The sequence below is a fragment of the Perna viridis genome, chromosome 11 (genome assembly GCF_037379345.1).
Source record: "Perna viridis isolate PV_CMFRI_1.1 ecotype Kerala chromosome 11, ASM3737934v1, whole genome shotgun sequence".
NCBI classification, from domain to species: Eukaryota; Metazoa; Mollusca; class Bivalvia; order Mytilida; family Mytilidae; genus Perna; species Perna viridis.
In genome coordinates this window covers 14970544-15258901 of record NC_142455.1, presented here as the reverse complement: position 1 = coordinate 15258901, position 288358 = coordinate 14970544, and the positions used below count along the sequence as shown (strand labels likewise).

At 32.3% G+C, this 288358-nt stretch overlaps 8 protein-coding genes, 6 long non-coding RNA genes and 1 pseudogene across 39 annotated transcripts; 9 read left to right on the top strand and 6 right to left on the bottom strand.

The window, feature by feature from the left end:
* The first annotated feature begins 27249 nt into the window (after positions 1–27249).
* On the top strand, positions 27250–29175 carry LOC148603090 (sarcoplasmic calcium-binding protein pseudogene; annotated as a pseudogene). Its single transcript, XR_015916629.1, has 2 exons — positions 27250–27405; positions 28341–29175. The product of XR_015916629.1 is annotated as a sarcoplasmic calcium-binding protein pseudogene (transcript).
* Positions 29176–43301: 14126 nt separating this feature from the next.
* Positions 43302–48746, bottom strand: LOC148603089 (uncharacterized). Its single transcript, XR_015916733.1, has 3 exons — positions 48608–48746; positions 46815–46905; positions 43302–43404 (listed from the first exon to the last, which is right to left on the bottom strand). It is a non-coding gene; the product is annotated as an uncharacterized LOC148603089 (long non-coding RNA).
* Positions 47736–50870, top strand: LOC148603088 (uncharacterized). Of its 10 annotated transcripts, none has more exons than XR_015916730.1 (4): positions 48038–48381; positions 48747–48823; positions 49611–49913; positions 50360–50870. XR_015916730.1 is itself a non-coding variant. In XM_088553173.1 (4 exons), exons 1-4 carry the CDS (start codon positions 48202–48204, stop codon positions 50843–50845), a joined length of 459 nt encoding a protein of 152 aa, XP_088409299.1. In that variant the 5' UTR covers positions 48174–48201; the 3' UTR covers positions 50846–50870. The 10 variants fall into 10 exon arrangements, 7 of the variants coding, with proteins under 7 accessions (XP_088409299.1, XP_088409300.1, XP_088409307.1 ...); XR_015916731.1 differs by having other exon boundaries at positions 48062–48381; positions 49611–49745; XM_088553173.1 differs by having other exon boundaries at positions 48174–48308; positions 49611–49745; positions 50706–50870.
* Positions 50871–57849: 6979 nt separating this feature from the next.
* On the bottom strand, positions 57850–62226 carry LOC148603087 (uncharacterized). Of its 2 annotated transcripts, XM_088553099.1 has the most exons (5): positions 62175–62226; positions 60983–61013; positions 59860–59986; positions 59259–59393; positions 57850–58055 (listed from the first exon to the last, which is right to left on the bottom strand). In XM_088553099.1, exons 3-5 carry the CDS (start codon positions 59918–59920, stop codon positions 57910–57912), a joined length of 342 nt encoding a protein of 113 aa, XP_088409225.1. In that variant the 5' UTR covers positions 59921–59986; positions 60983–61013; positions 62175–62226; the 3' UTR covers positions 57850–57909. The 2 variants fall into 2 exon arrangements, with proteins under 2 accessions (XP_088409225.1, XP_088409226.1); XM_088553100.1 differs by lacking the exon at positions 62175–62226 and having other exon boundaries at positions 60995–61013.
* Positions 60563–65620, top strand: LOC148603086 (uncharacterized). Of its 2 annotated transcripts, none has more exons than XR_015916672.1 (3): positions 60563–60683; positions 64716–64852; positions 65191–65620. It is a non-coding gene; the product is annotated as an uncharacterized LOC148603086 (long non-coding RNA). The 2 variants fall into 2 exon arrangements; XR_015916671.1 differs by lacking the exon at positions 60563–60683 and adding an exon at positions 62617–63254.
* Positions 65621–73630: 8010 nt separating this feature from the next.
* LOC148603085 (uncharacterized) lies at positions 73631–77117 on the bottom strand. Its single transcript, XR_015916831.1, has 4 exons — positions 76937–77117; positions 75927–76009; positions 74588–74722; positions 73631–73795 (listed from the first exon to the last, which is right to left on the bottom strand). It is a non-coding gene; the product is annotated as an uncharacterized LOC148603085 (long non-coding RNA).
* Positions 77118–78982: 1865 nt separating this feature from the next.
* LOC148603084 (uncharacterized) lies at positions 78983–91917 on the top strand. Of its 2 annotated transcripts, none has more exons than XR_015916833.1 (3): positions 78983–79182; positions 82233–82277; positions 91850–91917. It is a non-coding gene; the product is annotated as an uncharacterized LOC148603084 (long non-coding RNA). The 2 variants fall into 2 exon arrangements; XR_015916832.1 differs by lacking the exon at positions 91850–91917 and adding an exon at positions 85874–86043.
* Positions 91918–98540: 6623 nt separating this feature from the next.
* LOC148603083 (uncharacterized) lies at positions 98541–103416 on the top strand. The gene is made up of 6 exons (XM_088553357.1): positions 98541–98868; positions 99384–99743; positions 100262–100594; positions 100982–101272; positions 101569–101889; positions 103247–103416. Exons 1-6 carry the CDS (start codon positions 98562–98564, stop codon positions 103414–103416), a joined length of 1782 nt encoding a protein of 593 aa, XP_088409483.1. The 5' UTR covers positions 98541–98561.
* Positions 103417–118318: 14902 nt separating this feature from the next.
* On the bottom strand, positions 118319–131195 carry LOC148603082 (uncharacterized). Its single transcript, XR_015916584.1, has 4 exons — positions 129769–131195; positions 120055–120112; positions 119204–119359; positions 118319–118562 (listed from the first exon to the last, which is right to left on the bottom strand). It is a non-coding gene; the product is annotated as an uncharacterized LOC148603082 (long non-coding RNA).
* Positions 131196–131299: 104 nt separating this feature from the next.
* On the top strand, positions 131300–136447 carry LOC148603081 (beta-1,4-galactosyltransferase galt-1-like). Of its 2 annotated transcripts, none has more exons than XM_088552680.1 (2): positions 131300–131435; positions 134621–136447. In XM_088552680.1, the coding sequence occupies exon 2, from the start codon at positions 134686–134688 to the stop codon at positions 136435–136437; it is 1752 nt and encodes a 583-aa protein (XP_088408806.1). In that variant the 5' UTR covers positions 131300–131435; positions 134621–134685; the 3' UTR covers positions 136438–136447. The 2 variants fall into 2 exon arrangements, with proteins under 2 accessions (XP_088408806.1, XP_088408808.1); XM_088552682.1 differs by lacking the exon at positions 131300–131435 and adding an exon at positions 132701–132811.
* Positions 136448–141489: 5042 nt separating this feature from the next.
* Positions 141490–156017, bottom strand: LOC148603080 (heat shock 70 kDa protein 12A-like). Of its 2 annotated transcripts, none has more exons than XM_088551359.1 (9): positions 155875–156017; positions 149650–149981; positions 147944–148162; positions 147012–147162; positions 145979–146583; positions 145300–145365; positions 142700–143478; positions 142055–142112; positions 141490–141742 (listed from the first exon to the last, which is right to left on the bottom strand). In XM_088551359.1, the coding sequence occupies exons 2-9, from the start codon at positions 149956–149958 to the stop codon at positions 141722–141724; spliced, it is 2208 nt and encodes a 735-aa protein (XP_088407485.1). In that variant the 5' UTR covers positions 149959–149981; positions 155875–156017; the 3' UTR covers positions 141490–141721. The 2 variants fall into 2 exon arrangements, with proteins under 2 accessions (XP_088407485.1, XP_088407486.1); XM_088551360.1 differs by lacking the exon at positions 155875–156017 and adding an exon at positions 155725–155743.
* Positions 156018–156244: 227 nt separating this feature from the next.
* Positions 156245–164910, top strand: LOC148603079 (uncharacterized). Of its 2 annotated transcripts, XR_015916280.1 has the most exons (3): positions 156262–156477; positions 163275–163615; positions 164776–164910. It is a non-coding gene; the product is annotated as an uncharacterized LOC148603079 (long non-coding RNA). The 2 variants fall into 2 exon arrangements; XR_015916279.1 differs by having other exon boundaries at positions 156245–156477; positions 163275–164910.
* On the bottom strand, positions 156813–168128 carry LOC148603078 (arrestin domain-containing protein 17-like). 4 transcript variants are annotated; one of them, XM_088551362.1, is made up of 7 exons: positions 167601–168092; positions 166741–166848; positions 166049–166278; positions 164710–164889; positions 160341–160520; positions 159604–159697; positions 156813–158759 (listed from the first exon to the last, which is right to left on the bottom strand). In XM_088551362.1, the coding sequence occupies exons 1-7, from the start codon at positions 167719–167721 to the stop codon at positions 158623–158625; spliced, it is 1050 nt and encodes a 349-aa protein (XP_088407488.1). In that variant the 5' UTR covers positions 167722–168092; the 3' UTR covers positions 156813–158622. The 4 variants fall into 4 exon arrangements, with proteins under 4 accessions (XP_088407488.1, XP_088407490.1, XP_088407487.1 ...); XM_088551364.1 differs by having other exon boundaries at positions 164710–164838; positions 166049–166281; positions 167601–168087; XM_088551361.1 differs by having other exon boundaries at positions 166049–166281; positions 167601–168077.
* A 17375-nt stretch (positions 168129–185503) lies between these two features.
* On the top strand, positions 185504–214843 carry LOC148603077 (parathyroid hormone/parathyroid hormone-related peptide receptor-like). Of its 4 annotated transcripts, none has more exons than XM_088551954.1 (14): positions 185504–185646; positions 187167–187243; positions 204301–204388; positions 205593–205703; positions 206132–206280; positions 206721–206815; positions 207166–207322; positions 208221–208383; positions 208879–208939; positions 209579–209651; positions 209991–210076; positions 211110–211248; positions 211977–212018; positions 213299–214843. In XM_088551954.1, exons 4-14 carry the CDS (start codon positions 205625–205627, stop codon positions 213632–213634), a joined length of 1380 nt encoding a protein of 459 aa, XP_088408080.1. In that variant the 5' UTR covers positions 185504–185646; positions 187167–187243; positions 204301–204388; positions 205593–205624; the 3' UTR covers positions 213635–214843. The 4 variants fall into 4 exon arrangements, with proteins under 4 accessions (XP_088408080.1, XP_088408078.1, XP_088408079.1 ...); XM_088551953.1 differs by lacking the exon at positions 185504–185646 and adding an exon at positions 192474–192573 and having other exon boundaries at positions 187093–187243; XM_088551952.1 differs by lacking the exon at positions 185504–185646 and having other exon boundaries at positions 187088–187243.
* A 16383-nt stretch (positions 214844–231226) lies between these two features.
* Positions 231227–260324, top strand: LOC148603076 (parathyroid hormone/parathyroid hormone-related peptide receptor-like). 4 transcript variants are annotated; one of them, XM_088551963.1, is made up of 13 exons: positions 231227–232122; positions 246417–246504; positions 247832–247942; positions 248881–249020; positions 250239–250333; positions 251117–251273; positions 252276–252438; positions 252946–253006; positions 255029–255101; positions 256402–256487; positions 257279–257417; positions 257974–258015; positions 258985–260324. In XM_088551963.1, the coding sequence occupies exons 1-13, from the start codon at positions 232048–232050 to the stop codon at positions 259333–259335; spliced, it is 1581 nt and encodes a 526-aa protein (XP_088408089.1). In that variant the 5' UTR covers positions 231227–232047; the 3' UTR covers positions 259336–260324. The 4 variants fall into 4 exon arrangements, with proteins under 4 accessions (XP_088408089.1, XP_088408091.1, XP_088408092.1 ...); XM_088551965.1 differs by lacking the exon at positions 231227–232122 and adding an exon at positions 232451–232470; XM_088551966.1 differs by lacking the exon at positions 231227–232122 and adding an exon at positions 239191–239264.
* Positions 260325–288358: the final 28034 nt, after the last annotated feature.

The window sequence follows — 288358 nt, the reverse complement described above, 5'->3', positions numbered from 1 at the left end:
CGCTGTCTGTGAAGTAAAAAAAATATATTAAATACAGTTTATTCTGCCTAATTTAAATCAATGCATGCATACACACACTTTAAGGTAGATAACATATTCTACATACTCTTAGATTTAAACAACAATATTGTGCTGAGAATGAATCAGTAACAACTAAAAAATGTAAAATATTGCCCAAAATTGTGCAGATTATAGCTTGAAAACCCGTTTGTGGTAATCTCTGAAGCCCGTTTTTTAAAATACTCCTGTTCAGCTCCGACGTTATTTTCAAAAAGAATCTTAATCGCTTTTCGGTGCATCGTAACACCGCTCAGGTGTCCTGGGTAAACACAAGACCAGATAAAAATTCTAAGTATCTGTATGTGACGTTCATCATTATACTATAGAAAATCGTATACTAGTATTTACGCTATTCAGCCAATATACAATATATCGTGCAACCGGTCCTGGCGCGTGGCACTTATTACGGTCCTCGAAATCACAATACAGATATTACTTTCATAGACTTTGAACAAAATTGTGCAGATTATAGCTTGAAAACCCGTTCGTAGTAACCTCTTTTTAAACACTCCTGTTCAGTTCCAAGTTATTTTTAAAAAGAATCTGAATCGCTATTCGGTGCATCTAAACACCGCTAATGAGTCCTGGGTACACACAGGGCCAGTTGAAAACACTAGATACCTATATGGGACGTTCACCATTATACCAGAGAAAATTGTATACGGGTATTTACGCTATTCAGACAATTTACAATATACCGTACAATCGGCCCGGCACGTGGCATTTATTACGATCCTCGAAATTACAATACCCACGTGTACTACTTGAATCACATAAGCGATAAACATGGTACCGTATGAAATGATAATGTTGTATCAATATTATACAGATTTATATTGATATATAATGTTCGTGTGATAGATTAATTACATAAAAATAATGGAATTCTTCTTTTCTTTTCTTTTTTTTTTGATGTTGTGTGCGGTTTTTTTTATGAAATAAAAATTATAGTTTATAAAAGGATGTATATAGAGAAGAAAATGGGTTAAAGAGTAATCAAGGGAACCAAGGTTATAGCGGTAATCAAAAGAATATAATCCAGGGACAAAGACCAGACATGGAAAACAGACATACACAACAAAGAACATTAAGTAACTAAAATCATACATACAAAGTAACAAAAGTAAATGAGCAACTCGGACTCCACTAAAAACTGGGAGCATGGACCAGGTGCACCGGTAGAGTAAGCGTCCTCTGCATGCCTGTCAAGAATAGTATTATCTTTTTAAATTTTGCCCCGTGCAGGTCCGGATGTCAAAAGAATATGCCTGCAGCAGCGCTAAGCTTGTCGTAAAAGGCGGCTAAATAGTGCTCAGAAACCTAGCCGGGGCTAGGCGCTCTTCCCATAGAGCAACTGGGATGTGCGCCCCAGGTGGTGGAATGGGGTACCCCTGGTGTGTTACATGCTGGGGTTGTCAGGCTATAATACAGAAAACCTTACCGCAAACCATAGTGGTGCACCGTGTTGGGAAAGATGCCACGTTCATCGCACGTTTAAAAATCCTCTGTGGTATTCTCCCGGAGTAGGAACCATTGGGCTCCGCCACAGGAGGCTAAATTGCCCGACCCTATCCATCTCTCCCTATTTCCACTGGCAATCAAAATTTCTCTACCCCATTATCAATGTGTCCCATCCCATTTTTCATTTCATCATCATTTCATGTTTATTTTCTAATCCACTTCATGTTCATCGCCTGAATATAGCTGAAATATTGCTGCTCGGGCGTTAAACCCCAACAAACAAACGAACAATCTTTTTAAATTAATTTGCAATTAATTTTCTATATCTATGTATAATCGGAAGAGAAACCAAAATATGTTTTAAGCATTTTAAAATAATTGAAGATATAAGAGATGCAAGATGCATCCCCTGTATAGCATAAGGAAGGACTATTGTGTGGACTGACGGAAGTACGGACACCCTACATCTTGACATATTCTTACTTTGCAAGTTTAGGTATAACAATATCCAAATGCATGACCATTTAATGATATGGTTTAACGTGTTTCGGCAGAAAGGACGAGAACGACTTTACCAATCGAAAAGACCCTCCTTTAAACTAGTCGTACAGCGAAAGTTTACACTCTCGTTTGCACCGAAAACAATGTGTCAGGCTATCTTTTTTGTTAAGATGTAACTTGTATAAGTATTGCGAGATATGTATTCAAAATCTGTAGCGGATGTTCCGCGTTAATGTTGTAGATACATAATTTCGCATGATAACGCAAAAAATATAATAATAAACAGTTTAGTTGACGCTAATAAGCCTCTGTGGCTACATGTACATGTTTGACATAATATACAAAAAGGTTTATGAACTATCTCACTTTTTATCTAGTAAAAAGCAGACATGTGGCATGCAGCAAATTTGTATCAGTTTCATGCAATTATTGACTCCTTTTAGTTTGGCTATGCATTATAAAATCGAATGTTTGAATTTGTTGACAACAAACACAACCATCATAATCATCTGAGATGTAAGCAGGTTGTTTCTATGGTTTATAAGCTATTCTTTTTTTAGACGGTAGGTTCGGTGTAATACTTAGATCGATTTTATTTTAAACGAACATGTATTTATTGGTGTCATACTGGAGCCATTAACGCGGGGGTATAGAGGTGAAAGATGTCTTTTCTTACATTTGTATAGTTATTGACCTGTATCAAATTAAAAGGGACTTCGTGTATGTACATGTACCTGTATGATGAATTGTCAATGTGTACATTTGTATTACTGTTTTTTTTATATAGTAATTTTTATAATATACACGTATGTTTGATCGCTAAATTTAGGGCGAACATATCTTGGGTTAGTCCCAATACTATAAAAACCTTAATCAGGGGCTGTATTAGTCCCTAATTAATTAAGTTTTCAGAATTTAACATAAATTACATGTATTCAGGCACATGGTAATTAGCTGACAGTTGATAAGTGACACGCATGTATATTGCGTCTTTAGTGACATTACACAGTTACTGAGTGGAATTATTTAATATGTAATATACTAGTGGTATAATTGTACATGTATATATAGTTAATTTTTGGTATCAAATTAATGTTATAAAATCTACTACTGACCAAGTGAACCGAAGACGAGTAATATGAATAAAATTTAAACCTTATACACATGTAGTTACACTTGTAACAAAGAATTTAAAAAAAATGATAAAATTTCGATCTGAATGGAGATTTAAGGTTCTTCCCTGACTCCACTTTTACATGTATAAACATGTATAAAATTTACGTGAATATTTCTATTTAAAGATTAGACAGCTCAACTATAAACATACAAATTACCTTAACGATTAATTATTTTCATTGTGTGATGTTTGGTACGGAGGCTCATTTCCTTTACATCACATGTATCGTGCATGTATAATTCACACGCACAATTAATTTGCGGGCTGGGGTTTCAGATATGCAGCAGATAGATCACACACTGAGTAATACCATTTATAATCGAAATACTATCTGTTTTCGATAAGTTACATGGGCTCTGTATACATGTGTATAAATAATTTGTGTTTATATCGAGTGAAAAACAAAGCGGAATTAGCGAGAAAACAACAATGCAATTTTTAGAGATGCCTCATTGGAATAAATATAAAAATAGAACTTCATGTATTTCAGTGATAAACTCACCTCAACGGTGCAACCAAAATTGAGATCATTAATTAAAAATATGTTTTCATGTAATATTAGACTAGGAGCTTGATACTAGTATTTCTGTATTAAAAATTAATTCTATAAAAAAAACTGACGGTTTATGTTGATTGGGCCACAACCCTGTTGTCGGCTATTTATTTTAGGCTAAAAACCACTAATTCCACTTCCCATAGGCTTCTATGCTAATTTCACAATATTCAATGGCTTCTCTGGACTTTACCTTAACTTTAACCTGCAGAGGACTATATATCAGCATGATTCTACATATGTCAGCTCACAATCCTCAGAATGGCATGTGGGGTTAGCAGACTTGCAGTGCAGTACTGGTCACCGGAAGTGAAGTGTCTATAAATAGCATGGGAAATCCCAGTGTTTTCACAAGATAGGGGAATATTTAGAAATCATTATGGAGATTAGGCTTCACATCACAAGAAGCAAAATGCACCTATAAAATGTACAGAAATGTTTTTCCTTTCAGAAACTGTTTAAATTTTTTTAAAATATTTGTAAAGAACTTTTTCTGACTTTTCAAATAAAAAAAATCAATCACAACTTGTTTTTTAACAATATTAAAAAAGAGATAGCCTTTAAAACTAGTCATTTTCTGAAAAATTGGTCTATTTTTAAAAATTTATTTCTGACATGCCTCCCCCTTTTTCTTGATCACATGTCAAAAATCCTAAATCTTTAAATTTTCGCAAAAGGTGATATCTTTGGCTTTAAATTTGTAAATACAGTGTTTTCGCAATAAAACATGACAAGTAAAAGGCACCTAAAGCAAAAAAAGTAATCAAAAATGGATTTTCCATGTTGCCATAGGGAAATGCTTATATGTCCTTAACCGCAGTAATGAAAGTGAGTTTTTCCTCATTTCTAATCAAATGTTTGCTCAAATTTACACAAAACTTGATTTCAAGTGCTGATTACCACCATATTTAAGTAAATATAGCCCTCAAAGTTAAATATTTGACATTTTTACTAAATTTTCTACACTTTTCACAAGATAGGACATAAAATTCAGCCAAAAAGACCAATTTTCCATAATTTGGACCTATAACTTAAAAAAATGCATATTTTGAAGGATTTTTGTAGTGTATTCCTCTCATAGCAAAGTTTACAAGATCTTCAAGTAGTTTAAAGCTATTCCAAGAAACTTGTCATTTTGCCATGGCCTCAGCTTAAGGCTAAAAACCACTAATTCCACTTCCCATAGGCTTCTATGCTAATTTCACAATATTCAATGGCTTCTCTGGACTTTACCTTAACTTTAACCTGCAGAGGACTATATATCAGCATGATTCTACATATGTCAGCTCACAATCCTCAGAATGGCATGTGGGGGTTAGCAGACTTGCAGTGCAGTACTGGTCACCGGAAGTGAAGTGTCTATAAATAGCATGGGAAATCCCAGTGTTTTCACAAGATAGGGGAATATTTAGAAATCATTATGGAGATTAGGCTTCACATCACAAGAAGCAAAATGCACCTATAAAATGTACAGAAATGTTTTTCCTTTCAGAAACTGTTTAAATTTTTTAAATGAGCTGAGAACTTTTTTCACAGCACTATGAGGAACAGGGGTAATTTCTGCGTAGGACTATTTTTGCGTATGTTCCAAATGCTCATTGGTTGAATTGGTGGTCTGTAACCTAAATTTAGTTAATCGAATTCCCTGGAATAAATCCACGATGATTTATATACTTATAACTTAATTTTCCGTTTGGACTGATTTGCAAATACATTATGTATCGGACTTCATTTGTAGTTAATTCAATGGACGATTTTCCCTCAATTAAAGATAGCGTGGGCAGCTTCTTTTATCTTTTCGCGGTTCTAGGATCTGTTGACACAGGTGTGGGCTTGCAATTAACAGACATGTATACACGTAGGACTTCATATGGTGCAACATGATTATCTAATTGTGAAACAAGTTGCAGTTTTTTTAATCAGATAAACAATCAGTTTTGATCTACCACAGTGGTTTAATGTAAATGTTGCATAACAAGAACAATAAACATTTTACAAGATTTTTTTAATATGTTTTGGGAAGGAAAAAAATTTTATTGCAAAATCTCTCACATAATAGAGTTGAAATCAGGGAAATCTCCCCTATACCGACTGGTAGAGGTTACAAGACCTCAAGTTTTGGAACCTCCTCATGTTTGGGGTACTACCCCTCATATGGCAGTTTTTAAGTCAATTATAAATTTTAAAGTTATCTAAATACATGCATGCAATTTGTTTAGTGGGAATATTTGTGTAATTTTAAGTAAATTTTTATTTTCATACTTTCATAAGTTACAGGCCCAAGTAAACGCAATATTTCAAGGCCCACAACTATTTAGATATATCATGGGTAGGAAAATGAAGAATATTATACGTTTGAAGTGCCTTGAATAAAACATGAATTTCAAATTATAATGAATAAGTGAACAATAGCCACTTTTAAAAGGCAAAAAGGAACTATATAAAAAATGTAAATTAAAGGTACAAAATTGACAAAATGACAATATGTCCTGAAATGTTAAAGTAAATGTATATCTAATATTTAGATATTAGAATAAAAAGTATCTTTATTCAGAAAAATATACTTCAAATACAATAAACATCCCCGCTTTTAAATAAAATAAGACAATTTCAAAATATTATAATGCTATAATGGATGAATAACTAATAATGTCGAGACTAATAAGGTTGTTGAGAGCTTTGAATTAAATTGTTGAGACAGTTTAAGACATAGTTGAGACTGGTTGAGACTAAGTCAAGACTATTCGAGACTGGTAAGACTCTTTGAGACAGGTCAAGACTGTGACAAGACATGTCGATACATGGTCGAGACTAGTTGAGACTAGTTTGGACAATGTGAGACTCGGTCAAGATCATTCAAGTATTTTTCAGACATATTTAGAAAAGTTAAGACAAAGTTAGCACAAATTAGAACACAATATACCCTATTCAAACTTAATAGTGTCAAGCGTACCAAGTTATCAAGTCTATCGACCATTGGAAGGCTGTTGTGTTGCCCTTTGTAGCTTGCTTATCAGACAAAACTTTATAAATACAATCAAGTTTATAATTAAGATAAAACTGAAACTATTATTTTTGGTCCAAAACAACGTTTATGAAATGTCTGTCCGTTTATTCAAGTTTGAAAGCTGTGTTGAAAAGAAGGCTGCATATTTCAAAATCATAGGTATGTATTTCAGTTAGACAATGTCAATTGAGAACTTTCGAAATCATGTTACATTCAACTTAACCATAGTGTCATTCTAATTATAACAGGAAATATTTAAGTCATTACAAAAAGGTAGTTTTAAAACATAGTACAAATATTCTCAAGTCGGCATAAAGTCGGACTGGTCACAAATGATATTCGGAAAGATAAACTTCAATTTCTCAATTCCGAAACTTTGAACACATTTCAATGTTTTTTTTTTAGCACGACCTTCCAATTGGATGGTTAATGGTTGTGTTATCAATTACTGGATTGGTTGTACTTATTGCCAGAAATCCATTAGCATGTATTGTGCATGTAAATTCAGGAGCTCAAGATTAGCACCATTGCAGCTTCATTTTCGTATTCTTGGTAAGTTCAATTGAGATCACCAGTCTAGGAAACATTAAATAGTTCCGTTGATTCAATACAAATCGAGTCTTCCCTTTTACAAAATTGGGAAGGTCAAACTATTACAAATAAGAGTATGCTTCTTTGGGACGCTTAAGGTTTTAATAGAATATAATAATGAAGGTATAGTGTAGTGGTGGTGCAAAAGTGTTGATTTCTCATTTCAACTGTGCAAACATGACATTATTGATTTGGTCATCATACAAAGCTAAACCGTTTCAATTCTAGTTATCTGTACTTGTATATGGAATACAGTTTGGTTCTCTGTTGATGAAACTATCAATGTCTCACGGCTTGGACCTTTGTTGTTAAAAAAATAGATGGATCATTTTGAATTTTAATTTTAAAATGAAAAAAAAAACTAATTATCTTTATTATTAAAAACACTGACATATTTATGTAATTGAAGCATTTTGTACCGAGCCAATCATCACCGCTCTTGTATCAGAAAATTTCTATAAATGTCATAAAGCAGATTTAATTTTAAGAGAAATGTTTAATTTAAGGTTAAGAGTTTGATATTATGTCTTGAAAGAACACTCATTCATTATCTGAAGATTTAGTGCACTTCCAGTTCTCTACATTAATGGCAGATCATATTATATAAATTCCTATTGTATAACGATTGAAAGATATACACTCTTTTAAAGCCTTTATTAAACTTTAATCTATCAGAGGTCTATTGAGCCCATAAGCGTACCTTTGGTATTGGAATAATACATCATTGATCTTATGAATGATGTTTTCGCAGGGGATGCTTGGATCTCAGAAATTGTGAAGGGAGATGTGTATAAATGTATTGTGTAGACACACACCGCCATTGTGATTCTGTGATTATTTTATTTTCAGTTATGGGCGCTTTTTACCATCTTTAACATTTTCAAAGGTAACTGGGACAAAAGTTTCCCGTAACTGTGAATATTTATGTTTTAAGAATATTGCTTCCATCACCAAACCATGATAAAGAGACATATTTGACATATTTAGATAACTTGTGTAGAATCTATGAGAGTCATAATGATGATAATGTATAAATAGTCGGAGGCAATTTTAATGTTGATATTACTAAAGCACAAACAATAAAAGTTTCCTACTATAGTGATATTTTCAAAAAATCGAAATTTGCGCCCGGCCCCTTCTTGTACTTTCAACACATTTAGACCTGAGGATTTTGTTACTAGAACATTGTTGGATTATATTTGTATTCCAGATAGTATTGCAGATAATATTGATTTAAACAAAGTATTTACTAATTGTCTTTATTCTGTGACAAATAACTTTCCTATTAGTGTAAATTTCAATATAGACCTACTTGATACAACAATGGAAGTGTATAAATCCAGTATGCATGCTTTGAAATGGTCAAACTCGGATGATTTCGAAAAGAATCTTAAACAATCGTCTGAAGTTTGTAATACTTAATTTTATAGTGAAACTGTAGACGTTGATTTGAATGACGTCGAATTTCACACAACACAGTGCTGACTAATTCCTTATATAAAGGTACAAGTATTTGTATCCTGCCGAAGTAGATATCGAACAATTCTACAAACGTGTAGTCGTCAATCAGTAAATTATCCAATGATGGAAAAATTGCCTGCGACAAGATTTCTATTATTAACTTATGGTGTGACTTTATTCGGGATTTCTACTCAGAATTAAAGTAGAATGACTATGATTTTGACAAGTTTTTCTTTAATAAAGAGACTAGTACTGTACGTTCAGTTGTATTTTACCAGGAAGACTGAACACATATATGAACTAGAAAAAGCAATTTCTTTTGATGAAATTGTGTTGCAGTTAAAAAATCTTTTCAGTGTAAGAAAGCCCCTGGTACCAACAACGTCTGTAATAAACATATATATGAATTTTATATGTACGATACAAGTCTACAAGTGCTCATGTTAAATACAAGTCAATATCCAGTTTCTCATTCAAAATCTACCAGGGAGTACGACAAGGACGTGTTATGTCTGTCTGGCTCTTTTCGTCATTTATCGATGGATAAATTCATCTCCTTGAAGAATTTATAAATGGGTTACTTATAGAAAATTTGCACATTCCTTGTATAGTATTAGCCGATGAAACAACATTGTTTAGCTCTTCCAAAAGGGTGCTACACCACTCGTTAAACATCGTACAAAAGTATGCGAAAAAGTGGCGTTTAAATTACAGTGATTTGAAAAGTAATGTGTTTACTTCTAAGACAAAGTCATATATGCTGGAACTCTCATTAACTATTATGGCCGAACGTTTGATAGAATTGACAATGCATGTAAAAAACTGAAACGTAACTTGCACTTACTATACATGTACACCGTAGGTGTAAAAAATTCTACCCACAGCTCTTCAAGGATGTATATATGTAATCTTTGGGGTCGATTGAACAAAACTGTAACATCTATGTTGGAACAAATTCAAAGATACTTTACTCTGCTTCTATTGTGCTTTGAGAAACGTTCATCAAGTGCTTCTTCTAAATGTAACCTAGGACTATGGTCGATATAGGCTTTTAAAGACGAGTTTAAAATGTAATTATTTGATCATTCTGTAGAGCGTCTGTAACGACAACTCATAACAAGTTATTTAATTTAGGGTAAGCTAATGTAATCTCCGGCAATTCTGACAAATCATCGTAAACTTACCGTCTCGGTCGAACTTTATTGAAATATGAAATGTCATTATTTCTAGAGCACTTCATTGTAGAAAATTTCATTCCGGACAAGAGTCTCTGGTCAATAGTCGTAAATTAAATAGCAACTATCTATGATGGAAAAAAATGGAAAGTATTGGTAAAACAACGACCTGATAAGACTTTGTTTCAAACATTGCAAACGTAGTTAACTTATGATATATAATCTAGGGTCACTTTTTATAATAAGGAAACAATACTTTCTTTGTAACCGATTTACATACGTCATAGTCAAACACTTCATACTTCAATGTAAATCCATTATGAATGATAGAAACTCCATGTTTTACGGCATTGTAGACTTTTCCCCAGTATGATGACATTCTGATAACATTTCTTGGTTGCAGTACCAATTTTGTTAATGAACCGAACTCTGACATAATAATAGCTACTTATGTACACTAACTTCAAGAGAATTATTTTTGAGTTAAGATGTTATATAAGTATTTAAATTTTATATAAGTATTTAAATTTAATTAAGTGTACCATACTTAATATATACCTACAATTCTGTATTATCTACATGTCAGAATTGGAAACATGAGAGTTAAAAAGTATTACATCAGTTTATATCAATATGTGTATGTATAGTTTTCTTTTTTGTCATGTGACCATTGTATGAATTTGCGATTTCTTTTGCTTTCTTCTTTTATAAATCTCCATTTTTGGAGGAAATAAAGAAAATCAATCAAGCAACGGTTCGAACTGGCATATAAATTACGTTCCTTCACGTTTAACAGAAAATATATTTTTTTCAAACAGTATTATCATGCAATTATCTAGATTTCTTATTGTCACTTTTTAAATATTTTTTAACAATTAAACCTTTCGATTTAATCAAATTATTTATTTCCTTTTCTCATTTTTAATAACGATTTCATACTTTTTTTATTTATTTTATAAGTTTAAATTTCTGTGTATAGTAATCTAGGTATAAAATTTTCCAGTTATCGATTATTGTTTATTTCGTTTTTCAAAAAATGAGATTAATGGTTTGGTCAACATAAAAAAAACATGTGTACGGAGCCAATTATAACTACTTCTGTATCACAAACTTTCTATAAAGGTTTTGATGCAGATGTAAATTTAAGAATAATGTTAAATATATAATGCAATACATTTACGTATTTAATCACAGAATAAAAATAGTGATGTGTATCGAAACCATACAATATGAATCAAATCTAGCTTGACTTGTCACAATTTTTCACTGACATCCAATCATCCCCTACAATTAAAGTTTAAAATAGTCTGACCAGCTAATTCTGTAGGATTTTATTAAAAAATTAATTATTTGACATTGGATCAAGAAATTCTAAAAAAAAGAGTGGGCCCTGCTTGTGATTAGAGGGGATTCTTCAGTAATTGTTTTTTTATTTCTACATATTCAATTAAAATGCCAGGGCCTAAAGCTTCCCAAAGTTTAAAAATAGAATAAAAATCTGCATTTTTTAAGAACACTTTTATTATTTTCTGATTTTATGCGACTTGTTATATTTTAAAGTTTCTGAAACAGTAGATACTGCCAATTGACTTATAATTTCCCCTGAAACCTCATATTTCACAAGAGACAACAGCCCTTATTCATAGATATTTTGAAGGACCAGATATAAGAAAGTGTAGATACAGCATGGGTACAAATGGTCTGTTTTCACTAATTAAGACGAAACCGAGATATTGCCAACACCTTACATGTATACCATACAAACTGACGTAGCCCCCCATACCACCCAATGAGATATTGCCAACATCTTACATGTATACCATACAAACTTACGTAGCTACACCACCCACTGAGGTATTGTGAACATATTATTTGTTTACCATAAGAACTGACGTAGCCCATACAGCCCACTGAGATATTGCCTACATCTTACATGTATACCATACAAACTGACGTAGCCTACACCACATACTGAGATATTGCCAACATCTAAAATGTATACCGTACAAACTGATGTATCCCATACCACCCACTGAGATATTGTCAACATCATTCATGTATACCATACAAACTGACGTAGTCCATACCACCCACTGAGATACTGCAAATATCTAACGTGTATACCACACAGACTGACATAACCCATACCATCCACTGATATATTGCCAATATCTTACATGTATATCATACAAACTGACGTAGCCCATACCATCCACTGATATATTGCCAATATCTTACATGTATATCATACAAACTGACGTAGCCCATACCATCCACTGATATATTGCCAATATCTTACATGTGTACCATACAAACGGACGTAGCCTACACCACGCACAGATATATTGCAAACATCTTGCATATATACCACACAAACTGACGTAGCCTATACCACTCACTGAGAAATTGCCAATATCTTAAATGCATACTGTACAAACTGATGTAACCCATACCACCCACTGAGATATTGCCGACATCTTACATGTATACTGTACAAATTGACGTAGCCTACATCACCCACTGAGATACTGTGAACATCTTACATGTATATCATACAAACTGACGTAGCCCATACCGCCCACTGAGATATTGCCAATATCTTACATGTATACCATACAAACTGACGTAGCCCACGAAAAAGTGATGTCTGCAATTCTTCTGACGAAAGTGATAATAACTGGCCAAGATTTATTGTAATTTCTGCAAAAGATAAAGACAAAAATGTAAATGACCTTTCTCCTTTTTGAATACAGAAAACTATAAAGGGTGTAGCTGGTGAAGTTAAAAGTACAAAGAAAATAAGATCAAGAATTTTAATTGAATGCCTCAGACCTGGCCAATCATCAAATTTGTTAAAATTCACCAGGATTGGTGACCTTGATGTGGTTTCATCTGCACACAAGTCTCTGAATCAGTCACAGTATGTCCTTAAATACCGAGGTCGAGACCTCGACGCCTTGACTGATTAAGATATCTGTGAGGAACTGAAATCACAAGGCATTAAGTCAGTGAAAAGGTTTACTTCTCAACGAGCAGACGCAACCACACCAATGAGAACAATCCTGCTAACATTTAGTTCCACTTCAGTGCCATCTCATGTCTACATTGGTCCATACAGGACAGCTGTCAGTCTGTATATTCCTAACCACTTCGGTGTTTTAAATGCCAGAAGTTTGGGCATGGAAAGGGCCAGTGTAGAGGAAAAGTATTTTGTTTCCGATGCTCTGAAGAAGGACACGAGGGAATCGACTGCAAAAAAAGATCTGAAATGCATAAACTGTGAGGAAGCTCACATGTCATCATCTAAAGATAGCCCTCTTTATAAAAAAGAAAAAATATTTTAAAGCTAAAAACTGAAAACAAAATTTCATGAAGTGAAGCTCGCCAGAAGTAGTCCTTTCCAACAGTTTTCTTGCATCTGGCAAAACATCATATGCTAGTGTTGCAAAGCGTGCTTGTCTGTCCTCGACTGTTGAGGTGCAGACAATCATAAGTTGGAAAGAGGACATCAATGGTCTTGCCAAACTGCCCACTGAGGTATCCACAAAAAGAATGAAACCATCCAAAAATGTTTAGAGGAAATTAAAAAGTACCTTTAGAGTTAACATGGCGAGTTCATGATGACTTGTGCGGGAGTGATCATTTTCCAATTATTTTGGAGCATTTATCCTCCAAAACAGAGGAACGTCAACCTCGTTTTAAACTTGAGAAAGCAGATTGGCTTCATTTGAAGCCCACTGTCTTGAAGAATTACGATTAGAAACGATGAAGGATGTTGAAGATCCTATTTTGTTATTTAATGAAAGACTGACATCAATTGCTAATAAAACAATACCTAAATCCTCGACAAATCCAAAAAGGCCTAGTAAACCATGGTTTATTAATGAGTGCGACAAAGCGATCGAAGAACGCAACAAGGCCCATCGCCGGTTTGACAAAAATTCCACACCAGCAAATTTGTCAAACTTCAGAATATTTCGAGCAAAAGCTCGACGTACATGTAAACAAGCCAGACGAACCTCTTGGAGAAATTTTGTTCCTAGTATTAAATCTCACACTCCCCTAAATAAAGTATGGAATTTTATTAGAAAAGTAAAAGGACAAAATTCGAATTCTTCAGTGAAACACGTTAAAGTTCGTAATACCACTCTAACTACAGAAAAAGATATCGCCAATAAGCTTGCCGAAACTTTCGCTAAACATTCATCTTCAACTAACTAAAAACCGGATTTCAAAAAATTAAATCATCTACAGAAAAGACAAAATTAAACTTCAAGTCAAATAATGCTGAATCCTACAACTCTCAATTTTCTATAGAGGAATTAAAATCGTCACTGACTAAAGCCCACGATACAGCTACTGGGCTAGATAATAATCACTATCAACTTTTGAAACATCTCCCTGATCCATCTCTACATACACTTCTTGCGTTAATGAACGAGGTATGGACGTCTGGTAACGTTCCTTCCATCTGGAAAACGGCCTAAGTTGTCCCTATCCCAAAACCAGGAAAGGATCATACGGATTCTTCAAATTATCGCCCGATCGCATTGAAAAGCTGCGTCTGCAAGACAATGGAACGAATGGTCAATGATTGCCTTGTGTGGTTCCTTGAGAAGCACAACTTACTAGTATTCAGTGTGGTTTTAGGCAAGGCAGAAGTACTCTTGACAATTTAGTCCGGTTTGAAACCCTCATCAGAAATGCATTTGCTAAAAATGAACACGTTGTGTCGGTCTTTTTCGATTTAGAAAAAGCCTATGACACGACGTGGAAATATGGTGTTTTAAAAGATATATTTGATATGGGGTTGAAAGGAAGACTTCCTCTGTTCTTGTCTAATTTTTTATCAGATCGTCATTTTAATATAAGGGTAAATTCGACTTTTTCTGAGAAGTATTCTATTCAGTATTAAAATTAATAGTTTAGCCCAAGTTTTGAAGGACAAAATTGACAGTTCCTTGTATGTAGACGACTTTTTGATCTGCTACAGGGGACAAAATATGAGTAATATTAAATGGCAGTTACAGCTTTGCCTCAAAAGAATTAAGAAATGGGCTTTGGAGAATGGGTTTAAGTTTTCTACATCTAAAACTGTTGGAATGCACTTTTGTCGAAAGCGAAAGCTGCATCCGGACCCAGATTTATTTGGATAAAATCAAAATAGTAGAAGAAACAAAATTCCTTGGTTTATTTTTTAGTAGTAAACTTTCTTTTCTTCCCCATATCAAAGTACTTAAATCTAGGTGTCTTAAGGCACTAGATATTTAAAAAAAATGGTATCCAGTACCAATTGGGGTGCTGATACCTCAATTTTGTTAAATTTGTATAGATTTTTAATTAGGTCTAAACTTGACTACAGATCTATTGTTTATGGTTCCGCTAAAAAATCTTACCTTAAAATTTTAGACGCAGTTCACCACCATGGTTTGCGTCTTTGCCTTCAGAACCTCTCCTATTGAGAGCCTTTATGCGGAGGCAAATGAACCATCCCTTGGAGACAGACGACGTTTGAAATTAGGTCTTCAATATGTAAGTAAACTTATGGCCTACCCTGATAGCCCTGCGTCATTAATCCTGTTTATGTCGACATTTATCGAAAACATGAAAGCAAAACCCTTCCTTTTGGAATTCGAATAAAAACTCACTTGGAAACAATTCGTCTTGAGACCAATGCAGTGGCACCTGTTGTTACTTCGAAATGCCCTCCATTGGAGCTTCCACACCCTTCCTTCATTTTTGATCTGCGTGAATATAAAAAAGTCCGATACCAATCCTTTATTTTTACAACAAAAGTTTTCTGAAATTAAAGCAAATTATCCGGATTTTTCGACGGTGTATACAGATGGCTCAAAAGATGGCGATAGCGTTGCATGTGCTGCAGTCCATGGTGACAGAACTGCAACTGAACGGTTGCCATCGTGTGCTGCCATATTCACAGGTGAAGCTCGAGCCATCTTGTTACCACTTAAATTGATTACTCAATCTAATCATTCACAGTTTATTATTTGTTCTGACTCGTTGAGCAGTCTTTTGGCAATTATGAGTCACATATTGAAAAACACTCTTATTTTACAAATTTTGTATTTTATTCATCGACACCGAGAATTTGATAAAAAGATTATTTTTCTCTGGGTACCTAGTCATGTTGGTATTCAGGGGAATTCAGTTGTAGACAGGGTTGCCAAAAAGGCATTAAATGAAATAATAAAGAACGTTAGTTTGCCATACACCGATTTTAGACCTTTAATAAGAAAATATATTTTGAAGATGTGGCAGGACCGATGGGACGGTCTTGAACACAACAAACTCCATTCCATAAAACCCGATCTAGGTGTTCATCAATTCAGATCGGGCAATCGCAAAGAGTAAGTGGTCATGACTAGATGTTGCATTGGACATTCTAGATTTACACATGGCCATTTGGCGATCCTCGACCTAAGTGTATACCATGTGATTGCCCTTTTTCTATCAAACATGTTCTTTTAGATTGTGTGGATTTTGCCAACACCAGGCAAAATTATTTTGACTGCGCCAATACGTTTGATTTGTTCAAGACCGTTTCATCTAAAAATATTATCGGTTTATTGAATAAGTCCTAAATTTGATACCTTCCTTGATTTTCCAAAATTTTAAATGTTTTATCGAAGTTATGTTTCTATATGTATTTTATGTCTTAGGTTTACCTTTATGAACTTTTTTATATGTAAATATCTTTTTGTTTTTATTTCATTATTTTATGAAGAGACTTTGATCTTCCTTTTAATATTTTCCTTACATTAAATGTTCTTGACGTGATATGGCCCGCGTCGCCGAAACGGCATTAAAAAAAAAAACAATCAACAATCAATCAACAAACTTAGGTACCCTACACCACCCACTGAGATGTTTAGCATAGGAACTGACGTAGCCCATACCACCCACAGAGATATTGCCAATATCTTACATGTATACCACACAAACTGACATAGCCCATACCACCCACTGAGATATTGCCAATATCTTACATGTATACCACACAAACTGACGTAGTCTATACCACCCACTTGTCTGAATATTCTAAAACTCACTGTGTGTTTGATTATGTAGCAGTCTTTATAAAAATCAAACAGAAGGTGATTGCTGCATGTTAAAAACCCACCAAATTCAGTTTGTTTTCTTGTTGAGAAGCCATATAGGTCACATGTCTTAAATTTTCATTTGGAGGTTGCGCTTTCGAGATAAAATGTATATAGATTGCACATGCAATTAACATTGCAAGAGTTATCGTTCTTGATTTGGTTTGATTTGGTTGATTTTAGTTAGAGGTTAAATACAGAAAGGTCTATTGTCACATTAAAATATAGCATATGTAGACCGAAAAAGCATCATCTGATCAATGGGTTTTTCTACACCATGAATTGCCTTACCATAGGCAGTGTCTGAATTGTATATGGACCGGTACTTAGAGGCTGAATAGTGACTTTCCGACTGCATACGTCATTTCCCTACTTCCGGCAGATTGATTTTTGGCAATATATGTTGTAGAGCGTATGAATACATAGGACGCTGCGTTGTCTATATAAAGGAATACCACGTATAAGTATATTTAAATGTTTTTGAAAACAAGAAAAAAATATGTCCATACACGGAGGATGTCCCGCTATCCATAAAATTCAAAAGAAAAAATAAACAGTTATTAAAGCACGTATTCAACGTCGAAAACATCAATAAAACCAATTAAACTGAAAGAGTAATCAAAAGAACCAAGGTTCTATCGGAATTTAAATGTATGTAACAAAGACAAACACCAGACATGGAAAACAGACATGCACAACAATGAACACAAAGTAACTAAAATAATATATACAACGTAATTGTAACACAAGTGAATGACCAACTCGGAAGCTTCAAATAAAAGCTTTCCCACGTATTCTCAAATTTCAAATCTATCCCATAAAAGGTTGCTGAGATTTTGAATTTGTGCAAAAATGAGCAAATGAGAGACAGAAACCTTTTTATTCTGCACCCTCTTTTCAAAATATCTGGATCCGCCCTAGTCCGAGATTGCTCTGACGTCCAACGGTTGATTTAACGCACAAGCTGGTGCCGTGGGACGTCAGAGCTCATCCCATATAAAAGACACGGGATTTGTCGCACCAATTTAGGTGTGCGCTTAGAGATTACATTTACTTCCTCCCCTCTTGAAAAGTAAAAACTAGATAAGTAATAAAAGTTTATACTATTAATAGTATACTAAACATGCTTTTCTGCAGTAATTTTGAGAATGTAAATTTTTAAACAAAACAACAAAATATCGTGATCTTGAACTCACGGAGTAAAATATTGCAACATTTTGTAAAACTAAGTATTGTGCAAGTTTCGTACAGAGTGAAAAAAATGTCAATAGTGTTGTCTAATGTACAGTCAACAACAAATAACTGTCTTCCATTGAATTTACAGAATTTCGACTTTCTAGCAAAATTCTATGTCTTTGGTATTTGACAATTAAGCTCTGACGTATCACGGCCCCAGCTTTTCTGGTAAATCAGCCATTGGACGTCAGAGTAATTTTGGACTAGACCCGCCCATGTATAAGTGTAGCTTTCAATCAATATATTGTATTAAGCATGTTCAAACTGTTTTAAAAGAGGTATTGCAATAAAGACCAACTATTGAATAACAATTGAATGAATAAGCCTTCAAAAGCTTACTTGTAAATTGTATTCACCTTGTTTTCAACAATCTAGGAGACCCACCTTTTATACTTGCATTTCCTTGCCGAACATATCAGAGGTGGATCCAAGAATTGAGAAATCATTCGTTGAAAATTGTTTAAATGTTTCTTATTTTATGCAAAATCTTGACAAACTCCTAGAAATCTCTTTTATAAGTTTTAAGATCGGAACTCATCTTTTGAGAATTTTTTAATTCACCTCTTTCAATTTTCTGCAATTTCAATATTATACTATATTATACTGTATAATATTATATTATTGACTGGGTATAAGGGAAATAGCAAATTTATTGTTCCCAAAGACTGTGATTAGTCATAGTCGAGGGGAACAATAAACTTGCTATTTCCCGACCGAATACCCAGTCTATAAGTATTTTATTTTACCGAAAACATTAGACTTGTAATACATTTACTCCATATCCCTCCATTGTTCATAGTTAACTGTCCCGTAACCTTCCTTTGATAATTTGACCAAAACTGACTTAAACATTTCATTTGCACCGGAAAACGCATCACTGTTTATAATATCTTCATTTTTAATTTTGAGAAAATGTTTCTGCAACCCAAAGCGAAGGGTTATCATGGATTTTTTGGCATAACATGTACCATCCACCTTACGTACTTCACCGTAGAATTTCCTTAAAATTGTGTTTAAAGTGTCCACACCAACTTCAGCAGAATCAAAACCATCAATTGACGTAAATTACCCATCTTTGTCTATTAGATAGTCACTAAAAATCCTTTTCAACACGCGTATAACGGATTTTGTGTTTTTAGAGTCCTCTTGTCAATACTTGTGTCCAAATCCTGGTCAGTTAAGGAGGCAAACCTTGCCAATTGTGATTCAGCAGACAAAAACGAGCAGACGTGATGATTTCGGGGTTTTCATTAAGAGAGGGTGAAGTCCGAGCGTTCCGAATAAATATAAAACTTTTGTCCAATCCGGTGACGGAACTAAAAATCCGCGAAAGCGGTTGACATTGCCGGTCAATAGTCTGAAAACTATGGACTGCTCAATAGTCAAACACTGAAAAAAGGAGAAAAATAGCAATTTTACTGTAGAAAATTTTATATTTATGTTTATATACTGATGTATAATAATTAATTGGTATATCATGCATCGATATCTAATTTATAAAGAAAGGACACAAATAATTCAATAGTATCTAAATTATTCGAGCTTAAGTCCTTCGTTTGGACCTACCTATATATCTTAAACATATAACTAATTAAGCAATACTACCCGCAAAGTTTTGTAAGGTTCAAAAACGTTTCACAACCCTATTTTTGCCCTCAATTAGTTTCATTACGGTCATATTACTCTCAAAACTTTTAACCGAGAGATATCAATGGACAAAAACACGTCTGCTTCAACAAATATATATATAATATATACATAATAACATCTAAATGAACTGTCACGTACTACCATACATCGTGTACTAAGTTACAGCCCTAGATTAATCCTACGAGGAGGAATGACCCGGCCAGCGAAAGCTATATTTTCATATAGCCTAGCTGGCCGAGTGGTCTAGGGCGCTGGACTTCGTGCAGGCGGTGTTGTCATAGATGTCACAGCGGAAGAAGTCCGAGTCCCGCGGAGGGAACGCCAAAAATTTGCCTTGCAAATTTGACAGTTCTAACATCGTTGGGAATTTTTCAGACCTTTCTATACGTTTACATATCTCAAAGAAGAAACTATCAGGACGATATGAGGCAGGTGTTATCTGAAACACTTCGAAATTCAGAAACCGTAGAGGTTTGCTCTGAGACGATTTCTTTGAAACCGCAGGGTATCGTCTGATGTTCGAAATTCAGTCTAGACGCTGCATCCAGCCCTCTCAGAAAATGCAAGCATCTTGCTCACCTGGAAGCCCGGGCAATAATTCCGTTCCACAAGCTTTTCTTAAATATTACCCCGGGTCACCAGTGACGTCTTCTCTCTTTTAAGTGTCTGAGCAAATATGACGTTATTTTATTTACTTTATACGTTCTAATGTTCAAATTTAAAAGCAATACGTTTAAATATTTTGATCTAATTACTTATATTATCTTCTGGTACTAATGCACAATAATTAGGTTAATTTAGATAATGTCATCTATGTTTTATTTTATGTCATAAGCAGCAATTTACTCATATATTGTGCATATCCATCGGTGGCGACAAGCAATCCTTTTCACAAAAGATAGATTCTATTCTTTGGAGAAAACTTAAGAATTTGATGCCTTCTACAAAAATTCGTACGCGAATCTGAAGGGAAAAACTATCCTAACTTTACGAGTGACACTACCCTCTCTTAGTTTTATATTTTGAACGTAAAAGTAATTTTAAGTTACATGTAGAACAATATGGCGTTTTAAATTCGTTGTTTTGAACAGAAGAAATTTTACAATGAAACGTGTTTTTCGTGATCGAACTGATGATCTTGATGCTCTCAATAATGACCAATTAATAGCACGGTATCGTTTCCCAAGACGGCCCATTTTAGATATTACAGACAGTCATAGCGACTTGATTGAAAGACCGTCTACCAGATCTCATGGAATACCTCCTCGTATACAAGTAAGCATTTTGTATGAACACACAAGCTAGGCCTACACATTTCTTCCTTTAACACCACTGACTTTCTTTCACGTCGGCTGCAATTTTATTTTGTTAACATTAAGAAATGTGAGTCCGTGCGAGACACGAATGGCAGTAAAAGAAGTTAAAAACCTCTCCGCAGCCCTGAATACAAACCATGGACATTAACCTATTACATTTTGTAAAAGAGGGAATAAAAGAAAAAAGACAGGCAGATAATGATTATAATGATACATGTAGTCACCGTACAATTATTTCCTATACATTACTTATTTGCATTTATTTCCCATAACCACGGACTTGTTTTACATTACTTATCAAGATCTGTGGGCAATTAATACTGTCTGTAGTTACATGTATATTTTTACTCAATTTGTTTTTAATAAACTTTCAAAATTGAAAGCGCTAATCCGAATGACCAGTAAAAAATAAAAAATCAATTAAAAGAAGTTGTGTATATTTAAACCTTCACAGAGGAGCAGCTTAAAAGTTGGGAATTTTAAAAAAGTATATCTCAACAACAAACTAGTATATGCTGATGTAAAATACATGTATAGGCAGATATCATTTTCTTCTTTGGGGGGATGGGGGAGGCTGAGGGGATGTTGAGATATATTAGTTCGAAAAGTTTCATTTTTTTCAGCAACAGCCGGGATAATTTTTATTTTATTTGAAAATCTACATTGTTAGGTAATGGGAGAAATATTGTATCAATTCTAGGGCAGATTATGATATTGACCAGGGAACCCAAATAGGATCTTGCAAAGTCGGAAACAAATGAATGATTTTACTCGACGTTACCCGATTGTCATACAACGTTTTATTTGAAAAGTGTCCAAGAATTTCGAAAGGCCAGTCTGCAGCGGTTAGTAAGAGACGGAACGAACGTCTGTTGCTGCGTCGAACTTGCCTCTTCATCAGCATAGAAAGCAAACATTCGCGTGACAGACCTTCAAATGTCACCATCTTGTAGAACTAATAGGGAACAGTAGTGTATAAAATATAATTCACATCATATTAAATCTTCTCTACTATTTATCACAGAGCGTATTAAATTTTACAAATATTACGATTTTGAATAAAATGCTCTCTTTTTAAATTTTGATTGAAGCGACTATAGTCTAGAAGAAAGAGGTACAAAAATGTACAAGAAGCACGTATTCCTTCGGGTCTCCATTGCTGTAACCGTTAGAAGAAACTCCTAGATTTCTTCCCGTATCATGTTATGAAGTGATCGTTTTGGAAACGTATACATTTATGTAACGATTTGTCTGTGTTTTATTCTACTTTATGCAGCTTCATTTTACAGATGTATGCAATTTCTGCGTTGGATACGATTAATGTTGAGCTATTCAGAGATTTAAATCTTCAGATAACCACATTTAAATCATATGAAATAAAATAAATAATGTACTTCAAAACCTATGGAACGCCTAAACTGTCTGATGAGATACACATTTGTTCACGTGTTGTCAATTTCATATTACTTGCTGTGGTTTTATAATTACATGTGGTCATTTTGTATTTACGTTATGTAGGAATATCTTTACATTATGTTGTTTTGTCTTTACGTTCTGCCATTCCGTCTTTACGTTCTGTCATTTCGTCTTTACGTTCTGTAATTTTGTCTTTACGTTATGTCGTTTTATGATTACGTTATGCCAACAAATATTTACGTTATGTGGATTTATCTTTACTTGCAGTGGTTTTCTATAACGTGAGGTCGTTTCATCTTTACGTTGTGTCGATCTCTAAATACTTTATAAGCATTTTCTTTTCTTTACGTGCAGTGATTTCTTCTTTACTCGATGCGGTTTCTTCTTAACGTGATGTGGACAAAAATTTCATGATGATGTGTGACCCGGAACTTTTCGATCCGGTGTAAACTTCAAATCAGTCCGTAAAAGACAAAATAGACGTCACAACGCCGATTAGAAAAATGCTGAACGAAATATACTTGGGTAGTCTATCCAGTCACCCTAGAGTGTTTATTCTATACTAAAAATAGCTTATTTGTTATTTACGTTCAATATCATCACAATTGATACACTTGGGACTCTGTTGATGACTTGTGGCGATTTTCGTAGTCAGAATATATTTTTTAATTCCAAAAAAAACATGGGAATTTCGACTCCCGCGAAAATTTGCATAAATTCGACTCTACAAGTTATTGCGTGACTAAATTTATTTTCTACATTAAGAAACCACCAAAACTAATTTTCAAGAAAGAATTTAAAAAAAAATTAATTAAATATTACCCCTACCCCTAGAAAGCTGGTCTCAGTATCAAACATAATTTTCATTCACAGCATACCGACAATGTGAAACTCATATTTCAGGCATTCATAATTAAGATAATGATTTACTCAACATATCTGATCAATTCAGACGTTTGAATTTCTTTATGAATTTTCCATTTTTATGAAAAAACACATTATTGTCGCCTACGCTCTTGAAATTAGCAAATATAATGGATGCATCGATAATGAATCGCCCGCAACATGCCCAGTGTACGCCGTTTATATGTTAAAAATTAACATTTTGGTTCATGTTGAGGTTTTTTTTCATGGGTAGGGGTGGTAATTTTTGCACCAAATTTACTTGGAAAAGTTCAAATATTAATTACTTGGCCGATTTGAAAGCTTAGACATTATACAAATCTACTGTATCACACAAAAACTTGTTTAAACAACGGTATTCTGAAAAAAAGATAATAACGAATGATATAGAAGAAATTCTGATATTCTGTAAATTCTATTTTTTACGATTTTACAGTAATTGTAACCCTATAAAAATTGCAAGCCTGAATTGTTCAGATATTTTGGGCAAATAATTATCTTTTAAATTATGAATGCCTAAAATATGAGTTTCACAGTATCGGCATGCTGTGAAGGAAAATTATGTTTGATACTGGGACCAGTTTTCTAGGGGTAGGGGTAATATTTTTAACATTTTTTAAAAATTCCTTCTGGAAAATTAGTTTTGGTGGTTTATTAATGTAGAAAATTAAATTTAGTCACGCAATAACTTGTAGAGTCGAATTTATGCAAATATTCGCGGGAGTCGAAATTCCCATGATTTTGGAATTAAAAAAAATATATTCTGACTACGAAAATCACCATAAGTCATCAACAGAGTCCCAAGTGTGTCAATTGATGATATTGAACATGAATAACAAATAAGCTATTTTTTAAAATAGAATAAACACTCTAGGGTGACTGGATAGACTACCCAAGTGTATTTCGTTCAGCATTTTTCTAATCGGCGTTGTGACGTCTATTTTGCCTTTTACGGACTGATTTGAAGTTTACACCGGATCGAAAAGTTCCGGGGTCACACGTCATCATGAAATTTTTGTCCACATCATGTAAAGAAGAAACCACATCACGTAAAGAAGAAACAACATCACGTAAAGAAGAAATCACTGCACGTAAAGAAAAGAAAATGCACATAAAGTATTTAGAGATCGACATAACGTAAAGATGAAACGACCTCACGTTATTCCCGACTTGTGGACAAACATTTTGTCAACATTTATCTCCCTTTGTAGCAGGTATCTATTCGGAACACGGAAGGTTTTCCATCCGATATCGACCATACTTTAGAAAATCTCGAGAGTCAAAAGGGAATTTCTCGTCCTACTGACCCTGCCATAAATTTTCTTTACCCGGGATACAAATGAAAATCATCCTTAAGTAACTTACCAACAAAATGAAACACCTGTAAATTTTAGAAACACCGTTGTGATTGTCTGCTGGGGATTCCGTTTTCATTCGAGTTATCTGTTTTTTCTGCACCCGAATCCGAACAGCGATTAGAGAGACTTCGAAATTATACCTGCTTCTACGGGAGGTAACTCTGCAAAAACAGGTTAAAATGTGGCTGTATCCTGAGCTCCGCAAGTAGGGAATAAGAAAACCACTGCACGTAAAGATAAATCCACGTAACGTAAATATATGTTGACATAATGTAATCATAAAACGACATAACGTAAAGACAAAATTACAGAACGTGAAGACGAAATGGCCGAACGTAAAGACGAAATGGCAGAACGTAATGACAAAACGACATAATGTAAAGATGTTACTACATAACGTAAATACAAAATGACCACATGTAATTATAAAACCACAGCAAGTAATATAAAATTGACAACACGTAAACAAATGTGTATCTCATCAGACAGTTTAGACGTTCCATAAAAACCGGTAACTTTTTCTTTTACTTTTGTTCTTACATGAATAGTTAAATTCAATTCAAATGCATAATTTGATCAAATTTCATTTGCTGAAATGACCCCTATTATCAGTGTTTTAAAAAAGCTTATGGCTTTTTTAAGGAGGTATACCTAGGGTAGGGGACACAACTCTTACAAATCATTCGAACGTTTGTATTCTGCAATTTATATCAATCTCATGTCAGCATAGAAGTAACTGGGCTGATTTTATTCTGTTTCAAATGAAAGCTTGATAGACTTTTGTGAAATTGAATATGATACAAACACATCACTGATTTCAAGATTTATGTCCCTTATCCTAGGTCTACCTCCTTAAAAATGATCCAACAGTTTCATTTTGAAGTCTTGCTGGAGTTCATGTTTATTACTGTTTACTACATGTTGCAACTGAGACCGTCGCCATTTTTTGCGAAAGAAAGATCAAAGAAACGAATGCTCAAGTGGATGGGGAACGAACATGTAATAACTATATTATAAGATTTGTCTGGGGAGCCACGATTTTTGCCAGAAATGGAATAATAAATATATAATATCTTAACTACATGCAATTGGAACCAAACTTGATATGAATATTCATAAGTGTATCCTGCTTATAACCGATGTGAGGATTTTTTAGTACCGTAATAATTGAGGAATTGTGCTTACAAAAGTGTGACGGACTGACAGAGAGGGCATGGTGTTAGACATAATGATATCTGCTCACGGGTTTCACGGATTTATAAATTCAAACAAATATAATAAGTGTTATACAGGACCTCGTAGATTGGTTTCCTTAATCTTTTGCTATCATTTCCACGGGACTGATTCAACATTTTAGATTACGGGACGGGAACGTAAGTAATTGCCGAACGAAACGAGGTACACGTATAAACTATTTTTTTATGTAATTTTCGGGAAAGTATATTTTTTCTCCAATTTAAGAGAAAATCTCACCCACCCCCTTCTGAGTCCACCACTGATTGGCAGGTGTTACTGCTTGGATTTGAGATAGAAAATAATAGTAGCGGTTTTATAAAATATGAAATTTCGGCTCATTAATATTCAGTTATGTTACATGCTAGCCCTTTCATTTAAATGGTTCTATGGAATGAATTACCCAAGTCATATATACTTAATGAAAAATAAAGTCTTTCCAAGGAACGAATCTATCTCCACAGACCTACAACCGCTTCCGTTTCCCTTTGCGCAGGATCAAGATATAGTCACAACGCCCCATCAAGTAAAACATGGTCAGGTTCTTAGTTTAGACCACCCGCGCGAGTCTATACTAGAAGTGCTGCCCACGGCAGAAAAGGGTAAAAATGGGGTGCGGTTTCAGAGATTTAAAAATGAAGGCTCAGGAAAAAAGGGGGAGGTCAAGGCTGCTTTGTTCCTTTTTTAATAAAGCACGAAATAAACAAACTTCTCAACAAAGAGAAAGGATAAGACTACAGCCATCCTTCAGATTTCTCTGGGAGAACACGTAGTTACATTACACACGTTTGTATAGTAAATAAATGATTCAACCGTTTATCAAAATTTTAAAATCTCGAAGTTCAAAGATACCATTTGATGACATTTAGCGTGATTCAAAGTAAATGAATGCGGATAATTTTCTATTTTTCCTGTATGCACGTACTTTTTCAACGCAACAACACTGTCATTTTTCATCCTTTTCGATAAAGAAAACTGAGATCAAATTCGGAAAAGTATAAAATATGCTCATCACGAATCTGGCCACTCCAATAGATCTAAAATTAGCAAAAAATCACTTGATATTTGATAACAACTGATATAACAAATGACGTAAATAGATACTACAGACAGACTATCATACCTTTGCGACATCTCTGGCGGTTACTTAAGGACATCAACGCCGGAAGCGACGGGGAAACCAGTACATGTAAGTGAGAGAGTTTTTTTTAATGATTCTAGATACGTTGTATTTTTCAAATATCATTTAAGAATATCACTGAGAATTAAATGGTTGTAAATTTATAATTATTCAATTATAGAAGAAATCTGCACAGTGCAAATCAAGTTCGTCTTCTTTCAGTTTTATTTGTCAAAACCCCCTATGACAATTATAAACATGTGACCTCGCATCCCAACCCCTTTGGAGGATGAATGTGCGGGTCGATATTAATAGACTTCATATTTTCAGAAAAAAAACACTATTTAATATTGGTTAACAAAATGGATCAGATTGTTCAATATTAAAGACATTGTAATAAGAAATTATATGGTCGCTGTTTTGGCAGAAATTCTACAATCGCCCGTTGAGAAAATAATTCCATCTACTCACACTCTCCCCAATTGTCGAGTGATTTGGTGTTTCTAACTGAACAGTGTATTTAGGTCGTGCGATTTTGTCGTTTTTTATAACTCTTTATCGTTCATATCATGATCGGGTCGAAGTGTGATTGTAGAGAAGCAGATAAAAGTTAGCTTACTGGCATACCTAAGGCTAGTTTACGTGCCGTATTGTAGTTAGCGGGGCGAATCCGGGGGTTTCCGGGGTGTCACTCAATTTTTGGCAAAAAATGTTCAAAATATGTGAAAAAATGAGCAAATAATGGCCTGAAGCTTTTCTTTTTATTCTCTGCCGTTTTCAAAATCTATGGATCCGCCCCTGATAAACCTGTATTAACAGAAACCTACATATATAACCTATCTACGGAAGAGCAAAGTTAATTTCTATAGGTCTTTGTTTGTTTTTCACCCCATTCATAACCGGCACAATTTAATATTGGACTAATCATTAGCTTTACAATTTTTATTATAATTTAAATTTAAGGTTATTTGTAAGCCCGCCTTAAACATTTTCTATCATTTCAGATTTTGTTTTATAATGGATTACCTACTGAAGAAATGGACTGCATGGTACGGCACACTAGATGTCAGCCATGATGGCTGCCTTTCATTTGATGACGCCGAGGAGTGCCAAAATAAGTTTCTTGAGGTCAATGGAATATCTGGCGATAAAGCCACGCAGATCAAAGGGGAAATAGAAAAATGGTGGACCACATATGTTCTGCCTTCAAAAGATGCAAGTGTGACCCTTGAGCAGTTCCTTGGTAAACAGAAGGATGAATATAGTGCCGACGCGGAGGGATATGCAAAAAGGATGACAGATTGTTTTACCGAAATCTTTGACGTGTTGGACGTCAACAAAGACGGCGAAATGTCTATCGACGAGCTAGTCAATGCTTATAAATCGTTTGGAAATGACAATGAAAAACTGGTTCGACAGAATTTTGCGTTTTTGGAACAGAAAAACGAAAGTCTTCTCCTTAAAGATATAGTAAATGCATGGGTCCAGTTTACAACGTGCAACGACCCCTCCAAAAAAGATGTCGTTAGGGATTCCTTAGACGGATTCTAAATTCTGGTTTGCATTTTTAACTTGGCTTGAAAATTGCAGTACAAACATGATATATATTTGACTTTTGTCTTTGTTATATCATTTTATTAAATAAGTTGACTCTTAATATATATATATATTTAAATGATTATGAGCTCACGATTTTTGTCATATTATTCCTTAGTAAAACAGTAAACTGTAGGTCGAATTCACAGTATCTAGTTTTGATGTTTTAATAACATAGAAATCTTCACTTTGCATGTACCAACATTTGAGGTCAATAAATTGGAGTAATCTCCCTTTAATCAATTAATGTTCATATGCAATTTCGATCATCTCCTCATCAGCATTAGAATCAAATGTGTAGGAATATCTAAATCAAAAAAAAAAAAAAAAAAAAAAAAAAAAAAATGTATACCAGATGTACCTTAGTAATAAGAAGCCAAATCCATCACAGAGAGATTCCACCTCCATGTGCCACACAAGGAATGACGCCTCAGTGTTAAGGCATTTTCAAATTTGAAATAAAATAATTTGAATTTAGATGTAAGCCCAATCCTTTGAAATTCAAACTTACACAAAAACCAATTTAAACTTAAACTAAAGTAGATAAATCTAATTATGATAATGGGAACAGGAAACATATTTTAGAAGTTTTACAATTTTGTTTTTGTAATTCTTTGCGTTTGCATTCACTCCAATTTAATTTGATTGATAGGGGTAGTTTCTACTTTCTTTTGGTTTGTTGTCATTTTTAAAATGCATTTGCTTTATGTAAAAGGCACTTGAGAAGCGTAACCTCGAAATACAGTGAAATCTGTTGACACCGAACCCAAAAAATTCTTAAAAACCTGTATACAAAAGACACCTTACCAGTGCCGGACAATTTGACCCAAAGACATTTCGGACCATGACAAGATAAGACAAAATAATAGCGAGCGCTGCGAAGCGGTGTGAGCTCTTACGTTATTACGTGTACTTTCTAAATTTTCCTCAAGGTTCCCCATTACACTAACGAAAAAAAAAGTAATTTCCCAGAAGTAACACAAAGTGTCTGTCCTTACGGAGAAAATTCATCATTTCCTTCAATCAAACAAAAAAAACATATGTTAAGATTACGTTTCAGTAAAAATAATGGAAAACTACGTCAGACTACCGCCACTTTAACAAAAGAAATATCTACATTGAGCGTTATAAATTGCAATATGTATATTACAAGGGATAACAAGTGGTACACTATATTACATAAGAAAAAAAAATTAGATGTAAAGACACTTTTCAAATAACCGTTACAGTTCTTGTAAAAAATGCCAGAACACTGTGGAGTTGATGATGCGTATGGTGTACAACATATGATAACAATAAATTAAAAAGATCATTTTTGAGATAAGATAATCATTTCTGAAATAAACGGACAGAAAATGTTGTTACATTTCGAAACACAGTTCGGTCAATTTTACAAGAGTTCTATGAACAAACAAAAACAAATAGTAGTATTGATGAAGAAAAAAATCTGTTATCCATACAGCTGCTAAGAAACTTAAATCTGAGATCCTTTCTTCAGAAACATCAATCAATCGAGGCACTGTATCCTTCACCTGATGAACTATCTGCACAAAGTAACATGAAGTGTGTGCCCGAATCCTTACAGATTCTATTTCAAACTATTAGATTTAGTGGAAAGGAAAAACGTTTAAAAATCATGTCAATAGGTCAATCCATAGTCCAAGCCGCAGCACCAGGAATGTTTTTGTTACCTCTTCAACTTGCACTAGGAGTTCAGTTACATCACAATTTTTCGTCCAGATTTCTGATTGATACTTTGAAAAGCCTAGGAATCTGTTCTTCATATACCGAAGTTCAAAAATTTGAATGTTGTGCAGCTGCAGAAAAAGAAAATAGCAATCCTAATTTCGTCGTCGAGAGCTTTTTTCAGTATGTAGCGGACATTATAGACCACTCAGGAACTCTACATGAAAATAATACTTTTCATGGAATGGGAATTATGACAACAGTTACCCCAGGGTGCTTCAGTTTAAAACCAATTCCGAGAATAGACGTGACGTCAGAGCAAATAGACAGTTGTCCAAAATCAACATTTCTTACTACAAATCATCAGACTCGAATCGAATGGCATCATGAGTGCCCTTTCCTTCAAAAATCCCATTGACTAGCCCGAATAATAGAGGACTGTATAGGATTCAATTAGCCCGAAACAAGAAACGTAAACAGTACACATCATTTCACTTGCTCGAATCAATGTTTACTAGCCCCCGGCTTTGGGCTGGTGGCTAAATGCGAGCACTGGTGTGTATAATAATCTCAGAAGAATGAACTATAAAGATGTGGACTGTTAATTTATGATCAATTTATTGTGGAAGGTATCATGGCCTTTGCGTTTTCCTATGCCGGGCTGGTCAGGATATATGTAAACGGTTCAGCAAGGAACACATCCTGGTAAATCATCATTGGTATTTCTGCCTACAATCGACTTAAATCCCAGTGATTTATCATGCATTTATTCCACTTTGAAATTCATTTGCAAAGAGGCTGACAGAAACAAAAAAAAAACCACCTGTTGTCACGTCTGATCAGCCTCTGTACTGGAAAGCTTTGTGTATAGTCACAAATGAAAATAAAGTAAAAAAAAAAAAAAAAAAAACGAGTGACCTTAAACAGACTGTTCTTCGTGTCGATGGATTTCACACTGAAATGAACTTTCTTGGAAGTATTGGTCGTCTTATGGCTGGTTCTAGACTTCATGAAGTATTAGAAACTATATTTGATTCAAATGCGGTAAATCACATGCTAAGTTGCAAAGCAGTATCTAGAGCTGTTCGGGGGTTTATGATGGTGTAAAATGCACTTCATGTACTTCTCATGTAGGGATCATTTGGGGTCAGTCTGCCTTGTACACATGTATTGGATATAACGCAAGCCGATTCCAGTAAATTCAATGAAATGATTAAAAAAGCATGCGAGCTAAACGACCGATATGTTGCTGAGGAAACTACTGACACTGTCAAACAAAGTTCATTTTTTTCGAGATAAATACTAAACTTGTAGCAACAACATTAAAAAAATGAGTAAATCAAGAACATCGTCTTTGTGGTTTAACTTGCCGCATGACAACCATCCTTAGCAAATTTCTTATAGATGTACGAACACGAAACTGAGATCTTCACTTTAATAGCACACAAGAAATGCTACCGTTTTTTGTAACAGCTGATTACAATCTATATTCTAAATCGGCCTACCTTTATTTATCAATGATGCAAAGACTTAAAATTGATCACCCAGATGTATACAAACATTTTAAAGCACGTCACCACGTACTTAGGAGGACAGGCCGTTTTTGGGGTGGTCTTTCTACTGATCTGACTATAGAACATATATTGATGAGAAGTGTCAAACCTGCTTAAGGTCTAACCAGGGACCTTAGTGAAAGAAATCATTTTACTAATGATGTGTCACTTTGGCAGCAAACCTAAATCTAAGTCAGATTCAGACTTTTTAAATGGGTATAACTGATTCTTATATAGATCCTCAATTGATGTTCCAACTCTTGACCACAACAGTAAATGTTTGATTGCAACCGACTACCTTGAGAGGCATGCAAGAAGTCAAACTTGGACATGTGGAAGTGATTGCATACATAAAATAGATGGTAAGGGTTTTCAATATGTTCTTGATGGTGGATAACTATTGCAATGTCTTCCTTGGACACATGGTGATTCAGATGGAGACATAACACAAATGTATGTTGAGCATGTAAACAGAAAATACAAAGACAGTTATCAAGAGCTTCCTTCAATTAAAAATATAACACATTTGCGTAGAACAAAAGGCATTAAATTGCCAAACATCAATTTCACCTCTTCTATGCCTTGCAAAACTAAAACAGACCTTTTCATGTCAAACAAAGAATGTTTCCATGTATTTTGCCATTTACTATCATCCGTTTTAGACTTTTTGCTTCTCAATTTGGTAAACAAATCTTTGGTTATCGCTTGATATCTCTTGTTTGTTGAAAAAAGTATGAATTAAAGCATTGCACTTTTCATATAAAGAATATAATTTTGTTTTCACTAACATCTTACATTTAATTGATTTCTGAAAAAAAAAAACCAACTACGAATTGTATCGGTTTTTTCCAGTTTTTAATGATGTTTAGCAAATTTTGCTTCCCCCCCAAAGATCAGTTATTTTCATATTTGTTTTATAATAAATTTTGTTTGATCGGATTATTATTATATTAAGATTTTTCTATTTTGGAATGAATTAAAACAGAACTCTAAATGTGTGTTTTCCAGTTTTTAACGATTTTTGGATTATTATGCTATATTTTGCCCAAAAATCATCATTTACCTAGTTAGGAAATGCTGTAAAGATTTGAAGAGATTGTGATGAAGGTTTTTGTCGTATTTTTTAAATATCAAGTGAACTTATTACCATTTTAAAAAAAAATATTTTTCCTGTCTGTTTTTGTAATTTACACTCTGTAAATCTCAAAGTCCAACAAAAATATGATGTTTCACCTAAAATTTCATGTTTAGGAAAAAAAAATTATTTCATTTCATAAATACTGTATAAACTGTTAGTTTGAAATGATTATCTAAAAAAGAAAAGCTAAGCTCTTATATTGATCAGTTATCTCAATTATGAATGCCTAAAATATGAGTTTCCTGCCATGTGAATTATGTTGGATACTGAGACCAGTTTTCTAGGGATAGGGGTTATGCTTTTTTTAATTCTTTCTTGAAAAAAAATGTTCGTGGTTTAAAATATAAGAATATCTATCGAATGTTACCACATTTGAGTCGTTTTGGTAGAGCAATAATTTGTAGACTCGAAATTATGCGACGTATTACGGAAAAATCAAAACGATCTTTTTTTTCATTTTTCGAAATTCGCTAGAAGTCATCAGTATCAGAAGGATAATACTAAACAGAAAATATAAAAGAAGCCATTCTTCATCTTAGCACAGATACTCAAGGGGTTTTGACATTGAAAAATATGTCAATATAAACGACTTTTCGGTGGGGTAGTTATACATTTTTCCGAAGCTGAGGTCTAGACATTGAGGTACATGGTGATACATATATATGTCAATTTACTTTGTATATTGACATATGAAAGTAGGAACAATAACAAAAATGGATGTTTGCCTCACCGAATCATAAAAAGTAGCCAAAAATCCAAAAAATCCTGGGGGGGGGGGGGGTTTGGAGATGTGCACGGCGCTATCACAGTCCACGTACTAATTTCTCTGTTTATTTCCATAAGCTTCAGGTAATATTTGTATTGAAATGACACTTATCTAAACGTACAAGTCCAAAATAGGGTGAGACTAGAAACGATATACCAGGAAATGATTACATGTCTTTATATTATGTTATACAGAGGATTTCAGGGAAAGCGTGACATACCTATAAGCAATTGGATGACACAGGAGAAACCAGGGATGGTAATTGCCTTTCAGCTAAAGGAGTGACACATGGGAAATCAGGAAATGATTATAGGTCTTTAAGCTATCTAAGTGTATTAGGGGAAATCAGGAAATGGTTATAGGCCTTTAAGCTATCGGAGGGACACAGGGGAAATCCAGAAATGGTCTATGGCTTTTAAGCAATCGAGGTCTCACAGAGAAAATAGGAAAGGGTAATAGTCCTTTTTGCTATTGGAGAGACGGGGGAAATCAGGAAATGGTTACAGGCCTTAAAGCTATCGGACAAGGTAATCAAAATATTGTTATAGGCCTAAAAGCTTTTGGAGGGACATAAGGGAAATCAAGAAATGGTTATAGGCTTTAAGTGTTCCCGAATGAGGGGGTAAATCAGGAATGGTTAAAGGCTCTAAAGTTATCGAAGTGACTTAGGGAATACCATGAAAGTGTAATAGGTCTTTAAGTTACATGTGGAGCATAGGAGAAATCAGGAAATATAGTAATAGGCCTTTAGGATTTCTGATTGACACAGGAAAAACAAGGAAAACGTTATCAGATTGCCATATGGAAAATCACGAAAGGGTAATAGCCCTTTATATTATCGAAGTGCCACGGGGGAATCCGGAAATGGTAAAGGCTTTTAAGCTATTGAAGTGAGACAGGGAAATCAGGAAAGGGTTATAGGCCTTAAAGCTTTCGGAGTGACACAGGGGAAATCAGAAAATAGTTGTAGGCCTTTCAGCTATCGAAGTGACACAGGGAAATCAAAAACAGGCTATAGGCCTTTCTGTAATCGGGTGACACAGGGAAAATCAGGAAATTGTTATAAGCCTTTAAGCTTATCGGAGTGACTCAGGGGAAAATTCAGAAATGCTTTTTGGAAAATGTCAAATATGGTAGTTACGACTGGTATTAAATTTTATACTGCAAACATTCTATTTGAGCAGTTAAAATGAATTGACCATATATATACAGTCACTGAATTAATAGAATTTTTCTGATGTGACGTGACAAATTGTTCGCTTAAGTTTTGTTGCAGTGTAAAGACAAAATCAGAACACTGACTTGACAAAAACTTAGACATAGAAATTCGACTCGAACATGTAAAAATGCTCGACCCAGTCTCGCATTTTCTTGCGGTTCTAAGCTTCATCCGTCTACCAGTTTTTCGTCAGTGTGCAGTTATCGGCTAAGTTTATCGTCATGACAAAATACTTGTGAAAACATCATTTGGGTTCGACGCTGTACAAAGTACAGTAGCATTCGTATAGTCAGTTAAGATACGGACATAAAAAAGACGAAAATATAACGTACTAGCCTACAAAATGTACATTTCTTAGAAAAAAAAAATTATCAGAATTACTGTATGTATAAAAATGTTCTTGTAAGGAACTATAAAATTCGATAAAGGTTAACTAATTGATCATCTTGAGGAAGACTGAACAATCGAAATGAAATACAACACTGACACCTGTAATATATATAGGTATAACTACATTTTCTATCCATATCAATTAACTACGCAAATCACATTGGCAGACTAACCAATATTCTAGCGGATGATCGGCTTAATACATGTAAATGATATTTCTTGAGTTGGCGAACTTCATTCATAGCATTTGATACATGCTGTGTCTTCAATTGCGAGACTATTTTTATTGATCAAACTGGTGTTTACCATCACGAGCGCTTTGATACAGATGAATTAAAACAAGAGAAATATGTGAAATGTCAAAATAAAAATTAGATGTTTCATTTTTTGATGTTTCTCTGGCGTTGACTTTCTACATCTTAAAAATATGATTGCTGATGACTTTTTATTCAGAATTGTCAACATTTCTGTGGCAACATTTCTTCAGCACTCAGCACCTGCATATGGAGTGTTCATATCACAACTCATACGTTATACCAGATAAAAGAGCTTGTCGAAAGTACGCAGACTTTTTGTATCGCGTTAGAATTATAACAAATAGGTTTCTGGAACGGTTATGTTGCTACAAGATTGAAGGCATCACTACAGAGAGAAGTTTTATTGTCTTCATCATGAACTCGTGGATCGTTATGGTATATCCATCTGCGCCATGAAAACTGATTTATTTAACGTGTCATATTTTCCATTCGTCATTTGTCTACTTGAAGTTTTATGAGCAACTCGGTGGGTGTCTCTAGAAAAGCAGAGGACGCTTACCGTACCGGTGCACCTGGTCCATGCTCCCAGTTTTTAGTGGAGTCTGAGTTGCTCATTTGCTTTTGTTACTTTGTATGTATGATTTTAGTTACTTCATGTTCTTTGTTGTGTATATCTGTTTTCCATGTCTGGTCTTTCTACTTAGATTACATTCGTTTGAATACCGCTATAAACTTGGTTCCCTTGATTATTCTTTCAAAGAAACACATTTTCAATACCATTGGAACTTATGACGCACTTACCCAAAATATTATTTTAGAAATAACAAAGACTCTTATTCACCCTAATGCAAAATTTTAAATAAAAATGTCAACATTTTTGTAAGAGTGACCAGATAAAAGGAGTGACAATTTGAATAAAAATAAAAACAAAAACAATGTGCTTTTGGTCTATTTGAAGCATGACACGTGAAAACCTAATTTAGATACGATACGGAAAACCCCTCTATGGATTGAACACATGTCAAGCTAAAATTAAACAAAAGGACATTTTTTCAATTTTCGTTTACATTTACTTGAGCTATTTTTTTTACCTGAGTAATCTTACAGTAATTTTTGTTATACATGTATGAAATCAAACATTTGTTTTAGGTATAAGGGAAACTATTTTATTTTATGATGATATTTTTCCGATAAATAGTTTCAGTATGATGTTTGAAATGTGTTTGCCAAAAATTAAATTCATCTGATGAAAATCGGATTTTTAAAAAAAATTATCCTAGTATTCGTGGATATTAAATATATTACGGGAATACATTTAAATAGAATGTAACATTCTTGAAGTCGGGGGCCAATACAACCACGGAATAAATTGGATGAAAGAAAAATATGACAAACCAGTTCTCATAGTGTATATGAATACACCATAACGATTTACAAATTTATGATGACGACCATAACACTACTATAATGATGAATTCAATCTTGTACATGTAGCAGCAATATCCTTTTCCAGAAGCCGATTAGAATTCAAGCAAGGCTTATAAAGTCCGTGTACTGAGAACAAGCTGTAGCATAATGTATGAGTTGTGATATGAACATTTCAAACGCAAATGCTGAAGGGAGTTATGTTGCTACATTGGAAAGAAAAGATACGTTTGTCGTAGTTAAGTTATGAGTTTCCCCAAATACGTCATTTATAAACCGAAAACTGAGATTGAAGGATCTGGTGGATCGGTGTTCCTTTTAAAGATTAAATCAGTTATATAGTCACCTTTCGATACCAGCCGTCTGTTTAAATACAAACCCATCAAACTAGATGAATATTTTGCCGATAAAAAACTCCATCTCTTTGACAACGTAATGTAAAAAAAAGGAATAGAGGAAAGAGGAATAGTAGTATAAAGGGTTGAAACATCATAGGTCTTGATACTTTTATATTTTGATTATAATCTAGCCTTTAAGGTTTCTAGATGATATTTTGAATATATCGTGATAATTAAGACCAAAGGCCATCTTTGGAACTACGAAGCGTTGTTTGTATGGATTCTTGTGGATCTTTGGTATACAGAACATGGACAATCATCGTTTTTATAGTAGAGATTAAAAAGAGGACAGACAAAAGTAATGGTCTTCCACTACCTCTTCTTTGTAGAAGGTGCTCGCAGTAAAGGTCTTATTATTTATTTGTCTACTCTTGTTATCAATGCGTCTTTTAGACAAAATAAACGTTGCTTTCGGCGTTGTCTGCTGGTACGACAACAAATTTTGTTCAAATAATCTTTAACTTACTCAATTGTTTTTTTTTTTCATACTATGACATTTTAAATGTGTATTGATAAATATATCCTGCCAGTGCTTCCTTTTGTGGATATTTTCTCTCTTACATATTGTCTACAAAATGACACATTCGCGATTTTCCAAATAGCAGCTAGAGTAATACACAAAACAAATACATGTTATGTACCACTCTATGTAATGTTCAGGCAATAAGTGTCAAATCATTTTTCTCTCAATTCGGTCTTTTATCCTGAAGCATCTGTGTCGTAAATACTTATATAGGATATATAGGGAAAATGTGCGGGAAAATTTTCCCACCACTTTTCTATACTGCCTTTCAACTAAATTTTACCTATAAATATCTTAAAAGGGTAAACTTTTACAAGGACTGTGATGTTTATTTCTCAAAGTTATAAAGTTTAAATATTTGGATAACACAAAGAAATCTCTGCGTTTTCTGCAGATTTAATACAGATTAAGATTTGTTTTCGGTAAGAGTATTTCTATGAGAAAAGGATATATGTTTATAATAAAAAGCTTGAATCCAAAAGTAAGCGCTAGCGTCAGATATGAAAACATTCTTGAAATTAGTAGTCAATATTCTGAATTCCAAACGATAATATTATCAATATATCTTCATCTGTGCTGTTTGACATCTGGAATTTTCCAACTAAGCCAGATGGCAAATTTTGCAAAGCGAGCGGTTTCTGCACAATGAATCTAAACTTAGTTTAACTCGCCATTTTTAATCCGAAGATGTCTCCAACTTGCCTTACTACTACTATTTCTTATAGAGACTTCTAATTTTGACAATCGCATAAAGTTAAGTAATTGTTTTTTTTATCATCTAAGGCAAACTACAATGTATTAAAGAGAAAAAGATAAATGTAATATTAGAAGCGCGTCACAATTTTCGTTTACTTAGAGGTTGCCCAAATAATAAAAAAGTGAACACATATACTGTTTTACAATTTTATCCGGATTAAAGGTGTCCAAAAATAGTGTGAGCATATAGGATTAAAAGAAAAAACATCTCGAATACTGATTGAAGAGCCATAACATAACTTGATTATTTGTTATTATCAAAAGAATGTAACCGAGGGACAAAGACAGACACACAAACTAAACAAGATATCATAACCAAAGTAGTGCATACAATGTTACAAATTAAATGAACAACTCCACTAAAACCCGGACCAGGTGCACTGGCAGGGTAAGCGTTCTCTGTTTTTCTAACAAAAAACTATCACCGAGGTGCTTATAAAAAGTCAAGTCTTGGGTAGACAAAAAAAAAGAGGAGAGAAAAACTATGCAACGTTGAACAAATTGGTTCTCATGGTGCACATTGGTACACCGTAACGATCCACGAATTCATTATGACGGCTATAAAACTTCTGTAGTGTTGACTTCAATCTTGTAGTAACATAACCCTGTTCCAGAGGCCTAATTGTATGAAATCTAGCACAGTATAACCAGTCTTTTAGTTCAAGTTATTTGTGGTAGATGCGATCGATAAAATCTCCAAAACTATGATTTTTTAACGATAATACATCTAGCTAAACGATGTTACTTCCTTTGGCTCAGATCAGCTATAAAGTCAGCTTCATAAGAGTGAAGGAATAGGGCAGTGAGTAAATAAATAAGTAGGTAAATAATAAGATATAAAAAAGCGGATATTTCCAATACATGCAATAGTAAGTGTATTTGTATCGCAATGGTTTGTCGTTATTTCAGAATAAGATGCTGCAAACTGAAAAACCAGTAACGGACGACTTGATATGAGGAAATCTGTGAATGATGTTTCTTGACCGATGTTGTCCACGGCAGCATAGTTCAACTCCGGTTAGAACTTTATTAAGCTCATTTTGAGAATATGACAAACTTCTTTTCGCTTAATTAAAAGTCACAAATGTGGTATAGAAAAAAAATTCCATATTTCCACATTGGGTACAGCTATGTTGAAGCATCTCTGAAAAACACTGAATATTAGCACACACACACACACACACACACACACACACACACACACACACACACACACACACACACATATATATAGCAAAAACAGATTTTTGATTTATCCACACGGGGTGAAAGCAATAGTGAAAATCAAGAAGTTGGAAATGCACTCTATTGTATTTATAGATACAATACAATTAAAAAACACACAAATGAATGTATAAAGTCACATCTTTCCTCTCCTACCAGTTTCACTGCTTCTTCATATAATCATGGTTGAAGACGTTGTTAAGAGTCACTAGGCGACCCTCGCGTTATAATTAAAACGAAAGTGAAAGTAACGTTCATTATAAATAGTACAGCTATAAATAACATCGTGGTCAAAAATCTATCATATTCATCTTTCTTGTATTTATTATACTTCTATATTTTTACTAATTTTTTTCAAGTGTTAAAATGTAGGTTAAGTTTCGGTGTATACTTTTGCATAAACAAATGTTTCTTTATAAACACGTTTTTGTTCCGTTATTTCATCCATAAATTTATAAACGGAAATATTGTATAGTTCCTATTTCCACAGTTCTCTATATGTCCACTTAATTGTATTTTGCGATATTCTGGAATTATGATTTGTTGTCGATGTACTGTAAATCTTTCCCGAAGTGATGTTCCCGTTTGTCCAATATAGTTTTCTCCGCAACCACTGCAAGTTACAATGTACAAAAGATTTCCTGAGGTACATGTTAAACTGTTCTTTACATTAAATACATCTCCTGATTTAAATGTAAAAGAAATACCTCTTAAAATGTAGGCACAAATACCAGACCTTGGATGTTTGCATTTTTGAACTTTAGTTTCCGATATGCTGATATTAAATCTTGCCGAAGTTAGTTTAACGATTTTGGTGTCTCTTACTTTTAATTATCTTAAATTTGGTTTAAATATTGTTCATCCGTTGATCTTGCATTAAAATTGGTAAATTTGCATGAATTATATTAAAAAATTCGGCATTCCTCGGGTTGTACGTTGAGACATATGGGATGCTATCTTCGGCGTTGCATATATTTTTCGTCCTCCGTAGATCTTCAATTTTAATTTTCAATGCTTTTTTAATTCCCAAATCAATTATTGCTTTTGGATATTTCCTTTTGATTAATGTTTCATTTGCTTCCAATAACTGCCTGTCTATGGTATTTTTATCGGATATAATTGTGCACAATCGTCTCGCTAAATTGTATGGAATACTCAATTTTGTATGTTTTGGATGCCATGACTGGAACCTCAGATACTGTTTCGAATCTGTAGGTTTGAAAAAGACGTCGGTTTTAATTATATTTTTGTTCTTTAAAATTAGTATGTCTAAAAATGAAAGCTCATCGAATCTGTATTCCATAGTACATTGTAAGTTGCTATTTAATCCATTCAACAAGACTTTTATTCCTGATTATATACACAGAGAAATGCAGGAAGTAACTTGAAAACATCCCAAAAGGTTTTAGAATACAATGCATCTAAAAAACCAAATATTGACAGTCTTTCGTTTTCATATATGCGCCTCGATGTTGATCAGGAAATAATCATAAAGTCAATTGAATATGTGTGATCGTTTGGATTGGCGCGTGTGCTAACCCAAACATCGTTGCAAAATATTGACTTCAGCAACTGGAGCAGGAACATCAACATGAGGTGCAAATGATACCTCCAACCTGAACAAATAATCAACTTTTTTTTTAAATAAAATGTAGGGAGGGGTTGCAAGCAAATGGTAAGTACTTATGTATTCATGTCTATGTGGTAATTAATCATTTCAATTAAGTGCAAAATTCCATTATTTTAGATGTCATATATTTATAACTTTTGAAAAAAAATTTGTGAGCTTTTGCGTTTTGTTACTTCGTACGGTTATTTCGAAAATTGATTAATTTTCAAATTTTGGGGTTCCAATTTATAACTGGTATCACACTTAAGTATCGAAGAACTAGGATAGCAACACCATGAATTTAATACAAATTTAGAGTAAATTTATAAATAAAGAATTCGGATTTTTTTCGTCGATGTTTTTAATGTATCCAATATTAGTTTGCTACTTTTTTATTTTAACCACTATAATATTCGGTCAAACTTTTGAAGCAACAAACTTCTCGGTTACGTCCACACTGACATATTTGTGTAGCCGCAATTATCCTGCTGGGCAAACATTTGTACAAAACCCATTCAGGTAATACCTGCATCTAGCATTACGTAGAATGATACAAAATTCTCTTTAAGTTATAATATATTTGATTAAGCCATGTAAATGTTAATCCAATAATAATAAAAAAAATTCTCAAATATTGTCTGCACATCTACCGATACACTTAGTTTCATATTTACATGATTTTACAGAGTACTTTTGAAATAATACGAAATCATAAATGGATTTAGATTGTGTAAACCTCAATTATGGCCCCAGATGGAACATAACTTCATATTTTCATTGGCGAAGTATTGAAACATATTGAAGGTATTCAACTATTATGGAAAACAGACCGATCTTAAAAACTTGTGATATATCTAATAGTTATGTAAAAACATTATGATGTTTAACTCACAGTCTACAAAACATTTTCTTGGAGGGAGACAGTCTAAATGACCTTTATCCACCACTCGTCCTCTACGGCTGTATAAAGTGTCAGAGAAGCTACAGAATCCATTTAGTGTACCACAAGAACGATAACCAGGGTATCCTAGTACAGAAACATATTGAAAACACATTAGAAGCTATTCATTGCGGAATAATACTATCCAGTCAAAACTCTTCTTTTTCTACCATAACTTATTAAACTTTAAAAAATTACATTACCTTTAATAAATGTAAGTGATTGAATCGAAAATGTGACAACATTGTATAAGTTGTCAGAAACAATGTATGATTAATCTGTCGGCCCATAATTATATGCTGAGAATGTTTTTACTGACTTTTTGTTCCAAAGATATTTCCACAAAATGTTATGCATTTGCAAGAAATTGCTTGTGTGTTTGTATGTGTGTTTGTGTCATATCTGAAAACGGACCCCTGGAGTGTTCATCTTCAAATGTATACAACAAACTTTAAATACTTACCAAAATTTATATGGTCTATTAAAATAACTGCTGCATAAAACACCATATTTAAAATCATACATCTGAATCGTGTATTCTTCTCTCTCCTATGATAACAAGAGTTATTTTTTTCCAATGGTAGACATCTGAAAATATAATTTATGACACAATGATTTAATTTTAATGGTAGTAATCGCAAACGTAAACTTGGTTAAATTTAAAACTTCCAAAATTAGACTCCGAATGGCAATATTCCATAGTTGCTGCCGAAGCGAGCCTTCAAATAGACACAAGCTATTTTTGCTACAAAGATCCGCGACAAAAACAAAAAACAAAAAACAAAAAACAAAACAAAACAAAACAAACATAAAAAAACAAAAGAAAAAAAGTAAAAAAATATATATAAAAATATAAAACAAAAAACAAAACAAAAAAAAAACAAAGAAAAACAAAACAATTAAAAAAAACTCTTGAAAAGAAATCGATTTAGCTAGTATAAAACATGACGAAGAATAACCTCTGAGTATTTTTGTTAATCAGGCTTACTTACTTTTACAACAATAAGTTTATTTACAATGTACTAATCTTATGTCTTAGTCCTCTCTAAATTTAAACTATGATGTATGTGAAATGCATGTTATACACAAAATATATGAAGATCGATAAACTCTAAACTAAATCAGTCTCGTTTTAGCATATTGATTTTGATCAGTCCTGTATAATAATTCGATACAAGGGTCAATAAACTCGAAACTAAGTCTGCAACCTCAGTTGGGCATAATAGTGTTTGGTAATTTACGTATATGAATTAGCTACACGGATCGATAATCTCGAAATTTGAGGCTGATCTGATCCGAAAGAAAGAATATCGTTTAGCTATAACCTTTGATCTCAGTATCCGCTTTATAGATGACGCATTATCTTTAAACAATCCTAGTTTTGAGGATTTGATACATCTCATTTATTTCAAAGAACTTGAAATAAAGGATACAACAGACACTGTGAAGCCAGCCTCATATCTCAATCTTCACTTGGAATTCGATAGTAAAAGAAAGCTTTTGACAAAACTTTACGACCAACGTGATGTATTTCATTCAGAATTGTCAACCTCCTTTCATCTGTGGCAACATCTCTTCAGTATCTGCGTATGGATTTTTCATATGACAACTCATAAAAGTGCGTTATGCAAGAGCTTGCCGTAACTACGCAAGACATTTTGTATCCTACCAGACTATTTACAATTAGCCTTTTGGTTATGTTGCTACAGGGTTGAATTCAGCACTACAGAAGTTTAAAGGTCGTCATCATGAACTCACAGATCGTTACGGTGTATTCATCAATACTATGAAAACTGATTTGTTCAACGTGTCACAGTTTCTCTATCCTCTTTAGTTTGCCCCGGACTTGACTTTTTATAAAGAGTTAAGTACAGGGTAGACGAAGGAGAACAGGAAAATAATGAAACGTTGAACAAATCAGTTCTTATGGTGCAGATGGATACACCACAACGATCGCCGAGTTCACCATGAAGACCATAAAACTTTTGTAGTGATTAATTCAATCTTGTAGTAATATAACTCTGTTGTTTGTAGTCCAGTGCGGTATAAAAAATCTCAGTAGCTACGGAAAGCTGTAGCAGAACTTTTGGGTCGTAATACGAATTGATTTTGTACTCCATATGCAGATTTGATATTATAACTCTTAATATGATGATCACAAAATCTATAGCAGGATAGGATAACGCATTTTAGGCTATTCGATTTGCGACCATCATACCAGAATGACCACCCGTCCAACATATCAATAAAGTGATATTTTAGTTATGTGATCGGACAATGTATGATTCAGTCGGTATCAAGAGTTCGCCTTTGTTAGTTCGTATCTTCAAATAATACAAACACTTGTTCAACAAGACCAAACGAGACATTCGTCAGCCATGAAATAGCAACTAGAGTAACATACAATTAATATACATCTAACATAGAATGACATCTAAAAGCCCTACCGAACTAGATACCACTGTTACACTGTTTAGAAAGAGAAACCTATTGTGATCTTATCGATGAAACATCTTAGCTCTAATATAACCCTGTAATAAGCTCTATGGTAGAGACTGACGCTAGACAAATTAACTAGAACAATACCCTAAGCCGTTCACAAATACCAGTGCAAATTCTTAAGGGTTGTACTTTTACTAAAAAAATAAAATATAAAATGGTGTCTTACAGTAAGATTATTACATTGCAGAAATATAAGATATTCATGAAAATGTATGATATTAGCAAGCATTAGTCTGACTTTTTATGTAATAGATATGCATTTGCACAACGATTATAATAAACGTATATCTTACTGCCTGAAAAATATTTGCGATATCAAGATCATATTTGCGAAATATTATGTTTCTTCAAAAAACATAAGATTTTTGATTTCGTATCACCATCAATATGTCTTCTTCTAAACTGTTTCGACCACTGATTGTATCAACCTAGCCCAGTGAACCGCAATACACCGAAAACAACAATTGGTAAGAGTGAAACTCACAATTTTCTAAAAAGGTGTTAAAACCTAGGCAGGTGCATTACAGATTTTGCCTTAGACAGTCATTGGTTATAGGAACATATCCACTTCCTTCATAACTATCATTTTTTATATTGCATTTAATCGTCTGAAGCAAAATATTAAAGCAAAATAAAATAATGCAGTATTAGATAAGATATATGTGAAACACAGTTGGCCACATATGAACAGAATCGCATCGCTGTTTATGTTTGAACATATTGTATTTCTGACGGGTTATCAATTAAAAGTTAACACATAAACTGTTATACAATTTAAACCTAGTTTAAGGTTTCAAATAAAATGGCTTTGATCACCCTGAGCATATAGGTTTGAAAAATGGCACCTCATCCTGCCTCTGCTTTGAAAGACACCTAGTGAAAGTTCATATGATAATTATTTGTTAATGATAAAAGAATTCTTAAAACGGGACATTACCAATATCAATGCATTCGTTTGTATTCTATACTAATGCATTCATAGTTGCTTTAAAAAAAAGCAAAAACAGACGGCCCTAGGACGGAGATATCTGAATGATGTGTGCTAACAATTTCACGCCATTGTGACCAATATTAAGATCATTATTATGAGAGACTGACAACGTTCTGTCTGAAAAATGTCACAACTATGGCATAGAAAAACTATCTGGAGTTCCACTTTAGGTTAGGAATGTTGATATGATAAAAGTACATGTAAACTGGCTTACGCTGAATATTACAATATATAGATAATCGACTACATGAGTACACAGGCAAAATTATGTCACGTGATTTTCACACGAATTGAGCAAATAAACTAAGTAACAGAGTTCACGTGAAATTCGGGTGAATGGAGCCTTCACGTGAAATTCACACGAAATGTTCACACGAAGTTTGTGTTTAGTGAATTTCTCATGAAAATCATGTTAATTTCATGTGACTTTCACATGAATTTTATATAAAGCTCGATTAACATGAATTTCACGCGAAAAATATTTGTCTGTGCACGTGTTGAATACCATAAAACCTTATTAAAGGGCTTCACTGGAACTTTAACTCAAGACGTTATTGTCGTCATTCTTATACTGTAAACCAATGGGTCTTACAAATCTGTAAAAAAAGAAATATCTGAATTATTACACTTTGCCAGAAGTAAAGGACATTTGCCTGCTTTCTTATTTCAACATTGATTACCCTAAACATGATTAAAAATAACTATTGAATTTTAATCACGAAATTTTGAAAATCTTCAATGTTACAGAGTGAAAAATAGAAATAAAATCAAAGTTGAGAACTATCTCACCAAGTAACTTTTAGTTTGTTATTGATACAATATTTTAGGAAAAAAAAATAATTGTAAATGATTAAAGTGCAAAAAAGGCAGTAGTATGTGATACTCTTACATTTAAGGTACCTCTGTCCTCATTACTGAAAAAATTGTGCCTGATAAAATAATAAACGGGTGACTATCATTGCAATGCATTGACTCTGTGGAGACCTTAGTGAAAACATATTAGAACATTTCATGACGGTCTCAAATACATGTTCAAAAATAAATCATTGATCACAAGACAGTTTGCATTTGTCATTTAATGAAGAAATATGTAAAATTAAGTAGCACTCCAGCTAAGGATCATGCAAAATGTGATTCATGGGTAAAAAGCCTACATATTTTTACTTTTGATATTTTGTTTGAAATGTCATAGTAAACAGAAATTAACATGTGGTTTTTCATATAACCTGTGCTCTTAGGAGATAAAAATTATATAGAATATACAGTAGATTTTAAATTAAGGGAGATAACTCTGTCAATGACGCTGAAATACAATAGAATCTACTGGATTGTCAATGTTGATTATCCCCTAAGAGCAGGCAGATTTGAATGAATAATTACACATTTCATAGTATAGACCCATAAAAAAAAATTTTTGGGGTGTATCACATTTTTCAGATTTTGCATGATTCTTACATAGACAACTACTTAAGTTTCAACCGAAGGGGCCATCTAGAGAGAGTGTTCTGTCAATATTTTTCTTGTTCCTTAATTGTGTAATTACCACTGTTACACAGTGATATAATGAATATTTCGTTCTGTTCAGTTCACACAAAATTTGCACTGAAAGGAATGTTAATTAAATCCTTTTAAAATCATAATATATACGTCTGTGCATTCGCTAAAAATCACTAAGCCAGACTTGGAGTTGTTTCTAATGTGTGTAAATGTCTTTACTTGTGTTGAAAATAAAGTACGATGATCTGACGTTATTAATTTACAGATTTAAAAAAGACCAAAGCAATTCAATTTCGATAATCAACACGACAACCAGAGTTTACATATTTATTCAACGTTGATATACCGACTGGTTAATGCTTTCATAATATACATACTATGATCATTTCAAGCATATGATTTGTCAGTTGTACCGAAAAGACTGTGGGAAGATTAGTATTTGCTACAATAATCTTGTAGCGACAAACAGGAAATTGCAATGTAGTGACTCAATCATACTGAGGTAAATCATTAGGAAGGGAACGAACAAATAACGAAATAGATAAGTGTATGTGTAAACTGATTGGGATTTAAATGTATGTAATTTAGTACATGGTTTGAGTCTTCCATTTCTTCAAACATGTAGTCAGAATTGTCGAACTGTACCACATTTTTTTCTTTTAAAACAGATTATTAATGAATGTTATTGATATTCAATTTGGATTTGGCAAACTGTAATGGAAGCTCTGTGAAAAGGTAAAGAACAAAACGACATATGAGTTTCAATTTTGTTTACTTTTTTGGATGAAAAATTGAGCAAACCTGTTTTCTCCTATACAAATGGATATTTTGACTGTCTGCCTAAAAAGCCAGTGTTTTCAATCTAAAATAAAAATGTTGAAAACAAAAGAATGCAATTGCTTGTATATATACGTATTTGTGTGTCTTTTTCATGTTAAAGTAGTCGCTGTTTGAAGATGTGTTATATGAAGTTAAGTATCCTGTGCAGCCTCTTCCTCCTATTCTATGTACGGTTTGGTAAGTTTTTGGTACAAATGTAAAAGGTAAAACATGAACAAAGTAATTATTTAAATGCATATATTTTTGATTGAATAACAGATTGATTGTTCGTTTCATGTCCTGAAGCAAATACTTAATACATTTCAGAGTCACAACGATTTATTAATCGAACAGACGCCGACCTTGCTATGTACTTGCCTGACACTTTAAGATGGTGTTAATTGAGTTATGTCTTTAACATGTCATAAGTAGACACGACTCCAAACTCGGACACTTTCGCCTGACTTCGAGCCCTAAGACAACACCCTATCACCTATATGATGTGCGCTTGGCGGAGAAGTTGTAAATTTCTTTTGCAAATTATATTGCATCAATCTAGTTATGGAATAATTTGTTATAAATTCACATACGTTTTGTTGAATTTTTTTCACATCAAAAGAAATATTGTAATATACAATTGAATAATTTCTACCTTCTGAATTGGATCCCTCAAAAACATTTAAAAAGGACATTTGAACATGGAAATATTGTTTATGGAGATTTTGCAAATTGGACTATTTTAAATCAGCAGCCGATCCAGCGGAGGGTTCTGGTGGTTCGAAACCCCCTTATTGTGTTGGAAGGGATTTCAAATATCGAGCAAAATGTAGGCAAATTATGGCCTAGGACACCACTTATCCTGAAATCCATTTTATTTCAAAACTCTGGATCCACTACAGAAAATGTTCTACTTAAAAACATTTAGTAAAAGGTTTCATCTTTTTATAACATAGTTTACTTTTAAAATTTACATTTTGTTTGGTAGTACTTGCAGGATTCGGATCATGCAGGGCCCTTAATGGATTTTGTGGCATCTCTGATATTTTTTATAAACGCAACAGAAGAATAATTGATGATGGGTATTTGGATTGTCATCCTCCAAAGAAGTGCTTCGTTGACTGTGAGTTTTATTCATGTGTGTCATTGATGATTTCTGTGGACACATTTTCTTGAGCTGTATAAAGGTGTACGGCTACAATACTTTTTGAACCGTCCCGTGAAAACAAATGTGCATTTAAGAGACTTTCCATGTAAAAAGCAGGCAGATGACATGATAAGGCGGCACAAGGTAAATTTTATCCCCCTGATTCCCCCCAAGTAATGTATATATTTAATGGACAATGAATTGACCGGAAAACTGTCTAAAAATTTTCTTACAAAACATCCAAATTTTGCTCAAAATGAAGAGTTTTCTCCAGTTTTCAGTGGATTTCAACACTTCTATGTTTTTTTTAATTTCTCTTTAACAAAGGCAGTTAATAATAATAATAATAATAATAATAATAATAATAGTAATAATAATAATAATAATAATAAAACAACATTCAATTTTTGTGAATATGAAATTTGTTACATTTTTTTCAAGGACACGTCATGTGCTACCCACTGCTTGGTTTTGCATAGACACCCTGCTTGTGTTAAATTCCCTATTTCAATAATTTACAGCAGAAATTTTATGAACACTTTTTTTTATCAAATATTCCAGTTTTGACCAATATTTCATTTATTTTACAGAGTCCTCTCTCTCCACCTTCGAAGAACACCAACAAGACTGTTGTACACCAAACAAATTCAACATTATCTCCCTTGATTTTGAATTTACAGTACATTCTATACAATGTTTATCTCCTAAGAGCACAGGTTATATCAAAAGTCACATGTTAATTTTCTGATTACTATAATATTTTTAACAAAATATCAAAAATAAAAAGTTGTAGGATTTCCAACCATGAAATTCATTTATTTGTTTTTAAAGTTTTATTGTTTTTGTTTGTGATATTGATGTGCTTGTTTGTAAGTATTTGTGTATAAAAACTTGAGATTAGATCGAATCATTGAAATATTCTCTTGTTTTATTCAGGTAATGCGAGATGTAGATACTACCTTAATGGGGTGTGTTCAAGTACTTGTCCTGTAGGATACTCTGTAGCCTATAATATGTGTAAATGTAAACATTACAGTACTGTTTGTTGCTTCAAACATGTGAATTATGTGGGTTAGAATAAAATTTGTGTCGGTATTGTCAGTAATCTTTGTCGTTCCTAAACATACTTTTTTTTTAAACTAAGAGGTAGATATGCTACCAAAAGTATAACGCTTAAATAATACTTATAGAGTATTTGGAACAGGGTTATGTTGCTACAAGATTGAAGTCATCACTACAGAAGGTTTATGGTCGTCATCATGAACTTGGGAATCGTTATGGTGTATCCATCAGCCCCATGAAAACTGATTTATTCAACGGGTCATAGTTTTCCTTTCATCGCTTGTCTACCCCGGACTTGACTTTTTATGAGCAACTCGGCGGGTGTTCCTAGAAGAGCAGAGGACGCTTACTCTACCGGTGCACCTCGTCCATGCTCCCAGTTTTTAGTGGAGTCCGAGTTGCTCATTTACTTGTGTTACTTTGTATGTATGATTTTAGTTAATTTATGTTCTTTGTTGTGTATGCATGTTTTCCATGTCTGGTCTTTGTCCCAGGATTACATTAATTTGATTACCGCTATAACCTTGGTTCCGTTGATTATTCTTATATCTAGTATTGATTTGTTCATAATACATTCAATTCGCTTGAGGTTGGAACGGGACGGTATAATCTATCGAATTAAAACCGAATTACAGTACATATATGAAATGATTAAATGTCGTTGAGTTTAATTGGATTTAAGTACGTGCAATAAATTTATACTTGATTGACAAGATTTAATCTTCCCCGAGTCTTTTTAGTACAACTGACAAATCATATGCTTGAACAGATCATATCCTTCAAACAAATATGATAACCCTTTGTCTCGTAAAGATATTATAACCGGTTGTCGCGTTTACAACAACCTTTAGGTGTTCATTACATTATGAAAATAGTTTTTACTAACTGAACCATTCTGAAAGATCTTAGAGATTTTGCACTTGACGAAGGAGTTGTCGACCCTTTTTCGATGAAATACAAATTGTCCTGCATTATATTTGGCGTGGCTAATCTCCGTCTTTTTAAGCCGGTTAAATATGAGCGTCCTGTCTATGAGAATCTCATAGTTTCTCATGGACCAAAGACCATTTTTTCAACAAAAGAAAAAATATTTTTTAGCATCAGCAATATTCTTGATCGTAAAGAGATAGTTTCCATAATTTCATTGTATTTCGAAAATCGATCTGTTTCCTATTGACTCTTCATGCTATACAAAGAAAATATGCAGTGGAATTCTCTACCATAAAAATATAGTGAATACCATAAAAATATAGTGAATACCATACAAATATAGCGAATACCATAAAAATATATTGAATAATCTAAACATTAAGGTATACCTCAAGTCCCCTCTAATTGTGACTGAACTTCTTCTATTTAATTAGGCTTACTGGTCAGGTCATCACTAGTCATTTGAATATCGTTGAAAATGAACTCCTACGTGAGGTAGTTTCTCATGGACCAAAATTCAGTGACCAACACCGCCTCAATTAGAAACATAATTTCGTAACCATAATGGATGCTGTTGAATATTATGCCAGATCATGGATAAAGAGAGAAAAGGACCAAGAACTGGAAGTCGAGTCGTTGTCAGATTGGTTACGTTCTTTCCGATCATTGGTACGGAATTTTATTGACAATCTCAAGAAATGTGTCATTAAACGACCCAAGTTCGTATTCAACGATCATGAGGCATGAATGATTTTCGCCTCTGCATGAAATATCAGTTATCGTCCCTGTGAACGAAGATTTAAACAACATTATATTTATTTCTAAAGCCCATATCTCAATTGTCTTTTTTACGGAATTGGGCATTGATAGAAATATTCCAGGTAATGCCACATAGAAATGTACAACTTTTTAACCAACCATAATTCCTACACGTTTATTCATTACACCGAAACAAAATGTGGGGACTCACCCTACTTGTAATAGATTACCAAACTTCATAAGATTCCATACAAAGTAAGGTATATAGCTTTCGTAGTAGCATTTATCATGTTTGGATACTTAAAATAATTAATATTGACTTCAGAACCAAATATTCCGCAGTTTTTTTCTGAACTAAGTTCTCTTCAAACTTTAAACACTTTATACAACATTGCCAGATGAAAAAAATTGAAATCGTGTTAAAAAGGACTTATTCGTAAAGCTTTTGCTGATTAAAACATTGTGTTGTTATTTTTCTAAATCATCTTAGAAGAATAAATTGTGCTACAATGAAAAATCAGGTTTACTGCATGCTTGATTACCTCTTTGATAACGTATTTGTTATATTTTTTAGTACTTTTTAAACAACAATTTTGCATTCAGATGGGCACTATCTGTGCTCCAATTGTAGCCGACTGAATTGAATTTCCTATTCATACGAAACTCTAATTCGGGACGGAACCTGCAGCCAAAGCTCTGTGTATATCAAGGGGAGTTAATTTTTCCCGCATTGCAAGGAATTCCGTATTGAAAATCACTACAGGAAAAGTTAAGAAAGATTACGAACAAAATAATATGGCGAACACATTTGACTTTGTTTTCGGAAACTGAAAACTTCATCGCAAAATGGCAGTTGCAGGAATGGAAAAAACAACGAAGCAAACTTTATTTCATGGTACTTATCTGGTTCCCTCTAATATCCTGACACATCCACTTATCTAAACCTTTTTTTTAATTGGTGTTGTAAACTTAAATCGTAGGACGTTATCTTATCTTCGTCCATGACGCTGAAATATACGTTACTAGAGAATTTATCTTCATTGTTTATTCAACTGTCTACACCAAATTAGTTATCGTAAGTCATCGGGACTTTTTAAATATTTAAACAATTACAAACTCTTCGGGTTGCTGAAATAATTAAGTCCCCAGAAAAAATATTGCAGCTTCGTCCTAATACAAAAGTTTGTCTCGCTTTGCGACAAACATCTCTAATATCGATCACCAAAAGATGTGACGGCGGCAAAAAGTGTGATGAGAAGTAAGAATTATTAGAAGGAGGTGATAGAGATCCACATTGACAAAGTAGATGATATTGGATATGCTGTGAACAAATAAATAAAATAAAATCTTGATCCAAGTGCATTTAAATTTACACCACTAAAAAGTCAACGTTCTGATTCATATTTTAACGTTTTGGGACCAGAAGATATGCGATATCCAATTAAAACAAATTCGGAGCTATTGAAAGCTAATGAATAACATTTTAAAGAATGACATTTTCATGTAGTAATGCCTGATTCAACTTTATTTTCAAAAACTAAACGAGGGCAGGCAAGCCATTCCTAGCAATGACCTTGGAATGATTTGTGGGTAGCCATGTTTGTTAAAATTACATATCTGAACGGTGACGGTAGTATGCACCGGCTACCTAAGCTTTTTCCCATTATGTAATATAATGAATGTTAGTAAGGAAAGATCCATCGAGTGTTGAGTGAGTTAGATTTTAGCAATAGGCGACCTGAAACATTTCAAAACAGTAACATTTTCTGGTTTATACACATGTATATTTTTTCAAGAATGTCACATTCCTTAAATTTGAAGATTTGGAATTAAACTCAAAATCTTCCTTTGAAACGTTCTTATTTTTCATAGTTATGTCTAAGGTTATGAATAGTTGGTAATTAATGGAATATGAAAACATGTAGACATCCTTTACTTATAGAAAAGTGTTACAGTTGACATCTGGTAATGTGTATAAACATGAAAAACTAAGACTTAAGAACTATCTCACAATCAAGAGCTCTTGTTGTCACCTTAATGGATTAATTTTCGCCTTTTTGGGTATCAACTTATAGCTGATATTCCACTTACATATATGTATCGATTTAAAGCACTAATACCACGAAGTCCATTCAAATGTACAATAATGAGTTCGGATTTTTATTCCTAAATAGGTATGTTTTGAGTTATGAAATATTTGTTTGATACATTTTTATTTCAACCACTACATTATGCAATCAAACTTTTGTAGGAACAGACATGTTTAATATGTTCACCTCGACATATTTTTGTAGCCGCCATGTATTCTACTGAGCAGAAAATATATTAAAAACAATTCAGATAATAACTGCATCTAACATTTCTTGTAATGAAACAACAGTCTGTAAACATTAAATTAAAACAAATGTTTTCTCAAATATAATTATTATCTACCGACACACCTAGTTTCATAATTTATAAGTGGTTTTATAGAGTTTCTTTTTGAGTAACAGAAATCATAAAACTTCTAAATTGCATTACATTTAACTACCACATGAATTCAATCATTTGTGTTATGTGTATATGTCAATCCTGAAAACTGACCCTTGGAGATTTCATCTTTCAATATATACAACACGCTTACCAAACATGTATACGGACTATCAAAAATAAGCCACATAAAACACGTTATTTACAATCATACATCTGAATCATCGGTTAATCATCTCTCCCCTGTGCAAGAGTTTAATTTTCCCGATGGTAGATAGCTAAACATAATTTATGACACAATTAAAGTAACTTTCATGGTACATGTTGCCAAAGGTAACCATGGTCGACGATAAGAACAGCAAAAATAAGGCACGGAAAGTTCATTTTCAGGCAAAATTTCCAAATTGCTGTTGACACGAGTTTTTAAAGTTTTAGGAAAGCTGCCATTTTAATCGGTTGCTGTAAGCCTTCATGTGTATATATAAGTATTAAAAAAAATTATTGACAAAAAAGTTTTGTAATAATAATTTTCGATCATTCCCGGATATGAATTCGATACACGGATCGATGAACTCGAAAGAAGGTCACCATCTTCGGTAGGACATAATGATATTTGTTCAACTACGTAGTTTATGACTTATCTTATTTAGCTCATCAGAATTATAAACTCAAAACTAAGTCTGCAACCTCAGTTGGGCATTTTTTGATAATTAACGTAAATGAATTAGCTGCACGGATCGATAAACTCGAAAGTTAACCATTACCTTGTGCATAATGATACGCTCCCGAAGGGAGCGTTTATAGTTGTATTATCAACTTATTTCTGTATACTCATGGCAAGAAATAGCATCAATATCCGGTTTGTACCTTCGTTTTTCAAGAGCAGAAAAAAAAGCAAAATGGCAGCTTCATTTGTTTATACATGTATATATGCGAATGAGAGCCAAACTTATCTTGGAAAATATACACTACTTTGATAATTAAATACAAATCGAACCATAGCTTTTCCTAGATAGGGTTGGCCATAATAGTCCGCTGTATGGCGCCCAGATGTTTACGAAAATACTTAATCAATATTACTTATAATTACGTGAAAAATGCGAAACGAAACAAAACGAAACGAAAATAATCGATAAAAGAAAGAATTGTAACGAAACAAAATGAATCATATCGTAACAAAAACATAATTAAACGTTACAGAAGTGAAACTAAATTGAATAAAAGAAATCTTTAAGATATTTCGAAAATAACAAGAACCATAATGTATACCAGTGCCGGACAATTCGACCCAAAGATATGACAACCAATAATTTCTTCTTTTATGCTGTTTTTTTTACCACTGATTATATCAACTTATTCAAGAACAATTAACGGTAATAGTTAAACTTACCAATATCATTGGAAGTGCTAAAATCTTAATAGAAGCATTACGGATTTGGTCTTATACTTGGTTAAAGGTACATCCTTAGTAACTATCACTTTTGACATTACCTTGAGTCTTTTCTTATCATCGGAAGCAAAACAGAACAATACAATTTTAGATTAGCTATTTGTGAAATACAGTTGGCCTCATATATACAGAACCATATAGCTGTTATTTTTTAACATATGGATTAAGTTTTAAATTAGAAAAGAACACACAAACTATTTTACAATTAAACCCTAGTTTAAGGTTTCAAAACGAATACATTGGATCAACTATGAGTATATAGGATTAACAAAATTGTAACTCATTCTGTCTACTGCTTTGAAAGACACTTAATCAAAGTTCACATGTTATTTATTAATAGGTAGATAAATTAGGTAAAAAAAAAACCCTGACATTCCCGTAGTTAAGCATTCGTATGCATTCCATAACAACCCGCCCTTGGTCAGGAAATGTCTGAATTATTTTTTCTAACACGTTAGTGTTCATGGCAGCAGAGTTTCAAACTGGTGGGAACGGTATTAAGCTCATTGATTTTATTACATAATGAAATTTCTTGTCACCAAATGCCACATGGCATGGAAAACAAATTTGCGGTTTTCTACATTAGCTAACACCACCAAGTGTGATTTACATTATTGTTGGATCATGTAAACTTACCTTTCTATCGTATATCGTTTTCGTACATCGTATATCGCACATTGTGTCTCGCACATCGTATAACGTAAATCGTGTACCGTACATCATTTAATGAACATCGCATATCGTAAATGGTACATGTTAGAAATAACGAACGTTTCTGGTTGGTCAATATGTAATTTTGTGCCGCAAAGTTTTTTTTTATATTGTTTACATTGTATATTATATATATAGATGTGCATATACCTAAAACTTTAATGGGCTGCAATGGGCGCTTTACTTGCATTTGTGTATTGTGAACTTTTTTTCATTATCATTTTCTCAATTTAACTACAATAAAATACAATTTTATTACAGCTGCCTTTAAACTGAAATAGAAATGATTTAAGTACCACACAATATTATATATATTGACACCTCTAAAATATTGGATATGAGAGAACTTGAAATCAAGAGGCATTAAAATGCAACATTATAGTGTGGGTACGAGATTTTGACTGAGGAAGAATCTTAAAGCCAAGTGCATACATCATTTCAATGAAGTGTAAAATTCCATTCTTCCATGTTTTGTTTATTGTTTCAGATATTTTTTTGTAATGTGTTATATTTTTAATGAGCTTTAGAGCGTTGGCTTGAAGGTTAATTAAAAAAAGTGATTATTTCCTTTTTTAATTTCTCTGGTATCAATTTATAGATTTTGTCCCACTTAACTTTCAAATTTAGGATTGCAATACCACAAAAACCATAAGTTCATACAAATGTACGCTAAACCTATAATGAATGTAGTATAAGGGATATATCTCCGTCAAATTTATTTTCTATTGATGAAAAATATGTTCTCTATTTTTTGTTATTTTAACCACTGTAATATTCTTTCAACGTTTTGAAGCAACACACATTTCTGTTATCTGCACAACGACATACTTTAGTTATCGCAATATAACCTGCTGGGCAATAACTTGCACAAAACCCATTCATGTAAAACCTGCATCTAGCATCACCTGGAATGATACAAAATTCATAAACAATTTATAATATATTTATAAATGTTAATCCAATGATTAAAAATTATGTTTTCTCAAATATCATTTTTTGCATGTCTATCAGTACATATAGTTTCATAATAATTACATGGTTTTCAATGGCTGATCCGGATAATCACCTAAGGCAGAACCAGGAGTTCGTTGATAAATATATTGTAATGCATTATTTTCACTCATAAATACGCTATTTTAATAAATATTGTAAATTGATAACGAGGTTGGCACCCCTTTATTTGCCCATGGTTTTATGATTACTTTTAAATAGCATAAATTATCGATACACTGGTATTTTATAATTAAATAATAGTTATTGAAAAAATGGTCAATATCGTGATACTTCATCATGAACTTGTGGATTGTTATGGTGTATCAATCTGCACCATGACAACTGATTTATTCAACGGGTCATAGTTTTCCTTTCCTCGTTTGCCTACCCCGGAGTTGGCTTTTTATGAGGAACTCGGCAGGTGTTTCTAGAAAAGCAGAGGATGCTTACCCTACCAGTGCACCTGGTCCATGCTTCCAGTTTTTAGTGGAGTCGGAGTTGCTCATTTGCTTTTGTTACTTTGTATGTATGATTTTAGTTTATATTCTTTGTTGTGTATGCCTGTTTTCCATGTCTGGTCTTTTTCCCTGGATTACATTTTTTGGATTACGTTAAAACTTGGTTCCCTTGATTACTCTTAGACTGTCCTATTTTTTCAACAACTATTATGTATTTTGTATTGAATAACAATATATTTGATTTGTTGTTGTTGTACATATAATTAAACTTAAAGAATTGTGACTAAGTCACTCGCACACGTGTCTGAATTGCAACTGCGTTTTATCAAAGGGGCGAAATCCCCAGCTGATCATTATGAAATGTTCTGATAATGACTGGTTTTCGGGTCCGTTTTTCTTCGTGGTATTGACTGATAGAGATTCTACTTAGAAATTAAGAATGACACATGAACACCTTCATTCCAATTAGAAAATCGGATTTTCACCGATATGAAATAAACTTCAATTAAGAAGCCAGACTGAAACCCAACCTAATAGTTTTATTGGTTACGTATTGAAATATTTACAGGATATCAGACAATAGTGGAAAACAAAATGATCTTAAAGACTGGAAATGTATCTTATATTCGTATAGAAATATTAAGATTCTTAACTCACAGTCTACAAAACATTTTCTTGGAGGGAGACAATTTGAATGCCCATCATCAACTACACGTCCTCTGCGGTTGTAAAAACTATCAGAAAATCCACAAAATCCATTCAGTGCACAACAAGAATGCAGACCTGACTTTCCTATTGCAGATACATATAGAAAACACTGAAGATACTACTCATTCAAAAGATACAAGTATCCAGTCGTCAGAAAAACGAGGACTTAAAAAGATTTTTCATTTCGAAAGTCTTCTTGTTCTATAAAGATGCTAGTACCATAACTAATTTAACTTTAAAAATTACATAACCTTGAATAACTGTTAGTGATAGAATCAATGATTTGACTTCATAATTTAAGGTTTTAATGATAACATTTGGTCTGTAATTTTGTCGGTCCTTAATTATATGTTGATAATTTTAAATGATGCTCCAAGGATCTTTCCACAACATTTTTATGTTGTTCTTTTGTTATTTTGTTTATTTTGTATGCATGTGCGTATATGTCTGTGTCTGGGTGTGAGTATTCTCTTTGTATTTATATCAATTTTGATAACTAATTGCTGGAGTGTTCATCTTGCCATGTATACAACACACTTTAAGTGCTTACCAAAATGTAAATGGACTATCAATAATAAGCAGCATATGGCACGATATTTCAAATTATACATCGTTTTCCGACTTTTTTTCTTTCTCTTCTTTAGTAACAACAGTTATAGTTTCTCTAACGAAGCTAGCTGAAACACAATTTAAGACAAAAATAAAACAATACCCATTGTTCCTGTTAACTGTTAACAAAGTAAACTGGGATTATGTTCACAAGTAATATATTTGTTTTCAGATTCGTTGGTATGAAATTTATCTGGATGGAATTAATCAAAACAATCATAGAAACAGATACACATAGTTTAAATCTTCTAGTCAATAAATCAGTTGTCAAGGTAATCTTGACTAAAAATCGATGTTAGAAAACTAAAAAAAATAAAAGTTCAAGTTTTATTTTCTCACATATTAAACAATGATGAATCTACCTTAAGCCGCATTAGATTTTCTTTTCTCACAAGACAAGAAAATTCTTAATATTAACTGTGCGAGATTCCTGTATCGCAACCATGGGTTAAGACAAAATATCTAAACAAATTGGCACAATTAAATGAAAATTTAATGAACAATTATATTCTACTAATACCGAATATGTGTTTAAACATTCCTTTAAAACAATAATTTCATCGATAATAACCGATGATTATTTCTTGCATTTAATCTAAACTCTTTTGAAGTGACCTAAATTTAACACTTGTTTGCGACTTATCACTGGCCTGATACGTCACGACCAGTTTTGAAAATGCAGGTCATTGAAATTCAAACACCTTATCGGAAAATAAACTTGAAATGAGAAAAAGAATCGGACAACCGCTTTTCTTATGCACTTGGGTAAGATGTAATAGTTCTATACCTTGGCGGAGCCTCGTAAGGGAAAGATTAATTTAATTCTCTGATGTCTGAGATTTCCCTATGTACAGATGTTAGATTCTTAATGTCTCGCCCATGGTTTGGATAAAACACGTTACGATTATGACATTACAATAAAATGCTTCATCCGGAAACAGGGCATCTTGAATAGTTCTCTAATAACAGGTATCAAAATGAAGCACATACCGCTTAAAATTCAAGACTTGGAAATCTTACGTCAATTAATACAATTGTAATTTAATGTTCTCTTGAAATATTACCTTGATTATTACCTTTGTTTTCCTGAAATATCTGTAAAATATAATAAAAAAGCTCTTGAAATAAAAGATACATGTATTTAGCTGATATAAAGAAGACCGAGAGTGACCTCTTGGTAAATTTGTGAATAAGGCTTACTTATATTTACAGTAATAGACAGTTATGACTGTAACGAACAAATGCTCTGTCTGTATTTTCTGTACACGAAGTAATACTGTTGTTGCGTAATGCATGACGTACATGAAACGATATGAATTCGTTTCATGTGTCGATGAAACTAAATCAGCCTCGGTTGGACATAGTGATTTTGGTCATTTACGTATATGAATATTAGATAAACGGGTCGATGAAAAGGAAACTTAGTCAGCAACTTCGGTTTTGCATAAATGATTTTAGTGATTTACGTTAAGTAATAAATATACGGATAGAAGAATGGAAACCAGTCAGTACTCTCGGTTGGGCATTGTAATATTGTATTCAAAATAAAATGTTAGCCGACAAATTTGACTAGACCAAGTTTTGTTGGCATGAAGAAATTCATGGTGAACATTAAAAAATTATTACAGCTAGTATTCAAAAGATCACATAGGTATTCTGTGGTAGTTAAGAAGGACAAATTGATTGGTATAGTGTAGGTCAGATTTCTACCCAGAGAGATATTTGAATTACTCAGTAGCATAGCTAGAATTGTACTCAAATTGGAACTGGTCTATTTCAACTAGCTACAAATTGACAGTTGTATTTGTTCAATTACTCCAACTAAATATTTTTCGTATAATTTGTTCAGATGTAGGCTCTGATGAGAAAATTAGATATAATTAATAATTAGAATGTATTCGTTAGAAAAACGCATTTTGACATGACCAATGTGTTTTTTCGTATACCCTCTGCTTTGGAACTTGAATACATATGTGGAACGAACTCCAAGTAAAACGCGGAATCCATACGTATGTTCTGTAAAAAGGCAATCTTCAAAATTGTGATAAATTTAAATTTCTACAAACAAATTTTTGCTGGTGAATAATTCATTGGAAACTAAGAAGATTCTTCCAATTAAACTATCTGACCTTGACGACTACACTCGTAAATAGAAATTCAGCATCGCATTATTGTACATTTAAAATATCTTAACATAACCATTTTCAATTTAAAATCTTAGTATGGTTTATCTTATACTTGAGATACAATATTTACCTGGCTTATGTATATCTCGGTATGTTAAAACATTTCTATATTTTATATTATTAAAACAAAATTTGTTAGAATTATAACGTTTGATTTGCTAAACGACAGGTTGATCTGATTATCATGCTTATTCACATTCAACAATGTTAATGCAATACTTGATTTGAAGCGATTCATCTAACATTGTGTAACTTAGGCGAGATTAACAAAAACATTTTCAGCAGAACGTTTTAAAATCGTTTTTAAAGCATTTTGATTTCAAAATGTTCTGATAACTTTTTTCTTGACCTACACTTAGAAATCGATGGTAAAGGAAAACTATTGACCAAACTTTACGACAAACGTGAAGACTTTTCATTTAGAATTGTCAACTTTCCTTCCATCTGTGGCGACATCCCTTCAGCACCTGCATATAGAGTGTTCATATTACAACTCATTGGTTATGCTAGAGCTTGCCGAAAGTATATTTCTAAAAAAAGGTTCTAACAAATAGGCTTCCGGAACAGGGTTATGTTGCTTTAAGATTGAAGTCATCACTACGGAAGTTTATGGTCGTCATAATGACCTCGTGGATCACTATGGTGTATCCATCTGCGCCATAAAATCTGATTTGTTCAACGTGTAATAGTTTTCCTTTCCTCTTTCGTCTACCCACAACTTGACTTTTTATGAGCAACTCGGCGGGTGTTTCTTGAAATGCATAGGACTCTCACCCTGCCGGTGCACCTGGTCCATGCTCCCAGTTTATAGTGGAGTCTTAAGTTGCTCATTTGCTTTTGTTACTTTCTATTTATGATTTAGTTACAAAATACAATACTCTGAACATCAACTTATTACAACTTTTAATTTTATTCATTTAACAGTTTATAGCACATCGTTATCGATTAATGTCCATGCATAAGACTATAGTAATAACGGATACCAGATGTAAGACTTTTGTACAGCGGTTACATAACGACTGGTTAAACGCTAACATGTTATACAAGATATGATGTTTTCAAACATATGATCTGCTAATTGAACTTAAAGGACTGTGGGATGATTAGAAGTTGCAACTAGCATCTAGTACCGACATGAAAAGTTAGAAAGGTAATGCACAAATAACAAACTCAGTACAAAAGTGGGCTAAGGATGAGATTTTTATTATTTATTGTTCATTCTGACTGTCTAAATGCTACAAAGTTTTGCCTAGTAACACTTGCCAGCCAACATTTTTTAGCAATAAATATCATTATGCCCAACCGAAGGTACTGATTAACTTTGAGTTAATTGATCCGTGTAGCTAATTCATTTACGTAAACTATCAGAAAATTCCATGCAAAACAGAGTTTGCAGACTTCATTTTGAGTTAATTTACTCGATTGGCCATATCATATACTACGTAGCTGATTGATTGATCGATTGATTGTTGAGGTCTAACGCCCAAGCACCAATATGTCAGCTATATTCAGGCAATGAACATGAAATGGGTGATACAATGAATACGAAATAATGATGAAATAAAAAATGGGACGGGACACAAGGACAATGGGATTGAAAAATTTTGATTGCCACTGGAAATAGGAAGAGGGGGGTAGGGTCGGGCAATTTGGCCTCCTGTAGCGAAGTCAAATGATTCTTACTGCCGGAGAATATCACAGAAGGGTTCTTTAACGTGCAAGGAACATGGCATCTTTCCCAACACAATGCAGCACGATTGTTTGCGGTCAGGTTTTCCGTATTATGCAAGGGTTACCCCATTCCACCACCTTGGGCCCCCAAACTAGTTTCTCTATGGGCATGATGCCTTAGCCCCCCTCCAGGGTTTTGAACACTTTTTAGTCACCTTTTACGAGAAGCTCAGCACTATTGCGGGCCTATTCCTTTGACACCCTGACCTTCACGTGGTACTACCTAAATGAACAGATAGCATTTTGCCCTCCCGAGGATGGTGATTTTCTTTTGACTTCAACGACTCGTGTATCGAATTCAAATTCGGAAATGTCCAAAAATTATTATTCCGAAACTTTTTGTTTTTTCAAACCTTTTTTGAAAAGATTCAGATGTATGATTTCAAATATCGTGTTTTATGTAGCTTATTTTTGATAGTCCACATATATTTTGGTAAGTACTTAAATTGTGTTGTATATATTGAAACATAAAAGTTCCAGTTCAGTATTTTGAATTGATACATATCCATTACACAAACACACAGACACACACACACACACACTTATTCTTGCGATAATACATACATGATCAATAATATATATATATCTAAAATAACAACCTGACAAGTTGAAGTAATATTTTTGGAGCAAAAAGTCAGTTAAAAATTGTCAGATTCTTGAAAACTAAGATAATAGTGTCACGTCGTTGGTTCAATCGCTAACATTAATATAAAATAATGTAATTTTCAAAGTTTAATTTGTTGAGGTAGTTAACAATTTCATAAATCAAAATTGTTTTGAAATGCAGCATCTAAATAAATGGTCGTCTCCCTGACTTCTGGATGAAAGTATTTGTACATGGGAGAGTTTTTTAAATATTTTCAATTTGTTTTTGCAATAGAGAAGGTCAATGCAGGTATCCATTCATGTGGTGCACTTAATGGATTCTGTGACGTCTCTGATATTGTAAATATAGAGGACGCGTGGTTGATGACGGGCATTTAGATTTTCTCCCTCCAAATAAATGTTTTGTAGACTGTGAGTTTGATATTTTAACATTTTTATATGAATAAGAAATATATGTCAAGTCTTTAAGATTGATTTGTTTGCCATTATAATTTGATATCTTTAAGATATTTTACTTTTCTAATGAAAGTATAAGGATTGAATTCATCTGGCGTCATAGTTAAAGTGTATGCGATATAAATGTTAAATGATTTCTGTTATTCAAAAATACTTCATGAATCTATATAGATATCATGAATACAGGTGTATCGGTAGACGTGTGAAAAATACTATTTTAGATAATATTTTTTATTATTGGATTAATATATACATAACCTATTTAACTTTTACAGACTGTTGTTTCGTTACAGGTAGTGCTAGATGCAAGTATTACCTAAATGGGTTTTGTGCAGTTTTCAGCCCAGTAGGATGCATTGCGGCTACAAAAATGTTGGTGGGAATATGATAGACATGTCTGTTGCTACAAAACTGATTGCATATCTTAATGGTTGTAATAAAAATGTATCGAACTATTATCCGCGGGTTAATCGTACTTTTGTATGGACTTCGTGGTATTAGTACTCTAAATTCGATACTTATATGAAATGGGAACATCACCTATAAACTGACACCCAAAAAGTTGAAAAATAATTAATTACGGTAACAGCAAGCAAATACTCTTATAACTCTCTTAAATGGTTCAGAAAAATAAATTATTTGAAACATAAAACGATGGAATATTGTAGCTGTCTTTGTAAGAATCGTGCAAAATCTGAAAAATGTGATGCACCCCCAAAAAAAGGATACACATTTTTATTTTTGTAATTAATTTGTTTTATGGGTCAATACTATAGGAGATAATCAACATTGAAAATCCAATAGATTCTATTGTATTTAAGTGCCATTTACTGAGTTATCTTCCTTAATTTTCAAATTTACCGTGCATTCTACATAATTTTTATCTCCTAAGAATACGGGTTTTATGAAAAACTGAACGTGAGTCATCTGATACATGGGCTTTGCTAATTATCATTCCACGATGAAAGTCTGGAACAAACAGGAAGACTGTCAATATTCGTTATTCAGATGCATTATATACTTAAACCTTTTGAAATGTTTTTTTTTTATATTTTACATACTTGTTGATTTTCTTTTTTTTTCTTTACAAAAGTATATGAAAAATTTATTTCTCGTGAATTTTTGGTGTTATTATACTTATTCTAAACACGATGACAATGAAAATGGATGATTCGTTCCACACTATTTTTTACCAGTTGTCTCACGGACATCTTTTGGTGGTCTTCCCGATCTTGGCCCGAATGCATGTAATAGTAAAAAAGCAGGGCATGCATGTCTTTGATCCCAGCTTACAAAGACAAATTCAAAATATTCAACCGTGTACAAAATTTTTATCAATGTATCATATTCATTTTTGAACAAAAAGTATCAGATCAACTGAAATAATGAATTCCCGAACCCATATTTTTAAACATTATGGACTTTGTATGTATTGTGTGCAAGCGTTTTAGAAAAGTTCCCTTTTTTGATGTAACAATAGTTAAACATTCAATATATAATAAAAGTGTGTCATAAAGAAGCGGATAAACTTTTTAATTAGGAGTTCGGTTTTACTGGAAATGAGGATTTATCATACATTGGTGCCTTTGCATATTTTAAGTAGCTAAAATAAAAACTTTTTTTCCAATTTATCCTTAAATAATTACATCAAGTATACAAACTTAACCTTACATGTGAGATAGTTCTTTTTTTCTGTTTATATATTTTTTTCTAAAATGTTACATTCCTTAAATTTGAAGAGTTTGGAATTAAACTCAAAATCTTTCTTTGGAACGTTCTTATTTGTCATAGTTATGTCTAAGGTTATGACTAGTTGGTAAATAATGGAATACGAAAACATGTGACAAAAAAGTAACAATTGATATGTTGTAATGGTAATGGTCATCTTTGACGTTTTGTTGCTCAAAACAGTAACATTTCCTGTATATGGTCGTGAATAAAATTCTTGAGCTTTTTTTTTTATGTCTGTTGCTGGCACCACCTGTGTCTGTAACATTTCAATATCGATTTTCTTTCAGCATTTAATATTCATTAATACCCACAAATGTCCAAGGTCATTCCAAGGAAATGGTTTGCATACCCTCGTTTACTTATTGAAGTTGAATCAACAGTTACCACATGAAAATGTCATTCTTTGATACGTTATTCAATAGTTTTCAATAGCTGTGAACGTTTTGAAATGGATATCGTACATCGTCTGGTCCCAATACGTAAAAAAAAGGAATCAGTACGTTGATTTTTTGGTGATGTTAATTCAGATCTACTTGGGTTCAGGTTTTAGTTTTATTATTTTTTAAGTTATTTCTTTTCAAAAAATAAATTTAAACAAAATCATCGATTTTAAGAGTAATCAAAGAAACCAAGGTTCTAGCGGTAATAAAAAAAATATAATCCAGGGACAAAGATCAGACATGGAAAACAGAAATGCACAACAAAGAACATAAAGTAACTAAAATAGTAGATACAAAGATAACAAAAGCAAATGAGCAACTCGGTCTCCACTGAAAACGGAGAGCATAGACCACTTGCTAAAATTATTAGTAAGTTGTTACGAAAATCTTTTCAGTTTTTGCAATCTTGATCTTCCCCCGAAATTCAAATACATGTGTATAACATATTAACAAGACTAAAAATACAACATACGTTTGCTTGAATCCCCTCGATTACAGCATATCCAAAATCATTTACTTAGTCAATGTTGGTCTCTTTTGCTTCCATCTCATACATCCGAACTTCTCATCACACTTTTTGTCGGCGTTACGTCTTTCAGTGATCAATATTAGAGATGGTAGTCACGAAGCAAGACAATGTTTTAATCAGGACGGAATCCGTAATAATATTTCAGCAAACTGAGGAGTTTGTACTTGTTTACATATAAAAAAAGGCCAGATGACTTACGAATATAATTCAGTGTAAACATTTGAGTAAACAAATGAAGGTAAATCCCCTGGTAACGTATATTTCATCGTAATAGGCGAAGATCAGATTTATTTTAAGTCCAATTAAAAAAAAGGACTTACATAAATGGATGTTTCAGGATATTAGGGGAAACCAAATATGTAGCAAGAAATAAAGTTTGCTTTGTTAATATTGTTTTTCCATTCCTGCAACTGCCGTTTCGCGTCGATGCTTTCAGTTTCCGAATAAAAAGGTCTAATTTGTTCGCAACTTTACTTTGTCAACTTTACCTGTACTGTTCTACAATTCCATGGAATGCGGGAAACATTAACTCCCCTTCATTTCCACAGAGATGTGACTGCAGCTTCCGTCCTGATAAAAAAGTCTTGTTTCAAAAAAAAAAAAAAAAAAACAAACATCATCATATAACTACTTTTTCGCGAAAATATTTATTTGAAGAGGCAAAAATCGACATGACGGAGATAATATATTTAAACACTGATATCGTTTCATAATAAATACGGTTTAAAAGCAAAGGAAAACCCCGTTCACTTGAATATGCTATATTTTTAAAACAAGAGAAGTTTCTAGCCTTGTTATTTTGGTAAATTATGAATTTTTGGGGAGGGTTCAAAGTACGAAAATTGGCAAAGTTTTGCATGTGGACAAGCTGCTTTTTATTAGTTTAATAATTATGTTTTTCATTATCATTTATTTATTGAAATTTGATCTGTTCTCTACAGTGGTTTGAGTTACTATACTGCATTTTGCATTTACTTCACATTGTGCCTAAATAATAATCAAGCAAACCAAGGTTATAGCGGTAATCAAAAGAATGTAATCCAGGGACAAAGACTACACATGGAAAACAGACATACACAACAAAGAACATAAAGTAACTAAAATCATACGTACAAAGTAACAAAAGCAAATGGGCAACTCGGATTTCACTAAAAACTGTAAGCATGGACCAGGTGCACCGATAGGGTAAGCGTCCTCTGTTTTTCTAGACACATCCGCCGAGTTGCTCATAAAAAGTCAAGTCCGGGGTAGACGAAAGAGGAAAGGAAAACGTTAGACGAATCAGTTTTTCATGGTGCAGATGGATACATTGTAACGATCCACGAGTTTATAATGACGACCATAAAACTTTTGTAGTGATAACTTCAATCTTGTAGAGCCCCGTGTAGGTCCGGGTGTCAAAAGAATAGACATGCAGCAGCGTTAAGCTTGTCGTAAAAGCCGACTACATAATGCTCAGAAACTTAGCCGGGACTAGGCTCTCTGGCAACAGAGCAACTCAGATGTGTGCCCCAGGTGGTGGAATTGGGTACCCTTGGCGTGTTACATGGTGGGGTTGTCAGGTTATAATACGGAAAACCTGACCGCAAACCATAGTGGTGCACCGTGTTGGGAAAGATGCCACGTTCCTCGAACGTTAAAGAACCCTGCTGTGGTATTCGATAGGAGTAGGAACCTTTGAGCTCTGCCACAGGAGGCTAAATTGCCCGACCCTACCCATCCCTTCCTTTTCTTCGTGGCAATCTAAATTTAATCGACCACATTGTCCTTGTGTTCCATCCCTTTTTCATTTCATCATCATCCTCATTTCATGTTCATTTTATCGTTTATTTCATGTTCATCGCCTGAATATAACTGAAATATTTCTGCTCGGGCGTTAAACCCCAACAATCAATCAATCAATCAACCTTGTAGCAACATAACCCAGCTCCAGAAGCCTATTTGTTAGAATTCTAGCGCGATACAAAAAGTCTGCGTTGTCTCGGCAAGCTCTGGCATAACGTATCAGTTGTGATATGAACACTCCATAGGCAGGTGCTGAAGGGATGTTGCCCAAGATGAAAGGAAAATTGACAATTTTAAATGAAAAATCTGCTTACTGACTGTTATTGGTTAAATTACACTTAGGGATTGGATGTCCTTAATTTTCCACTCGTGAGTAGTATTTTATTTTGGTATAGAAACTCAGAGTTTTGTACAGTATTTCATTGTGGAATTAAAAGGCCAACATGTACATATTTGAAAACAGTATACCACCATATGAGGTATATATGATGTTTATTTTGCCAAGAATTTACTGTCCATATTTCGTACAGGCACTTTGCAAATTATAGCTTTTTGCATTTCAAAGTTTTATTCTAATTTTTTTTATTATTTTGATTTCGAATATCATTGAGTTAGTTTAATAGATTTGATGGTATAGTATCTTGTTGTAGTGAATACTTATAACGAACTTTAAAGGTCATTTTGTGTAGTATTATAGTTAACTGTAGATTACATCTAACTGCTTGATTGTTGAGTTGTGCTCTATTTATGTGTTTTGAACATGCAAATGCAATCTGATTGATATTATTTGTCTGAATATTTGCAATAATGTTCTTTAATTTTCATATATTTGATAATTAATTTGTTTTGTATACGTATTTATATGTCTCTTTGTTCTTATTTTATAGATCTTTTCAATGCATTCTGAATCTGAATTAAAAGTAAATTCACATTCATGTTTTCTTTGGGCCATTAATTACTATCGAGCCCCACTTGGTGATATTAATTTTTTAAGAAAGAGCATTAATCATGGGTTATTACATCTCATACCAACAGTTTTGTTTTCTTGGCTTGTGCTAAGAATAAAGTATGCTGATTTGTCTCGAAATATTCTATTTCTCATTAATTCACCAAAATCAATTAGATTCCATTTTTTTCATAAGAAATACTTCATATAACAAGCAGATGTGACAATTTTATTCAGCGGTTGTATAACGGCTAGTTAAACGCTTACATGTTATACATGATAAGAGAAATAACAAAATAACGAATTCTTATCCGATCAATAATCAAGTCATGTCTGACAAAATGTTACAGCTGGTACTTATGGTTTAAAGAAACAAAAGGAGTTAGTACTTGCTCTATCGTAGCGAATCAATTGTGAAATATAAACACCATATACAGGAGATGAAGAATGTTGCTATTATCATAAATCTAACTGCTGAGATGGCCACTAGTGTCAAATTCGAGATGTATGTCCACAAAAGATACCAAACAATTTGTTTCTGTCCTCAACTTTATTGCGACCTCTGGTTGATATATTAAAAATTATCAAAGGAAGGGAGCTCGGGGTTAATGGACAATATATCATCAATATATCTCTTTGTGAAATAAAAGGATTTAGCATCCTATATATTTTCATTCTTTATGTGAGTCTGAGGAATTTCAACCTCGTATAAATATAAAATTAAGTCGATAAGGATTGAAGCACAATTAGTGCCCATCTGAATGCAACTTGTTCCTAAAAAAGAACTCCTCAAAATGTAACAAATGCGATATCAATAAGGAAATCAAACATGCAGTAAACCTGATTTTCAGTGTAGCACATTGCACACTTCTGCAATGATTAAGAAAACAAAATAACATATTGATTTTAATCAGCAAAAGCTTTATGAATAAGTCCATTTAAACAAGATTTCAATTTTTCATCTGGCAATGATGTATAAAGAGTTGAAAATTTGAAAGTTTGAAGGAGTAATCAAGGGAACCAAGGTTATAGCGGTAATCAAAAGAATGTAATCCAGGGACAAAGACTAGACATACACAACTAAGAACATAAAGTAACTTAAATCATACATACAAAGAAACAAAAGCAATTGAGCAACTCGGAGTCCACTAAAAACTTGGAGCATGGACCAGATGCACCGGTAGGGTAAGAGTCCTCTGCTTTGCTAGAAACAACCGTCATGATTTAATAAAAAATGTGGGCTTTTTGGTTATGAAATGAATCAATGTTTAGGTATCCATAGATGATGAATACCAGTACGAGAGTAGAAGGTATTGCAACTAGCATGATGTTCATCTGTCACTGTGGGCAATATATTCGGGGATCAAAATGGAGATCCAGCTATATACTTTATTTTGTATGGATTCTTATGAAAGAGTAATCAAGGGATCCAAGGTTGTAGTGGTAATCAACAGAATGTAATCCAGGGACAAAGACCAGACATACACAACAAAGAACATAAAGTAACAAAAATTATACATACACAGTAACAAAAGCAAATGAGCAACTCCGACTCCACTAAAAACTGTGAGCATGGACCAGGTACACCGGTAGGGTAAGCGTCCTCTGTTTTTCTAGAAACACCCGCCGAGTTGCTCATAAAAAGTCAAGACCGAGGTTGACAAACAAGAAAAGGAAAACTATGACCCCTTGAATAAATCAATTTTCATGGTGCAGATGGATACACCATAACGATCCACGAGTTCATGATGACGACCATAAAACTTCTGTAGTGATGACTTCAATCTTATAGCAACATAACCCTGTACCAGAAGCCTGTTAGAGTTCTAGCGCGATACAAAAAGTCTGCGTAGTTTCGGCAAGCTCTGGCATAATGTACGAGTTGTGATATGAACACTCCATGAAGTTTGGGAATCCATTCCAAGTAGGGTAAGTCCTCATATTTTTTTCGGTGTTGGGTGAAGACATATAGCAATTATGGTATTTTAGAAATTTATGATTTAATCTTTGTAGAAAAAGATACGCTTGTATGTAACATTACTTGGAATATTACTATCAATGCCCAATTCCGTAACAAGGTAGTTGAAATAATGGGCTTTACAAATAAAAGAAAAGGCATTCAAGTGCCTCATTATCGTTGAATACGGACTTGGGTCGATTAATGACACATATCTTGATATTTCCAATAAGATTTCGTACAAATGACCTATGCTACGTATCCAATCAGACAAGGTACACGACTTTCGGTTCTTGCTCCTTGTTTCCCTTTGTTCTTGATCTAGCATAATCTCCAATAGTATCCATTACGGTTTTGATATTATGTTTCCAATTAAGGCGTTATGGTTCTCTGAATTTTGGACCATAAGAAACTACCTAACATGTGAGTTTTTTCTCAACGATATTTAAATCACCATTGATAACCTGACCAGAAGGACTGTAATTTAAGAGAAAAAACACAGTCACAATCATAGGTGACTTTAACTATTCCTCAATATTTAGATTTGTGGTTGGAAATTCCACTGCATATTGTCTTAGTATTGCTATAACAGGCAAGAGGAACAGATTGATGTTTGGAATACGATGGAATTATGGAAACTACCTTTTTATGATGAAGTATAATGATGATGCTAAAAGCTATATCTCCTTCCGTTGAAAAATGGTATGTGGATAAATTTCCGATTCTCATCGAGACATCGAGAGGGCGCTTAGATTGAACAGGTTCAAAATTACAGAAATCATGTCAAATACAATTCTGGACTATTTGTATTTCATCGAAAAAGGGTCGACAACTCCTTTGTCAAGTGCAAAATCTCTAAAATACTTCAGAAGGGTAACTGGTAGTAAAAATGATTTGTCCAAATGTAATGAACACCTGAAGGTTGTTGTAAACGCATCAAAAGATCATCTCATCTTTACTAGAAAGAGGGTTATCATGTCTGTTTGAAAGTGAAGATATGACTTTTTCACACATATGATTTGTTGATTCTGAAAAGACTCCGGGAGAAATAAATATTGTCAATCATGTATAAAACGATGGCACATACTAAAATCCGATTAAACTCAACGACATTTAATTATATGTACTGTATCGCGGTTTTAATTCTATAGTTTTAGCAAGTACAATGCTCGTTCGTAAATCAGGTCATCCCGACTGTACCGTACCAATACATTTTCAAGCGAGAGAAATGTTTCATGAACAAATCTATGCTAGACATAAGTATTATTCAGGCGAAGTTATTGTTTTGGCAGTATATTCACCTCTTCGTTTAAAAAAAGGTAGGTTTAGTAAAGACAAAGATTACTGACAATACTGACACAAATTTTATTTTAACCAAGATGATTCACATGTTTGAAGCAACAAACACTCCTGTATTGTCTACATTTACAAATATTATAGGCTACAGAGTAACCCACAGGGCAAATATTCGAACACACCCCATCATGGTAGTATCTACATCTCGCATTACCTGGAATAAACAAGAGAAAATTTTAATGAAACGAGCTAACCTCAAGTTTTAATACACAAATATTAAAAAGCACAACCCCCCCCCAAAAAAAAACCAAAAAAAAAAAAAAAAAACAAAAAAAAAAAAACAAAACGTTGAAAAACATTTTTTCTCTGTAAGGTAAATATGATATTGATCAAAACTTTAATATTTGATGAAAAAGGTTTTCATATCTATCGATAAACATTCTGTACATAACTGAAAAAAAAGTAAATGTTACACGATCAATTGATATTTAAGACGTGTAATAAAACCATATGTTTTCATATGCGATTAAGCGGGTGTCAATGCAAAACCAGATAGTGGATAGCACATTTTTTTTCTTGAAATGTCAAGAATTTCTTTTTACAAATATATATTTTCTAAAAGATGAATGTTGGCTTTTTCATCAACTGCGACTTATAAAGAGAAAATAAAATTATATAGAACGCATTGAAATTAATTCATTTTGAGAACAATTTGATTGCGTTGTAAAAAAACTATAAAATAGTTTTCTTGTCAATCATTGTCTTTTTTTTTAATCTTTGTACTATTTGACATAAATGTAATGCATACTTTGGAACACAAAAGTTCTGTGTGGAAAACAAAATTACCATGTGCCGCCTATCATGGGATCTGCCTGGGTTTTACAAAGACCGCCTCTTAAATGCACTTTTTTTTTCATGAGACGGTTCAAAACATATAGTTGCCAAAACCTTTATCTATTTGAAGAAAACCTGTCCATAAAAATCAACAATGATACACTAAACTCACAGTCAACGAAACACTTCTTTGGAGGCTGACAATCCAAATGCCCATTATCAATTACTCTTCTGTTGTTATTATAAAAGATATCAGAGATGCCACAAAACCCATTGAGCGCCCTGCATGATTTCATTCCTGCAAGTACTACGGTACAAAATGTAAATTTTAATTTGGTTAATGTCATTTGATAAGATATTAGAATCCTAAGCACCCATATTTTTTATATTTTTAACAATAACGTTGGACCTTTATTTAAATTAAAACTGTTCGCACCCATCCTATTTGCAGAAATTTGTCATTTTGGAGAAATTTGACTGAAAAAAAATGTGTTGCAACAAAACATATGACGCTTATTTTAACAAGTTTTACATTTTGAACAATAATATCAGACCAGTATTTCAAGTTTTGCACACATTCAATAAGCAAAAAAAAACTAATTTGTTAAATTAACTACTCTGAATAGGTATAAAAAGTGTTTGCTAGTTTTGATATTTTAAACAATTATTTTGGACTATAATCATTTCTGGAATTTGTGTCACAGCCACACGTATGATAAATTTGTCGACAATTTAAAACAATTTTATCATACCATACTTGAAATTAAATGCGTTTGCGCCTATAAAATTTGCAGAAATATGTTATTTTGTAGAATTCAGACTGAATATTTACACTTGGAAATCAGTGTTTCCCCTTTTATATCTAAAAAAAAGCAAGATTACCCATGACTACGCTATTTAGAATCATTAAAAACAAACAATTCGTTAACAATTTATACATATGTTAATAATTGTTAATTGTTTTTGCATGATTATATCTCATGCAGCTCGAAATAGCGATAATACACAATGCAAAAATTGCGTTATCTCGGTAATTCCAGAACCGGACAGCGAATTTCTAAAATCTAAAATAATTGTACAGAACTTTGCTCTTCCCGTAACGCAGTAAACAACTAATTCTTTTTTTTCTGGGGAATGAGTATTGGACAACGGGAAATAAAGTAATGCAATGGGGATGGGATAGTGGGGAATGGGTCACGAGGCGATGGGGCATGGAGGATATGGTAATTGGGGTATGGGGCAAGTGGGTAGTTTATCCGAAACAGGGACTGTACCTACGGGATGTTAAAGGACAACTCAATAAACACCCTGCTAAGCGTGTCTGGTTAGAACAAAGCAAAGTCGAACGCTGTTCGATTGATATATTGTTATGGTCTTGAACTAAAGTAAGTATTTGATCCAGGACATGAAACAAAACATCATTCTATTGATCTAGCCAAAATAATATTAATACGATTTAATCTTGGTTTTGTTCATGTTTTACATTTGACAAGATTTACAAAAAACCTTACCAAACCGTACATAGAATATTAGAAAGAAGCTGCACAGGAAACTTAATTTTAAGCAACACATCTCCAATCAACGGTGTTCTTAGCTTGAAAAAGAGAAACAACTATGTGTATACTAGCAATCACCTTCTTTATGTTTTCAACAATTTTGCTTTATATTGAAAACACAGACTTATCATAAAGACAGTCAAACTATCGATTTTATATCGGAGAAAAATGGTTCGTTCAATGTTTCCTATGAAAAAGTAAACAAAATTTAACCTTGTTTTATTGAAGTCGTTGATTTGATTTATTTGAAGTTTTACAGAGTTTCGAGTAGGATTTGTCCAATCCATTTAAAAGATTATAAAATTCACTACTCAATCTACAATTCTTACCACGTGTTTAAAGTTTAAACATATTTTATATGTAATAAACAAAATGGATCAGACACAAGTAAAATAACCTACTAATGAAGTCTTCTGAAATACATATAATAGCAACTACGATAAAGTATAGGCATACAAGTAGTCACTAGTGTTTTTTAATGTTTTGCAAAGTTAAGACGAGACAGTAAAGACATAACATTAGGTGATGTGGTGAGATGTGATGTTATGTGATGTGTTTTGTACTAATTCAGCTCAAGCAATAAGAAATCTCTTTTAAAGTGCATTTAACGAATATACACGGTCCAACACAACCTGATATTATTTTCTGATAGATTTTCTGCAAGACCAACAGGTAGATGTAGGTCTATATCGCAAAATTAAAGAATCCACTGTAGATCGCTCATTAGTTTGGTTCTTGCATTGTTATAAAGAGAGCATACAAAAAAGTATTGGTGAGCAGTCTCGTACGTTTGACCACAACGACACGACGGACTTTGTATAATATTGACGCTACACATATCAAGGGTTAAAAAGGATGAATAATTACGAAGTTGGGTTATCAATATATTCAAATTTCTTGGGTCGTAGCAAAAGAAATGAATGTCTCAAACGAACTGCTAAATAACATATATTTAATCAGCTTACTTCTATACTTATCTTATTATTTGTTTGAATCCTTCCTAACGTTTTATCTCAGTTTGTTTAAGTATTCCAATTCTTACTTCGTGTAAGTCGTAATAATGCGCAATTGACAAATACTTATCTTCCCACAGTCTTTTCAGTACAACTGACAAACCACATGCTTGAAAAATCATATTATGTATATTGTGCAAGCATTAAGCATTGTTTTGATCAATACCGAATACATATTTTCGGTATGGTTGTTATGTGACATATGTATTTTGTCTGAAGATAATCGAGATTGAGATGATTTTGGTGTATTCAAATCTATATTCTGTAAAATTTAGAACATCGTACTTTATTTCAACACACTTCAAGAAATTTTGCACACTTTAGTATCAATTCCATGTCCGACCTGTTGATTTTTTAACGAATAAGCAGACATATCTATTATGATTTTAAAATGATTTATTTCCTATCAAGGCCAAATATAGAATAAGTTAAACAGAAAACAGTAATTATTACAACATTGTAAAACTATAGTAATTACACAATACAGAAAACGTATATTGACAGAGCAGTCTCTCAATATGGTTCTATCGGTTATGACTTCATTTTATCCCTTTCTTTCTTGAATAACTCTATCAATATTACTACCACAACCGCTCAGATACTGTGGTTACCCAAAAATCTCAATGTGTAATACTAGGTGATGACCTACTCGCTCAGGTTTTGAAAATTATGGTAATTCAACCGTTATCTTACTTACTTTTTGTTATGACACAACCAACCACTAAGTCAATTACCTAATTACGGTATCCAGTACTTGGGTCAGACCGATTATTATCTCTATAAACATTTGTTTTCAAAACATCTTTATTGTTTTCGGAGACAAAGAAATACAAAAGCTTTCGATTCTAAAATTTAAATAAACACAACCATGGCAAAGACCTCATATAAATTCAAACCCTTGCGGTTATTCCTTACAAAATGAACGATTTTACAACCAGCAAAAAGTTAACGGATAGGATGAGGGTACAGAGCCTACTAGAAGAAAATAAATTATCTCCCTTTGGTTAATTCAAGTTCTTCCATTTTTTTTTTAAATTAAAAACACACTGCTTTATCTTCCTTTTTAACAAAACAAAAAAAAACAACATATTTTTTTCGCTTACAAACGAAATGAAGAAAGCTATTTCCGTATTCAATCAATATATGTTGAATTAAAGGAGGAGACTATGTTATTGTGCAAGTCATGAATATCGAAATTAATCTGTTAAATGGTCTTGGAAATTAAATTGAAACAACGAAAATGTTCTTTACTTAACTAATTAATCGCGATTTTTAAATAGGGAATTTGAATTACCTTCGCCTATGGGCGCCACCATGATCGGTTCAGGTGTGACGTCGCGAAGTCGGTTTGTAACGTGAAAGTAAATAGGTAATTGATTACGATGTCCGTAGAAATCGCAAATTTTGGACTTTTCCCCTATAATTTCAAGTCAAAAACAAACAGAAGGAGAGATTGAGATACAACATGTAAGCAAATGTCAGAATATTTTGACGAACAACAGGATTTGCAGCTGGAAGACTAGAGTATGTCTGAGGAAAATCTAACGAATAATCTAAGTCGTTCGAGTAACCGTAAGCTTGACATATTTCGGTAATAAGATAAACATGATCGTAGAAATGTTACGGAATATTTTTTGTTTACATATTATTTGCAGTACTTGTATCAGTACCACAACGACTTTGTGACGTCACGAGCAAATCGGAAGATATTTGTTTTTTGTAAAAATAATCATCTTCCTTCAGATGGGATAGTTCTGCATTTATTTCAAAGATTTCGAACTTTTCATAGCCTTGAGTATTTTATAAAAGCTCATTTTGCATTAAAGGGTTTTTTTTGTTTACGAGGGTATGATTTATCATAAGAGCCTAACTTAATGCAAAGGTGGTCTTTCCCTAATAAGTAAAAAACAATTACACCTTGGTGTTTTATTTGACGATATTTGTTTGAGATATTTACTAACCATTTGTTGAGGTTCATATTGTAAAACCTAGTCGGCGACATCTGTTTCCTTCTGTTTAATCTAGATCTGTAGAGTTTTTGTTATAATTGATGAGTTTATATTCAGTGCCGACGTAAATGTGTGTAATTGGCAGTCATGATTTGGTACAGTCACGTATTTTTCCCTGAAAAAAAATCTTTATTTCTAAATATGCATTGGAAAGCTATAAGCAACCACTATTTCCTGTCTCCCGTTTCGGTAAGAAGTGTTTATCAATAAGTTTCGACATAATTATAAACAGGTTTATATAAATGTATCTACTGATCTACTGGAACGGACATAAATGCTAATTGCTAATCACCCTGATGCTGTGACAGTTCAGGATTTCAATCTGAACACTGTGGTCATATTATAATCGGATTCCTATTATCCTTGACGACCGTAAAATTATAAAGTATTTGAAAAAAAATCTAAACATCGTCTTGCTGCTTGAATTGATAGGAAAGAATGTCGCAATACCATCGACGATTCATGACATACTTACTGCAAACAATGAATAAGAAAAGAATAGGCAGTTAAGATCGCTGGGCAATTTCGCCAATAAATTAACTAATATCGTAGATATAACAGTTCAATATCACGAAAAGAACTATATATAACTTTACATTCATATATAAATTCTAAAGTAATGGAAAAGGAATCAGGACAGAAGCCTGTTTTGGCAATGGCAAATAAAATATTGAAATGTTTAAGAACATGACGTGGATATTATACAGAAGAACTTCATAATGAAATAAGTTACTCTAGTACATTTCAATTATCTAATGCTACAGAGGGTGAAGCAACTAAAGAACATCATGAATTAGCTGCTTTGGTGTGTACTAACATCGATCACACCGTTCCGAACTTATGCTAGATGTCAGAATAAAAAAAGCCGTTCAATTCACGTTCATATTCAAGCAAATGTTCTACTGCTTATATTTCTACTTATTAATCACTATTATTAAAGGCTTCGCCATGAATTCTTGCTATATTCGCGACAAAAGCAATGATGTTGAAGTTTTTGAGTGTTAAAAATTCATTTGAAGTATATTATAGACTTCATAACTTTCCAGATTCTGCTGATATTTATGACATTAACCTCCGGCGTACAACGCTGCTACATTAAGGCGACATGGCACAAACACATATTTTTTCAAGTTTTAGTTTAATTTATTTATTACACCAAATATATATATATATATATATATATATATATAAGAATCACACAGTAAATCAACTTTCATCTTTGAACTATGGTGAAGAATATATTTATGATAAATAAATGATTTAATTGGATTGCATAATTAAAAAAAAACGGATTTGTATATATATAATATAATATAATATAATATAATATAATATAATATAATATAATATAATCATATGACTGTTCTCCACATACATTTTTATTTTTTTATTTTTTAATATGAAATTAACATTGGAAACCAATAAAGCTCCTATAACTCGAAATAGAATCAAAAACTGGACACATTATGCTTGTCAATTGGTGTTTCAGTAATTAATTTTAGCAAGATGACATTATCATTAAACTTTCACACTTTCAGGATACCTTTTCTTCTTTTTAAAATATTTATGTACTACTATATGTTGGATTTCTACAAAAACCTATGAGGTTCCAAAAACTCATTGATAGTCTGATCAATTGTGGCTTCGTCTTTCTCCAACGTTATGACCAAATGAAACATACATTGTTTATTCATTTTCAAATATTTTAAGTTTCATTTTTGACGGTACATATTTCTAGAAATGGCGCTAAGAAAGGATCTATAACTTAAATTTGAACAGTACTATTTATTGTACCACATATTCAAGTTGTAGTCTGAAGACGACACGTTAGGTGTTTTAGAATTAGCTTAGGAAAAAGAGTGATATAAATGTACCTGATTTTCACTAACACTGTCACTGACGTACCAATGCAGCTGCTGTTATCTAAACAGAACATTCCTAAATTCAAAAGAACAGATAAATTCCTTACCAATGGAATTATACCTTGAAATTCAAATCTCATCATACATTTTCTACAAGAATCACCGTTTCATACACTTAACAATTTATAACTGCATTTCAAGCATGTAATGTAATATGGCATCATTGATCAAAGGTCCGTACTATAACAGTTAAACTGATGTCTTTAATCAAAGGAACCTGCGAGAAATTGTTGCATTGCATATAATAAATGATATAAATTTTCAAAAAAAGTACTGGCAGAGCAATTCTCAAATTTCTTCGAAAACATATTTTATAATTTTTTGTGTGCATTCAGGAAAGGACATGGCTGTCAAACAACTCTGCTAAAACTTTTGAAAGATTGGAAACTTGCTTTGGAACAAAATCACTTTTTGGATGCTATTCTTATGGATTAGCCTTCCCCACAATATTTTGACATGTAAACTGTCTGCTTCTGGCCTGTCGGAAGAAGCCTGTAATCTGCTTTCATCTTATTTATCAAGTAGAAAACAACAAATAAAGATAGGTGGTATTGTAAGCCAATTGGCAGATATTGAAAAAGGTATACCTCAGCGGTCAATACTGGCCCTCCACTATTTAATGTATCTATCAATGATATTTTTTATTTCATTGAAAAGGATAATCTTTATAATTATGCAGATGACAATACTTTGTCATACTGTTCTTCTAGTTATGATGATCTTGTAAATGTTTTAGAAACAGAAAGTAAAATTTCAATTGATTGGTTTCATGTTAACTGCATGCAGGCTAACCCTGACAAATTTCAGACGATTGCTCTAGGTAAAATTTCTGCTGAAAGGTCTTCTTCTTTTAGAATTGGTGATATTAATGTGACATGTCAAGAGACAGTAAAACTCCTGGGTGTTGATATAGATTTTATGTTAAATTTTGATAGTCATATAAAAAGTATATGTACAAAAGCTGTACAACAGCTGAATATTTTAAAAAGAGTTGTTAGAAATCTTTGTAAACTAAGTAGACTTACTATTATTTCATACATTTATCTTGTCAAATTTTAAATTTTGTCCTCTTTCTTGGCACATTTGTTCAATGGCCAATACAAAGAAAATAGAAAAAATACAAGAAAGAGCATTACGGTATGTGTATTTTGATTATAACTCTTCTTATGAGGATCTTTTAATAAAGGCAAAAATGCCTTCACTACATATTAGGCATGTTAGAGCTATTGCACTAGAAACTTTTAAAATTGTACATGATCAAGCATCACCTGTATTATCCGATTTAATCTGTAAACAAAATCATACTTATAATTCCAGATACAGTAACGTATTACAGATGCCTCATGTAAAAAAAACAACATGGTATGGGAAACAGTCATTTAGGTACGCTGCTCCAGTCATCTGGAACTTTCTTCCCGAAGAGTTCAGACAGTGCTCAAATTTTATTCAATTTAAATCTATGATTTCGAGCTGGGAGGGAAAAAACTGCTCCTGTGTTGCCTGTAAAACATGATTTGTGTTACCATGACTGAAGCAGCGCACCTAAACCAAATTGTTCTCTGTTTATTTTTATTGATGTTTTTGCTTGCTTATCTTGCTTACATTTACGCTACTAGTTACATTAAACAGCTTGTTGCTTGCTTTGCATTTAATTTGCTTATCAGTGCTTGTAAATGTCTTAACTTGTCTTCGTCATATTTTATTTATGTCTCGTTTTATGTATTGTCTTACATATATATGCATGCACTCACTGTTTTATCATTCACTTTATGTCGATTAGAAAAGCTCTTTACGAGCTTATGCTGTTTTGTTACATAAACTTGCCGACCTTAAATAAAGCTTATTTGATTTGAATAAATATATAAGAACTAGTGGGAAGGACATGTAACAAAAACGTATAAAATTAAAATTGAGTGAAAAAAGGAATATGATTGCAGTATAAAGGCAATTCGGTATGATACGGAAAAATGTTTCACCCGATCCTGGGCATCATCCGTATATTGTTTCTATTTCAAGTCAATATAACGTCATTGTCTCTTTAATGTTTTTTTTGAGAATTTATTTTGCCTCGAACGAACGAATATATAATGAATATATAGAATCATATGTTTCAGACTAGTTTGAAAATATGCAACCAAATACATGGTTAAAAAAACAAACAAACAAGCAAACAAAGAAACACTGGCCACAAGTTTACTATTGATGAAATTTTGTTTGTAAATTCGTATTTTGCAAGGTGACGTCATCATTTAACATTTAACTTTTTCCAATGATACAAGATCAGCTGTAATTAATATAACTAAAAAGAGCATTTCATTTAGAAAAAAAATAAATAGAAAAGATAAGGTTCTTACCAGTGGAACACTGAAATGCAGTTGTCATGTTATATAATCTAAAAAAAGAATCACCCACGTGGTTTATCCCAGATTTCTCATACATTGATATAACTGCATTTCAAGTGTACAATTTGATGTTACATTATTGAACAAAGTTCTGTACTAAATCAGGAACATTAAATTGATATCTTTCATCAAAGGCACCTGCACGAACTTTTTGCACCGTGTATTATATATAACAGTGGAGAAAATGTAACAAATTTCTGTCATATAACTAGAACGTTAAATTGATGCTTTAAAACTAAGGAAACTGTGTGAAATTCTTTTTTCCCAATGGTAAAAAACTGATTAATGTACATATCATTCAGCCAGTAAGAGTTATATTTCTCAATAATTGCTTTAGTTAGGAGATAATTGTGTTGTAATTTAAAAAAAAAATTGAGTCATCAATCTTGGATTTGATGGTGGCAAACTGATTTAACTGGCGACACGTAACTACAATGAAGCCTGTAAACGGAATTTATCAGCGTTAAATATAGATTGAAGCCGTTACTATGCAAGCTCCATTATAATGCAACTGTTTAATTGATCTGTTTAATTTGATGTTATCCAATGAAATGCATTGTTCCAACGAAAGTTGCACTATGATTGGCATATGTGTAAACACCACGGTACAATAGACTCCAATGTCCATTTGTATCAATCACTGCAGATGAACCTTCTGAAATTATCGAGCATCACCATAGACTTATGTTGTTTTACAACGTCAATAAAAAACGCATATAAGTTGTGCACGAGTGAATGATTGATTTTATTTTTGGTTATATTAGACTAATTACAAAGATTGTGAGGCGCCTGAAAAATATTTCAACTGCAAGTATTTTTATTTTCTTCTAAGTATCCTGTAAGATTTAGAACGCATAAATTTTTCATTTCATTTAATAATATGGTTTTCTGTATGAACTTTATTATTAAAGTGCTCTTCCATTTTCGTTTTTCATAACTATTTGATGATTATAAGTATCAGTCTTTGTAAGAATCATTCAAATTCGCCAATATTGTATACACCTAAAATAAAGGCTACACAAATATTTTTTGTTATTAAGTAGCTTTGTGGGTCTTTATGCTGAAATGTATTATTATTCATTCTTATTTGTCTGCTTGCAGGAGATAATTCTCATTGAAAATCATATTTTACAATTATAGCTTTTTTGTGGGTTGATACGATGACATATCGACCTAACAAAAACATATTGACCGAGGACACATCGTATTGACTTGCTGGAAATGCTACAATTGTTATATAATTAATTTCAAATTTTATCCAAATTTCAGTTTTCTTCCACAAATATGAAAGTGTTAAGGAACAACATATCGACTTTGTCCCAATCATAAAAACAGTCACATGTCAGTGTTCAGGATTCTGACATACTGATTTGATCATTTTATCTTTGACATACTATAGATGATTTATTCTTTCCTACTTTCTCATGAATTGATTGAAAACAAACCGACTTCATAGATTTTTTTTCAATAATAAACAAAGAAAACACCATGAAACATTTTAAATGTCAAATTTGAAGGCTGGTGAAAATTAAATTGTCAGTTTTCATTAAATTGTAATTGAAAGTAACATTATTACAGTTATTTAGAACTGACAAGGGAAACAAGGTATTCCTCCCCATCTCCATATGATTAGGTGCATGTGCAGGCACAGTTTGCGGTTTCAGTTTCGGGATATCATTTTTTCATATCGTCAGTGCTATCATTATTAAACAGTATATCGTTCAAGAGACAATATTGTGATCCCGTAAGTGGTTGCAGTGTGAAATTGTCATTTTAGTTTCGTTGACAGGAGAATCGGAATTAATAGGAATATTGTTTTGTTTTAAGCATAGGAAGTCGATAAATTCAAATATTGAGCTTGTTTTCGACATTGTTCTTTTACACACAGTTTTTTTAATGATTTTTCAGACGTAGTTTTTTTGTTTTTGTTTTTTTTTTGTACTGTTTGACTAATGTAGGAATTTAATGCATATTCAGACTTGTAACACTCATAATATGGCGGCTTTGAAATTGAAATTATCACATTTGGGGTGTAGACAGCGAATGTAGTTTACAAAGGACCGCACAGGACATCAGTTACTCCCTTAAAAATAGGAAGGAATTGAAATATTATATGAACAAGTTGATATGTCGTCAATTGTGCAAAAATACAGAAGCTAAAAACAAGAGTAACGAACAATTCAAAGATATTGCCACATTTTGTGACGGTGTAGAAATGTAATTGATATGTATTGTACTTTATTAAAATGTTTGTTGACTTTTTAAAAGTGCACATCAAGTAAAATTTATGTATTTCTAAATATTTTATATGTTGTTGATCCATGCTGTATCAACATCCATTTTGTCGTTTTCAAAATAATTATAGAAACATAATTTAGGTGCCAAAAGATACATAATGTATATAAAATTATTAGGTTACGATACAAAGTTCATTACCTTTAATTTTTATACATTCGTCCATCTGAACTGTTCTCATCATCCATTTGGTCGCTTCGTCTCGCGTTTTGTATACATCTATATATACATATAATGCTCCCTCTGCTTCTTTCATTCCAGCAAAGTCCTCCTGTGTTAAGTATGCTAGATTTAAAGACTATGGCGCCCGGATTGCGATGTCAGTTGCGATTCAGACATGACCGAAGTAAGCATCACGTCTGCTTCAAGTGCAAGTTCCAGACATCCTAATTTATGGCAAATGATAGAAACTAATAAAATATGTGTTTTTATGGTTGATGACATCATTGCTTTGAAGCTATATTTTACTCATTTTGAGCTATTTCGGAATACATTGCATGTTAATTTTGGCTTGTTTTCTATGGGAAAACATATAGGTTTACACTAAATACATTTACACACATGTGCGTGACATCAAACTTTATTTCAACACACTGTACATGTTCCTTATCTGAGGTTTTGCAAATACAGTTAACTTTTATTGACATATTAATAAGCAAAAAAGAATTCTTTCAAGATTTTAAAGTACTTTTCAGTCTTAGAATCAGGCCAAAATGTGCATAAGGTGTTGCTAATAAAGAACAAACCTCAAGGAGATTCAATTCCTAAGTATTTATACCTCATAGCTTCCAGAAATAACCATGAAATTGTTTGTAAAGGTTGGCATTTAAATATATTGATAAGTCAGATTTATTTAAAATGTACTATAGCAAAAATGGCGGGAAAATGTTCCCGTACTTTTGCCATATATAAGCAATAAAAATATCTTCGTCACTGATGCTTCAGTATAAATTTTAAGATCTTTTCGGTTGTTTTCCTGATGTATTGAATGAAGTTCAAGCAAACAAATCGAAAATGGAGAAAATATGTTGTGCGTGATTCTCACACAAAATGGTACTTAAAGTACCAGCACCCCTTTTACATGAGAAGAGTGAGTGGATACATTGTATTTGTAAAGCTAGATTTAGGACGGACGATTGGCTGTAAAAGTATTTTTGCAAATTGTTAATATACGTATGTTGAAAAATATTACTAGAATTCAATAAATGTGCCTTGTTAGTATTAATGAAAGCAGCTACATAGCAGTCAGTTTATTTTTCTTTTCCTTCCGCCTGTTGTACGATAATGTATTTCAAGAAAATTATATAAATCTGATTATAGAATTATATATACTGAAACAAATATAGCGGCTGTACTGCTAGGGAGGCGGAAAAGTATTACGTCTCTTCAATGATTTTTTGTGCATAATTTGCAGATTTGCATTACTTATTTCACAATTATTCCAATTCTGTAATGCACGGAATATGAAATAATCTATATGGACGGTGTAAAATATGAAAGAAACTAAATCATTTAATAATTGAAGAATTACATTGTCTTATTTATGTATTTTTTTGTTTAAGAATGTCCTTATATTTCTTCAGAAATCATAACTGTACATTCGAAATTTGACATAAAGTTTATAGGACAAAAGATATGTTGTAGTTGTATGTCACCGAAGTTTAAGACTTTAAAAATTAAACCTAAAGTCTGTAAATCGTAAAAAAATTTGACAAACCTACTTATTCAAATACATTTAAATCTTTGAATGAAAAAATGATTTCATTTGTTTTCATGGCATTTGTGGGGGGAAAATAAAATATCAGGATAACATACAATCTAAGTGAGGAATGAGGTTGTTTTTTTTTCTTTTTTTATTTCCCATATTTGAAAGGAAGTGCTGTTTTACGCAGCTATTAATATCAATTCTCTGTAAGCATCAAAAGGATCCTAAAATGTTGGCCACGGTCATGTTACAGATTTCATTGAAATTATGCCTATATGTCAAGTACATATAACTATTAAGAAATATGCAATAAAATTTTCAATTGGTGTTTGGTTTCCATGGTTACGGCATTGGTTTGAAATTTATAGATATTTCATGTTGGAAAACTATGAAAATTGTTGTTGTTGCTGGTTGGCGTTTAACGTCCGAGCAGGAATACTTCAGCTTTATGCAGACGATGAACATGAAATAAATCATAAAATGAACAGATTTTGATTGCCACTAGAAAAAAGGCGGGATGGGTAAGGTCGGGTAATTTAGCCTCCTGTGGCGGAGCGTAAAGATTCCTACTCCTAATACGGTGCACCACTATGGTTTGCGGTCAGGTTTTCCGTATTATAGTCTGACAACCCTTGCATGTAACATACCCGGGATACGCCATTCCACCACCTGGGGCACACATCCCTGTTTGGGGGTATATACACATGTAGGTATCACTCCGTCTGTCCGTCTGTCTGTCTGTCCACATTTCGTACAAGGGCAATTCCTCATTAATCACTCAAGGGATTTAGATTAAACTTTATAGATATAATGAAATATTTAGATGTGAATGAAGGAATATAGTTACTAATAGAAAACTCCAAAGGAAGATAAAAATAGATTATTATTCAGTCCTAAGGGGATTACAAGATTTGTCCACTCAAAATTAAATTTTAGATTAAACAATTTAACTTCCACAAATGGAGGTAAATCCAGTAAAGGTTAAAATTTTCCGGACTTCATGGCTTCTTCCAATATTATTTCATTTCAAGAAAATAGGAAATAAATGGTACAAAAATAAGCACTGCTTAATTAGACTGAAAAGGTACACATATTTTAAATATTTTTCCCCATTCTTTATATTGATATGGAATAATGGTAAATTGTACTAAAGTATTAAAGTCAATTGGTCTGTGATTTGAAACGAGACATAATGTAAAGTTTACTGAAGATGTATATCATCAAGGTATTTTACTGCTCAAATAGAACAGTATTGTAGCAGTGTAACAAGCTAAAAAAGCACAAAAAATGACCGATTTGAAAAACTAATTTGTGCATTATTAATAAGGTATATTTTCATAGTTTTGTTTTAGAAAATTATGTAGATGTATTTTTAATTCATAAGCTACTTTGAACAATGCTCATAAAACATGCTTAGTGCTATATGCCCTTCCAAATAATCTTTGTGGAGACTTAAAGGACTAGGCACAATAAGATCCATAACTGTCTCCACCAAATTAGATATTTAACATGAAGGTTTTTTTCTGTTTAGAAGGTGAAATGAAATATTTAGCATGTTCATATTGAAATTATCAAGCATATTATTTATTGATGATTGAACATATGTCATAATTTGATAAATCGGTGAATTTTTTTAGTTAAATATAGCAAAATTTGACACTTTTTGGAACATTTTTTTTCGATTTTTGAGTGCCTCATATAACTTGACCCACAAATATTGTGTAGGATTTCTCGATATTACTTTGATAGGAGTACAGATCAGTTAAGAAATTCCTGGGTCTTATTGGTGGAGACCTTTAAAGAACAACATAAGCATTGAATATTGGCATTTTTCCCAATTGTTTTTTAAACAGGTTTAAGGCTTCTATATAATTGAAATTTGATGAATTTGTGAACATCAAAAACCATTTAAAAAAAATGTCAGTGTATATCACATAGTTGTCATTTACTTTAAACTTTCTTTTGTTAAATATGAGGCCATATATAGCCCTTATGGTACCTTATCCTTTCAAAATGTCAGAGGTGACTATCATCTAATGAGTAAATTGTTGTTTATTTTGTGTTTATGATTGTAATAATAATATTTAGTGAACAAATACATGCAGAAAATGTAATAGATGCTGTCTACATATTTTGCCCCAATTCCAGGTATAACACCAACCAAGCTGTAATTGTAGACGGCTCTGTCATGTTTGCCAAAACTTTTGAAAGTTCGGATACATATGTGTATAGGTTGATATCCACAAATATTAAGACTGGATGCCTTAAGAAGATATGGGATGCGCAAAAACAGTCCTTTTCAGCAAAATTGACAATTGCTCATTTATGCGATATGTGCTATTTTTAGTAACTGTGAAATGGAAAAAAAATAACAAGTATTACATTCCTTTGTTTATGTTATTTTTAACCTTTGATGATAAAGCATCAAAATCAATTGTTTGATTAAAGTCATCTTTTTTATCAAAATACAAATTTTCAGTGATTTTCAGTGTGTTGGCAGGCTGGTTGCTGAGCGAAATGAGGGACCTTGGTTACTATGTTATCTATACACCATAGTAGCTTGATTTTATTTTTTTTTCACTTTGGTGAGTAACTATGAGCTATACACTAACAACACAAGCAATATCAGCTTAATTTTGAATCTTGGCCTGGCCATTGATTCTTTGATGCTTATAGAGAATTGATATTAAGCTGTAAATGTAACGGAAACACACATATATTTTTGTAGTTATTGTCCAATTCTTTGTTAAAATTTTCCTTCTCATAAAAAACAGATTGTAGGGACTATTTTTCTGGACATGTAGTTTTGCCAAATTGTTCTATTAACTTGACAGGCAATTCAACAACCCGTACTTAAATTATAAATGACAACTGAAATCTGGCGACTAAAGTTAGATTCAAACGCAGACTTTATCCTAGTTTAAATCAATTTATTGACATAATAAAACTATCGAAAACGCAATCTTAAATAGTAAACTTCGATAATGATTCCTTATACAGACCAATCTCCTCCACCCCAGATAGAATGAACATCCAGATATCACAAAGTCTGACGCTTGTATAGTAACCACGATAAGTTCTTGTTTTTTTTTTGTTTTTTTTTATTTATACAGTCATTCATATGAAATAAATTAGATCTTGTATGCACGATCAGTTTCCGGCCGGTCATCGATCAGTTTCACCGGTGATCGCATCATGTGACCACAGAGCGGTCATTGTATTTTACGCTTTTTATTGTTTTCTTTGTCAATTTTACACATAGTTATATAATGTAATATATTTAAACATCGATTCATAATTGTTATTTTACATGTTTTTGAATTTCAAACAGATCTAAAGTCATTTTGCATAACAAAACTGCGATCAGATCGGTCACCGGTCATAGGTCATCGATCTGTCAGCGATCAATCAGTCAACGGTCATCGATCCGTCAAAGCGTTGCGCGGATTGGTTCAGGGACTGCGCAGTGAATCCACTGGAAAAATAAAAACAAATACGGTTCGTTGATTAGTCACGATTTCAGCTTACATAATCTGATGTCTAAATGGGTGTATTAAAAGAGCAGCGAACGAACATTGGACATTGGGCACAATACTGTGTCGTCGGAGTCTACAATGAAATTGTACACAGCTTTTTTTGTTTATGAAATCATCTCATATGTCAGAAACAGTAAGTGTTACAAACCCAATTCAACATAAATATAATATGACGTCAGAGTGAAATGTTTTGGCCTGACCTGTTGCTTGCAATATACACTCACAGCCGAAAACAGATTGAACATGATTATGACCATCATGATTACCGTATTTTTGGGACAGCAGAATGTCAAACGTACACGATGGCAATTACGATCATAACCTATGTGACTTTGTAATTGGTGACTCGCGCCCCAGCGCCTAAACGCAAAATCTTGAGCTGGCGCAATTATATTAGAAGCAAAGGATACAACAAGCACGAATTGAATACAGTGACCTTTTGGTCCAATAAGGCTTATGTATGCAAATAGTGGATACACAAGGTACTGTTACTTACACTTGATTCATTGAAGACTCTTTGTCAATTGCTTTCAAAGTTGAACATGCATTACCTCTTTAGGTGTAAGTCCTATATACATTATAACTTAAAGTGTATAAACTCATTTTTTATTCGTTATTGATTCATTTGAAATATAACGGGTGCCGCTGACGGAGCAGGATAGCTTTCCGTTCCAAAGCACTTTTTGTTACTCCCGTTTTTATTTGTGGGATTTCATATTGCTAGCGCTTTATGTTTTTTGTAAAATATTGTTTCCCGAATATTCAGATTTTATGCATAACATTTTTATTCGGTTCGCTACATTGTGTATTTAGATTGTCTCTGTTTCTTCCATATTTGAATCATACCACTTCCGACGGTTCGGTATTTGTTTTGCCGATATAAATTCGTTAAGAGAGAATAACTGTTAGCGCCTTGTTACATTTTCGATTGAACACTCAATAACAGTTTCTCGTTTTTTTTTATCAAATACATGTGCAATCGTTATCTTTTTACAGTTGATGTCCCACCAAACTATCGAATTGAGAAAGCCAATACTAATGAGGGTTACACAAATGTACATCAGTTAACGAAATAAATATTCGTTTTTTAAATCCACTATTTTTATCATTGGTATTTTTGTATTTATTGCACTTAATCACACACGTAGTGAAAGTTCTACATACTGTGAAAGTATTTTTCGTGGGGTACCAATTTTCGTGGTTTGGTTCCCAACAAAAATGTGAATTTAATAGATGTGTATACTGAAAACCTCAATATCACGCATTCAAAAATCCACGAACTAGTGTTTTCCCTAAATAGTTATATATCATAATAATTTGAAATGCCATAAATACATTGGAAATCATTAAAATATAAATGATAACAAAAATCCAATCATATATATTTCAATTTGTAAAATTATGAAAAAAAAAAAAAAAAAAAAAAAACATCTTCAAGGTTTTACATTGCGGTCAAAAACAAAATGAGGACGTAGATTGAAGATTTGCTATCAGTATTACAATATTCGTAGATGGATAAATCAAGAATATCAGTATGCAAACAGTAATTAAAAATAACACAAACTAGGGACAACGACCAGACAAAACAAGTGCTAAGATATTTAATTCATAGTTTACGTAAAACACTCCCTTATAGGTAGATAATCTGAATGTCTACCATCAAGCATGAGTGCTTCGTGTCTGTCAGAGAAGCAACATAATTCATTCAGTGATCTGCAAAAGAAGGGACTTAATGCGAAAAACCTGACCGCAAACCATAGTGGTGCACCGTGTTGGGAAAAATGTCAGTTCCTCACACGTTAAAAAAACCTGTTGTGGTATTCGATAGGAATAAGAACCTTTGCGCTCCGCCACAGGAGGCTAAATTGACCGGCCCTGCCCATCCCTCCCTTTTCCCAGTGGCAGTGAAGGTTTGTCGACCCTATTATCCTTGTGTCCTATCATTCTTTTCATTTCGTCATCATTTCATGTTAATTTTGTCATCCATTTCATATTCATCGCCTGAATATAGCTAAAATACTGCTGCTCGGACGTTAAACGCCAATAATCAATCAATCGAATGCTATATATCTTATTTAAAACGTGTCATTCTTTACAAAGTAATTTTTAAATTCCCGTCTGAAAATCATGCATATAAAATATATCATTTGTCAGCAGTAGAGTGACAAGACAATATAGGTACTGAACAGAATGTTGAAAGAGTAATGAAGGTAACCAAGGTTATGGCGGTAATCAAAAGAATGTAATTCAGGGACAAAGACCAGACATAGAAAACAGACATACACAACAAAGAACATAAAGTAACTAAAATCATACATACAAAGTAACAAAAGTAAATGAGCAACTCGGACTCCACTAAAAACTGGGAGCATGGACCAGGTGCACCGGTAGGGTAAGCGTCCTCTGCTTTTCTAGAAACACCCGCCGAGTTTGAAGTAAGAGTAAAAACTGACCTCACAGGAAGTCACATTGAGAACTTGACTCATGTAAATAAAACAAAATAGCAGCCACCATATGAAGAAATCTTGCATGAAAACACTGACGTCTAGTAATAAGAAAGTTTGGTTTTATACAGGAATAAATAGTTTTACTATTTTTATAGGTTTATTTCAGTTATTAGAGCCAATAGTTCTAAAATATGACAACGGCAAAGATTATTCTGAAGAAAAACGTACTAGACTGTTTAAAAAAAACACCAGGTTCTAAAGGAAACCTCGCCAAGTATAAAGAATTTTGATAAGACTTAGGCATGCAATTCCTGTTGCTATCCTTGCTGATTTATATGGTGTTTCAAAAACTAGAGTGTCTCAAATATTTGCTACATGGATTTGCTATATGGCTGAAATCTTTGGTCTCATTGTATGACCTTAAAAAAAAATGGTTCAAAAACATATGCCTCAATCCTTTAAACAAAGAGTCCAAAATGTATGAGCATGGTTGATTGCACAAACATTTTGTTGATTGGCTAGGGAATCCAACAACTCAAGTAGAAACGTAAGTTAATCATAATTTAAAGAATACTTACATGACAGTTGTTAGCATACCAACAACTGAAGCTTTCCACTTTGTGTCTGATCTTTGGGGAGGCAACATATCTGATCACAACATAACAGTGGCTATCTAGAGAACATTTCTGTAGGACATGAAAATATGGCAGACCGTGGCTTTACCATTACAGAAAGAAGAGCTGTATTAACTATTCCGCTTTTTACTAGGAATTGTTCTTGGGGAAAAAGTAGAAGACTTAACTCCTAGGAAATACAAAGGACAAGGACAATTGCTAATTCCTGCATACATGTAAAAAGAGCTATACAGAGATTGAAACATCATAAAATGAATAAACATAATTAAGTGGCTTCTTAAACCAATACACCTCCTGAGACGTGTAACATTCTCATTTTAGCGTGATTCGTGTGCGTGTTTCGTGGGATCGTGTATCGTGGAGCATGGGCTTCGTGTGCGTGTGCCTTTCGTGTGCGCACTTCGTGTTTCGTGTATCGTGCAAGGTTCTTCGTGCAACGGTTCTGTATTCTGATGGGATGATAAAAACAGCTCCTATGGTAGGTCAATTTTACTGAATATCGTTGTAATTTCGTTTTCTACGCCAAAGTCAATACGTGTAGGAATTAATTGGTTTCAAACATTCGAACATTATTTGTACATATAATTAAATACTGTAAATATTTGAATGGCCTTCCGGAATGAGCGGGGAAAAGTTTCCCGAACTATAACGGTTTATAATTTCATGGCGACCATTCCCTTATTGGTAATAGTTTGTCTTTTGAGAATAAAATTGGGTATATATTACCCCAATTTTATGAAATTTTAATATTTTCGTATTCCAAGACCAGTCAGAAAGTTTTTGCAATGTACCATGTATAATAAAAATGGACACTTTTTATATCAACAATGCAATAGTTTCTTGTTTTAGATAAATAAAATGGTATCGCATTAGTTGAAACAGCTAAATTATTAAGAACAGATTGCCTTTTACCAATACTTTATGAAATTTGGTATTTTGATTTCACCAGGAACAAGGAAAATTTATTTCCAATGATTCATATACAACAAATATGGATATTTTTCATATGAAAATTACTTTCTTTTCATATCCAGAGCAATTTGATAGTATGGCATCAGTCAAAAACACTGTTATCTAAAAATTGAGTATATCTTACCCTAATTTTATGAAATTTCAATATTTTCATAATCAGAAACTAAAGAAAATGTTTCCGCAATGTACCATGTATAATAATATGGACATTTTTCATATCAACAATGGAATATTTTCTTTTTAGATAAATAAAATCGTATCGCATTAGTTAAAATAGCTAAATTATTTAAAAAAAAAGAATAATTTTTACCAATACGTTATGAAATGTTGATATTTTAATTCTCCTGGAACAAGGAAAATGTGTTCCCAATAATCCATATACAACAAATATGGACATTTTTCACATAAAAATTACTTTTCTTTCATATTTAGAGCAAAACGATGGTATCGCACAAGCAAAAAATACTTTAGTATCTAAAATCGATTATATTTTCCCCCAATATATTGAAATTTCAATATTTTCATAATCAGAAACTAATGAAAATGTTCTCGCAATGTACCATGTATAATAAAATGGACATTTTTTATATCAACAATGCAAATTTTTCTTTTTTAGATAAATAAAATTCTATCGCAGTTAAAACAGCTAAATTATGAAAAAAGAGTACTTTTCGCCAATACGTAATGAAATTTTGGTATTTTTGTTCTCCTGGAACAAGGAAAATGTGTTCCCCATAATCCAAATACAACAAATATGAACATTTTTTTACATATAAAAATAGTTCTATTTATTTCATATTCAAAGCAACATAATTGTATGGTAAAAACATTTCATCAACTAATTCTTTTTTTGTGTGCTTCGTGTTCGTGTTTCATGTTTCGTGTGCTTCGTGTGCGTGGGATTGGGAACGTTACAGGTTTCATGAGGTGTAGTAAACCCAATGCTGAAAGTGGCAGCTTTTCTTTGTAATCTTATGCAATCCCTGGTAAAGAAATACAAATGTTTTCATATTTTTTACTATTATTTTTATTGATGTTGACTGCCACTTTTATGATTGATTTTATACTGTACTATTAAATATTTGAAAGTCTTGTAATTTAATTACTTACTAACTGGCTTTACTTAAGATGATAAAAATCAAATCTAACCACATTGTGAAAATAGGGCTAACATCAATTAATAAGGTCATTGAAAACTAATTTAATTCAGGACTCAAACTTGTTTTGAAGACTAGTTATGATTTTTCTATCACATTATTGAAAAAGTGCATCAAAGAAAAAATATTTCTAAAACAATATCTAATTATAGTAAAGGTAAAAATATCCAAGATCACATACACCTAATTGTGTCTGGATTCGAGTGAACCATGAAATACTTTTTTAAGTTTCATTTTATCGTTTTCAAAGTATAAATGATAGTTACTTTCATTGGCAACCTGAAGATTGCTTTTACGTCTGTGAGTGAAAGTTCATTTACTTTCCACCAATCCAGTTCCACAACATGAACACTTGATTTCTCCAATTGTAGTAGCTGCTAGATAAGGAAGGAATGATCTAGAAACAAATAGTCCTGTATCCCTGTAGACAAGATTTACATTACGTTTTTTAAGCTGAATTAATTTTGTGTTGAAATATGCCTTATTTTTTTTATTTATTTCCCTACATTCTACTTTTCCTAAATAATTTCATTTGAGATCCACAAATAAAATGCATTAAAAACATGAAATAGGTGTCGACACATTTATTGTATTGCAAAACAAAATGCCGACCTAGATAAATTCGTATACATGAAATTTCTGCTGACCTTAATCCACGCATGTACTGGAAGACCGACGGACTCAAGCCATATAAGAAAAACGTTCGAATATAACGTAAGGATCCTTTTGAAATTTACGTATTGTGATATAATGTGGCACATATGTTGCAGGTAATTGTCATTATTATTTGAAAACTACCCAAGAAATAGATAAATAAAATAAATAAAAAATAAATATGAAATAAAATGTGAACAAGACACGTGCTTACCTGTGTATCGGTTATTGGTATTTATTTTACCAAGGCGAAAGTATTTTCAACCCAAGTGAATGTCCTGCCGGCATTCTTCGGAAGAAATGGCGAGAAATAATTAGATCAGAGCTATCGATCTTCTTTGATTAAAAACCGTTGTTTTCACAATATTCTGTAGGTATTATCGACATTTATTGCTTCAATTGCATTACTTCAAACTTATTTCACTGAATCAGTCAAATTCAGTATAATCAGAACTGAACAAATTTGGCAGCTAATGCGGCTTAAATTGTTGTTAAGTAGACATTTAGTGCAACCTTTTCCATTTGTTCACCATAATATGTAGCATCTGAAGTGATGGTATGGCAGTACCCATAGCAGTTTTCACTATATAATTATTTTGTTTCAAAATATTCAGGTCATTTTTAAGAACTGAATGGGAAACAGACGCTGTTGTCATCTCTTTTCGATGTTAAAACCACTTATCGTTTTCCTTTTGACCAATTGTATTTTTTTTTCAATCTTCTCAACATATTGTTTGAATGAAAGTTTATTTAAAAGACCTGCGGTAATCACCAAACGTGACCAGTGTCACTAGTCTCCAGATCAAACAAGCCGTCCGTATTATCTCTGGGTCTACCAGGTTGTAAATAATTCCCATCGTTAAAGGAAGTACGATACACAAAGTTGTCATAATTTTAGTGGTACCCTCCTGTTCAATGGTCCGAAATAGTACTGTTGTAGATTCATCACGAGGGATCTTTGTCTTACGAAAAGAAATTGCTGACATAAAACGGAAAAAAAAATAGCCATAGCTGTCTTTTATATGCACTTAGTTTCATCACTGTAAAATATAATTTTGAAATAAATATATTTTAACCGTTTTCTCTGTCCTCTCCCATTCAAAAACATATATTCTCATTGCGGAACTCCCTTTCCCTGTCCTCATTTCCAAAGGATATGATTTCAACCGAAATAAATATGATCACGTACTGTATTCGTGATTTTTACTCGTTGGGGACATACATGTGAAATCTAACACATGAGCCAAATGAGGCACATCATATGAAAGAAAGTTTTCATTTTTATTCATTGTATTTATTTTTCTTTAGGGGGAGGGGGAGATTAAGTCAATAGAGAATAATATTATAGCTATAATAGTCACTGATATCAATAAGCATATTGGCGAAATTAATAGTTATGATACGTCGTTTGTGAAAAACAGGTATATTATATATTCAGGGTTGTATATAATTAAACTTGAATAAATATAGCAACGGTAATAAGCGATCTGTAAGGAGGAAGTACGAACAAACAAGGAATAATTCGTACTGAATGATTTTGATCGTTTTACCTATGCACTAAGTAATGATTATTGCAAATTTATTATGTACTGTTTTGCTAATTTCGGTAGGTAAGTTGAAGTTAAAACAAATAAGATCCGATAAATTGCAAATCGGAGTTGAGACGTGTTAAAGAAATATATATTGTTATATTTCAAAAGAATTTGATTTTATTCCATTACTATTAAATTTAACATCTGAAATGTCTACTACTTGTCTCGATAGATGCACCTTTGTCCTATCCGTATCATGAGAAAAACAAATCATTGTCTAAACTTTTTTTTTAACATTGGCAGTTACGCAGATGTTTGAAGAACCCTATCCTACAATTGTTGGAGAAACATTTAAAATAACCTGTATTTCCACCGGAATATACATTCTTTGGAGACGACCAAGAACAAACGTTGCCATCATCGTTGGTGGGGATCAACACGGTGCATGTAATATGAGTGGTTCTTTTGACCAAAATTTTACCTACTTCTGTTTTCCTTCTAACTACACTTACATAGTTGTAATACCTGGTGCGTTTAACGATCAGAACGGAAATGGAACATATTGGACTTGTGAAAACCTGCTTGGTGGTCAAAAACAAGTATTGCATTTGATAACTTGTAAGCACAAAGAACGTAAAAATGTAATAAACGAGTTGGAGACTTTACAAAATGTGTACAATAGCTTAAAAAAAAAAAAAAAAAAAAAAAAAAAAAAAAAAAAAAAAAACACTCTTTTCTATTAGTTCTAAAGGTTCTCAATGAGCCATGTGATTGATATGTTTTTAGATTTTGTCCAACAAATTAAACGGCTTATTGATAATGTGCTTTTATTAAGGTTTATCTACATCTTTTTGCATATCTGGGATCAATTTCACCATAAATTTCCTCTGACTATAGACACGCATGTGCATCTAGAGAACAAAATTAAGGCATATCATATCCTAGATATAAAAAAAACACAGATATACTGATTTTACGTATTCCTAAAATGTACAGGTTTTTTTGTAACCTTGTGATTGAATATACATCATTGACTGGACTCCTCTGCTGCGAAATTGTGATTGAGTTAAGCCAATATTTGTCAAAAGATAAAGATGAACCTTAAGTTATCTAACACTTTTGTTTTTTCTGAGATCCCGAAGTGACATTAGATATCAAACCTAAAAGCGATTTTCTGGTAAAACAAGGAACACTGTTAAAATTCCATTGTGATGTTCCAATTCGAGAAAGTTGGCAAGGCACAGAGATCGTCGATAGTTTTCTTGGTACAGTTGTCCGTTTTATAAAAAATGGGAACAGTTGTGCAACAACTGGAGCAATATTGAATCTATACAATGTCACATGTAGTTTAAAAACTGGAAGACTCAGTGCTGAATTACTGAGAACTTCATCATGGTATGACAGACAAATGATTACATGTAGAGCCCAGTATGGGATCGGGAATAAAACGAAAGATAAATATATTGAAACTTCCTTAGTTGTACATATATCAGGTATAAATCACTTTCTTTTTGCTCAGTAAGGCATCAATATTTATCTTCACATAGAAACACTGTTCAATCATTGTTTTCAAGACACTTCCAGATATTCGAGATAAGCAGCCTTGAAGACAATACAATAGATCACATTTTTACATAACAAATACACAGTTTTGAAAATAATGTTTTAGAAATCTACCAATTTTCCCACTTTAGAAAAATGTCAATGCATCATAATCTGTTTTCTAATAACCATATTGTACAGTTACTCAGAATTATATTATATTGATATTGATGTTGTAATTTGAATTTGTTGTTGATATGATAATTTGATTCTGTTACAGGCCCTGATACTTTTTTTCATTGGTGTGTTGTTTGGTTACAATCTTTTACTTATCTTATCCCTGCACTATTAGATATGTGTTAGTTCCTCTTATATCGTGTAAATCAGTTATCTATCAATTAATGAAGCATAGTTTATATTTCAACTTTTAATTGCATAAAATTTTGCAAGCCCTTTTCTCTGGATTTAGATAAAAATAGATTGGATGTTTTCCCAACGTCAGTTGCATTTGGATCTGGTATATCAGTAACATTATCTTGTCATATCAATCAACAACAAGCTGAAGTTATATGGTATATGAACGCAACAATCTTTAACAAGTCTGTTGCAGCCGAGACTGGTGAAAAATGCAGTCAATCTTCTATACAAGATCACAACTATGAGTACAATTGTAACGTGGGCGGTCGACTGTTTCAAATGATAATTCCACCAAGATTTGTCACTTATGGTTTAAACGATGCACCATGGACATGTGCAACTCCTGATAAAACAGAAAGCAATACGGCTGTTTTCAGAATTACAGGTTGTATAAAGCTATTCTGAATTGACTATTCAAACCACTTGGTCTAATCAGTACTTCAGGAATTAGAATGAAATCATGCTTTGTTTTGAAACATACACTAAAATGAAGTAAAAATACAAGAACGGTAATTAAAAATCGAGAAATTTTTACTTGAAGTACACATTTCCTTTAATTTTTGATGAACATGAATTGTTGGATAAAATTTGGTAAAAATTAGATTTCAACATTTTCAAGTCTGCAGTTTAAAGGTATAGATACATGTACAAAACTCCAACAATGTGGTGTTTCGTTTTGTAAATCAAATAGTCTTAAGGTCCTGTTCATGGCTTTGATTTTGGATAAACAGACTCTACAATATTTAACAACAAGCTTAAATTTGATTTGCAGGTATTCCAAAAATTACAGCCAGCGAGGAAATTATCTGCTCAGTACCGGCAACTGTTATCCTTATCTGTAATATAAGTGAATCTTTAATTCAGTATGTGAAACAGGCTGTATGGTACCATAAAGTCAACGGACAACTTGTTCGTACTGCAAATGGAACATGGGATGGAGCTTTATTTGCATATAGAATACCATTTTGTACAACACAAGACACTGGAATCTACACGTGTTCATTAGAGACCGCCTTACCTAACTTGGAAACAATGAATAAAGAGGTGGCATTGTCGATTAAAGGTAAAACAACATTATTATATAAGCCATTAACATGTTTACAATATCGTTTCAAAGCCGTGGAATTACAGCTTTGAATAGACTATAGAAGTTTTCGATGGATCACAATGCTAAGCCATGGTAAATAATTTCTTAACTTTTTATTAAAATTGCAGCAGACGTACCAATATTGTGTTTTTCTCTTTTTATACTTTTAAATGTCAATAATAAACACACAAAAACTAAATTACTAGTTCATGTGCGGTTCGATAGTTACTAAAATCATGAATTCAATGTTTCTGTTTGTCTATCTTAATCAGGTTCTCCATTGTTTCTTGACAAAACATCAAACATATTAGATGGAACAGTATATTTGAGAGCAAAATACTACTCTTATTCGGCGTCTGATTTACCAAGATGGAAATTTCAAAATCGTACATTGAATCCAGGAACTAAATTTTCCATCGAGACGACTGAAGGTCAAATCAAAACTATATTTTACAACAAAGAAGTTAAATTGAATGGGCTTATTTCAACTCTGATGATATTTGAATATGACGCAAACGATGAAGGAGAATATACTGTAACAGTTCAAAATTCTTTATCATCTGTTTCAGAAACGATTACTGTAATTGGTTTCAGTAAGTGATATATATTTGTTATTTCAGTATCATCAACGACGTAGCACAACATTACAAATGCATATAATCGAATTCTAGTGAACCTGAATATTTAACTGACAGCTAATCGGTTTTGACATAAGAATATTTATAAACAGCATGCACTTTGTTATATTATTTTACAAATTTCAACGTATCTAGTATATTCATTGATGTTATATTGCAGATATGTTTATATTACGTAACATGCAGGGAATAAAAATTATAATTCAACTTCTCTTTATGAAATCTTTTAATTTTCCAAATTTTAAAATATGTAAAACACCGAGGCTTCATTCCTTGCTTTGCATTTGGTAGAACCTCTCGGTGATGGATTTTGGCTTTCTCTTTCGAAAGTTTTGGTTATGAGTACTTCTAATCTGGTTCTCTGGTCAATATCCTAACCGACTCTAGGAACGCTAAAATATAGACTCAGGTCACCACCGATGGATATGCACAATATATGAGTAAATTACCGCTTATGAAATAAAGTAAAAACCAAGATGGAATTAACTTAATTAACATAATTATTTCCCATTTATATAAAAATATAATATAAGTAATTTGAAAGAAATATTTTAACGTTTCTTTTTTTGAAATTTGAATAATAAAAGGTATGAAAATAAATAAAAAAAAACGTCATAACCGCTAAGTCAATCAAAAGACAGAAGACGTCACTGGTGACCCGGGGTTATATTTGAGAGAAACTTGTGGAACAAAAATATTACCCGGGCTGCCAGGTTATGAGTACTTCTTGTATACAACTAATATTTTAAGTATGATCTTTCTACATATTTGGTTTTAATGCTGCTGATGAGAGGTTACTCCTGGAAACACGTGTACCACATATCGAAATTTACAATATATAAAACTGGTATTTTTTTGTATTTAATAATCACTGGGTCGATATCATTTCTTTTGGACCTGAGGTTCCCGAGGGTATTCACCAACCCAGTATTCCAACGTGTCTGAACCAGAGTAATAACATATTTTATCTACCCTATTAATGAAATCTTGCAGTATTCCAAATCTTAATTACGTAAAACACCGAGGCTTCATTCCTTGCTTTGCATATGGTAGAATCTCTCGGTGATAGATTTGGCTTCCTCTTTCGATAGATTTGGTTATGAGTACTTCTTGTATACAACTAATATTTTGATTATGATCTTCCTACATATTTGATTTTAATGCTCTGATGAGAGGTTACTCCTTTAAACACGTGTACAGCATATCGAAATTTACAATATATAAAACTGATATTTTTTGTACTCAAAACAATTAAGAAGACAGTAATAATAAACAATGTAACGTAAATTATGTGTATTTATGACTTTTACAGACAATATAGACGACCCAGAACAAATACAAAAGGGATACAGTGGTGGCGTCCTTGGTGCAGTTGCTGTTGCATGTATCATTAGTACAGCATTGGTTGCAGCTTTAACAGCATATGTCATTATTAAACGTCAAAGATTTTCAGGAACTGGTAAATTTATAAACTATGTATGAAAGCGTGGTTCTTACAACTTCGTAGACTTAACCTTTGTGAAATGTACAATTACTAAATAGAATGGAAAATTAAAGTAGAAGTGCTTGAGATTTCTCAGATTTTATTTATTCTAAAATCATTATTTCTGTTTATACTATTTTTAAAATTACTTCTTTAATATTTTGACCTACAGTGAAAGATAACTTTAAAAATGTATTTGACGAAAGTGAAATCGAAATGAAAAATCCAATTGAACACAAAATCGCGTCAAAACGTAGTAAATGTGCATGTAATATATTTTCAATTTTAGCGAAAGACGATGCATCAAAACCGTAAGTTAATAAAGATGTACCTTGTTCAACCTGATTTAAAAAGAAAAATTGGTTTTCAATATCTTGATGACATTTGTAATTTACATATCAAAAAGGATAACATTGATCAAAGATAATTTACCTCTTATGCAACTCAAATAATGAATTGATATCGATTGAACACTTTAAACGCACATTTCACTTATATTCTAAATTCTGCATTATAAATGGGAATGAGAGAAATTAAGATGACTACATTGTATGATGTCAATACAATTCCATTTTCTCTGTTTCCTTTATATATAATACTATAATCAAAGCTATATCCGCTGTCATGTATAATTTGTTTACTTTTTCTTTCAGTTTTTTTTTTTATTGTAAACACCATTTCACAATATTTCAAATATTCCCTTAATTTGCTTTCTTCTATACAAAAATCATAGGAACGAAGATTCTAAGGGAAGTCAAAATAATGCAATTAAGGGATAAAGACTAGACAGTGGAATCAGACGCACACATAAAAGAACATGAAATAAAAAAGATAACACGTTCAAAGAAACAAAAGTAATTAAGCAACAACTGCAGTAAATAACTGGGAGCATGGACCAGGTGCAAAGGTACGGTAAGCGTCCTCTGCGTTCCGACCAAACCAACTCCCTGAATTGCTTGCTCATAAGAAGTCAATTCGGGGGTAGACGAAAGAGTAATGTATGAGATATTTATTATGAAAATGAAAGAGATGAGCGACCACATATCTTATAAATAATATGTGTGTTTTTTTTTTGGTTTTTTTTTTCAGTGATCACAGTTATGACGAGTTAGACATGAGAAGCTTACCCAACGTTTATGAAACCGTTCAACAGGCATGACCGCTGTGATATAAAATGAAATTCCAAATTCGGTTCATTATTACCTTTTGAGAAATTTGGGCCATCTGCATTTCACTCTGAAAACACATAAACTTTGAATCTAGAAAAATAACAATGTCTAGACATGCGAAATAACATTAATTTAATGTAAATTTAATCCAAAACTGACCTTATTTTCTCTGTGCATTTTTTCCATTTTGCAGAAGTTGAAATAATAAAAAAACAGCCGTGGTTCACTTGAAACTGTCCACTCATCTACACAGTTTAATTTACCAAATGTGTATAGGTGTCGTTTGTCCTTTAACTAATTAGCATATCAATTTGAAAGAGTTAACATTTTAACATTGCCCAACTTATATTTGGCACATTCTGCAACATTTCCTTCATAACTGTAGTGTTGTAACTGTGTCATCTTTAAACTAAAAGGTTCAAATTGCTATTATATATGTATATCAGAGTCTGAAACATTCCCAACGATATTAAAACTGTCAAATTTGCGAAACAAATTTTTGGTCGTACCCTCCGCGGGGTCTCGAACTCGTACCGCTGTGACATCTAAGGCAACATCGCCTGCACAAAATCTATCGCTCTAGACCACTCGTCCAGCTAGACTATATATAAATATAGCTTTCGCTGGCCGGGTCATTCCTCCTCGTAGGATTAATGTATGGTTGTAAATGTAACTTAGTACACGATGTATGGTAGTACGGAACAGTTCATCTCGGTGTTATCGTGTAGGACAGAGGATCAAATTAATGATACGTGTCACAACAAATAAGTATTATACAAAGTCTAAAAATGTGACGACTCTATTCGCTAAACTGCTCCATCGGATCAAATTGATACAAGGAAGATAATATAAACATATAGAAGGGTCTGAAATTTCCCAACGATGTTAGAACTATCAAGTTTGCGTAACAAATATTTGGTCGTTCCCTCCGCGGGACTCGAACTCGTACCGCTGTGACATATATGACAATATCATATAAAAATATAGCTTTCGCTGGCCGGGTCATTCATTCTCGTTGGATTAATGTATGGTTGTACGTGTAACTCAGTACACGATGTACAAAGTCCAGCGCCCTAGACCACTTAATCCTCTATGCTGCATAATAACATCTAAATGAATTTAGGATTAATCTACGGATATAACTTAGTACACATAGTTTATATAAATGTATAGTGGTTTACAGGTTTAGACTGCAGGCGAGAGAAGGAGAGACCAAATTTGCATTACAATTATGTAACTTCGCATCGATTTCAGAGTAAGAGTGTAGCTTAGAGTATCCAACAATGCCATGAAAACTGATTTGTTCAACGTGTCCCGTGGAAAAAAATCAGTTTTCATGGTGCAGATGGATACACCATAACGATCCACGAGTTCATGATGACGACCATAAAACTTCTGTTGTGATGACTTCAATCTTGTAGCAACATAACCCTGTTCCAGAAGCCTATTGTTAGAGTTCTAGCGCGATACAAAAAATCTACGTAGTTTCTGCAAGCTCTGGCATAACGTATGAGTTGTGATATGAACACTCCATACGCAGGTGCTGGAGGGATGTTGCCACAGATGAAAGGAAAGTTGACAATTCTGAATGAAAAGTCATCGCGTTTGTCGTAAAGTTTGGTCAATATTTTTCCTTTACCATCGATTTCTAAGTGTAGGTCAAGATATGAAGCTGACTTCACAGTGTCTGTAGTATCCTTTATCTCAAGTTCTTTTGGTTAGATGCGATGTATCAAATCCCCGAAATTTGAATTGTTTAAAGATAATACGTCATCTATATAGCGGAAACTGAGATTGAAGGATCTAGCCAAACGATATTCTTTCTTTCTGATCAGATCAGCTATAAAGTCAGCCTCATAAGAGTGAAGGAATTGGTCTGCAAGTAAAGGAGAACAATTTGTTTCCATTGGAATGCCGACCGTTTGTTGAAAAACACGTCCACCACACTGGACAAATATATTGTCGATTAAAAATTTCAAGATTTTGTAAACACCTTCCTCTGTATATTTGGCAGATGATTTGGAATTATTTCTTACAAAGTATGAGGAATCTCTACCAAGAACTATATATTAAGGAAGTAAGGGCTTTTTTGTAAGGTCGCTCCTGGGTCCTTTTAAACGTTTGTGAAAGGTTGTTTGGATTCGCCATCACATTTGAGGTCACAGACGGGACAGCGAAGTAAATAAATCACTTTTGCACTCTTGCAGTGTACGTTAAATATTTTGTAACGTTTCCCCGTGACCGTGCTAGTAAATGTTGACGATTAGTACATCTGTTTGTAGCATTTACACCATTTTTCACCACAGAGTTGACTTCGATATTTCTGCCTGCACTAATAGATTACTCAAACTGTCTGGCTGACTGAAAGCAATCATAGGTGGCTCGGGAAGGATCTTCGATTATGTGGAACTTTTCTCGACAAAGGTCCAGTGCTCAAAATTGGGAGTGTGGCAGTTTTTCAAAGAAGTGTGGTATGTAAGGAGAAAAGGAGTTCTCTTACAGTTTTTCTTGCCTATACTGTAACAGGATACTCCTTGGGATCATGAGTTTTTCAGAAATCTTCGTTGATGATGATTTTTTTTTATATTCCCTTCTTCTTAAATTGTTTTTTGTTGATCCAAACGTCTCTTGGAACAAATGCGCCTAAGCCTAGCGGTGTTGCCATAGACGTCATAGCGGTACGAGTTCGAGCCCAGCAGAGGAAACGACAAAAAGGTTGCTCGCAAATGTGACAATTCTAACATCGTTGGGAATTTTTCAGACCCTTACATATATATATATACAACTTCAAACTATTATTTTGTCCTTTTATATAGTACTTGTATTATGTTGATACTTTTTTGGCTTTTTTGTAAAGGATTCAAGTCTCCAAATTTACATTAATAACTTTCAACATTTGCTCATTAATTTTCAGTTTTATATTAGGCAAATAAAAGCCTTTAACGCCCCTTTCCTTTACAGAAATCAATAAAATATTTATAACATCAATGCTATTGTAACAGAAAGAAACATGATGTATACAATTTACTGTGAAAAAAGGCCCTTTTACAGAAGACGAATCTTTGGATTATATTTTTTGCATCATGTTATTTAGGTATGCGTATATTTTATTAAAGTATCGGAAAAAGAAGCCAAATCCAGCACCTGATAAGTTCTATCCATATTTGTCAAAGGTCCTTTGACAAAGGACTTTACTATATATATCATGTACAATAAGAATGAAGTCTAACTGTTTTAAAGGTTTCGAATTTTCATACTGCAGATTTCAATAAATAATCTTAAATATATTGTTTAGACAGACAAGTCTGACAATTTGGATGTCTTTGAGTGAATTGTTAAGAAGAATTAAAGCATCTAAATATATATATATATATATATATATATATATATATAAATTTACTTTTAGTATATACGTACGTCACAACATGTTAGCTTTCTGCTTTATTGAATTTACATTAAATGTACCTGTACGACCTCAACCAGAAAAGTAAAACAAGTATAATACAAAAATACTTGTAAATTTACTGTCACTTTCTAATAGATTTGCCATCATGGTCTCTAAGCAGAATGACATCGACAGATAAGTTTGTCCAAAATTGTTTTTCAGAGGTAAAAAAGGTCTGTAAACCACTTTGTAGCCGGCTATTGGGCCAGATGTAATCTTTGTCCTTATGCTCATATTCAAACTAACCAACTGAACAATAAATCTGCCAATCAAGCAAAACACATACATCTCAATGACTTCTTGCTAATAAAACCGCTTTAAAAGCGATTACAGCAGTTTGTTTTCGAATTACGGAAAATATAGATTGCACAGTGTTAGCCCTATTTGAATTGTAGAATGAAAGTATTCAAAGAAAAAGTGACTTATTCTTGATTTATCGTCTCCCCATATTAATTCCTAACATAAAACTTACAATGAACTCATAAACAAGGAGAATCTTTCTTTTATTTTTCAAATTGATGATACCATAAAATATTAATCAATGCAGAAAGGACACTAATGTTGCAAAACAGATACATCAAATGCGTTTAAACTTCTACCGGTTTATCCTTGGTGTGACATCTTATTATTTCTATACGATACTTACTTTTTGTTCAGAATCTAGTCCAAAAATCGTCGATTATTTTTCGTCATTAATTTGTAGGATTTTGCAAAATTATTATGGAATTGCATATGTTCTTCAGCTGTTGGACGACTTAAAAACCAATCAAACTTGTCTTGTAAATGCAAACAGGACAATGCAACTTTTAATCTATGTGTTCGATTCGTTGAACGTTCCACTTGCCTCCCACAAAAAACGGTTGAACTGGTTATAGAAAATGAATATTCAAGTAACATGTTAGACACTAACGCTATGCTTGCAAATTAATCGAAGATAAATTATGTCTAATTAATTTTTTTTTATGTTTTCTTTCTTAAAACGACGGATATGTACCAAACGAGAACTTTTATGTCCCTTAGGCCATCTTAACTTTGCAATGATAGTGGTGCTACCAGGAAGATAGTTATTTCTTTTCTATTAAATATATCACATTCTGTCAAGGAGCTACATCATCATGTATCAATCACCGCTTGGTGTCAAAAAGATTTAGATATGTGGTTAAAGTTTCTCAATCAATGGAATGGTATTTCTGTCTTCATAGTATGATATAATTTCATCGCGGATTATGATTTATATAATGATATAAGGTCACAATGCGGTTTTGGGCATATTTTCAGAATAGGCAGTTCCATGGACGATGGCCAAAGTCAAATAATCTTGAAACAAATGAGGTATCAATAGCATACATGGAATTATATCCAATTGTTATTGCAGCTGTGATATGAGGTCAAGAGTGGACATCGAAAATAATCCTGTTTCACTACGATTACAAAGCTACACACACATTTAGATCGAGAATTATGAAATTACTTAGACGCCTTACGTGGTGTTCTGTAAAATATAATTTGATTGTACATGCTGAATTTGTTTATGGTAAAGAATATAAAAAAAAACTGATATGCTTTCTCGATTTTAGATGGATGGTTTCCGATGCCCGTGTTCGAATGCATCATCATATCTATATACTTCCCGCAGCATTCTGTAAAATTACATCGTCTAGTTGATAAATTGTGTCATAGTTTCTTCAATGATTCTACATGCATTGTATATTTATCAGGATATAAGTGCCTATGTCAGTTTATGAATTCTACATTCCCGACTCAGGAAGTAAACCGTGTTTAAGCCATATTTCAGACGATATCCTAGTTTGTTGTGTGACACATTGCCATTCGATGTTGAAATTGAAGCTGTATTGAATTGGCATTCGTTATTTTTTGTATTTTTTTTTATGTATATCCGTTATCCATTGGTAGAAACTGTATACAATGCTATTCATTATTAAGGCTAGAAAATATTATTTACGGTATTAAGAAAAGTGGTAATAATAGTGTTAACCAAAAGTTGCCAATGACAAAAGATGTTTTGCATAAATTACAAGAACATTTTGAGAATGACTTGGTCAACAAACATCTTGACTTCACTTTAGTTACAGCGTACGATACTGCGTTCTTTAGCTTTTTTAAGATGTGACGAATTTACTTGCAGATATTCGTTTGAGCTTACCTGTTGACAGTTGGCGGTTGTATCCGATATACAAGTTAATATTCGTATTTAAATTAAAGTGTCGAAAACTGGTGTATTTTGATATGGTGTTGTGATTAAACTCTTTAAGACAAAGATATTTGTCCATATGTTCAACTGACCAGCTACATGGACTATAGACGTAAATGTTGTGTATCAGATGATGACTCTTTACTTGTTTGTAGTAATGGTTATCCTCTCGATATATCAACTTTCATAGATAAACTAAAAACTTACCACACTTATTTTTGGATAAGACTCTAACAGATACAGTGTACATTCCTTTAGAATTGGTGCAAAAAAAGACGTTTAGTAATTACGTACAAGACAATATGATCAGACTGCTACACCAGATATATTAGAACATAAGATAAAGATATAACTGAAGTTCTTCGAAAAATGTATTATTAACATCTTCAAACAGAGCGATATTGTCACAATAGTAAAGTTGTTATCTCTTATCATAACATAATGAACAAAATTAGAGAAACGCGTTGCGTTACATGGCATCAGCAATGTAACTACTCCTTTGGGCATTGTAAATGGAAGTTCTATTTATCTATTGTTTCAAATTATTCACTCAAAGTACTAGGCTGTGCTACTTTTCGATATAAACCCTTTGGTAACAGCCAATAGGTATAACCTGAAGATATAAGCCATTGTCTCTTGAAAGTATATTGAATTATTGTTGTTTGGTATGACCTGCATAATATAACTTTGTCGTACATAAATATATGCCATTTTATCTGAGTTTACAATGTATACCTAAGAGATATTCGCACCACTTGTGTCTGTCGTTACCATCATGCGCCAGTGGAATATAATGGGTTTAATTATTAATGGAAATGTAAAATGTTTAACGCTGCATTTACAAATTATCTGACGACCTAAAGATATGGTGAAGTTTGGGTGGTATCATATCTAGCTGTCACTCCAGTGTGTTAATCATTATACGAGGTCAAGGTAAAATTTACACTGTTTGGAAATTGTAAACATAAACAATACTAAGGAAACCTGTCTCATAAGATTTAATTGAAAATAACAGCTAAAATGTTGAAGAATGTAAAAATGTAAAATTTTTGTGATATCAGTTCTTGGTTGAAAAATACGCATTTCCTTTAAAAATAAGTAATGATTGTTTTTTTTTTAAATTGTACTTTGTGCTGATGTGACCGCTCATTTACCGATAATGACGCAATAGTATGCAAATGCTATTTGATAACCACTGGTGTATTCACGCTGCAATTAAGGTTTGACGCGCTGTAAAGATCTTACCCACCATCCGTTTAAAATGCCTGAACTATTTCAGGACCATTGTTGTACCAGCTTCTCCGGTAGTGTAAGTCTATTTTACAACATTTGTGTTGGACCTGATTATGGACCAGATTAGGGTTCGGTGATTTTGTTGTTACCCTTATTTATAATAATATGTTATTTTTTTATATAAAATTGGTTATTTGATGTTGATGAAACTTTTCACCATGGGGACCATCAACCATAAAATATTAGTATCCGTCCACCGTAAGAAAGAGTAACATATACTAAATTTGAATTATGAATTTATCATAGACCATAGATTTGTGCGTGATATTTTGCATTTAATTGTGACAAAACTAGACGGATCATCCCTAACCATATGATGTTATTATTTGTTTTTTTTTTAATCCTAGTAAAGAGGGGGTACTTAAGATAATCAAGATTATGGCCAGGTCACTACAATCATTTTGTGAAGCTTTGAAGAAATTGATGGTTAATGTAAAATTTTAAAGACCAAAGCGTGTATTAAGAGTAATGTATTGTCTAGATAATTTTTCAATGATCTCATTTACGTTTGTTGCAATCGTGAATTTAAATATAAATTTAATTGTATGAATTGGTACGTATAAATTAATACAAAAATGTAGATGCCATACCATATTTTACAAAGCATAACAGAAATGAGCAATGAAGATAATTCAACTGCCATGAATCCATCTGAAAATACAAAATATAGTTTATTAATATTGCTAGGTAACGAAACATTCATGTTAATTTGTTGTGTCAGTAGAATTTTTAATTAGGAAGATTCAGAAGGAGCCTCGATTGCAAATAGTTTAAAAGTAAGGGGACAATGACAAATAAAATCCGTATTGATAACGTATTGAACTATCTAAATGACCACCCTGAACTCTACACTAGCAAACAATAAATGTAAAAGTGGGGAAAATGGAATATGGACCCGGCAAATTAAAGAGTAAAGATCCATAGTCCATTGCAACTGTAAGTTGTCCTCGATAGGATAATTATACGATGATGTTTATAAGACGTTTGAAATTACTATCGGGTTTTGGTTGAGTTGATTAACATTTTATTTTTTTTTTTGACTTGGTATCAATAGACTGCATCATGTTATTTGTTTTTTGCTTTGTCAATTCTAACGTTCAAAATGTCATAGTAAAAAACTTACCATTGAAAAACCAACTACACGAGGATGTATATTCCTGGATAATTAAAGGAGGAAAATACGACAGTCTTTTACTCCTTGAATGACTAATGATATACATTTACTTGAAAGGTATATTTTGCGTATACACATATAGTCTACAAACCACTAAAATCATTTCCCATAGGCTCAAATGCTAATTTCATTAAGTTCAATGAGTTATGGAACTTCTACCTTAAGTGTAATCTGAAGTAGGGCATAATCACCTAAAAGCTGTGTGTGCGCACTAATAACCCTGAAAATGTTATATGGGGTTTACTACCACGCAGTGCGACACCGACTCCTAGAAGATAATGATCTAAAAACAGAATGGGAATTCCCCTAAATTTCTCAAAAAGGGGGTCTTCATTCACAACTCATAAAAAATATTTAATACAGTACATTTTATGTTCAACCATTAGAATATTTTAACAAATTTACCAACTTCAGACAGTTTAGATGAGTATTTTCAGAAAAAAATGTGTTTTTATAGAAAAATATCAAAGTTGAGGGGCCATAAAAAACTGCAAACTGGCTTATCAAGAAAATGGGATTGAGTGTTTTCTTACATCTTTTTTTTTAATGAACCCATAAATATTATTATATTGAATTCCTTACAAAACAACATTACTTACACGCAAACAGTGCTATAAAGTCAAAACTATCTCAAATTTTATCATTTTTATGGCAATAAAAGCAGAGCCGCCTCCCCCTTTTTAATCATCTATTCAAATACCATGAATTTTCTATTTTGTCAGTGAAATACTTGTTTTGGGTGATTTTCTGGTAACATTCATGTTATAGCAATAAAATATCACAAAGGAAAGTGCTTCATAAGCAACATCTTTTTTCAGAAATTTGAATTATTTTTCTTTATTTGGGAGCTGGACAAATATTCTAATCCACATACATGAAATCTCATTTTTTTCAAATTTTCCCTCCTGCTATAGACTTCCTTAACTTGCTTCAACTAACAGATATAACTACAAACAAGTGAAAAAGAACCATTAGATATGCAAAAAAAACAAAAACAAAAACAGAAACAAAATAAAAACAAATAAAAACAAAACAAAAAAGATAAACTACTTACTAACAGAAAAAAATATATATTTCTTAACACATCAGGCCTTAAAATTGGTCCAAATCACATATTTGAGTGGTTTTTGAAGAAAATTGTAAAAATTTTGATATTGTGGAGGGAATTTTGATTGTGTATCACTCTGCGCATAGTTTTAAAGAATTGAAGATAGTTTGGAACACTTTTGAGAAAAATAATATTTTGCCATGCATTTCAGTTAAGGCTACAAACCACAAATGCCACTTCTCATAAAAAAGGGGTCTTTATGCAGAACTCATAAAAATATTTATTACAGTAAGTTACAATAACGATTTTATGGAGAAATAAAGAAAATGTAATTCCCTGTGAAACACAAGCTCACTTGTGCAGATTTGATGTGCACTTTTTCCACATAACACAAGTGCTCTAAAACTTGTGTAGGACTATTTTTGCGTATGTTCTAAAAGCTTATTGGTTGAATTAGTGCTATGCAACCTATATGGTGAACAAAGCAATAGGAATTATGAAAAGTAAAGACTATGACCACTTTACTGAAATCACTTGATTTTATCTAAAAAAAATGGTAGGGGAAGGCTGTCAAAACATAAACACAAACAGCACTAACATATTTTTCATAGAAGACCGATCTGATCGCAGTTTTGTTGTGTAAAATCGTAAGATCGGTTTTAAATTAAAGAAATGTAAAATAAAAGTATTAATTAATGTTTATATCTATTACATTATGTAAATATGTGAAAAATTAATAAAGAAAACAACAACAACAACAACAAAAACAGAAAAATACATTGACCGCTATGTGGTCACGTGATGCGATCACCAGCTAAATGGATCGATTTGACGGATCGATGACTGACCAGAAACTAATCGGTGATCGATGACCGATCGCAATTTTAATTGCGCGGATCAGTTCAGGTACTGTAAAAATTGGGATGTAAATGAAATAACTGTCTTATCTTATCTGTTTTAATCGACGCTACTTTAAACTGAAAACTAAATCGTAATTTCATCAAACATCATGCTAGTCCAATTATAAATCTGCTCGCGGTTAAATTGGTTGTTATCAATTCTCTGTCATGTCAAAAAAAAAAAAAAAAAAAGAGAACGAAGCCTTTAATCTGTAGTACACTTTTATTCTTAACTTACCAAGGTTTTTCCAGATGATCGTGTCATACAAATGCATTTTGTTTGTTTTCTGTTTTTGTTTTTGTTTGTTTTGTTTTGTTTTGTTTTGTTTGGGGGCGGGGGTATGGTTTTGAATAACCTACGTTTTACCATAACATTGATTTTTTGTCATTTTCCTCCGATTGTTTCATTTGAAGTTTTCATCCCATTTTTTATCCTTTTTTAGTAATGTTAAATATATTGTTTAAGTCGTTGTGAACTGTATATAACTAAGAAGACCTGAGAAGAACCGAACCCCTGGATAATTCCTGTCACTAATTCAATCTATATTAGAACAGGAAGTCCGATTGATAAATACTGGAAACTATTCTAAATAGTAAATCTATTTTTCTTTGCAATGAAATTACAAATAAAATTTTACAATGTGCAATGAATCAATGCATTTTCACAACATGCCTCTCATCACTCAAGTTGCAATGAACATCTCCCAACAATCAGTCATGGTTTATGACCAAAACTCGGCCTTCATGGCTCAATCACTCCTTAATAAAAATTATTGCTTACATGCATGATTTTATGCGTTCTGTCATAGACCTGTAATTATATTTATGCAATTAGATTAATTTAATTACATGTCTTTCTATGATTCAAAATGAAAAAGATGTTTGAATTGGTAATTTTTCACAAATTCAGGATGAAAGTAATTTCCGAGTGCAAATATTTTTAATTTACATTAAAGTCTAAAATCATTGCATTAAATGTTAAAATCGTCAATATTAGTATCATACTGGTAACATATACATTTCAATAAAAAATTCTAGGAAAAATTGACATATTTTTTTGCTTGATGTATGAGAGTGTGCCCTTCCAATTTATACATCAGCGTCTAAAATCAATGTAGCAGATGTGGAAATTGTAAAAATGTAAAAATTGGTATTATATTAGTGACTGACGTACCTTTATTATATTCAATATTATAAAATATGACATATCTTTGGAAAATGTATGCCTACGAGCATTTTAATTTCCTTAATGGCTCAATGTTATTGTATAAAATGTAAAACAAATTGTTGATATCAGTATCATACTGGTAACTGAGGCATATATATTTCTATATTTGACAATTTGTTTTTGCAAAATGTATAAGTGCATTCAATCTCAGTTTCCGCTATATAGATGACGTATTATCTTTAAACAATCCTAATTTCGGGGATTTGATACATCGCATCTACCCAAAAGAACTTGAGATAAAAGATACTACAGACACTGTGAAGTCAGCCTCATATCTTGACCTACATTTAGAAATCGATGGTAAAGGAAAACTATTGACCAAACTTTACGACAAACGTGATGACTTTTCATTCAGAATTGTCAACTTTCCTTTCATCTGTGGCAACATCCCTTCGGCACCTGCGTATGGAATGTTCATATCACAACTCATACGTTATGCCAGAGCTTACCGAAACTACGCAGACTTCTGGAACAGGATTATATTGCTACAAGATTAAAGTCATCACTACAGAAGTTTTATGGTCGTCATCATGAACTCATGGATCGTTATGGTGTATCCATCTGCACTATGCAAACTGATTTATTCAACGGGTCATGGTTTTCCTTTCCTCGTTTGTCTACCCCGGACTTGACTTTTTATGAGCAACTCGGTGGGTGTTTCTAGAAAAGCAGAGGACGCTTACCCAACCGGTGCACGTAGTCCATGCTCCCAGTTTTTAGTGGAGTCCGAGTTGCTCATTTGCTTTTGTTACTTCGTATGTATGATTTTAGTTATTTTATGTTCTTTGTTGTGTATGTCTGTTTTCCATGTATGGTCCTTGTCTCTGGATTACATTATTTTGATTACCCTATAAACTTGGTTCTCTTGGTTACTCTTTCAATTTCCATTAGGGTCTAAGATTATTGAAAAATTGACAAGAAATTCAATATAACTCTCATGTTGGTGATTGAGACACATAAGTTGTAGTTAAAATCCTTTAAGTATGACATTTAGTGCGAACCCATATATTTCAATCAAAATTGTTAAAAAATGATATTTTCTCGCAAAATGTATTAGTGCGAGCACATTTAATTTCCAAAATAGTCTTAAATTTATGTACAAATGGTAAAAATTGTAAATACTAGTAACATACTGGTGATTGCAACACAAACTTTTCAGCCAAACTTCATTAATTATGATATTGTTGGAGAAGTGTGAGCACTTTAAATTTCCGTAAGGGTTAAACATTATTGGATAAAATGTATTTCATTTGTAATATGACTATCATGTGTGTGACATATATACTTCTTAAATTCAAAATTCTTTAAGTTTACATTTTTGTTTGCAAAGCGTACGCGTGCGAGCACATATATTCAATATGAGTCTAAAATTATTGTATAAATTATTAATTTTTGTTAATCTTACTATCATTTTGGTGATAGCAACAAATATGGTTCAGTAAAAATTCTTTGAATATACCATTTTCTTACAAAATGTTGCGCAAACACTTTTAATTTTCATTAGGGTCTACAATAATTGTATAAAATGTTGAAAAAAATCAGAACACTGTATCATACTGGTGACTTTGTCATTTATATTTCAGTGTAATTTAAGAAAAAGACATGTTTTTTTTTGCAAAATGTGTGAGTGCGTGCACTTTTTATTTACAAAAGGGACTAAAAATTATTTTTGTTTGTGTTAAATGTAAAATACTGACAAGGTATGTTGCAGGTCAGGACGGTTTCTGACAGTTAAGAACTGTTCTATGACAGCAAACCCTGACAAATTCGAAGAGAGGTGAAAAGTAATCGCAACTGTAAAATCAAGTGTGTTTTTTTATGTTGTATGTGTTTAGGGAATAGTGAAAATGTGTTACGATTATTCTTAATCTTACAATCCCAATTCCGTTTAATAAATTTGGAAGTATCAATCTAATCTGACAAAAAAATGTAGTTTAAATGTGAAACAAAAAATGAACAGACACATAGTTTAAGTTAATGAAGATTTTACAATGCCAAATTTGAATGTCATTCACAATTTTGCAATAATTCAGTACATGCACACATGTCTGAAACGAGTTTTTTATTTACAATTTATTTACCCATAAGATTTAATTTTACTATAGAATCCTATGAAAGAACCTTACACGATACACGAATACCGAAACACGAAGTACGCGCACGATGAGCACACAAATTCCTCGCTGAACATTACGCGATCCAATGAACGCACACGATCCGCACGCGATACAAGCACGCAAAACACGCTTAAATGGAAGGGTACACATATTTTAGGAGGTGAACGATAAGTAAACAGATAAACAAATAATCAATTGTTTTAGGTTTCAACATGATAACAAATAATATCGAAAATATGAAGAAAGAAACTCTTTAATAGTACATACAGATACATGAGTAATTGTAAAATAGACAAAACGAATCTACTTTAACTCAGTCTTTTAGAAACATCATACATAGTGATCCGTTTGCAAACAAAAACCTCTCAAATAAAGAAATGTACCTAATATAAACGTTATATGAGTAATTTTGATCATTTTCAAACAAAAATAAAGTCGATCTTCATTGCACGTTCATAGCAGCGTAATCAACATCGGAGATATTATCAGCACAAACATACAATGTTTGGAAAAAGATGCCAAATTACAGTCCTCTTGAGTTGTTGTTTGTGTCGGTGCCGCTGCAGTGACAATCATAATTGTATACAAAGGTTACAATGTAATTCAAACTTATTTAATTAATGCATTTTATATAATCAGATGATTGTAAGTGTGCAGATGAGATCTCGCAAATGGTCATTTATTATTCATAGGAACTGTTCAGTACAATAAAACAAAGCAAAAAGACATTTTAAAAAAGATATACATATATATATGAAACAGTTTTTTTGTTTGTTACGGCCTGCCATAATTTAGTCCTCTTGAAACTGTAATAAGTGAATGTTTTCAAATCATTAGCTTATGTGCAAGAGGTCAATATCGCTGTTATATTTCTTCTGAAGTACAGCACATTCTCAAAAGTTACTGCTGATGGTTGAATATAGTCTGTTTTTTATTTTTTTTTTGGTTTTTGTTTTTTTAATTGTTTTTATTTTTTTGTTTTTGTTTTTTTTTATATAAGGTAGCTTTGTAATATGGAACTTTACATAGCGATTGTAGAATACTATGTCATGATAAATTAGACAGCTAAAAATTTATAAATCTTTTGTAAATCTTTACAAAATAACATTAGATCAGACGACCAGGAATAAAACAAGTCCCTACTTCGCAATTATTACGCTTTCATAATGATATGAGAAATACAATACATCAAGATAATTACTTGTAGCCTGCCTTCTCCTTCTTCGAGCACTTGTAGTCACCTTCCCATTGCCTGTACCTCCCGTCCCAGTACCACTTTGTCCAGTGTTATCTACTCCACTTCCTCCACCTACTCCTCCATTTTTCACAGTTGTTGGTTTAATAGTTCCAGTGGAACCTTTAGTATTGTTAACATATTGAAAGTCCTCATTTTTAATACCATCGTTTTGTATGCTTCACAAATGATCTCGATATATGTACGAATATTGACAAGAACCGTTCGATATGTCAATCAGAGATACAATTATATAAATAAATAAAGAAGAAAGGTCCCGATTTTTAATAGTTGTAAATGATACAGTGTTGATTGTACGTACATTTCCCTCTTATTTTATTTACTCGCTATGGTGTATATTAAAAGAAATATTTATTATGAAACTGTGAAAATGTTAATCGACAGAATTCAAAATCCAATGTGAATATGCTCTTTTGTTTTTAGTTTATTATTGCAGAGACCCTTACCGTCTAATTATTACGAATTCACTTTGGTTGATAGTAAATTTTAAATTGATGATTACATCATTTTTAGTGGAATTACAGGAATTTGTTTTACGTTTACATAGGAAAGATTACCACGTATGTGATGTATACTATGCGGAATATAGAGTTGTTTGAAGCGAGATGCAGCTATTGCAATCGTTCCGCACTTATAACAGCATTATCAAGACTAATAGTTTTAAAGATGGAATAGATGTTTATTTCACCAATCGTTAAAATTTCTGCAAAAACAAAAACCTCAATGTCTATGGTTGTACATGTAAATACTTACATTTATAGATTCGATATGAACAAAAAACTGTTATGGATACCAACCTTTCGTAGTGCATGTTCCTGACACCAAGCCGATTAATAACAGGAGAAGAAAATATTTCTAAAAAGAAGCAGAAGTATCCCATTATTAACTATTGCTTTCATTGCATTGAAAGAAGACAAATTGTATAATGGTCAAATTTATATTATGAATTTAAAGTAATGAGGGTATAATGAGTATTATTAATTAAATGAAAAGTATATATAAACGTATCAATGTTTAATATATATATTTTTTTAACAAAATGGAGAAACAGACATACACGACACACTTAAACCGGAAAAATGATAATATACGTTGAAATACAATCTACGAAAAAATATGCTAAAAAAAATTGAAATCTACATGTACGTGTTCAAATTTGTATCTACTGAAAGATCCATGAATCTGGGGAGAGAAAAAAAAATCTTCGATCAAATCTAGGCAGTAGTCAAAACTTCTATATAACAAATGGAAATATCAGGGAAAAATCCGCAAAGTTTGAAACCACCGTAATGGTCCTGACTTGGTACTAGCTTTACAAAATAAAAGGTGGGTCAAACCACTTTTTATACCGCACTCAATCTCTCGATTCAATAGTCGTTTTTCATATTTACGGCATGCAAGCCATTTTAGCAAGTTTTCCAAATGGACGTAACCCACCAACTCCAAACAACCTGGTTGGCGGTCTCATTGGGAAAATGGAAAACAGTAAACATTTTTCTTGTAGTTTTTACTATTTTCACTTAGGTAAGTATCGGAACGGTTTGAAATAAGTTATTCAAAAGTATCCAAGTACTTACGGTGGCTCTAATAAATTCAATATATGAATTTGAAGTCTACTACTGTCCATTGCTTAAATTTGCCACTAAACCAGTCTTAGACAAATTTGAAGACAGTTACTCCCCTTTGCTAAAAATCTTAAAAAACGGAGGTAAAATCGGGAATATAAAAAATGGACTATTACACATGTTACAGTTAATTAATTTCCGGTATATTCCAACACAGAAAGTTGACGTAAAAGTGCCACTAGTAGTCAAAATCGGTAAAACCAGTAGCCAAAACAGTGCAGAAGATATGAACAAAAATAAAATTGAAAATAAAAACGTATTATAATAAAAATTATGTAAATGTACAAATTTAAGAAAAAAAAGTCTTGGATTTTGTTGGGAAGATGTAATATTGAGGAGTGAAAAAAGGCAAAACGAGTCTTTAGTAATTATTTTAAAAGAATGCTGTACTCGTTTAACTCCTAATGAAACTTTAAATTAAACTGATATTAGGAATAATAAAAACTCTTAAAGTGTACTCAAGATAAATATAATTTTAAAAAGATTGATTTATATGAAGCTAAACTTATTACTATGACAACCTTTAAATTGAACGATACAATGAGTAAAAAAATATGTTCAAGAAACTGTTCGCAAAAATATTACCGCATAAATTATTATACTTACGTTCATTTTTCAAAGCATTTAAAATTTTGTATGTTAGCACAGCATATTCGTTTAAATACTATATCCACGGTGTTATGGTAACCCGTTCCTTATATTTAGAATCATAAGCGAAATGATTTGCATTTTGACAAAGCAATCATCAAAAAAAAAAAAAAAAAAGAAAAAAAAAAAAAAAAACGTATTATCACATGAGCAGGGTTCGAATAAATTATGATAACATTATATAAGCATTCATCAAATCGTAATAACTAAATACCAAGGACGTAAATATCACTGCTAATCTTCTTGTTTGTTAGTGGATTAGTCCATTTCTTGAAAATTTTAAAATTGATATTGAAATTAATTTGTTTTTAAAAAGTATGAATGTGTCAAACGGTATTTTGTCTATACTGCTTAATGTTATACCAGATGTGTACCTAACAACAATTTATATTAATGTGATATAAATTTACATAGAAAAAAAATAAGAGGTCTGTATTTCTCATTTGGTAATGTTTTACAAAGTAGGTAATACCAGTTCAAAAAGTGCCTCTTGGTCAGGGCTACTCAAAAAATTCTTAACTTTTTAAGCCATATCTGCGACTAAAACAGTCTATTGGGTCTTTTAATATACATGTTTCAGACTATTCAATAATTAAAAAAGCTAAATATAGATTTGTGAATAAAGTTGAAAAAATCAGCATATGCAACATAATATGTAGTAATTGTGTCGTTAACTACACATACCTGATCACCAATTGAATATTCTGATCATTTCATTCATAACCATACAAGATAGGTAATGAGATATTTGCAGCAATCAACTCAATTACAAGGAATAATATATGTTGAATTATATATATTGAGATGCTAAACAGACACATTTATAAATACATGCAATTGTTTTAGCTTGGGTCATTTAAAACTTACTTAGCTCCAGTTTGTTTTAAATATGGTCTTAAAATCACCATATGTCTTCACTTGACTTGATTTTTTCAACTTCACTTCCTGTGGAGTTTAGAGCTGCTACAGTCGTTCTCCATATGTCTCTCTTTCGGGGGTGTTTGTTTTTTTGGTATTTTGATTTTATTTTTGTTTTTTTTTTCAGGCCTTGCTAATATTTTTCAACGCTTTCATTCCTGTGAAATAATAGCCCTTATTTTCTTTATTTTACGGATTCAAATCCAATGCCCCTCCGGTGATACTATATTAGGTTTTCTCAAGATTTAATCTAACCATTGCCAGTCTTTTTATCCAAAGTCACGCTGATGTTTCTTGCCTCGTTCGCTCCCGTAGATGTTCATCTTACTGGCCACCAAGTTAAACATGTTTAGGCATTTGTTGGTAAATACCTGCATTCTGTTTTGTAGTCTTACTACAACATTGAAGTCATCACTACAGAGGTTTTATGGTCGTCATCATGAACTCGTGGATCGTTATGGTGTATCCATCAACACCATGAAAACTGATTTATTCAACGGGTCATAGTTTTCCTTTCCTCGTTTGTCTACCCCGGACTTGACTTTTTATGAGCAACTCGGCGGATGTTTCTAGAAAAGCAGAGGACGCTTACCCTACCGGTGCACCTGGTCCATGCTCCCAGTTTTTGGTGGAGTCCGGGTTGCTCATTTACTTTTGTTACTTTGTATGTATGATTTTAGTTACTTTATGTTCTTTGTTATGTATGTCTGTTTTCCATGTCTGGTCTTTGTCCCTGGATTACATTCTTTTGATTACCTTGGTTTCCTTGATTACTCTTTGATTACCGCTATAACCTTGCTTCCCTTGTTTACTCTCTGATAACCGCTATAACCTTGGTTCCCTTGATTACTCTTTGATTACTGCTATAACCTTGGTTCCCTTGATTACTCTTTGATTACCGCCATAACCTTGTTTCCCTTGATTACTCTTTGATTACCGCTATAACCTTAGTTCCCTTGATTGCTCTTCACATCCGAATAAAAACTTACTTAACATTAGTTAATGACACATGCCATACACCACTAGATAAGAAATTTTATTTCATTCATAAAACATTAAAAACAAAATACAATAAGTTTTATCCGCCTAAAAAGAATATTTTATTGTTTCCCGCCAAAAGGAAAACTAATTTTTGAACCACATTCACAGTAATCTGAAATATGTTGCAATAAAATGACATTTTTTTTAAAGAATTTAGACTCAACCTAGTGTGTCGCAGCCCCCAAATGATATTTATATTGAAAAAATATAAATTTTAGTCAATAACTTTAGAGCCTCGTGGAAATTAAAAGTGTGTGCACTCATACATTTTGAAACAATATGACATTTTTTAAAGAATTTTGACTCAAACTAATGTGTTGCAGCCACCACATGATATTTACATTGAACAAAAAATAGCATTTTAGTCAATAACCTTAGAGCCTCATGGAAATTAAAAGTGTGCGCTCATACATTTTGCAAGAATATTACAATTTTAAAGAATTTAGACTCAAATTAATGTGTCACAGCCACTATATGATAATTAGATTGAAACAAATTAGCAGTTTAGTCAATAATTTTATACCCTCAAGAAAATTGAAAGTGTGCGCATTCATACATTTAGCAAGAATATGACATTCTTAAAGAATTTTGACTTAAAATAATATATCGCAGCTCTGTATGATAGTTATATTGAGAAAAAATAACATTTCAGTCATTAATTTTAGACCCTCATGAGAATAAAATGTGCTCACACTCATACATTTTGCAAGAATATGACATTTTTTAAAGACTTTTGACTAACATTAATGTGTGACAGCCACTATATAATAGTTATATTGAAAATTTTAGCATTCTAGTCATTAATTTTAGAGCCTCATGGAAATAAAAAGTCCTCGCACTCATACATTGTGCAAGAATATGACATTTTTAAAGAATTTTGACAGAAATATATGTGTCACAGTCACCCACATAATAGTTGTATTAAAAAAAAAATAAGCATTTTAGTCAATAGTTTTAGACCCTTATGAAAAATAAAACTGCTTGCACTCATTCATTTTGCACAATTTTTTTACTGAAATAAAGGTGTCTCAGTCACTAATATGAAACTAACATTTTTAATTTCTACATTTTCTACATTTAAGATCATGTAGGTAAATTGGAAGTGATCACTCTCATATTCGTTGCTAAAAGTGGCATTTTCAAGACTTTTGACCGAAATATTTAGGTATAAGTCACCCATTTAATTAAGGTTTTTTTTTCTAATCGGATTAGCTAATTTACATTAGTCGCATAGTTTCATTTATTAATCGCGGACTTCCTGTTCTAAATTATATCACGCAGAATAGCAAGATTTAGTGTCAGGAACTGTCCAGGGGTATGACAGTTTAGAACAGCTTTTTGTATTTTCTATGTCACGACCCAGGACAGTTTCTGTCAGGATCTTCCAGGGAATAGGGCAAAATGTGTCCTGACCAGGGACAGCCTCTGTCAAAGCCTGTCAGGATCTGTCAGGATTTTTGTCCTATCTGCTGTCGTAGAACAGAAATCCTGACAGATTCTGGTAGAATTTAAGAGAGGTTAGAAGTGATCGCAACTGTAAACTGTTGTTTTGACGTCCCTGAATTTGGCCTCCGGTAAAGCCTTTTGTGTAACTCAAGTGAGCTAAAATCGCTTCGGGTATGTATTTGGTATTTTCAGCATTAGGGTATTCATTCGTTTAAAGATGTTTTGAGTTAAAATTTGACCTACTGCAGTTTTGATTCATATCATGATGTCGATATGCGAACAGTTGATGGTACAAAGTTCCGTTGACATGACCTGTCATTAGATCGTTAATTTTCCATTTTTGTAAGTTTACGATTGACATTTTAATCATTATATTGATGTCATATGAAAAACCTTAAAGGTTTGTCTGCATTTTGTTTTTAATTCAGAAAAGAACATACTCATAGTACTTCATTTATGCAATGGTTATTAAAAGTAATTGCAATATTATACAAATTAAGTACATGTGCACTCTATTTTGATATATGGTTACATGTAAGTGTCAGTCTCTCTGTAAGGATAATTCAGTACGTGTGAAATAACCAACCATTCATATGTAGAAAGGGTAATTTGATAATTTTTATCGCAAGAATCAAGAAAGAAGGACCAGAGTTTTTATTTCATTTTGTTTAAATGAGTAGGAATTTCAATAATGCTCTAAAAAATCTCTATTTTCAAACGTCCTATTGAAATGTACCAAATATATTCAGTGATGCAGAATCAAATAGAAAAAATTTCTTTGAATGAAATTATATTGTCAGATCGGCGGGTTTTTTTACTTGCATGTTTCAGAAATTTCCCATTTTTTATGACTTTCACGAAGACTTTTTCTTCAGTCAGCTGGATGAATGATTTTTTTTAAATAGTGTTTTGAATTTCAACCATTTCATTAATTTGATATAAAAGGAACGAAGGGGTTTTCCTAATGATTGATCTCGTATTCAAGTTATTGCCTAAACGGCTTCATGTAATAAAAAATAGGTCTATAATTCGACGGTTAAGCGGTATCTCTATTTTTTTAAGATCGGAATTACGTTTGCAGTCTTCCGTTTTAGACTATGTAGAGATTTGTTTAATATCTTTTGCAAAAGGAATTTTTTTTCAAGGCTGACCTTGATCATCTTATGTATTACAATGAATATCAGAACTGGATACTGAGTTTAGAATTCTGATAAGATAATATCTACAATTTCAATACTTTCTTTATTTAAGGTAAATATTTGATGTTTGCTCAAAGTTATGTAAATGATGATTTTCTTCTCCGAGGTTACATTTTTGTAACGACGGGAAATTGTAAGAACTTTTGCTTTAGATTTTAAGAACATTTTTATAATTTCTCATTTAAGTTTTGAATAAGATGTACTCTTAGCCATAAAGTTATCTTTATTTTCTTCAATTTGTTCTTTTCCCTATTTTTTTTCAAGTTATATTTATTAGCCTTTTTTCTTTGGTTTTTTTTTCAATATCACCGTGTCGCTTACTTTAAAAAAAACGAATTTTATCACGAACACATACAGCCAAGTTGCTTTTTATTTTCACTATTGAACCAGGAATTCAATTCTAGTTGCCTTGTATATTCACTAATTAGATGGAAATTATCACAGAATGCATTCTTTAATTATTGAAAGGCATTCTACATAGTTCATTGATCTCTAGGTCATTTGACAATAAAAGTTAATCCACAGAGTCCATAAGTTCATTAAACTTGTCTTTATCTTATTTTTTTCTATTAAAAGTTAAATATTATTGGTGCGTCCTGATCATTCACAGATCTAGGATCCGGCAAAACACCGCAGTAATTACAAAGGCGTTCAAAACCATCCGATTTTATGATGGGATCTATTCGGGTTCGCTTCGGTTAATCATTTGCAGAATAAAACGGCTGATAATGTCAACTAACTTATTGTTTGAGTTACTATAATTTATTTAATTTTTTTTTCAACAGGAGGGAGTTCCTTATGCCTATCTCGTCGAGACGAGATAAGCATGAGAAACTCCCGTGAGTTGAAAACAAAAATTAATAATCTGTTTATTGCTGTTTTACTGAATTGTAAGGTATTAGTTTTCTTTCATTTTCAGTCTTCCTGACCTAAATATGTAAGTTTTATAAGTGCTGCAAATTTCCTTTCGGGACTATTTTTCGGCGACGTGCTTCATGATTTCACGCATGTTATGCAGCTATGATACGTATCATTTGAAGAAAAAAATCGGTTAACTATGACCGTCGCGTTTAAAACTTGTGGAATAATTTTGAGATTTTTTCATTTTATTCGGGTAACTTACTGTATTTAATCATTTGCCTTTGTAGACTAGAAAATGTTGCCATTATTTCATATGGAGTAAACAAACAGACGGTTATATAGCAATATGAAAGGGATTTTAAACAAAATAGCGATAAAAATTAATTTGAGTTGATATCATCCGTAATTGTGATATTACTAGCATTCATTTGAAGAGCAGTCTTGATCGTATGAGAAAGGGGTAAACAATTACCGTTATCACGTGCTTCAACCCAAAATGTTTCATCAATCATTATATCATGGATATGATGAATAGGCCAATCAATCAATCAATCAAACCCCACCGGGATGAAAAATGTCAGTTCAAGGCCACCCATGGGTCTTCAATAAATGACGAGAAAGCCCTCACACCACGGGGCAGTCTACAGCTAGCCCCAAAACAAATTATACACAGGCACAGCAAAATATTTCATTAACATCAAAGTAATCTGAAAGCGAAAACGAAACAAGACATACAGAGGCCACAAATTCCTGACTTGGGACAGGCGCAAACATGTGGCGGGGTTTAAGTACCTTTGCGTGAACACAAACCTTCCCTTTCAAATCTGGCCACTGTGAACAAATATTACACATTTAAACATACCTAAAATCAGAAATAAAGAAACTGATTTTTAGTTACACAAATGTACAAACTAAGGTCTACTAGCGGTTCACTGACAAACCAGCTTCAGACCAGTTTAAACCTACTTAAGGTTATGCCCTCACCCTATGTAATGGGGGTTTGAGAGTCATGGTACATCATATATCATGCAATCAGGACACAACCTTTGTCATGCCAAAAACTGTTTTAAAATAATATAGTGTGTTAGTTTCTGTGTAAAGACTCTATGTCAAGTTTGTTTCCGATAAACTTGTGCAGTGTCAGCAGTGTAAATTAGTATACATGTTCCAACTTATTAGTTATTTCGTATTACCAGTGGGAAAGTATCAAGAGTTAAAGCATAAATATCAACAATGATGGCAAGCTACGTTTCGGTGATCGTTTCATTACAAAATTGTACAGAAATTGTCGTCTTCTTCCTGGAGATTTGTTCGACTTGCTGATTAGGGATTAATATTTGGGAGTAGATTGACAAAACGATAGACGATTAGAAGAATACATTGAATATTGGTTAGTATTATGTATTTATGAGTATCTTGTTTCCGATAGAAGAACTGCACATAAAGGGTAATATTTTGGACTTAAACTGTTTCAGCATGTCGCATTATATGTTTTGCTATTTCATTAATAACCAGCCCATATAAAATGCAGACCCTGCCAATTATAGAGGGGATTCATGATACCATTTAAAAATACAAAGGATGCCTTTTCAATTTACAAATAGAATATTTTTTGCTGCAAAGCGCCAATCTCATACACAATTGTTATAATTTATTTCTTAAAAGTGCAACAACGAAATGACAAATTAAGAGTAGTTTTGAGGTTTGCAACTGTTTCTGAATTAAGAATTTTAGACTTTTCCCGATTTATAGAAAGACTGCTACTTTTAAAGAAGTAATCAAGGGAACCAAGATTCTAGCGGAAATCAAAGAAAAATGTAATTCAGGGACAAAGACCAGACATGGAAAACAGACAAACACGACAAAGAACATAAAGTAACTAACAAAAAATACATACGGAGTATCAGAAGTGAATGAGCAAATCGGACTCCGGTTTACCGGTAGGGTAAGCGTCATCTGCTTTTCTAGAAGCATCCGTCGAGTTGCTCATGAAATGAAAAATATGACACGTTCAAAAAATCAGTATTGAAATGAATACCATTACTTGCATGTTACCTGTTATGGACATTTGTGAAACTTCCTCGATTTCCTTGCTATATTTTTATGGTATTAATTATTAACCCTAATTACTCATCTTTTCTAAAAATATCGAAACGAGAAAAATTTTGAAAACTACGTCCGTACTAGACATTAAGTAGAAAATGCCAGCATTGTATGTATACTTGGCATTAAAATATCATTTAACACATCGATTGAAATATCTGAATGACAATCAACATGCATTGAGTAAATGTTAAACGCGTTTCAAACAGAACAACGAATGCATTTAGTTGTTTCACATTTTCAATAAAACACTTTGTAAGAAACAGGCAGACGTATCATTTGAATGATAATAAACGGATTCCATTGAAGTATTAGAAAAGGTGGTGAAGAATTACGTTACACATTCGTAGCTTTGACAAAAACCTCATTATATAAGGTACCAGTATCGCATTGCAGATCCCTGAGCGGATGTGCGTCAAAACATGGAGGCTATAGAAATATAGTGCATTTTTTTGCCTCTCTACAAACTAACGTTTTGTCAAAAGATTTGAACAATGACTTTTTTAATAGAACAAACATCACACTATAAGATGCCAAACTGTTTTAAAACAAAATCTAACATAATAACATAAAAATGTTCCACTGAAAAAGTTGGTTTGATGAGTGCAAAACGGAAGTGAAAGTACAGAAGATGGCTAATTATAGTTCAAGACTACTTTCGTGAACTCACCCCACTTTCTTTGCAGGAAATTATTTTTTCACATGTCCTTAGAAATGCTACATAAGTGATAGTTTTATTGAATCAATTTACATATCTTTTTTTTTTAAATCCGAAAAATATGCACTTCACTATAGAAGTCTATGCATGGGAAAATTAATACGATACTGAGCCGTGTACTGTGTATATGAGATACGGAAAGAAATGCATACGTTAACTGAGATATTTTTGCAGGAAGTTACATGTAAGTTAGGGCTGAAAATCAAACATCGAGATAAGATTATATTTATAAACATTTGTACATGCACTAAATAGATGACAAAGAAATGGGCGACACCTATCATGAAGATATAGAAGGGCTAGAGTACTTTTACGATGTTAAACTCAGTACTGAAGCTTAGATATATCTTACGATTTTCAGGTTTATATGAACGATCTATTTGTGATATTTGTCATGTTATAAGGTCAATACAGTAACTGTAATTTTCTTTTTTTCTCATCCTATGCAAGATTATTATTTACCTTTTGTTTTGTGTTTCTGTAGTATATTAAAATAGGAGGATTTGGTATGAGTGCTGATGAGACAGTCATCTACCAAAAGCCTAGCAACGAACAGTTAAACTTCTACTTTTCACCACACGGTCTTCAATGATGGGCAAAATCCATATCAAAATGTAAGTTGTGAAAGACTATAACATAAATGAAGTGAAACCATTCATAAAGACGAAAATTGACCTTATCTATAGAAACAAACGTTAAACGAATAACAATGAACATAAAAAACAAGGACGACAACAGGACTAAATGTTGGGTCAGGCACATAAAGTATGTTGCTGAGTTATACATGCACATGATTGTCATGTATCAATGTCATTCTGTATTGCTGTTTTTTTTTACATTACAGGTTTAAAGTGTTTTTTTTCATTATTACTTTTTCCTTCTGTGTATTTTTGTTTGTTTGTTTCATATATGATTTATTTAATTAAATGATTTAATTAAAATGCTTCTTTCCTTTGTTTTTTTTTATTCAATTTGCTATGCATTGTGTCTTAGTTCACAAGTATTTACATACATAATAATTATAAATGGGTATTGCACCCACACACATTCAGTACCAAAAATACCTGACATAGATTATTTCTTCATAATTTCAAGTTTATGTACAATAGAAATTAGTCGAGGGGTACCGATCTATATCATAAATACTAAATAGTTAGGCCAAAAAATATATACTTGTTTCCTGCTATCACCAAGGAAAAAAAAAGGTTGGTAGGTAGGAAAATTATTTTATTTTTCGAAAACATATTACCATTATTTAATGTTGAAACAATCTACAATTTAACAGTACTTGAGCCAAAATATTCATAAAATGTTTACAGTAAACTAAAAAAAAACTATGGTAGGTAGGGTAGCAGGAAACACATATTTATTTGGCCTTACACTTCAAAATTTCCCTATTCTTATTGCCGGGTATACTTCAAAAATCAATATTAAGATTTAACAAAAATACGAAAGTAAACAATCACATGCATTCAGATTAGATACACCCAGGATACCTTGCGATTTACGGACAGCATAAAATATGTGCATCGGATTTGAGATAAATTTTGTACTTCAACCCACCACTGCTGATAACAGGTATATTTATCACAATGATTGGTACAACGATACCAGTTGGGGTAAGGTTTAAAACCTCTATTGTATATAAATATGAACTGATAATTAATACTTTTTACATATATATGGTGAGAAAAGGTACATTTTGATTTATAAAACATTCAAATATCGCTTCTGTTTACTCTAAGCGATTAAGTCTGGAAGTCTACCTGTTTTTTTTTTCAAATTGTTTTTATTTATAGTTTTTGTGTGATATTACTTATATAAACATATTTTATCATAAAGCAAATTGGCAATTAACACTTTGACTGTATAACAATTGACTCTCAATGTCCAACTTAAATTTTCATTTTCGTTAAAGCAAGGCCTGGTGCGAATCCTGCATATGTTATTATTTTTATCAATTTTGAGTCATGCACTACTATATATATATATTTTTTTCAATTTGACCCTTTTGCTTGCGACACGTACATGCAAGTGTCTTTCCGCAGTTGCACCCATGGGAATCCGTAGGTGTTTTTTTGTTTTAATTTTAGTTGGTTTTTTTTTGTTTTGTTTTTGTTATTATTATTATTAATATTTTTTTTTTTTTTTTTTTTTTTGGGGGGGGGGGGGTGATTATGAGTATTAAGAAAGTTTACCGATAGTAAGCACATGAAAGACACGCTAAATTTGGCGAATGAGTAATTAGAATATTTTGTTTTTGCTTTTGTTTATCGTTATAGGGCATTAAAGAATAGGAGAAATAAGCCAAAATTAGAGAGTGTCTGAGATATTGTAGAGATCCTAGACCCGGGGTCATGTAATTTCTGTAGTCTAAACCCCATACAATTTCTAACTATAAACCAATAAGGTCACTCGTAATTGAATATTTGAGAAAAAACCAGATCATTCAAACTGAACATAATCATGGTAAACAAAATAACCCCTGACCTTTAAAAACATTAACAGGAAAAAAATCGGTGTAGAACTTTCGAATTTTAACTATGACTCTTTGCAAATAAATAATGCCCTACCCTATTACATTTATGCATGTACCATGGTATACATGTATCTTTTGAAAGGAACCGGGACTTGTTTCTCGATTAACTCTTTATTGGCCTTCCTTTAAGAATATGTAAACTTAACTAAAAGAAGAGGAAATCGTAAATCGTTGACTTTTACCCCGTTGTCTCATAAAAAGAAAGAAAGTTATATGTTTTCGTTTTTGCGAAATGCGATAATATTAATGTTTATGTGACAGACTAAGCACAACAAACTGGTAATACATGTACCTGTAATAGCCAGTGATTGTTGTCTTATCAATATGATATGTGGCTGATAATATGAACCATTCCTATATAGATAAACAAACTAGAGGGTTTAGTGTATTTACCGTCAATACTATGGACCCTACCATTTTGTATCGATATGTTTTGGACTCTTTTTTAACCGTTCGGTAGGTTTTCATCACATTCTTAAGTTATCAATTCTGTTTGTCTTTACTTGAAGTGGTAAAGTTAACACAATATTGAATGCTCTGTGCTTTAACTTTATATACTATCATGTATACATGTTTTAAGTAGTTCTCCAGATAAGAATCATGCAAATTTTGTAATATGTGAACACTTCTAAAAAGGGTACACATTTTTATTTTTGTTATGTAATTGCTTTGCAGGAGTATATGTTCAAATGTATAATTATTCATTCCAGTCTATCTGCTCATAGAAGATAATTCACATTGAAAATCGATTTGTTTTTGCTGTATTTTAGTGTCATTTATAAATTACATAGTTACTTTTCTTTATTTTGAATTCTTCAGTACATTCTGTATAATTTATATATCTTATGAACATGAGTTTTATGAAAAGCTACATGTTAATTTCTGTTTAGTGTAACGTTTAAAACAAATTATCAAAAAATAAAATTTGTAGTCTTTCCAACCATGAATCACATTTTGCATGATTCTTAGCTCGAGTACTACTTAAATACATATATCAAAAATACATGTATGTAATAATGAATTCAGTTTATTAAAACACATTGTTCTGGAAATTAAGAATAAACATATTTTTTTTAGATTTTCGTGTTATAAAGAATGATATTCTTGCCAGCTTAAGATTAATAAATTGTGCATAATTAATGCAGACAAATTTGAATGGTATACTGTAAGATTAATGCCATCATTTAATACTGACTAGCTTGCTAAACATTGGTCAATGTTAGCTTTTGACAGAGACACGTTTATATAAGTACAAGGGCTAAAACGATTAAAAATATAAGGAACGCTAAAATCCTTAATAAAGAAAAAATCAAAAATTCTTTGGACGGGTGTATTGCATCAAATCTACAATTGATATGTACTTTAGATATAAAAGAGGAATTACGGAAAGATCTTTATGTGTATTGGATATTTATTGATTACACGAAGATCAAATGGAAATGACGATTTATTGTCTAGGCTGTGAAATCAATGACTAAGGAAAATTTTATCTTCAGTTATACAATGTATGTACGGTAAAGTTCAATGTTAAAGATCGGAAAAGGCCGAATTTGTTCTCAAGTAATTATTTGTCTTATTTTTGTGAGCAAACAATTTATAAAAACGGGGAGGCGGGTTTGAATTAAAAGATGACTCTGGCTACTGATGTATTTTTTTTCTCGTTTTCGAAAAGATGATAAATTATTTCTTTTTCAACGAAATATCCAATCGCAACCCCACCCCAACCCCCTCCCCCGCCCAGCCAAGAAAAAAAATGGTATGTTTCTTAACTGCTTAACAAGTTTTCTTTTTGTTGTTTCCTTTCTGTACCGAGATCTGCTTGAAACGACCGTAAACTGAAATTCGATAGAAATTCATGGCTTTATGAAAACAAGCTAAGTCCTGCCCTTTGAAACTAGTATTTACAAAGTGTAAATCGAATTACTCTTTTGAACTGTGTTAAGACACAGATTGAAATCGTGAGTCTTTTTTTTTGTTTGTTTTATTTTCTCAGATAATACCATAGGGTCTGGGCGGTGTAGTTTTTTAATATTTCAAATTCACATAGTAATTTTAACGTTCATATGCGCAACGTTTCATTACGATCTACCAACAGTGATTCCATAAATACAAGAGGCCATTCAAAACCAGGAAAAATTAAATCGAAATAACAATCATAGCAGTTAAATGAATAAGTAACCCAACATTTCTTGGTCGTCGGCTGAATAAAGTATAATGCAATAGCATTGTCAACATCCTTTCAAATTATTTTGTAATATATTGCAGGCTTGTTTGCGTTTTTCAAGATTGTTGATGACAAAACCAAATTAAGTTAGAGATGCGGGAAGGCAATGGATACTCGCCAGATAAAGTTTCTTCTTCTTTTCGGACTAGCTGTCTATGTGCTAGGACTCATATCCTTCCTTGCCGGATCCGGAAATGACGTAGAATCCGAGCCACTTGATGTAGAACGCATAGACAGATTATTGTCGCGAAGGTTTAATCAATCACAATACGACAAAATGGACATCCGTGATAAAATAATGCCGATAACAAAATCAAGGGGCAGTGAAAATGATACAAGACAATTTCATCCTAAACATGGAAAAAAATCTCGGCGCCGTATCAGCTCCAAAGAGAGACGGTTCCATTTTAAACAGACTAATGGAATATTGCATCAAAGTGAGATAACTCAACCTAAAATCAAATCAAGATATAACAACGCTCTTTTAAATGATCCTGATTTTGCTTTGATGAATAATATGACGTTTAAAGAAAAAGCAGATTATATATTGCATATGCTAAAGTCGTCAAATAAGAGTGCAAAGCATAATCAAAAAGTCAGGTTAAAGCAGAGTAAACACCTAAGTGACAAGGAGTATTTCCGGGAAAATGTGCAATTTTCTAATATAAAGACTGATTCTACTTTGACAACTACGAATTCCGCATTTATGCAAATAGCCGAAGATATATTTTTGTTTTCATCTTTTTATGATGACAGACAAACTATCCCTTATATACGCAACGTTATAATTGCTAGATCTTCAAAACACATTTTTGTCGAGTTGTGGTGTCATTTTAACGACCGGAATTCGAAAAAGTTGATAGGATCGGAAGTTGAATTTTACGAAACTTGTGAAAATCACTTGAAAGTGTATGCTGCGTATATTGGATCGTGTAATGTTCCTGCTGATACACATTTTGAAAAAATATATATTACCACAAATAAGAACGAAAACAACAAAAGAAGACTGGTTCCTGTAACGGTGATACGAGAAACGAGAAAATCTTTCAAAAACGATCTTGCAGTATGCGTGCCCCCATTATTTGGAACCGTCAATCCTTTGCGTCTTTTAGAATTTATTGAATTTTCAATCATTCTGGGATATAAGCATTTTACCTTTTATTCACACAAAGCGTCATCTGATATTCTTAGAATTTTGAATCATTATAAAAAATACGGACTTGTTACTTTAATTGATTGGCCACTTCCGGTGGAAAATGCAGCCATTTGGTACCACGGTCAATCAGCCTCAGTATGGGATTGTTTATACCGGAACATGTATGTGTTCAAGCATGTAGCTTTTGTCGATATTGATGAACTGATATTTCCTCGAAATTACGAAACCTTAACCGACTTTATAAAACACCAAACAAGGGAGTACTACACACTTAAGAGCGAAACCGAAGGTGATTTGTGCGCATTCCGATTCGAAAGTGCTTACTTCGATCCACTTCAACATATCATGATCTCAAATATATTTGACCTAGCAGATAATGTGGAAAACTACCTTGTGACGTTGGATTCTATTTATAGAAAAGAAGATTTTAGCAAAGTCCGTACAAAAATGATTATTGAGCCATTAAAGATATTTGAAATCGGCATCCACCACGTTAGCAAACCAATGAGGGAAAACTTTTATGTTCAGAATATCAAACCGAATGTTGCGTATATTCACCATTATCGCACGTGCGAAAACAATTATGGTGTCCGCTGTGTTGGAAAGGTAGCAGACAATCAAGCGCGTCAATACCGCCACAGATTATTAACCCGGTTAAAATGGAGATTTTATCATCTTTTTAAAGAAATACTATTAAATTAGTATATTTGTTTCTTCTTTAGTAGAACGGAAAAATGGATTTTATTACTGAAACAAAAAAACCAAAACAAAAACAAAAACAAATAAAATAAAACAAAACAAAACAAAACAAAACAAAAAGATAAAAAGAAAACAGTTAGGGAACGTACATGTATTATTATAATAATAATAACGTATTCCGGCTAGAACATGTTTTGGTCTTGTTCTTCAAATAGAAATTAGGTAAAGCAGAGATAAGCATAATAATAAAAAAAAATAAAAAAAATGCCGCCTTCACACTAGCCGAAACTCTTGAAAGCAGATTACAATGTACAAATTCCTGTACTTTATATAACCATAGAAATATCAAAAACGGGAAGCCAAATCCAGCACCGATTATTTCAACCAGAGTAACATCTATGCAATTAAGCCATTTCTTAGAACAAGGAACAATACATGTATATTCATAATTTGAAAAAAGAATATTAACTACAAAAATACATATTAAAACTTAGTCTAAGGAATTAATGAGCAATTCGTAAGTTATCTGTCAAAGTGTAATGTCAACATATCCTGTGCAGACGTTTTTGCAGTGTTTTGTCGTTGAGACCGTGTATTTCCTTCTGTTGAAGTAATAGATATAAAATTGTGTTTGCCCCTCATGCTCCGATCGGGACGGAGAGGTACATGTAAACTTACAAATGCATATACACTAAACTCACATCCAAATCGTATAGGATGCCAATGATACACAGAGCATTACATCCTTGAAAAAAATATGATACAGCCGATGTTTAAACTATACTATCATACCAGATGTCGATACTCCCTGGAACTAAACTTTACCTGTCTATTTTTATGTCGATCCAGTTTACTTTAAAACGTTCCTAAGGAGGCACATGTTTTTCTGTGCTTGCTTTCAAAAATATTAAGGTGTTTAAAAAAACTTCTTTTACAGTGAGTTTTTAAGGAATATACACTAAAATGGAAACGTATGAAAAACATGTATGCTGATGGAAAACGCTCATAATTTTTTTTATTTAATAAAAGATATTCAATTTTGAATTAGATGTTGAATTGGAGTTAGGTGCAGTGCTGAAATTCAACACAGAATTTTTATTTCGTTCAGATTAAAGCCTTTTATAATATTATATTGTTGAGATGTATGGGGCATTTAAGGAAAAACATGGTTGTGTACCAATAGCCTGTTTGTTAATCTAAATCCTTCTCAACATGAATTCCGGGAACATACAGTTTACACAAAAATAGTCTTACACAAGTTTTAGTGCACTTGTGTTATGTTGCTGTGTAAAAAAGTGCACATCAAATCTGCATAAGTGAGCATGTGTTTGGCAGGGAATTTTATTTTCTTTATATCTATATAAAATGGTAACTGTAACTTTCTGAATTGAATATTTTTTTTGGGAGTTCTGCATGAAAACCCCCTCTTTGTGAAATATAGGGGAATTTCCATTCTATTTTTAGCTCATTGTCTTCTAGGAGCCGTTGTCGCACTGCAAGGTCGTAAACCCCACATAATATGTTCAGGGCTTTTCGTGTAAACATGTAGCTTTTAGGTGATTTATAGACTTCTGCAGGTTAAACTTAAGGTAGAAGCTACATAATTCATTGAACTTAGCATTGGACCCTATGGGAATTGACATTAGTGGTTTGTAACCTATATATTTATTCCATGTTTTGTCCTATTGTGATCCTATAATTAACCATACTCTGTTCCAAAATTAAGCAAAACTTTAACGTACTTAATATGAAATAAACGAAGAAAACACAGAGCAATTATTTCGTTGTACCTACGTATAATGTTGTTTTTGGTCCGGCTGCAGCCTGCCTGCCATGTGGTATGAGAATTTCCTCGTCGTTCATTGAAGACCAAAAGGTGGACTTGGGCTGGCATTTTCTTTCCTGCGGGGTTGTTGTCTCTATGACATATACATGTACAACATATCTATTCTCGTGCCCCGTGCAGGTCCGGGTGTTAAAAGAATAGGCCTGCACAGCGCTAAGCTTGTCGTATAAGGCGACTAAATAGTGCTCAGAAACTTAGCCGGGGGCTAGGCGCTCTGCCCACACAGCAACTGGGATGTGTGCCCCAGGTGGTGGAATGGGGTACCCCTGGCGTGTTACATGCTGGGCTTGTCAGGCTATAATACGGAAGCCTGACAGCAAACCATAGTGGTGCACCGTGTTGGGAAAGATGCCACGTTCCTCGCACGTCAAAGAACCCTGCTGTGGTATTCGATAGGAATAGGAACCTTTGCGCTCCGCCACAGGAGTGTAAATTGCCCTACCTTACCCACCCACCCTTTTTCAAGTGGCAATCAAAATTTGTCGACCCTATTATCCTTGTGACCCATCCTTTTTTTTCATTTCATGTTCATTTTATCATCCATTTCATGTTCATTGTCTGAATATAGCTGAAATATTGCTGCTCGGACGTTAAACCCCAACAAACAAAACAAACAAATCTATTCTCATTATACAATGTAAGTTTAGATGCACTTAACCATGTAAATTTGAGAGAACATTGAAAATATTAAAGACTTCATTAGCTTGGATGCTACATTATAAATTGTTCGTTTTTCATTATGCTGATTTTTTAGTTAAATTACATTAACTGCACATATCATTGAAATAAGTTTATTTTCGTATAATTAGTGTGCAAAGTTTATGCAATATAATTCTTGTTATATATGCACATGTTACTGTTAGATATAAACTACCAACGAAAGAAAATAGTTTTATAATGGCAAAAATGCATTTATGACGTTTTCTTTAATTAAAAATACAAAATTGTAAATAGAAACAAGTCAAAATTGGTAACAATGTTATCTACATTTCTATACAGTTAGAGTTTGGCACTTTAAACCGATTAAGAATGAAAATCATAAATTTTCAAAGCCCGTTATTCGGAAGATAATTAATTATTCTCCATTGAAATGAAAAATGAGATGACATTTTTGATTAAGTTACACTATTATGCCACCAAGTATTCATAACAAATTACATATTATGTAAGAAATTTATTAATTGTGGTTTAATGTCTTAATGCAGATATTTAATGCATTTCATGACAAGATCGTTATTCTGGCTCCGAGCTACATGTAATCTGTCACCACGTACTTTATTCCATAAATACCGCATGCTTGACACAGAAATTTTGACCAATAATTTTAAAGTTATGATGAGAAGTTTTGTGATCATCAGTTGTTTCATAGTTGATCGAGTCGACCCAAAAATTTAAATCCTGCTTCACTTTAAATTTGAAATAATGAAAGACAAAAAGGAATATTGTAACACACTATACATGCACTAGTTTATAAGTGCTATTCTCTGTAAGACTCAGGCAGTGGGTGAAGTATGGTGGAAAACTCACAAGTCTTTTCATGTTCGAAATGCATTGTCATTTCATCATCAAAGGGAGTTGACTCACATTTCTCCTATCATTCTATTATATCTATGAACTCGCTTTTCGGCACCCGCTAGATCTGACACTTATAAGACGAACGATCAATTTGTCTTCAATAGGCCAAAAATCTGTGTGCCAAATTGTCAAATTCTTGTGTATTGTCTAGGCTTGATTCATTTTTTTTTTAATTTGCCAGTTTGATACTGATTTCAGCATTTAAATCCCAAAACAATTTGACATGTATAATTTATAATTATAATAAAACATTTGTTTTAAATAAGACAAAGTAAAATTGTTAGAATTTATTTTGAAGCCGCCTTATATTTTCTGGATCAGTTACAAAAAATGTCAAAAACCGTCGTAGCTTGTAGCTTGTATTTGAAGAAGCTGTTTAAAAACTCGGACAATTTGTTCACATATTTTAACTTTTTGTTATTTCAACTGATAGTATAAATCAGTTCTTTGAAAAAAAACTTGTCTTTTTAGAATTTTTATTTAAAAAAAGGACTGCCTGTGATTTTTTTTATGTTAATTATAGCAGATTCTGCTAAACATTTAAAATCTAGGCTAGAACTCTAACAAATAGGCGTCTGGGACAGGGTTATGTTTGAAGTCATCACTACAGAAGTTTTTTTTGGTCGTCATCGTGAACTAGTGGATTGTTATGTTGTATCCATCTGCACCATGAAAGCTGATTTATTTAACGGGTCATAGTTTTTCATTCCTCGTTTGTCTACCCCGGACTTGACTTTTTATGAGCAACTCGGCGGGTGTTTCTAGAAAAATAGAGAACGCTTACCCTACCGGTGCAACTGGTCCATGTTCTCAGTTTTTAGTGGAGTCCGAATTGCTCATTTGCTTTTGTTACTTTGTATGTATGATTTTAGTTACTTTATCTTCTTTATTGTATATGTCTGGTCTTTGTCCCTTTTATTACATTCTTTTGATTACTGCTGTAACCGTGGTTCCTTTGAGTACTCCTTGATGCTCTATTGAAATTTTTGCATTTATTGATATATTTGAAAACTACACATAAATTAAATATAATCAAGACCTACAACAGTTCATGCATTAAATATAGTTTGGAAGTCTCGTTCTTATTTTATTTCCCTTTCCTTAATTTCCGGTATAGAATGTACTCCGAAGACCGATCTGCATATTTTTGTTAGTTCCGGGATTATTACGCTGATTTTAATGCAAATCCTCTATTTCATGCTTTGTATTAGCATTTTTATGAATAAGAACTAGATATTTGTCATTTTTTGTCGATATTTTTCGTGAAATGACGTTTTTCTTGTAATATTGAACTCAATGCTCTATAAAAGACGAATTCTCTGGCTTTGGAATGGTAGTCAAGGACCCTTTCTCATGAAACCATGGAGTCATGTGACGAGACTTACGTACCCCATTCGCAACTTTAATATTCTTGTTTACACTATTGCATATGGTAATGTCTAGTTCAGAAGATATTTTTGAAATGTCCAAGACAAAACGAAAGAGTAATCAAGGGAACCAAGGTTATAGCAAGCTCCTCAATTATAATGATTATATATAAAAAAAGGTATTATTGATTTGATACGTTGTTAACCTGCTTTGAGTGTATGTTTTGTGGAATGAACCCTGAAGGAGCTTCTTCAGTTTACTAAAACTTTTCCATTTACTCTTTATTAAGTTCATCATTGCCATAGCAATTATAAAAAATTTCAAGTTTTCTGGCTCATTACAGAGAACCTCTCTGAGAGGAAAAAAACTATATATGGAACTCTTTAGTGCATCTTAAATTAGTTCAAATAAAATAAAATTAGATCACAACACAAATGAGGCAACTTCTACTGTAGAAATTCAGCTATCTCGATACATTAGAAAATCGTCTTATCTCAGTCATCTTGTAATCTTCTTAGTCTGAAAACCATCACATGTTTACACGAATTATTAAAAATGCTACATTGACCAAAAATAAACAGACGTGAATTAAGTCACATTAGCCTATAATAATGTTGTTTATGGAATCAAACTGACTATATTTTTGGATGCCTTTGTTCAAACCTGAGTTATTCGTAAGAAAAAAAACTTTTGCGTGTAATTTTAGCATACATTTGTATAACCGAAAAAAAAAATTTTGAAAAAAAAGATAATATCGTTATTTCCTTGCCTGAGTGAGTACGCACTTTCAGAGAATCTGTTATAAAAGTTATATTATTTGTTTTACTTTACCAATTTAGGAATTGCTGCTTTCTGTAAGACAGCCTTGCCATCAATTGCAGCCACTACACTGTAAAAGACAGAATATAATACGAATTAAACATAAAGCAATAATCAAATCTGATTTGGTTACAACAAATGATAATGTCATTTTTTTACATTATTAATGCTGGTCAAATAATTTATTTTAATTTGTGATCAACATTGGACAATATTATTTCCTTTAAACTTCATCTCAACACTGGAACATCCCATTTATATGCATCGCATGATCTTTCGATACCATTAATTGCTGACAATTGATAAAAATGTCGTATGAAATTGTGTGAAGAGTATCTATGTTTCTTATATAGCAAGTCAATATTTGTATAGCAATAAAATTCCCCATTGAAAACAATGCAACGACAGCGTGCAATAAATTGTCATATCGTTCTATTGATAATAAAGTTTAAATTTATGATGTCAAAGTTAATTTTAAACAAGAATCAATTATATTGCTATACAATTAAAGGGTTACTGCATGGATACTGAGGAATAGTTTCCTTAGTAAAATGTACATTGCACTCGTTAAATCGTGCAATATAACATTCTACTCCAGATAATATTCCCCAGTATTCTTGCAATAATCCTGTGTTTCATATCTTTCTCCATAATCACCTCAAACCAAACGTTGACACAATATCATTTATTGTGTCTTGTAAAAAAGTCGTCGTGTTTAACTTTTTAACTTCACTTGTAATAGGTGATCCCATTACGTTATTAACATCACATATTTCGTTTTGTAAAACAGTGTACGTTGTGAAAAATATGACATCAAAATTTTCCGTCAACAGCCGTTCCAAGCTGTGTAGAACTCCTTTTTGTTGACTCAAAATTCTTTGCTTTTTGCTCAACTCGTATTCAATTTCCTCTTGTTGCAGTTTTTGAACGTCTTCAATTTCGTTGTATTTTAATGTTATATGCCTCTGCATTGTTTCATCCATCTTGTCTTTTACTAATTTTACTTCATTGATTGCCTTTGTAATCATTGCCTTCGTGTTCATAGATTTGACTTTTAAAACATCATCCTCAAGGTTTTTCACGTCTTTTTTCATTCTTAAAACCTGTTTCTCTGCATTGTTCCTCGCCGTAGCAACAAAAGACTTTATGTCTGAAATTGTGTGGCCTTTATGTTTTGTAGTTACACATGTCGAGCAGATAAGAACGGTGCAATCCGAACAAGCAAATGTATATTCATGTTTGTGCAATGAACATGAAACTTTTGATGTTGCCTTTGTGAGGTCAACTATTTTCAAATCAGAAATTGAGTGCGTTTTCGAAGAAGGAATTTTGTCGTGGGTAATTTTACATTGATGACAATATACTGCTTTACATTCAAAACAGTACAATCTTCCTTTCTTTTCGCACAGAACACATTTTTCAACGGACGACTGTGCCTAAAAGAAAAGAGAAACAGAACTGAGTTGTCAAAATTTATCATAAATTTAAAAATTACGACCGTTTTGTACTTAATAATTAAATGGAAATTACAATATACTTTCACGGCAAGCAATAAGAATATGTGGTCGTCAAGGTTCTATGCAAGCATTCAATGTAGTCGGTTTTTCTCAAGAGATTGAATATGTGTTTATATCAAGTTATCTTTGTGTCCAACTTCAATGTTCAACCCGTTTTAATTCTAAAATATTTCCGCGGCAGACGTTGACATTCTTATGAATTAAAGATGCTATTGAACACCATTATTGGTTTGACATTTTCATACACAGCAATAAGCAAACATCGAAACCCTATATTTTTACATTACCATTACCTCGTGCATACAACGTTGGTAAACTAACCAATGCATATTAAATATCCTGCTGTTATAAATTAGTCATAAGTCGTCAGTATGGTAAAACCTGTCTAAAGTGAACCTCATTACGACTGTACGATTTGTTCGGTTATGGAAAGTGAATGGTTTATACAGGTGTAAAATGAATCGGAAGTGATATCAAGATACTTTCTTTGTATGGAATCCGGTTTGGACAAGTTTTAAGTTTTAAGTTTATTCATACATGGTTCTGCTACGACAGGTTTAACTGAAAATTACCTGTTGTAACAACTCATGTGCGACAGATATATTATAGTGTGAGATTTATAAATCTTTAAAAAAAATCTGAGAAATTCATTTGTCAATTAAAAATATTTTAACCTGTATTTCGAAGATCATTTACTGTAATACTTTTTTTCAGAACTTTATAACGAACAGACAAAAATTTCAGGCTTACAATAATTTCAATATGTAAAATAGTTCTAATCTTCTTTGTTTGCGTTTGGAAGAGCCATTCGAATATGAAAGTACATAACTGAGTCATGTGATATACAATTATTTCAATTGCAATCACCAAAAAAAAAATGCTTTCTAATCCTGAACAGGCATTCATAGTTATTAAAATTACTTGAAGTGACCTCGATATGTTATAAAGCTTTACATGATTGTTCTTTTATATTTACATAAGATATTCAAATAGCTGTTCTAACATTCAAGCACAAAAAAATTAATCTAACTTAATTTAAATTAAAATTAAATTAAACCTCATTGGAATTTCTTATGTCTGTTGCGATAAAATTCAGACAATATTTCTCTTTTTTCGTATGCACAAAAGAAAAGCAAATGTAGTTTAAAACATGGACTATTTAGTTCATGTAAGAATTTATTTTCGAAGATTTTAAAACACAAATGGAATACAATGTATATAATGGTATGTTTTGTATAAAATTTTGAATGTTGATGTCTGAGCACCCCAGCCCCTTTTATTCTTTTGGCTTTCTATCAATTGTGAAGTTCGACAATAGATACATGTGAATGCTAAACAACTTCGTTTATCTATTCCCAAATATGATTACAATAAACCATTTCACATGTCCGACTTTGACGTCGGTTTTTTTTTTAATTTTGAGCAAATGGAAGTAACATTCCAACCTGGCTGACTGGTTTACTGTCCCATTGGATCAATGGACAGCAGTAATCGTCGAATTAAAATATTATTTATTGTAGCTGCGGTAAGTACTAGGTTAATTTTGAATAATTAATTTCAAAACATTTAGCGATTTACCGAAGTGTAAATAGTCTAAATTTAAAAGGAAAATGCTTACTATTCTTCCTTTCTCCAATGCGACCGTCAACCAGGTTGTCGGATGTTGGTGGGTTACGTCCCTTTGAAAACTTGCTAAATTGGCTTGCATTCCGTATATATGTAAAATGACAATAACTTTACCTTAATCATTGCACTCTCATCGCTGAATGAAAGTAATACTTGATTTTCGTTTTTCACAATGGACAACTATAAATGAAGGAAAATGATTTATATTCACCGAATAAGTCTTAAAAGTATTTGATTGAGGTAAAACTATAAATGAACTAATTTTATCATCGAATGAGGTGACATGTGAGAACGTACTTAGTATACGTTCCGCTTGAAAGTACAATACAACTTTCCAACATTCATTATCACACGATGTCAATGTACATCTTATATATTGCTCCTTTCACCTGCATGATTGTTTTTGTTTGTTTTGTTTTTTTGTTTTTTTGTTTTGTTTTGTTTTGTTTTGTTTTTTTTTTTTTGGGGGGGGGGGGGTTCCAAGTGCAAAACGTAGACATTGGTCTACCAAGTTGTACACATATTTTAATCCGCAACAACTTTAATACCGGTAAATGGAATTTGCTGACGCCTTTACACATTTTTATCACATGATGCATTTGTGCACCGCCGCTTTAGTTTATCAATCGGCATGAGTTTTTTGGGGGGTTTTGTATGTGGTTTCTTTGCTTTGCTCATACTTTTTCAAGTTTACTTCTGAACAATGAAGGTTTATATGATATGTGCACAGGCAATAGTTTGAATATTTGAAATTATATGAAAACAAAAATCTTGCAAGAGAAGCTGCACTTACGCGATTGTGGGCATAAACTACTGCACCCTTTACGACAACCTGTCCTGCTTCTTCAGGTATAACTAATTGAATTGTTTTTCCGAACGCTTTTCTACAGGTTGTCTGCATTAACTCACACTCTGAATAATCTCCTACCATCAGTATTGTCTCAACGCCATTCAGTTCAGGATGTGATAACGTTTCCCGTATAAAGGATACAATCTTGTCATTCGTTTCATGAAACAGCAAATAGAAACAATCTGGATGTATTCTTAGTTTCTGTTTGGAAAACCAGGCCTTGTTTTTGTAATCTGATTTTTCAATAGCTGAATCAACATTTTTGTGCTTCATTTTTATCAATTCTATCAAACTTACAGGTAGCGTAAAACCAACCCTCTGCTCTGATTTAATTGCATGTTTCTTTGCTTCAAACTCGCGAACAAGGTCCAAATAATCTTCCATTTCATCACGCCTGAACTCTTCAATTACTGACTTCCCAAATATGCAATACAACATATTCGAGAATGCTTTATTAACTGATTTGCCTCCCCAAGATATCGCTCCGGAGGCAACTTGTACCAGAAAATTAGATCTTGTCTCTAAAACTGTTATAGTTGTAGTATCTTCTACGATAATGGAAAAGATGTAATATTAAAACTTTTAAAAAATCACATACACGCTCTCTCTCTGTCTCTCTGTCTCTCTCTCTCTGCTTTTTAGTGCCATGCTAAAAGATTGATTCGCTTTTTCTGCATAGTATGGTGTATCAAGCAGAATATCAAACATAAGATGACATTGTGATTAGAGAATCTGTATGTTCATTTATAGTTTGAAACACAATGTTTAATTTGGTTTACAAATTCAAACTTAGTGTGAAAAACATATGTTGTAATTTTTAATGTGTATATTTTGAGTTGTCCTAGCATTATTGAAGGAGTCAACTCAGATTTCAAAATGATCAACATTTATATCCATTGCTACAAATTTGATAAAATACATCATTTAGCAAACTATTACATACGAAACTAAGACTAGTATTAAGCATTTATCTTACCTCCGATGTCAACAACTAATTTCTTTGTCTTGTTGAATGGGTTAAAATCATTATGCACATTTAATTTACGTATATCTGCGAAGTGTAGCCAATAAGCTAAAGCGGCAACTGGTTCTGGAACAATTAATAATCTTTCCCTGTTTTTTCCGGCCTACAAAAGCATGTAAGGAGGATTCTATATTATGTATGTGTGTTTTAAATAAATTTCATCTCTGAATGACATTCATTCAGTTGTTTGTTTAATTTTTTTTCTTCCTGGAAACAAAAACAAAAAAAAATAAACTGTGAAGTTTAGGTTAAGCAAGTTGTGTTAATAAACGCGTCTTCCTTGGTCAGTTAACTTATTGTTAGATATAAGTTTGCTCAAAGTAAGTCTTGTTTACTTGTACATATTGTATCTGATAAAAAAAAATTGGCAACCTGAGAAGTGCAGTTTTTCATAGTGATACAGCTTTTAGTTTAAATGGAATCAGAGTAAGCAATTTTCGTACAAGAAGATGATAATATTAGTATCCGATAAATATACATAGAACCATGATGGGAATAATTTGATATAATCAATTATGGTCCAATCAGGACTATACTTTTTATTTTCGTTTTTGAATTTTTACTTGTAAATGTTTTAAGGATTCTAAATAAGTCAGATTCAAACAAATGGTCTAACTAAAGTTACAGTGTAATAACAGTGTAATTTTGTATCCATAACTGCACTTTTTTAAAACTTAAAATGCCTTTGCAAAAATGTGATACTGCCAGGCAACGCATTTCACTGAACTGCTAGACAGACAGAAATACAAAATGAAACAGAAAGACAGACAGATAGACATCCGGACATATTCACCAATGTGTTGTTTTTGTATAACCGTAACTTTTGTTTTTGGTCGGATTAAACGTAATACACAAACGTGAACCATCTATTTATAAAAAGTTACCTGTTCGGCTGCTCTTCTCATGAAGTTTATATTTGACTCAGTCCATGTAGCAGGAACTGTAAGCACATAACACAAGTCCTGTTCCCGGTATACCATGGGGTTTACAGCTACTCGCCTTCTAACGAGGTTAGTCAAGTATTCGATAATAGAACTACAGACATGGATAGCCTTGACTTTCTCCCCTGACCAATCTTGTAACTCTGTTGATTCTGTCAAATTCTGAAAATTTAAAATGAGAATGCAATTATCACACACAAGTTGATGATACGAGGGCACTGTTTTCATAACTGACTGCCCAAAAGAAAATAATTGTGTGGAAAAATGATATTAAACCGGGTTAAATAAGTGTAAAAACCTTTATCAAAGCAAATAAAATAAATATATATATTAGTAAAGCATGTGTTCTTTTAAAAAATAAAAATATGCAACAAACAAAAAACCAAGAAACCCGATAATTTTTTTTCTTTGAATTGTTTGTATTGGTCTGAATGTAACTGTAGGACCGTCGTTTAAAACTTTATTAGACCAGGAATTTTACACTTGTTTACAAATATCATTAAAATCAAATTCAAAACTGATCAAAAGATGATCATTACGATTTTTGAAAAATGTAGATCTCAAGTAAACTTGATTTAATATATTTTCCACGTCAATAAATACTTTTAAAACAAATTTCCCATCCTCCCTATTCAAAATTCCCATCCCCCATACTATCTCCCCATCCACACCCATCCCCATTCCTCATTCCCATATTCCCAATTCCCCATCCCCCATATACCATAGACTAGGAAGTTTCCCCATACAAGTTCTGTAACTTTTAATGGCTTTATGTTTTTTAAGTTTTGACTCAAAATTGAATTGGTTTGCTATTTTAGAATAGCATGCCCCTAACTAAAGCAGAGTAGTAGTTTCTGTTTGTATTGTGTCTTAAACATGCCGAAGACCTTTTCACAGTATGTTATGATTTCAGTATCCAATTATCGTTTAGTTAAGTCTGGCATAATGTCTAATAATTAGCAATGCTTGTAATTGTGTTCATTCACATAAAATAAATTCAAATGCGTAATTATCTACTTGTTTTGTTTAACGTACTTGTTATGTTGCTACAAGATCGAAGTCATCACTACAGAAGTTTTATGGTCGTCATCATGAACTCGTGTATCCTTATGGTATATCCATCAGCACCATGAAAACTGATTTGTTCAACGGGTCATAGTTTTCCTTTCCTCGTTTGTCTATCCTGGACTTAACTTTTAATGAGCAACTCAGCGGGTGTTTCTAGAAAAGCAGAGGACGCTTACGCTACCGGTGCACCTGATCCATGCTCCCAATGTTTAGTGGAGTCCGAATTGCTCATTTACTTTTGTTACTTTGTATGTATGATTTTAGTTACTTTATGTTCTTTGTTGTGAATGTCTGTTTTCCATTGCTGGTCTTTGTCCCAGTATTACATTCTTTTGATTACCGCTATAACCTTTGTTCCCTTGATTAATCTTGAACTAACATAAACGTTCGTTCTGAAGATTAGACATGGTACATGTTTTTTTTTATTGGTATATCTAAAACAAGTCTTAAAATAAACGTTTGGGGCAAGAGTATTTGACAAAACTAGGCCATGCCAGTCTCATGAGGCATTTCAAGGTTTTGGATTATGCCTTTACAGATAATACGTATACAACATGTAAAGTATCTTAATAAATCATTACCTGATCACTAAAAAAATTTTGAAAGTTATTGAAATAGTAGTAACTATCTTCTTTGGAATCAACCAAAATTTCAGAAAAGTGATTTTCTGCTTCATATCCAAATGACACAACTTTCACATTTTTATCAAATAAAACAGCTGTTGGAGCTTTCAACGACAATAATCTGCTTCCTTCCCAGTGACCTGTTTGAAATTTAGTAGGTTTGTTGGATAAAGAATGTTTAGTTGCGTATGCGTAATTACAACTTGTTGGTCCAAAATGTATCCCAATATTTACAAGGCTATCATTCCAGTAAGCCATTTTTCTCATGTGAACAATTCTATCTTACATGCCTGAAAAGAAATAAAAATGTTTCAGGTTGTTAAAAATAGTAAATCGATTACTTAGTTACCGCATTGTACCAAAAAAGTTAAATTTATGATTAAACAAGAATATTAAACTAGAAAATTATATCTGTTTCAGGGACTAGTAAAATTCCTAAAACAAAACACAGATTTTAACTTTCTTGACGTAATCATGAAGAACATGCACATACATAAAACAACATTTTGAAAGCATTGCATTAATAAGCAGTCCTATACTGGCTAAAATATCATTTGACAAGAACAAAGTGCAAACCTCATTCGTAAAATGCTTACAAACTCACTATTAATAAAATCTACGTCTAAATAACTTCATGTGCAAATGTGTCTACTAGCCTAAACTAGAATATATGCAATGATTATTTAGTTTTAGTGAAGTTAAAGGGAGGACGTCAAGAAAAAGAACATAAATATTAGTTGTGGGCCTATATCGCAAGTAAAAGATTTTTAAAGTAGACCATGGCTAGATTACTACTTTAATAAACACTGAAATATATATTTAGATATTCTCTTTGCACTGTTTTTAATCAAATTATCGAGGACTTATTTCTTCTCAACTGTCAAATGGAAAAAATAACCTCCAATAGCAATAAAAAAAGAAAAAAATCAAAAGGATTTTTTTTTTTCAAAAATACATTCCATCTGAATATGCATGAAGGCGGGATAAATTATCACAATGTGGCGATGTAGTAAAAATGCCGATGGCCCAAACGATAAAAAAAATTGTGCCACCAAGAGGGTTATTAAAAAAATATATCTGAGGATATTGTTTGTGCTGATTTATTTAAAAAACATGTACATGGAAAGTTTTCAATGTTTGTTTCTGCTTGAACTTGGAATAATTGCACCGGTAATGCATTTGTCAAAGGCACCAGAGGTATGTTCATGCATTAATATTCAGATCACTTTTTGGTATTTCTACCCTATGTATGATCAACAAATGTACATTTTGAGCTTCATTGTATATTTTTTCTTTCAGCATTCTTAGTTTAACTTAGATTTAAGGTGCTATGAACTTTGATGTAACAGTCTTGAAAACAATTTTGTCAGAAAGATGTTATCATCTTCCAAATATATAGAGGAAGATGTTTACAAAATGCTGGAATTTTTAATCGACAACATATTTGTCCAGTGTGGTGGACGTGTTTTTCAGCAAACGGTCGGCATTCCAATGGGAACGAATTGTGCTCCTTTTCTTGCTGACCTATTCATTCACTTTTATGAGGCTGACTTTATAGCTGATCTGATCCGAAAGAAAAAATATTGTTTGGCTAGATCCTTCAATCTCAGTTTCCGCTATATAGATGACGTATTATCTTTAAACAATCCTAATTTCGGGGATTTGATACATCGCATCTACCCAAAAGAACTTGAGATAAAGGATACTATAGACACTGTGAAGTCAGCCTCATGTCTTGACCTACACTTAGAAATCGATGGTAAAGGAAAACTATTGACCAAACTTTACGATAAACGTGACGACTTTTCATTCAGAATTGTCAACTTTCCTTTCAACTGTGGCAACATCCCTTCGGCTCCTGCATATGGAGTGTTCATATCACAACTCATACGTTATGCCAGAGCTTGCCGAAACTACGCAGACCTTTTGAATCGCGCTAGAACTCTAACAAATAGGCTTCTGGAACAGGGTTATGTTGCTACAAGATTGAAGTCATCACTACAGAAGTTTCATGGTCGTCATCATGAACTCGTGGGTCGTTATTGTGTATCCATCAGCACGAAGAAAACTGATGTATTCAACGGGTCATAGTTTTCTTTTCCTCGTTTGTCTACCCCGGACTTGACTTTTTATGAGCAACTCGGCGGATGTTTCTAGAAAAAACAGAGGACGCTTACCCTACCGGTGCACCTGGTCCATGCTTCCAGTTTTTAGTGGAGTCCGAGTTGCTCATTTACTTTTGTTACTTTGTATGTATGATTTTAGTTACTTTATGTTCTTTGTTGTGAATGTCTGTTTTCCATGTCTGGTCTTTGTCCCTGGATTACATTCTTTTGATTACCGTTATAACCTTGGTTCCCTTGATTACTCTTGCAAATAGAACAGCTTGTACAAGCATACTGGTCATTGGGATAAAGGTAAGTTACAAGGCCAAATAAAACTTTATTTTCAGTTTGAAAACATAGAAAGGAAGGATTTTAACGAATTAGCCAGTAACTACTTGAACAAATATGTACATAGCGTATGTGTTTTGTTAATGATGTTGATCCTATGTACCAAAACTTTGTACTTAATCTTCGAAATTATGACATACTGTGTAGTTTTACTCTTAAATACTTTGTTTTTTTTAACATTCACAACTTAATCACTATAAATCAAATTGATTAAAGGTATAAATCTATATATGATTGAACCACATGGAGTCATACAACTTAGAGTGAAATTGATTTTTGCAAGGTGTGCAGCTCGTATAGTTAAGGAATAATGCCTTGAAAAATGGAACAAAACAAGCACAAATTGCAATTCCATTTCTGAGCTTTATCAACCCCTAAAGGATCTGTAAGTACTATCCACAACTAAAATGTTTAGAATTCGACCTCTGTGGTCTTATTGAGCTATATAAGATTTTTTCAGATACATACAAGCTAGAAGATGATAGAGTAGTAGTCATGTATTATTTTATTTTAAAGATGTGTGGAATGTTTTGTTGAGTGATTTGTTGAATGTTACTTTCGTCTGTGGACCGTAAGGGTGACTTAGGACGTAACTAGAAGTCTTCATGACAACGGAGGAACATTACACCCAAGCCAAACATAAGTATACGTATAGTAAATCTTATAATGTGTACTTTGCATTTTTTGGCAAATTAACTTTGGCATTTTAAGCTATATAGAATAATATTACAACCTGAAGTTTATTAACAAAGGTATCACGGGGTTGTGATTTTCACACTGGCTGAGTGATAGGTCCAAGGCCAATATGACCAGCCTTGGACCTACTACTCAGTCAATAAGAAAATTACTACGTCATAATACCTAAGTATATCTACTTATACATTACAAATTAAGCACACAAAATAAAGTAAACTGGCTCCTCTGGAACCAAAAACTAATGCACCTATAATATAAATATTAGTGATAAATTTCTCATCCAAAGATAATTAAAAAAATCCATTTATGGCAGGAGATTTAAGGTAGCCTGGTCCAGAAAAAATATTTAATGGAGATTTAATAAAATATATACACATATTTCAAGGATTCGAAATCAATCAGTTTGGAGCGTACAATTTTAAATTTAAGTAAAATTGTACTGTAATAGTATCAAAAATTTGTCTAAAATGGAAAATCTTACGCAATTATACCTTCATTGACTATCTAGTCAAATACGTCATATTGGCTTAGGCCAATATGGATTTTAACAAGGACATAATGAGGTATTGAACGGGTTAAAGCTGTATTGGACGGCTAAATTCCGTATTGGCGCACTTTTGTACTTGTATTGTATTGGCAGTTTTGATCATATTTAGGCTAATGTTCGAACGTAAGTCAATAAGTCTTAATAAAAAAATAATAATGTTGTTTTAAATCATTAATGATCAAAGACAATGAGGTCGCTTTATTTAAATGTAGAATGTTGAGCAGATAATTACTAATGTTACGTATGGTGTGGAATTCTCCTATTTTCATTGATTATTAAGGCAACGGGATTCAAAGCATATACAACGTACATGAAGCCATGTTTCAATTTTAATAAATATTGATGCTACGTTTATAAAAATATATGCGGATAAAAACTGCTCCGACATCTTGCACATTGAAATTTGGTATAGTTGTAGATCAAGCATGCTGAACGATTTCCCCGCAAAAATTTCACAGTGCTCTGATTTTGGATGAAACTTGCTTTTAAGAAAGATTTTGAGGTGCGAGTTCAAATTTTGAGATTTCGATACGATCCAAAAGTCGTCGTTGTCAAGGCGAGGACTTTCCAGCCAAAATTCAAAATACTTCAATTTGAACAAAACTCTTCTGTAAGGGATAGCTTGACACATCGATTTAAGTTTTTTTTAGGTTTTGAGACAATTCAAAAGTCAACATTGCCATGGCAACTAATTTTCCAGCAAAAATTACTAAATGCTTTGTCTTGGATGAAATTTGATTTTTAAGTGGAAAATGACATACTGAGACCAAATTTCGAATCCACAAAATGCAATATCATTTTCAGAATGAATGCACTTTTCATATATGTAATATTCAAATTTCATGGAGACTTTTTCTCAGCCAATACTTTTAAATAGACCCATTTGAATATATTGACCTCGGACTTTACCATCGGGCAATATAATCTGAACGTGTCCATATATAACGTATTGACTGAGTTAAAAGTGCATGATTGATATTATTTATTTGGTTATTTGTTCTTGTTTCCTGTGAAGTTTCTGTCTGATATTTTTTCGTATCTTGTCCATCAGTTGTATGACAAACATATCAGTTAAATCAAGCATGATTGACAGAACGTTAGCATGCAAGAATGGATAACGGTCGTGGTCTTGATCTTATCAATTATTATCGTTATATTATATAAGTCTTATTTGCCTGATTTTTACTGGCGACAAACGTAATTAAAAAAATAAATGTAGTTTGAAATAAATAAAAATGCAAAAATCAGATTACCGAGAAATAGAATAATATTTTTTTTTTTGGTTTTGATCTGACAATATCATGTGGAATACTTTGTATCTCATACTCACACTCATGCGCTCGTCAAGATATTCCACATAATATTGACAGAATCAAAATGCATGAGTTACAGATTTTCAACATGATATTGTAGGTATCAAAATCGAAAGTTTTTTTCTTTGTTAGTTTGGGGTTTAACGTCCGAGCAGCAATATTTCAGCTATATTCAGACGATGAATATGAAATTGATGACAAAATGATCTTGAAATGAAGAAATGAAAAAGGGATGGGACAAAAGGACAATGAGGTCGACACATTTTGATTGCCACTGGGAGAGATGGGTAGGGTCGGGCAATTTAGCCTCCTGTGGCGGAGCCCTATGGTTCCTACTCCGGCAGAATACCACAATAGGGTTCTTTAACGTGCGAGGAACGTAGCATCTTTCCCAACACGGTGCACCACTATGGTTTGCGGTCAGGCTTCCGTATTATAGCCTGACAACCTCAGCATGTAACACACCCATTCCACCACCTGAGGCACACATCCCAGTTGCTCTGTGGGCAGAGCGCCCTAGCCCCGTGCTAGGGTTTTGAGCACTATTTAGTCACCTTTTACGACAAGCTTAGCGCTGCTGCAGGCCTATTATTTTAACACCCGGACCTGCACGGGCAAATCGAAAGTAACTATCGTTCTATAAGTAATTCCATTACCCAGAGTTGGTTTCCGAGTAAGCAGTGCCTCAATACTTTGATTAAATATTTAGTCAATAGTGTCCATTTCAACTTCTCTGGATATTGTTTAATTTAAAAAGTTGATTGATTTCGCTTGAACTATTTATTCTTATAATCTAGCGCAGGGATTGGTGATTGAGATCTCACCACCGATTAAGTTTTCAATTTACTAACTGAAGAAATTATTTGTCGATTATGAAACGAGTACAAAATAAATCTGTCTAAAAACAAGCATTTCCCAGACTCATCAAATGCTATAACAAAACAAATTATAATCAATTATGAATGCCTGGATTAGACTTCGTTAAAGGAATCCTCCGGTTTACGAACACAGAGAGAACATTTACCAAATGACAAATGATTCGACGCCATTTTGACTTGTTAGTTGTTATAACCAAAAGAACATAATTCCCAATCTTAATTGAATACAAAATAAAAAGCTTTGTAAAAAGTATGATATTTAAATAGTATTCAGGTAAGGAGTGTACGCAACTTACCCATTCACTGGAATTGGCATGTTAACGCAATGAAATAATGAAATTTACGTCCCCAAAATAAACCAGGAAGTACATTAGATTGTAATTTGTAATTACATTAAACAGTCTAATGTAAACAAACGTCTTTATGTTACTAGATGTTATAATGTAGTGCCTAAACCCACTACACGGTTTTCAATTTTGAAAAAAAATGCTTACATTGTGTAATGTTTATTTCTTTTAATTGTTATCAGTTTATCATTTTTTTGAGACTTGGACATTTCTATACTTTTCCAATACAACCCGATAGAATCTATGCATAAATATATATCTCATCGTAAGACGCATGTGTAATATTGATTTGTAGTGACATTTATTGTTAATTTGATCCTCTATCCTACATAACAACACCTAGATAAGGTGTCCCGTACTACCATAAATCGTGTACTAAGTTACAATCTTAGGTTTATTCTCCGAGGAGGAATGACCCGGACATCCAAGGTTGTTTGTGATCCTTCATTATCTATATATTTTGTCTATAGAATAACTATTAAATCAGATTGTCACATTTAAAGGCTTTTTGGTGTAATAAAAAACAACACAACAGATTTGAAATTATCCAAGGTAAGTTTATACTCATACGACTGATTGTTTTAAATTTCAATCCAATATAAACTATGCATTGTTTACTTCCATATTATAGAATCATCGACTAGAATACATTTATCATAAGTATAGTTTTATATTATAGATAACACAGAATTTCAATCTCGAAGTTCCAAATATTAGTTCTTTAACATTCTTAAATCATGCGAACTGGTATTCATTTTTTCAATTTCCTTGATTTTGGGTAAACGCTAGTGTTTCGACTCCTATACATGTTAGTTAGAATATGTTGTATCTGTAAACGCTAACAATAGTTTATCGTTGATTATAATAAATTACCAAAAGGGACTTGATAAATGTACAAATTTTATTAAAACAAAATGACAATCTCGCTTCACATTATCTCTAACACATCTTTACAAAAAATATCTACATACACCCAATTGATAGGAAAATTTATATGTTTCCGCTATATTTAAAAAATATTTTCCTCGATTATTATCATTATTAGTTATGTGGGTAAAATTGTGGAAAGAAATAGCAAGAGTTCAAACTCTTTAACAGCCACCTGTTCAATAATAGTTACACTATGACTATCAGGATTTTAATATCAACACTCAATTTATCTTGGAGACAGTAAAACGTAGTTAACAAATTTGCTTTTATTTCCTCTACTGCCGTTCTAACTGGAGTTCCCCAGGAGTCTACACTGGAACCTTTGATGTTCCTTATATGATATCGGTGACAAATTATCTTTACAGATTTTTTTCGTAAATGATAAGTTATTGGTCTGTTCTTATTCCAGTCTTGAATATATAGAAATCATGATGTAAGGGAAATGATTTGACCACCAAATAGTTAATATTATGTAATCTACTGTAAAATGAGAATAATTTCTTTTTTAAATAATAAGTAGAGTTGAATCCGAATCCGACAGATTTAAACAATTTGTTTTATTGTTTTCCGGGTTACGGTAAGGTTCGCTTACAAAGATGTTTAACCCCGCCTCATACTTAATGTGTCTGTCCAAAGCCAGGAACCGGTAGTCGTGTAGTTGCAAAACGCTTTACATTCTTTTTTCTATATATTACGTCTATTTTCGTCTTTTATGAATAGTTTCATATTATTTATTTTAGCCCTTTAATAGGTTGTTTTATGGTATGGGCCAATAGTTGAAGACCGTTAGGTGAAGTGTAGACGTTTAATTGTTCGCTGCTTGGCATTTGGCTATCTCATTGGCAATGATACTACATCTAGTTTTAAAATATAATCGAAGAAGCCTTTTTTATTTCGTTAATGGTTTACAAATACAAAATACAAATGAATAATACCTTCATTGGTATTCTTATTGAATAAATATTATATCACTTTTGTGTTCTACGGAAATTTAAATTTAGACTGGGCAGCACAAAACTCGAGACGTTATATCTTTACTTTATACAACATATCTTAGAATATATAAGTTATGTCTGGGATTACTACTGTGTCAATACGTACTCTTACATATTGGTAAAAAAACTCCAGTAAGAAAACACAAGAATAATAGTTATGCGAAGAAACAGGCTGGCAAAACAGTCAGAAAGAGGCGAAATAGAAGAAAATAACAAAACATTTATAGTTTGGCAATATTCCAGCCATCTCTGTGATTTTTTCCCTTTTTAAGAAGCAACAATTACAACTTTTGAACCATCATGTGCTAATCACTCCTACATATCTGTTTGATTTTTATATCGAATCGTACTTAATATATAGGTTGCATTTGTGTTTGATCCGTTTTGTGAACTAATAAATGATATTATCGTTAACTTAACTTCCTCCTATATAGGGCATGACCTTCAAAGACCACCTAGAAGCAGATTTCAGTGGGCCTTTCGTACCACTTGAATTAACCCTGGTTTCCTATACCTTAGTTTTGTGTACTAATTATCGTCGTGTGAGCCTTTGGCATTAATATATCTCTCTTTTAATAATGCGTGTGCTCAGTATATACATGTATATACATTTTCTTCTTTGATCCTAAGCTTTAAATTTCAATTGCTAATTATAGATACAAAACGCGTCAATGATAATGATAAAACAAATAATGATAATAAAAAGTGAGCTTTGTAACTCATTGTGGACACACAAAATGCTTTCTAGTTGCGTAAACCAAACATTAAGTTTTCAATTCACATCTTCGTGTTCCTTGTTTAAGCATCCATAATAAGGATACTCCGGAGAGAATACAAATTGTCCAAATGTCAATGCGTTATCTGGAAACTCCTTTATTCTGAATCCATCACGAGAATATGGTTGATAATCTTTAAAAAAAAACAAGGTAATTATGGGATTGTACGATGCAAACTTAATCTGTATATGTAAAGCTATGCTTGCTACTTTCTATTTTCCTAATATTGATACTTTTAACCTTTCATTATTCTCCATTTGAAATAAAACAATTTTTATTTTGGTCCCAATTTGACAAAGACTGCCATATTACGGAGGTTCAAATGTGTAAAAAAATATCAACTGCTTTTAAAAATAAGTCGTTTTGAGACACCTTCCGGAATACGTGAAGGAGAAACAAAACATTATTGCAATTTGTTTGTGTCAATGGAACAATATTCCTTAATTAATCAAAACAAGATACCCTACAAACACTTTTCACTTAAAAAGTCTCATATATGTATAACAGTGTTACATTATTTATTGTATATAGATTTTTATTTATCCACACGGGTTGAAATCAATAGTGAAAAACAAGAAGTTGGAAATGCTCTGTTTTGTATTTTTATAGATACAATACAATTAAAAACACACAAATGAATACCGGTTTCACTGCTTCTGCAGATTATCATGGTTGAAGACGTTGTTATGAGTTACTTGGCGACGTTGCGTTATAATATCTAGAGCGCGAACATTAGCATCATTAAAAAATATCCAGAATATCAAATAAACTATATGTATCGTAGTGCTGACCTCTTTATCTGCCATGACTTCAATCGAGAAACATAGTAGGCTCAGCTGACCCTATCAGAGCACATGAGTTCATGCACTCTGTTCTTGATTGACTGATGCCGCTTTGTAATCAATAGTATTAACAGTTGGCATGTAAAATTGGCTACACAATTGGAAATCGTACACATGACAACCTTTTACACTTACTTCTTATAATATCCTTCCCAAGTGCTACAGTGCCAATTACGATGTCTTGGACCGCACTAAAGTTACCGTGACAACCATCTGGACAGAATTTAGCCTATTAGTGAAAATGATAGCGATTTGTTATTAGATATATTTCGTTTTGTTTGAGTTAAGGAAATTCCTTACAGTATTTTGAATTATGCATAAGATTTCTTACATAGTTTATTGAAAACGAACTTCTGCTGTTATATTTTTGTTTGTATTCGTATTATGAATTTTGATTTGCTATTGTGTTTTAACATTTATAGATTACTGTGAAAATATAAAAAGTTACTGTGAGTCAATAAGCAGTAAATAGGGTTTGACAGGTGTTTGAGGGTGTTCATGATTGTTCTTAGATTACCAAACCATTTTAACTTGCAATACAACGGACGCCGCTGTCCAAGTAGGACATGCTTACCCTTCCAGAGCACCCCATGTCACTTCCGTTTTTTTGTGGGAATTTATATTGCTAGTGGTTTAGTTTTTTTCGAGTGTCGTCTAGTTTCCCTTATCTTTCATCTTTATCTGTATTTTTTTTTAATCGGTTCACAGCATGGTTTATGTAGTCATGTTTTCACATTTAGACCATGTTTTGGGATTTTTACATATTTGAATCATCCCAAACGCTTCGGTATTTTGTTGCCGTATTTGCCGGTTTTTTTTACCTAACATCAATGCTTCGACTGGACTAAATACGATGTAAGATAATACATCACCTTTAACTCGTATTTGATGTCAATGATGTTACAGCCTTGAAGATAAGATGGTGGAGTCGATGGAATAACTATATTTTCATACCGGATGTCGCTCATAGCTGGATCAACGGTCCTCTCTTCTCCCATGTAAATGTAGGAAATACTCTTGAACGTTTTAGTGGAAGAAAAGACTTTTACGTACTTGATATGAAAGAAATGAAAAGTAAAGTAGTATATCTTCTAAGTTCTGTACATTAGAGAGAAAAAAGGCGTAGAACGAATTCTAATTTGCCATAGGGATAAATTGCCCAGTTTTTCCTGTATCAAATTGATAGTCAGTTTTCTGTGAAGACAGATTCGGGACGCTCGTTTAAACAAAATTGTTGTGTTTATTGTACAAGTCAAAACAAGAGATACACATGATTGTCTCAAAATACCATCTAATCTATGCTCACCTCAAGTTAAACATTCCTGAACCTGCACCTACACCTGGGCACGTCATGAATATCATTCTCCAGTATGTAAGACTGTACATTGCATGTTTTCATCTGACTTTTTTTTCTATTCTATCAACACTTTGTCTAATGGTACTTCATCACTTAAGTACCAGTCCATAAAAAATCAGGCCTTGCTAATATCAGAGGTGATTCAAGGTGAGGAAAAATAAAACACCACCCAAACTATGCTTTTTTTGTCTACATACGCCCTCTGTTCTGTCACTTATATAATTTATGTTTGTATTTTGCAGAAAACCATGCAATCATCTCCCATAAATCCACCAATTCAATTCAACTCTTGCAAAATACCAATTTCGTTTTAATTCTTTTTATTTATTTTATTATAAATGTGCAACAAACGAACGATATACTATGACTAAAAGCGACACCCGGTGTAATTATATGATTGGGAAGTGAGTTTTGTCGGTTGTTTTCATCCATAAATTACTTAATGTTTGATTTTTATAAAGAAGGGTACATGTGCTTAAAATTACAATTAACTTTAGGTGTTACATGTAAGTAGTAATTTAAGAAATACGTTTATAATATAAACTTGCTACAAGTCCCTCTTTATCATATACATATGTATGACACAGAAATCTATGTTATCTCTCTGATAACGCCACTACCGACTGTTGTGAACGTAGTTGATGATGAAATTGCTTCAAATTTGCAATGGCTTGTTAAAACAGATAATACCGAGTATGAGGATTTTCTTTGGCCAAATAAAATATGTAAACGAGGTTTTTAAACTTCTAGAAATGTCTTTTGGTAAGGATGCATACTATTATGTACACTATAAAGAATATGGAACCAATTGTCTGTAATATTTCATATGAGAACAGATGAAATTGTGAAAAAAGACAACTTGCTCATCATACTAAGACCATAAGAATAACACAAGTGTTGTTTTATCCTTTACTTTATTTTGCGTGGAACTAGAAGTCAAGGTTGTATAGTTATTCATTAAGGCCCGACTAATGCTATATATGACTATATACAGGAGACTGGACGCACTGGACGAGACCTTATTTCACAATCAAATGCAGTTTTATTTAATTATAAATGACCTTTAGGAAGTAAAATCATTTAAGTAGCTGTCTTTGTAAGAATAATGCAAAATCGGAAAAATGTGATACACCCCAAAAAAAGGCTACATATTTTTATTTTTGTAATTAAGTTGTTTTATGGGTCTATTCTATGAAATGTGTAATTGTTCATTCAAATCTGCCTGCTCTTAGGAGATAATCGACATTAAAATACAGTAGATTCTATTGTATTTGAGCGCCGTGTACAAGTTTATCTCCCTTAATTTTGAAATCTACAGTGCATTCTGTATAATTTTATCTGCAAAGAGCACGGGTTATATGACAAAACCACATGTTTATTTCTGTTTACTATGACATTTCAAAAAAAAATATAAAAATTGAAAATATATAGGCTTTTTACCCATGAATCACATTTTGCATGATCCTTAGCAGGAGTGCTACTTAAACCTTAATGGAAAACGAATGAATACAAGGGAGAGTATCAGAATGCCACAGAAAAATACTTCTTGGTTAACAAGGATTTACAATTGAAAGAAATTCAACTTTTCATGTATGTTGTAATGTTTGCAGATTCCTGTTTATGCAAAACCAAACTATTGTTCATGTACAGTAAGATATGATAATCAGGTGCTTAGTAAAGTAAAGAGTGTTTTAGAATATGAATGAGGAAATAGTTCTACATCAAACATATCCAGTGCGAGTGATGATAAACTGTTGAAAAGTAAAGGAGTTGTAATTTATTGTTTTGATGTTGATGTAAAGTTGCTATTTAATAAATATGTATCCAACTTTATCAGTGCCCCATTTTAAAGTTCATGATACCCTCTCCCTCCAAAAAAGATACTTATAGATATCGCCAAAAAACCTTCAATAAGTGCAAAAAACACCTTCAAGTAAGCCCTGAAACGCCCTAAAACCAAAAGTAATAAAATCCACGGTATAAGAACGATGCCAACCCTTGAAAATAAACTTAAAGGTCAAATAACGACATGGATACACATTAATCACTAACTTTGACATCAGTTAGAGATGACTCATTTCTAACCAAGTCTCATACTGCATGCGCAATTAGTGGACAGATTTGAATTGACAAAATTAAGAACAAATTAAAAATAAGATCAAGGCAACAAAAATCAATAAACATGCGTCAAGTAATACATCAGTTGGTTAGTTGATGAAAACTTTGAATTTGATCTTGAACTTGATATACCAAACCAATAAAGTACGCCAAAAAAAGCACTAGAAAATAATGTACAGAATACTCTCTTTTCATCATGCTGTTTGATCCAAAAGTCTAGAATCTCAGCAATGACATTAACCACTGGCGTTTTTAGAATTTTGTAATCACTTTTGACTTTTTGCAGTTTTTGTTGTACTAGATTTTCTAGAAACTTCTAGCCTCCTTTCAGATGCCATGATTGAAATGATAAAAAAGAATACAAGGGCTGACAGGATAACATACAATTTATCTGTTGGGAGTTCACTTGGTAGCCTAGTCCAGGAAACATCTACACAAAGAGATTATTTTGGTTTTCTATATGATTAAGAAGAAAGTGACCATAGATTTATTATTGAACAGGATCAGTCCCAAGCAGAATATTCCATTGTTACAATGAGCCATGTATCACAAGTGAACAGAACAGAGATACGTGGTTACATATAGGAACAAAAGCACATCAACAAGTTGAAAGAATGGAACACTTAAAGATGTTTTGGACCATTTTGTTGCCCTGTGTTTCCTGGAACAATGGCAAGTACTTAGTAATTAAAGGATGAAATGGCAAGAGATAATATGACTCAAAGATATGACTGGCATAAAATAGGATATCATATAAACATGTGTTGTCAATCTTTTAAGACACTAGTTTCCTAATCCGGATAGATTTTGTTATATGGGTCATATTTGGGAAATCAAGACTAATTTGACAATTTATAACATATCAACAAAGATGGTTGCATATTCTGTATTACCATGTGCAGTTGCTCAGTACTGGAGGAATACAAATTGTTGTCATTTTAGGCAAGTTATAAAATTTACAGAAACAATTCTAGTATAAATACCATTAAGTGTCAGTGTTGGAAATATATAATTTTTGGGAATAATTAAATAGAAAGCTTAAAAAAGAGCATTCACGATATGATTATTTGTATAGTAACAACAACTTCATGTGGCAACAATAATTTTGATGGTATACAACCAAACACTTGCCCTCCCTGCTGTCCTTCGGGGCATTTTTTACTCATTCGTGAGCATAAATCAAACAGAATTTCAAATTCAAACACTTGACTTCCCTACTGACTTTGGGGCTCTTTTACTCATTACTGAGCATAAATCAAACAGAATTTCAAATTCAAACACTTTTATTTTCTACTGACTTTGGTTGCATTTTTTACTCATTCTTGGGCTTCTATGTTAGTTATTTATATATAATTGCTTTCTTTCCGTGTACAAAACTAAACCTCACTTTTATTTTATTTATATAATATTTGGACAAAAAACTTCTGCTGATTGAAAGTGGACAAGAAAACTGAATTTCCTACCATTTTCGTTCATTTGCTGCTATTTATACCCAGACAAGGGACTTCAACATGTAAACATACATGTGGATATGGCCTAAGTTATCAGTTTGTTTAACGGTTCTTCATATCATATTTAATCAGACTTTTGTCTTCAAGATATATTATCAGCATGAATTCTACCACTAAAATTTCAAAATAATACTTCACAAGTCCCTTTATCCTGCAATAATTAATAGATTTGCTATCAGAGAGAAACATAACTAGGTTCACCCTCATCAAGGCAACCTACATAAGCAAAAGTTACAATTGTCAATAGTTATATACCTTTATTATGAACAATTGACACGTACATGTCTTTCTAGATGCATTTCTAACTTCTACTTTTACTAGAATAGTTTCTCCAGGAGCGTATCCAGTTTTATTTAACCGGAGTATTCCGGTAATGCGTCCAGACTGCAAGAAAAGACAACCAAGTTGTTTGTCAGTCGAAACTTCACTCGGCTTCTAAAGAACAATGCTGATATGTATTAAATTACTTTTAGTTTGATTCTATAAAATAATGATAATTAAAGTTAGTGGATACACAAAGCATAGTATATCAGTAATTATTGATGATTCATAACAGTATTCAATTCGAAATAAAGTCATAGCCTTGCATGTACGGAGAGACTGATTTCAGTCCGACAGGAAGTTACGGCTTGCGGAATTTCTCATTCTGAGCTAGAGAGTTTCGTATCTTCTTTACAAAGATACATTTGTTTTTTATTCGAATGTGCTTCAAACACAAGTGTAGCATACCAAAATTTGAAAAAAAATGTATGATTGGTATTTTAGTATTTATTATGAAAAAGTAGCCAATAGAACTCTTATACCACTTATAAAGCATACATCCTGGATGCTTCCAAATCACTGCAACTTCAAAACTCGTTTATTTTGCGTACAATCGTGAACTGGAACTACCTTTCTAAGTGATGTATCAGCACAGGCAAAAGCTACACTAATACTATAATTTTTGGTATTGGCCGCGGCAGGCGAACCAAATTACGGCAGTATAGTCAAATTGTTGATTGTGGTCATTATTTGGTAGAAGCAGAAGTAATACCGGTCTCATAAATTAGCGGTGAAAAGTGTCAAGAAACGACAAGAAGTACAGTAAAGGCGACAGGAATATTTTTCGTTTCATTTAAAGTCGATTTGAAGTGAACAATAGTTATTTCAATAAAATGAAAAGATTATGAAGATCAGAAAATAACACAAAAAAAATGGAAATGTTTTTACTGAAAAAAAAAGGTTTTGGAATATAAAAAAAAAGTTAAACACGAAAAAAGTGAGAAAAAAAAAGAAATTGTGAGCACATTTTTGATGTATTCAACTGGGTCCTCTTACAGAAAGTTGTACATATTTAATTTTTATCATATTTAATCTAGTATTATTTTACCGGAAAATAGTTGTAAAAGATCGAATGAAGACCCGTTCGTGTTTGTGTGTTAGTACAAGTGCATCAAATGCATGTATATGATTTGTTATTCTTTCATTATTAAGTTCTGTTGAAGACATTATATCCCTTCTTTTTGGAACAAATACTTTTTCGGACCCGGGATATAGAAACAGGAAACCGTGAATCAAAGGGTATAACGTATAAACGTACATATTTTAGAATTACCTCAACGTTATTTTCGTCATTTAAATTTAAATGAGCGAGAACGGTAATGGCCCTTTTACAGCTATAACCGGAAAACACCTTTTTGTCAATTGATGCATTCAATGTGTATCGAACGTAGCCATTGTAACTTTCAAACGAGGATGGTAACTTCGACGAAGCTTGAAGGTCAAACATGAAAGAAAACGCTGTTTTGCCAACAGGAATTTCTGAACCGTCGCCGTTAGATTCGTCTGCTAAAAATTGATTATATATGCATGTAACGGGTTCAATAATTTTACACATGTATGGTTCGTATAATGTATAAATGTAAGATGAGAAAACATGAGAACTAAAGATCGTAATTGACATACATTGTATCATTCGTCAGTCTTTAAAGCTTTTTGTTATTCAAATGCAAATCAATTCTTAAATAATGAGAACAAATAATTTTGTATCAGTAAAGTCTACGGTACATGAAAATGTACAAGTATTGATTAATTCAAGAAAACTCATAAGTCGTGTGTATACGAATGGATAAATTATTGGATAATTTTAAATCGTAAATGTATTTTGCTTTTAAATGCTACTTGTAAAAATATCATTTCTTTTTTTTAAATGCCATGGTGAATCGCACAACTAAAACTTGCTATCATTATGTATTAACCCCATTGCGGTTTTACTTATACAATATACTATCATGAAACAATACTTACCACGAAACAAGATAATTGTCTTGTCAATGTACTCCTCTTTCTTAAAGTAAAATGTATTATCTTCATTAAAATGTACTTCAGACCTGCCGAATAGTCGTAGTTTGAATTCTGAAAGTTTAAATCAATTTGGAGGGTCTCATGATTGTTTTTTTTATCACAATTATGGAAAGTTTACTAACTTGTTAGAAACAAAATATTGCTAATGATATTAATGCGTATTTCCCCATCCCCACACCTCATTTCTCGTCTCAGTCCCCCATCCCTTTCCCTAATACCCAATTCCTAACCTTCATTTACCAAAACCAGATTGCCTTTCCGGGGTAGGTTTTGAATAAGTTGCCTAATCTTACATGTGTATATATACAATTTGTATACTTGGTTCGATTTCTGTTAACATGTAAGTTTGATATACATGTTAATTTTTTTTACACAACTGGAATATTATTAAACATAAGTATATACACTGTATTTATATATCAAAATAGTAAAAGTAATGTTTTGACCGTCGCGTTGCCATATAGTGTAGTTGATAGTTTTCCATATATAACTGTTTTTTTTCGGAATGAAACTGAATATAAGAAGAAAACTTGTACATTTCTGTATGGTATTGAATCTTAAGTTCTTCGAGGTACGTTTTCCTGATAAATAACACAACTGATGATTATTTAGTGACGAAACATAAATATCGATTTGAGCCAAGTCAAATAAATCACAGTTTCGTCCCAGCTTGTGAGTCAATTGGTTATAGTGCAGAAGCCCCATTAGAAATAAATTAGAAACGATGTACTTGCTCGATTTTTCCTGTGCGTGTCCGTGTATTTTGTGGTAAAACTAATATAATTGTCATACCATGCAAGTACCTTTTACTTTCAATGGCTTGTATAAATCAAGAACTACCTCCCCACACAAAGTTTCACCTCCATAATATACTGTTTGGTTATCTGTAAATTCAATGTTAAAATTCCGTATTTCTCCCATCATAAGCTACATATAATTATCCAGGAACATTAAGAATGTCGTAGTACAATGAACGTTAATTAACCTATATGTTGTAATGTCTAAGCAGATGTTATTTCCGCCCTAGAAGGATATATAGATTGCACGTCAAAAGGAAATGTCACCGCCTTCCGATAATTGTTTTTAAAAAAAATATAATTTTGACTTAAATTAAAGAAAAAAAGAAAAAAAAAAGAAAATCATTAAATCATTAAAATCATCAGTACAATAATGGAAATATTAGTATTTTTCATCTTAAATATATTACGTTAAGGGATTTTTTTTTAAAAAGTATTCTGTGAAATTCGAGACAGATTTTGAGATGCTATCATGGATATAGATGAAACGAAAAGCTATGGCTTTCAACATGCAAGGAAATCTTTGGAAAATTATTGTAGGCCAAAACACCATAATCGTCAGACTATAGTCCACAGAGTAAGACAAAGAATCACAACAAAGTACCGCTACTGTTCACAAGAATATAAAAAAGTACATCTGTAAGCTGACATGAAGCACACTTGCAGGTTCATGGTCATTTGGACCATTTATATAGGAAAAAAAATATACTATATAAAAGAATGAACACAAACTAAACTGACTTTGTTTACCATTGCATTTAAAAGATCAAATCGCTAGGTTTATTTCCGTCGACGTTAATCATTCTGGTAATGGTGAACGGATTATGCGCATGAACATGTTTGTGTCTCATTAAATTATAACGAGAATGAATATAGTGAATATGAAACAGTTACATTCCCACCGGGATAAAAAAAATCAGCTCAAGGCAAACCATCATACCACTGGACAGGCTGCAGCTGATCCCAAAACAACATTATACACAGCAACAGCGAAATAGTTGTCCCTACAAGTATATATTCAAACAACATAAAAGCGGACTAAAATAAAAACGAAACAATACATACAGAGACCAGGAATACCTGATTTAGGACAGATTCAAACAATGCAGCGATGTTAAAGTACTTTAGTATGATCAAAACCCTTCCCCTTTTAAATCTGGCTACTGTGGAAAATATCACACCATTAAGCACACCTACAATTCAGTTCGGAAATGTCTGATTCCCTTATTGAAACAGAAATGTAGAAACCGATTATAAGTTGCAAAAGCAAAGGACTACTAGCAGTTACTACATACCAGTTCCAGACCAGATTAAACCTACAGAAAGTTATGGTCTCATCGTATGTGATATGAATCCCAATTGCTACAAAAATAGCAAAAAAAAATAAAAAATTAAGTAGTATTTTGGAAACTTAAACTAAAACAAACAAAAGTACTATTGACTGACAATGTAATGAAGATGTTACAAAATGCTTGAATTTTAAATGGACAACATATTTGTCCAGTGTGGTGGACGTGTTTTTCAAAAAAAGGTCGGCACTGCAATGGGAACAAATTGTGCTCCTTTACTTGCTAACTTATTCCTTCACTCTTATGGGGTTGACTTTATAGCTGATCTGATCAGAAAAAAGAATATCGTTTGGCTAGATCCTTCAATTTCAGTTTCCACTATATAGATGACGTATTATCTTTAAACAATCCTAATTGCGGGGACTTGATGCATCGCATCTACCCAAAAAAACTTGAGATAAAGGATACTACAGACACTGTGAAGTCAGCCTCATATCTTGACCTACACTTAGAAATCGATGGTAAAGGAAAACTATTGACCAAACTTTACGACAAACGTGATGACTTTTCATTCAGAATTGTTAACTTTCCTTTCATCTGTAACAACATCCCTTCGGCTTCTGCGTATGGAGTGTTCATATCACAACTCATACGTTATGCCAGAGCTTGCCGAAACTACGCAGACTTTTTGTATCGCGCTAGAACTCTAACAAATAGGCTTCTGGAACAGAGTTATGTTGCTACAAGATTGAAGTCATCACTACAGAAGTTTTATGGTCGTCATCATGAACTCGTGGATCGTTATTGTGTATCCATCAGCACCATGAAATCTGATGTATTCAACGGGTCATAGTTTTCCTTTCCTCGTTTGTCTACCCCGGACTTGACTTTTTATGAGCAACTCGGTGGGTGTTTCTAGGAAAGAAGAGGACGCTTACCCTACCAGTGCACCTGGTCCATGCTCCCAGTTTTTAGTTGAGTCCGAGTTGCTCATTTACTTTTGTTACTTTGTACGTATGCTTTTAGTTACTTCATGTTCTTTGTTGTGTATGTCTGTTTTCCATGTCTAGTCTTTGTCCCTGGATTACATTCTTTTGATTATCGCTATAACCTTTGTTCCCTTGATTACTCTTTAAAATACACATTATACATGTAGCAACAAAAGAACGCTTTGAACACACTTTTCATCAGTGACTGGCGGCACATCTCACATCTATGCAAATCGAATGCTTTTACTTAGCAGACATGAACAAACATTAAACCAAATCAGGATTGAACAAAATATTATTTTGATTCAAATTATCTGAACAATTATTGAAAGGACAGTAAAGGGGTCACGTCATAAATTCATTTGATGCAAATAAACACTCTCCCAGTTTTTGTAAATACAAGATTGGCATGTGCAAGACTTGTAGTATTCATTTTGTAATTCAGTGTAGTGTCAGAGGATCAATGAACAGTCGAAGTTCCATTTTTTTAAAATAATTTCCGGACATTCACTACTGCACATTCCAAATTAAATGTTTTTTTTTTACATTCATATAAGTATTTAATATTTTTTGGTCAAACCATTTCATTGTAAATGGACACAAACACTAATTAAAATAATGAAGACACGAACTCTCGGAAGGAGGAGCTGGAGATAGATTGAACACGTTTTAGGGCAACTAAACCACACTAAGACAGCCCTTTACTTGGCACCAGATGGAAAACGGCTTAGAAGATAACGTTATATTGAGTCAGATTTAGCGAATTTAACAACTAATTGGGAATTTACAGAAGTTTGTCCACGACAAACTGACGTTGCGTATCTTTAATACTGTCCCACAAGCCATTTTGCCTGGCTAACGTGTTGTAAATGTTATTTGGAAGCTTATAATGAATTAGAGCCAATTTTGTCATTTCAAGTCAAAAAGTTAAAGCGCTTAAGTATTAGAATTATTCAGATATTTTCATAATGACCACATTAAAATGATCAAAAATGTTTTTTCATCATCATCTGTTTTTGAATGAAACGACAAAAAGCTTGTTAGTCATCAGTTACCCCGCCTTACTGGTAGCCAACGTGCCGATTTTAACTTTTCATTATCTAAATGTCTAAATGTTCTTAAAATTCAACAAGATGGAAATGTGTATGTAAATCTAGACATGACACCCAAAGTCGATTTCAATGTTATTAAGTTTACGCACATGTATCAACAGATATCCTACAGTTTTTCCTGCAAACATCAAAAAAAAATATACAGAAAGAGTAAACAGTATAGCATCTCAATTATTGTAGAAATGGCCTTAATTGAAGGGGTAAATACTGATTATACTGTTGATATTATTCAAAACTTCCACGTGTTGAGACGATCAAGATATAGATGGACATATTGTGGATATGGTAAAACAAGTACTATCTTTAAAAAAGAAGGCCCACATATTTTCCTGCTTTGTTCATTCCAAATCCTATTCAGTTTTCATATTTAGTGAACTGTGTGTACACTCTGTTTTATTTCGTGTATCAATTCCTTAATTGGTTCAACAAGTAAGCTATTTGCAGTTATTCAATATATAAAATAGTATTTATAATTCCAAATATAAAAGTCATTGAAAATATTCCTGCCACAAGCCTTTAACTTCACAGCTGCTATCACTTTTGTGCAATGAAATGCGAGGTTGTAGGCCATATCGGGTATGTTGTCATGGTTAAGCATCAAGGATGTCACGTGATCCGAAAACAATTTCAATACCAACTGTGTTGGAAAAAAGATCGAAATTGTCTTTTTTTCCTCTAAAATATAATGGATAAACAACATTTCCAAGAAGCATTGGTGATAGCGGTATTTGTATGATTCCATTAGTTATGAATTATCTAAAAACCTTTAATCGTTCGATCGTCACAATAGCTAACATGATATGTAAATATATGATATCACGCAATGAACATATTTACAAGTATAGGTTTTATCATTTCATTTATCATAGGGAGGTTATCTGAACGTAAAAGAAGAACAAAATTCAGAAACAATACAAATTATTCTCAAATGGACTAAAATCTCTTCGTTACAAATGACAGAAGCTATCGTTAATAAGATTACAAGTTTTACCATAATGGTTACTACTTATAATCTTCAAACTGGATTTTACTAGTGTCGTTGTGGAAATGGACACTTCCCTAGCGCCTGATGGCCCGAATTCTGAAGGTGTTAATTTTGCACGTGTTTTAGTCTTTTGTGGGTCGTCCTTTTTTTCTCTCTCGTTATCTTCAGTTTTTGTATGTAATTCTTATCTGCAATTTACATAATAGTTGTGTATGTATATCGTCTCACATCTTTTCACGCCTTATTTTGATGTCCTCTTTTTTATGCTTTTTGCCGATAGTTTTCAACAAAGATCATCCTATCTTTCGAAAGAGTATGACTCATCAATTATTGCTGCGTCATAGTTGACTGAAAATTTTGCCAACAATTAATTATCTTTGATTCTGAAAAATGAAACTGGACTGAAAAAAAATATATGTTCATTACATTATTTTCTTCACATCATCTTATATAATCATCGGCAATTTGTTTATTAGGTTTTCTAAATCACAGTTTTTTTTGGTTCTGCCTAGTAGCTTAGATATTCATCCTTAATATATTTTAAAGATTGATTTTGCATTAGCTTATCAAACAAACAAAAAACAAACAAACAAACAAACAAAACAAAACCAAAAAAAACAAACAAAAAAAAACCAAACAAACAAACAAAACAAAACAAAACAGAAAACAAAACAAAAAAAAACGTGAAAATTTAAATAATCAAAACAATGCACACTCAATATTAGTTCATATAAAATATAATATACGCAATGTATGGTGAATTTGCTTTATCCTTCTTTAAAAGCATTTTTTTATTGTTTATTCAGTTTTATTTAAATCTTGATCACAAGTAATATATACATATGTAAATTGTATTTCTGTACAAAAAATGTAACAAAATATCACCTGTAACAGTGGATAGGGACAACCATGTGTTTTCTATTCTATAGAGGCTTTTAAAAACATTTTAAAAAATTAACAAAACGGACGACTTTTTTTTATATTGTCACCATTGCAAAGCGACGTGGTATTCAATTGTAGCGGGAGTTCGTACGTAAAATTTTGTGAAATATATTACTCCCTGACTCATGTCGGATCTTTTCATTATTTGCTACGATTTATTGTTCACTGTAGATGTACATAGTTTTTTACTGTAGTTTTGAAAAGATATTTTAGCAGATAGGCATTCTTTTTGCATTACAAACCGTATAGAAGACCTATTTGAACACATTCCTTTTGAATCCAGATCTGTTCTCGTGTTGTGAAGATGGGCATTTGACACCGCCATTTTTAGCGTATTAGACATATTGTTTCATTTGCCCTTTTTTTCGTTGATTGCAAACCCTTTTCGACCATGTCCATTGTCACGTTGTGACAATTTCATGTTTTTTATTCTGATGTTTTGTTCGGTAGAAGTTTTTGAAATCGTTACTACGTAGTAATGTTTTATCTGTACTATAACAAGTATGCTACACCTATTTTTTTGTTTTTCATGCAACAAGTAAACCAACTGCAATGTAGCAGATGGGACAAACTGAAATGTAGCAGATAGGACCAACTGAAATGTAGCAGATAGGACCAACTGAAATGTAGCAGATAAGTAAAATTACTTTTACCGAATACAAAAAAAATATAATAATATAAAAAACACGTACGATTGAGGTCAACTTTTGAAAGGGTTCAGTTTATTTTTACACGACGTGACATCAAACTTAGACTCAATAGTTGAGATTAAAGATCTATAAATACTAAGAAGATAAATTAGTAAGAAGTATCCTGAGTAATCTCTCTTTAGACATAAATGGTTACTGGCGTTTGAAAGATCACCAATCTGCCACAATTTGTCCTTTATCATATCATCGGGGGTCATGTGACCTACATCGCTCAATGGTTATCTCAGGATAGATGGATTAACATAAATTGTTACCACTTTTTGGAAATATATGTCATGCACAATACCCAACATGAAATATTTAATCTTGAACTTTACCAAGTCATTAAAAGACAAAAGCTGCACTGTGCATAATTAATGGCATTATATATTATTTGGTGACTATTGGTTGAAATAGAAAGTAAGATTATAATTTTTTGTACAAAGTAAAAAAAAGGGAAAATCTTTTAAAGCAAGAAATACATACACAATTGTTTTTATTTTTTCGACGCAGTCGGTATAGTTTCGCTTTTACTCTTTGACCTTAAGGACGCTTTTTTATAGAAACGCAAGTCACTTGCTCGATTCGCAAAATACTGATAATTAAGAGGCGTTCGCAAAAACTGTATCTGAATTGAAATTGCGTGCCATGTTTTATTTTCTTGAATGAAATGTAGAAACTTATAAGTAAAAAGAAGAAAATTTTACTGCGTCGGCTATCTTTTTTAACGATAGTACATGTACTTGTTTATTCTTCGATACAAATATGTATATATTGGAAAATTTAATTGGAGTCACAATTCATGCGTTCACCAAGTTCTCTTACAAATAGCGTAATAGTCGCCAATGAAAAAAGGTAGGATATATCATAGCGCATAGGTTAATGTTAATGCCACCTTAAATTATGTCTTCCGTCATAGAATCAAATAACTCAATATAGATGATTCTGCTTATTAAAGTACCATTTCTACTCAATAAGGTATTAATTTGTACGAAATGTAACATATTATCTTTTTCGCTGGGGTAAAACGGAGGACCTTAAAGGCCGTTACGGTCATCCCAAGATGGAAGATGAAAATTCGGATAAGAATGATTTCCTTTGATAATTTGTCTATTCAAGTTATTCAACAAAATAAATATAACAAATAGATAGTCATTTATCAATGCTTGATATTTGAAGCGGAAAGCATATCGGCAAAATGCATAATTAATGAGAAATTACAAGGTATAAATATTGGCGGGATGACCGCAACGAAGAATCTTTTTTTTTCAAAGGATGACAGTAGCATGCGACAAGAGATGTCCGTAACACAAGAAATTATTATTTTTTGTAATGAAAGTTGGTACTTAACCATAATGCTAAACGCTGAATTGCAAATGATTTCACTAAATAATGTTAAAATTGTAATACTAATACACACACTTATGAATTTTTGTCTCCAGTGCTTTTTTTTTTACAGATACTGCATGGAGGATAAACATGAAACACCATTCAACTATTCAGAAATTTAGTACAACCTTTCTGGTCACCCATCCAGGTCTGTATCTCAACTTAATTTCATGATTTTGAAAGCGCAATATAAAGGTGAAAACCAAAATTACATATAAGGTCATCTGAATAGAATAGAGTTTTGATAGATGCAAGAGTGGGAAAAATAGCAAGCCTATTATTCTTAACTAGAATGATTTTAAAAAATTATATATCACTGATTTTATGTAATCGGAAATCTTTTAAAAGATCTTTGTTTCCGTATTTAGAAATGACAGGCACTTGTGCATAAGACGAATTAGGGCACAAAATGATGGCCTATTCCGGATGCTTGTCAGGGCATAGCAAAATGATGCTAAATTCAGTGGTTTATTATACACATGTATTATTCAGACTCGGAAATCTACAGCTGTTGATTTGAATAGGGGCTATGGAACACATTCAAGTGTAATATCCGCTTCTAAAGAAATCGAACTTTTTTTTCCATTTTCTTCTACCCCGGGCGTGACATTTAATATGAAACTCATCGGATGTTTCTCAATTTCATATTTTTGGTGTGTGTGTGTGTCTTTTTTTCCAGTCTCTTTATATCCCGTTACATTCTCAGTTTCCTCGATTTCCCATTTTTGAGTTCAGTAAGCCCACCTAGTTAATCAACCTTATGTCATCAGTTGAGGCTCCTGCAACATTTGTATCTATTTTATATTGATTACAAATTCAATTCATTTTGATTAAAACTGCAAATAAGTTTCAATTATCATATTGCATACATAATATACCTCAAATTGAGATATCGGTGCATATGACACTTATAACAATAGCACACAATATTGATATATGTTAAGAAAAAGTATATCATGTGTGCATGTATCATTTTATTGTCAAAGAATATACTCTTTCATATCACAATAATTGACATGAAACAATAATTAAAATTACAAAATGTTGTGTTATATAAATGTTTCAAGGTAAAATTTATGCGATTCTATTTCTGAATGACCGAAGATAACATTTTATACCTCTATGGTTTTTGATATCAAAATTTGTGCGGACTTTTTATCTTGACCTTTGACATTCAATATTTTATTAAACGTTTCTCTGATTACACATGAAACGAAACAAGACGGAAGAAAACAAAATAAATCAGGAAGTTACAATTGAAAATAACTTATATCAAGTATCAAGTTTGTTGCTAATTTATTCATTTGAAATCAAATTACAAATCACTGTAATAGCCGAATTATATAATCGGGGTTTTAGATTGAAATACCACCCATACACTTTCTAAAACCACATGTAGAGTTCACAATGTGAACAAATTTTGATGGATTGTATAATTTCTGGAGTGGAGTTGTCGAGTGGAGTCTTGGAGTAGAACTTTGGAGTGAAAACTATGTTGTAAAGCATGGTTTGATGTTTAATTTGCTATATATTACGTAATTCACAGGGGTGATATAACTATTTGTTGGACGTTTATTTAAAAAAAAAAGAAAAAACAATTACTGTTTCTGTTTTTGTTATATTCTGTTTTTGTTTGTTTGTTTGTTGGGGTTTAACGTCCGAGCAGTAATATTTCAGCTATATTCAGACGATGAACATGAAATTGATGATAAAATGAACATGAAATGATGAGCCCCGTGCAGGTCCGGGTGTTAAAAGAATAGGCCTGCAGCAGCACTAAGCTTGTCGTATAAGGCGACTAAATAGTGCTCAGAAACCTAGCCGGGGGCTAGGCGCTCTGCCCACACAGCAACTGGGATGTGTGCCCCAGGTGGTGGAATGGGATACCCCTGGCGTGTTACATGCTGGGTTTGTCAGGTTATAATACGGAAAACCTGACCGCAAACCATAGTGGTGCACCGTGTTGGGAAAGATGCCACGTTCTTCGCACTTTAAAAAAACCCTGCTGTGGTATTCGATAGGGGTAGGAACCTTTGCGCTCCTCCACAGGAGGCTAAATTGCCCTACCTTACCCATACCCCCTTTTTCCGGTGCCAATCAAAATTTGTCGACCCTATTATACTTGTGACCCATCCTTTTTTTTTCATTTCATGTTCATTTTATCATCCATTTCGTGTTCATTGTCTGAATATAGCTGAAATATTGCTGCTTGGACGTTAAACCCCAACAAACAAACAAACAAAATGAAATGATGAAATGAAAAAGGGATGGGACACAAGGACAATGGGGTCGACATATTGTGATTGCCACTGGAAATAGGAAGAGGTGGGTAGGGTCGGGCAATTGAGCCTCCCGTAGCGGAGCCCTATGGTTCCTACTCCGGAAGAATACCACAGTAGGGTTCTTTAACGTGCGAGGAACGTGACATCTTTCCCAACACGTTGCACCACTATGGTTTGTGGTCACGTTTTCCGTATTATAGCCTGACAATCCCAGCATGTTACACGCCAGGGGTACCCCGTTACACAACCTGGGGGACACATCCCAGTTGCTCTGTGGGCAGAGCGCCCTAGCCCCGGCTAGAGTTCTGAGCACTATTTAGTCGCCTTTTACGACAAGCTTAGCGCTGCTGCAGGTCTATTCTTTTGACACCCGGACCTGCACGGGGCGTTATATTCTGAAAGAAAACATCATGTAGTTGTTTTGGAGTCAATGGGTGACTTGAAAAACAGTAACCAATAACAACTCTACAGCATGAAAAACCGCTCCAAAATTTTACTCCAAGATGCCACCCCTTGAAGCCAATCCACAACTCTACTCATTGACTCCACTCAATAAAATAAACAATGGAAAATTTTGAAACTATACACGACTAAAGTAGTATTTTGTGAAATCATTTACATTCTATCTGTTTGTAAACATGCACATAACTGTTTATACTGTCTGTCGAAAAACATCATGTTTTGAAACATGATTTATTAGTGGCTTGCTTTTTTTTTTTTGTTTTTTTTTCTAAAGGACACACACATTGTAACTTTAAAACAACTTGATAACCAGAGGCCCTTTTTAATTGAACATCAAAGTTATACACTGCAATTTCTTTTTCCAATATGTTCTGTAATAGTTCGCCTCTGAAAAGTTTATCGAAAATTGTTTGAATTAAGAAATTCAAAGGTTGATAGACCAACTTTGTTAATATCATGAATGGAAACATGTAGTAAACTTAGTTTACATCTTTTCCTCCGACTTTCTATCTGATCATTTACAGTTACTCTACAAATTTCTCAGGTTCTACACTTTTTAGTTAACGAACTCTTCATTCTGACTTGTACAGTACTTGTACGGTATATCGGGTGATTGTGGCTTTGAATGGGAAGGATAGGAATATTAGTTTTTGATGTGAAAAAAGTAAAATGAAAATAAAAGTTCAAATGTTGAAGAATTGAAAAATATAAAATTCAATTTTATAATGTAAATATAATGTAAATATTTGATGACGATTAAATGGGTGGATGGGGAATAAAGAATTTTCAATGGGAGATGGGGACAATTTGGAATGGCGGACATAATACGGAGTTAGTCAGAAATTTATACCACTCAAGTGGTGTACAATAATTCTCATCACAAGACTTCCGAAGCATATGTATGCATGTACTTTTTAATTACCAAGCACTGTTTTATGTTTTTTTAATACAGTGCTTCTATGGGGAAGCTTAATATATAAAGGGAACGGGTAAAGGGGGTGGGGATGGCGTATGGGCGATCGGGATGTTGAATGGGGAGGATGGTACAATTAAGTTAAATTCATTCATTGATTAAAAAAAAATATTTAATTGAATCAAAAATGAAAGCTTAAATGTTGAAGAATTAAAACAATATATAATTCAATTTGATAATGTAAATATTTGATCAGAAAAACGTTGAAATCAAGTTGATTTTGAGCCATTGCATAAAATAAATCAAATTATAACTCCTTGAGACGAGGACTTACGTTTCTTTTTTTTTTCTGTTTTTTTTTCGTATTTTCCGTATTACTATATATACTGCTGGTGAACTTGTCCGTGCGTTTCTAAGAAATTATTGAATAATTCGGAACAACGTTTGTCAGATGTTTGGCCTTACCCCACAGATATGCGAACCACTTAAACATTTTTGAAAGAGCAATAAAGGGAACCAAGATTTTAGCGGAAATTAAAATAACGTAGTCTAGGAACAAAAACCACACATGGAAAACATACAAACACAACAAAGAACATAAAATAACCAAAATAATACATACAAATTAACAACAGTAAATGAACAACTCGGACTATACTAAAAACTGGGAGCATGGACCAGGTGCACCGGTAGGGTAAGCGTCCTTTTCTATTCTAGAAACAACCGCCGAGTTGCTCATAAAAAGTCAAGTCCGGGGTAACCGAAAGAGGGAAAAAACTATGACATGTTGAACACGTCAGTTTTCATGGTGCAAATGAATACATCTTAACGATAAACGAGTTCATGATGACGACTATAAAACTTCTGTAGTGATGACTTCAATTTTGTAGCAACATAACCCTGTTCCTGAAGCCTAATCTTAAGAAGTCTAGCGTGAAACAAAAGTCTGCGTTACTACGGCATGCTCTGGCATAACGTATGAGTTGTGATATGAAAACCCCAGACAAAGGTGCTGAAGAGATGTTGTCACAGATGAAAGAAAAGTTGACAATATGAAATAAATAATCATTGCGTTTGTCTTTTAGTTTGGGAAATATTTTTTCTTTATTAATCGACCTCTAAGTGTAGCTCAAGATATGAAGCTGACTAATCAGTGTCGGCAGTATCCTTTATCTGAAGTTCTTTGGGATAGATGCGATGTATCAAACCCCTGAAACTAGTATTGTGTGACGATATTATGTTACATAACGACTCCTTTGTTACACTCCTTGAGAAGTTCACTTTTCCCATTTTAGCATTCATGCATCGTTTATCGTGCGTTTACATCGTTTTCTTTTTAACGCACGATAAATGCATGATAGAAGCGTTCATTTGTCGTGCGATTGGTGAGCGTTTAGCATGCGTTTTGGTATCGTGCGTAAGGGAAACCTAAACGTTTCAAGGATCATATATAAAGGGATGGGTACTTACGTCGATAAGGGGGATTAGACATTGCAATATATCAGAAACCTAGGAGGCCAGAAATTTGAAAATGATGTGCTGGTAAAGTTTATAAAAGATATAATGAATCGATAAAGTATATGTTGCCAAGATAGGGAAATAAAATGAAAAACAATACCAATGATATATATATTGCAAATTTCGAAATGCTGTACACGTGTTTTAAGAGGTAACCTCATAAAACAAAAAACTGTTAAAAAGGAAACAATCATCACCAATTATTTATACTTCAGGAAGTACTCAAGACCAAGACTAAATCGAAATAGGAAGCCAAAGCCATTACCGAGAGGTTCTACCATGTGTAATACAAGATATGGACTCTCAGTTATTCAATATAATGTATATTAAATGAACATTTATATTAAGCCTTAAACGTATTAGCCATTTTTAAACTTTTAGATTCTGTGACCACTTGGAAAGTTATGTGTGACTCGCTTGCGAGCACAACTTAAGACTAGATATGTTTGATTTAACTTTTGTTCAGATTTTGGCCGAAACAATCTACAAATGTTAGCTACATATACGAATGTTCTGATCGCGTTTCAAACTAAAAGTTTCTTCCCCAACGAAAAAGAGACAATCCTATTGAGAATTTTATTTCGATTTATGTGTACATGTTTAATGGTTAAAACCATTGCATGTTGGCGAAATCATTGATGTTTTTGCCCTTTAATAGTGCAATTAGAAAATGAAACTAGCAACTGCTAATGTATATCCGCCGATAATGCATATGCTCAATTAAAGTAGACATTGCCTTTCTCTATCGTTCAAAAAATATCTTAATAAAGTTCCAGTAAGGTATATTAATTACCAATGAAATTCCCAATTGTTCAAAACAATGTTTAAAGGTTATGCTAAAAAAAATGGAATTCTTCCATGTAACTTGTATGTACATTTCATTTTAGAATTAGATCTCAATCATAAATAAATACATATTGTTTTGTATCTTGCCACAAATTGAGTAAATGTGGATAAACTATGTACCATGATTGCAGTATGGTTTATACCTAATTCAAAACGATAATGGATTTTGTACCATAGAATTTGTTTTATCTATTGAGAAAAATGAGTAGCACTGAAGTTGTAGAGACAAACTATATTTTCATTATCACGCATTTAAAAAAAAAACAAAAGAACAAAAAGAACAAAAAACAGTATTTAGGCATTTTCATTTATACATCATGCGCCTAGAACAACCACATAATCAACAAAAGAAAATCAATACCACATACCAAATTTATAATCACATATAAATGACATTACAGAGAGTAAATTCTTATGTTATATTTCTCTTCTACATGCATATTTGACATGATTGATCATAGTAATTTTGAAATTAATTTTCAATTCATCGTTCTACGTTCAAAATACTTTTCAACACTTCGCTGAGAAAAATGAGCATTTCTTTAAGAAAGTATGTGCGCAAGCCTATTACCTATTACCAAACAAGGCGCCATCAGTAAATACACAGCTTTAAAATAAATCTCAGTAATATCAAACTTCTATAATTTCCTAACAGACACGTTCTAAGACTTCAGTTATCAAATTGAAGACCCTTAACAGGAAAATATATAGTATTATAGAAATATTTGACCAAAAGTAACCGCTCTCAGACATGCTGTTTCATCTAAATGTAGTCTAGAATGGTTTGCACTGGTTCGTATCTATAAAAAAAAGGTTCAGTGTATTTTTTACTACATTTAACCCCCCTCCACTATTTAAGATATTGATATTTCTCTGGTAGTTTCAAATAATCAAGCTGATCAATTTTGAAATATCTCTGATGAAAGAATTTGCTTTCTGTGTTAGTAAACAATAATGTTTTAAGTAACAAATATTGTACGTTGTAAAAATTATTGCAAAATTGTATGACTTCGTTTAAGTCTTTCTTTTATTATTTATCAACATTAAAGTGTGTCTTGCATCACTTTCTGCTAGTATGGTTCTTAAACATGTACATGTAGAAATGAAGTATAGGACCGAGGTCTCATTCGTTGTATGAGTGTTTTGTGTGTGTAATTGTATGTGTTTCTCTCTCTCTCTCTCTCTCTCTCTCTCTGTGTGTGTGTTTTTTTTTTATTTTCTGATATCCGGATTTTATTCAGAAATATTGTATTGCAGACAAACTTTAATAAACGATGAATTTATATAATTCCATCACTTTATCTTCTGTACTTATTTTGTACTATCTTTTTGTATTACATATACCGGTAATAATCAAGTAGCACTCAAGCTAAGGATCATGCAAAATGTCTACATATTTTTTATTTTTGATATTTTGTTAATAATGCTTAAGTAAACAGAAAATATTATGTGGCTTTTCATAGAACCTTTGATCCAAAGACATAAAAATTATATAGAATACACTGTAGAATTCGGTATTAAGGGAGATAACTCAGTAAATAGAACATAAATACAAAAGGAACTGTCGGATTTTCAATGTGAATTATCTCCCAAGAGCATGAAGTTTGGAATGAATAATTATACATTTATTCATACAGGCACATAAATCAACTTAGTAACAAAAATAAAAATGAGGTTTATCACATTTTACAGGATTTGCATGATACTTAACAAGACTGTTTCGTTATCACAACTGAAGGAAAATTTTAATCGCAATATCAACTTCTCGGTTTTTGTTTTGATATCTCCATTTGTTGTAAGGACTTTTCTTCACTTGACTTGTTATTTTGATTATTGCCAAAAGTGCGCAATCATTTCGGTAATTTTGTTATTACCCTTTATCTATAACACAGTTACGTTACTCAATGCGTAATAGTAACATTCAGCACATGCAGAACCATTTATGTAGCAATGTCGTAACAAATAAAACAAATTATGCGCATTTATAAACTTCAAGGATCGAAGATAGATATTCGATTTACAGTTTTAAACTTAAGTCGATGATACTAAAATATTCAGAAAATGTCAGAAAATAACAAGTAACAGTTTCTATACAAATGGTTTTGGATTGCCGACACGTAATGAAGTGAATTCTTGAAAATACGCAATATATCAATTTTAGTCTTAGTAATGAACAAATCACAAGCTATTTCTGTTTCGAGGTTATCTAGGATACCATCAAATTCCTCTTCCGTTAGCTGAAGCTTAGTATGACATGTTTTTGAAACTGTTCATCGCGGATTTTTAATATTTGTCTATAGTAAATTACTCTCGAAGGCCAATGCAGTATCTATCTTTACCATCTTAAGGGAAGTCAGACATAAAGGGAACGCAGGAACGTATTCATGTTGAAAAGAAAAAAATACAGGAAATATATGGCAAGATATAGAAGAAATGGCAATATCTATTTCATCTTACTTATTTCCCTTTTCCAAATTCTCGGAACATTTTCATCTTTTTCATAATCACATTTACTCTAACGAATATTTACCATGACTTGATTCATAACGCGGTTTTTTTTAAAGTTTTTTTTATATAATACAACATTGGTTAGTAACAGTATTCAGCTTATACGTATCTTATTCCCCTCTAAATCACCAAATTATAAAATTTTCTTTAATAATAAAATGAAACATACATACAACGAGCGATTAATAGACGATTTTTATACACATTTGCTTTGCCAGTTTATTAGAAAATATAGATATGACATACATAATTCCATACAGATGTACGCTGAAATGTATTCGTCATATTCAGTGTCAATTAAACAAATTATAAACAGTACACTGATTTTCATTCTAGTATTCAAGATAATATTGTGGCAAATAAGTTAAAATGAAATATCATCTACTCAAGATATTCATAGTATTCAATATATCACAGAAGAGTTTACTTTATGTCAAGATGAATAAACCTTTCTTTATAATGATGTTCAAGAAATCATTTCCGTCCCCAGTAACTAATACATCATTGTAATATTCCAACATCTTTTGGTATGAAGTTCCTTTAATAAATCTAACCACGTTTCCATCACAAACGGAAACCAGTCTCCAAATACATTGTCTACATGCTTAACATTGATTCATCAACTGTTGTCTTTTGTCTTGAGAAAACAAGGACGAATATGTAATTTAGCTCGTAGGCGACAGATTCTGACTTAAATATATTTCAATTGAAGATTAACAGTTTGTTTTTTAATCGCGCAAAAATTGATAATTAACTTGACTTTGACGTTGAATGATTGGTCAGACTTCTTCGTCATTTATTCTACAAATTACCAAAGCATAATACACAACAAATATTTAGACTCGTTTGTATACGGTATTTAACCTCTTTTTCAAACACGGAGATTGCTCACCATGTCATTAGTAAGTTAGTTGAAGGGAGTTTCTAGATAAGCAGGAAATATGCACCATACGTAATTAATTAACTTGAACACATTCTCATCTCTGTTGTACTAAACTCCAACTGGCAAAACCCAGACCACTGACTACCATCTATAAACTACACCTACATTTTATAATGGTGCACCTGGTCCATGCTCCCAGTTTTTAGTGGATTCTGAGTTGCTCATTTACTTTTGTTACTTTGTATGTATGATTTTAGTTACTTTATGTTCTTTGTTGTGTATGTCTGTTTTCTATGTCTGGTCTTTGTCCCTGGAATACATTCTTTTGATTACCGCTATAACCCTGGTTCCCTTGATTACTCTTATATCAGTCACCCTCAAGTTCAAGTACTGGACATGATACTTGATGTATAGTTTATAGAATAGATAATATAGAAAAAAAATCCGGGTGCTTTCACGCCAATTTATTTCAACCACTTTTTCATTTGCGGGGAAAATATAAGCTTCATATATGTATATATATATATCAGAAGAATCCATAGTAACCAAAAATATGACCACGAGTGTGAAAGAACATCCAGATTTAACGAGTGCGCCGATCTTGTTCCGCTCACGAGTTAAATCCTAAGCGTTCTTGGCACGAGTGATCATATCTTGGTTATTCTTGATAACCAATTTATTATCCTTTGAATTATATACATTTCCTCAATTATTTGATGCAGTACTCAACATTAATTTTAAGATTGTTTTAAAGGGCAGATTGATTTTCTTTTCGTTATGTTTTTATTTTACGTTTTGGCGGGAGAAAGTCTGAAAGTAAAATTACAGAATTTATTAACATTAGGAAACATGTTACGGATACACCTACAAAGTACTACGTTACCGTTACACCAAGTGTAAAAATAATACAATAATAATAAAATGCCTTGAAATTGATCAGAAAGACCACCTATGTTTAATTCTATGGTGACCTTTTTGTACTAAGCAGTAATATATTTCCCTTTATCTTACTTAAGAAGGCTTGTTCCGTTACAATGAATAAACTGAGTACGTGAGCCTTGACACGTCTTCCATATTTATCATTAAAATAAAAGCAAAACGCCATCTCATATGGTCTCAGTTTGTTGAAATGGTGTGTTTCTAATATTGCACTGGATTCATTTTCTAGGTCCCTGAAAAGCTCGTTTCATGATATATTTAATCAATTGTGAGCAAGGATTTTAAGCGAGGGAGATATAATGGGAGGTAAGTCAATGCTCAATGGTCGTCATTTATCGCTACTTTTTTAATGTCATGTCTTCACATCTCAGTAGTATACATTGTACTTTGATGCATGAAGCAATTCCAAAATTTGTTAACAATGCATGCAAGGACTATCATCAGTGTGGAGGGTGTAATAAATCGGACCAATTCTTATTTTGTCAACTTGTATATTATATCCAATTTACATAGTTGTGGCTGTTCACAAAATTTCACACGTGTGTCCGAATAAGAAATCACTATTGGTTAAAGCCTTGTTTGTCTTTTTTCTTTAGCATTTTGCAATCACATTTGAAAAGATAATTAACAGTAATAGTAAGACAATAGTTAATGCATACTTCACGTCGATACAAATGCCACCAATCAATTGACATCCTTTATATTGACTTACGTTCGAATATTGGCCTACATATGACCAAAACTGCCAATACAATACGGAATACAAAAGTACGCCAAGGCGAGATATAGCCGTCCAGTATAGATTTAGCCATCCAATACGGCTTTTACCCGGCCAATATATTATGTATTGGTTAAAATCGATATTGACCTAGCGTATTAGACTAGTTTGTCAATAAAGATATAATTGCGTAAGGGTTTCCATATGGACATGTTTGTTGGTCCCCGGCAAGAAATATTGGACTTCGGTTACGCCTCAGTCCAATATGGCTAGACTCGGATAATAACTAAGCCAATATAGAAAATATTACGCAATAATACTATATTATTTACTAACATTGGAAAATAAGATTTAAACCTGCAAAAGAACTCCCCCCCCCAAAAAAAAAAACAAAAAACAAAAAACAAAAAACAAAAAACAGCAAAAACCAAACAATAGTGCGCCAATACGGAATTTATCCGTCCAAAACGACATTTACGACATTTACCCGACTAATACATCATATTGGCCTGGTTAAAATAGTGCAAAGCTAGCCATATTGGTCTTCTGCTACGCCTCAGTCCAATATGTCTAGCCTCGGACCAATAACTAAGCCAATATGGATAACCTTACGCAACATAGTATAATACTGACGTAATACAGTAATCCCTTAGAAATGAATCCTGGACTGTGTATAATGATAAACCGAGCTTAAAGTGTACAACATAAAGAAATCACATGTACGATAGGTGAAATTCATACACAAATCAGTTTGTATTAAAGCAGTGGACACTCGCCTTATCATGTCGTTTTGTAAGAATACACCTACAAAGTACTACGTTACCGTTACACCAAGTGTAAAAATAATACAATAATAATAAAATGCCTTGAAATTGATCAGAAAGACCACCTATGTTTAATTCTATGGTGACCTTTTTGTACTAAGCAGTAATATATTTCCTTTTATCTTACTTAAGAAGGCTTGTTCCGTTACAATGAATAAACTGAGTACGTGAGCCTTGACACGTCTTCCATATTTATCATTAAAATAAAAGCAAAACGCCATCTCATATGGTCTCAGTTTGTTGAAATGGTGTGTTTCTAATATTGCACTGGATTCATTTTCTAGGTCCCTGAAAAGCTCGTTTCATGATATATTTAATCAATTGTGAGCAAGGATTTTAAGCGAGGGAGATATAATGGGAGGTAAGTCAATGCTCAATGGTCGTCATTTATCGCTACTTTTTTAATGTCATGTCTTCACATCTCAGTAGTATACATTGTACTTTGATGCATGAAGCAATTCCAAAATTTGTTAACAATGCATGCAAGGACTATCATCAGTATGGAGGGTGTAATACATCGTACAATGATAAATTTTGTTCAACATTCTATCCATTTTTTTCGGATTAAAAAAAAATGCTTTGCCCATTTCGAATTGCAAAATAATTCCCAAAAGTCATTCACTTCAAGCTTCGAAATTTCTCCTAAAGATTGTCTCAATTCATCATAGTTAAAACATATTTTCATCACATGCGTAATAATATTTAAAAGTAAGTTACGATTATACTAACACTTTAGTGCAATCAATCCAATAAAGTGCAAGTTTGGCGTTTTAGAAGTGCAATATCCAGTAGTATGACGTTATATTTTCAGTATTCCTGATTTTCTTTTGGTTATATTTTGTCTTGAAATTTTGACTATTTTGGTAACAATCTATCATAAACATGACAAATGAAGCAGCGAGTGGTTGCATTAAAAATGAGATAGTTGTCAATTCATAAAGATACACAAGCATTATCGCTTTTTTTAAAATGTGTTTGAATTGAAATTGAAAGATTAAATTTCTGTTTTTCAATTCAATTTCTGTTATATATGATAAGAACTGCATAAAAACAATTGAATCTCTTTTGACAGAAATCTCATAACTTCCTCCTTACAAAAAAAAAAAATAAAAGCTTTTTCTGTCAAAAGGGTTTGTTTTTCATTAGTCATAATTATCAAATGTTTAAATAGGCTAATAATTGTTTTTGCTTATTTCAGCCTTTCATTTATAATTGAGTTTTCTGTCCCATCCATTATTCAATCTCCTCATTGAAGGTAAATTGATAACATCAAGTGGTGGTTTTGTTTGTTTTGTATGATACCCGCGGTGACATGGGTGGACCCAGAAAGAAGGAAGAAAGAAAATAAGTTGTAATGACGTTTGACTCGCCAATTCATGTTTTATGTGTGTATGTTTGCATTACCGTTACATTGCTTTATATTTTACTTTATAGTATTTGTTTCTCTTAATAAAGTGTCGGTTGGAACAAAAAATGAAGGATCAGGTTTATATTTTGCGATCATTATGCAACACATTAACAAAAGTTTCGAACGCATTCAACAGATTCATACCCGCTCCTGAAAGTTCACAAATTATGTATCTAGTCTCCCCACTCTCCTATTTAATCAACCCCTTGCAGATCTTGGTGTCAGAAGAATAGGCCTGCAGCAGCGCTAAGCTTGTCGTAGAAGGCGACTAAATAGCGCTTAGGAACCTAGCCGGGGGCTAGGCGCTCTGCCCACACAGCAACTGGGATGTGTGCCCCAGGTGGTGGAATGGGGTACCCCTGGCATGTTACATGCTGGGGTTGTCAGGCTATAATACGGAAAATCTGACCTCAAACCATAGTGGTGCACCGTGTTGGGAAAGATGCCACGTTCCTCGCACATTAAAGAAACCTACTGTGGTATTCGATAGGAATAGGAACCTTTGCGCTCCTCCACAGGAAGCTAAATTGCCCGACCTTACCCATCCCTCCCTTTTTCTAAATCAAAATTTGTTGACGCTATTATCCTTGTGTCCCATCCCATTTTTCATTTCATCATCATTTCATGTTCATTTTATCATCCATTTCATGTTCATCGTCTGAATATTGCTGAAGTATTACTGCTCGGACGTTAAACCCCAACAATCAATCAACATATTTAATCATCCAAAATTTTACCAATTAAAAAAATATGAACATGTATTGTGAACAGGAAAAAATAACTCACTTTGTAGAATGCTAATTGGTTGTTACACTACACCTTTGTAGAAAGCTGTACACCTTCGTGAATTCTTTAAAGAAAAAAGATAATATCCTTCACTTACAAATTACAATCAATTGTGATAATTGCTGATACAATATCATTCATATCTCTTATATATCTTGTCGCTGTTTTACTTTTTGACATTGAACGCCCTGAAATCTGTTTGTATTTTTAAACCATAGCAAATATAAAACCTTTGTTTCAAGGTGAGATATATTTCTATTTTCGATTGAAAAAATAGATAGGGAATGTAATTTGGCTCCAATATATGCGCTAACCAACACCTGGAAAGTATCAACATAAAGGGCATACCAATACCGGAAGTTCTTGTGAGGGAGATAAGCGCATGCACGACTTTCATGTTAGGTGAATGCAGAAGATGAAAAGACGTAAAACTGAAATTTTGCTCCCGCTATCAGAATTATCCTTAAGAAGTGAGATGATTTACATTACAAATAAAATAGTTTTAGGTTCTTGTAATAAATGCTAAAAGTAGTTAAAATGGAATATAGGAAGATTTCATTTCACGCTAAGCATGGTGCCGTGTATAAGGAGAAAATGACCACGTTAAAATTGTAAGATACGAAACAAGGGTAAGTTCACATAAAACAGGTTCAGGTTGAAAGTAACCTGTGTATTTTAACCTGAGATTTAAAAAAAAAGGCCTTAACAAAATCACTGAATCTGTAAAAATGGCGTCAAAACAGTCTGTATACAAGATTATAATATGGAGGACTTTCTGTCGCCAAAGAAGTCATTATCACTGTTGAGAAACTTACTGGTAAACATCATCAAATTTAAAATGCTTTTTTGACACTAGTCAAGGAATAGTTTGAAGTTTAATGACCTTATCTTTCCTGCACTACTTACGGTTCCAGTAACATAGATTGTAAACTACTTATGGTCTGCTTTGAAGTGACATAATGTGGTTATTTAGGGACAGAGCTCATTTAACCATGGGAGACTTCAATGTTTATCCATCAATTAACACCATATTGATAAGGGTTAAAATCCTCAACACTCTTGACATTCACATGTCTCGGTTACATGCAGATGAAATATAATTATTAACAACTGTAACTTTGCAAAACCTAGAAACATCAAAGTTGAAATTTTATTTGTGAGCAACTTATCAGTTCGCATGGTCATGGTCAGTAAATGAATTACAACGTAAGAAAATGCCATTAATATGTCGATTAATAAAATATATATTATAATTTTTTGTGACAATTACAGGTCATTTTATATTGCATACAAGTACTGTTTTATTCTAATTCTTCATGCTGTCGTTTCATCTCCTCTGGTCTCCGCCATATTATTAAAAACATAAACAATTTTTAATAATAACAACCCTTATTCTGGTAATCTCTTTATTAGCTTGCTTGAAGCGACCATTTATGTTCTAAAATAAATTTGTTAATATTAAAGGGCATCTTAATGTTTTAATTAAACATTTTTAGACTTTTATCATTGTACATTACCTTGTAACTTGATGAAAAAATATCGTGGTTATTGTTTATAACACTATTTTGCTTCGGTTAAAGTAAACACTAAATTCATATTCTAAAAGACGCATTGTTTATTTAAATTTTGTTATTTAAATTAATGGTTAAGGGTTAAAGATTAGCAATTCAATCAATAAATCGGTGAAATTCCTGATTGATGCAGAGGAAGTCATATGGAGTTGTCTTATTGTTGCAAATTATTTGCAACTACATATGTTTTGCGAGAGGCAGGGCTTGCATTGGTCTACTCTGTGCATATTTATCAATTATGATCTAACAGGTCCATATATAACGTATTGACTGTGTGAAAGTCCTTAAATTATATATTACATGTGTAGATTATGTATTTTGGATATGAACTTGATTGTTGTAATTTTCGCCATGATTGGCTGAGAGTAATTACGGAATGAAACGATTTATATCTAGATTAAATTTAGAAGTATAGCATCAATATACATGTGAATAGAAACATATCGTCAATATATTTAAGTAGCTGCCTTTGTAAGAATCATGCAAAATCTGTAAAATATGACACCCCAAAAAAAGGCCAATAGATTTTATTGTGTTTGTGTGTCATTTACAGAGTTGTCGCCCTTAATTTTAAAATCTACAGTGCATTCTTTATACTTTTTATCTCCTAAGAACACGGGTTATATGAAAAACTGAATGTTGATTTCTGTTTATTATGGCAATTCAAACAAAATATCAAAAACAAAAATATGTAGGCTTTTTACCAATGTATCACATTTTGCATGATTCTCAGCGGGAGTGTTACTTAAAAATAGAAACAAGGATTCATGTACGTGGAATATCCTCGCATCACGTGAACATTATAACCAATGAACAAAGGAGACGGTTACACCATATGCAATATTTGTATTGTCTTTCTCGTTGATTGACCTCATTATTTCATATGCTTGTGAACGTGATTTATGTCCACAGAATTCTCCTCTATGATATCCCTCTTGTATTGGTACTTCGGTATTTCCATTTTTAGATTCAATTTGATATAGAAAAGAAATACGTTATTGTATTTACACCATCGTTTCGTCACCGTAGATTTTACTACTTTTGATGTAGGGGCCTTTCAGAGCTTAATAAAAGGGGTATTGACCCTCATTGGGGCGTTTGAATGATATCGGAACGTTTTTACTATTTTGTTTCTAGGTAAAATACTTGTGCATTTTTGCGGTGCATCATTTTTTTCTACCATACCATTATTTAATGTTATCGGTGCTTTCCATTTCAAACATTCCGTATACCGTTTGCAAGATCATTGTTTTTACAAATGAAAAAGGAACATATATGGAAAAACGCAACACATGCACCGTCGAAAAACCTTTTTAAAAAGATAGGAAATACTAAGACAGATGACCAAAAGGCCTTCAATAAGTGCAAATACACACTTAAGTAAGCTCTAAATAGCCCCGGTAATACAAGTAATGAATCAATGGTAACAGAACGATGACACGTCTTAATAAAAAAAAACTAAATAGTCAAATAAAGACACGAGGACATATCAAAGACTAACATCTCCTTGCTGTGGACATATGCATATCAGTGGTGGTGTTACACTAGATATATAAGGCCTTAACAATCCGCTTTAAAAACGTTTTCACTGCCCATTCATTTAATCCACGCCTTTTAAGGATCTTATCTGCTAACGAAATAGTATATTTCTGCATGTTCGCTTACAATTTATATTTGATAATTGTTATTTTTTATGTTTTCTCAAATATCAATCAAGTGTCATTCATTATGTGTTTTAAATTTTATTCCAGCAGCTGTGTTCATCTATTTTTTTTTAACTCTCGGTATTATATTAACATTTTATCAATCGATTGATATCTTATAAGGTTGAAAGCAAAGACTGTAGTCATGAAGTCGATGAACGACGTCAGAAGAAAATAAAGAAAATAGACAAAACTAAACAACTTATTCGTGTTTTTGATAAATGTGAGTTAAATATACCAACTATACTATTTAAACTTTGTTTTTAATTATCATTGATTTTGAATTGATGTTTCTAGAATGTGCATTTAAAAAGGCGATGCTGGCATATGTGTTGCTCCATTGGTCAGTGAAAGGCAGACTCCTGGCATGGTATTTTTTCGTCGTTCACTGAAAGGCTTCCTTTAGTTGTTGTTTTTTATTCCCACATTTTGGTAGGGTTATTGTCTCTTAAACGATCACCTATATCTACTTAACGTCTTGTTTAAAATTGTGCTGCATCCTTTCTCTTTTTGTCTCTAACTTCGAAGATTGTCTTCAGCAAAAAGCTTTCAACTGTAATTGTCCCCATTTAAATAGTCAATTCAATACAAAACAATCGATATAGATCAGCTAACATTATGTGAATATCAATCTCGTTGTTCTCTATAAATTATCTATATCATTAAAAGGTTTTGAAGCTAGATACAATGACTTGTCGAATACTCCGACAAAATACATCATTTACAAGTCAAACACGTTTAAAATGGAAATGCATTACCTGTTACATTCTTCGTATGTGTATCTAGGTTAAATTATCATTTATTTGAAAAGACAGTCTCATTTTACAAATTGTAGTAATTAAGAATGCCATCCGTGTGGTAAACTCACCTGATAATATCTTTTGTGTGAAATAAACCAGTTCTACTTTTCATTATAAAGAGGCAAATATCGTTTTATAGCAATATTTATGACAGATTAAGTTGACCATTAATTTTTAAGACATTGACATTTTCATTGAGAGCCTCCGTTTACAAATATAACAACTATGAAGAGGTGTTTGCCATCCATAACATTTATTTAAAGCATTGAATTAACGTGTGTGAACGAAATTATTACCGATATCTGATTTTTAAAAGCATAATGCAATCAAGATGTTTCTAGTGTCACACAGTTTTATCATATTCTAAAAGATACGTGATAAAAGATTAAAATGCAATCGAGATGTTTATAGTGACACATTGTTTATCATATACTATACAATATGTGTTAAAAATGATCAATTCGAAATACAATTTTGGAATCATGCTTATGTCTAGCCTATTGCGTTGAAAAGTGTATACAACTCAGTGTTTATTTTCGATTGAACAAATTCTCTTTGATAACTATAATTAATTCGAGCGAACGAGCGCTTATTGGATTATACTAATTGAGGACATTGATACAGTTTTTAAACGATGCATACTATCACAAACATTTGGCATGGAGGACATAACATTACTACTTCTCTATGATAAAATATCATGTAATTACTCACAGCTGGTTACGAACAAAATGAGTCGAATTATCAATGATAACTGTTTTTTTAGAAATTACTATCTATTTTGATTTGCCTATCAGAAGGAATTACGAATAGCCACGTGACGGAATAATTACATATTTCACTTGTATTCTCTAACGATCAATGAAAAGCGATTAACGAATAATTGTGACTAACATATAATGACCGCTACAGTGTTTTGACAATAAGAATACAGGACTGTGATATTGAAATTTAGTTTTGAAACAATCATCAATTGAAAATGTTTATATCGAAATATTTATTTATTAATTTTCTCGGAGCTGCTTCCGCGTATTGGTGCGAACCAAAAGAGGTAAGTTAATAGTACATGTAGGATAACAAATAATATCAACAATTACATGTTACTCCTCTACCAAAAATATTGTTGTTTTTGTTTCATGAAAAATCACAACCAGTCATTTTTTTCGTCCTCAGAATAATTCTACTAACAGTTTGACAATAGTTAGTCGTATACTTTTGTATTTGTATCATTTTTCGGTTTGTGTTTATGAAACGTCTTTCTAACTCCACCTTGATAGGGTATATATTGGATCTTCTTTATTGTAGTGATAATTTACTAACACAACTGTGTCGTTTGCCGCTGGTGGAGCAGCATGCACGTACCCTTCCGGAACATCTAATGTTATACCCTGCGTTTCGTGGGATTTAACATTGCAAGTGCTTTAGATTTCCTTGTGATATGTCTTTATTTCCTTATTCTAAGTGATTATATATTGCTGCATTTCATTCTTCCTGATTGTTTGTGCATGTGGAATGTATATGTTCATGTTAAGGTTATCTTCATAGGTTTACTGTCTGAATTGTCCTATGTTTGACGCTGCAGTATTTGTTACCAACATAACGTATTTTATTTTTTATGAATCATGAATTTGTGATATCTGTTGAAGTAAACTGCTACCAAACTGTGTTTAATTGCCGTATATCAATTTGTGTAGTCTAAGTGAAATAAGCACATCCGATGTCTGTGCATCTTAAAAAATTAAAAGACACAGAATAAAATAGAATATGTTAGAATAGAATAGACTAGAATAGACTAGAATAGAACAGAATTGAATAGAAAATAATAGAATACGATTTTATATTTTCCAAGTTTCAGGACCTATAAAGAGCATTTAAATCAAGTACAATGATTGATATAATTAAGTAAACAATAACACATTACACGGCAGTATTCAAGAATCATTATATCGTTGTAAGTTTCAGTCAGAATCAGAGGCATAACAAAAACACATAGATATCACATAATAATAGTATCAATGTATGTCATTCTTAGGTCAAAAAGAAGCTATTAAAAAAATTACCAGTTTTCTTGTGTTAATGGCCAGAAAAAATTTGACAATACTTCTAGGTTATTAAAGTTCTGACAAGTAGTAGAAATATATTGAAAGAGTTCACCACTCATTTTGTTATAGAAGGAGTATTTAATTAAGAAATGACGCTCATCTTCAACTGACTTTATTTTGTACAGTTTCAAACATCAAGGCTCAGATCTATCACTTCGAGTTTTTGAAAATCTGACAGTTTTAATTCCTAATGAATGAACACTTACCTTTAATTTACATAGTGACTGCCTTTTTTTAAGTCAATGATACATTTATATTTTTCTTTTTCAAAACAATCTTTAAATGAAAAATAGGTGTCAAGTTTGCCTTTGTCAGTGTTCATGTTTGATACTTGAGATGACTCCAGTACATGATGTAACAAACGACTCAGGCATTTTTTAACTGATTTTTAGGTGTGTTTAACTGAGAATTGAGAAATATTTTTATCCAAGTTGACCAGATTTTAAAGGGGGCGGGGGTTCTGAATACTCCAAAGTACTTTAATCCCGCTCCATTTTTTCTGTCTGTTCTAAGTCAGGAATTTTTTGCCTCTATACGTTTTCACCGTTAGTTTTTTTTATATTACTTGAGTATAAATACGGGCAACTCTTTCGCCGTACTTGTGTATAACGCTGTTTTGGATCAAATGCAGCCTGTCTTTTTGCGTGAGAGTTTCCGCGTCGTTCATTGAAGACCAATAGGTGGCCTTGGCCAGATATTTTTTCCCAGTGGGGTTGTTGTTCCTCTGACATTTTTACCATTCGTAGTATCGTTTAATTGTATAGTTTAATCATTTCTCACGCAGCTTGACATGCAGAAAATACCCCTAGAAAGTAATTTTTAACCTCCTTCTGCCAATGAAATTATTTTTGATGGCGAGCGATGATGTATTATCTCCTTAAAGTAACATAATGTCTTAAATTATTATAGAGACATGTTTCTTAAAATAACGAGAGAATAAAAAATGATATTATGCTATCGATAACGAAAAGTTTATTTGAGACAATTATGTAATAATAGAAACGTTGCAAGTATTTCCTTTTTTACTTCTTTATAACTGAAAGTATTGTTGATACCATAATATCAATTTACACATTTTGTTATTTATAACATAAAGAGGTAAAAATAGAATACTGGATATATCAGAAGGCTGCTTGGATAAAAACATGAAATGGAAATTTAAATACACATAAGTAGAATTGTATTCACATTTTTATACCTTGGTTGTATATTTCATTCGCGTCTGGAACTGACACAAAATAAATCAAAATTAAAAGCCGATTTGACATGATTTGCATTATATTTGTTTTTAAGTAATTCTCTAGCAAAGAATCATGCAAAATGTGATTCATGTTTGGGAAGTCTACATTAATTTTATTTTTGGTATTTTGTTTACATTGCCATACTAAACATTCGTTCTTTCTTATAATTCATGCTCTAAGGAGATATAATTGTATAGAATATACTGTAAAATTCAAATTAAGGGAGACAACTCTGTAAATGACAATAACATACTATAGAAACTATTGGGTATTCAATGTGGATTATCTCCTATTAGCAGACATATTGAAATGCATGATTATAGATGTCATCATATAGACCCATAACACAACCTAATAAGAAAAATAAAAATGCGCAACATGTTTTACGACACAATCGGTTTTTTTCGCTTTTACCCTTTGACCTTAAGGACGCTTTTCTATGGAAACGCAAATCACCTGATCGAAATTATGTTTCCCGATTGGCCAAATACAGCTAGCTTAGTGGCGTTCGAAAAAACAATCGAAAATTTGACATTGCGCGCCATGTGTTATTTTCTTGAAAGGAATGTAGAAACGCAGAAAAAGAACAAAATTTTAATGCGTCGGATATCTTTTTTAAAGATCGTACTTGTTGAGGTGTATCACATATTATATAGTTTGCACGATCCTTACAAAGGCTGCTACTGAAGATTTGGCATACTTGCTCTCATGATAAACAAAGCAAACTTAAAATAATAATAATAAAAAAAAAATAGATAAATGTTCTTTATTTTTTTTAAATCGTATATGTTTAGTCGTAGCATTTAATATCGATCAAACATATTTGATAAAAAGGATTGGTAAAATTGTTTTATATTTTACCATTATAAATGAAAATAAACAAGTGTTTACAGTATATTAAAATCAATTTCAAACGTTTTCAGATAAAATAAATTTATATTAATATTATAGGCACTCGACTAATAGCCAAATATTGATTTATGAAAAAAAAACAGTTGTGGGATATCTAAGTTGATCATGCCAACCTTTGAACCTTAACAGTTGTGTGCGAAATAATAAAAATAATAAAGTAAAAAAAAAAACTGTCAAAAACCCTGAATAAATCGATAACCTGTCTAAACTAGACACTCTTTGAAGTCTTTCATATTTTGTTGTGTAAATTAAAATTCATTTTGAACCTAGGTAAACCGAACAGCTGTCCAAACCAAAACCAAATTACATAGTTCTAAGTGGGTTCAGTTTAGACAGGTTTCACTGTATATGTCCATGACTATATTATAAGGAGAATGGACAAGATAAATATGTCAAAGAGACAAGACAAGACAACAGCACCAAGGGTTCAAATTGTTAGCTCAAGGCCACCTATGGGTCATCAATAAACAGCAAAAAAAAAGCTGGCCCCAAAACAATTATAATAGTACAGCGAAATAGTTTAACCTCCTTATACTCCAGCTACACAAAGTAAACTGAAAGTAAAACAAAACAATACATACAGAGGCCAGAAATATCTTACCTTGAGCAGGCACAAAAATGCGGCGATGGTATAGTACTCTGGTTGTCAGTATAAATTCAGACTAGTTTAAGTTTTGGGAATTAATCAATGCATATGCTGTATATGTTTGATCTACCTTACTTACATTAACCGTATTTACATACGGAATCAACGCATTTGTGTTTTTGTCTTTGCATTGCTTAGATCGCAAGCAAATGATATGGGTGTATGCATCACCAGAAAGTAATATAAAAGATTCATTTTCTGATTAGCTTATAAAAACACTCGTAATCATAATCTCAACTTGTCGTTTAATTTGAAAATTGATTCATTTTGCCTGAATTAATGTGTATAATGTATGATAATAAACGCTGATCTGGAAATGATATTGCTAGTTATTTTTGATTAAATAATATTTTCTCTGTTATCTAATTCATTTTGGGAAAGATGCTACTATTTATTCTTAGTTTAGCTTCATAACTTTAAAAAAATAGATGTGAAAAAAAATGTATGAGACCTGTAAAGCAGTAACTATTTGGTTAGGTGGTTTGTTAATAATTTTAATTTATTTAATTAAACAGTCTCTGATATCGATTTAATTGCTTAAAGATATATATGTACATGTAATTGATTCTAAATTTAAAATGTATAATTCTATTCTTTGTTGTCATATTTTTTGGTTTGTTTCTGAAAAATTTTAATCGTGATTGAAAAAAATGAGATAAAAAATCTTTAAGACATAAATATAAGCTCTGTATTTTGAGTATTTACGTTCAATTCGAACGTAAGCATGATGGTAAAGTTTCCCGAACTTGACTTTTTATGAGCAACTCTGTGGGTGTTTCTAGAAAAGCAGGGGACGCTTACCCGACCGGTGCACCTGGTCCATGCTTCCAGTTTTTAGTGGAGTCCGAGTTGTTCATTTGCTTTTGTTACTTTGTATGTATGATTTTAGTTACTTTATGTTCTTTGTGGTGTATGTCGGTTTTCCATACCTGGTCTTTGTTCCTGGATTACATTCTTTTGATTACCGCTATAGCCTTGGTTCCCTTGATTACTCTTTCAAAATCCCAAAATTCAAATTATATGCTTACATTCATAATATACCGTATAAAGACAAGCAATCTTCGAAAATTAATTAATTTTTCAACAGCATGCTAGAAAATTAAACTTATTGATTCTATAGTTATCTGCCCCTTAATTCCTTATTTGTAGTACTGTCATTAATTCCCTTTAGTTTTGATGGCAAAGTCTATACAATAACGCATTCAGGTTTTTGATATTCCCATATTGATTCACCCGTTGCTGGATTCTTAAAACAATTAATATTTAAGATAAACCCCGTTACGAAATTAAAATATCTTTAATTCATGTTATTGATTCCATGAAGGGTAAAAGTATTAACATTACACAATGATGTTACGTTCTTCGACAGATATTATTCATGTCAAGTGTAAAACTTCGAAAAACGATTTAAGCAAAGGCAAAAGTACGGTCTTCTTAATCCATCGTTAAAGAGCTCATAAAACAAAGTTTTAAACTGCGTTCTGTGATTTGTAGATAGATTTTTACATACATTTCGAGTATGTTTATTACTTTTAAATGTTAAAATAGAAAGACGAACTTGAGAATATTAGATATTGTGCTTATTGGACTCACAAATGTAGGTTCAAATTACATTAAAATAAAAATGAAAGGTGAAGTGAATGAAGTGTCTGGCTTTTTTTTAAAGCTAAAGTTATCAAAGTTCTTTTAACAGACTGCTAGTTAATACACATTGTACAGTTTCTATTGTACGTCCGTCTGTCAGTTAGATTGTTTATTGCGTTTTGGTGATAAAATAAATTTAATGGCATAATTAAACTATTTTTTTGTAACATAAAAGGCTTCGTATAATGCTGGTATACAATAATATGATTACTGAATAGCAAAAGAGGAAATCATTCGTGAATGTTATCTAAATGATCTAATCCGTAATATAGAGAACTTTAGAAAAAAAAAACAGTTTGCTGTTCAGCAATAATTTACACTTTAAAGAAACGTTTACTTTAAACACTAATGTGATTATGCTGATTTTTACAAACTATGCTTTACAAGGTTAAGCCAATGCTTGAATAACATGTACTTGCTAAACAACCTTATAAGTTTCGCACAAGGGTAAAATAAAAGTAAGTGGGAAAGCAATTGTCTACAATAAATGGGTTTTGGGTGTCTCTTAATTATTTCAAATGAATAAGATACAAGAATCATGGACATGGTAAAACAAACATACAACAAATGCACCAGCGTATAACTTGAATTCAGAAAAGTAAATACTTTCAGAGATCACAAAAAGTTCTTCAACATGTCTAAATACACCTTTAAGTCAGCTACGAAGGACCCCGACAACAAAAGTAATACAATCAACTCTAACAGAACGAAATAATATACTAGAAAGTAAAATATAGTTCACTACCAAAGCATATCAATGACGACCGACAGTGAACAGGTACATGTCCGCGATGGGCTTTCGGGGGAATGAGATAATCTAGAAGTATGTGTTGTGCAATTGTATTGTACGCAATTGTATATAAAATTACATGTTTTTTTTTTCTTTTATTGTTGAGAATCTTGTATTCTCCTCAAGTTTCTATATTGCTCAATTAACGTAACACACAGCAATGTAGTACAATAAGGTTAAAACAAGATTATCAAAATATAAGTTTTGAAGGGCGGTTGGATTTACTTTACATGATCATATGCTTTAGGGCAGTTCTTAAATATAACTTACGTTCAATTCAAATTTTGCATGTGTCGTTGATAATTTATACAGATTGTTTTCTCGTGTAACAAGCTTATTTTTTATTGCATGGTATACGCACCACATATATATATGTGAGAGAGAGAGAGAGAGAGAGAGAGAGAGAGAGAGAGAGAGAGAGAGAGAGAGAGAGAGAGAGAGAGAGAGAGAGAGAGAGAGAGAGAGAGAGAGGGTCATTATTTGTTCTTAAACAAAGATGTGTGCGTCAGGCTTGCTTTTAACAATAGATTAGATTATAGCGTCATGATTAGACTCTTTATAAGTAAATGTACGTCATGCAAATATCTAATAGAAAATAGTTCTTTACTGTTATCTTATGTTTAGAATTTTCGGAATATCATTTTTTTACTGAGTTTGCATGCTCATTTATAAGTCAGGACTGAAACAAAGATGCAATAAAGGTTATTGAAAGAAAATCATAAATTTCGAACAAGATTTCAAATGAAGCAATACTTTTAACTGTTTTATTTATTACTATTACTGTTTACTGAAATTATGTAAGTATTTATACAATTACTGGTAATCAAAGAGGTAACTGTTGCATTAAAACAGTTTATTATACCAGAGGTGTATTTGGAAAGTTCGTACAAAGTACTGAGCAATTTGTACTTAAATATCATTTGTCTTGGTTGGACAATGCTTTGATATGTTGCTATATTGCTAACGTCTTGACTGGTGGGAATACGAGATCCTTCATATAATACATGTTTGTGTTGAAAAATTCAAACTGCATACGTCATTTCCGAAGTACGCCACTTCTGGCAGAACAGAATGACCCATTCATGTTTCAGAGCAGCTACCTATCTAGGACGTAGCTGACGTTTCATCAATGGCCATTTATATCAAATTGTCAGGTTTTTGTCGGGTTAAATAACAAAGTATGCTATAAATATAATAAAAGACCGTACCATTTATTGTTCAATGAGACCTGTCTAAACCGAACCCTGAATAATCTGAAAACTTAAATCAGTCCCTTTTTGAAGTGTCCATATATCAATTACATGATATTTTAAACCGAACATCTGTCTAAACCGAACCAGTATTAGTTCAAAAGGAGTTCGGTTTAGACAGGGTTAAAATATCTCCGTTTGTAACGTTACCAATCTATGAAATATGGTTAGGTCTGATATTTGTCGCAAATTATCTTGTATAAATATATGTATATCTTGTGGGTTTAGATTTATTCAATGTAATATTTCACTCTCTGTGTTTTATTATTTATGTTAAGTTTTTTTTCCATGAAAACATTTCAAAATACGAAAATGCACCAAACCACACTGATTGAAAACAGTGTATCTTTTTTATACGATTTTGGAGCTGTATTGTAATATTCACATGATTTCACCAATAAACAGCTATTGAAATGCAGAAGAAATATATATACAGGCAAAATATAGTTTAAAATATAGTACATAATAATATAGAAATTGATTGGTTCATCTATAGATTTCGTCTGGCTTATCATCAATCTTCTGTGTTTAAGACTTAAGTTAAAAAGCATATTGATATGTCTTTAAGTCTTTAGGGTCATGATGTCTTGTTGTAAGGCTGGCTATATCAATGTAACAGTAAACTATGATTTACTTTGTTAAACATGCTAGTAGAATGGCTGACCTAAAATTAGACATGGCAATATTAAAGAATAATATTAACACGAGAAACAGTCTACAGTAATCTACGATAACAAAAAACAACTGCAATATAATCATGTAATTATACAAAACATCGGAAAGAAATTATGATTAGTTAAAGCGTATAATAAATAGACTCTGTATCATTATGAAGAACACACATTAAACAAAACTTTAGAGAAAATGTAAAACCTGCGCCATTGCACTGAAATGATAGAAACAATGTGTGTATTGGACATTTGTCTGATAAATTCCTATCGAACGTTTTACCGGAGAGAACGAGTACTGTGTACATAAATACAAACGAGAGCTTTCACATTTAGCAAATTTCATGTACAAATGTACGCATTTACCCATTTGTAATGACCAGAGCTATTGTAAATGTATTTCTCCATGCGTTGGTTCACCTGAACACAATGGACAGTATCATTCCAAGGATTATACCTGACATGATATGAACAATTCTATGGATCATTTAGAAACGGCGTGTAATATGTTCATAAAAACCTTCCAAGTCTTGTTGAATCCTCCGTCTATATTTTTCCATTTTTTTTCAATTGGTGTTCTTAATTTATTTGTTGTTTCTTTTTTCAACTTTACGTAACTTTGCTTAACTTTGTCGATAGGATTGTAACTTTTGAACGGATTCTAACACATATATAAATCGTTATATAATAGAATATATAAAATGAATGAAAATGTACAATATTTTCTCAACCGTATAAAAGACAAAACAAATAAAACAGGAATGGTTTCACCATTTTCTAAGGACTTTACTTTCTAGTCTTGTCATAAACGACACGGCATGGAAATATGCAGTATCATTCACCCCAAAAACAGTATAAAATTTAAATCGATCGCTAGCTAATCAAGTCGCTTTATGCATATGCTGAGTGGTTCAACCATGCACATTTAAAAAATTAACAGCACAAACAGTCATGTAACTGTATATGCTTAAAGTCGTATTAATAATGTACATATACACAATTTATGGCCTGTAAACATGCGTATTCTTGTATAATTTGAGCTAGTTTGTTGTTATAAAGTCGAATGTGGTTTTCTGTATTCATCATTCGACATGAACATAATATATCATTGTACCTATTTTGTACAGGAAGTAAACAAATAATTGATACGGCATTAGACGATATCTTAAAATAACATTATATGTACAAATATCTTGTTGTTCTCTCAATTTAATTCTTTCTTATTGTGATTGCAGAAGTACCTCTTAACCTCAATCAAAAAAGAGTATAGTCATCCGGTATAGAAACATTGTATATATAAAATAATACAGAAATGTGATTCTTCGTTACTTGACTTTTGGTGGATGACTGTCTCTCTCTGGCAATAATTTTATATCTCTTATCTTTATACAATTGGAATACTATGACAATAAAATACGTCGTACAGTACCTGAACCGATCCTTGCAACTAAAATTGCGATCGGTTATCGATCACCGATCATGTTCCGATCAGTCATCGATCCGTCAAACCGATCCATTAAACCGGTGATTGTATCACGTGACCACAGTGCGGTCAATATCTTTTAGGGTTTCCGTTTTTTTTCTTTTTCAATTTTACATATATTTACATAATGCAACAATTTAAAGATAAATTCAGTGTTTTATTATACAATTGTTTTATTTTTTAAGAAATCATCCGTCATTTTACATATTAAAACTGCGATCAGTTCGGTCAACGGTCATCGGTTATCGATCCATCAGCAATCAATCAGTCGGCGGTCATCGATCCGTCAAATCGTCTTAAAAGAATAAAATATAATGATGGCTTTTACCATGACCAATTTTACACAAATGATTTTTTTTTGTAAAATCGACCACGGACCATGATTTCTCATAGAACTTTTTTTTTGTCTTTCAGGAGAAGACCCAACTCAGTCAGTTGAAAGCCTTGAACGCTGCATGGCTCCAGTGTACTACAGATCTAAGCAAATCACAGAACAAAACAGGTTTGTCTCTTCAAGACTCGAGGAAAAGGTGAAGCATGGCCAAATAGACACTTCTGCAAGTTCAAATCTTTTTATCTAGATCACTGACTAGTATAAAAATAATAAATAAACATTCCTATACATTTTGCTATTACTTTATCAGACGCATAACAGACCTTTTTTCTAATTGTCTGCAGGATCTTAAAAAATAAACAAGTTTCATTAGCAATAAAGCTGTTAAAACAGTAATTAATCTGAGTATTAGTTTTTCCACTTTATAACATTAAAAAACTCATCATACTCATTTCTTTTAAATCTATTGACAATGTTTCTATTACCTGGAACTGCAAAAGGAATTGATATAATATAGACCGCTTTGCTGATAGAATTTGATGATGTCAACGTAAATATTCAATAAGAAAACAAATTAGTTCTGAAAACACATTTTCATAGGACTGAAACAAACAATCAATCAATCAATCCGGTTAGCAAAATATATATTAATTATTTAATTCTGTAAACCCCTTTAAAAAATAAGTCAAAATAATTAAACCGTAAAATAAACTCGAAATGCAGCATTATGATAATCATATATAGCATTGCCACAGGAAATCAAGCATCACCTTTTACATTACATCTTGAGGTAAACACAAGTTACATGTTCGATGTTGCCAAATACAGGGTGTAATTACAGCTGAAAGAATTGTTATTCTAATGCATATCCAGTGATAATGTGTAAATCGTTCATAACATGTGCGTATTTGCTTATCATTATTACAAATATTCGATGCAATAGTAAAGAAAAAATGTTAGTCATTTTTTTTATGACCAACATTATATGAAACAAAATTTGAACAAATCATGGTGTAATTAGCATACACAAATGTTAATTTTTTTTATTACATGCATGACGGGCAATAACGAAATTTCACAGAGGGAAAGTCAAAAGAGGAGGACAGTTCATCTAACTAATTCAATTGATGTTTCTAGACAAAATTTCAATGATCCTCACTTGATACAGGCACTGGTGGGCTAATCACGTTCTATAATACGCTTATCCTTTATCCTCCATCAAGATTAATTAGTTTCGGTATATGGCAATAAAAACAGGCAGCACAAAATTTTAATATATAACAACAAGCTGATAATGATAAATGTAATAAAAAAATAGATACGAACATGTCTGACAAGTTGCAAAAAATATCGTACCGATAATCATTTCTAGGTACTTTTTGTCCTGGACTTTTCGATGGAATAATGTGTTGGCCAGACACTGAAGCAGGAACAATTTCAAAACAACTGTGCCCAGCTTATGTGCATGGATTTAATGAATCAGGTAAGAACTTTGTAAAATTAACCTAAATCGTCATGAGCAATATACATCTCGGAAGACCGTAAAGCTTCTGAATAGTCGTAAATTACAGTTTCGCACAAATCATTATATTTAAACACTGTTGTTCTTACCAAGTTTTTAGTAAATAATCAAGTATTTATCTACTGTTTTATTTGGATACTGAAACAACAATAATAAAATATAAATATAAATACAATCAATTTTTTGTTAAACTTTCAACCAATTCACTTATATATTTCGAATTTGTTTAGATGTTTTATATTCTGATTGTCTGGATTGCAAATAAAAAGCATGCACCTTCGTTGTAATTTTTATAAAGCTTTACAATATTTCTCTGATTTTTAATTTTCTGCTTTTGGTTATATGCAATTCATGCAACAACAAAAGAAGACAAACATTTTCATTTGCAGAGTATGCTGTTAAAGAATGTTTGGCAACAGGGGAGTGGTACGTCCATCCGGTACATAACAAGACTTTCACTAATTTTACTAGATGTGTACCTAAGAAAATTGCGACGAGAACAACAACCAAAAAAGCCAAAGAACTATCACTTGTCGAGGTAAGTTATTAAGACGATTTCCTCTTAACTTAAATGTCCAAAAGGAGTTTAGTTTAGACGGGGATTGAAATATGGCAACATATCTGAATGTTCAAGTCAATGTGATTTTAAATAGAGTAAAAACCTTCATGCATGCTTTGAACGATAGCTTGTTGTAAAATAGACATCAACGGAATCATCAACACACATAATCGTTAGCCATTTACACTCGATGATTATCATTATTAATTATCATTAGCTATTTCAACTCAATAATTATCATTAGCTATTTCCACTCAATAATTATCATTAGCTATTTCCACTCAATAATTATCATTAGCCATTTCTACTCGATGATCATATTGACTCTTCTATACCAGCTTAAACTTCTGAAGGTCGTTAAATGACAATATTCAGGCATGCAAAAAAAGTTTTGGTTTTTGTTTTACATTTTTTTTCAGATGCACTTGAAGAGGATACAGTTTATATATAGGATAGGGTACTCAGTTTCCCTAATTTTTCTCGTCGCGGCTGTAGTAATAATGGTATCGTTTAGGTGAGTATAAGATAATTTTGTGAAAGAGTAATCAAGGGAACCAAGGTTATAGCGGTAATCAAAAGAAAGTAATCCAGGGACAAAGACCAGACATGGAAAACAGACATACACAACAAAGATCATAAAGTAACTAAAATCATACATACAAAGTAACGAAAGCAAAAATATTATTTTTTAAAATAAAAAACATGTCGTAAGCATCAAACACATCTTCATTTAGAACGCAAATAATTTAGTAACAATGCATAGATCTAAATTTTGTACATTCGTATTTTGTTTTTCTTTTGCTTTGTTAGATTGTTTTGTCTACACACGTTTAGATACATGCCTTTCTTGTTTGTTATTTTAAGGAAACTTCGATGTCAACGAAATACGATTCATCTCAATTTGTTCCTATCATTCATACTCAGAAGTATATTATGTTTCATAAAAGACGAACATGTGTTACCGGAAGGGGAAAGTGAGGCTCTAGACGAAATCATGAAACAAATGACTTCATCACAAGAGGTAACTTGTTTCATAACTCACAGTTTTCCCATCCTATTTTCTCTTACCCTGATAAGATATTTTATTGAAAACCGGGCGTTTCTTTCTTGAAAAGAAATAGATTCTTACCCCGTCCAGTACATCTGGTCCATGTTCCCAGGTTTTAATTGAGCCCGCGTTTCTCTTTTCGTTATAGCTCTACAAACGTGTTAGTTTGTCTAGTCGAAATCCATGGATTATGTTATGTTTTTTATTTTTTTTTAATTTTACAGTTCGAATTCTGATTCCCATTACTTACAAGAAAACAAAAAAACATGTATTGCATTTCTTCAAGAGACCAAGTAAAGGTTTCTTTTTCTTATCACGTATGGCTCTTTCCCCCATTCTGCTTCATTTTCCTCAAACAATTGAACTAAAGTGCTTATTTATGTATGTCACCTTTTGTTTGTTTGATGATGTTTGAAGTTGAAAATAAAGTTAACATACCATTTACCAATGAGACTGACATTGTCCTCTGTTCTTTATTTCCTCTAACAAAATTAGTATACATGTAACTGTAGTATTGTAAAGAGATAAAGTAAAAGTTCTTAATTAAGGTATAACTGACGGGAAACACATTATTAAAGCGATACCAGGGCACTGACAGTAAAACATACAAACAAAACACAGGTTCTCTTATGGAAGTACTTCACACACACACACACACACACACACACACAGAGTAAGAAAGAGAGAAAAACAAACTGCATGGACTCTTAAAAATGCAAGGGTGGACTCAGAAATATAATAGCATATATATATAGAAACACGAAACTCATAAACTTCTCTAAAAACTTAAAGTAAACTGAAACCTAAGGTCAAAAGTCGGATGCCTCGGAAAGCTGTTTTATATTACTTTTATTTGCATTTTCTGTTGCAGTCCTGGCGATGTAAACTGGTCTTTACATTGTTTTTCTACATTTTGATGGCAAATTATATGTGGATTTTTGCAGAGGGGATGTATCTACATTCACTGATATTTGTCACAACATTTCACAACATTTCGTCACGAACTTTGAAAATACTCATTTTCATAGGATGGGGTAAGTACAATTTATAACGTGTTTGTACGGTTAATGAATTTTCGAATTTTGCACCAGACAAATACGCGTAAAAACGTCAAAATATATTTCTACCTTTAGAAATTCTAACTATTTTCAATACCCATAATGTATCAATAACGTAATCATTTAACAATGTCAGCAAAACTTTGCAACCATGAAAAATTATTAAACTTACAATATACTTTTGGTAGTGAAGCTGGAAATATATTAAGGTTCGATATTTTCCCTGTTACTGCCATTGAGTTTACTAAAATAATACTCTGCATTCACTACCTTTTAATATTTGTAAAGTTTTTAAAAAAATGCGTGCATCTATAAAGGAAAGATATATGGTACACATATTCAAAAAATAGATAATACCTAAACCGATTTTATAAGTTGGTTATATCATTAAAATTATATTGTTTATTAATATATTTATATTATAATATTTATCATATAATCTGGTAATTTTTTAACGCTTTTGAATTACAGTCTCTCCAGTAATTTGTATTGTACCATGGGTAGTTGCAAGAATAAAGTATGAAAACACATTGTAAGTTGAATTGTCATGCATTATGAAACACAATCTCTGTTATTCTGTTGAAAGTTTCGAATCGACGACTTGACATTAAAACGCATTGAAACTGAAATAAATGAACTTTATTAGATTTCTGGGTTAAACAGGTCTCCGTTTATCACGGTTCTGTAGTTGATAATTTACTTCTATAGAAGTTGTCATTTCTTTGTAACAGACAGTATTTAGAAACTGTAGTTTTGTGCGTTACCTACTGCCTGTATTTGATTGAAATTGTGGCTGACACAAAACAAAAGCAATCACAAAAACTATAAAAGTAACATTATCAAGTAATAACGACCATACAAAGAAAAAAAGACGGACAACAGAGAAAAGGAGGCAACCAAAACAATACACACATAGAAACGCAATAAAACGAACAACCATTACAAACCTGGAACAAGAACCAGGTGCTTGCCCAGTCGTTCATAAAATGTCATGCTCGAGGTATACGACAGTGGAAATTTATGATGCTGTGTACAAAATGATTCCTATGGTGCAAATGGTGACACCATACCAATTCCTGAATTCCTGATGACGACCATTATATGTGTTAGTCAATTTGACAAGGGTAAAAATAAATCGTAAATCGTGTAGACTGTATTGCATTTATTTCAGGTGCTGGAACTTACACGACCCTGACCACGGCTTTGAGTGGATAATACAAGCACCGATTTTGTTCACATTGCTTGTATGTTATTGACTCATATTTACTTTAAGACTCTTATAGTTCATGACTATCACGTTGGTTGTATGTTAAAAAGAGTTACTTGGTTCACAATCGAACATCGTTTATGAGATCACAAAAAAAAAACATATAATACTGTTGCATGCAAAAAAACTACAGAGATACATGTTTAAAGAATTCTAAATTTATACTGCTTTTATTTCAACTATAAATTGAGATGGTGATACATACATGTAAGCTTATGGATACCACCCACATTTAATGAAGTTTTATTAATAAAACTAATTATGAGGATTAACTTGCTTTCCTTGTGCAAACTGATATTTGTTTATTTATTTACAGATCAATTTATTTTTCTTCTTGAATATTATCAGAGTTCTATTTACGAAGCTGTCAGCAACACATTCTAGGGACCCACAATGTTACAGGTACGAATGCATTGATTACAAACAATTAACCCAAATAAGCAAATTCAATGTTATTCGAGTCATAATAACCTGAAGCAAAGGCAGAAAATAAAGCATTTGAAACTTTAAAACTGTGAAAACAATTAAATGCACTTAGTGTGCTTAGATCACCATTCTGCTTGTAAATATACAATTATTGTTTTATTTTTTAGAGCTTAATGACATTAGTAGTGCCATAGATAAAACCGCTTGTACGAAGTATACTTGAAAATTTCATTTTAAAGAAATAATGCACATGTTAATACACGGAAATAAAAATAAAATAAAAATGTGAATCAGTACCGAAACCTAGTTGCACAGTCAGTGTTTACAATTTAAAGGCATAATCTTTAAATATCATTCGCTCAATTTATTATTTGATATACATTTATAGGTATAAATCTAGTAAATATTCATGACGTCATAAGGACCACCAGTTTTGGGGAGAACAATCTGTCATAAAGAGAAAGCCAGTGGCCATGGGATTGAATAATATTTTTTCAATTTAATATATTTTGAAAGAAATTTCATTTTTGCACTTCAGAATATGCCAGTTCTTTATTTTGCTGTCCAAAGTTTTTTTCACACAATTCAAACAGCGTTGGTGGCTAGGATAAAAAAAGTAGTACATTTTCAAATTTTATGTGAAGAAGCCATGGTAATGGCCACAAAAATGCCCCATGAGCCTTTGTTTTGAAAGTTGCAAAAGATAACTTGGCTCATGAACCTTAAAGAGTGATGCATAAAACTGTTGGATTCTAAAGGTTTATTCACAAGGGGCATCACAAGGGGTTTGCATTGGAAACAATTGAAGTTTTTAACTTATTCCTATATATAGTGAATATTTGAAAGATTTACTTCTTTGTTACAGATTATTTGTAGTTCAATATTCTTTGAAATTTGTTCAACATTTACAGACAGTAATATTTTAATTCTCGCTTGTAGTCATTATGGCATTTTATTTTGCAAATTCATAATATATAAATGATTTTCTTCTACATTTCTTTCATTTTAGGAAACTTGCAAAATCTACGCTGGTTCTAATTCCATTATTCGGAGTTCACTACGTTGTTTTTAATGCCATTCCAATCTGCTTAGATCCTGAAATTGAAATCGCTTGGTTGTACTTGCAGCTTACCTGTGATTCATTTCAAGTAAGTGGAACTTGTCGCCTTATCTAATGTATTGTTTTTGGTTCATAAAATTCTTTTGAGTTATTACTATAAGTCAGAAGAAAGGAAAGAAAACTGAGTTAAGGGACTTTCATTCACTTAAGCTTGTCATTGTATTTCAATTGTTCTAAATTAAAATGGGGTACTAGTTAGAATCAATAATTATTGAAAAAATGATAGATGTGATGTGTTTGATATCATTTTGCATAGGAATACTGTGAAAGTACTTTAATTCGTGGATACCAATTTTCGTGGATTAGGAAATAAACACAAGTTTGAACTCTTGGATTCGTGGTTTCCATTTTTTCAGTATAAACATCAAAGAGGAACTTCGTACTTGCTCACCCACGAAAACCACCAAAATTGGTACATTTACACCACGAACAATAGTATTTTCACAGTACTGTTAACCGGGAAATTTTCATGCCGTCTTTTTTCGCGGTTTCTGTGATTAATCTATTTTTAAGCAATTTTAAATTCGCGATCTTTCAACAAATTATAATATAACGTTCTTTAAAAAAATATTCACGACAGTTGTATATAGATTTTACAGATATTACCACAAAAATACAGAAAGTAAACGTGTCACGGTTTGCATTAAAGTATTTCATATTATATCATGATTTATAATTATTTTCTTAATCGCAAACGACAGGAAAATCTCTAATAGAATATGTTCCAATCGCTATGATAATAATTTTTCTTTTTAGGGCTTTGTTGTTTCCTTGCTGTTCTGTTTTTTTAATGGTGAGGTAAGTGAATACAAATGTATGATTTTCGTAGGAATCAGGTAAAATTTAAAAGGATTCTCGTAATTTGAAGATCAGATATCAACATTTACCAAAATGAAAACTGTATTTTAACGATACTCTAAACTATTTTATATAATATATGAGCATGAGTATTTTTTTTTATTCTGGTAACTCATTGAAGTACATGGGGTAACAATTTGACCAAAATATTTAAGTGTAAGTGTTTGTGAGAATCAGGCAAAATAGAAAAAAACAGAACCATACATGTCAAAACACCACCGATAAAACAATGTAATATCTTTCAAGGATATTTTCTCTATTTGAAAAGACCATTATATGATCTCTGCATCACTGGCTTTTTTATTTTAATTTTAGAAAAAAATAGGTTTTGACGGAGTTACCTGTCCTTGCAATTTTCATTTTCAGTGCATTTCAATGAAATTGTAACTCAATGGTTTAGCGTGACATGGAAAATCTTGTCTGTTTTCCCTATTTCTGAAGGTGCAAATTGTCAAATTACGCTATCAGAATGATGTTTTTTTTCATCCCATGTTTCACCTACTGCCTGATTCTTACAGGGACTGACACTTAAAAAAAACAACAAACAACAAATAAGCAAACACAAAGAAGAAGACACAAACAACAATGAGTACGATTACATGATATTGATCTTTTTGCCTTTTCAATCAAGAAAAAAAAAAAATTCTAAATAACGAAACAACAGAAAGCATTCGTGTTTCAAGGTAGTGTTAAATAATAACTATGTATTCTTTTCGAATGTATATTAAATACTTTTTAACTTTATTTATCACAATTGTAAATGTGAAAAAATTCACATGCGGAGCCATTCCGTCTTGTTTCAACAGCATATAAAAAGAAAAAAAAATGTTATCTTAGTGTTGTTAGAATCGGGCAAAATGGGAAAAAATCAGGATACATGTCAAAAACTCACCAATCTGATAATATTAGGGAATGCTTTTGCTATGAAAAAGAACATTATGAGATCTCTGCATCACTGGATTGCCTCAGAAATGTTTTCGATAAAATTTTAGTTAAATTATTTTTTATGTGTTATCTACCCTTAAAATTTTCATTTTAAGTGCTTTTCCATGTAATCAAATTTCAATTTACAAAAGTGATATGGAATATTTATCTTTTTCGCTGGATTCCGAAGGTGCAAGTAGTCAAATTTAACTTTCAAAAGTAATGTTTTTTTTTTTCATACCATGTTTCATCTACTGCTTTATTTTTACAAAGAATCACGTTTACTTATTTTCCAGGTTAAGTCAGAAATAAGGAAACACTGGAGAATGCACACATTGCGACGTCAAAGCTTAGCGTCCTCTCGTTCAACACGCACATTTTCAATTCAGTCATCAGACCAAGACTCACCAAAATGCAAGGACAAAAGAGACAGTTGTTCTCCAAATATCAAAAACAATCAACCATCACCTAGTTTAGGCACGGACAATCTAAACTATAAAAGTACTGAATCGGAATTTAGAAGAAACAACAGTGATATTGCCTATTTCGATGTTTCAGAATTGTCGCAAAAATTGAAAGACGATAACGAAAATGATGCATTTTTACCATCACAGAAAGTAACTTTCTTTTGATGAGGAAAACGCTTTTTCATCTAATGGTGGTTTTCATCTCGGCAAACTTCCGTCTGCTGAAGTTTCGGAGTAATATGTCTAAACTGATAAGATAAAGACAAAAATATTTATCGACTCGAAGTTTGGCTGAAGTCAGAGAATGCGAATCAATAGTCTTTCAACGACCAAAATTTTGTTTCAAGTCGTTGTGTTTCTTTATGGCATAACAAAAACATCTATGTTGAAATCCACTGAAAACCAACGCAAAATAAGACAAAGGAACAATCAAGGGCTGTGCGTTGATATCCCCAGGCAAACAAATTAAGACAGCAAGATTATATATGTTTTTTGTAGAAAACATCTATTTAATATAACTGTTGTATTGTATTGAGCAAGGCAGCTTTAACATACATTTGTATCAGTAGACATTGATTGTATATCGATCATGTGACGAACATGTGACAGCACCAACTTGATGCGTTAAAGCGGTTGTCATTTTCAACCAACAAAATATGCCTTTTGTGACTTAAACTTAGTTTGTATGTATGTAGAACGTTACTTATAACGCAAGTATTTGGTCCTGTATTAAAATGATTGCATCAAACACTGTTGTAAGGAGGTAGACCTAAGATAATGGACATCACTCTTACAAATCATCGGATCATTTGTATTAAGCATTTTACATCAATCTCATGTTAGCATCAAAGTAACTTGTACTGATTATATTCTGTTTCAAATGGAAACTTGATAGGCTTTTGTGAAATTGAAAATGATACGAACATATCTGATATATATGATTTCAAAAATTACGTTCTTTACCCTAGGTCTACCTACTTAATCAAACCCTGGATAAACCTACATGTTAACCAGATCCTTCATCTCAGTTTAATTCGGCAATCCAAAAGTGGTTCAGTCCAAATAGGATCCAAGGACCTGTGATAATGTGACATCACAGATTTCGACTTCGATGTTTATATTTTCATCTGTTATGTAGATTGTTATTTGTTGAAATAGTTGTTATAAATAGCTTTGAACTGCACAAAATATGTTTGTGTTAATGTTGGAAATAAAAAAGTAAAATAGGAATAAAATCGTGTATGTCCCTATGCCTATGTAGGTTTTATGGTACGCTTAACAATATGTCCATTGCATTGGTGTGCATATGTTTCAATTCAAGTCTCTAAATATATTTGTTGATGCGTTATCAAACCAATAAATATCTGTTGTTTTTTTATTCGCTTGAATTTTATATATATATATATATATATATATATATAATACACACTGTCTAAATATATGATAGCAATTGAATTTCGATAAATGTTTTCCCTTTGTTACTTTCATTTGGATAATATTTTCGTATAACACACTTGACATATACAAGACTTTGTATGTACAAATATAACAAAATGTCTTACTTTTGTGTCGCTTTCAATGATATAGAATCGTCATCAATCGAGACAGAGGGACTCAATTTCCTGAAACAAGTTGATCATTGTATGGACTTTACTATGAACCAATATCCATGTTTTATACTTCAAGATAAAAAAATATCATTTACATAAGACTGCAATAAAAGAAAATTGCATCGTGAAATGGCATCATTCTGTCGTAGTCGTCATCCGTATTCATGTAGCGTCTTTAATTTGAAAGTTATATCTTACAAAAAGGTACCATGCACTAAAGGAAAGCTTGGATTGGTTTAGTCATTAGTTACTTGAACCATGATGAATGTGAAACAAGAAACATGCATTTGCCTGATATCCGGACAGAGTTTTTGATTTCAAATAAAGAAAGGACTGGGAATTGTTCTGTGATTGTTAATTAAACAGTTTAGAAATGGCATCAAAAACGTTATAGGATTAAGCGATATTCCCGAACAATAATTTTAGTAAAAACTAGTTAATCCATATAATATAATACCACAAGGTTCTGTATCTGCACAGACATACTAGAATTTGGAATTTATTTCAAATTGGGCCCAGTTAGATACTGATTAAAGCTTGATCTGCATCAAACAACTTAACAATGTAGAGAGCTACATCAAATTTGCACTGTGTTTCAATACTTGCCCTAAATTTTCAGGGTTTGACCTCTGCTATCATATCAAGCTGCGTTTTATGGAGAGGTGTTTAAAAAATAAAGAAATTTTACAGTTATATGTACATTACAAAAAGATGAGTTCACGCCATACGTTTTTAGGGAAGATATTTTTGTTTACTTTTTGCCTTGTCAACGTTTGTAACTGCAATTATCCTAATTTTTAACGGATCAAAACCTGTTAGGGATAGTTGACGAACTTTAATCACAGATATTACACTTTATTTTTCCAAAATTTTTTTTCCGTTCTTCTAGTATGAACCTCGAATGGAAACAGTACTGATTAGGATTATGCTTTTTTATATGATGGACAGATAATGCATAAAATTTGAACTGAATCAAAATATCAACTTAGCTGTTGACTATATATGTTATTTGTTTTTGTTTGTTTGTTTGTTTTTGTTTTGTTTTGTTTTGTTTGTTTTGTTTTTGTTTATTTTTGTTTTTGTTTTTTTGTTTTTTTTGTTTTTTTTCGGTTTAGTTCTTAAAAGTATTGTGCTATTGTTACCAAGTTCATTATTGTTAAAAAGACTCATCAGTAGCACCCCTTTTTGAACCCCTTTGCGTTAAAGCAGAAATTAATGATTTTAGATATTAGATGGAGATTTAAAACACTTCGAATTTATCAACCTTTTAAAAAGACTGGTACTAATCGAATGGGTTATGTCAGTATCAGAACGTGTATCCTGATCAGACTAATTATTTAACACACATAGAAGATTTAATTTACTTTCCATCTAAATATATTTCTGAACGCTTTTATTTTTTATGAACGACTTTAAACCTGGTTAGTCAGTTTAGACATTTTATTCCATAAACTATCAAAAAGCTTGACAAATCGAAATAAATATAGCGCTCTGCACCTCTGAACTTAATTTCTGTACAGCTATTTCAACTTAATGTAAAAATATGAATTCAAACGTGTTCACGTATTAAACATAATATTTATCCACATTACGTGAACAAGCGACTGCAAAAAATGTTTTGACCTTTTTACCATTCGAATCTGGTATACAAAATTTCGATCAATTATGTAACTGTTACGATATTAGTTATAAATTTCTGTTATCTCTGACAACGAAAGATATAGAATCTATGCAAACTCTTATGACATGCATTGTGTAACACCTGGCTTGCCTCAAGAGAAAGGTCTAACCGGAAATAAATATCAGATTTAACAGTTTTATAACCTTGACTTTTTGTTTCATATATGTTATGAAGAGTTAACATGTGATACACTCACCATCCGGTTAAACTGTCTACTACAAAATTGTAAGGTTTATCTAAGCGTTTGCATGCCCTTTCTGCTGAGGGAAGTGACTTTTTCAGAATATGGACCACACTACATTTGTATCGTTATAAAGGTATTTAAGTCTCTTGGTTCCCTTGATTACTCCTTCACGTGGTTTTGGGGTTTCATGAGAAAGGGTCCTAATTTATCTTTTAAATGCATGGGATTTTGTTGTTTACGGAGAATTGAATTCAGTATTAAAAGCAAACTTATTTCCGTGTAAAAACACCGATAAAAAGAGACAAACATTTATTTCTACATGATAAAAGTATTACGAAAAGCATACTATAGAAACTTTTGCATTGAAATGCAGCTTTTCGATTTCCTGGAAGTAAACAATAAATTACAGATCGGTCTTCGGATTATATCAGAAATTCCGGTAAGGAAGCTAAAACTGGGACGACACTTCAAAACCCCAATGGCATGTTAAATTATATTACTGCAGTTTACGATAGTATGAAGTCATTACCTAGATTCAAAGACAATTGCAAAAAAAATATAATAATAATAAATAAAATAACCAACAAAATAGCCGACAAGAACAAAAATAATCTGAATTTATTGAAATATGATTCTTTTGGAAAGAAGTTTATATATAAATTCACGGTTGTAGAGATTATTGTACTAATTACTCGGCTCTTTTAATATGAAAAGTTAAAAATATATGTAGTTCTCAAATGCAAGCACACAAATCATGGCGGCATCAATTTTAACTTATTAAAGAGTAATCAAGGGAACCAGGGTTATAGCGATAATCAAAAGAATGTAATCCAGGGACAAAGACCAGACATGGGAAACAGACATACACAGCAAAGAACTTAAAGTAACTAATATAATACATACAAAGTAGCAAAAGCAAATGAGCAATTCGGACGCCATTAAAAACTGGGAGCATGGGCCAGGTGTGCCAGTAGAGTAAGCGTCCACAGCTTTCTAGAAACACCCGCCGTGCTGCTCATAAAAAGTCAAGTCTGGGGTAGTCGAAAGAGGATTGAAAAACTATGACACATTGATAAAATCAGTTTTCATGGTGCAGATGAATATACCGTAATGATCCAGGAGTTCATGGTGGTGACCAAACAACTTAAACTATTGCAACAAAAAGAAAAAGAAAGATTTGGCGCCTGATCGTATCTTGATACCATTTGCCTACTTGAAGAGAAGTGATACTTGACAAATGTTTCTATATTTAGATGAAAGATCAGAAAACCATGGGAAAAATCAAGTTCAAACGACCCCCTTTGTTTATTAATACTAGAATGCGGTTAATTGATATAAAATTATGAAACCATCGCTTTAGTTCGTCTTTATAGTTCTGTCTCTCCTTCATTAATTGATATATTTATCTTTATCACTTAATAGACGTGTATTGCAGGTACATATATTAATTAGAGGCTTCAAAATTCCCAGCACACGAAACAAAGTACAGGTATTTTAAAGATAAATGAACCTTTGAAAAGAGCCAAATAGTACATATTTGTATGGTAGAATAAAAAGTTAAGTTATTATATCATATTATCATTGATGAATAATACTACAGGAAAAACAGCCATGATATTTTCTTTAAACACAATAAAACTGCAGGAAAGACAAAAAAAATAATTTTTCATTTTGATGAGTCAAGAAGTCATCTATAAAGTATTCGTTAACCACCTGCTTTCTCGGGTTTTATGACTTAAGCTCACTGATTTCGTTCATGGTTCATTTCTATTGAACAGTACCACTTTGATTTTATCATTGTTTTAACGCCCATCTATCAAATCGATGCACATTTTTTTTGTTAAAATGAAGTATCGTTATCTGCAATGCTGTATCAGAATTTGATACGATGGATAAAAACATCTCTGAAATTATAAAACATAAAAAAGCGAAATACATATCGTGTACTATAATGTCAATCGTTTGTCAGAATCAATTTTAAGTTATCATTTCAAATAAATAACCAGGATGTAATTGTTCAATTATACACATGAATGATTTATATTTGAAATTGCCGGATTAATTTTTCAAAGAAATGAATATTAATTCAACAGTCGTGTTTTCTGTCATTAACATGTGGCATCTTCAACGGGGTGCTGAAATTTCTGTTTGTTACTTTTTATCTGAAACTCTATGTCATTTTGAAATACAACTTTACGAACTAGAAAATGCTTTTAGTACAATATTTTGCTGTGCATTGTCGTCCTACCATATCAACTAAATGGACGGCAAACAGTTGCATTTGATCCTATACAAGTCTTTTATGTACAGATTTAAGTTGTATACTAATGTTCACGTATCGATCGGTGTGTATATATAAAAGGGCAGTTGTTGTATCCCTATTAGCCATTAGTCCACAAATTTGGTCCTTTTTTTTTTCTTTTCTATTTTTATTGCTACTTATATGCATTTATCTTTTAAATGAGTCTACATTTGTAGTTTAACATAACAAAGAACACGGTTTGTGTGGTTGAAAACCAGTTTTCTAAAGCGATTAATATATAAACCGTATATTTTTATGTATCACATTATTCACATATATTTATATATAATCGGCGAACTGTTTTATTTCATATTCTGTTAGTAATCAAAACGCCATTGAAATGAGTTCCTGTGTGTCAAGATATTTGTATTGATGACGTAAAAACTCTTTGATATAAAAGTAATTTGAATTGTGTTTTGTAACCTCTGTATCCGTTGTTTATAGTACTTAGGTAGCTGTCTTTGTAAGAATGATGCAAAATCCGAAAAATGTGATACACCTCAAAAAGCTACATATTTTTATTTTTGTAATTAAGATGTTTTATGGGTCTATATTATGAAATGTGTAATTATTCATTCAAATCTACCTGCTCTTAGGAGATAATCAACATTGAAAATCAAATAGATTCTATTATATTTGGGTGTCATTTACATAGTTATCTCCCTTACTTTCGAATTCTACAGTGCATTCTATACAATTTTTATCTCCTATGAGTTATATGAAAAACCAAATGTTAATTTCTGTTGACTAAAGCATTTTAAATAAAATATCAAAACTAATAATATGTAGGCTTTTCACCGATGAATCACATTTTGCATGATTCTTAGCCGGAGTACTACTTAATAACAAGTCTCTGTAAGAATTATGCAAAGTGGGGAAACCTGAAAGGTACATGACAAAACCCGCCAATCTGTTGAAGTACTTTCCCACAATGAAGTGTTCTGCTTTTTAAATGACAATTATTTGATTTCTTCAACACTGAATATATATGCCACTTTTTCATTAGAATGTTGTTATTCATGTTTTTGACAGAGTTGTCTGCCACTGAATTATTTATTTGCAGTGCATTTTAGTAAATTCCATTTTTTATTCTTTGATTCTGATGGTCATATCACTCTATCAGAGGGAATGTTTCATCTACTGCCTGATTGTCACAGAGACTGACAATTAATATAACTTTATGTTCATAATTATTTCAGATGTTTAATGCCCAATGTTTGTTTTGTCAAACTGACATTTTATCTTCAAGGTATTTATCTAATTCAGGTTTTGTTTACTTTACCATGACGTTCATGATTTATCAACCGAGTAAAGGTAAAGGTCATAATAGAAATCATTGAGTGGTATTCCATTCTACCTTCGTTTTGGCTTGTTTCTCGACATTTCTATGGCCTTGATTTCAACTGAAAATACTATAATTGAATAAAGTACTCGTGGGCATAGCAGATCTCACAGCATGTCTCAAGGACATAAGTTGGTAAGCATTATTTATGTTCAAGACAAACCCAACGAAATGTTCATGGTTGTTTAGGATTCTTTTTTAATTAAAAATACCCAACAGCTGAGCAATACTCTTTTCATTACCTGCGAAAAGAGATTTGAATAATTTCTATTTCGCATCAACGTTAATCATTGGAGCATAACACGATAAGAAAATAAAAAAAAACATCCCATACGATTCGAAAGGAAAACTGTTGACCAAACTTTACTACAAACGTGATGACTTTTCATTCAAAATTGTCAACTTTCCTTTCATCTGTGGCAACATCCTTTCAGCATCTGTGTATGGAATGTTCATATCACAACTCATACGTTATGCCAGAGCTTGCCGAAACTTGCAAGACTTTTTGTATACCACTAGAACTGTAACAAACGGGCCTCTGGAACAGGGTCATGTTGCTACAACATTGAAGTCATCACTACAAAAATTTTATGGTCGTCATCATGAACTCGTGGGTCGTTATGGTGTATCTGCACCATGAAAACTGATGTATTCAAAGGGTCATAGTTTTCCTTTCCTCGTTTGTCTACCCCGGACTTGACTTTTTATGAGCAACTCGGTGGGTGTTTCTAGAAAAGCAGAGGACGCTTACCCTACCGGTGCACCTGGTCCATGCTCCAAGTTTTTAGTGGAGTTCGAGTTGCTCATTTGCTTTTGTTACTTTGTATGTATGATTTTAGTTACTTCATGTTCTTTGTTGTGTATATCTGTTTTCCATGTCGGGTATTTGTCCCTGGATTACATTCTTTTGATTACCGCTATTACCTTGATTCCCTTGATTACTCTTTCAAAATTCAGTAAGATATATCTGTAAATCACACTAAAATACAATAGAAATTGTTGGATTTTGAATGTGGTTCATCTTTTAAGAGTAGATAGATTTGAATGCATAATTACGCATTTCATCATATAGACCTATTATAACAAAATAGTAATGTGTAGCCTTGTTAGAGTGTATCACATATTACAAAAATGGCATGAGTCTTAGAAAGACAATAACGTATATTAGCTTTGTGATATGTCTATCAGACATATGGCAAAAATCTAATCAACGTCCGAATATATATTGGGAAAGAAAAATATTATCAACAGAAATAAAACACTATACATTTTTACGTCCCTTAGTAAGCGACTGAAATTTATGGTTTCATAGTTGGAAAGAATGAGAAAATTGTCCTTAAGTCAGATTTTGTTTCAGTACTTACATTTTGTATCTGGTCAATATGAGCCTTAACATACAAATATAGTTAGATAAGTAGCTAAATACATAATGATCACAAGTAATTACAATGTTAATATCTTTATCAATTTTGCTTAACAATGATTTAGTCTAATGATAATATATATATATATATATACAAATATATATATATATATATATATATATATATATATATATATATATATATATTGTTACAAACTAGTTAGTATGCGAAATCATGACTTAGCATCTTATTTAAGACTTTTCAAATAAGTGCATATATGTCTGTTTACGTTAGGGTTAATATGAAACGATAAATATATGTAATACAATTCCTGTAATCATAGTTACTCTGTGTGTGTGTGTGTGTGTGTGTGTTGTTGTTGTTGTTGTTGTTGTTGTTGTTTTTTTTTTTGTTTGTTTTTGGTTTCCCTCTGTTATTTATTAGGATTCTGTTGTTATAGTACTTGTACTTTAAGTCACATATCAACCGAAGAATTACGTACTAGTCCATATAAAATTCAGACACTGCGTTAGGTAAGTTTACTCTTTTCTGTATTCAGTCCTGGACTTTTGAGAAAATCATGCATTCATCTCACACTGAAATCAACAAAATAAAAGCAAATTAAGAACGATAACACTTGCAAAGTGTCAATTTAATACTACATAACTTTTATTTCAAGGGCGCAACACCCAGATGAAAAACGAAGACTGACAATGTGATCTGAAAGCGATTCTGCATAGGAAATAAAGATAATCTGGTGTGTTTTTGACATGCATAAATCACCTCCTGCTTGATTTTTGTGAAGACTGCTCATGGTATAGTATTTCATCGATAACAATGGTTAATATACAGGTCATTAATGGCTCATCTTAAACTCAATTCTTAGCCTTAGGAATACAGCAATTGAAACATTTTCCCTACTTGCAAAGGTTTTTACAATATTAGTAAAATTTGCAAAATGTTTACTTTTACATCTTTTGTTGATTTGAGATTTTATGTTGTTTTAGGTTACAAAGATGAAGATAAGATACACAGAAAAGCAGGTTTGCAATATGGTTGATTTCCTCGTTTATAACATAACATTCATATCTAGAGGAGCTATTTTTCAACAACAAATTGGTATTCTCATGGGCACTAGTTGTGCTCTTCTACTAACCGACTTGTCTTTGTATTTATACGAGACTGAATTTCTTCAGAATCTCGTAAATATATAAACATATGAAATACGCTTAATCCTTTAATTTCACATATAGATATATTGATGACGTATTGTCAATTAACAACCCTTCTTTTGGCAAATGGTTACCTTCAAAATGTCCACAAGAGTTCTAGATAAAGGAGACTACCGAAACAGCTTCTTCAGCATTTGTGGACCCACATTTCGAATTCGACATCAGTGGTTATATCAATACTAGAATTTTTGAAAGAGACGACTTTGTAAAACTACAAACTTTCCTTACCTGTGCAGCAATATGCCTTCATTTCTTGCATATGGTGTTTATAAATGTTTGTTTGTTGTTTGGGTTTAACGTCCGAGCAGCAATATTTCAGCTATATGCAGACGATGAACATGAAATTCATGATAAAATGAACATGAAATGATGATGAAATTAAAAAGAGATGGGACACAAGGACAATGGGGTCGACAAATTTTGATTTCCACTGCAAATAGGGAGAGGTGGGTAGGGTCGGGCAATTTAGCCTCCTGTGGCCGAGCCCTATGGTTCCTACTCCGGGAGAATACCACAGTAGGGTTCTTTAACGTGCGAGGAACGTGGCATCTTTCCCAACACGGTGCACTACTATGGTTTGCGGTCATGTGTTCCGTATTATAGCCTGACAACCCCAGCATGTAACACACCAGGGGTACCCCATTCCACCACCTGGGGCACACATCCCAGTTGCTCTGTGGGCAAAGCGCCCTAGCCCCCGGCTATGGTTCTGAGCACTATTTAGTCGCCTTTTACGACAAGCTTAGCGCTGCTGCAGGCCTATTCTTTTAACACCCGGACCTGCACGGGACGTGTTTATAAATAATGATTGCTTTAGTTAATTATTTTTGTGCTGATATGACCACTGATTTACCGATTATGACAATAACACATCATAATATTTGAAATACCAGTATCGAGTCAGGACCATTGTGGTTCCAGCTACACTAGTGTTGTGATATCTATTTTGTGGATTTAATTTGGACTTCACTTGATTATGGAACGGATTAGTGCTCGGTAATTTTGTTGTTACCAGTATGTTTACAATTCAAATGCAGCTCCTTATTAGAGATTTTTCCTGCCGCAACAAACTTTAATCTTTTATAAGAGGATCATTTCAAAAGTCTTTTTTTTCAATATTTTTAATTATACGAGATAATAGCTAAAAACTGCAAAATTATTATATCATGCCCTTCAATAACAGTAACATGTATAAGGAGTCGTCCTACAAATTTGACCCTAGTTACATTTTTAAAAGAGCTCTCTAAGCCAAATAATATGGTTTCTTTATTTATTCCTTGTCGTTCATAGTTCTAGGAATACACCTTGAAATATGTAGCCTTACACTTATTCTCAATCAACTATACATGGCCGCCATGTTTTTACCCATTGAAAATTATCCCTTCTGTGCAGGATATCCTAGGGAACAATTAAACTCTACTTTCGGCAATATGTAGTTTCAGATTAGATGGTCTTTCTAAAAATGTTAACGAATCAAAAACAATAAATACCTCTTTGTTAACCAATGGTGATGGTTTGGGTGAGCTATCAATAAAACTTGGGATAAACGCAAGCTTAATATGAGACTACGACGGCTTCCAATACATTTCATCCTAAATTTCTTAATAAGTTCATGTGCTTCCTAATCAGTCTGTGGTTGTTCCTGATTTCTCGTTTGTCAAATTGATGGTACTTCTAAAATGCAACTGAAGTCAACAATATATAGATACATGAACGAAGATTGAACTTTTCTGTTCCGTGTTTTTTTTTTTTTTTTTTTTTCTTGAATTTATAAACGATGGGAGATGATTGTTCCGATTATCCTGTTATATGATACCGAATGTGTCAACGTTTGATGTAATTATTAAATGAAATGTCTTTTCTTATTGTCTGCATAGTTTTTGTGAATTTGTTATCCAAAATTTAAAAAATCATTAAACCACATGACATATTGTTTCGCCTGTCATGTTATAAATCATCTCACTGATGCAATATAAATTTACTGTCACATGTCATACTTATTTTTCCAGTAATCTGAGTTGCTATAATACCCTTTTAGGAACATTTAAGTTATCTCCCGCAAAGTACAGACTTTTGACATAAACATATCAAGCACAATTTACATTATCTTCCCTATCATTACATTGCATATAGCTATATTATTATAACTTCCAAATAAAAAGCGTATTGAATTAATTACAGGATCTCCCAGAAATGTAAGATTACTTGAAAACGTTAGGTTAAATTGGAGTGAAACATATATCTAGTCAAATTTTTAATACAATTATTCTTTGTTTTACTTTCTTAACCATCATGATTTCTTGAAATGGATCTAAAAATAAATGGGTCATAATGAATAGATTCGTATTATGAAGAAAAATGACAAAATATAGATTTATCATTCACTCCAAGATTCCTTTGTATGCTGTATTGAATGTTTTTTTAAGGTTGACGGGTTTTGACATTCCAATTTTCTACCGATTTACATCATTCCTGCAGATATCAAATTTTTCAACTCGTATGCCATGTTCAAACTACTACCAAACGCCCCATTCATTAAATTTCAAACTTAAAATAGGAACGATATAACCTTTCGTAGCAACGTTTAAATTAAAGAATTAAAAATATCCTCTCCTGTCGCTTTCAACCGTGGTTGCCGCTTATTTCATTTTTTTCTGAACGTTTTTATTTCTTATATCGACTAGTCATTTTTTTTCTAACAAAAAAACTATTTCATAGAGTCTACGTCAAGTTTAACAAATCGTTTTCAATGTTGCAAGCTAATCGGTGCCTCTTTTATTGACTGGCCATTAATTACTTAAGCATAGGCAATGCCTGAATATTATATAGACTTGTACTTAAATCATTTTCCCGTTGGCTTGTAATAGAGCAGCCGATCAGTCGTTTAATCGGCAAAGTTTTATGAAGTACTGAAATATGATCAACTTGGATCATAAAGAATCAAGACAAGATATATTCCCATTATAATTAACCTCAAAGCTGAATAAATAATATTTTAATACCTAATTGGATGCAAAGTTCTTTCACATTGAAGTGACACTTATAAAAAAAGTTTTACTTTTACATTTGAAGTGGTCTCGAGATCGTGGGAAAAAAAGAAAATTTAAGATTCTTTGGTGTAGACCCGTCGTCTTGGAAACTACATGCATGAAATACGAATAAAACTAAGTGTTAACGTCCCTTTTGATAGATTTGTCTTTTTAATACAATCGGTAAGTCATATGGTAATAATTAGGGCAGAAATGACACACTGGAAGCATAGACAAAACACAAACCCATTGTTTCTAAGGCACCGACCATTTTTATACTGAGGAAGGGGAGTGGTCGGGATTATTTTGAAAAAAAAATCAAAATTATTCAAAATTTGAACAAATTGATTTTACCTAACTATAGACGGTCAATTAGTGGACGCTAAGCCTACCGGTGCACCTGGTCCATGCTCTCAGTTTTTAGTGCAGTACGATTTGTTCATTTGCTTTTGTTGCTTTGTATATGATTTTAGTTATTTTATGTTCATTGTTTTGTTTGTCTGTTTTCAATGTCTTGTCTTTGTCCATGGATTACATTCTTTTGATTACCGATGACCGATGATTGAATGATCGCTGCCGGTTCGAATACCGGTGAACGGTGACCAATATTATCGCGAATTTGTTATGTAAAATCATGAATGAACGGTTCATTCAAATTTAAGAATTTTGACCTGAACGAATATATTAAAATGTCATTTTAAACATACTTAAAATAAAAATCAATATTTTGTATTTGATAGTAGAAAATAGTAAATTTTATAGGTATTTATATTAATTGATTAATAAATTTAGGTAAAAATGAAGAAAACCGATTCAAACCCATCTGTAAGATATGAAACCCGATCATTAATAATGTGGTGTGAAACGACAGCGATTAGCGATTTAACGGATCGGTTTAACACATCGATGACTAATCGGAAACTGGTTGTTGATCAATTAACGATCCCACGGATCGAAGCAGGTACTGTAAATAGCATTTGTATGCTTAAGTGTCATAATCGGTAAATCAGTTGTCATACCTGTAAACAGAAATGATAATTGGAAATTCAGAACTGTTTTCACATAGTTAAAGTGCAATCTTTCTTCACTTCTGGTCAGGAATGCTCCTATCTGTACACAATAACATCGACTATCATTATTATAATGAAACAAACTACTTTACTCACATGAATTTGCGGATCTGTTATGTTCACTATAAATTTAATATTTACATGCATGTTCTCTTTCTTCTTATTGCAAAATATAATCTTTAAAAAAATAATCAGTAAGATAAGAGGGCATTACGAAAATATGTCTGGTACCCATGCCTTGAAGAATATTTTGATTACCGCAACACCATGTGCGATATATGCATTTAGACAATGAAAGCATAATGATCATACAATTATCTTTAGTTTTATCTCATGCTACCTGCTTTCCTGTATTTTATTACTCTAGTTCTTTCATTCTGATCATGGTTGAGTTCAACAATCTCTAAATAACCTTGATCCTTTATTTCATTTACGCCCATCGTAACGTGATCAAGGTTTTTTTTCCAAATCTGAATAACCATACACAAAATGTAGAATAATTTAGATTCAATATTGAATTACACAGAAAACAGTCCGAATGTGCCACCAATCAGCAGTTAAGTCAACTAAAGTTGTCGAAAAAAAAACGAAAGTAGAAAATACCAGCACTACAGCATGCCAATCAAGTTTTAATGACTGTTCGAGACTGAGATATATTCACAGAAACACATGCATAAAGCAAAGAAACTGTTAAAATCAATTTCGGTATCTATACATTAATTTAGTGTAATACGTGAGTTGAGATATCCCCGTGCACCCCCCCACACACACTCATCAACTAAAATATGATTTTCAGGTACCCTTATACTCCCATTTACGAATCGTTTTGTCGCCAAAAAATGAACCAAAGCATGATTGTATTTTTTGGCTACTTTGTAACAAAAAGTAGCCAAAAATCAATTTTTAAAGTTATTTTTATTCTACAAACTTCTTGCAATAACAAGAAGTAAACTAACGTATGTATGTATTACCATATATACAAATGTCTCAGTTTTACTATGGTACCAAGACAGGTGCAGTAACACTTAGGGTTCGTGAGTAAAATGACAAATATGTACCCCTTCCCCACTGAAAAATCGCTTAAATTGACATATTTTTCAATGTCAAAACCCCTATAGTATTAATATTTCAGTACAAAAATAGCTTATTTGGTATGCAATGATACCTAAATGTGTTCAGTTTGTTCATCCAAAATCTGCATCCCAAAAAAGGCTTAGACGCACAAACAATTGAGTCATAAAAATCTTGGCTTTTTGACACAGTGAGGCACAAATATGGACTTATACTAAAAAAGAACCCGAGAATATTCTTTGGCGACAAATTGATTCGGCAATGGGAGGTACAAAGGTACTCAAAATCACCATGAAGTTAATGAGTGGGGGATTTACAGTGTACCCTCCCAGCCCATGGACTAGTGTTTTTTCCTTGAACAAGCAATATTTTCATTTAACAAAAGATCTTCAACTACAAAGCCCGACATGACAGATCAATTGATCGAAGCGTGTGTATATATGATCAAAAACCTACTTGCTCATCTCGTTTTTATCAAAAATATTATTAAGAACATCATGGAAATGGTATTTTTAATGTTTTTAAGACACGTTGATGGCGTTTATTTTTTATAACTAAATTTCATAGGTAACACGGTTTCTGGTTGGATAAACAAATTTCGGTTATCATCTCAAAGACCAAATTTTGCAATGACTGTATTGTGATAAAACATTTTTTTTTATTATGTACTCGTTGAATTCGGTTCTTAAATTAAATTATAAGGAATGACTGTTATATTTCTTCGGACTATTTGAATTCAATTCAATGCTGGCGGTGCACACTTTAAAATAACCTGATACGCAGGCTATGTAGTGTGCACCATATCTTATTTCTTCATAGACGGAAAAATATAATAGTTATTACTTAAAAAACCTAACCTCGCCAAATTTTAAGAAACTTTTTTTTTCTGTAGAAAAATGGACTTAATATGCAAACAAGCTAAATGTGCAAGTAATGACAGGAAGTTCATATTACAAAATAAAAGTGTCAATAACCAGTAATGGCTAATGCATATTTTCGCTGTAAAAACGTTATTGTTATAAATGTTATAACACTTTCGTATTTAACGTTTCATATTACATAAGGAGTTAGATCTAGAGTAAGGGACACAACTGTTAAAAATCGTTGGAATGCTTGTATTCAGCATTTTACATTTATCTAATGTAAGCATCTAATTAACTTGGATTTATTTTATTCTGCTTCGAATGAAAGCTTGAAAGGCTTTAGTGAAATTGAATATGATACAAACATATCACTGATTTCATGAGTTGTGTCCCTTACCCTATGTCTACCTCCTTCATGTAACACATTTTATTACATTTAAGTTGAATTTTTTCCGACGCAGTCCATTAAGAAGCTTTAATTCCCATCTGATCGCAATTCGGTTTCCCGATCAGCCAAATACTGATAACGTATATTTAGTGGCGTTCGACAAAATCTGTATCGAAAATCAAAATTGTGTGCCATGTGTTATTTCCTTATTGTAATGTAGAAAATTATAAGCAACAGGAACACAATTTACTGGGTAGGCTATCTTTATTTTTAACGATAATACTTGTTTAATTCATATTGATTAAACATTTTGTTGTTAAGGTTTGCCTTCACCGTGTCTTCCTTTTTCAAGGATTGGACAATTTTCACCTTGCATATACATATACACTGGTGTACTACATTGCAAATGCAGGTTTCATATTTAGATACTATTCAAAGTAAGAATCACGCAAATTTTGAGTCATGATTGGGAAGCCTAAATATGTTTATATTTTTATATTTTGTTGAAAATGTTATATTACACAGAAATTAGCATGTGGCTTTTCATGCGAACCTGGTCTAAGGAGATATCAATTTTAAAGCATGTAATAAAGAGTTCTTAATTAAGGAAGTTAACTCTGTAAAATAAAAGACACTGAAATACAATGGAATCTTTTTTTTAATTCAAAGAACAGACACGCTGGACTGATTTTACATTTCATTATAAAGACCATAAACAACTTAATAAAAATAAATAAAACGTGTTACCTTTTTGAGGTGTATTTGAGAAATTAAAAATGCACGATTCTTACAAAGACTGGTACGTAATGATTAACAGCAGTAGCGAGTAAATAAGTACAATCGTTTGTATATATTTAAGAATGAGTCAATGAAAAAACCCATAAAGCCCATGCAATGGGTGGCACCTGTTTTAAAATATTTCCATCCACTTATATCATATATGAATCATTTCTCAAAGTTTAATTTTGTTGATTAACTGCAACGATAAAAGAGAATAAGTTACATAGAAAGCCTTGAAATTCATTGAAAAAGGGAGATAACTTTTTAATTGGAACAAAATTTAGATGCTTTATTAGGGAACTTTAAAATCATTTTTGAGCCGTCAATAGTCGATTCAAACGAATTTTTGGCATACATGTGGTATATACATTACATTTGAACAAAACATGTGCAATTTACCCTGTGCCACACATATCATAGGACCAGCCTAATTTTTACATGGAGAGCATCATAGCAATAGTAGTGAGTAATAAAGCAAAATCTTACAAATCTACAAATCAAGTATTAAAAATAGGGTTGAATTACAAAAAATGAAATAAAAAAATAAGATATATTTCAGAAATTCAGCAGGTCAAGAATTTAACGACAGAGTTCTATGCGATTGAACTTTATGCAATAAAAGTTGTCAATGGGATAACGGAACAGCTATAAGATTTAGTTAAACAGAAAATGCTAATACCATATCAATAACAAACTTATTATCTACATTTAGATTAATACTATCTCATTCAAAGAGGAAAAAGATTCAATTTACAACCGTGGTAATTATGTACGAACCCCATGAGGTAGATTTATTTGATAACATTAATTTGCGTTAAATAAAGCAGTTCTACATTTCATACAAGTGACAAGTATCGGTTTATAATAGTATCCTGGACTTAATGAGCCCTCTTGATGTATTCAAGTGACACTCATGGGGTAACACGGTAACCTGTTTGGTTTCTGAATGGGACACGAGTGTTTTATTATTAATTTGAAATGTTATCGTTACAGGACAATTATTGGATCACCTTTTAAACTAATCAGTATTTTTTCAACGATTGGATCATTCAAATATTATTTTTTTTTATTTCATATAAACACAGTAACAGTTTTCTATAGATTTAACCGTTGTTAATTTTGCAACTATTGGATTTACACGTTATTTCTTACATAGTGGATTTATAACTGTCTTTGATAAAGAATAAACCTGTTGATATGATATTCATAGAACGATGGATACCATGCCTTCAACAATCTAATTGAACTTTCTGAGCAAATTAGAGAAACCAAGGATACATTTGGAAACATCGACATTTGAGTTATAGCCATTTCCATTTATTAGAATCTTTTTATTATTTATTTCTAATATTTTTTTCTATTACGCTATAATATAGATACAAGGAATGCAAGGATCGGTTACGAAAACATTGATATCTATATACAATATGCGTTCAAAAGATATTCCGAAGAATGTACAATATTACGAACTAGTTTTTATTTTGATCGAAGGAATCACTTATAATTTGTAAGTTAAAAAATATTGGCTTTCTCTTGGTAAATTAACAATCAAATTCAGATGGATCGAAACTTGATTTGTACAGTTTCAGCTGCATTGGAAATATAAAAAAAAACAACTTAGTTTTTTTCTCTTCTTTTTTGGGGATTTTAGTGAATCTGAGAATGTTTCTACCGAATCTGATAATTTTGTCAGGTTTCTTGGTTGCAGCTTCAGCAGATTTGTGTGCATCTGATACGGTAAGTTAGATTATAAGTTTTGTCATCCCTTCATATAGCTATTTTTTCTACTTTGTTCCGTCCCATTGAGGCTACCCAACACGATAATATATAAATAAACGAATAAATAAGTAAATAAATAACAATATTGTTGCGTGGATAGTTATTTCTGGACATATTATCAGATTTGATTAATCTTATATGCATATAGAGATATTTGTCGATTATATATTCAATATAGAGGTCACAATATATTCAAATTAGTTATCCATACAATACTGAAATACTTCTATATAAGTGTCTATGATTTGGATAAAGACTCATTTGTTGACTTGAAATGGTTGGGTATACAATCTATTCTGAAATCAGGTAAATTTAAGTGCTGATAACTGAGTAAATATTTCAGAACAATATAGGTTATATAACCATGACAAAGGGGGATCTCTGTGTTCTTATTTCTCGAATAGTAAGATTCAAAAAATCATACTGTTATATATTAACATTGTCCGGGGTAAGCAATGAGGATACCAGGGAACAAACCCTTTGTCCTTTAACACCCATTGGTAAATTAAATAATTCTGAAATAGAATAAGCATTAACTCATGCTACAACAATGAAGTCATCTGCTTAGGAACCTCAATATAAAGTTTAAAAACTTTTGTGATTAGGAAGAAATGCTCAAGTCATTGTATTAGAGTAATCAAGAGAACCCAGGTTCTAGTGGTAATCAAAAGAATGTAATCCAGGGACAAAGACCAGATATGGAAAACAGACATACAAAACAAAGAACATAAAGTAACTAAAATAATACATACAAGCAACAAAAGTAAATAAGCTTTATTAACTATGAAATATAACAGGTGATATTGATCACGTATATAACGTACACAATCAAATATCATCAAAATTCACAGTATTCTAAGGAAACCAGCTTGAGAATTATTGAAACATAATATTCGCTACTAACAAATGTGAATCAACTGAATGATGAATGATTCTCGTGGTCACTTAATTCAGATGTAATTTTTTATAAGCATGTCAATATAAACACATTTAAGGATATAAGCCTAGGGTAAGGGACGTACCTTTTGAAATCTGTGATTTGCACCATATTCAATTTCACCAAAACCTATCAAGCTTCCGTTTGAAACAGAGCAAAATCAATCCAAATTACTTTGATATTTACATGAGATTGATGTAAAATGCTTAAAGCAAATACGTCCCAAAGACTTGTAAGAGATGTGTCCCTTACCCTAGGTCTACTTTTTTAAATGCATGAACTATTGTGAAGCCTGTTTTAACGGATACTGAATAAGTTGGAATCTGAATATACAAGACACGTTGTATTGACCATTCATATCAGTCTCTGTTAGAATCAGGCAGTGGATGACACATGGTATGAAAAAAAACATCATTTCGATAGCGTAAGTTGACTATTTGCACTATCAGAATCAAGGAAAAAAGACAGAACTTCCCATATCATCTTGGCAAATTCAGTTTAAATTTCATTAAAATGTTTCCAAAATGAATATTTTTCTACTATTCTATTGAAAAATTTCTTAGCAAATCCATTGATGCAGGTAGCAAATAATAGTCTTTTTCAAATAGGGAAACTTGTTTAAACCGAATGCGTATATTAACTGATAAAACCCTACTGTCTAAAATGGATTCAGTTCAGTTCAGATAGATTTTGCATACAATGAATGAGTACTCCATCAATGTCATTTTTCATTAAGTACTTAAATGTCAGTAAAAATTTAAAATAAACTTACACTTCTTTGTTGATAATAGTACATTGTATGGCAAATGTGTATAGCTTAAAACCAATAATCAAATTTTGTTGTACGTTAAAACGTTTGCTTTTAAACTCGAACAAAAAAAAAAGGTTTTCACATAATTTTCTTGTAAGAGGCATTGTACCTATGAAATTGTAAATTCTGACAAACAATAGAACATTTCAGCTTTTCATTGATCTAAATTTGTTCTTTGGTCCCAATTATACATTATAATCTATAAAATTGAGAAGATTTGTCCACTATGAAATTATGTTCAAGCTTTCAAATTGTAAACACTGGGAATAGAACATTTATCTGACCTAAATACACAAAGATTTAAGAACAAAATTCCGCCTAAAAATTACGTACAGTTAGAGGTAGCATGATTCTTCTCTTTGACAAAAATATTTTGACTTAAAACTTTTCAGAAGGATTAAAAGACACAGTTTTCAAGACTGAAAGTGTGCGAAAAAGTTTAGGAGATATTGGTTGTAAAATTAAGCAAGAATCTACAATGAAAAAGTACCTGAAAATGTCCTTCTGGACTTTGTTCTCAATTTCATATATCAATCTCTCATTTTCTTAATATAAACATGTTTCAGAAATTAAAACAATCATCACTTGGGATAGTAAAGGAGTATATCTATGTGATAAATCCCTACCTGCATGACATTTAAAAAGAATAATGCTTAACCTACCTTGCATTACTAACTATTTTTTGTAACCAAATCTGATTGGTTGAAAGCGACGTTGTGACGTTTCTTACAGTTTGTCTCCAAAAACAACAGGTGACGTCAAGGACGGACGATTCCTAGAATTTCTGAAATGACAGATATATAATGTCAAACAGCCAAATTTTCCTGAAGATTCATTGGGAAAAATGTAACGTGACGCTTGAATATCACAAAACTCGCAATGTTTAATTTCGACATTACAACAAACTACCCAAGTTTGTTAAATTTCAACGTCATAATTAACAAACTCCCCCAGGGGCGTTTAATATAATTTTGAAATTAAATACATGTAACCGGAGTTGATATTTTGCTATATTAAACTTTTATTTATTACGAAACCTAAAATTATATTTAACCACGTTACAAATTCGAACTTATAAGTATGCAGTTAGCTACTAAAGGCAGTTTTACAGGTCAAGGTCATTCAATCAAAAGAAAATAAACGCCATACTTTGAAGAGATGAATAATTTTATTCGCAGTTGGGCATCTCATATGCGTCTTACAATTACATTTTCTCATTATTTTGGTTCATAAGTTTTGGCTTACATTCGTTTGTTATTCCTCCATTTAGTGAAATGCGGGTTTTTCTATAGGATTGTGACTAGGTAGAAATAAATTCAAAACATTAAAAACATTGCATTTGTCTTGTTCATAGGTTGAAAAAAGAAACCTCTTTGAAATAATTTGTTTTTCAAATTGTTGTAATTACGTAATAAGTGAGATATTTCCTGACAACTTATTGGTGTTACGGATAGTAAGGGCGATATTGACAAATTAATTGCCGTGATAACAATAACCAATTTTCTGACTTCCGTTCAAATCTCTAGCAAATCGCAAGTGGAAAGAAATCTTTAAGACCATTTATTTTTATATAATTACTTTGAAACTCAGTGACACATATTTTAAACTAAATAGATATAGCCCGAACAGGCAGATTGTTTTCTGTTGTCTTATAATGAAATTGTTGACTAACGAAATTGCTTTTAAATTATTAATACGGATTTTAACGAAACTTCACACTTTTATACATATTTTAACACAGTTGACAAATCAAAAAGGTGGAGAGTTGTGCCAAAAGTATTTTCAGCCCACCACATTTCTTGCACCTGTGCAAGGTCTTGAATTTCTGGCCTCTGTATGTCTTTCTTTGTTTTGTTCTCACTCTCAGTTTGCTTTTATGTTGTTTGAGTAGATAGAGGCAACTATTTCGCTGTACCTGTATATTTTTGGTTTGGTACAACTGTTCCAAAAAGCAGATCTATAAACGGAAAACACTATATGATACATAAGACATTGGGAACGTTAGCTGAAGAAGCAACGTTTGATTGACGGATTTTCGGTACCTTTTATAAACTCGTACGGAGAGTCAGTGCCTGGATATTAATTGAATTGGGACTTACAAGGACTGATACACACATACATGTACTAAGGATATTTATTAGTGACAGCACCGATAAACTAAGTGTCTTTCCCTTGTCCAGAAATCACGTCCAATCTGCTGGGTGTTTTCCAAGATAGGCGTGTATTCTGATTCTGTTTTTTTAGAACCCTCTTTTAGCCGACTACGATCAGGGAGCATTTTATCACGTGTTTTATTCTGAGTTTGTTAGAATTGTAAAAAGTACATTCAAGTAAGACGCTTTCTGCATAATGAGTTCGAAAGGCTTATTTATCACAAGGAAAATACTAGTTGCACCAATAAAACTACCTAAATAATTACTACTAATAATAATTAATATTAAATAATTATGTGATCGTTCATTTACCCGTATGTAAACATTTCTTGTCAAAAAAAAAACACAAAAAATATATAAACCAAGAAAGTATATGTTTATTCGAATATATAGATGGAAATGTAAATATTTCATAATCATTAAATGCATGCATCAGACAAGTGATTTAACGTGTAATGACTTCAGAAAGAAAACAGACAGAGTTAATCTGAAAATAATACTGATAATTGCATATGATTTAGAAAATAAGCTCCTGAATTAGACGTCAGACAGTGGTTAATTAAAATTGATTTAGTTTTATAATATACGTCACTCATTTGAACGATATATTGTCAGTGAGTATGTAAAACTGCCGTTTTGTTATTTGTGTCTGTCAGCATATCCGAATATTTACTGTGACGTCGCATTTAAGGGCAATTAAAGAAATATGCATGATGCTCTACAATGGTTTGCGCAGTGCAAGAATTAATTTCAGAATGTGTAATTAGTAGCTCTGTAAACGCGTTATTTCCAAAATGTATTGTTTTCAGAAGATGGTATTTGATTATCAAACTAAGATGGCAGGATGATGTCAAAAGTTCTGATATTTTTATAAATGAAGACTATACAACATTATGTTTGCCTAAGGGTATGCACTGAGGGATTAAAAAAAGCAATTAAACACTATGGGGACGATCATGTAATATTGAGAGGAGGCATGGGAGATTTCAAAATATTTTTTTAATATGTTAACGGTAAAAACATTTATGTCCAAATAAATCAAATTATCTATTTACATGTATATTTAATAATGTTCGAATCAGGGGAGTAATGGGTCACACTATTTTGTCAGATTTATTTTTGACTTGACCTGATTATGGTTAGAGTAAGTGTTCAGTAATTTGGTCGTTCACACTTTTTCAAGATCAAAATATCTTATTTTTAAAATGATCTGTGATTTCTTATAGTTGTTTCACTTATTATCGCACCTTATACATATATCCTGGGACTCTTTTTATATATGTATTCTATTAAGATAAATTGCAAACAACTCAATAACCGAAATCATTGAAATTATATTGAAAATATATAGGGTTTCCATTAAATAAAACTTCTAAAAATATTCTAATTTATATTCTACTCCTGCTGACAGCTGTCTATCTTGCAGCAAAAGATAATTGGAATGTGTTCAATGATGTGTAACATTTTGGGTTTAATTGTAATCATCTGCAAATTGAAAATGTAACGGATGTTGATAACAGGGGTGTGTAATTTAATACTATGGTTTATCATATTTCTTGCATGCTGCTCATAAACAGGTTTCACACAGAATGCTGTGAACATTAGTTTGAAATTGAGGTTTTAAATATTTATTAAAAAAATCACAAGAAATTGCAAGGGTATATTAATTATATATGTTGAGATGATATACCTTCAAGCAATGTAATAAATTATAATACAATCGCTAAAATAATAGGCCTCTACAGGCCAAGCCACTTATAAACTTACCCTGTTAATCCTAGCATTGTTATTTGTTAACGTTTTCATTTGCGAACTTTTATTCAACTGATAAGTTCACTGTTTTATTATCTTTATACAATTTTTCACAGTTGCTAAACATATAACACTTATTGAGCTTCAATCTATCAATATCATCAATATATAATGTGCAAATGACCACTCTGTAGTGTTAACTTGGAATGAAAAATAGCAAGAGCTTTTTTCGCCGGTCATACCGTGTACGTTTAATGATGTCGGTCATAAATAACTGAGCCCCCTGGACATACGAATCACATAATGTTTTATTTTAATGATTTATAGACAGCAAAAAGCTGTTTAATAGTCTATAAACTATTTATTTGATATTTGAAAAAACTTTAAGACAAATAAATCACCTAGATAAAAATATATTACTACATAACACAAAATGATAACGTAGAATTGTTATAAACATTCGCAATATATTTATCTGTTGGTTTTGTTTTGATCCTGAAAATATTTATAGGATCTGTTTTTTTTTTTTTAAACTGTTAGATGTGCTTGTATCTTTATGAATGCTATAGGTATTACAGTAAGCATATGATTAATTGTGTCAGATTTCACTATTTGAATGTAATCCAGGGACAAAGACCAGTTATGGAAAACAGACATACACAACAAAGAACATTAAGTAACTAAAATCATACATACAAAGTATCAAAAGCAAATGAGCAACTCAGACTCCACTAAAAATGGAAGCATGGACCAGGTGAATCGGTAGGGTAAGCGTCCTCTGCTTTTCTAGAAACACCCGCCGAGTTGCTAATAAAAAGTCAAGTGCGTGGTAGACAAACGAGGAAAATAAAAGTGACCCTTTGAATAAATCAGTTTTCATGGTGCAGATGGATACACCATAACAACCCACGAGTTCATGATGACGACCATTAAAATTTCTGAAGTTATCAACATAACCCTGTTCCAGAAGCCTTTGACATTGAAAGTTCATTTGAGAAAAAACGATAGAAGCGTTAATATGCATATTGTTCTAGTCAAAACTTCTTTTTCTGATGATGGTCATTTGTTTTTGAAGACAAACAAGGAACAAATACAAATAGGGAGGAGAAACTGTCTTACATTCAATTGGTAAACAACCCTGTCAAAGTTGATGTTTACCAAAACCTTTCGATGCAATCTCGAACAATAACCTTAAATTACAGTTACACATGTGGGAATTATTACCATTTTCTGTCAGATGAGTAACTGGATAGTATTGTCTGAGGCTACTGTTGTTCGTCAGGTTTCTGATACTATAAAAGAACAGCTTTTTCGTTGGAGTTGAAGATCTTGATTTTGGTGTTTTGCTGATCTCACTGGCATTCCATACATTTTTCAAGAGGTTAAATGCTGTTTTTTCTTTGATATTCTTAATTATACTGCATATGGTGTTGACTTTACCGCCAAGGTAAGTGACCTATCCTACTTTTTTTCAAAATTTTCGCCATCTAGCTTTACTCGATCGGTGGCGTTGGTGATGATCTTCATTACCAATGTTTTTTCCCTTGTTTACTTTGATGCCGGTCTTGGCAGCTGTTTCTTGCTGTTTTGATGTTTTTTTCCTGCATGTGGCTTTGTTTGAGTGAAAGTATGGCACGATCGTCGGCAAAGTCAAGATTGTCGAGCTGGTCCAGTATGGATCATTGGATTCCATTCCTTCTCTTATCAGTACTTTCTTTCGTCATCCAGTCAATTGCTAACAAAGATAAAACAAGACCCACAAAAAGTGAAAAATACGTACCTTATAAACAAATACAAATATCAATTATATATTTTACACTGGTCGATATGCTGCACACGTAGTTACCTCTCATCAACAGCATTCGAATCAAACAAGATTCTAATCCAAAAAATAATTGTATACAAGAAGTACTCAAAACCTAAACCATCGAAACAGGAAGACAAATCCATCACCCCAAATTTTTACTGATGTAAACTCAGGCGTTCAGGTCAAATCTAGTGCCGTATAAAGGTCGTCGGTCATAATCAAAGCGGACACCCATGTCGGTAAATAAGATCTTGATGACTTTAATCTTTATCCACCATATATATTGTCCAAGTAGTTTTATCTTAAGTAGTTAAAATGACCTTGTTATTAAGCTTCTAGATGCAGAAAAAAAACGTGAGGACTTATATTGCTGAATTAACGTTGTTTTTTTTTCGAAAAGCTTAAAAGCCGGTTGTCATTTACAGTATGATTCATTAGTCTGTTATAAATGCATGACCATTCACGACTTTAAAGTGTCTTATTTCACAGCGAAATGTAAGAATACATCGATGTAAAATTTCGTGCAAACATTAATCAACGCGCTTGTAATAAAAGTTACAGAAAGGGATTTGCGTCATAAAAATATTTTCATATTAATTTCAATATAGACTCTAAAAGCACTGTTACTAAACTGATTTAGAACATCATGTGATTTTCGAGCCACGCTTATTCTCTCTTATTCCAGCTTTTGTAATTAAATCTCACATGACATAAAAAACTAAGGCTTAATCCTTGTATTGAATATGGTAGATACTTTGACATACCTTAGTAGAACTATATTTTATGATCTTCAACTTCCTGCGCAGTTAATATTAATGCTGCTGATGAGTGGTTATTCATAAATATCATAAGCAGCATACCAAATTTTGCAAGTTTATATGATTGATGATTGTATATTGTTTGTTTTCTGTTTGTTTGTTTGTTTTGTTTTGTTTTGTTTTGTCAAAAAGTATATGAGATGAAGTGCTTTTGTTTTATTATACTAGTAACACTGGTTGGATGATTTGATTGAATTACATATATCTGATGCTTATTTTAAACTGTATCCAACCCTGACTGCCACTACAGATTGCAACAAGACGCACATAACACAAAACAAAAGAACCAGACGTTACAGTTCATTTGTCCTAAAAACCATTGTATTACTTATCAAAAGACCATAGGTCACTTTCTAGGCCGTTACCGGTTCGTATTTAAATTGTGTTGGTTATTTAATAAGGTAATATCGTGAAAAGGTGCTTTCGAAGAATTACAACTTATCGTCTCCTAGTTTAACTTAAAGTAGCTTAGTATATAGCAAGTTCATTGGACAATTGATTTTGTATAGCATCAAGATGTTTCGTGCTGCACGTATTGAAAAGTCTTTCCTTTTTGATATATTATTTCACAAAGTTTACATAGAAAATTGAATGTTTCAACATTCCAATATTATCAGATAAATAAGCTGAAATGTAAAGAACATTATGTCTCTAAAGAATGACTTTTACCGCGTGTTCACCATGTGTTTAAGATCATTTTGTCATTTCTGTTGTACAGATGAGTTAGACAGTGTGGTATTTCTGCTTTTTCATACTTTATATTGTATAAATGATGTATCATACAGATACTATATTAAACAAATATATGATTAATAAGATTCGACGTCTCTAGTAGGCTATACTTACTAACAAAAAACAAACTGTTTAAATAAAACACAAATTCACTTAAATGTAGATAGTATACTCTTTCCTTCTAAATATTAAGCATTTATAGCAAGTTATAACTATTATTGACTATACGTTCAATAATTATCTTCAATTGAAAGGCAGATTAGCTAAAATTACCCAGTTAAACTAGGAATGACCTTTTCTTGACCTTTCTTGAGCCTATATATATATGATGGTAATCCAACCCAATTTTGTTGAGAAAGATAGATATAAATAGCACGATGTCGGATAACTTTTGTTGAAAAAAATACGCAAAAGCGTATTTTTTAACCGATATCATTAAGGAGCTTTATAGGCGTTTGATTTAACTTACAACTTTCCGTCGTAGAAATACAAGTGTTAAGGCACAAAACACTCGTAAAACTATCCATTTTAAAAACTCTTTAAAAAACGATTGATATACTTTAAAAAAGGTATTTTCAAGTTTGTATTTAGTGGTACAAGAAGGGGAATTTTAACAATAGAAAAAGAGGAGAGATGTAAGGAAGGTTATAAAAAAACGTAATGTATTAAAAGGTGACTTGACTTTATCCAATTGCTATGTTCAACTAATCACTTGTTCTAACGTTGCACATTCTACATTTTACATTAAAACATATCGACGTTATACCTATATCAACAGTGAATGTGAAATACGAAAGTTATACTATTCAAAGTTTCAAAGTTATCAAATTTAAACATTGATAACATTCATCAATTGAAGTTTTATGAAAGACTGCAAATAATGACTAATTTGCCAATTAAGGGATATTATCAAATTATTTTTGCTTTCGTCTATTTATTTGTTTAAGTAGGGAAATAACTTTTGTCAATTAGAAGGAATTAGGTGAGGAATAGGAAGATCTTCGAAAAGATGTGGATAATATTGATTAATACATAAATTGTCGTGATAGCATTCTAACTATGATTTCGCATGGATAAATCCAATTAATTCATTCTACGAGATGATATCGAATCTTTAGGATTTTTAGTCGAATTCTGTACATGTTTACAAGGCAGTTTATTGACAAATTTAATTACCTGTACTCAATATTTATTAATGAAGTGGACAAAACTAGACGCATAATTTTTTTCCGCATTCGGGATATATATTCTACACCACAGGACAGCATGTCCATAAGATAATTTACGTGGTTAAGTGAACTTAAGGATTATGCAAAGATTGTGGTATCCTTTAAACTGCATTTAAAGTATATATTTGTGTTTAAAAATGACGTTGAAATTATTCTTATTACCTGTTATATTTGGAGTGGTTTCAACTCGGATTTGTTCGCCGAAAAATGTAAGGAAGTAATTTTGTTTTAAGTTAAGGCTTCTAAACATTTCGCAAATGATGAAACAAATACAACAGATTATATTATCTTTTATGCTTAAAATGATTTTGTTGAAAGATTTTAACATACCGTTGTACTTTCATTTCCGGTGTCACATATGTAGGAACCATGATCTAGCACCCAAACATTTTCATTCTCAAAAATACGTTTAAAAACTGCTGTAAGACTTCATAAAAGTATATCAAGCAATAAACACTTTTCTACCTAAGAAATATATAAGATATTACTCGATGACTTGTACATTACATTATATTTAAAATTAGATAAAATTAACTTAGACATTTCTTAGTACAATAGGCATATGGAAAGACGATTGATGGTTGTTTAATAAAACTGACCGGTCAGTGTAGTTCAAGATTTAAAAAAATGATGAATGTTCTTATGTCTTATTTATTTTTCATTATGCTTTTGTTTATTTGTTTGTTTGTTTGTTTTTACGATTAGGTTTGTATCAATTTGTACAGCACATTACATGCTACAATATATCAGCAAGATGAATAACTACATGTAATTATTGTTACTCTAATCTGTAAAAAAATATGTTGGAGAAAACGTTTTAAAATTACTTATAGTTGAAAATAATAATAATAATCAAGGGAACCAAGATTCGAGCAGAGATCGAAAGAATGTAATCCGAGTGTAACGTCCGGAGAGAGAAAACTGTCACACACAACAAACAACCAGAAATAACAAAAACAAAATATACAATATACACTACAGAGTTACACTTGAGAAACCCAAATTTGTAAAAAAAAAAGTAACACTGCAACTCATAAAATTCTTAAGTATACATTGATTAGCAATACACATCGTTTTAGTTGTAATGATCTCCATCAAACATAGGTTTCTCAAAGACTAATAATAATTGCCATAGGACTTGATAAATCACCTTGCATCCCGCATCTCGTGTTAATTTCTATAACAAGTATATTAAGAAGTAACACTGCGTGCAAGAGACATTCTCTTATTTAATCATTATCGTGTTTGAAAGTACATTTCAATATTTTATTCTTGATAATACAATATTACTTTTTTGAAAACAAACAACGATTAAGGTGTTACTGCAAAAAGGGTAATAACAAAATTACCGAACTGATTAAATCTTGGCAATGGTCAAAAGAGATAGTCAAACGGTAAAATTAAGTTAAAATATTTGTCCAAAAACCCTGTCTCCAAGGTAAGGCAATAATAGTGCATTAAATAGTCAGAAAAGTCGCTAGGGCAAGATACTAATAAAACCCATGCACTAATTGGACATTGCCTTCTTGAAGTAAATAAATTAAATGCCTAAATATAGCCAGGCTAGGATGGCACATTAAGAAGTCGAATAGCCGCTGCTAGCTTTGACATTCCTTAACATGTCAAGTGTAAGAAACGGAAATCGCCGTTATATCACATGAAAAAGGTGACGGGAATGCACAAATAAAACCCATTCACCAACTGGACTATGAGTTTTTCTTGAAGTCAGTAAATTAAATGCGTAAACATAGCAAGGTTTAGTTAAACGCATTTTCACCCTTTTATATCATTTTTACACTTTACTGTTATTTAGTGCCATTAGAACACTCGCTCATTTCGACAGCGGGGTGTCACAAATTATAAATTGGCCGCAATCTTAGAAATTTCACAACATGTATAACATCTGCCTTATACAGGTTTTTTTATTTATATATCTGCACGTTTTGTAAAGATATCTTCCTAAAAAATAAGTCTCATATAAAACTCGCACTAATCTGTCAAAATTTTGTTTTCCACTAAATATATCGATTTGTTGGGCTATTTTTTGACCAAAAATCTACCACTGTACTAATTTGTTTGAGGTCCCAAATTATCAAGGCTTTTGATACATCAGAATATGGCATATTGGTGTATCCATGAACATGGTAGCCGTTTTGATTTTTTATGAATAAAGTTTTATGTGTGTGTTAAGGTTGGTGTATAGTCGTACACAAGGTTTCAATTCATTCCATTAGCATCTCCTTAAACGTTCTGAACTACCACTTGAATATGGAATGATACTAATAAGAAGAAACGATGCAAAACATAATTCTCTCAACATCATTTGGGCGACTAAATAATAAATCTTGAAGTTTCTCTTGTATTGTGTCCGTTTCCTGCAAGTTTTAAGTGTCAGTCTCTTCAAGAATCAGGCAGTCGGTGAAACATTGTGAGAAAAATGTTGTCATTTGACTATTTCCACCTTCAGAATCAATGAAGTAAGACAAGATTTTCTATACTTTTTTTCGAATTTGCCTGATTCTTTAAACAAAACTTACATTCAACAGCAGTGTATGACGGTGAAGACGGTATTTTAGTTCAATTAAATTGATAGTCCTGATTTATTATAACGACAACACGATCGCACTCTACCTTAGGTTCAGTTGTTATCATTAAATGATATAGAGAAACTTGATAAACATATAATCAGTGCAATTTTTTTAAAAATAAAAGTAATTAACTATTTAAAGAGATCGTTAAATCATCATTATTGTTTATGAATCAATAAACGAGCTTTTAGGCTTTTAACTTACTGCAATTGCATATGCCTCAAGTTGTATCAATTAATCCAATGTCTTATATTTACTGCTTGTAGACATTCATGAACATGTTTATTTTTGAATTGCAAGGTGTAATGCATGTATTTGATATTTTTTTTGTTTTGCATCTGCAACTCTTCAAGATAGGTTTTCCGTAATTTTATGCACTCTCATGGGTGGTTAAGAACACTTTATTATTGCTGTTTTAAAGGGTCAATGAATACTGCATAATAAAGACTTTGTTTTGTATACTTTCATAATTATCTATTTACTGTTTGCCAGCAAATAGCATTTAACAAATTCCAGTAGGCTGAATCAATTTAAATGTTTGTCATAAATTGTTTCAGATTTTTTATGTGTCCTTGTCGATGAATCATTGGGGTATTTAGTTCCTGTCACATAGAGTAAATTGTGTATGTTCGGGAACGCTTATCAAAATTGCTTGAAGTGTCGCTTGAACTATAAAACTATTGAAATCTTAGCGATTTATTTTCATATGAAAGGGAATATATTCATTGTTTTGAAACAAAGGGTGATTTCAGAAGATATACTTCAGCTTTAATATAACGTATACTTCGAGTATTTTTTCGTACCGTTCTAAACTTCTTACAATTAGACTTCTTGAAAAGGTTATGTCGGTACAAGAGTAAAGCCATCACTACAAATGTTTTATTGTCATCATCATGATGTCATCATGAACTCGTGGATCGTTTTAGTGTACCCATCTGCGCATTAAAACCGATTCTTTTTTCACCGTTTCATATTTTTTTCCTCTTTAGTGTACCTACCATCAAAAAACACATAGAAAAAAATATTTACAGAAAATTAAAATGAATAACAAAAACTGGAAGAGAAATCAAGGAAACCAAGAGTTTATCCCAGATGTGACATTCTATGAGTAACTTTGTGGGTGTTTCTTGAAAGCTGAGGACGCTCACCCTACCGGTGCAATTGGTCCATACTACAAGTCTTAGAGGAGGCCGGGTAATCTTTACTCTTTTTTCTTGTCCTGTCTTTACCCTTGAAATATATTATTTGGTTTCCCTGATTACTCTAGAGTTTCTTGTTATTCATTTTAATTTTCTGTATATTTTCCCTATGTGTTATTGTTTGTTTTTGTTTTCGTTTTTGTATTCCATCTTTCTTCATTTTCAGTTTTACGTATCTCTTGACTATCTATGATTCAATTGTCACGCTTATATTTTTTTCTTGCAGCCAGTGTCCCCGCTTGATCAACTGAAAGCTCTGAATGCGGCCATGCTACAATGCATCACTGAAAACAGCAAGCCAAAGAATAATACAGGTTCGTAAAATTACACTAGGTTATTAAGAAGAAATTTCATATCGACAAAAACAATGCACTGACTTGACATGAAACTTACGGATGAGGCCAGAGCGCCTAGCCCCCGGCTAGGTTTCTGAGAACTATTTAGTCGCCTTTTACGACAAGCTTAGCGCTGCTGCAGGCCTATTTTTTTTTGACACCCCGAATTTGTATATCAAAGTTTTTTGTCCAGTCAGTGCATTGTTATCTTTTTATTGAAACAAACGTTAAAATAAAACTAGGTTTTAAGAAGAAAAGAACTACTTATTTTTTATTCGAAGCGGGCAAAATCCTGGCAACTTTAAAACATTGTAACGTAACAACAGAAACTTATTTTCAGGAAGTGGACTTAAACAACTTGCAAATATACGTTTAATGCATTTTGACTGCACGAATAGAAGGGTTGCAGTATGAATATTCAATAAAGATTAGATTTAAACGGGATGAATTTTAACACAAAAATATACAAAATTGATCATAAATGCAAGCAAACGCCGTATAGATGTTTTGTGTTAAACACAGATCCGTATAATAACCAGACTTGACATTTCGCAAATTTTATAAATCGAACAAAGTGTACATAATTCTTTATTGTTTAAATGCATTAATGCATGTAACATTCATGATTTGTAAAGAAAAACTCAACACCTGAAACTTGGTTTAAATGAACAGCACATTTTTCTTTCATGTTGTATTTCATACATAATTAGTATAAAATTGTTCATTTGGTAAGTGTATCGTGAGCGTAATATTTGTATGAAATGAATTTGAAGCAAAAGAAAAATTAATGAACCCTGCATAATATACATCGACATTTATTTAAAAGATGACATGTTATGAATCAATGATAGATACTTTGTTAAGTTTTATTCACATTATACATTTGACAAAATGACATTGTTTTAATTGTGCATCACGTGATTCGTGCTTTCTTGTCTTCCCTACATATGATCTGGATAAATTGTCAGTTATTCTGTAAGAGGTATTGTTGTCACTTGTAATAGGGAAATGTTTCTAAATGCAAAAATTAGGAAAGCTTTCGATAGAAAAGTCACGTGTCTTCCTGGATATCGTATTGTATATAAGCCGACATGCCCTATACTTTAAACGTCTATATTTGTCAGAATAAAACAGAACATCGGTTATTATTTTCAGGTCAAAGACTACATCGTTATTAGGGTTTCGTTCTTTTAATAAGACGCATTTTTTCTATTGAGTTACATGTTACAGATTTCCACCAACAAACAAAAGCAAACAAAAGTATTTCTAGATGTTGTGTCCATTACAAACTTACATTTTATTACAGGTATATTCTGTCCAGGCCACTTTGATAGTGTGATGTGTTGGCCTGACACTAAAGCTGGTATTACGTCAACTCAATTGTGTCCACCTTACATACATGGGTTTAATAGGTCAGGTATGTAATGAAATAAATACAATTCTAAATGATGTTTGTCACTGTATTTATTTATCTTAATACTTATAAATGAATAGGATATGTAAGTCACGTGACCCCGCGGTTTCATGAGAATGGGTCCTCGTCTACTATTCAAATACATGGAGATTCCTCATTAACATAGCACTGACTTCAATATAAATAGAAAAGTGTCTTTCTGCGTAAACATACCAATAAAAATGACAAATATCTTGTTCTACAGATAAAAATGTTGCGAAAAGCATAAAATACAGGATTTAAGATTGTGATGCAGCGTTTCGATTTCCCCGAAGTAAACAATAAAATGCAGATCGGTCTTTGAATTTCGAAACGTTCTACATCGGAGATTCCGGAAGGGAAAGTAAAACAAGAACGAGAATTACAAACCCTATTGAAAACAGTATTCTTAGTTATTGATTTAAATGACAGGATTTGTATGATTTAGTTGTAGATTCAGTACATCACTTAAGTATAAGTTTTTGTAAGATTCAAGCAAATTCGAATAATCGGAATCATGGACGTTAAAACTCCACCGATCCACTCAAGGACGTTATTTCTTTTTAAAACGATTTTGAAAACATTGTAGGTGTCAATCGCTGTCAATATGAATATTAGAAAATCTCAGATAGACAAATATCATGTTTTATGATTTTTGAAAGGCTTCATCTTTCAGGGACATAATTATTTGTACATAAGTAAGCATTAATGTTTTGTATATGTAATGTCTCGACCGACTGACGTATTCGAGACTTCCTATACTATCTGTTCTGTGCATGCGTGATAAGTTCAAACAATCAGGTCTGTCATATCCAACATATTGATTTCGAGCCATTCATGTCTCAGTCCATTTACAGATATTGGCTATCAATAATGTCCCGCCCCTTTTATTCCTACTAGACAATATTATTCAATTTTTCTAGGGTATGCTATAAAAGAGTGTCTACACAACGGGGAATGGTACATCCATCCGGATTTTAACAAGACATTTACAAACTTCTCCGGGTGTATTCCTCATACAATGATCACTTCACAGGAACCGACGAGATTAGAACTTATTAAGGTATAGCTGTGTTACAAGTCTAGGCGGTTTATCAATGAGTTGACAATAATGGACAATGTAGATACACGTTACATAAGGGTAAAAACTTATGTATTATCTTTATGGCATATAAAATGAATCCTTTGTGAGGTTCGGTGAAAATATGTCAATCGGCGATGAATTATTATTTACAGATAACCATAACTAGAATTAACCGTTTGATTTTTTACCATCCTTTTTATCTATTTAAATAACAAAAGTATGTTGCAGTCATAACGTTAGCATAAGCAATTTGGGTTTCGTGTTGAACGTTTTCAATTTTTTTCTATTAAATTACGTTGATGTGGAATGTTGCATTGAATGCTAATAAATGAATATAAGTGTCAGTATCACCAACTTAAACAAAGGTGCAAATAAAGTCAGTGTATTTTGGTTGGCAAGAACAAATCAAGTTTTGTTCGAGTGCCTTTATAATCAAAATGTTAATCAATCAGAAGTAATTAAGTTACATCTCCTAGTTTTATAACATAACGATAAAAATTCTTAACATCGTCGTCCACTCTCTTGAAAATATTTCCAGAGTATTCAGAGACTGACCATTTAGAAACCAGGCAGTTCTTTTGAAATGGATGGCACATTGCAAATTTTATATCTTTTTTTTTCGTGTTCCAATGCAATGTTCACATCATATATACGCCCACTTTTTTTTTGATAAATCGACAATGGATGACTTGGAAAATGATTTTAAGTTTCCATAAAAAAACAACTAAATTTTACACAAAATGAAGGCCACATCTCCCTTTCTCGATGCGCCTTAATGACTTGTATGTTATTTATTTATTTCTAATAGTTTGGGGTAAACAAAATGCAATATTCAACTTTGACAAATGTTGCATTTACAATTTGAAATAGATGAAAATTTTGGTAAACAAAATTTATCATGTGCCACCCACTGCCTGCTTTTTGTGTGGAAGCCTTCTTAATTACTTGTCATACTTTATTTTAACTTAATATTCCTTAGATCGCCGTTCTTTAACCACATTACGACTCCGAACAAACTCTGATGAAAACGGTTCCAAAAAGTATTGACAATGGTGATATATACATTGTATCTAGATGTATTGGTGGTTTCATTCATATTTTCACATCGCCTTCAAATACCAGCTCCTACCTGTTGTGATTTTTTTGGTGCTATTATGTTCATCTTTAAAGCTTACTATAATCACCGTTTTCTTTTAGATACATATGCCAAGACTACAGATTCTGTATAGAATCGGTTATGCAGTATCCCTTGTATTCCTAATTGTTGCTGTAGTTGTCATGACATCCTTAAGGTATGTACTGTAAAAAGCATGCCTTATGTCTGTTTGTTTGTTTGTTTACTTTTTTTCGCATTGTGTAATTACATATATATGACTGTTTTAAGTGCTGGAGTCTGTAAGAATATAGGAAATAGTAACAAATCATGAATCATGACAAAACTCACGCATTTGACAATGTGAACACATAGTTAATGGACTGTTGAAGACACATTTACAGTCTGTTCTTCTTAGAAGTGTCAGCGGGTGCATAACCGAGTTCAAAGTTACAATATGATGATAGGGGAAAAGTAAGTTTTATCCTTTTGATAATGAAATAACAATGCATTTCATCAAATGTTTATAGTTCGAATTAACAAGATATATGATAACCACTATTGCATTTCAAATAGAACTCTGAATAAAATATCATAGTAAAACATGCGTGTTTTCTTTTCACCCACTGCCTAAGTCTTACATAGAACAATACTACAATAGATAGATGCCTTCAATATATTTTTCTATCAAACACGTCTTAGTTGTTTTCTTTTCATTGTTTTTTCGTCCTCAAATCACTTTGTTATAAACACTGATTCATAGCATCTCATAAATTTAGTTTTTTTTTATTCTATAAGCAAGAAAACTGACTTTTTAAAAAGAGGCCACATTAAATTTTGTATAGAACTATTCCTAAATAACCTCTCAGTCAAATATTGATTAGTAGATTATTGGTAGTAAACTTTTTACAGTTACTTTTTAAAAATCAGCTTATGAAACACAAATTGGAATTAGAAAGCATCTTCTTTTATAAATGTTTAGTAAACTTCGCTGTCAACGGAACACCATTCACATCAACTTGTTTATCTCGTTCATCCTGAGATGTATAGTCTGTTTCGTAAAAGATGAATATGGAATACCGGAAGGAGAATCTAACGTCATGGAGGATGTGCTAAGAAAGTTAATGTCATCTCATGAGGTACTGTAATGATTTCTAGAACTTTTCGCCATCTTCAAAAATTCTACTTCCAGTTCATCTGGCACGTCAGTTAAATTCGGACCAGTGATGGAAAATATATCTTTTAACTACAATAAATTGCATAATGAAGAGTGCCTAGAGATTACCTTTAAACCTTTGGCCTTCTTACTCTACAGATTTTCAAAATTGCAAAACCGATTTGTTCCTAAGAATATGAAGAACATTTTAGTTTGTACCATTTTTTTACATAAAATTGAACAGTACATCATGAATACATTCGATAGTCAGTACCATATTATTATAAAAAGTAATTTTTAAAACTGAAAGAAAAGTCGTTGACTATATATTTTCACATGTGTACAATTAAAAGAATCTCTAATAATACAGAAAAGGATATATACATATTTTCCTTAAAGTGTGAAAACAACTTAGTTTGCTTTGATCCCGAATAGGTAGAAAAGCTTAAGATAACACATTACTCTAAGTGTGTATACGTCTTTCGTAATATTCCCGTTTAATTTTTTTTGTTTTTTTGTTTTTTTTTTTGTTTTTTTTTTGTTTTTTTTTTATTTTTTCAAGCACACATTTATTAAACATTCAATGTTTTTTGACAAAATATGAATCCAAGCCTTGTATTTACTTAATGATCCAAATTTCTATCGAGTACTAGTTATATATAGTTCCTCGGGCACGTTATCATTTAGTTTCCTATGTGTTTTGCATTTGTTTAATGCCGCCTCTGTAAACAATATTTGTATTGCATATATTTTTGTCTTCTTTTGATCGTCTCAATTATTGCTACATCGATATTGAAAATGAAATACTTAAATGAAAACGAAAACATAAGGTAAATAAACAAGTCACACATTTATTTTACAAATTATTTTTGTTGATAATATATAAGTCAGGGAGGTTCCTCAAACTTATTGATAATAAAGAATTACTGTACATGCAACATTTGTGTATGCAAAACCAAACAAATTGATAAATTTATTTTTTCAGTCATGGAGATGTAAATTAATCCACACAATATTTTTCTACATCCTGATGGCAAACTATTTTTGGGTATTTGCTGAAGGAATGTATCTTCATTCGCTGATTTTTGTGACAACATTTCACCACATTTCTACAAGAGCGTTTAAAATACTTCTTATATTTGGATGGGGTAGGTTTTTCAAAACTATGCCGTAATGTGCCTTTACAAAATAATGTATGTATGCTTTGCTTTGCCTTCATCTTAGTCTATTGCATTGTTTACTTTAATTCATGTTTGCCTATATAATATAGATATAAGTTATTTATGAAATGTTTTCTGTGTACAAAAGTCCGAAAATTCACATGTAAAATTATGTTGATAACTTCATTTTCGGACCATTTTCCCGCCAAAACGTCATAACACGAATAATGATCCACCTATCACATTAGAATTTACATTTTATGTTGAAAATAACAATTATATAAGGGGAAAAATCTATGTAATAAATATGATAATTTATAAGTAATCGCGAATAATCAGAATAAAATTACTCGTAACAAGAAGGCTTAAAAATGTAACTGAAGCGTGGAACAAGTACCGCCCAGTTATAGAATGTAGGCATTCTTCATGATCAAAGTTTGTTTATTCACGCTTTCAAATTAGATATCAAATAACATACTTCCATTGACTTTTCAGTTTCTCCCTTGTTCTGTATTGTGCCCTGGATCATCGTTCGAGTAAAGTTTGAAGATACATTGTAAGTACATTCATACCTGCATACCTTACGGCTAAATTGTGCTTTCACCATTTCCCCAAAAACGTCAATAACGCGTGATACACAATGAAAGTTTTGTTTTAATAAATTCCTTTAGATTTTTTAATATTTGTTTCTTGTCGCCTCGGATGAATAATAAATACCCATAATTCCTAGGCTGAATTGACTTGTACAAATATATATAGACAGCGTACACTTACTTATGGGGTTAGCTTTGGTAATATAGATATACGCCTGTTGCATGGGTAAACGTTGAAGAAATAATTTTGGGACAATGACTTCAATATCAGGACGCGTTGGTACTGTGAGTGTCCTCAGTAAATCTCCTGCAATGTATCATTGCTTATACAGCCCTTGATTTGGTTTTTGTTTTTTGTTGTTTGTTTGTTTGTTTTTTTTTTTTGTTTTGTTTTTTTTTTTTTTGGCTGTTTTAATTACTATAATTGTCTTCATTTCATGATTTTGCGGTCATTTTTCTTCATAAGATAAAAAAAAAAATAAGTGCACATTTAATGGGTTATTATGTCTGGAAAGTGCATCATTCTGATGAATATAACAAGGTTATATAATTTCTATCATTATCGTCCCCTATTGGAATAACGCATGTCACTGCGGAGCTAATCGTCTTTCAGTAATAGTCCATGCTACACTTATGTATATTTAAGATTAAGTGTAAGTATTTGTAAGAAACAGACAAAATGGGATAAATCAGAAAAATGCATGTTAGAACCACATCAATCTGACAATGTAATATCAATCGAGGATACTTTCTCTATTTGAAAAGGACATTATCTGATCTCCGCATCACTGGGTTTGCTCAGAATTTTTTCTTTAGAATGTTAGAAAAATGAAGTTTTAGACAGAGTTATCTGCTCTTGAAATGTTCATTTTCAGTGCATTTCAATTAAATTGTAACTCAATGCACCAACATGATATGGAAAATATTATCTTTTTCGCTTAATTTTGATGGTGCAAATAGCCAAATAACACTATCAAAATGATGTTTCACCAATTGCCTGATTATTACAGTGACTGACATTAAATCATATAATTAATGTATAAAAGAAGTTCTCTCAAAGGGGGACTTAAAAGATATTATATAACGTAGATTCACAATTTGCAAACGGATTATAGTATCTGAAAATAGAGACTCGTGATACAAAAATGCAAACTGGTTGCAAAAAAAATAAACACTGCAAAATCAATAATTTATGTTCAGAAATAAGTTGACAATTGCATTGAAAAATTGCAATTAACATATTACCAATTCTAACTATTGTTGATTATAATTTTTTTACGAAATAAAAATAAACCAATGCAAAGTTTGAAGGCTGAAAGATCTACTTTTCTGAATCCAAGTTTGCCAGTTATGAACTGAGTTCATAAACATGTGATCAAATCCATGGTACATGCATGTGAGAAAAAAACCTATTACAAACCGGAGAACGAAGACAACTTGCGGAATCACGATCTTATCTTACAAGACTGTTGTTCTTATTTTGAACTGGCATTTCAAAGTATCATATTTATTCTTCCCTAATAATAAAGCGACGTCGTTGATTTTACGAAGACATCAGCAACATCACACGTGATTGACACGTTCAGCAATATAAGTCTTTATGATGTTTTTTTTCTGGAAGTGATGACAATATTTGTCTTGTTTATTGTCGATGTAAAAGGCACCTGAACTCATAATAATAGAACCATTGGACATCATATAGTGGTGTTTGCAATTTGCATTTTTTAGAAATTTTTCGCACACTTCTTAACTATTCGTAAGAACTTCCTTTGTGTAGCACGTTTAAAGGGAAGTTGTTTTAAAAATCTCGATCCAAATAATCATTTAATGTTACTGACAAATACATATGTAAATAGCAAAACTGTTTTTTCGGTTCGAAATATAAAATCAGCAATAATGTTAAAAGCAAATGACGGATCGGATATAGCCATCGTCAAATATTACAGTTTTTTCCGTTAAAGAAAACTTTTTTTTCCAAATTTCAGATGTTGGAATTTACATGATCCGGAATTTGGTTTTCATTGGATAATTGAAGGACCAATCATAGTTACTTTACTGGTAAATACAATACTTCCAAAACTGCGCTCAATGTAAGAATAGGCTTGTTGTCCTTAAATACCAGTCCGCATAAAATTCAGATACTACCAATGGTAAAGTGATTCATGGTGTAGAAAAACCCACCTAACAAACAATGTTTTTTTTTTTTATCTACATATGCTATACTTTCACAAAGCAACAACCTTTTCTGCATTCAAACTTGTACTTTTTAAAAAATCCCCCCCAAAAGCCAAATCAAGAACGATAAATTCTTGCAAAGTGCAAATTTCATGTACAATCTATATATTTTCTATATATATATCGATATAATCTCAAAAGCGCAACAACTAAATGAAAAATTAAGACTGGTTACATGATCAGTTACTGGGCCTGAACAAGAAATAAAACTCAATTCTGTGAGTTTTTGACATGCATGAATCACCTTCTGTCTGAATTTTAGGAAGACTGCTACTTATTTCCCCGAACATATGTTTTGCTCTTTCACAACTTTATTGCACATACATGTATCTCAAGCGTAAATTGACCTGAATTGGTGTCGTAAAAACCAGTTCACATGTCCTTTGTTTTTCCATAGGTAAATATTCACCATACTATAATTTGGATCAAATTACAATATAAGTTCTTGACTTGTTTTTTGTTGCTCAAAAGTAAGTTTCAATGCGAAACATCAAAACCTATGATGCACATGAAAATGTAATGGATAATAGCCCAAGAAAAACACAAATTTGAATAATCTGATTGCATCCAGATTAATTTTTACGGACGATACATAAAACCAAAGGCTGACTTAACATAATGTTTATATGTATAAATAAACTTGTACTAGCATCACTTTTTTTACATTTTTGAAGATAATTCAAATTTAATTGAGTTCATTGATAAAATATGTTAAACCAACACGGGTAAGATTTCAATGTTTTTTTAATTTGGTGGAACCTCGTCTTGAAACATTACACTTCGGTGTCGTAGATATCTCTGCCTTGCACTTGTTTAATACATAAGAATACTGTTTGTGTCTTACTATCATCAGTATTCAATTTCTTTGTTTCAGTCTTAATCATAGGAAACGGAATTCATAAATAATCATTAGTCCTATGTTATCACCCATACATGTATATAGGGTGCTATCAGAAATACATTTACTGTTTTGATTCATTAACCATCATTAAGGCATACATTGTCACGCAACAGAATAAAGAGCCTGATTTGTTCTTGTTCTTAAAAATTATAATCCTTCTTGTTTATGTACTTTTAACACGTGAACTTTCTGTAAATTTTGTTTCTTACTTTTTCATTTCAGATCAATTTCCTATTTTTTCTAAACATTATAAGAGTACTGTTTACAAAGTTATCGGCTTCAAATTCAAGAGATCCTAAATGTTATAGGTATGTTTAGATATTTCACAGTTCGAACAAAACGTTATAATTGATTACTGTCAGTTAAAAGTATGTGTATTCAAGCGTAATTCAACTGTCAGTTGAAAGTATGTGTATACAACCGGTAATTCAAGTGTCAGTTTAAAGTGTGGATATCCAAGAGTAATTCATCTGTAAGTCGAAAGTATGGGTATTCAAGCGTAATTCAACTGTCAGTTGAAAGTATGATTATTCAAGCGGTAATTCAAATGTTAGTTGAAAGTGTGGGTACCCAAGCGTAATTCAACTGTCAGTTGAAAGTATATTTATTCAAGCGGTATTTCAAGTAGCAATTGAAAGTGTGGATATTCAAGAGTAAATATCAGTTGAAATTATGTGTATATCAAAGAGTAATTCAACAGTCAGTGGAAAATATGGGTATTCAAGCGTAATCTAACTGTCAGTTGATAGTATGGGTTCCCAAGCGTATTTTTACTACCAGTTGATAGTAGGGGTATTCAAGCGTAATTCAATTGTCAGATGATAGTATAAGTATTCAAGCTTAATTCAACTGTCAGTTGACAGTATGGGTATTCAAGCGGTAACTCATACATTACACTTAACGTTGTTCATAGTTTAGATTTTATTAAACACAAATGCGTTTTTTCTGAGTGTCGAGATAAGATTATGTGTACTGTACATTGAAACATTAAAATGGTGTAACCCAGTGTTATATTCCATACGTATATTCAAACTTTAACTAACTTTCAGCTAGCAAATAATACTTTCTACATATCGCTATTCCTTACATTATCTTGCAGAAAATTAGCCAAGTCAACTCTAGTTCTGATTCCGTTATTTGGAGTACATTACATCGTTTTTATTGCTTTAAAAATCTGTTTGGAGCCAAATGTTGAGATTGTATGGATGTATTTAGAACTTATATTTAGTTCATTTCAGGTAAATGGTTTTTATTTACGATTTTACTATGCCTTACACTTTTTTCAGTATTCACCCTGCCATTTTTGTTAATACGAAACGCACAATTGTGCCATTTCCCATAAACACAATAACAGCACATGCACATGCTCTTGTTTATTTTCCCTGTAAAACACAAAGAAAAATGTTGCAAATTTACTATGAATATGTGTGCAAACGTCGATATGGTAAAACATGCCAAGCGTCTTCCCTTGATAGTTTCGATAGTTTCGAATTTGAGTAGTAGCATCGTGTAGAATAGTATTCTCGTATGGATCTGTTTTATTCTAAATACAATTTCTCGCTTTGTAATCATACAACACGATATTTTAAGAAATCAATTAACATCTAATTCCCCTTTAACTTAAAAAAATATTAATTTATTCAGTTTTAGATTAACAAATGAAAATTCTTTAGAAAACAAAGTTTAAAAAAATGCTCTTTTTAAAACAACACGATAACTGAAATACAAACTATGACTCCAATACCATGAACTTTACCCCTGAATTTCACGTACAGTTATGTTTTGACGTTGCAGGGATTAGTAGTTTCACTGTTATTTTGTTTCTTCAATGGAGAGGTAAGTAGATGATACAAGCATGCTTTACTAACTGAATTGTAACCAATGACAATTTTATACCGCCCGTTTGTGTAGAAATATACCAGATATTAGTATTCGTAATGGGTACCCCCGTTATCGCGTTTCAAATCAGCACATTTTGGTTGTTTCCATCTTCCTGGATATTGCTATTTGTTATACGAACTTTTGTTTTGTCTATTACCTAGATTTTACCATTTCCGTATTTTTGAAAGTACCCTTCATGAGCATGATGAACTCAAGTATATGGAAGAAATATCTAAACTTAAATGCGCTCGTTATATGCATATGAATCTAGTTCCGTTTTCAAATTGATTTCAATTTTCGTCACGGCTAATTAATATGAGTTATGTATTTTTTCTATTTGTGCATTGATATATTTTATTTACTTGCTGTGGCGTTTAAAAATTCGTCTGTAAATGAAACAAAATGTTAAATTATTGATTTAGCATGACTTCACCGGCAATTCAATAATGTATGTTACATATGTAGTTCATTTACGTTTTTAATCAAATTCATTGAATTCATGATATTAAAGTCTGATAAAGTAGTAGTCTTTGTAAGAATAATATAAAATCTGAAAAAAAGTGATATTTTATTGTTTTTAATTAAGTTGTTTTATTGGTCAATCTTATGAAATGTGAATTTTTTCATTTAAATCTGTCTGCTCTTAGTAGATAATCAACATTGAAAATCCAATAGACTCTATTGTTTTTGAGTGTCATTTACAGAGTTAAAACCCTCAAGCTTGAAATCTTCAGTGCATTCTAAATAATGTTCATCTACTAAGAACACGGGTTATATGAAAACCGTATGTTATTTTTTTTTGTTTGTTTACTATGGCAATTCAAACATAATATCAAAATAAAAATATGTAGGCGTCTCACCCATGTATCACATTTTGCATAATTCATAGCTGGAGAGCTATTCAAATTAAGAAATATTTTGTAGGTTAAAACGGAAATAAAAAAGCATTGGAGACTGCATACACTACGTCGTCAGAGTTTAGTATCGACACGGTCCGCAAGGACTTTCTCTATTCAGTCAACATCCTTAGGAAAAGACCAGGACTCACCGAAATTTAAAGACAAAAGAAATAGCACAACAACAACTTTAATCAGACCAATCAATTCTTGTTCGAGTTGGGGAAAAGACAATACTCAATACGAAAGTACAGAAACAGAATTTCGAAGGAACTTGAGTGACCTCCCTTTTTCAGAAGACCTTGAACTTTCATCGAAAGTAAAGGATGATAATGAAAATGTGGCATTTCTGAAGAGTCAAAAGGTTACCTTCTTCTAATCCTAAAAACATAAATTCGTTTCATCGGTTCTGTAATTATCATGAATTTTGAACAAGCCATTAATCTTTTCGTACTCTACCTAATCATATGCTCGTATTATTCCTTACACTTTACACCTGACGAAGAAAATTATTCATTTCTTGATCAAATAATTCGTCACCTCTTACTTGGTTATTTTGTCATGTTTAGATTGCATCTTAAAGTCAATCATTCAACCACTGAACATTTACCGTGTAGTGGGTAATTTTCGCGGGTGCAAATTTTCGCAATTATTTCTATGAAAAGGGGTATTAAGTTTTTGCGGTGTTATTTGTGGTGTCGTAAGATTAAATGATGAAAATATCTGGCATTAAATTTGGCGATCTGCGGCGATCTGCAATTTTAATCAAGAATTAAAAACTTGGGAAAATCTCCCGCTATGCGGTAAATAATTAAAACTTTTAAACGTTTTCAATCAATCGATAATTATGATTGATTGATGCGATGTATATACATTGTTTACGTATCGTTTTTATTTATTAAATGACTGTTATGATACAGGGGTTGAAATGTATTTTATTTTTCGATTAATTGTTTATTTGAGACATTTCACACATTGATTTTATGAGGTTCAAGAAATTTACAATCCGAAGACAAAGACTCGACAAAGCAAATGACAAACACCGCAAACAACACTTAAATAAAGCATGTAAAGAAGGAAACTCCTTTGTACACTTAGAGTATGAAACATTTGTACCAACTGAGTAAGCACTCGTTGTAAAGATTATTTTAAAAATCAATGTGCTTATACTATTTGTCGCTTTAAACTATATGTAAATCAGGTCCATAAACCAGCTTTTAGTAGAGTCCGTGTTGCTGGTTTACTTTTATTTCTATGTACTAGTTTTTTTGTTTTTTGTTTTGGTTATTTCATGTTCTTTGTTGTGTTGTATCTATTTTCCCTGTCTTGTCTTTACCCTTGAAATATATTCATTTGATTTTCACTCGATTCTTGGTTCCCTTGATAACTCATTACTTAATCAAACCCATAACAACTTTGTCCATCAAACTGTAATTTAAGTTCGAGTTCTTGTAAACCAGTAATACAATAACTAAATGGAGACTTCGCATTCTCCTGTATATGAGGGGGTGGGGAATAGGAGAATAGGGATGGTGTAGGGGTGGGGATTTAGAATGAGGAAGATGTGGAAAATAGTTTTTTTAATTATTTGTTGATATAAACAATGTAATAAATTTGATTAAAATCAACAGTTTGAACATTGAAGAATTCAGAAATATAAATTTTAATTTGATAATGCAAGTATTCAATATGAAATATGTCTTGGAGATTTGTATATGGGGAATGTGGAATGAAGTTTTTTTAGTGGGGAATAGGGGAAGGGGGAGCGTGGTATATAGTGTAAGTTAAAAATCTAATTCTAAAGCTACATATTGCTCATACAAGGCGTACAAACATCTCTCTGAATTGTAGGGAAGTTGTAATCATGTCATCGAAATTATTTTGGTATGAAATCCATAATCTGTAATTTATGAGTTATGAAAAGTATTCAGTGTAATTGCAGTCTTTTTGTACATTTTGGTCAATATGAATTTAATGAACTATTTTCTATGATATGAAAAAAAAATATTAATTTATTGACAAGAGGGAACATTAAATAAATATCTTGCAACATAACATTGAAGATTAGAGTTTGCAAAATGTTTATCGGATGATTTTCTATCCAATGGCTTGTTTGTCGGCATCGAATGAAGAAATCATTTTATTATATGATAGACAAAATATCACTGCTAATACATAAAAATCACAATACAAAACAAACAGCAACGATTGCGATATGAAAATACACGAAGTGAAACTAGCGATCTAGTAGAGTTTTGTGCCAATTGAAGTGGGCCAAATACAATAACAGAACGAATTGCATACATCAAATAAAAATTGCTCAGCCATAATACATCGTCTCTAACAGATGCAGTTTAGCACCTTTTTTTCAATTGTTTAGACCACTAAACGTGAGTAGACCTTCGTATTACAGTTACTATATTCTCTCGCAAGTTAAGAAAAAAAAGAAATGTTGGAGTGTTTAAAAGTGATTGTTTAATATTGGTTAATAAGCCAGTACAAAGCCTTTAAGGTCACTTAACTCATGTTAATGGTATCAATTATATTCTTAATATAAAAAGTGGGAGTTATCTTTAGCTCAGAATAGAACAACAAGTACTGTTTTAACGTCCGCTCAAAAGCTAGTTCAAACTAAGGTGACAATGTTACATGTTTATAATAGGAAAACAAAGGCCGCATGTCAAAGACGCATTGTTTGCAAAGGAGTAATGACATCATGTCCTGTTTTAGTCCAATTTTAATTGTCACGCCATTTAACATAAAAAAGATCTATTTCGAGTACTGTTTTTCTAACACACAAAGAAATAATATAATAAGTAATAAATACACATTCATATTTGCAATACTTTTATGGATAAATACCCCTCTATCTGTCTTGAACATTTCATAAAATCTTATGGACGTTCTGACAAAAAAGTTGCAGAATTTATAACAAAAATATGTTCCTTTTTAACTTTGGCCATGTCTACGATCCTGGTCCATATGTTTTGTACATTTTTTTTTTTAAATCTGACTACATCGGATTCAACTTTCAGTAAAACAAACGAAATGCAGACATGCCTCATGCTGCACCATCGTCTTCTTTTAATATAAATATTTATTTGTGCCGTTGACTGGATATTTTTTTGGATTTATTGTTAATAAAGCATTGGTTCGTACAAGAAATACCAAGGGATCCAGAATTTGATCGGTTATAAAAAAAAAAGACACACACAACAAAGAACATGAAATAATCAAAAATAAAAAGAAACGAAGAAACTAAAAAAAAGCAGCCGAGACTAAACTAAAACTAATAACATAATCTAGGTTCACCAGTAAGGTAAACGTCCTCCACGATTTTAGACACTTCCACCGAATGGGTAATAGAATGTCAAGTCCGGAGTACACTAAAAAGGATAGGGAAACTGTGACATCGTGTCCGAACAGTCTGAATACAATAATTTGTTGATGCTTAAGAATTCCACCAATCTTCTCTAAAAAGTAAACATTTGTATACTTAGAAATAGTATAAATTATTGGCGCATGCGTAGTTAAAAACAGATGTAATTTTTTAAACCAGATATCCATTTTTTAATACTTATGCCAGCAATTATATGATATATAAATTGCTCTATTTCAAAAAAAAGCTTTGGGTGTAATTTTGGTTGATAAAAAGAAATAAATACGAGAAAAATTGATTATTATTGCATGATTATCTTAAATAGGATTCTATTTGTCTGATAATGCGTTTCGTAAGATTAATTTTAACGCAATAATGGGAATTATAAAAATCCCATAAAGAAGGAAATTGTCAGATTAAAGGTACTCAACTTTCATGAAGGGTGTGTTCGAATAATTTCATAAACACGAATCTACTTTTTATCGTCCTTTTTATCATATTGCTCATACTGTTTGGGATAATAAATGAAACAATATATACGTGGCAACATTTCAGGTATTTTGTAAAAGTCGGTTACATTTTCTACAGGGATACAATAAAACCCTGAACAAAATCAGACACTTTAATATTGAAACCAATGTTAGTGAATGGTTAGTTTCTTTTAAATATAAATAAACGATATATCGTATAAATAATATAATAAGTTTCAATGAGACCTTTAGATATTTTAAACGCGATCGTCATTGTCAACCGATGTTTTCCCCCAAAATGTGTATCACAGCTGCAAAACATTACGTGACGTCATGTAGCACGTCGCCGAAAAAAGGTCCCGAAAGGAAATTTTGCAGTGCTTATAAAACTTGCATATTTAGGTCAAGAAAACTGAAAATAAAGAAAACTAATACCATACAATTCAGCAAAACAGCGATAAACAGACCCTTAAATCTTAAAAGAATACTCTTAGCCAAAGAAGGTCTGTCCATCAGTAGGAAATCCTTGCGTGTTAACCTATTACCAAATTTCATAACAGCGTTAACCATCAAAATAATCTCAGTTAATGCATAATCATTTGTATTATTATTTTTTTTAAATCATCATTTTCTTTTGTCTTCTTAATATATAAGTATATATTACAAACGTTTATATCACACGAATCAAACATTTAAAGAAAATTGTGTTGACATGCAAAACCACGACCACCATACCATGATTATTTCATTATCTGTTTAAAGAATGTTCATCCAGTTCGTATCGTGGATACATTTTTTCTTAAAATTTGAAATTATTTTTTTAATAATTGCAACGATTAAAGAGAAATAAATTACACAAAGCATTGTAATTCATTGAAAGGGGAAAACTCTCTTTTTGTGCAAAAGGTTGCTTTGGTGGGGAACTTAAAACAATTTTCTAGCCAGTCAATGCTGATTAAAAAAAATCATTGACATACATTCATTTTGTATGATATAAACATTACACCGTAAGAAAAAAAAATCAGTTGATGAAAATTATGTTGTGTCACCCATATCATAGAATTTGGCTGTTTTTTTAATGGACATCAAGTTATTAAGTGTGAATGTTAAGCAATAAATGTAACCATGGTAACAGAGGTTGACACTTATTTTAAACAAATGACGAATAATTTGTAGAACTTCATTATATTATTCTAGCTTTATGTTACTTGAGTATATAGGAGCACCTATTTCGTTGTACCTATGTATAATGCTTTTTGGGGCCAGCTGCAGCCTTCCTGCGGTATGAGGGTTTCCTGGTCGTTCATTGGAGACAAAAGACATTTTCATCCCGATGTGATTGTTGGCTTTTTGACATATACACCATACCCCTTCTCGTTATATTTGTTTTCAATTATTCGCAAGTTGAATAAAGCAAGACATTGGTTGATCATTTTTTTAAAAGAGAATTCAAATGCGTACTTCATATTTTGAAAGTTGATTTTAACAATAAATGTCAAATTCATTTTCAAGCCGACATCAACCTTCAAAATGAATTTAAACCCATTTCAGATCCAATTATAATAGGACAAGACAGAATAAAGAGTTTGTTCTTTCCTTTTCTTTTTTTCTTAAATCTAAAAATTAAAAATAACATGATAATAACTAGCGCTCTTAGATAACCAAGGTTATATTACAATTCTTGAATTATTAAAGTAGCAGTCTTATATATCAGACAGGAGGTGACTCATGCATTTACAAATCCACGGAATTCACTTGTGTTTTTCATTAAAAAAGTTACAGATCAAATTACAAATCGTGGTGTTTCATTTGATTCTGGCCCTTTTAACAGATTGTGTATGTACTATAAAAGCGCTAACTTTCATGATTTGATTGATTTAAACAGAACATGTAGATAAATGAATGGTTTTCTCCAAAATACATACTTGTATGCAGAAGGACTTTAATTGTGTAAAATTATGTCGTTTGTAAATTTAAATATTATTCTTTGCTTAGTAAGATTTTCTGACCTCTTTCATTGGAAGATTCTGAATAGTCTGAATTTTATATGGACCTGTAAATAAAATGCTGATTTTAGTTACCAATTGTAAAGTATTGCAATGGTTAGATCATCAGAAAATATATTTAACGATGTAAACCATTTTTTATATATCTTTTAAAATAAATCTAATGGATACAAATTATCCTTATTGCATATACATAATAAAGTTAAGGAACCGACCATAAACACTAGTCAGATTATTGAGTTATCTTCCTATAGACATAAGACAGGTATAAAGTTGTCAAAACCATTCTCTGCAATTTCAGCATGCGAATTGTGGCATAACTTATAACACGTTTTTATTATAGAATTCTACTAAAATTTAAAATCTGAATATCATTATTCTGTTTTAATGCTCATTTCGTTTCTAAAGACATTGCTCGATAACTAACATATTAGCCGAATAAATATATAACAGGTGTGACCTAACTATAAATTCTTAAAAGTTTAAAAATTGCAATTTTGTAAATAAGGTGAAACTTGCTTTAACTAAACCCTTTTTGAACTGAGAGATGTGTTAGCTTTAGACAAGGTTTAGAGTAATCAAGGGAACCAAGGTTCTAGTGGTAATCAAATGAATGTAATCCAGGGACATAGACCAGACATGGAAAACAAACATACATAACAAAGAACATAAGATAACGGAAATAATACATACAAAGTAACAAAAGCAAATGAGCAACTCGGGAGCATGGACCAGGTGCATCGGTAAGGTAAGCGTCCTCTACTTTTCTAGAAACAGCTGCCGAATTGCTCATAACAATTCAAGTTCGGGGTTGACGAAAGAATATAAACTATGACACGTTGAACAAATCAGTTATCATGGAGCAGATGGATACACCGTAACGATCCACGAGTTCATGATAACGACCATAAACTTCTGTAGTGATGACTTCAATCTTGTAGCAACATAACCCTGTTCAGGAAGCTTACTTGTATGTTTAACTGATAAACATTGACTTTAAAATCGTCTGATTAATAGAATATTTCGGATTTTCCAGGGTTCGGTTTGACAAAAATAGGGATCGCCCACTATCCCATTTTGATTACAGAGCTTTTAAACAACATTTAGTGTGCCTTCAACTGACCATAGTATGAAGTTGTGCTCGCGGTCTTTCATTTAAACTGATTTAAAGAATATATTGGGAATATGAAATCAAGATAGCAAAGCTCCCAACGGTAATAAAAAAAAACAAAACATATCCCTGGTATAATGAATAAACAAAGAAAATTGTATACACACACACAACAAAAGAAAACAGGAAATCGCAAAAATTACACGCACATAGAAACTATAGAAAATGAGTAACCCGGATTCTACTAAAAAAACTGAGAGCATTGACCAGGTGATTTTAGACATCGGTACAATATATCAATATTCGTGGTTTTTCCACTTTTTACTTCGTTCATTACTTTATTTGTAGATTCTCTGGAGCATTTAGAGTGTAATGGAAATTTAAAAAGTGTTTGTAAAGTTTGTCTTTTAAAGATTTGAATTGTAATGCACTCCTTACTTTCTCCTTTTATAAATAATCATACCAACAAAAATCTGCGTCAGAGCTGCTCCAGGAAAATGTTAATAGCTTTCCGGTTGTTTTCTATATTTATTGAATATATTTGAAGCAAAAAAGACCGAACTGAGATATAAAAAGTGCTACCCATTGCCTGATTCTTACATGAATGGCACTTTCAAATATTTTATTCCTACTGACTAGGTATGAAGTATAAAAACAAACTTAGTATTCACCGAATATACAGCCAGTAAGTGTTTTATTATAGCAAAATAGGCAATAGACACGCATTTATACCAAAGACTGAATGAGGCAACAAACTAGATCTCAGGAAATTAGCAACTCCATTCATCTATTCTAGTAGTCACATACACCGTCATATTTAATTATCCGAGTTGACACCGTCTATAAAGTTTCTGTCGTATGGCTAAAATTTGAAATCTGTGGACTTGATCTTGAATAACGATGAATGCCATGAATGCCGAGATTTCCGAATGAAATGCTAACGATCTAGCCAATTCCGTAACAGCAATGAAACTTCCGCGAAATGTAATAACGCTTGTGGTCAAATAGTTTAAGAGAGGGCAAATTGTGTGGAAACTATTACCGGGTCAATGGTCTTTTGGCGCATAACTCATCAGAATAGTTGAACTATTCACAGAAACTTTGTAAAGAAAAAGTATACTGAGGTAAAATGAATTCAATAAAGTAATTGAAGAATACATCACTGGTTGTAGACCGCATCAACACCACTAGTCTTTTAAGATAAATTTCTAGCCTGTCAAAACGAAACTCATGATCATTTGTTCTGACATTGGATTTGACTTTGTGTTAATTGCAGTATTAGTTTCCTATATTCAATTTTATTGCATTCAATTAGGAATGCTGATATGAAATCAATATAAAATGATATTGACTGTTACTGCTACTTTATCTCAATATCTAAAAAAACTATTCTAATTGATCTGATAAGCTGTCAAACTTCTTATATAATTTCACAATTATCGAATATGATTGTGTTATCTCATAAACAAGAAAAGCAAACGATAACATGCGTTTAACGTTCAGGGAGGGTATGTTAGAATAATTAATAAACCATGAAGTGAAAGGTCTGTTCGACTCCTAACGTAGATTTCGCATCTTGTTGAAGATTTCAACACATTAACGTTAACCAATTTGAGTCATAACTTTAAGATTTCTATAAAATCGGTTATCACTGTAGCGGATATTTTAAAGAACCGCTATAAATGGCAGATCTCGGGGCGGAGGAACCCGTTACGTTGGAAAACTTCGTAAATTTCTAGGCAAAAATTAACAAATACTGGCCTGGGACCCCCGTTTTTCTTTCAAAATCACCGAATCCGCCCCTGATTTTACTGTTTCAACCTATTGAAGTTCCATTTTTTTTGTTCATTGATCTTAAATTAAACATCAGCTTTTGTAAAATTACGCAGCACTACTATTTCGGACAAGATACATTACACGTTAGCATAAAAACTGAAGAAATAAACGGCAGTGTTTAAATTGTATTTTGCAGTAGTGCAGTCGTATCAAAATGACTAAATACTACTAAAAGTGTTCTTTGTGTGTGGTGCTTTATATAAATCATAGATAATACCATGAACGGAGCAAATTAAAATTTAAGACTGCTTAAGTAGCTGTCTTTGTAAGAATCATGCAAAATCTGAAAAATGTGATACACCCCAAAAACGGCTACATATTTTAAATTTTTGTAATTAAATTGTTTTATGGGTCTATACTATAAAATGAGTAATTATTCATTCAAATCTGCCTGCTCTTAGGAGATAATCAACATGGAAAATCCAGTAGATTCTATTGTGTTTGAGCGTCATTTTCAGAGCTATCTCCGTTAATTTTGAAATCTACAGTGCATTCTATATAATTTGTATCTCCTAAGAGCACGGGTTATATGAAAAACCACGTTATTTTCTATTTACTATGACATTTCAAACAAAATATCAAAAACAAAAATGTGTAGGCTTTTTACCTACGAATCACATTTTGCATGATTCTTAGCTGTAGTGCTACTCAAATTGTTCAGGAGAAGCAGGGCCCTGCTCATCCATCAATAAACCAAATTATTAATAAACGCAGTATTTACAAGTTGAACTGTACCGGTATTAGTAATGATATATTTGTCTTTATTTTTAGTTAACATTTTGTGTACCCTGTATTAAGACTATTAAGATCATGTTTCGCGCGCATATTATTTATTGTACACATGTATATAAGGCTTCAAAAGTACTGAATATGTTACAAACTGTTGAAAGAAACTTCAAAGGCGTTGTTTTAGAAAATGAATTTGGCTTTCAACAAATAGTCATGTTCGTTCTCTTACACTTTTAACCGACTTTTCATAAACCGAAACCTCATAGGGCTCGAGTTTTTATGAATGTACAAATGTACATGTACATTTATGTACTACGATCGGTACAATGTAGAAGCCTTTAATACGAAAATTGTTAGACTTCAAAGGCATCGTGTAAAGAGATGATTTTAATACACATATATTCATTCTCTTGTACTTTACACAGACTTTTCATAAACCAGAAGTTCATACAGGACTCGATTTTTATGTGTACATGTATTTGAATATTCCCTTTATTAAAGTACTGTAGGTAGTGTATTGAAATCACATTATTTTTCGTGCCGGTATTATTTATAGTGTATAAAGTTTCAAAGAAACACTGGTTTGGCACGACAAAAAACAAGTTGTAATAGATGTCATAAATTTAAATCCTAATGGAATTTCAGCTGGGGTTCCTCAGCGAACGCTTCGACCTATTTATATGAATATCATTATGCTCAAAGAAATCGAAAATCATAAACATATTCGGGTTCGATTCAGCAGTGGAATAGCTTACAATGTACCTGGCGAGATACCTCCTAAGGCTAACATCAAAACACACCTATTTAGGAACGTTAGGAAGATATCGGACTACAATTACGTTGGTTTTCCAAATTAAACTATCGCGATAACGATTGGAGTTAAGTTCAATAAATGAACATTTTTACGCGAAAAAAAACCATTGTAAACTCTTATCTATGCATACATGTATGTGGTCAGGTAGGAAACAGATCACATTTATATGTCAAAATTATGAGTTTATATAAGAAATTAAACTTAATGAATGTTATCTTTAATATATCTATCTTCTAGCTGCCCTACATGGAAATGACCTTCTGAGTAGGACGAGATATTTTGACAAGTCTCAAATTTTATTAATAGAAGCAATTAAACGATTAATTCAATTGAATATTTCGATCAATCGGATCACTTGAGATTGGTAACTTTCGCTTTTTACTGATGTTGGTAATACTTTAATAATGTAAAACTGATATTTATTTTCCTGAAAGTTCTTTCGAAACTTGTTTCTGAATCTTTGTTGGAATATTGTGTATTCAAGTTTGTAGCGCTCGATCATGTTATAATATTATAAAATAATGTTTATATTTATTATATGTAAAATACACCAAGGAACCATACTGATAGAAATGCGCCATTTTCCCCGTCATTTAAATATTTTTTTTTGGTAAATATGTTTTCCGCTTACTTGGGTGACCATATATATTTATACGTATTCTTAATTTGTGAAAATGCGACTGTCTATAGATTATCATATGTTTTCAAGCCCATATTATCATATGACAATCATATGATAATCATATGACTACCACATGTTAAATATCATATGATTTTCACATGATTACTATATGATTTTCATATGATTACCATATGATTATTATATGAATCGAACACCATATGATTATCATATGAATCGAACACCGTAGGATTATCATATGTAGCACATTTGGCTGTGAATCTTTAATCTATAATCTGTAAAATTTAACTGAGTCATTATTGATCAATTTTTGTGATCAAGGATCATAGGCGTTTGGGGCACAGGTGGTTTCAGAATGAATTGGCCCAGAAAACTATTACCCGAGTCGATTTCTTTATAAGATGGTGGTATTCGGCATTTCTTTGTTATATTTACAATGAATCTGCCACGAAACTGACAAAATACGAATTTAAATCAAATTAATGAATTGGAAAGAAATATTGGTTCTCGGGGAAAAAATGGGTGGTCGAAACCTGTGTCAAGGATTTATTCACTTCGAGACGTTAACAATAATGGCAGGAACTTATAAATATCGTGATTTGCTAAGACCGTACATTTCATTTTATGAAATATAAGTTTATTTTCCATATGCCTTGCCACATCTATATAGATATCTGAAAAACAGATACAACGTATTCAAACTATCTACAAATGTATTTCGTAGATTAAAAACAACGTGATAAAGATGACGTTATACATGTATCTTTGAATAGGTCAGTGACCTTATGTTTTTATTACATAAATTGAAAGAAAATAGTTTTTGAGTTTGTCTACAAAATACAAAAAAATATATCATTGGCTTATCTAAATAGAAACATATGACTTTAAAATTATCATGACAGTCGCTCAGCTATACATGTCATTAGGGTAGATTTAAATGTTGGTCTTTTTATTCCTTAAATACTCCAGGTAAGGAAACAATTATAAATTGAAATTAAATGTAGAGCCATGACAGCACTTTTTGAAAATGTACAAAATTTATTGGTTAGGCAAAACCATACGGAATGCAAAGAGCTCGCCTAAAATATGTTTCTTGGTCATCAGCTGGGACATTACTCCTATTTTTTTTGCGTGCCTACTGCGTGTTCTCGGCACAGGCAGTTCAACGCTTTTGTTTCTTGCCTAAAGCCAAGGCTTCCTCATAAGAAACGTACTGCTCACTTTTTACTGGCTTCAACAACAATTGATAAGTCAGACAGAATGCTTACAGAATGCTTAGATATGCTTGAGTTTCCTCTTGACTTACATGTATCTGTTGTTGTTAATTCCTCAAAACAATTGTATGGCGTTTATTGTGTACAATGTATCTAATTGAACTCATAACTCGTTCTGAATAAGTGTAACAACAAAATTAACGAACACTAATACGATCCATAAATCCATAATTAAGGTAAAGTCCAAATTAAATCTTTACACCACCAAAATTGGCTGAAACCGCAATGGTCCTGACCTGGTACAGTCACTTCAAACGAAATGGTGGATTAAATCAAGGTTCTACATGTACATAGCTTCAACACTCACCCGCATATATTCATATATATATATATATATATATATATATATATATATATATATATTGCATTTGTATGTTATAGTAGCATTACCGGTAATACATCGGTCACAATCAGCACAAAGAATAATTTACAGAAAACATAATTAATCATTGCTTTAGAAGAAACTGAGTATTTTTCAACCAAGAACTGATATCTGAAAAAAAGAATATGTTAAGAGCTGTTTGGAGATGCTTTTCTTACACCCCTGATTCAGGAACTTGTTTCGCAGATATTTATGGGCTTCACGGAAATTGAAATAATTCATACCTATAAACATAAGTAACTTGTCTTGAGGAAGATCATTAGATTGACATATGTGTTCGCACCAGTCTCGTAAATTTAACTACACGTGTTCAATTATCAAAATTAACGCTTTTGTAAACTTGTTAAACTCACGTGGTTAAGGCGTGTTTCGAGAGAACCAGGTGACAACCCTGGATCCACCTCTGATTAAGACTTTAAATTCTTACTGGCAGTTAAGAGGAGAATATAACAGCATGTTTGCGATACATGTTTTTATTCCATTTTGAAGATATAGAAGGTACACACGAATTATATGATTTATTGATAATACATTTTTGTTTCGGTAATGCATGAAATGTCAAATCGATAAGTGGTAAATAAATTGCGAGTAAGATACTATCGAGATTAAAACTCTGAAATCTAAAATTTTGGTCTATATCCCATAAAAATATAATTTAAAATACATCAATTCATAGGTGTTGGATATGCAGTAAAGATGCACCCCATTTTTTTGGGATATTTCATGGTAGCTTCACAAATAGAAGTGAACTCCTGTATTTTGTGTAAGAAAAACTTTCTTGGCCGAGTTTTTTTTTAATTCTATTTATACCGAGAACACTGTACGCATTTGGCATATTCTGAAAGCTGACATGGCCTCGCTATTCTGCCCAGGCGATGTTTTTTGCGAGGCCACAAGTTTTGCCATGATGCTGACTTCATTAATGAAGATCATAAAAAAAATTATTTTTTGGTGAACAGCGTTCGATAAAGTTTCAACTCCACCGAATATGTTCCCACATAAAATTATCGTCTAATTCTATTGCTCTTTATATTATTTCTGCTATGATACCGACATGTTGGTGGAAGAAGCATAATAAGAATATCGGCAAAACAGTATCGAAGCGTCAGCAGTTGGATGATACAAACACGTCAAAATGATAAAAAAAACATGCCCTGAACGTAAACACATAAAATAGAAATGATCTACTCACACAATGTAGCGAACCGAATAAAAATTAAGATAAGGGAAACAAGCCGCCACACAAAAACTAAAGCACTAGCAAAATGGACTCTATAAAAAAAACTGGGAGTGACATCAGGTGCTCCGGAAGGGTAAGGATGTCTTGATCCGCCAGTGGCACCCGCCATATTGCAAGTGCGTATCTAGCATGAATGCAGTTCCGCAACATGTCTCAAAAACTATTTACAAAAGGATAATTCGTTAATTTTTGATTAAGTATTATGTTGTAAGCGTAGCAGAAATATGACTTGGAAATAGAAGACAAATATCCAAAATTGACAAAATTAGATTAAGGTAACAAACAAAATCACCATAAAACATATGCCATTATAAATTATTATTTCAAATAAGAGAATTCGATCTTAAATAGCATAACAAGAACTAATCAATCAATCAATCAATCAATCAATCAATCAATCAAATTACATTTACAAAACGAAATTTATTTCTACTATGTTGGTCGATTTGTTAATTGGTTATTGCTTATAACTGGTTAAAGGCTTACGATGTACGACCTCACTGAAATACTATAAACTTTTATTGAACTTTCCGCATAAACGCTGTGCATTAAAATATCAGTTACGTACATCAATTTATAGATGCTGATGAATTCAGTCAGTTTTACTTTTCGTTTTAGAAACGATAGAAATGCGGAACGTAAATAAAGAGCTAGTTAACATTTCTGAATAACTTAGTCTCAAAATGTATATAATATATATACATAATCAAGTATTGAATGAAAAGTGACCGTTTTAATTCGAGTCTGCTTTGCTACACTCTAAATATAGGGAACCATTGCAGGTCCGGGTGTCAAAAGAATAGGCCTGCAGCAGCGCTAAGCTTGTCGTAAAAGGCGACTAAATAGTGCCACAGAGCAACTGGGATGTGTGCCCCAGGTGGTGGAATAGGGTACTCCTGGCGTGTTACATGCTGGGGTTTTCAGGCTATAATACGGAAAACCTGACCGCAAACCATAGTGGTGCACAGTGTTGGGAAAGATGCCACGTTCCTTGCACGTTAAAGAACTCTACCGTGGTATTCTCCCGGAGCAGGACCATAGGGCTCCGCCACAGGAGGCTAAATCGCTCGACTCTACCCACCTCTCCCTATTTCCAGTGGCAATCAAAATTTGTCGACCCCATTGTCCTTGTGTCCCATCCCTTTTTCATTTCATTGAAATATTGCTGCTCGGACAAACAAATCTAAATATAGGCTTATTATATACATAGTTCATTTTAGGTTATATAAATAAAAAATACAATTAAATAGAAGAGTTTACATGTACTTATTAATAAAGTCTAAATAAAAACAATGTAATATTAGATTATCGATAGTAATATGTTTGTAAAGTCTATAGTCTATGACTATTGCGAAATTGTATTTTACTGCAAAGAATTAAAACAATAATTGACTATTTTGATATTTTCACAACAGAAAGCATCCTAGATAGACATATGGTCTAAAATTGTTAAAAGAAGAGTTTTTCTTTCTTTGATCATGATCGGATTGATGATATCTAAATCTCAATAAACCTAAGGTCGATCTCAATCCACTATAAACCAGTTAACTAATACTAGAAAATCAAACAAGTTCAACGTACTATGACAACATAACTCGCATGTGCATATACTGTAGAACTTGTTTAATTTCAAGGGACTACATTGATTGAGTATATTAACAGTTCTACAAATCACGTGCATACGATACTTTTTGTTACCAATGATTTACAATCCACTGAACCTATAAAGTGAATTCTCATACTTTTCGACATATCAGAAAGACGGATAAAAATAAACAGTACTAATTATCGTTATGAAGATAACATATTACACTCCATTGGAAAACTGTTCTTTGAGGCTTATGATAAGCGACGATGTGTGAAGTCTTCAACAATTATTTTGTCAAAGACAGATAACTGGAAATGCCTTTTCAAATCGGCAAGATAAAAAAAAACGAATTGATCAGGAATTTGTTGGCCGCTTTTAATTTTTGTTTATCTTATATTTGCTTTGTTGTTGTTTTAATAATTATGTAAAACACAAAAATATAGATAACATGCAAATTTGTTATTTCGTGCATGTGTTTCAATGAGTAACTTCTCATGCGCTCCATTAGAATCAAAGAATTGCTAGTGTGATTCAAAAATAAATTGTTTAACTACTAACTTTTTCACATACAAAATATCCAATCTACTATAGATCTCCTGCTCAATCGTATTTTTATTGCGAAAAAGGTAAAATTGGAGGTGATTTGTGTGTTTCGTGATTTAAAAATCACGTGAAGAATGTTCGCTGGTCATGTTCAGCCATTTTTTGTCAGATCTTCTGACTCCTCTGGTTTTATCCATTTTATAGCATTAATATTGTTTGCCCAGTGACCTCACTTTTCTTTTTATATAATTACATTAAACAAACCTTGGGAATATTTTGTTATGAAATATTTGTTATTTTTCCAGTGGCTTTAATAGATAAAAACCTACACAGACAAAACCATTTTCCCGTAAAATTTCGAATGATTTTATCTCAAAAACGAGCACACTGACCAATCTATTTTTTATTCTTATATTGTTCTAGCATGAATAACACACAACCCTACAAATCCTTTTTATTCTTAAATAGATATGTGAACATCATTAAGAGTGATACATTACATGTACGTGTTTTGCATTTTATACAAATAAAGTGATCATGACGTTTGTCCGTTTATCCATTCTTCTATCCTCATTTCTAATCCGTAAAGCCTCTAAAAGAGTAATCAATGGGAAAAAGATTCAAGCGGAAATCAAAACAGTAGAATTCGAGGATAATCCGCGGAATGGAATTTGATGAAACTTTCAATGGTTCTTTATTATATGATGCCATTGTGCAACTATTATTTTGTTTTTTTCCATCTGATTATTTTGTCCTCCAAGACGGACCATCTTCCGATCCACAAAACCTCTGAAACCACGGAATGGAATTTGAAGAAACTCTCATAGATTCTTTATTACATGATGCCATTTTGCAACTCCTTTTATTTTGCTCTGAATTACTTATGGGGTTTCCTGATGCAATACATGGACTTTGCCATTGGTCATTCAAAGGGACCATCTTCTAATCCGCAACTCCTCTGAAACCGATGAATGAAATTGGAGGAAACTGTCACAAATTCTTTATTACATGATGCAAATGTGCGCCTTTTTGCTCACTGTTTATCTAGTTATTTTACTGTAGGCTTTTTGAGGGTGTTTCATTCAAATTGAAAAGTTTTGGTTGGAAGAATGACATGAATTACTTATTGTCTGCCTTTAGAAGTTTATAATATATTTAATTATTATTTTTTTTTTTTTTTGTTTGGATATAACATTTTTTATATAATAACCTAATAACTTTAAAAAAATTAAGCCAAAGCCAATGTCACAAGGAAAATTGAAAAAGAGAGCAGTTCGAACAGGAATCAAAATCTACATTAAAAAAATAATTTAATGCGGCGTTCCTTCAACGCAGTTACTGCTGAACATTTTTAACCTATTCTGATAGCAAACTCGCGTATAATTTAATGGCAAGAAAGATGTCGTTCCTAATTGTAACACAAAAACATCAAAATACTAAAATAAATGGTTTTACTATTAGCAATTTATTAATCACAGACAGCCTTCTAAAAACATTCAATTTAAATTAGGTAACCTAAAATAAGATATATGGGGTAAAATGTTATCTATTATAACACAAAAATGTTAAACGCAAAGACATATGATTAATATTGCATTATCCAATCTTAAAGATCGCTGATAATGCAATCTTGGTATGTTCGAAAGTATCTCAATAATGCAAATATTGTTATCCTTACTTCTTATACAAAAAATCTCAATAAACCAGGGCATCTTTATTAGCAAAGAATACTGTATTTCTAGGTTACCAGATGGGATTTATACTGACCTCGGGTCATTTCAACCTGCCATGATAGAAACCAGAATATGATTACAGATGTTCATGTACATAATTACTTAATATGCATATGGTAATACACTAAAATACGTCGTTATTATCTTCAAATGAATTAAACTATAAGTATAGTTACCCTTCTATATGTTTTAAAAAGTACAAATAATACTTAAAGACCAAATCCGTATTACATTTGCATTTATATCATATGATATGGGTTTTTTTAACCAGGAATATTTTTCTTGAGTGTTCAAGAGTCCATCAATGACTTATTCAGCGCAATGGGATATTTCCAATAAAATTTTGTTTTTGTCGTTTGAAATATATGATATTTTGTATGTATGGTTTTAGTTACTTCATGTTCTTTCTTGTGTATGTCTGTTTTCCATGTCGGGTCTTTGTCCCTAGATTACATTCTTTTGATTTCCGCTATAACCTTGGTTCCCTTGATTACTCTTACATTGCCCGCAATTGTGAAAAAATCTAAAGACTCGATTATGTTGAATCTTTCACAAAATAGTGAGCTTTTTTTAACTTTGATTATTTGTTATTTTTTGTACACCTTATCTTTGTCCTTTGACTTACAACTAACTATGCGTGACGCTTGCTTGTTTGTTTGTTTGTTGGGGTTTAACGCCCGAACAGCAATATGTCAGCTATATTAAGGCAATGAACATAAAGTGGATGAAAAAATGAACATGAAATGATGATGAAATGAAAAATGGGATGGGACTCTAGGATAATGGGGTCGAGAAATATTGATTGCCACTGGAAATTGGGAGAGGTGGGTAGGGTCGGGATATTTAGCCTCCTGTGGCGGAACTCTATGGTTCCTACTCCGGGAGAATACCACAGTAGGGTTCTCTAACATGCAAGGAACGTGGCATCTTTCCCAACGCGGTGCACCATTATGGTTTGCCGTCAGGTTTTCCGTTTTATAGCCTGACAACCCCAGCATGTAGCACGCCAGGGGTATCCCATTCCACCACCTGGGGCACACAACCCAGTTGCCCTGTGGGCAGAGCGCCCGAGCCCCCGGCTAGGGTTCTGAGCACTATTTAGTCGCCTTTTACGACAAGCTTAGCGCTGCTGCAGGCCTATTCTTTTGACACCCGGACCTGCACGGGTCGCGTGACGCTTGCAACATGGAAATCTTATGTCACTTTATAGGGAAATATTGAACTTTTTTCGTATGTAAATTGCATTGTTTTGATTGTTTCCATTTAGTTTGTTTGTTTTGTTTATTTGTGTAGGTTTTTTTCCTGTTTTTAGAAGGGGGTTGTTGAGTCTATATTTTCTTATATAAATTGGAACAAATTAAAAGGAAGGCACATTACGTCAGTTCCACTTGTTAACTAATATTTCTTATCTTCCACTTGTGTTAACTATTTAATCGTAATCAATCCTCAAACACTATATAAATCTTCGTTAGCAAAGATACATCTTTCAAAAGTCAATACTTTGAAGACTTCCAACATCGGTGCAAATTTATATGACCACCTGGGCCCCGTAAATATTTTTAATGATACACACCGAATAATATCCGTTGAATTAAAGAAATATTTAATGACTATTTATTTGATTGCTGACAAATTTATCATTCTTTGTTAAATTTATTCAATAGATATCTTTTGTATCGTAAAGTTATCTGGGAACTTTAATTTCTATTAGCTTACTGTGTTTTGAGTTGTGTTCTATCAATTCCATGCGTATGAATATGTATTTTATTCTTTGGATGAAAATTGAAAAGTTATTCAACACACTGTGATGTGTATATTTGCAAGATAATCGAACACCTGCCCTCCCACATTTTAAGTATCAGTCTTTATAAATATCAGACAGGAGGTGATTCCTGTATGTCAAAAACATACCAAATTTATATCTTTTTCTTATTCAGAAACAGTCACAGACAACATAACAAGTCATAGTTTTCCATTCTGTTGTTGCACTTTTGAGATAAAAATTTGAAATGTACATGAAATTGGCACTATGCAAGAGTTACCGCTTTACAAAACATGTATAATTTCTGAACTATCTGAGCAAGTATATTTATAGGGGAATTAGTTAAATCATCCTGATAGCAATCTTCCTGACATATGCTTCTATGTTTTGTTTTTGTTTTCTGTTTGAAAAGCTTAAGTATTAATTCCACGTCGGAGTTCTCTTTTAACTTTCAAGACTTAAGAAAATAGCTGCTAATTTGTAACAGGTGTTTGCTTTGTTTGTAAAAGATAACGATGTTGAGCAATAATTAACACATTTAGCTTTTTTTTTTGCTTTATAATATTTCAAAACCTTATCAGACGAAATATAAAAATTAATTTACAATAACCTGAAATCGTGAACGATAGTTTTTAGATACATGTTTTGTAAATATTTTACTTTACGTTTATGCACATCAATTGCCTTTTTTTTTCAATGCGCAAAATTCTAAGGTTTCAAATTTAGTAAATATATTCGGACTTCTTTTATCTTAGGATCGCGCCAATACTTATGTCAAACATCTTCTTGTGGGAAACTCTTTTTGAATATACCATGCACCCAAAACTGTTGTCTAGAAATGCAGGACAAAAGACTAAACTGCAGAAAGAATGGCATTCATTTCTTTAGCTTGTTTTTCTTCCAATTTGAGAAATTATCGTCATGAATGGCGTATCAACGCATTTGCGTCAATGTGATATATTAGTTTCTATTAATAACTAACACTATTTAATCATCTGTAATAAATCACAAACTAATCTATTCATTAAACTAAAATGATATTTTTTTTCATTTCAATCTTGAAATAATGAAATATTAGTGAATATTTCTATAGCAAAAAATTACATATTTGTTTATACAAAGTGTTGATAAGTGTGCTTAAATTGTAATGTACCTTATATTTTCATGGAACTTGTATATTTAATAACCAGTCCATATGAAATTCAGACGCTGCCTATAGGAGATTTGATGTATGATGCAGAAAACTAAACAAATGATACTTTTCCGGTCTTCATATGTTTTAATTTTTACGTAGTGATAGTCCTTGTATTCAGATCTATACTTTTGAGTAAACTTTATACACATATCCCACTTAGTCACCCAAAGCAAGAACAATAACTCTTGCTAAAGACCAATTTCATACACAATCCATATATTTTTTTATCTCGATAGTTCAACGACCAAATGAAATACATGTGTACTTGTAACTGAAATGATTAAGAAATATAAGTAATTTCGGTGCGTTTCTGACATAATGACTTCCGCGTGCAGGTCCGGGTGTTAAAAGAATAGGCCTGCAACAGCACTAAGCTTGTCGTAAAAGGCGAATGAATAGTGCTCAGAACCCTAGCCGGGGGCGAGGGCGCTCTGCCCACAGAGCAACTGGGATGTGTGCCTCAGGTGATGGAATGGGGTACCCCTGGTGTGTTACATGCTGGGGTTGTTAGGCTATAATACGGAAAACCTGACCGCAAACCATAGTGGTGCACAGTGCTGGGAAAGATGCCACGTTCCTCACACGTTAAAGAACCCTACTGTGGTATTCTCCCGGAGTAGGAACCATATGGCTCCGCCACAGGAGGTTAAATTGCCTGACCATACCAACCTCTCCCTATTTCCAGTGGCAATCAAACTTTGTCGACCCCATTGTCCTTGTGTCCCATCCCTTTCTCATTTCATCATCATTTCATGTTCCTTTCTATCATCAATTTCATGTTCATCGTCTGAATATAGCTGAAATATTGCTGCTCGGACGTTAAACCCCAACAAACAAACAAAACAAACTGACATAATGAATCACCTTCTGCTATAAAGACTGCTACTAAAGTACCAGTCCATATACAATTCAGGCACTGCCAATGGTAAAGTGATTCGTGATGTAGAAAAAACCCACCCTTTTTCAATCTATACATGCTATATTTTCACATAAAAATAATCATTTCTTCATTCAGATCTGCATTTTTTGGAAAATCATAAAATTATCTACCACTAAAATCAACCAAATGAAACCAAATCAAGAACGATAACTTTTGCAAAGTGCCAATTTCATGTACAATCTATATAATTTTTATCTCATAAGCGCACCAACCAAATGATAAACAGGTTATGATCAGTAACTGTTTCTGAACAAGAAGTAAAACTGAATTTGGTAGGTTTTTGACATGCATGAATCACCTTATGTCTGATTGCAACAAAGACTGCTACTTAAGTAGGTTTTATTTTCAATTAAGCATCGACCATTGATAACATTGTTTGCTGCTAATATAGTATAAGCACTATTCACAAGTACGTTTATTTGACTGAAAAAAAAGAGACGACATTTGCATTGAACCAAATCAGTAGCCAAAGTGGGATATGTCTACTAGAAATAAATTTGCCAAAAGAATGAACAGTATGCATGCATTTGGTTGTTGTTTTTATTGGGTTTGAAAACAAATCAAAATTTAAAAATATGAAAGACCAGAACTCAATACTCAAACTTACATATAAAAAACAAACACAACGAAAAATAAAAAAAATCAACAATATAATTTTACAGCAAGGGCTACGTCGAACTGTAAGCTTGATGTTTTTACACTTGATCTTGAACGTTGATTGGAGGATTATTATTAAACTTCAATGGTAGTTATTTCATGCACATCAGGACGAGAAGAATTGAAAAATCGTACTTTGAACTAGCCCGAAACGTTGAACTAGATCTTTTGTGTGCTAGCTCAGAAGAAGAAATTGACTGTAGTTAGACATACCACCCCACTCGTACACATTATTTCAATTCCAAGCCAGTCAATGGTCAATTTATCCTCTCAAATACCGCGTGCTTAGCGGAGGAGAACTGACTACCAATCTTTACGTATGCGACTCGGTAAGGGATTATACCGACGAACTCCAGCGAGCACGCTACCACGAGACCACCGAGATGGTTGAATATCAATCTGATTTTATATTCAATATACAAAACAATGTTACTACATGTAAAGGGGCGTAAAATACTTCTTTAGCCTAAAATAAAACTCAAAATTAATCACCAACTGTTAAGTTCTAATTGTGAATTTAACAATTGAGAATATATCAAGCCTTATGAAAATTATTGCATTTAAAGGAAAAAAATAGTAGCTTGAAATTCGCCAAAATTTATAATTTTAAAAGTTTTTGCTTATTTACATATAAGGAATACACCATTGTGACGTCCTTACAATAAAGTAAGGCCACCACAAATCCTTCATTTTCATTTTATTGTTTCACTCTGTTTTAAACAGCATTTAATCATTTTATCATTTTAACAAAGCTAAAAATGTTTGGGATATATTCATAGCCTAATGCCTCTACATCTTTTGTCGAAATATATCAGAGGATGCTGATTGTAGTGATTCACAACAACGTAAATGAATAAGAACCATTGTCTTTTTACTACTCATATCCCAAAATAATATCGGGACATAAAGAAGACTAGAGCAGCGCCCTAAAGAAAATTGTGATTACCTTGCATCACCTTTGCCAGCTTTCAATGATCAGAATTAGACTTGATTCAGAGCGGGACTTCTTCAATTCTCTTGTTTTATTATATTTAAATACTAATGCATTATGCCTAGTAAGTCACGTAATTGTGCTAAAAAATTAAGAAACTCAAGTGATTTTCTTTAATATGCTTCGCTCTTCAATAGCAATTTTATTACTAGGAATTATATGTTGTATGTTTTACATGTGTTGTATTCCCAATAAACATATTTCTCGATTGCGTAACAAAAGAAGTATGAATAATTACAAGGATCATTAAAAATTCTTTTATTAAAACAATCATCATGCACCTTTCCGACATTTATGATCGTACGATCAAGAAGTTTGCCGACTGTCTTATTAAAGTCACATTTGCCAACCTTTTAAAAAGCAATAAATGAAATTGGCTTACAACTTCGATGAATACAAATGCACAAAACCTTGAAAAAACTTCCTGTTTAAATAAACGACATATTTATTGATCCTCCTCCACTTTTTATCAGTTTTAAGTAGCTGTCTTTGAAAGAATCATGCAAAATCTGAAAAATGTGAGACACCCCAAAAAAGGCTACATATTTTTATTTTTGTATATTAAGTTGTTTTATGGGTCTATACTATTTATACTACATTTTGAAATCTACAGTGCATTTTATATAATTTTTATCTCCTAAGAGCACGGGCTATATCAAAAACAACATGTTAATTTCTGTTTACTATGACATTTAAAACAAAATATCAAAAATAAAAATATGTAGGCTTTTTACTCATGAATCACATTTTGCATGATACTTAGCTGGAGTGCTAATTAAGCCCTCCTTTTCCCGTTTTGTGACATATTACTTCCCACTTATCTGACAGACAATCGTTTCAAATGCCATCATTTTACTTAAAATAATGAATTTGGACTTTTTTGACAAATTGTTAGTCTAAATAAGACTAGTATATGATCTTTTCTACACTCTTTTATTATTTTCATATGTTTGTATTATGGGACGTAGACAAATGAAAATATAAAGAGGATGGTCATTTATTGTAATCTATGGCAGTTTTCTCATTTCCATGCTTTGCATTTGCTTTGGTTTAACGTCGTTACTTTTGTTTCTCGTTTATTTCAAAATGAATCTGATTTATTAATTGTTAGATTTGGTATTGTTTATTTCAATTATGACGTGGTCAATTCGAGCTACGGTATTATAACCAAAATAACAATTTATTATAACCAAATTAAGAAAGCATAGAAACTAGTAAATATGTACTTATGATTTTTGGTACATAAATATACGTTACAGATAACCTTATTACAAGAGTATGCTCTAAAAACACTTATTGGAATTATGATTGCTTTTTTAAGTTAAAGTTGTATGTTCAAGTTTGTTTGTATATGCATTCAATTAACGCAGTGTCAGAGGAAATAATAAGTTCCTGACATAGAATAACAAAATTTGTTTTTTCGAGCAATGTGTGTTTATTTTGGCTTTTTATTGTTTTTGATAACACAAAATAGGACAGATATAGGATTTTCATTTTTTTAAGTGAAACAAATTGAATTCATATGAATTCATAACTTATATTAGCTTAAATTTTTTTTCAACAAAATAAATATCATAGTGGATATAAATGATAATGACAAAGTTACCGAACTGATAAACTGTAGGCAATAGTCAAAAGGAATAGTCGAAAACGAAAGTCTGTATTACAAAAGGCAATATCAGGGTATACACCGGAAAGTATGAAACCACCTCTATTGTCCTGACTTTGATCAGACATTTATGATAGAAATGGTGGATTAATCCACGTTTTATAGTGCGCTTAACCTCCAGCTGCCGTTACAGATAATCATTTCTGGTATATTTCAACACAAACGGGCAGCATAAAATTGCCATCGGTCAAATTAAAGTTGGTTAACTTCGTAGTTAAAACAATAAAGAATATATGAATAATACAAATGTGCAAATAAAAGGAACTAAATACAATTCAAATGTTAACCAAAGACAACATTCGGATGGATAATAAGACATTAACATAAAAAGGTACATATAACACAATATATCGTATCATACTGAAGGGTAATCAAGGGAACCAATGTTATAGCGGTAATCAAAAGAATGTAATCCAGGGACAAAGACCAGACATGGAAAACAGACATACACAACAAAGAACATAAAGTAACTAAAATCATACATACAAAGTAACAAAAGCAAATGATCAACTCGTACTCCACTAAAAACTGGGAGCATGGACCAGGTGCACCGGTAGGGTAAGCGTCCTCTGCTTTTCTAGAAACAGCCGCCGTGTTGCTCAAAAGTCAAGTCCGGGGTAGACAAACAAGGAAAGGAAAACTATGACCCGTTGAATAAATCAGTTTTCATGGTGCTGATGGATACACCATAACGATCCACGAGTTCATGATGACGACCATAAAACTTCTGTAGTGATGACTTCAATCTTGTAGCAACAAAACCCTGTTCCAGAATCCTACTTGTATGTTGAACTGATGGAAATTGACTTTACAATCGTCTGATTTATAGAAGCTTTTGGATTTCCCAGGGTTCGGTTTAATAAGAAATTGAGTAAACTATATCAAATGTTAATGCATGTTCATATAATAAGCATACACTATAACGATCCACGAGTTCATGATGACGACCATAAAACTTCTGTAGTGATGACCTCAATCTTGTAGAAACATAAGCCTATTTGTTAGAATTCTAGTGCGATACAAAAAGTCTGCGTAGTTTTGGCAAGCTATGGTATAACGCATGATTTGTGATATGAACACTCCATAGGCAGGTGCGGAAGGGATGTTTTCAAAGATGAAAGAAAAGGTAACAATTCTGAATGAAAAGTTATTATGTTTGTTGTAAAGTTTGGTCAATAGTTTTCCTTTACACTCGATTTCTAAGTGAAGGTCAAGATATGATGCTAAATTCTTTAACTTTACTTACAGATATATTGATGATGTATTGTCCATCAACAACCTTCTTTTGGTAAATGGTAAGCGTCAATATATCCACCAGAGCTCGATATAATGGAGAATACAGAAACAGCCTGTTCTGCATCTTATTTGGACGTACATTTTGCATTTGACTACAGAGGTCATCTCAGCACTAAGATAAAAGAGACTACTTTAATTTTAATATCATAAATTTTCCCTACCTGTGTAGCAATATTCCTTCATCTCCTGCATATGTTGTTTATATTTCAAAATTGATTCACTACTTTATAGCAAGTACTTACTGCTCTGATTTCCTTGAACGCCATAAATATCTGCGCAACAGACTCTTGAATCAGGGGTATGAGGAAATGCGTCTTAAAAAGGTCTCTTACAAAATTCTTTTTTAGGTATCAGTCCTTAGTTGAAAAATAATCAGTTTCTTCTAAAACAATGAGTAATAAGTGGTTTCGATTTGGTAAAATGTTCTTTGTTCTGATGTGACCGCTGATTTACCGATTATGACAATAAACTGTAAACCCTACATTTAACGCACAGTTTCGTCTGAAGTGTCTGCACAAAACCAAGATCGTTGCGATACCAGCTGCTCCGGTGGTGTAATGGCTATTTTGCTATATTTATTTAGATTTGATTTGGTTATGAGTCGGATAAGTACGGTAATTTTGATGTTACCCTTTTTGGAGAGTGTAGTAAAAGTATATTATTATCTCTGCTATTATTTTCTACGTCTACCTCTGATAATGAATATTGGATGTAATACGTTTTGCAGACAAAAACAATGTAGTTCAAGGCTTTGTCTGCCGGTACGGCAACATATTTGTCATGTATGGTAGACAAAGTGTTTTCAAAGTACTTTTACAGTATATGTTCTTAATTATTGTTTACGGATTTTCACGCTTTGGCATCACCTATTTTATTTCTATTTTGGTCCTTTCGCTATAGTTGCTTTAAACGAATACTTTGAAGAACTGGATATTCCTGGGGTAATTTGATTCAATAGAAGAAGATGCTATTATATACAGAATAGCAGCAGTGTTGAAGTTGAGACAGAAAATATCACAGTAAGTTATAGAAGGTTATTGAAAGTCATTTAAACTGGCGTTATTCTTTTGATCGGTGACGTCACACGTGATTTGACGTGCCGTTGTCATTGGATATTTGATATTGATGATATTTTTAATATCATGACAGTCGCATAAAATAGATAATATCAGGCAGTAAGAACAAATGAAAAAAAATTAGCGATAACAAATATTATTGTAACTGAATTTACGCATTTTTTCCTGTTGCAGCAGTAGAACAAGCCTAAATTTCTTAAAACTATAGGTATAATTAAAACAATTTAAAGATATTTAAACATAACAGAACACAGAAAAAAAACTAGAATTCTGTGTTAACGAACTTATTTGTTTTCACGTTTGGATGCACCAAACATCTGTGTATACCAAATAAATAGCCTAATTTCAATGAGTGTTTACTTTGGGCAGGTTTTACCAATCATACAGAACAAAAAAAAAGGAGAAAAATAGATGTTTGTAACAAGTAAGATATAAAACTTATAAACTCTGTTTTGCGATTAAAGTGTCTGTGAGGACAAGTACGAAAACAGTTTAAACCGATTTCAATAGCCAGGCTCGGCATATTGCGTGTTCTGGTCAGCAATTGAACGCTATTTGGTTAAAACATTTTGAAATTGACTTATAAGTTAGTATAGCTGTTTTCCTATCTTTCTTGAGTCAATTGCATGTTTCTTTTATTCTTAAACCGTGTCTTTTTTATAATTTTAAAAGTTTTTGCTTATTTACATATAAGGAATACACCATTGTGACGTCCTTACAATAAAGTAAGGCCACCACAAATCCTTCATTTTCATTTTATTGTTTCACTCTGTTTTAAACAGCATTTAATCATTTTATCATTTTAACAAAGCTAAAAATGTTTGGGATATATTCATAGCCTAATGCCTCTACATCTTTTGTCGAAATATATCAGAGGATGCTGATTGTAGTGATTCACAACAACGTAAATGAATAAGAACCATTGTCTTTTTACTACTCATATCCCAAAATAATATCGGGACATAAAGAAGACTAGAGCAGCGCCCTAAAGAAAATTGTGATTACCTTGCATCACCTTTGCCAGCTTTCAATGATCAGAATTAGACTTGATTCAGAGCGGGACTTCTTCAATTCTCTTGTTTTATTATATTTAAATACTAATGCATTATGCCTAGTAAGTCACGTAATTGTGCTAAAAAATTAAGAAACTCAAGTGATTTTCTTTAATATGCTTCGCTCTTCAATAGCAATTTTATTACTAGGAATTATATGTTGTATGTTTTACATGTGTTGTATTCCCAATAAACATATTTCTCGATTGCGTAACAAAAGAAGTATGAATAATTACAAGGATCATTAAAAATTCTTTTATTAAAACAATCATCATGCACCTTTCCGACATTTATGATCGTACGATCAAGAAGTTTGCCGACTGTCTTATTAAAGTCACATTTGCCAACCTTTTAAAAAGCAATAAATGAAATTGGCTTACAACTTCGATGAATACAAATGCACAAAACCTTGAAAAAACTTCCTGTTTAAATAAACGACATATTTATTGATCCTCCTCCACTTTTTATCAGTTTTAAGTAGCTGTCTTTGAAAGAATCATGCAAAATCTGAAAAATGTGAGACACCCCAAAAAAGGCTACATATTTTTATTTTTGTATATTAAGTTGTTTTATGGGTCTATACTATTTATACTACATTTTGAAATCTACAGTGCATTTTATATAATTTTTATCTCCTAAGAGCACGGGCTATATCAAAAACAACATGTTAATTTCTGTTTACTATGACATTTAAAACAAAATATCAAAAATAAAAATATGTAGGCTTTTTAACTCATGAATCACATTTTGCATGATACTTAGCTGGAGTGCTACTTAAGCCCTCCTTTTCACGTTTTGTGACATATTACTTCCCACTTATCTGACAGACAATCGTTTCAAATGCCATCATTTTACTTAAAATAATGAATTTGGACTTTTTTGACAAATTGTTAGTCTAAATAAGACTAGTATATGATCTTTTCTACACTCTTTTATTATTTTCATATGTTTGTATTATGGGACGTAGACAAATGAAAATATAAAGAGGATGGTCATTTATTGTAATCTATGGCAGTTTT

Coding starts and splice junctions, on each gene's coding strand:
- LOC148603088 (XM_088553173.1), top strand. CDS start 48,202: ATGATTTGTCAGTTGTACCGAAAAGACTGTGGGAAGATTAGTATTTGC. Junction 48,309..48,746: donor AGTGACTCAATCATACTGAG/GTAAATCATTAG, acceptor TTCATGTTAAAG/TAGTCGCTGTTTGAAGATGT. Junction 48,824..49,610: donor CCTATTCTATGTACGGTTTG/GTAAGTTTTTGG, acceptor TTTGTTTGGTAG/TACTTGCAGGATTCGGATCA.
- LOC148603078 (XM_088551361.1), bottom strand. CDS start 167,721: ATGATGGGAGAAATACGGAATTTTAACATTGAATTTACAGATAACCAA. Junction 166,849..167,600: donor CAAGCCATTGAAAGTAAAAG/GTACTTGCATGG, acceptor TTAAACTTTCAG/AATTCAAACTACGACTATTC. Junction 160,521..164,709: donor GTCAATTGTTCATAATAAAG/GTATATAACTAT, acceptor TTTCATATCAAG/TACGTAAAAGTCTTTTCTTC.
- LOC148603083 (XM_088553357.1), top strand. CDS start 98,562: ATGTTTGAAGAACCCTATCCTACAATTGTTGGAGAAACATTTAAAATA. Junction 100,595..100,981: donor GGCTGTTTTCAGAATTACAG/GTTGTATAAAGC, acceptor TTTGATTTGCAG/GTATTCCAAAAATTACAGCC. Junction 101,890..103,246: donor GATTACTGTAATTGGTTTCA/GTAAGTGATATA, acceptor TGACTTTTACAG/ACAATATAGACGACCCAGAA.
- LOC148603076 (XM_088551963.1), top strand. CDS start 232,048: ATGTTTCTACCGAATCTGATAATTTTGTCAGGTTTCTTGGTTGCAGCT. Junction 250,334..251,116: donor GTTGTCATGACATCCTTAAG/GTATGTACTGTA, acceptor ATAAATGTTTAG/TAAACTTCGCTGTCAACGGA. Junction 252,439..252,945: donor ACTTCTTATATTTGGATGGG/GTAGGTTTTTCA, acceptor TTGACTTTTCAG/TTTCTCCCTTGTTCTGTATT.
- LOC148603077 (XM_088551951.1), top strand. CDS start 194,130: ATGTTTATATCGAAATATTTATTTATTAATTTTCTCGGAGCTGCTTCC. Junction 207,323..208,220: donor AAATGACTTCATCACAAGAG/GTAACTTGTTTC, acceptor TTTCTGTTGCAG/TCCTGGCGATGTAAACTGGT. Junction 210,077..211,109: donor AGGGACCCACAATGTTACAG/GTACGAATGCAT, acceptor CTTTCATTTTAG/GAAACTTGCAAAATCTACGC.
- LOC148603081 (XM_088552680.1), top strand. CDS start 134,686: ATGGATACTCGCCAGATAAAGTTTCTTCTTCTTTTCGGACTAGCTGTC.
- LOC148603087 (XM_088553099.1), bottom strand. CDS start 59,920: ATGTATAATTTGAAATATCGTGCCATATGCTGCTTATTATTGATAGTC. Junction 59,394..59,859: donor GATAGTCCATTTACATTTTG/GTAAGCACTTAA, acceptor TATCTGCAATAG/GAAAGTCAGGTCTGCATTCT. Junction 58,056..59,258: donor AAGAAAATGTTTTGTAGACT/GTGAGTTAAGAA, acceptor GTATCATTCCAG/GTGATGCTAGATGCAGGTTT.
- LOC148603080 (XM_088551359.1), bottom strand. CDS start 149,958: ATGAGAAAAATGGCTTACTGGAATGATAGCCTTGTAAATATTGGGATA. Junction 147,163..147,943: donor TGAGAAGAGCAGCCGAACAG/GTAACTTTTTAT, acceptor ATGCTTTTGTAG/GCCGGAAAAAACAGGGAAAG. Junction 142,113..142,699: donor GTGTCAACGTTTGGTTTGAG/GTGATTATGGAG, acceptor TGTCTTTTACAG/TGTAGTGGCTGCAATTGATG.